Source organism: Melospiza melodia, chromosome 6, assembly GCF_035770615.1.
Source record: "Melospiza melodia melodia isolate bMelMel2 chromosome 6, bMelMel2.pri, whole genome shotgun sequence".
NCBI lineage: Eukaryota > Metazoa > Chordata > Aves > Passeriformes > Passerellidae > Melospiza > Melospiza melodia.
This window is the reverse complement of record NC_086199.1, coordinates 46,869,056-47,101,033: the sequence shown is the minus strand read 5'-3', so window position 1 is coordinate 47,101,033 and position 231,978 is coordinate 46,869,056. Positions and strand designations below refer to the sequence as shown.

The 231,978-nt window shown below is 38.2% G+C and overlaps 4 protein-coding genes across 9 annotated transcripts in view; 3 read left to right on the top strand and 1 right to left on the bottom strand.

Annotated features, from left to right (window-relative positions):
* CCDC34 (coiled-coil domain containing 34) overlaps positions 1-14,472 on the top strand; it is a 21,215-nt gene extending 6,743 nt beyond the window's left edge. The window contains exons 3-6 of one of the 2 annotated variants that reach the window (XM_063160533.1): positions 601-708; positions 10,849-11,007; positions 11,463-11,598; positions 12,778-14,472. In XM_063160533.1, the coding sequence (XP_063016603.1) occupies positions 601-708; positions 10,849-11,007; positions 11,463-11,598; positions 12,778-12,992 (618 nt within the window). In that variant the 3' untranslated portion in view covers positions 12,993-14,472. The remainder of the gene's footprint in view (positions 1-600; positions 709-10,848; positions 11,008-11,462; positions 11,599-12,777) is intronic. The other variant, XM_063160534.1, reaches the window with a different exon arrangement.
* A 26,845-nt stretch (positions 14,473-41,317) lies between these two features.
* On the top strand, positions 41,318-149,363 carry ANO3 (anoctamin 3). 4 transcript variants are annotated; one of them, XM_063160525.1, is made up of 27 exons: positions 41,318-41,495; positions 80,791-81,003; positions 81,893-81,964; positions 89,358-89,494; positions 100,790-100,942; positions 102,595-102,695; positions 106,305-106,349; positions 111,580-111,711; positions 113,000-113,106; positions 114,518-114,573; positions 117,994-118,115; positions 119,265-119,399; positions 123,596-123,692; positions 124,564-124,624; positions 135,284-135,366; positions 136,292-136,432; positions 136,774-136,938; positions 137,968-138,004; positions 140,028-140,139; positions 141,318-141,375; positions 142,825-142,922; positions 144,388-144,533; positions 144,641-144,793; positions 145,433-145,580; positions 146,762-146,842; positions 147,697-147,802; positions 148,593-149,363. In XM_063160525.1, the coding sequence occupies exons 1-27, from the start codon at positions 41,318-41,320 to the stop codon at positions 148,773-148,775; spliced, it is 3,120 nt and encodes a 1,039-aa protein (XP_063016595.1). In that variant the 3' UTR covers positions 148,776-149,363. The 4 variants fall into 4 exon arrangements, with proteins under 4 accessions (XP_063016595.1, XP_063016598.1, XP_063016596.1 ...); XM_063160528.1 differs by lacking the exon at positions 41,318-41,495 and adding an exon at positions 62,354-62,543; XM_063160526.1 differs by lacking the exon at positions 41,318-41,495 and adding an exon at positions 63,885-63,975.
* Positions 149,364-158,156: 8,793 nt separating this feature from the next.
* SLC5A12 (solute carrier family 5 member 12) lies at positions 158,157-173,701 on the bottom strand. Of its 2 annotated transcripts, none has more exons than XM_063160531.1 (15): positions 173,030-173,701; positions 171,094-171,159; positions 169,977-170,028; positions 168,637-168,704; positions 167,511-167,665; positions 166,171-166,299; positions 164,620-164,749; positions 164,197-164,285; positions 163,227-163,339; positions 162,079-162,146; positions 161,638-161,724; positions 160,858-161,036; positions 160,534-160,637; positions 160,165-160,286; positions 158,157-158,994 (listed from the first exon to the last, which is right to left on the bottom strand). In XM_063160531.1, the coding sequence occupies exons 1-15, from the start codon at positions 173,384-173,386 to the stop codon at positions 158,836-158,838; spliced, it is 1,878 nt and encodes a 625-aa protein (XP_063016601.1). In that variant the 5' UTR covers positions 173,387-173,701; the 3' UTR covers positions 158,157-158,835. The 2 variants fall into 2 exon arrangements, with proteins under 2 accessions (XP_063016601.1, XP_063016600.1); XM_063160530.1 differs by having other exon boundaries at positions 166,159-166,299; positions 173,030-173,700.
* A 51,437-nt stretch (positions 173,702-225,138) lies between these two features.
* FIBIN (fin bud initiation factor homolog) lies at positions 225,139-227,199 on the top strand. Its single transcript, XM_063160523.1, has one exon. It carries the CDS (start codon positions 225,185-225,187, stop codon positions 225,809-225,811), a length of 627 nt encoding a protein of 208 aa, XP_063016593.1. The 5' UTR covers positions 225,139-225,184; the 3' UTR covers positions 225,812-227,199.
* The last annotated feature ends 4,779 nt before the right edge of the window (positions 227,200-231,978 follow it).

Genomic DNA, 231,978 nt, shown 5'->3' with positions numbered 1-231,978 from the left:
CCTTAGTTATGTTTTGTCTTTATTAATTTCACTGGAGAGATACAAATGGTTGCATATATACTGTATGTCATATTAATATACTTGGAAAATTTCTTCTCTCAAATTAAAACTCCTGTTTGAAAATTTGCTAGAATCTACAATAATTTTGGCTTTAGTAAGCCTTAGGTTAAGCCCTAAAGTTCTAGTAGTTCTGGTACTAAAAATCACAGGTGAATAATATTTTGCTTTGCTTTTCATACCATCCACAGTGCAGAGCAGTACACATGCTAAATTTTAAATATTGTAAGAAAGTACTGCTGCAAATTAAGAGTCTACTGACTAAAAAGGCATTTCAATAAACTGAGGAATGATTTGATGCATTTAATTGCTTCCAAAGCCTAATAAAAATATGTATTTCCAGTTAATATCCTAAAAATTAGGGATTTTCATTAATTGTATTTCATAGTATTTCTGCGTTGACTGCCATTCCTCTTTTCCAGAATCTTAATGAAGAAAAATTACCAAAATCTAATGCTTACATTGTTTTCACTGCAGCACTACTGCCAGTATTGCTGTAAGTGGTCACCACAGCTTTGAAATATATACTCTTTTTCTAATTAGGAAGTGAATAAACAGCTTGAGGAAATGAAGCGAAATCAAGAATGGGAAAGAAGAAAAAGGATAGCTGAAGAGAAACACAAGGAATGGGTCCTAAAAAAGAGAGAAGAGGTAAATATTGCTTTGGCTGGAAATATTCTAGTGCATGCTATGCTTGAGTAAGCCTGTGTAAAATTTACTCAGTCTGTTTGGCCATCCATGTTTTCAGTTTGCTAAGTAAATGGCTGCTTTAATTGAAAATTATAAAAACATGCCAAAGCAGCTGAACATTTTTTCGAGAGTGATTTTTATTTTCTATAGGGTACAAAGGGATTTGTTTTCTGAGTAGTCACAAAGCTGACAGTGGGTGTGCATCTTGTGCAGTAGCCTTCTGCTGATGGTAGCTGGGGTTTTGGTCTTCAGTGCACCGAGACTTCCCAGGTTCAGTGCCCAAACATTTTTGGGTAAGTGTACATCTTGACTGTGTGCAATGTTTTGTACACCAGGTAGAGCCAGAAGGAGGATTTAGTTAAATATCACCAGGGGCAGGCAAGGAGTATTTACCAGAGGATATGGTTTAGGAGGGGAAGTTGAGGTATGGGGCCAGATGGAGGGAATTCTCAGTGGAGCACAGTTAGCAACTGGGAATTCCTTCAGTTGGTAATTAATTTCTGGGTGGGATCAAAAGGCTTTTAAGTTCTCTTGAAGGAGTGCCTGGGTCCAGGGTCAGAAACAGATTGGTGATCTCAGTGGGGCTGTGTGACAGCTGTGTCAAAGCAGGTGAGCACGTGCCCTGGGTGGCAGCAAAGGAAGTGTGGTATTTTTGGGGATTCCCTGTGGCAGGAAGGAAATGATGAATCTGACTCTATGTTTCTAGAAGGCAAAATTATCATTTCATGATCTATATTATATTAAAGAATGCTATACTAAAACTATACTGAGGAATAGAGAAAGGATACAGACAGAAGGCTACAAAGAATGATAATGAAAAACTTGTGTCTCCTTCTAGAGTCCTGACCCAGCTGGAGTGTGATTGGTCATTAAGTCAAAACAATCCACATGTTGGATAAACAATCTCCAACCACATTCCAAAGCAGCAAAACACAGGAGAAGCAAATAAGATAATTATTGTTTGCCTTTTTCTCTGAGGCTTCTCAGATTCCCAGGAGAAGAATTTTGGGCAAGGGGATTTTTCAGACAATATGCCAGTGACAGTGGGAGCCCTTGGGAGCCCAGGGTGTGTCCAGCCCTGGCAGTTCCTGTGTTCATAGTCCCATGGTCTGTAGCAATTCCAGCTGCTCACTGCATTGACTTCTGCTTCTGAGCAAAAGCAGATGAACATTCACCCAAAATATCACTACAGCACTAGCTGGGTTGGGTGGGCAGACCTCCTACATTTGTTTCCATGATTTTAGAACTCCTTCAGGTTCAGCCTAGAACCACTAGAATAACATATATTTGAATCTAACTTAATTAATCTTAGTCTTAATGCTGGTTGGGTAATTGGCAGAAACCCACTGCAGTACCTATCCTGCTCTATTAATTTCTTATGGTTTATATTACTAGTTAAAGTACACAGGAAAAAGTAGATTTATTATTCAGCACACACAATTCCATTTTCCTCTTCCAAAATGAAATTTAAATGAAAATTAAATTCTGTGTGTCTGTGACTATTCATTGGCTTGAAAGAGTTGGTCTGCCTCTTAAAATAGTTCAAGTTCAGAACCACAAGTTTTCCTTCTCTCTCCTCCTCACTACCCCTACCACCTCCTTCAGTTTCCATACATTTCTACTGATTTGGGTTTTCCTTGGAACTTCGTGGTTTTACTGGTTAACAACTTGTCTTCTCTTCTCAATGGGATTAGGAGGTCTTTTTTATGGTAGTTGCAGCAGCCCAGAGGACAGGAGAAAAAACATGCTTGTGTCTGGACTTCATCAAATTATGTTTTGGAAGCATAGGGTCATCCTTAGAGCAAGTGTTTAGAAAACAGTAAGCTGATTTTCATTTAAATCAGATGATTAATTGGTTAGTCTTTCCTATACACCACACTCAAATCAAGGATCAACTGAATTTAAAAGCTTAGCTGTCCATAGGATATGAACATTTGTGCTGTGTAGACTTCCCAATTCAAGTTTCTGCAAGATTATTTGTGGATTTGGATACAGACTGAAGAACAAATAGGTCAATTCAGTGACTAAGATTTTAAAGGTGCATCAAGATTTCAGCTGTAGTTGAGGTGTGAGTCAGGAGCACTGACAGTTGATATAATTCTCCTGGGGAGTGTGTACATATTTCCTATTTGGGAAACACTTCATTTCCTCATAGAAGTATCCAAAGATGCTTCCTGGGGCAAATCTTGCAGTACTTTTCACTGAAATTTGCATTAAGCACTGACCTTTTTCAAGCTGAGTTACTGATTCTGAGCCCTGTGTGCAGAGAGCAGAAAATGCTTTATTTGGAAGAGGCAGTGCTTTAGGGACCTGAGCTCTGTAATCCCCTCAAGTCTGTGTCCTTTCCCATTGCTCAGTACAGCAGTGATAAAGAAAGGAAAGCACAGTGAGCACACATCAAGCTTCTTCCTTCATCTTGAGCATCCAGCACCAGGAGACACTGCTGGAACAGTCATTGTGCTGGAAATGTGAGGGATGTTTGTATATGCATAAAACAATTCTGGTTTTCTGTATGTCAACCCAGTATCTCTGCATGGCAATTTTAGTTGTGATGTTAAATATAGTCCTTTAGGGTGAGCTTAGGAAGCAAAGCTTGAACACTATTTTTGTCCACTATTGGTGTTTTAATTATTTAATATAGATTAAAAATCATATGCTGTTACGGTTTTCTTATGCTTCTAATAATTTTACAGAAGCTATTTTTGAAAGTAAAGGAATCCTAGCTATTTAGTATTCTTCTGTGTAAATAGCTTTTGTGGTTCTTAAAGGTGGTAAATGAACTAGAAGTAATATTTTGAAATATGAGTCATCAAAGAACATTCTAAGCCATGAAATATGTTTATACAAATATTAGTTCATGGCAAATTTTTTCAGCTCACTAGGAATTAAAAGCTTTATAAAACAAATTTTTAGGCACTATCTTGGACCTAATAATGCCTTTACAATTTTCAGCAAGATACTAGATCCCTCCTGGACAAAAACAGTCTTACTTTGTCTCCCTCTTAAAGTTGAGCCGTTTGTGGGCAGACAGTAAATTGTCTGTTGACTTTTTAGCAAGTGTCAATTGAAATCTTTTAACTGTAAAATAATGCTTAGCATGCTTTTGATTCCCGAAGGAAAATGAACATAACATGATTTTTTATGTAACTAAAATGTTTATCTCTGAGTTACTGTTAGATTTATTGATAAAAATGAAGTGAATGTTGTTATAAATGCTGAGCAAGTAAGTTTGGTGTTCATTTCCTGTTTTATGTGAACTTCTGATGTGAAATCTCTTTCATTTCTCTCTTCAGCTGTGGGACTGAACACTTTAGTAAGGCACCTGTAATTGTGAAATTGCTGATTTAAAATCAAAGTATGAAAAGCTTTTGAGAAATGCATTGTGAATGCATAAAGTGTGGAGAGCCTGTAAACTGCCATGACAGTTTAATTCTTTATCATTGTCATCACAGTCAGAACCTCTTAGGAATTAATGCTGAATAAAATGTTAGGATTAAAGCTGAGGCCTGATGACAGCAGCTTTTTGATTGCATATTAAAAAAACAACGCTGGTGCAGTGCACTCTATCTTCTGCAATCTAATATAATATCTTTAAATCATATTTAATCCACCTTTACTGGCTCTGCAAAGCTGCTTCATTTTTACAATGTCAATAGAGCATGAAGTTAGAAAGATCTGGAGTATCCAATTCATATGTATACATGTGTACATATAAATATTTATATTATTGTTGTTGTGGGTTAGCCCCAGGAGGCAGCTGAGACCCCACCTTGCTGCCCCAGCTTTTCTTGCTGAGCAGGATGGTCTGAGGTTTCCCTTGGCTAGGTGGGTGTCAGTTCTGGCTGTGCACCCCCAGACTGTGCCCTGGTGCCATGGGGGGAGAGGCAGAAAAGATCTTGAAGCTTTGTAAGCACTGCTTACTGATAACCTGTCATCACAAACACTATTTTGTTCACAAATGCAAACATAGCACAGCAGGAGCTGCTATGAAGAAAATTAACTCCATCCAAACCAAAACCCACTACATGTGTTGTGCATGTGTTTGCAGCAGTGATGGAAATCCCCAAAGAGGAATACTTGCATTCCAAAATAACTGAATAATTCTGACATTCCTTTTGGTAACATCCCTGTATTTAGTCTTTGCATGTAATTCTTTATCCTGTAATAATGTGATACCTAGCTGGATCTTAAAGGTACAAAACTTATTACTCAGCATAAACAGAACAAGACAATTAAGGATAAAATCATCATATAGTCAACCTAGGACACTAGCAAAGTTGTAAGAGCACAAGTAGTGAAGTTAGAATTTTCATTGGAAAAATCAATTATTCAAATGCCAATCTAAAATTGACTGTAGCATTTCTAATACTTCATGCATGGTTGAATAGAGAGTAAGGCAACAATTTTTTATGGTTTTTTCCATAAAAGTAAATATTACCAAGCAGGTATTAAAAATGGAATTTGGATGTTCAACAGTTTTTATTATTCTTTTCTATGAGTCCTCTTTACTTACTGAAAAATACAATTTTTAATGGAAGTTAGGTACAGGATGGAAAAGTTCTGTTGGAATGTTTTTTCATTGAAGATTTGCATTAAGGAGTACATGAAAGCCTAGAACCAACCCAGTGTGCAGCAATGAATGACAGTGTTCTTGGAGCAGAATTCCCTTTTTGGTGTGCTGGTTCCTCCAGAAGAGACACCTAGATGCCAACTCTTACACCAAAGGCTTTTTGTTTAATGTGTGTTTTATCTCAGCATGGTTAATGCAGAGCACACATTGTTCCACAGCTTGAGCATGACTTTCAAGTTCAAAAGCTGGACTTGCTCATGCTCTCTCTCTTTCATGCAATGGGTTGATAATGATTTTGTGAGGAATGGCAGCACTCCCACAGAAGGGGTGTAGAATCCTGTCATGCCAGCCTGCAGCTTGGGGACACGTTAATTGCAATCTCCTCTGGCAGAAATGTGATGAAATCCAGATCTTCCCTGTCTAGGTTCATGTTCTTACAGCTGAACTGTTGTTGAGTCAAAGCTCTGGTTGCTAATGGAGAGCCTGATGATGTGACATGGTTTTTGCTGGCAGTTAGACTTGAAAGAGATGCTAAGATGTCCACTTGTTTAAGACTGGAACCTTTCAAGAAGTGTGTTTGTGAGGGAAGCTTCTAGTAGAAATGCTTTCCAGTCATGAGAACCAGCTGCATTTAAGAATGAAAATTTTCTGTTTACATACCTAAATCTGTCTTTACGAATCTAATTTTTTTTCTGAGTCTGGGCCTAATTTCTTAAGGATTTTTTTTTCCCCCCACATTGTGGGTCTTTTGCTCTCTGGACCTGAAAAGTCTTTACACAGAATTTTTCTGTGGTATCATGTATGATCAATGCCATGGTTATAATTTTAGGTTTTACCTGAATCTTAATTACCTTTAGATTTCTGTAAGTAGAATGAACTAATTTCTTATGGTGAGTGTTAGAATGAGTTTTAGACAGAGTTTTGGAAGAGGAATTCAGTGTGACAGGTGAATGAGTGCTCATGTATTTCAGCAGCAGTTATAGAATCCACATTCTTCTGAAGATCCCAAGAGTGTTCCAGGAATAAATACACTGAAACTTTGTGCTTGTCCCATACATGAGTCCCCACATGAACACATTTTGGGAGAAAGATGCAGTAATTCTCCAGTTCCCAGACTGCAGTGGGGTCTGCCCTGACTCTGGGAACTTGAGCAGTAAATTGGTATAAACCAGCTTGTCAAGAGCCATCTGCAGCTCAGACTGTTGCTGATCTGCTTTCTAGCCTCTTGTTGTTTTCACATGGAAATTCTAGAGAGATTAAGAAGTATTGGTGTGGGTTAGGCGTGGTCACTGAGTGATGTTATGGGGAAAAGTTGAAAAGATAATTACAGTTGTTTGAAGGACCCAGATTTCCAAGACTGCCAGAAGTGGTTGATGTTCACAATTATTATGAAGATAAACAAGTAAATTAGGATGTGTGTTCTGATGTTGGCCATGTGGGCTTTTCCTGTATTTTGCCATCAGTCAGCATTAACTGATGCTAGAATATGTAGCTAAGATGTCAGCAAACAGCTGTGAAGTAGAACACTTACCTGTGAAAAGAAGAATGTCACATTCTGCAGATCCTAAAATGGAAAGGATTGCCTTGAGAACTATGTTAAAAATATCAATCACATCATTAGTTTCTGGAAGTACTTCAGCTCAGTGACAGTCTACATAGAAAATGCAGAACAGAAAGCACCTCTGCACTTTACACATTCCAGCCTCTCAATTACTCACTGATGTGAAAATACGGAAATACATATTCTAGTAGTTTTCTTCTAGTTGATATAGTGCCTCTGTTTCAAAAGCAATTAGGGGTTTTTTCCCTGCATGGAAAGTTATTTACTATTTCTACCTTCTGTCAGGAAGGAAGTGGGACACTTCTTCAGATTTTAAAATCCTTTGAGCATTCACCACATCCATGTAGGTGTGATTTTTCTGGAGAAGTTAGTAGTTAGCATTGACTCAGTAAGACACAAGCTGTGGACAGTCACCGTGACAGCTTTGTGGGACAAATGATTTGTGTGGGCTGGGGGATTTCCAAGCACTCACCTGAGCCAGGCTTCAATGGGTTCTGAGAGCTGATGGAATCACAGCACAGAGCACTGAACCTTCAGCGTAGATTTGTATCCTTTCTCCTTGGTCATGTGCTTGGCCAGGGTGGAGGAGAACAAGCCTTTCTTGGATGTTTTACAATCAATACCTTAATTTAGGTCATACCCACAACCATATAGTAGTGTGTGTAAATTTACTGGGGGTTTAGTGAATAGGTTGTGACTGTTTTGAACACAAGATCAAAGAGAATTTTTAAAACCCAATCTGAACAACACCAAGCATACACAAGTAATTTCTTCCTTCTCATATACATGGAAAGAAAGGAAAAGGAGTGAAGAACATGGACATTAATATGCACAAGGACAGAATTTTTGATAGGCTTTTATAGTGAGGATGGGAAAAAAGCTGGGGACAGTCAGGGTGACAAGCTTGACATGGAACAGGTTACTAAAGCTGGGAATGTGATCTACAGTAACTTTATGAAGGAAAATCTGTTCTGATTGTGAGAGAAAGAGGAAACATTTCTGATTTGTCTGTAGAAAAATTTCTAGGCAGTGTCAAGTCTACAATTCTGCAGGGAGTCCCCATCTTAGGGATGTCTCAGTGGAAGTAAAACTCAGCAACAGTTGTGGCTTTAGTGTGTATGGCATGTTATTGTTTACATAGGACCTAATTGAACTTTGAGTCAGCCTAGAGAGCAGCTAAACTCATCTAAATACTGTGATTTAAGACACATAAGTAAAGAACTTCCCTGTCTTTCTTTTATAGTATTTAGAAAGATTTTGTCTTCTTTCTGCTTATAATGGTTTTCCATTATGGAACCGTTCCCCTAGGTGTGGAAGTAGCCCTTTTGTTATCAGTTTTCTCCTATGTTTATTTTCATGTCTTTTATATAATAGGACCCTTAGCTAAAGACTGTAGTTTTGGATGATTCTTAGTTTTGTGACTTTCATGTGTATCAGAGGTAAGTCAGCAAAAAACAAAATGTGCAAAACCTTTGTAAGCCACCTTCTCGCATAGTTTAACTCAGTGATTTCACAGATATCTCTCATCTACATTAATGCTTCTTATGTGTCCTGGACAGCCATTGTTCCTGCATTTAGGGAGTATTTAGTAATGAAGAGACAGAGAAGCAGCTCTGAATAAAAGGGATTGAGATGAATTGTAGGTGAAGAAGGAGGAAAAGCCTAGACAATTGGTTATTTGGTTTATTTTCAGGAAGGTGGTGTTTAAGTAATTTGCCAAAAATCCGTTGTTTTTTCTTTTCAGCATTTTAAAATATGGAAACGTTTGTTTCATGTTAGGAATGATCTTGTTTCCGTGCTTCATTAGCATAAAAACATGTCAGAATCTGAATTTCTTTTAGTTCCCACAATGAAATGTATTTTTTCATTAGTCTTGGTTGTAAATTGTTTTATCACGTGTACAGGCCTCACTGTTGGGAAGTCGTTTTAATAGGACCAACTGATTTATAATTCTGTGTAGTTTTACATTCCAGAATATGCATTGTAATTGGAATGTATTAACATTTTCCCTACACCACCAAAGAGATTAAGCTGATAATTGCTAGAATGTATTAGAAGTGGAATGGAAAAAACCCACCAAACAACAAAAAATCAAGGGGAAAATAGAGCTAGAACACAAATTGCAATTGTTCTGTGAAATTGTGTCCACAGAGAAGTCTTTGTTGTCACATAAGAGTATTTGACAAGAGTATGCCAGGCAGTACTACTGAAAATATCCTAATGATTTTAGGTGAAACAGCATCCCCCTTGGAGATGATGGTAAATAGAGCTGCTAAAGTCTGGCTTGCAAGAGGAGGTGGGTGGGGGGAAATCCCACAGTGCCCAGGGCAGCTGCTGATGTTACAGCTGTAGTGTTGCTCCTGCTGCTGGCAAACAGAAAAGGACATACTAACTCCAGTGATTCTGTGAGCTGGCAGAAATCAGGTAAGTGTGCTGCAGAGCAACATGAGCTGAGGATTTTATTCTCTGTGTGGCTTTATCGGGTTCCTGGTGGTTTTGGTGTGGGGGCACAAGCACTGGGCCAGCAAGTTTAGACCATCCTGTTCAGGCCAGTCTGGGAGTTGTGCTGGTCCCCAGTGCAGTATTATGGCTTCTGCTTCATTATGCATAACTGGAGTTTCCATAACTGCAGGAAACCTGGGAAAAAGGTGGGGGAGGGACAGGGAGAGCTCGAGATTTCTGCCTTTTTGTTCTTTTAATGGGAAAATTGTAATATATAATGGTAAAATGGGAATTTCTGGTTTTCTTGTGAACGTCTTTTTCCCATATTGCATTTATTTATTATGGTTTGCAGCTGTAGTTCTAGGCATTTATATCCACACTGCCAACTGTAATAATTCTGAGTCAGGATGACTTTCTGCTAAGTTACCCATCTCCTTCGTTCAAGAGGAGTGTGCAGGGAAGTGTAAAAGTAGATTTCTTAAAAGAAAAACAACAGCTCTTTTCTATTAAGAGGAAACTGGTCTTTAGCCTTGTGCCTGTCTTCCAAGTCATGTGCACAGCTTATCTGGTAGATTTTTGTTTCTGCACGTGGATGCAGTTGCTTCAGAGCTGAGTTAAGCAGAAAGAAAATCAATCAGTAGATTCCAGACACTTCATAAAGGTTACAAGAAACAGAAATGAGAGCTATTGTCACTATTTAAGTGAAAATACCTCCCTGTCCAGATCAGGCAAAGGCCAATGGGTGCGTGGTTGTTTGCTTAGAGAAAGCTCCTCAGAACACTGTTGTTGGATGCACACACACTGCAAAGATGCAGAAGTGAATGACACCACTGGTGTGTTCTGTCTTCCAAGTCATACAGGCAGCAATTTCACTTCACCCTCAAGTTACCATTTTGCTTACCCTAGAATGTGTTTTCTCATTTTCCATTTCATAATTGGAGCAGGAGGAATGTGTGGATTGATTTATTGAAGTAGTCTCTATGTGGATAAACTAAAGGGTATAAAATACTTAGAGAATACCACAAAACATGAACTGTATTTTTATGTGAACTTTTTTTACTGTTTAATTCATGCTGAAGTATGCTGAACAATCTGCATATCTCAATAGAAGGGGGAAGTTTACCTGACTTGCATTTGGAACTGTAGTTTGCTCTAGATTCACTGACAGGTAAAGCTAACACACCATTTTTGAGAATTGCAACATGTATTTCATTCCCAGAAATATTGAGATGCGTCTAAAGTGTCTAAAAAAATCTCAGAATAAATAAAACAGAGCAGTAAATCTGAGGAGATCAGAAAGTAAATTTTTTATAGTATTTTTTTGACAAGTTTCTATGTCTATCATACCTGGAATATAGCAGTGGATTGGTTCTTACTTCAAAGATCTTACAGTATCACATATTTTTTAATGTTTATGATAATTTTCTTTGTAAATGTGTAATAAAATTTACTGTATTCCTCAAAAGAATCACTCACGGAAATATACTAAAAAAATGTCTGTTCCATTTCTTTGATATGTTTCACATAGGAAAGAAGAGAAAGGAAACGAAAGCTGAGCAAAGAAATGGCAGAAAAGGCCACAAGGGAACTGGAAAAAATGCAGCTAAAAGAAAAGGCTGACATAAAGTATAAAGAATGGTTAGAGAAGAAGAGAGCTGAAGAGGCAGAAAAGATGAAGAAAGAGAAGGTGTTAATGAACTCACAATTTATTTGGATGGAGTTACTTAATCTGCAATTTATTGCAGATTCAGATTTGATATATTCAAATCTTACATTGAATATATGGACATCAAATGGCAGTGTTGTACATGAAGAAAAATCTTTCAAGAGTTACCATGTTAGTGCATTAAAGGCACTGTGGTATGGTCAGCAAAGTAAGATGCATATTAATGCATTTTTGCTAATAGCCTTTGGTTTTTTTCATTGGGAAACACTAGATTAACATGGAAATTGGGGGTTGGGGTTTTTCTCAGTCTTAAACCAAAAAAGTGCATCTTTTCCATTGTTAGGAGAAGGTGCTTGTATTTGAAGAAATACTTGAATTGTATTCAGCAGTCTGGAAATCTGCAGAATACTATTTACTATTTTGTGTATGTTGTACAGGGCTTTGTCTAGTAGTACCTTTTCTTTTTTTATTTCTAGGAAAAAGAAAAAGAACGGATGGCTGAGCTACAGGAGAAGAGAACAAGATCAGAGAAAATCTTTAAGGAATGGCTGCAAAATGCTCGAAATAAACCACAGCCTGCTTTAAATGGTTTCCCAAATGGGAGGTCTACAGGTTTGTATGTACAGTACACAAATAGGAAGTGACTTGGGCTTGTGGTTCCTTCCTTCTTCTATTTTAGTGTAAAATGAAGGCTGTTTAAGACACTCATCTAATACTATCTAATTAAGACACTCATCTAATATTTGTCACATAGGAATGGTTACTTTAACTATGCTATAAATCAGGGAAACAGGTTGAGACCTTTTGTGTATTTTTCTTAGCCTTTATTTTTTGTTATTTGGGAGGAAAATGACATTATTTGAGATAATTATGTGGTGTACCAAAGGATGATTTTACCTGATTTTTCTTACCAGGCATAGGAATCACTAGAGCAAAGTCTTGGGTCCTGTGAAGCAAATTAGTTGTGTTATTGTCAAGTTAGTTTTGTGTTACAGAAAGTGTGTGTCAGCACACCTGAATCCACCTTAGAAAAGAGGTGAGGTTTTGAGATCCAAGAACTATTAGAAGCTGACAGAAGTCCTGTCTGAAAAAGGAGACGGGCACCAACCTGTGTTCTGAGCTAAAATTTTGTTTTTCACCTGCATTGCACCTCCTTGGCTTCTGTAATCGTGTTCCATTTTTGTTTGAAAACATCTTATTTTTCTGTGCAACTGAAATAATTGCTTCTATTTGACTTTGCAACAGAAATAGTTTTGAGACCAAAATTCTGATTTTTGAATGTTCAAGAGACAGGTATAAAGCAGCTGAACAGCCTTTACTCTTCTGCTTACATTTATTTTTAAATAGTGATATACCTTGCCTTCCTGTTTTGGTTGGACCTGCATTACAGACTGACAGCTGCAATCATTTATTTCAGTCATTTTTGAAGAATATTTGTCTACTCACTCGTGTGATTCAGTGTAATGTGTTACAAACTTTGAACTATATCCTTCCATCACGTGGTTGGGTAAAACAAAGTAGCCAATTTGTAGACATTTACAGTTCTTAAGAACACAAAGGACTGAGCATTCAACCTGCTTATTATTTAAGTAGAAGTGAAGAATATACCAGTTACTGTTTAAAAAGCAAAAAGATGGACTGGTTATCATTTTGAGTCACTTTAATTATGTGATGTGACTGTGCTTTCTCTGAAGATGTTGTTGTGTTGTATAATTATTGTAACTGCTTGTATTGGCAAGCTTGTGGTGTAAATATTCCTTCTAAATTATGTGTATTTTCTAAATATTCTAGGAAGTGCTGATAGAAATCTGTATCCAGCTCCAGCATATTGTAACCCCATTCCTTGGAAGCCAGTACATGTGTCTCCCCCAAAGGAAGACACAGTTCTCAGCAGGAAGAGGAGTCAGAGACCTGCATCTTGTCAGCCATGTGCAGCTTTACCAGTGGTGATTTCTAAGCCCAGGAGTAACCCTTGTAGTGGATCCCTGTGCAGAAAGAAGCTATAGATGGAAGAAAAAATGTTCTTACAACCTTGACCAAATGGGGCCATAAATGTGAAATTCTGTGTAGTTATATGTCCAGTGCAGTTTGCTTTGTGCCTGCCTTCCCCCCCCCCCCCCCTTTTTTTTTTCCTCCCCTTTTTTTGGAGCAGGTTTTGTGTTTACTGCTAGTTGACCAATCAGGCTTTTAATGCTTTTTCTATATTGCATTTTAGTTTAAGAAAAAGGAAAAGATTAATTGTAATGGGACTGTGGGACTGTACCTCAATGCCAATAAAATGCACAGGGTTGTTTCTTCTTTTCCTCTCTTGTTGTTGAAGGAGTTCTTTTGTAGATCTAATTATTCTTTTGGGCAACAGTATTGACTAGGTTATTTTAAAGATAAATTTAATTTGTAACAAATTGTTTTAATTGTAACAAATTTTAAAACAGTTCTTGGCTAAATGCGGAAGGAATTGGCCTGCCTCAGTTCCAGGGTTATCATGTCACTGGGATTACAGAGATCTAGTGGGATGGCTGGAGTGCTGCAAGGAATGGCTGCAGGCTCTTGAGGAAGCACGGGCTCTTTGCTGGCCCTGATATGCACAAACCAGGGAGAGCTGCTCAGGGGTGTGAAGTTTGGGGCTAGTGATGACATGCCTCAATCTGTGAGATTTGGTCAGGTGCACCTGAGAATGCTGAGGAAGTGGCACATGTCACTGTAAGGATGCTCTCAATTATCTTTGAGAGGTCTGATGATAAGGGGAGGTTGCTGAGAGCTAGAAGGAAGTGAATGTCAGGCCAGCCTTCAGGAGGGGTGTGGATGCAGAGCTGCAGGCCAGCACAGCCTCACATCAGTCACCTGGACAGCTGATGATGGATGTGGTGAGTGCAGCCAGCAGCCTCCTGGGCTGCAGAGGAAGAGCCTGTCCCTTGTGCCATAACTATGTGAGACCACACTGGAGTGCTGGGCCCATTCCTGGGCAGCAATGTGCCAGGAAAAGAGTGACACTGATGTTCTGGAGCAAGCTCAGTGAAGAGCCGCAAAGATGATTAAAGGATTGCAGCATCTGACAAGAATGCATCTCTTTCAGAAGCTGAGAGAGCTGTGACAGTTCAGCATGAAGGAGAGAAACTTCACTAATGTCTGAGCAATGTCTGTAAATACCTGGTGGCTGGAGAGAGAGAGCAGACCCTCCTCACTAGTGCCCAGGGAGTGGAAATCAAAGTACAGGAAATTCCATTTAAACAGAGGGCAAAAATGTTAAGAGGAAGAGTCATCGAATGCTGGAACAAATTGCCCAGGGATGTTGTGGAGTTTCCATTCTTGGATATACTCAAAACTTGACTGGACATAGCCCTGAGAAACCACCTCCAGTTGGCCCTCTTTTGAACAACACAGTTGGACTAGATAATTTCTAGAGGTCCATTCCAGTCTCAACAATTCTGTTATTAATGGTGAAAAAAGCAGAAATAAAGAAGACTTATTTTTCCTGTTGTAGTTGTATCACTGTGAGAAATACCTTGTTATCCTTAGAAAGTTAGAATATTAAAAAGTATATTGCACATTATAAAATTTATGTGGTAAGAAAACACACCAAGTCACATTCTGGAATTTCTATTGATTCTAGTTCTAGGCTTAATATAATATTTTAATTTCTTCAGAGCAAATTGTAAAAAATATTAAACTATCTCATATCAAGTTTATACCTAATACATTACTTGTACCATGACTTTGAGTGAATCAGTTTATACAATATGCCTGTCTGTTCTTTCTAAATAGTGGCAAATGCTAACAAGACTGCAACACCTTACAGTTGGATTTAAGAGATTATTTGGTTTGTGTTTGCATTTAGACTTTCACAAAGTCTTAATTTTACTGTGTGCATTTAGGAGAAGTCTGGTGTCTGTATAACACATGGAACATCAAACTGTGTTTCTGGTAAGTAGCAGCACACAGAAGGCTGCACATTATCTTCAGGATGTAGAACTCTGTGTCCATCTTTGTCTGTAATTCTGTTCTTGTAGGCACAGTTTGTGGGAGTGGGGCTGTGGCTGATCCCCAGTTGTCTCCCGCTGTGCAGGACAGGTGAATGCTATTGAAGGTGAGGAGCCATGGGGTGCTGAGCAGTCACACAGGGAGCAGAGGACACACAGGGGCAGGGCATCAGCAGGAGGGGATAAAAGGTTGTGAGCAGATGCTCAAAGCCCTCTTTGGTGTTGGTGGTGGCTCCCATATCATGGTGACCCCAGCAGGATTTGGGGTTTTGCTGTTGGGTGAGGTGCAGACGCAGCAGCGTAGCCTTGAGAGCAGTGTGGGGACACTGCCCGTTGGACCAGGCTGGATTTGGCACCTGGGGCACAGGTGAGCTGCTGGGAACACCATGGGAAATAACTTCATCTTGGGTTTCTGTGGGTAAGATTACTCCAAGGTGTTAGAAAGTCTTTTTCCAGCCCTGTGACCGAAGAAGTTGTTGAGATTCCTCAGCTCTGGTTTTCAAGGTTATTTGCTTTTTTCTGTTACATTCTTTCTCTGACCTGCTGAGGTCTGTCCAGCAGGTTGCTTTGTGGCACAGTCCCTGCCCTTGGGGTGGTGTTATTTTTTGATACTAAGAACTGCATGTACTTTATTTACAATAGTTTTCCAATACCTATCACCTGTGTTAGACAGTCTGTCTCTACTCTAAACCAATCCAAAAGTGTCACCACCACAGCAGAAGATGGAGGACAAGAAGGAGAAAGGCAGGACATGCCCAGATTCCTCCATCTTGCCTCTTGAACCCCCGTTCTAAATCCCCAAAATTCTACTTTTTACCCTGTGACAAATTCACTATCATTCTATTCAAACCCTTGTGGCCTGTAACTCGTCACACAAGGTTGGTAATTGTTTCCAGGGGCTAAAATCAAAGGCACAGGTGTTTGTGGCTCTGTGCCAAGGTCTCTGAGCCCCTTGCCAGTGTCTCCAATCACCCAGGGCAGCCAGAGGAATGTCCTGGGTCCTGACAACTTCAGACCATCTAATGCAACAAAAGCTGTGAAGGAGCAAGAGAAGTTAGAGCAGCAGTAGGAGCTAGAGGCAGAGTGTTGTTCAGTGCCACATGTTCATTTGCTGGTAAAATCTGTGTACTGTGCTTGTGGATTGCAGTTCTTAGGATGGGAACATGCAGATTCTGTCTTATTCTTGTGTGTTAATTTATGAAGTTGTGTGGCTGTGGATGGAATTCTGTAATTCTGTAATTCTTGTGTGTTGCTTTATAAACTTGTGCTGCTACTGATATTGTCAGTATTGTAGAAGTGTAGATATGAGGATTTTGATGATATGAAATGTGAGTTTGGGGATTGAACCAAGGTCAGGACAGAGTCCAGAGTCAGTGGAGGCTCCACAAAGGATACTTGTACCATATTTGCTATTTCTTCTTCAAGGGCCCTCTAGAAGGATGGCAGACATGGCATTTATTTAAAAGAACGAAAAAAGGGGGGGAAATGTTGTGGGCACAGAGTTTGTGGTGGTTGGGAGTGGGGCTGTGGCTGATCCCCAATTGTCTCCAGCTGTGCAGGACAGGTGAATGCTATTGAAGGTGAGGAGCCATTGCTCAACCCAGGGGTGCTGAGCAATCACACAGGGAGCAGAGGGCACACAGGGGCAGGGCATCAACAGGAGGGCATAAAAGGCTGGGCTGAAGAGCAATAAGGAGCAGCAGGTGCTTGAAGCCTCCTTTGGTGTCCTCATGGCATTGTCTTTGCCCCAATATTGGGTAAGCTGTGTGAAGCTTGTGAGTGTTTAAGATAAAGGCACAGTATTTTATTGTAATGCAAATGATTAATTTTGGATTAGCTTGCAGAGATTTTTTTGGACTGATTTAGTTGAAGAGTCATATACTATTTTACTGTTTTCTCTGCTCTGACACGTTCTCTGAATGTGTTTTGACATGATTATCTGAGTGTATGCTGATGGCTTTGTATTTCTTTTTGGATTTATTTGCTTGTAGTGAAATAAAATTAACTAGTGGACTTAGAGACCCTAAAATAGAATGAGGCCCTTGCTGCAGCTTATCCATAGCATCGTAAAGACATTTCTGTCCTAACTAAGTTACAGCACAAGGTTAAGGCAAGATAGCTGCTGAATGCACATATTGGCCTAAGTTTAATCTACATAATGATTTTACTTAAGAAGAGAAATGATGTTTGGATTTTTTTCCAACAAGATATCAACTGCACAATAAAATGGGCTAGCCTTGCAGCATAATTTCAGATTGTGTGCCACAGAAGGCTATAATTTTATGCTGTTGTGGTAAATAACTTATACCATTCTTTCTCAGATGTTAGAAGATAAAATCATGACACTGGAGCAACTGGTTTAAAGGGTTGGTAGCAATGGTTTGATTTCCTCTGCTCAGAAGGGATTTCTCTCTCTGTTGGGATATCTGTGCCAGGCTGAGCACAGCTCACAGTGCACTGAGGGAGGCCGGGCAGATCTATAGGATGTGTCTGGGGTCTGGCTGAGCTGGAGTTCATTTCCCCACAGCAATCTCACAGTGTTGTGCCTTGCTTTGCTGGCTAGAAAGGTGCTGATAACAAAATTGCAAAACCAATTTCCATGCCAGGATGCAGGGAACAAAGATGAAAGGTGGATGGATGGCAGGTGAGGCTGCAGCTGTGACTGGGCACAATATGATGCCTCTGCTGAAATAAATATTATTTATTTCACATAATATCAAAGTTTGTGCAGTCTTGCACTGGGAAAAGTGAGTTCCTGTGCCCATCCAGCACTTTCTCCTATGCCACTCTATATGTGCACAGTTTGTCACAGGTGTCTCAAGCCAAATGTGCATGGCAGCAGCTTGAGGTGCCCTCAGCAGCAGAATCTGGACAGGGATGTTTATTAATAAAGGGCCAAAGCTGCTGCACTGATCCAGGAATGAACACTGAAGTTTGTGGCTGCTTCTTGTTTGTGATGTTCCGGCCCATTGCAGCCGACATGACCTGTGTGGAACTTCCTTGTACCTACTTCAAACTCACACGTGGCTTTCAGACCTTAGTTCTGTTTCATATCCAAATTCTTCTACTTCTCAGGAAGGAAAATGGGAGGGTAAAACTAACAACGTTCTTGGTGGAGAGAAAGTGGGTAATATAACCCAAATGAATTTAGCAAGGAATGTATTTTCATACTGGTTTAATCAGCTACTAATACAAAATGTTACAGAGAATGTAATTTGAAGAAACTCTAGGGTTTAGGTACTGTTGCTGATATTTTTCTCTTTTTTTTTTCTTTTTTTTTTTTCTTAACTGAGTTTTTTAGGCTGATGTTATTATTGATTTATTTGTACAGTCCATGCTTAAATGCTGACCAGGGAACCGTTTTTGCTTCCAGCTTTAAAAATTGAAAATATTTTATGCAATTTCCTGAGTGAAGTGGATGTGCTGATTATATTTCACAAGATTCCAACACAAACAGGTCTTTGAAAAAAAAAAATCTCCTTTTTTGTTATTTCAGGTGGTGTGGGTGTGTTGCTCTGACATGAAATTGTTAGGGTTCTTCTAAGACTGCTTCAGAGGTGTAAGATTTCAGGATTAAAATGCTTAAACAGGATTAAGGACAATGAGCTTTAACTTTGTGCCTTTTAAAATTATTGAAAAGTGTCATTGCCTATTACCTTTAAGCCTTTGCGACTTTTAAAGCATAATCATCTTGTAAAGCAGTTTAAATGGTTGGTACAGTCACTTAAAATGTTCATCTGCTTCATGCCTAGTTAAGTTGGACCAGTGATTTGTTGTTCGTTTACTGTCCTTGTCAATAGATTTACAGAATTTAACATCTCTCCTCTTGAAACTTTTGACATTCCTCTTGCAATGGTTGTGGTTTTTCTGAAATAGCTTACAAATAACAATAATTCCAGAGCCAGTGGCCTAGAAAATAAGATATGTGAGTTTCAGTCTCTGATCCAAGAACTTTTACTTACACATGCAAAATAAAATACTTTCAGCAGAAGGGTTCAACAGCTCAAGGTAATTTATTCTCTCACCTGAGTACCATGGATGAAATGAATGAAAATACAAGGTGGCTATTGAGAGATACTGTTCTGTTTTGGTTGTTTGGTTTTTTTTGTTTTTTTTTTGTTTTTTTCAGAAGGTCTGTGAAAAATCTTTGAATCATATTTATGATTTTTTTTTAATTGTGTGTTAAATGCTGAGTGGACAATATTTTAGCCTTTGGCTGTCTGTGGGAAGTTTTAGAATGGGTTTGGATGCAGTTTGAGTGATATTTATTTCAGGGAAGTGATATTTCAGTGGAAATACCTGAGGTGGGAAAATGATGCTGCTTATGAAAATGCTGATCCTCTACTGATGCTAAATCCCTGATTGCTTTTACACCTGTGTCCCTTGGTATCTGAGTTAAGCTTTCGCTGCACGCAGCTGGTTGGCAGGACATGGATGTGTGGATGGTAACTCTCATTTCTGCACTGCTTGTGTTTCCTGTGTGCTCCACAGGGAGGCTGGCTGGGAAGAGAAACATTGAATTGGCATTTTGACTTCACAAGTATTGCAACACTGTGCTACTGTTTGCTTTTAGCTTTCCACAATTTCAATTGTAAATTTTGTGCACGTCGTGTACGAAAAGGATTTCGTACAGTCTAGAATTTCTAGACCAAATCACTGGGAAGCAAAAGACACACCTCAGAAGCTGCTGATATGATCTACAAAGCTTGTCTGGGGATTGCTTTGTTTTCTCCTTTCTGCTTAATTCTCTGAAGCATTTTTGTTCTGTTTTATCTTGGGACTTGTTCATGAGTAGAAACATATATGAAATTACTTTTTTATTTGCATAAAGATTTCATACATACTTCACTCATAGTCTTAATATATGTGTATATTTAAATGTATGAAAAACATTGGGCTAAGTTTTAGTATTGCTTCAGTTTCTTAACACAAAAGCAAAGTAAATTGAATTATCGTGTTCTCAAAAAATAATTCTTGTCTAGGTGTAGTTAATAAAATTACACAGTGTGCTCTTTAATTAACGTTGAGACAATATATAATGGGTGAAAAATGCTGCCTTGTAATCAAATCAAAGAACTTGATTTAAATTTCACGAGTTATATATCTGAATCTTTGCTAGATCAAGGACATGTTAAGTAACTTCTCTCTGCCAAAGTTATGGCATGTCTGAAAGGTGCTGGCTTTCATAAATGGCCCTTTGGCTTGCCAGGTGCAAAGCACATGTGTGCTTTTCCAGGGTGTGGGAGCCTGGGTTGCCCTGTGCAGCCGAGTGAGGGGAGATTTCTTTGTTTTTCATTGAATTCCATTGTTTTCAAACAATTGTTTCAGTTGTCTGAAGCAATCTGGCTTTTTAGTAGTGGCTGGCATGTGAAGGAGTGCTTGACTGCTCCAGTGACACATCTCTGTGAAAGGAACTGTCTCGAGCAAATGCAATTAAATAGTATCTAGGAACCAGATCACGATGTGTTTTCCATGACTTTGGTTTAATTTTGTTTCTTACTTTGCTGCCATGCTGTTGTTGTTGGTTATGATTAAAGGCACGCTCTGCTAGGCAACTAAATCCAATTGGAAATGTGAACTTTTAAAAATAATATACTAAAGACTTACTGGTAGAGCATAAACCAAGTTCAAACAATGTCTGGAACTAACATTAAAAGCCAGAAGTGATTGCTCTTTCAAAAACACAGCCTCAGAAAAACCTTGGCAGTAAAGTAAATTATAACTAATTATGTGTGTGCAGTACCACACAAATAAATGCCATGTACAGAAAAATTAGTATTTAAAGTTTTCCTTTCTATTCCCAGTTACAAAAGATAACTTGTAGATTACTTTTCTGCACTTTAAGTCAACACCAAATTCCCTCCGTAGTTTTTTTTTAGGGGAATCAAAAGCAAAAACCATAAGACAAAAAAACAACAGTCTAATATAAAAGCTTGACTCACAGCAGCTTGAGGCAGAGTTTGTAATCCAGTTTTCTGGATAAACGAGTTCTCCCTCCTGCTGGAAAAGGGAGAGTCGGATTGAGGGCCTCTCACAGATTTCAAATGTAGCTTGATTTGTAACATCACTGGTTCCAGTGCTCTGTACTTGCAAGAGTGCCTTTAAAAGCTGTTTTTTCCCCAGGTACTAAGTTATGGTATGTGTCTTAAGTGGGTTTTGAGAAGTTGCTCAACAGTGTAAATCTGATAAGCCTTTGCTAAAATTTCTCTCAACTAATGGGAGGCAAAGGGAAAATTAAAGTTACTTGGGTTGGCTCTCATCTCACCTAACTTCAGCCCTGATTGGCATGCTCAGGGTGCAGCAGTGCTCTTTGAGAAAGGCAGGTGATTCCAGAGGTGTGTGGATTTTCCAGGGTGTGCCACTGCTCTTCTGGGGGCATTGCTGTGTGGGGTCTGCAGCTTCACAGAGCCACGTGTCCAACCTGTGTCTCTGCAGCCCGTGGCTCCTCTAGCACCTGCTGTGTCTGTTCCAGTCACTGTCACAGCTTCATTCTGAGCCTTACCTGTGGGCATTCTTCCCTTACAATCCCAGACTGAACCCCACTTTGATTAAAAACAAGCAAAGAACAAAATCTAAAGCTGCTGTGAAAATCAAGGAGGTTTATTGTTGCGATTTGTAAGCTAATGTTCCAGCAATCTACTGAGAATCAACTAATGCATGTTGTGTTTTTTGGTAAGCGATGCTACTGGCCAATCAAAATTCAGTTTCTATTTGTTTGGGTTCCAGTTCCTCCCAGACATAAGTTATCCCTGTCTGTCAGATTTCATTTTTAGTGTCTCATAGTTAATTTAACTCTCAGTCAGGTGGAGAAAACTGAGAAGCTGTCTCAGAAGTTAGAAAGACAAATTTTGTCTATGTGGCTGTGTGGGTTTTGGGTAGGACAGAGTATCCTGAGTCCTTGAGGAGTTTCCAGTGTGACTTGAGCAGGACCAAAATGGGTCATAGAGCAATGGCCAGTGTGGGTGGTGCATCTGGTCCCCTGTGGTATTTTCGGAAGGAAATGATGAATCTGACTCCATGTTCTCAGAAGCTTAATTTATTATTTTATGGTATTACATATGATATGATATAATGGATATGATATGATATGATGGATATTATGTCTATTATATTAAAGTATAACATATTATAATATAATATATTAATATATTATATTAAAGAATGGTATACTAAAGAATAGAGAAAGGATCCTTACAGAAGGCTTAACAAAATACTAATTAAAAACTTGTGACCTCTTCCAGAGTCCCAACACAGCTGGCTGTGATTGGTCATTAAGTTAAAACAACTCACATGTTGGGTAAACAATCTCCAAACCACATTTCAAAGCAGCAAAACACAGGAGAAGCAATCAGATAATAATTGTTTTCATTTTTCTCTGAGGCTTCTCAGCTTCCCTGGAGAAGAAATCCTGGTGAAGGGATTTTTCCAGAAAATATGACAGTGACAGTCCCCTGCATCATTGCCTGCTGCAATGAAACAAACAAAAGCAACAAATGATACTCCCAAAATTTTACTTTGTTAAATTAAACTCCCTACAAGTTGTCTGGAAGATGATTTTGGTGAAGAAACCTGTAGGAGACTTCTGGAGCCTGTGCAGTTGAGACATGGTGAGGTAGGGAGCTGAGGAGATGCATAAATTTTTGGAGTGCAGGGTAGTAATGATATTGCAACATTGGAGATTGTGGTATGTGAAAAAAACAGGATCTTCTAAATGAAATCTGATTAATGTACTTTAAAATATGTTCTTTCATGACAGTGGAATATCCAGTATATAAACTTTGATTTTGTGTTCACTGTCACTAGCCTGTGACTCACTCACGCTCCTAGCTCACCTAACTCTGTTTTCTCCTGCTTTCCAGAAGCTCTGCAAACACATTTTAAAATACAGACGTGTTGCAATGAGTGAAATGTTTAGAAATTTTTGAGAAATTCTTGCTGAGGAGTTTCTGGCTGGACTGCAATACAAGAGATTTGTAAAAAAGTAATTTGGTACATGAAAATAACTAATGATGGAATCCTAATTGATGAGAGGCAGAAAACTCTCTTAGATAACTGAAGTCAGTCTAAACTTAAGATTTATGGGATTCCTATGCTTTTCAATCCAAAATTTTCTCACAACATTGCAAAAAGCAAAGTTTAAATACCAAGAAATCTGAAAATACCAGGTCAAACATAAGTAATTAAAACCTAAGCAAGAGTCCTAATCCAAGAATGTTTGCCCAGTGTAACATCCAGCTAGTGGGTAATGCAAGGTCTGCCTACCTGTCAGCAGACAGAGAAAATATGTTTTTCCCCTGAAGCCGTTGAAGGAAAAACTAAATCCTTGTACTATTGCTCCTATTGTAAAGAATTTATTTTTCTAGGTGAAGGATAGGGAAAGAAATATAGATGTGGTGTATAAACAGTATATGCTTTTTATTGTGTACAAAAGTGAATACTATTTATTTTAGGTTGAAAAAAGAGAAATTGATAAAGAAAATTACATAAATCAGGGAATCTGACCTAAATTTTCAATTTCAAGGTGTTTGAACATTTCTTATAATTTCCAAACCTTGCAACTTACAGTGAACCCGTTACAATACTTTGATAAGTTTCTTTTTACCCTCCACTTTTTTTGTTGTGATCATTTGATAATTTCAGCTTCAGTTTGCAGGAGTACCCTTTAGTTTCTCTAGCGTTATTCATGTGTTGGTGTTACATCTTTTCTATGTCATTTTCCACACACGTTTTCCTGGCAGAACATGAAAGGATCTGCTCTGAACTAATGTTCTTTATTTTGTGAGCCCCAAGAAGCTGTTCTGATGTATTTGAAGCTGACAATGGCAATTTTGTTTAAACTGTGTTTGCCAGGGCCATAGGGAAAATAGTTAGTTTGATCTTTTTATTGAATCAAGAATTAAGTCATTCCAGGTTTTTGTTATACTCCATGTCAACAAAGTTGTGGAAAGCTTGTGTTTCCTTTAGAAAGGATGGTTTAGACGTCCTGTGCCATGGGATTCACACCAGTTTCTGAATTGTAATTTAAATTACAATTTAAATACAATATAAATAATAAGTGTGCCAGGCGTGTGTTTAATGGGTGGGACTCACTGCCAGACCTGCATGTTGGTAAAAGCAGTGACATGATTTCTCTGAGCTGGTGTGACACGAGCTCTGTGACAATAAAACAAGAACTTTATGAAAGTCCAGAGCACTGCAGTGAGTTGGGTTTTGGTGTAGTCATTTCTTTCCATGAGACCTGTAAAAACTTGAAATGTACAGTGAAAAATCATGAGGCAATAACTGACCTGCAGCAGTGATCCCACAGACTGCCTACATCTCATAGCTGAACAGCTCTGCTTAGTTTACATAACATTCAGTAATTCCACTTGCAGTATATTTTTCCCTCACTAGATGTCTTAGTGCTCTGTAAAACCGTGGACATGGTGTGATCCTTGGTAAACTCAGTCTTGGAAAAGAGCTGGAGACGTGACATTACTGGGTTCTTCAATATTTCTGAAATCATAATTGGCAAACCTCCCATTCCTCCACTCCTGCATTTGAGAACCTTCTCTGGATTTAGGTACCTAAAATGTACATTCCTTGTAATATATAATTGTACCCCATAGCACTAATTTTGCCTTTTGAGAAGGGATGGGCACTTTTGCATCTGAAAACAATTCTGTCAAGCAAAACAATCCTAGCATCAATTAAAGGTCTGTGATATTTGTCCAGTTATTGACTCAGTAGAAAATAATGTTGCTGTTCTCATTAGCCTTAGTTTCTTACAATATGGAATTGTTCAACTTGATTTAAGTAATAAAAAGATTGTGAAGCAAGTAATTAAAAGAAAATATCACTTAATTGGTGCATTAGGCAAATGGCAAGGAGTTTGGCTCTAAAGACATTTTCAATCTGTTCTGTTTAGATGAAAATTATGATAGCAATGAATGGGATTTTTTTTTCTGTTTAGTTAAATTCTGGGCCCTCAGACATCTCTAAGTTCTCTTATTGCTGGAAGTTCATTCTCCTCAAGTGCTTTGGAATGCCAATGTTTCATCTTTGGCACACCTCATACCTTCCAGGTCTTCCCTCCTGGAGTTCTTCTGAACCCCCTAATAATATTTTGTTTATCTCCTGTTTCACCCCTTCCAGGTAGGCCTTGTTAGTGAAGGCAGGGAAAGAAAAGGACTTTTCTCCTTTTGTCACAAGGCCAGTGTAATGGTGGGGTGCAACGATTAATGCACAGTGAGTTCTGAGACATCAGCTGGGTTGGCATGGCCTGAACTGCACACACAGCCCGTGCTGCTGTGGGCTTCTGTCACTGTCACATTGTCTGAAAAATCACCTTGCCCAGGATTTCTTCTCCTGGGAAGCTGAGAAGCCTCAGAGAAAAAGGAAAACAATAATTATCTCATTTGCTTCTCCTGTGTTTTGCTCATTTGGAATGTGTTTGGAGATTGCTTACCCACAGGTGATTGTTTCATTGGTTTCATGTGAATTGTTTTCACTCAGTGGCCAATCAGTGCCAAGCTGTGTCGGGGCTCTGGAGAGAGTCATGAGTTTTCACTATTATCTTTTACCCTTCTGTCTGTATCCTTCCTGTATTCTTTAGTATAGTTTTAGTATAGCATTCTTTAATATACTCTAGTATCATAAAATAATAAATTAGCCTTCTGAGAACATGGAGTCAGATTCATCATTCATTCCTTAATCTGGGAACCCCACAAATATAAGAGGCTTCCTTTGCATTCCTATTTCAGGGAAGAAGTGTGCTTCCTGTAGATATTGCCTATAAACTTTTGTGTTGGTGTATGTGCTTTAAAAAGCTTCTCCAAGTTTCTTCAGATTAAGGAGGCAACTTCTAAACACGGCAGAGGCTTCATTTCACCAGTTGCTTAAATCTTAATCAGTATGCTTTCATCTAATAAAAGCAGAAAGAGAGCTGATATTTAATTGCATTGTTGGAGGCTTGATTTTCACAAAATATTTCATAAAGTGTTGTGCGAAGACTCAACTGCTGTGGAAAGCAAAAATATGACCTTACTGTTCTTTCTATTGCTGAATATTTGTGACTGGCTAAAATATTTACAAAAGAGTTAATCTGCACATCTAAAGAGGATCCAAAGATTAAAAGCCGCTGAGGAGGGCAGTTCAATGTCTGGCACAGGATCTGGCTGTATTTTCCCTATGGATATACGCGTGAAATACAGGAAATTGTATTCCATGTGTTAAGTCTGTGTCGTGAAGGTGAAATATCAGATTCAATCTAAATTTTGAGGTGTCTCGTTAGGCTGCAAGCATTCAGGCTCTGTTTGTTTTTGAGTGCAGGCATTAGCCGCTGTCCTGGGGAGGTTTTGTGTTCCCTGCCCCATGCCCGGGGATGGCTGATGTTGGGTTGAGCTGGGTCTGGGGCAGGAGGGAGCCCTGGGGCTCTTCCACAGCCTCACTCCAGGGTGTCTGTCCTGCTGTGTGCTCTGGGGTTTTGGGGGATTTTTGCTTTGCTAGTGAGAAGAATAGCAGATTTGTCTTTAGCTGTGTGTCTGCTGGTAGATAAAACTAGCTCTGGAAGGTAAAAGAAACAATGGGAAGGATTCCACTGATTGATGAATGGAAAAAGGATATTTGCTTTTACAAATAAACTTTAGATCTGCTGGTAAACAAAATCAGATGTTGAGAGATGAAAGAAACAATGGAGAAGAAAAACTTTTAAATTCTGTAAGAATTAAAAATTAAAAGGGAGGGGTTATACATGAGAGGGAAATCTTTGGGAAATCTTAACCTCTCAAGTCCCTCAGCCAATGGGGAAAGAGGGAAGGGAAATGCAGCCAGGAAATTGGGATAGAAAGGGAGGCTGTGTCCTCCAAAAATTTGAGAGATCCCAGGGGAATGCCCCATGGCCTCTCCCTTTTTTCTAATAAAGCCAGAAAGGACTTTTCTGTCTCTTTTTTGGACATAAACCTCTGGTGTTTGTGGATTAATGTGCTGGTGTTCACAGGGGTCCCAGGACCAGGAAAGAGATGAGAATCTTGACTCCATGTTTCAGAAGGTTGATTTATTATTTTATGACATATTATAAGAAAATTATATACTACAACTGTACTAAAAGAATAGAAGAAAGGATTTCATCAGAAGGCTTGAAAGGAATAGAAAATCATGGAATGATAACAGAATCTTGTGACTGATCAGAGAGTCAGAGACAGCTCAGGACTGTGATTGGCCATTAATTAGAAACAACCACATGAGACCAATCAAAGATGCACCTGTTGCATTCCACAGCAGCAGATAATTATTCATTTTCTTTTTCTCTGAGGCTTCACAGCTTCTCAGGAGAAAAAATCCAAAGGAAAGGATTTTTCAGAAAATATCGCGGCTACAGATTAATTTTCCTAACCCTAGCTAGGGTTTGTGGTTAGCTTAGGCAAGGAGGATGGGTTTTTTCCTTTGCCTGGCCTCGGAGGCTGTGACAGCCATCCTTGGGTGGCTTTTGTGCCAAACTGGACACTTTGTTTTTGGTCCAAGGGCAGAGAGACCCAGTGGGACAGCCAGGGCTGCTCTGGAGCTGACAAAGCCAGGCGGGAGCAAAGAATCCCCAATGCCCCTGTTCTGCTGCTGCCTTGGGCATTTTGATGGTGGAGTTCTGTTCCCTGATCCCTGCTGAGTGCCCGGGATCGGCTGCTGTGGCTCAGTGGGAACCAGGGACCCCCTGGGTTTGTTCAGGCTGCCCCTGCCCAACCCGGCTGTGCCTGCCCGGACTTTCTGGCTTCCACTTTGTGCTTTGGGCAAGGAGCTTCTGGTCTTTCTTCCCCTGCTCTGGAGGCCTTTCACCAGCAAATCATTTTGGTGGTTTGGGGGTTTTTTTTTTGTGTTTCTTTGGGTTTTTTTGTTTGGTTTTTTTTTTCTTCCTTGAACTGTTTCGGCTTGACCTTCCTTGCAGTGACTAGGAGGCAGCCTGAACCCAAGAGCTTGGAAAGCAGAGTCAATTCTCTTTACAACACAAAAAATAATATTTTTTAATATGGGTTTTTTTTGTTTGTTTTTGTTTTGTTTAGTTTTGGTTTTTTGTTTTGTTTTTATTTTTTTTGTTTGTTTTCTTTTTTCATTAATCAGCAGTTCTCTTTTTCTGCCCTTTCACTCACTGCTATCCATTTCTGTCATTGGCAGAAGAAGAGTTATTGAAACTCTTCCTCTTTATATGAAACACTCATTCCAGGGCATTTTCTCCTGAAATTTGTCTCAAAACTGACACAGCTGTGAAGAGGGAACCAACACCAGCAATTTCACAGGTTTCCGTCTGTTTTGCGCAAGCTGCAGCATGAATGTTTTGTTTTGGTTTCTTTTTCCCTTGAGACAGGGGCCAGCACCAATTTTTTCTCCCTACCATGTTGCCTCTTTCCCTGGTGCTTTGTTTTTTCTTTTTCTATTGTGCGTGTGCGCATGTGGGGGTAAGGCCTGAAAATTCAATATCTAGCATTTATTCAGCATTTATTCACTTATTCCAGAGTGTTTTTCTCCTAAACTTGTCTTGAAACCAAGGCAATTGTTCATCCTGGTTTTAAGCTGTAAATCCTCATCTTGTTCTGGCTTGGCTTGGGTGGATGACCCTCAGCCCTAAGAATTAAAACAATGCTCTGGAATTGGTAATCTGACCTTTGGCAGGCACATGCAGGAGCAGAGGGCAGGGGGCTCTGCCACCATTCAGCATTTTAGGGATAACTAAATGTGTGAACAGACATCCCCTGCTAACATCTGTGCACATCTGCATGCTGTGCATATGAACATAGATCTTGTCACCTCCTGCAAGAGCCCAGTGGTGGCAAAGCTCTGGAAACACAAGTTAGTGGAAAAACATTTTAAAAATGTTCTTTGGTTTCTTGTTTACGTGATGGAACAAGCAGGAGGAAGCTGCAAACAGGCAGCCCTTCATTCTGCTCCCCAAATTGTTGGTATGCTGCCAGCCCATTGCATTTCTTGTGGCTTGCCTTTGTGCTTGCTTCACTCTGTTTTCTAGCTGTTGTCATGAAGTAGGCACAGAAATCCATGAAAACCAGAACTTGCTGTTGCTAAAAAGATAAATGGTCAGAGTGAGAGGAAGGGGTGCTGCCTTTGACATCTGTGCTGGCAGCACATTTTATTTATTTATTCCTGGTGTCTGTAGGAGGGCTTGAAGTGCAGGACTGCTGAGACTGAGGTACCTCAGCAAAAGAGAGATTCATGGCAAAGATTCTGGGAGTCTGCTCTGACATTTTGCCTTTTAGGCGAGCTGTACCTCTGCCATGGACTCCTGAGCTGCAGCTTCCCCCTTCCTGACAAGCTGATTTTTCCTACAGACTTTCTGCAAGGGCATATAATGCAAATGGCTTTGAAATGAAAGGTGGTGGATATAGCTCTGATATTTGGAAGAATTCTTTACCCAGAGGGTGCTGAGGCCCTGGCACAGGCTGCCCAGAGAAGCTGTGGCTGCCCCTGGATCCTGGAAGTGTCCAAGGCCGGGCTGGATGGGGCTCTGAGCAGCCTGGGATGGTGGAAGGCGTTCCTAGCCATGGCAGGGGTGATTGCAACAAAGCTCTTCCAATTCAAACCCTTTTAGGATTGTAATTAAGGTGCTGCAGGCAGAAAAAAAGCTCATTCCAGGTGATTGGGGAGCAACCAGACAGTTCTACCAATGCACAGAAACCAGGCACAGGCAGGGCAGAGGGGAGTTGTGACAGGGCAGGGCTGAGCTGCTGTTAAGTGTGTAAGCCAGAATTATTCCAAATAATTATTATAGTTTCTATAATCACAAAACTCTCTTCAAAGCCCAATATTAACACATTACCATGCATTTTTAATCTGGGGAGTGCTGTAGCTTCTAGGAAAAAGCATAACTGTGACAATTTTCAGTAAGTGTTTCTTGATGAGGCTATACCTGAGTGGTTTTACTTTCCCTGAATTATCTTGTCCAGGATAGGACATGGCTAAACATGTATAAAGGTGTGTATATTTTGTTTCTTAATAGAGTATTGTGTGACTGGTCTGCATTTTTGTTGATTTTTACTTAATAGGATATAGCTGTAATCAGAATTATTATGAAGAATTGCACTGATATTTGCTGCCCTCTAGCACGTGTTGAATTTTCAGGTAATTGGAGGAGAAATTTTCTGTATTATCCTGTTTCAGTGTCTGAAGCCAGACCAATTTTTGAGACAGGAAGCTCAAGCTGTTTTTAGAAAGAGGGCACAGTGTACAGAGGAATGACAATATTTTGTTGAAATCAGAAATGACAGCATTTAAAATCTTGTATAGGTAAAAATTCCTGGGTGTTATGGCTTAGAGGGTGCAGTGGTGTTGGTAGGTTGACAGTCAGACTTGATCTTAAAGGACTTTTCCAACCTTGGTGATTCTAAAATTCAGTGTTCTGGAGTAAGGCCCTTGAGCTCAAGCCCTGAATTAAGCCTGAGTGTTAAAAACTGAAGCTAAGCAAAGCTCATGCATGTTGTTCTGGTTTGTACTTGATCAGGATTCAAAAGGCAGCAAGTGATACAGCACAAGGGAACAAGATAATTTTTGAAGCTGAGGATGTTGAAATTGGTTCAATTTCCTCTTCCAGTTATACAAGTGCTGGTGAATAACTTGGTGCTTTGAAAGGGTGGGAGTGGAGGCAGATGAAGAGAGATTTTTTTGCAAGATCAGGATCATCCTTTGCCCCATAGGAGTGGGCAGATGTCAGAGCTGAAGGATTCCTATCCTGATCATATTAAGTTATTGGACTTTTCATTATTAAATAATACTTTAGAAGAAAGACTTTGCAGCAACTGTTCTTTTTTTCTGCCTGTAGGGTTACATTTCTGCAAAATAACATTTTGCAGTGTTGTGATGAGAGCATTATGGATGCTGCCAACAGCAGAGAGAGCACAGGATGGTGAAACAGAAACAAATTCACCTGGGGTCAGCCCTGTGCCTTGTTGTGTGAACCACTCTCAGTTCCCTGTGTTCATCTTCCCTTTTGTGGTTGGAACAAACAGAGAAGAAAAAATAATTCAGCATTCTTGATGGAAGATAATAAAAAAACCTCAAGCAACATGAATAGAAGTATCCCTGCTTACGGTTAGAAACATCCACTTAACTGACTTCCATGCAAAGGAAGTGTCCCTTTATGTGGCTCTGTTTGTGGGGCCTGGAAGAGGTGGTGATGCAGGTTTTGAATCTGCCCCTTTCCTCTCGGTGTGAGTGCTCTCTGCTGGTGCTCAGTGACTCTGGGCTCTGGCCAGCCGGTTTCTGGCACAAGGGGACCTGCAGGAAGTAGCACAGAGGAGCAGCATCCCTTGCCAAAATCAGCTGCTGTAGCAGTTCATCCTCTGCCCATTCTGTCCTGTCTCCTGCAGGAGTTCCCTTTATTTTCGTGTTGGATATGTTATTTTCTCTGTAGTCTGGCTGCCACATCTCACTTTGTTGTCAAAACTGTTTTTTTTTTTTTTTTCCAAAAACTGCCCATTTCAGGTGATTATTTATCCAGTAGAGAATGGCAAATTGCACAGTTTTGGTGTTTTTTACCTCTTGATTTGGCCACTTGTGCCAAGATCTTTGGTAGCTTCTGCTGCAGGAGGCCTGTGAGAATGGGCACACAAGGGTATCTGTACTCCTAGGAGGAGTGAGAGAGGAAACTCCTGTGCATAGTTCTTGTAAGTCTCCTCTCTGCACTCCAATGAAACTCTTTGATTAAGTAAAGGTCTGTTCATGAAGAAAATCTGGTCTGAGTTGCTGCCAGCTGCAGAAGAACTTTCAGCTACAAGGGGATCAGGATTTTCCTCCCCTGGTTTTTCCTTTCCTGGTGTCACAGTTGCACAGCCTGTTAAAAATATTTCCCAGTAAATTTCTTTATTAATTCTTGGGAAAACCTGCATATACTTACTTTGGAGTGAAGGTGGCATGTCTGCAGTTTGGTTTTGTCTTGTTTCTCAGATATTTAGGCTGGATTGAGGGTAGCATGTGTACTTTTGCACAGCATTGATGGTTTGCACTGAGTTTTAGCTCAGCTCATGGCAGCAACAGCTACTGAACATCCTGAGTGCCTGTGCATGTAATTTGGGTAATTATGCAGGGGGCTGTTACCCAGCAAAGCTGCCAAAGCTTTCCTGAGTTTATTGATATTTCACGGGGCCTTTATCTACACAAAAATCACTATTTCTTGTCAGTAGGGCTACTGGTGGCAATAACACCCTGCATATTTGGATCTAAATGAAGGGCTCTGATATCTTTGTCAGCAGCAACATAATCTGCGTGTTTGGTTAGTAGTTATAATAGTTATTTGTCGTCCTATTTGTAGGACTACAAGCGCTCAGTTTGTACAAGGATTATCAGAGTGTAACTGATGGCCATAGTAATAGTAATAATAATAATAATAACTATTACTATTACTATTATTATTATTATTAGAGTTAAGTGCTGGATGCAGAGCTGAGCAGGCTGATAACACCTCTGTAAGAAACTTCTTGTTGAATTTGTGTGGCCAGTATATTCTAAATAAAAATTTGTGACCTGGTGCTTTCAGGTCAGCCTGAGTAACTCCATGTTTAAAGAGGTTCAGAACAGAAAATCAACCCATGCACCTTCCCTTTCTGAGGTGGAAAGGTGGTAGGAGATAGAAGGAATGTCTGCAGCCATTGAAACTGCCTGCTTAATTGGTTTTGATCATATAAGCTCATGAAGTTCAACTGTGACCTTTTTTAAGCTTATTCCAAATGTAAAGGAGTTTCTGGCATCTGAAGCAAGTCCATGAAGCTGTAAAATCCCGGCCCTGTCAATGGAGATCTTCTGAACTGCCAATGAAGGAGCAGCATGCACCATGTGAGATGAGACTACGAGCTGTTTAACTCCAAATGCAGGAGCAATGTGCACCCTGTAAAATGAGATTCTGAGCTGTTTGCTGCAGGCCATGTGCAGGTTCAGAGGGTCAGACATGGCCACAGCCTCTCCTGTTGTTTTTGGGCTCTCGTGTGTTGTGGTTGCTTGATCACGTGGATTTTGGTTTCAGTTCTTTTTCCATGGCTCTGGGTTTTGAGAACAGACCCATTTCAAGAAAAATCCAACAAGTTGTAAAGTTCACAAAGGCTGAGAGCAGTGATTGCTTTTAGACTGGAGTAATTGAAAGGACTGGGATTGTTTAATGTAAATATAGTGTGTCCAAGTTATGGGTAAAGGAAAGAGCAGAGCTTGGGTGTTGGTGGTTGGGTAAAAGAGCCACAAAGAAAACAGAGGCATGCAGGGTCATACCAGCCCTTAGTAACTTCCTTACTTAGACCAGCTGTTGCTAAACTACTCAGAATTTAGAGGCAAACAAAACCAATGGAGGAGAAATGGTGCTATTATTTAAGGGAAGTCCAGGAATTAGTTGGATAAATAATGTGAGGGGTGGAAGAGGGATTCCCTTCTGCTGGAGGTGCTGACCCTTTGCCAGCTGTGGCTCTGAATTTAAACTGGTGTTTTCCTTGTTTCTGTGGTTTTCACTGTAAGAAACTTTTCCTATCATCTTTCCACTCAGCAAATGTGGGCACCTTTTGTTTAAAGAGTGCCTGGGGATAGAGCAAAAATTTCAAGGACTTAATTTCAAGTGTATAAGGCTTTTAAATACTGGTGATGCTGAAAGGAGAGTGTCTCCTTTGTTTCACAGTACTGAAAATTTGCCTAGGGTCTCATAGGTGGCCATCGAAATAACATGCTAAGATTTTCAAAATCAGAAATTGCTCAATACTTGAGAAAATTTCTTTATCTTGAACTCATTCCTAAAAATGTTTTTGAAAATAGGACGAAATGCCAGAATGAAAGTACATTTTGTGTAGCTGTGGATTGGTAGAAGGTCAGGCTGCTGATGCAGAAATACAAAAGGCAAGGGAGACCTGAGGCAATGTGTGCTGAAGTCACAGAGAATGGTGTTACATAATGCACATGGATGCAGTTGCTCAAGGAACTGTGGGTGTGGAGGCCTGAAACCCTGGTTTGATTAAATCCCTGGCAGGATTTAATCAAACTTTTCAGATTCTGTAAATAAACAGCTCAACACCTGGGACTGCAGCATCAAACTGCACTTACGGCTGGTTTGGGTTTGGATCTCACAGAGCTGCGCCTCAAGGTCAATGGAAGACTGAAATATACTCAGTGAGGAGGTAAAAATCAGACTTTGGGAGGGTCCCTCGCCACTGTCTCCTGCATGTCCTTGGCTACCTGTTCCTCATGCAATAGGAAAGGTGTGCTCCTCACTTTGTTACTCTCTTGGTGCAACTGATTTTGTTTAAATACACACGAAAATACAAAGGGCTGGAATTTGGCCATATTTTTTCACAAAACTTGCCTCTTTTGTCATTGTTAATCTAATTCAAATGAAAATTTGATTAAAGAATGCATTAATTTGGTGAGGTGGATTTATCATACTTGCAGGAGTTTGGATGTGTGATGATTGATGTTTACAATGCAAATAACATAAGTTTTTTAAGACATCCCACTTCTTTGGTATTTTTTCTGTGCACTAATCTTAAAATTTCTAGGGTACAATTAAACATAATGCACTTCTGCTCCAGAGAAAAGCACAACAGAGATAATGTGATACATCTCCTGTTACAGCTCTGCTTCTCTCATTAGAGTACAGATTGAAAAAAGAGATAAAAATATTGATGTTCTGGTGGAATACAGGCACATTCCTACTTTCTTTTTACCCAGCTTGGATGTGTTCCTTTGCAATTGTCAGTTCTGTTCCTTGCTGGAACGTGTCATCGCCAGGGGGTGACATCACTACTGAGTTTGTGCAAGTCGGAAGCACTGACTTCACCTTCAGCACTTATTTCCCTGAGCTGTTCCCAGTGTAGAGCAGGCCCTGAGCAGTGCTGCCCAAATGAGCCAAAATGCACCACAGGGGCATGGCCAGTGTTTGGGTGGTGCTGATGAGCTTGACAGTGAAGCAAGGGATTACCACTGAAAACATCATCTGGCCTTGATTTCTAGGTCTGCCAACAGAAACAGGAATGTATTTTCCATTGGGCTTGGGGTTGTTGGGTTTCTTGTTTTGGTTTTGGTTGGTTTTTGGATGTATTTCTGCACAGGGTTGCCTTGCTCAGCAAGGACTCAGTTGACCGATTTAACCAAGACCCCATTAAAATGGATTTCACTCTGCTCTGGGTCACCTTGTCACTGGAGTTTAAGTTCAGGAGAAGCACAGAGGAAATATTTTGGGGTGTGACTGGAGTTTCAGAAGTGCAGAAGCACAGTGTCGCAGACATCTTTTCATTAAAAATCCTTTCCTTAGGATTTTTCCTCCTGAGAAGCTGAGAGGCCTCAGGAACAAAATGTAAACAATGGTTATCTGCTGCTGTGGGATGCAACAGGTGCATCTGTGATTGCTCTCATGTGGTTGTTTCTAATTAATGGCCAGTCACAGTCAGCTGGCTCAGACAGAGAGTCTGAGGCAGCTGCCTTTGTTAGCATTCTTTCTTTTCTATTCTTAGCTTAGCTAGCCTTCTGAGATGAAACTTTTCCTTCTGTTCCTTTTAGTGTAGTTTAAATGCAACATATATCATAAAATAATAAATCAAGCCTTCTGAACATGAAGTCAACATTCTTATCTCTTCCCTCACCTGAAAACCCCTGTGAACACCATCACAGTACAGAGGAAATATTTTGGGGTGTGACTGGAGTTTCAGAAGTGCAGGAGAAGCACAGAGGAAACATTTTGGTGTGTGCTTTGAGTACACCAGCCAGCACTGGTGTGTGCAGGGCCAAGGACCAAGGAACAGATGAGCTGGGAAGGGACAGGAACCTCCTTGTTAGTGGCAGGAAACCTGCTATTATCAGTCAAAACCAAAATACAGGTGTCCAGAGAACAGGGAGGTAAAAGCAGCAGCACACTCATTAAAAAGCATCCACCCTGTGCTTGTTTCCTGCTTTCAAGTGTGGAAGTGTGAAGGTCCTTTCTCTTGTTTTCTCCAGTGTATTTTGCTAACTCAAGCAGATGCTAAATTATTTTTTCCTATATTTTGCTACACTTTACCTTCAGAAATTCCACCAAAAATCAAACACAAAAAGACCAAAGGAGAAGCTAAATACCAGCTTTCTTCAATTTCTGGAAGAAAATGTGCCTGTGTAATGAGTTTCCTTAAAGTGAAGGGAACTCTTATTTCCTTAGTATATATCTGCAATGGATGGAGAAGAGGATTACAGAGCTGTCTGTGGCTACAAGTGTCCAGAATGGAAAAAAAATGAACAGAATAAAAGCAACTTAAATTCACAGAAATCACTGAGTTTTAGATTTCATTCTTAACTTGGATCCACCAAACTGAGAATTTGTCCCTTTTTAAATTTGGTTGAGGCATGAGGTTGTTTTGCTGGAGTTTTTACTTTTGCCTCAGTAAGGCAGTGAAATTATTCAGGAATAAGCGTTGTCCACAGCTGCACAGCACCAGCTCTCACAGTGCAGCTCGTTTACCTTAGGGAATGTGGAATTTAGATAATCAATAGATATTTGCAGCTCTGATTTCCTTCAAGACACTGGTTGTAGGTATTACTCTAGAGACAATGTTTAAAATATTTCAGCAGTGGGGATTTTAAAGATCAATTTCAGGAGGATGGAAAGCAAAACTGGTTGTAGGTATTGCTATAGAGACAACGTTTGAAGTATTTCATAGTGAGGATTTTAAAGATCAATTTTGTTGTAGATATTCAATCTCTGTCTAAAGATTTGGGGTTTTAAGTACATAAGGTAGTAGCTACTTGAAGATTTGGTGTGAGATGTTCTGCAGTCAAAATCATCTTTTTATTTGTGTTCAGATAATAAGAGAAATATCCTTTTTCTTGGCGCAAAAGAGCTATTAATAAGGCTAAATAGAATTGACCAGATTATGACTTAAATCTCAACTTCTGGTGCCTTGGCAATCCTCGGTTAACAGGGATCCAGCAGGCACCAGAGCACCTCAGAGCAGCCTTCACCTGCCTCAGGAACAGGCAGTGTCAGTGTTTGGAATAATTCCTTTCATTTCTGTGATTGTGCTGCAGGGCTGTGCAGGTTGGGTACAGACAGGATTTGTCCCAGATTCCACCAGGCTGTCAGGGATCCTCTCCTGTGGCTCAGGCTTGGTGGGGCTCTGGCATGGCAGGAGCTGCAGCAGTGCTCCTGCAGAGCCTGGTGCCCTCCCTGCCAGACCCGAGCACTCCTGGCTGCTGGAGAAGCAGTCATGGCAATGGCCCTGCTGTGTCATCCCTTTCTTTTGTGTGAACCGCGGGCTGTGTCTGCTCACAATTCCCCTGACAAAGTGAGTGAAAATGCACTGAGATGGAATTGTTGCCAAGAAAGACTCAGCTTGCTGAGGCTCCTGCTATATGGACTTGGGGTCAAGAAAAAAAGAAGTCCTTTGACATTCCAATTTTTATACTTTCTCTTTGTTCCATTCCACTGCTGAAATGCTGCTTTCACTTGGATGAAGGAGGTGAAAATCGAATGGGAACATTTCAGAAGGATGGAAAGCAAAACCGCTCTCCCCAGCCACTCTGTTCTGCTGCACACACACTCTTCCCTCCAGATTTCAGCTCCTTTTGTGGTGAGAAAAAATGTTTGTGCTGTTAAATGCTGCCAGGTCAGGAAAACTGTTTCCCTTGCTGCTGCCCCGTGACTGTGCAGCCTTGTTGGAGCGTGGCTGGTGCTGGGATGGCAGCCAGCACTGAGGAACTCAGAGGGGCTCTGAGCTGCCTTTGTCTGGCTGCCCTCAATGTGCCACTGTTTGCCAGGATACTTGCCCACTCCATGCTAACTGGGGGGATAATTGCACAAAGCTCATGTCCAGTGTAAACAGGAAACAATATGCTTCATTTATCTTTGCTAGCCATCTAGTTCCCTTCTGTCAGCCTGCTAGGAATGGCTGGTAATTATTTCCTGCCAGAGAATATGGGGTGATAAGTTAACATTAGGGGCATGGCATCTAAACCCAATCTCCCTTATTATTCAGGTGAAATCTCTGGTTTTCACCTGATTGAAAGGCTGAGAGAAGTGGTTTTTTTCCTCCTGTATTAGAGAAGGCTCTGGGGTGACCTAATTGCAGCCTCCCAGTACCTGAAGGAGCCTGCAGGAAAGGTGGGATGTTTTGAAGGGCATGAAGTGACAGAACAAGGGTGGGGAGCTTCCACCTGAGAGAGAACAGCTTTAGGTGAGATATAAGGGAGGAATTCTTTCCTCAGAGGGTCTGAGGTACTAGATCAGGTTGCCCAGAGAATTTCAGGATGTCCCATCCATGGAAGTGTTGAAGGCCAGGTTTGGATGGAGCTCTGAGCAACCTGGTCTGGTGAAAGGATCTCTGTGCATGGCAGGGGTGTTGGAACTGGGTGATTTTTATGGCTCCCTTCCAACCCAGGCTATTCTAGGATTTTATGATTACTCCAAAGTAGATCACATCCTATATCTGCAGCTGTTCAGCTGGTTTTTCTAACTGGGAAACAAATAGTTCCAGAAGTTCATACTTTAAAAAGGCTTTTCTCAGTTCTTATGGGAGTTCTGCAACTGTGAAAAGGTAAAGTGTAATTTTTTTTTTAAACTCAGTAGTAATACAGCTCACTGTAAAAAAAAAATCTTAGTGTTACTACAGCAAATTCTTGATGGTTTAATAAACATTTTAAACCAGTCACTTGACTGATTATGGTTATAGTTGAAAAGTGTCTCATACTTAGTGAAAAATCATGGGTTTATTTTCTTCTCTTTTAACCCTTGAAGTTTAGGAGCAGTTTTCCTTTGCATTCTCACATTGGCTGTCAGCATGAGGGAGACTGTTTCCTCCAGTGTCACTGTGCTGGTGAGCACATCAACCTGTGACTCAAAACAACAACTGACTCAACAGCTACTGTGTGCAAACTGCTTTAATAGTGGTGAAAACTCAGACTGGCAAGTCAGAACAGCACCAGTTTTTGTTTCTAAGTGGTGAGAAGCACAGGACTGTGTGAGTTACCTGTGCAGTCTGACATTGCCCTGGTGTGAGGGGATGCAGGGGCACTGCCTGGTGCCTTTGTTGCTGCCCCATGACACCTCCTGTGTTTCCAAGGCTTGCCAAACTCCAGGTGTCCCTGCTGGAAGTTCAAGTGGTGCCTCAGGTGCTGAATGAGAGCATCTCCCCCCTGAGCAGCAGCAGAGCCTTGCACACCCTGCTTTAGGTTCCTGTCATGTGTACAAGTTCCCTGACACTCTTTATCCAGCTCTCCTGCTCCAGCTTTTGTGCTGGGTGGAGCTGAGCCCGTGGCAGGAACATTCCCTGTGCAGCCCAAGGGGGGGGATTTAATTTGCCTGCATTTCCTACTCAGGTTAATGGAAAAGGTATGTCAAAATTAGCTGGAAAAAAAAATTCCTACCTTTCTGTTTTTCTTCCTTTGTTCTTCTTCTATCGCTCTTCTCAAGGAACACAGCATCAAATGAGTTTAAAGGTTTTCTGTGTTTAGTGGGATGAAGTCTGTGCTCTGATAAGTGATGTTGTGTTGTATTTACTCTTTTGACAATGTTCTTTAATTTTCTATAGTTTGCCAGTAAAATTTTGTGGAGCTTTTTGAGAATATTTGGGTGAAATTTTCTCCTTTGCACCCACCCAGAGTAAAACACCCTTGGTTTAGCCCTGGGTCTGAGTGACCTGGGTGTGACACAGTCACAGACTGCTCTTGATTGATTTACATATTCAGAGTTTAAACAGCAGCATGGTAATGGGAGAAAAAAAAAATGCAGTCCCATTGACATTAATGTTACTGGAAGAAACACAAACCCTTCAGACAAAGGTTTGTACAGGAAGTGAAATTGCTTCCATGTCCAGGAAAAGTTACAAGAATCCAGCAAAAGCTATGGGACACTGAATGTTGAAGAAATTATCCAGCCTCTGGGCATTTGAGGTGCTCTGCCTTTAGAGGATTAAGCTGCTTCTTTTTTTACTGGTTTTACTACACTGGACTCATTTATGTAACACCTCTATGTAAAATACAAGTTTTAAATTTTTATGAGCAGGAAAGAGCAACTTAAGCTATGGATTTTTTGGAATAAATTTTTTTGAATAAACAGATAGGGCTGTTACCTCCTGTAAAATTTCTGAAAAACTTGGCAGCCAACATTTTCATTTGGGGAACTTTCTTTCAGAAGACAAAGTAAGATTAGTTCAGCCAGCATACATTACACAAGTAGACTTTACATATTTAAGAGAGACTGGAATGGAGGGCTATTTTAAAAAAAGATGCAATGTTTTTTGTCTGATATTTTTGCCTTTTCCCTTTTTGGTGTAAGCCACGCTGGGTTTGCCTTCCAAAAACCACACTTGTTTTTCCTGTTATATAACCCTTTCTAAAGTTTTGTTTAGTGTTGTGACACTTGCATCAAGCTTTTCCTGCCCCTGATGTGCATTATTTGAAGGGAAATGAAAGCAAAACTGTCACATATTTCTGGTCTCCTTGGAAAGCTTCCCCTCTGACTGATTTTTACAGTCCCATTTCCATGTTTTTCTACTTATTAGTATTAGCCTTTTTACCTCAGTTGGGTTCCTAGCTGCAATCATGTCCCATTATCTCATAGAAATTCCCTTAACCTAAATATTTAAAGAAGTATCCCACTGGTAAGCAGATGTATTCATTTCTTCAGAGTGCTCAGACTCTGCTGGCACAGGTTAGAAAGTGATTGATCATTTTCATGCCTTGAGTTGTGTTGAGATTTAGTTGCATTTAAGGAAACAAAAGTTATAAAGTTTGAAAGATTAAACCACTTTCCTTAACATTTGCTTAGAAAGACACATTTTTATGATCAAGGCTCTAAAATAATAAGCAGAGTAAGTGTGATGCATTTCTTACTCACTTTCAAGGAATTACACAGCTTTTGGTAATTAATCCTCCTACACACAAGCTATACAATGACTTGGGTGTTGACTTGTGGCACAGGTGCCAGCATGGGCTGGGCTGGGATGCACTCACTCCCACTGGTGTTGGCCCCTCCCAGGAACAAAATCAGAGTTGGACTCTCAAAGTTAGGAAGTCCCCAATTAGCAGGCATACAAATGTCTCTGCTTACCCTTGCTGTGTTTCTGGAAGCTATTCATAACATGGTTCTCACTGCAAGGACAGAAGAAGTTTTTAAAGTAGTTGTTTTCCATTTTCAGAAATGAGCTGCCGTGTTTATCAGATGCTCCAGAGATGGAAGAACAGCTTAATGGAAATAGAGTTTAGAGTTTCTCTGTCATTGAATTAACAACACCACCAAAAGAAAGAACCTGAACTTTCTGCACTGTTACAGTCTGTTTTTTTGTGTTCTTTTCTTTATGATAAGAATTGGTTTTGGACTGCAAATCTGAGCAAGCTGAACTAAAACTCACTTCTCCTTTTATTCAGTTTTTGTTTTTTTTAAAATTGGAATGTCTACTGAAGCTATCAAAATGTCAGCTGTTACAATTGAACTGGATAAGATTTCGTCAGATGAGACTGACAGCAAAAGAGATTCCAAGCCAGACTTGAAGCAAGGCAAATCCAGTCAATCATGTGTTGATCATCATCATGGATTTCAACTTCACTGCTCACGTTCTGCACCAGCTGGTAAGGATACATTTCTATTATTTATTTCCTCAAATCTGTGTCTATTTATTCATGTAATGTGGCAATTAAACTTACAGTTGTAAGACCCAACAAGGAAAAATAGGAATTGATGCTGTCATGCAAGCATTATAGGAATTAATTTTTAGTTCAGCTAAAGGGTGGGAACAAATGATCGTTTAAAAAGAATCTGTGTCTCCTGAACTCTCTAGAACGTGGCAGGGATATTCCAGGAGCCTGTATCCTTGGCATTACAGATGGATGAACTTTCCATAGGAGATGATACAACTTTTGTGTGAGTAATAGCAGCCTGAGCTGCTGCTCTGAGAGGAGACTTGGCCAAGTGTGTCTGTAAGCTGTGCTCTCTAGTGCCCAGCACTGTGGCTCCTTGACTGCTTTTTTTCTTTTCTTTTTGTCATATGTAAAGAGGGAAATGCATTTTGCTTGTTTTTGTATTGGACAAGTGTTATGTACAGGTGTTATACTCACAAAAATGTCAATTTTATGAGCATTGTGAAACTTAAATTCTTCCAAAAATTTATAGACATGAAAAATACAGACTGTAGCTGCCTTGGATTATCTAATATAACCAAGGGGACACATCTGTAGTTAATTAATGGAATCTCAGTTAATTTATATTTATTATTTAATAATAAACACATCTTCTTTAGTATTGGATAGCTCTTCACATGGGAAAAACCCTTCTGAGAATAGCTACTCTGATTTCTCTTTGACTATGTATGCATTATGGCTTTCACAACTCCCAAAGAGTAATTTCACTTTCATCATGTTTTCCCTTGCCCAGAACAAAACACAGACTTGACAAGTGGAGAATATCTGAGTATTGACACTTGATATCCTGTAGTAGGACAACTGAAATGCAGTGCAAGTCTGCACCTTTCAGATTGGGTGAAGTAGGTGAAGATATGAATCAAATAAATCAAAATTATATTTTCAACTTTGCAACACATGTTTGGAACATTTTCTAGTTATAAATTCAGTTCTTACACATTAAAATGGTCTAATGGTTGGGATCTTTCCTTTGCAGGAAATGCAGATGGCTTGTGCTTTCCCTAATAGAAATTTTCTAATTTCTCTTTCTCTAAAGCTTTCAGTAACTTTTGTAAAACAGAATTTTCATAGTCGATGCACTTCTGAAATTTTCTGTTCCATGACAGCAGGGTTTGTAAGGTCAGGAATTGTAAGGTCTGTCTGCTCCTCTGGGATCCTATTGCATAATTTTCAAAATACCTTTCCTACACCTACAAGCGTCACTAAAGGACTTATATGTGTGCTGGGTGACTTGCTGAGCCATATTCATTAAATGAAAAAGTAACCTTTTTTGTCTTGTTGATAAAGAATTAAATGAACTTCCAGTACAAGCAACATAGTGTTGTTCAGAATTCTGCAAAGAAGGTAATAAATAAAGACACTTCCTCATTTGATTCTTCCATTCAGGAAAAAATAATATTTTCTTTTAAAAAGAATTTTTAAAGGAATGTTAAAGGATAAACAGTTGGAAACACTGGTTAATATTCCTGAAGCAGAATAACAAACATCTAATCAGAGTGCTAATAAGCATCTCTGACAAATGTTTTGTCTGAGTATGGAGATTTTCTTGGATTATATTTTTGCATTGTGAGCAGAATCAAATGAATACTGATGCATTGTCTTAGTGTTTTGGGGTGTTATAAATGATCACTTAAAGGAAATTCCATCTCATTTTTTTACTTTGTAAAGTTTTCCTTGATATATTTATTTTACCTGTCTTTAGACAAGCCTTTTGTAGTTTCTAGTGTGGTGCTGTATTGGTTGAAGTCTGAATGGAGAAGTGTAAACAAGTTCTATTTGCCTTCCACATGTCTTTTCTTAAAAGTTACTAAAAGGAATTCTTTCCTAAAAAGAAGTTCTTAAAATGAACTTCTGCTTGCTCAGCCATGGCTATTGATAAAATTAAGGAGCTCTTGGTTATACTAAAATGATGGACCCTATTTCTTTCAGTAGACTATTTACCAACAATGCTGTTTGTCAGGCAGAAAAAAATTCAAACTATAGTAATTGACAGAAATTTTTCTCTTAGAATTAAGTTTTGGGTTGGTGTGGTTTGTTTGTTTGCATTTGTTTCAAATGGTTATATAAAAACCTCCAGGGAATCCACATCCTACATCTGAGTGCTGCCCTGAGGTTTGGCTTCTCTGCCCCAGGGGACTGCATTTCCACAGCTGCAGCCTTGGGAATCTCTATATTTAGTGGCAATGCACTTTAGATTTTAAACTGGTTTTTTTTGAAAATAATTTTTCAAGGACTCATATAAAGTTGTTCATATCACCAGGAAATGCTATGAAAACATGACGTACTCAGTGTTAACCTACAGAAAAGCAGTGACAGAGAACACCTCCTTGTCCTTCTGTTCAATTTGCTGTTCACAATATTGTTTCCTTTGAGAGGTTATAGTTTAAAATTTATTATGCAGTGCTTGTCATATAATTCTTTTGGTATATAAAGCAGAGGATTCAATATAGAGAGATTTCACTTAAAAAAGCTTTCCATGTAGTGCTGATGTGTTGCTACTTTTAAACATAAGACTTAGAAAAAGTGAACACTGACAAAGTGGTATCCTGAAATACACTCTGATGTTCAGGAAATGTTGCTGTGACAGAAAAATATTAACCATATTTTTATTTTGTTTTATTTTCAATTCTGATGCAGGTACCAGTCCAGAGGGGTTTTTTTTTGGTGATCTGCACGTACATCAAAAATACACTGCAGATTAATAACAGAAGAAGAAAAATAACTAAAGTATGGATAAGTTCTGAGTACAGAGTAACTGTACTCTTTTTTTTCATGTAGAGCCTTATTGAAATCTTTAGGTGAACAGATCAGAGACTTCCATGGTGTTTAGATTACCTGGACTCTCTCTGGGTGGGAGCCTGAATGGAGCAGTGACACTTTAGACATGGCAGATAATGTGAGGTTGGGAGGGATTGACATCTTAGAGATGTTGAGCAATCTTTAAAAAATCAAGCCCATCTTGATTTTTAAGATATTTACTCTGCAAAGAAGAGTCTTTAATACAATATATAACATGAATGAAAGTGTCACAGCCACAGCACTTTGTCTGCAATGGAAAACAGGCTGTTCCTAATATAGAAATACAGAACCATTTCTCTGTTTTACTGCTGAGAGTAGAATTTCCTCCAAAACCTGGTCTATTTGCTCTTCAGACTTCTCACAGCCGACAAAGCTTATCTGAATATTGCAGATGTAAATATTTGTGCAGATTTAAACCCTCTTATCCCTGATATTTGCTTTTCCACTTCATCTCTTGTTAGTCTGGAAGAGACTGAAAACACTTGACCTAAATCTTCATTGGCCAAGTCAGAGTGCAGCACTTGAGCTGTCCTGAAATTAGAAATGCAGAAAACCACATGGGTTTGACTCTGTGACTGTTACTGGAATGGTACAAGGCTAGAAGAACACCTACTGGGTTTTGCCTTTAATGTGATTCTTTCACTGATGAGTTTTCTGGGGCATCTCCTATCGTGAATGCAAGTGAAGAGAAAGGGGGAGGAAGAGAATATTAGCTCATACAGGGATGGAGTAAAGATGTACCATGAGCTCCAACTGGAAGCTCTATCACTCTTTGGCACTGCCCTCTGAACTAGAATTTCATTAATAATACACAAAATGAGCCTATATCTAAAGAATAATTCAGAAGTAGCAGAGAGGCCTAACACACTGAGGCATTCACCTCTTCCTCAGGAGTCACAACTTCTGTCCTTACAGGGTGTGGATAAATGGAAACTAAACTGAGCCAAAAATTTAACTTTCCCCAGAGGCATAATTTATCTTCTTCATTTGCTTCATTTACATGTACTTCCTTCGTTTAACGGGCTATTTACTTTCAGTGGAGAATGGGGCTTTCAGCAGACTCCAAGAAAAGGCACTAATGACTCGTAATAGTGGATTTTGTTTCACAAATTATCTCAGTAGCAATAGAAGTATGTCTATGTAAAGGGTATGCTGACCTCACAGATCAAACTTGCCTTGATGTGAAATGTGAGGTCAATAGCTGCAAAACAGATGAGTGCAGGTTTGGTAGCAACAGTGGAAAAATGGGAGCCAGAGTGAAGTCTGAGAACTCTTCCTGTAGCACAGTGTGTCTTACACTTGCAAAGCCTGAATACAACAGTGAAATACTTGCATTTTATCTCTGTGCTTAAGTCCTTTTTACTTGAACAATGAGCATAAATTGATGAGCAGGTCTCCAGTATGTTGGAAGATGCCAAATGACTCAGTGTAGATGGGGAGATCACTTAGGAATTTCAGGTTTCTTGCAAGTTAAATCTTGAGTTATGTGTCTATATGCAACTGTAACAATGTGTTTTTAAAAGCGGAGTCTGAAGCCTGTGAGCATCATAACTAGAATGGACTGATGGTCTTGAATCAAGAACTTTGGTAAGTAAAGGGGGCTCCTATGGTGATGCAGAATACAGTTGTATTTCATGTTTTAACACTGAATTAACTGTAAATGCTCATGGATCTAGACAATATGCAGTCAGGAAACAAATGATGTCACTTAGTACACTGTATATAAGCTACTTCTTGCAGTGTTAGAAACCCCAATATGGGTTATTTCATTATTACACTACTAAAAATGGATAGAAACTCTGGCAAACTTTATAAACCCTTGTGATATTTGTACCAGCATTGTAATATTATCTACGTTAATCTGATTAAAAAAACCAAAATAATAAGCAAAGAAAAAAATCTTATTTTTATTTTTCTTCCTGAAAACACAAGTTTAGTAAAATTTAGAAAGGACGTCATGGGAGAGAGAGAGAATTATATGGAATTATCTGTGCAGGAGCTGAATGTTATAAATTGAAAGTTCTGAGTGGTACTGGAAGACTCAAGGGTCTTTTTCCAAAAGTATATGGTGAGAAAGGATTTGGCTGCTTATTAACCTCAGTCCTAAAGTGTGCTGTTTTACTGGTAAAAGAAATTGGGAATTGTGGGATCTCAGCACCTCAGGACTGATGTGCAGAGTGACCGAGACCACCCTTGGGGGGCTCGGGAGTCCTGAAATGTTGCCAGAAGTGTCTGGTGGCTGGACTTTGATCCTACACGGGAGATGACACCTGTATGAGGATGGGAGGATTTCACTGGGGTAAATGGTGAAGGGATAAGTTAATTAGAGTGTGAAACACAGGGTTTAAGATTTCTGTACACGGGGTCTAAAGAAGTAAGATGGAGGAATTGGGGCGTGTCCTGTCCTTCTTCTTCTTCTTCTTGGCCTCCATCTTCTGTGGTGATGTTGGCACTTTGGGATTGGTTATTACTAAAAGTGCACTGGTTAATAAGGGTAAAAGGTATTGGGGAAAATTGATAAATATTGTATACGTAATTTTGAATATAAAGATAGGTGACCGCCCCGGGGGCTCGCAGTGTGCTCATGGCTGGCTTGCTGTGCAGACCTCTGTTGGGCTGAGAGAAAATCTTCTAGATAAACAATTAATAAACACCGAGACCGAGAAAAAACCTGAAGCCTTTTCTCGTCCTTTGAAGCGCGGGCTGTCCAAGGCCATCCCGGGCCTTTCCAGGTCATTAAAACAGCCGAGAAACCGACAAGGAATGGTATCTTCAGGAATTATGTATCTATATATGCAAAAGTATTTGTAGTCATTTAGATCTCTCTCATTTTGTGCTCCTGCCTTTGTGGGGGAAGAGGAAGGGCACGTTGGAGTCACTCAGATCCAAATACATCTATTTCTTGTGGCAGGACAGCTATGTCAAAACTATCTGGCTGTATAGATTTTGGAATAGGTAGCCTCAGGCTTCTGTTTTGAAGATTTGACTATTTAGGATTGTTATTTCTCAAATGCATATATTCTTTTGAGTATGAAAAGAAAACAGATAACACTTCAAAATAGCACTCTAAATTGCATGATGTATCATAAATCTTTTAAAAAAGCAATAGTCCTTGTTCTGCTGCTATATTTTCTTTATACGTTATACTTTTTGTGTTTTAATGCAACAGGCTTTCTGTAAACTCAGATTGTAGTCAGATGCCAATATTAATTTCTTAAGGTGCTGTTAACAAAAAAGGTAGTAAATTCTTTACCAAATTTGATTCAAAAGCACTTAATGATGTATGTCAAAGATGAACTGTTTGTCCTACCTGTTTACTGAAATACATGCTAATTTCTACAGTGCCTTCTTGAATATCTTGGAAAAACTTTTTTTTCTGAGACTTCCTTGTAGAAAATAAATTCTCTTATTAGCAAAGTCTTCTTCTGGTAGGTACATTAACTCTTCTTTTCCTTCATTTGTTTTTCTCCCATTATTTTCCTGACCTAATAAAGAATAACAGGCCAGCGATAATGGGCACGGTGCTGGGACCATGAGTATGAGGGCAAAACTGATTTTTGCTTTCTCTACCTGGGCATTGAGAAAGAACTAAATATAAGAAATTTATGAAATCACTAAATTAACTTGAGTCAGCCCACATTTAAGATTATTCTCATCTTATTTTGGTACACCTTTGCCTTTTATATTCTAAAGGTTTTGATTTTGATACTCAAAGAACATCCAAAGAAAACCCCCTTGTAGAAGTATTAGTTTACTCAATCCTTCCTTCACCCAAAAAACATTTTGCTGAACCTGACTAAGTGAACTAATGAATTATTTAACTGAGCCACCATCAAAAGCTCATGTTTCCATACTCTATGTTCCTCCTGCCTGATTCTCTTTTGCCCAAGGTCTGCATGGACCTTCCAGGATCCTGGCTAGGGGAAGCTCTGTTAGTGTGGCTTTAAGGAGAAAATTACTAATGAATAGATGTTCTTGCCCTGTCAGCTTTGGCAAGGCAAAATGCCTTTTTTATAAACTCACTTTGACAGAATAAAGACTGGATTTAATAAAGCCAGTCTTTCAGAAAGGCAGTTCCTGGAGTGTATCAATCAAAGTGCAATTATATTGACCTGTGTGTTTCTTAGAAATGTCTGTCTTGAAAAATCCATGAACTCTATTTTATGGGAGAAAACTGGAAGTTTTCACCCATAAAATAAAAAACAATGGAAATAGAATATGAATTTGCTAGGATGGTTGGCTTTCCTGCTCTTCGAGACTCTATAGAACACCTAGTATGAGTTGCCAATTGTTGCTGCTCACTTCAATTGACTAAAAGTTCTGTCAAAACTAGACAGAAATTGGAGTAATTCAATACTCCAGTTAGGAATAACGGAGACTCTATGTTTATGCACTCTTTTTATTTTTCTTAACAAAAACCTTTGGAGAACATAAATCTTCTCAATTCATAGATAATCAAAATAAGCTGAATGACATCTTATTATTTTTGAGAGTGATTTCATCTTGTCCTCTGGGTAATTTAACTAAATGACGCAACTAATGCTCAGGGGTTTCACCTTTTTTCTTCATTTCTGGAAGAATGCAGTTTGTACATAGTTTTCACACAGGATATGACTGGCCTCTTCACTTACCTCAGGAAGGAAATTGTGAGGGCCATTCAAACAAGTACAAATAGTTTTTCTTAATTTATTTATAGACATCTTGTCATCCTCAAAATTCACAGAGTTTATTACAACACTTTTTTGGCATGTTTTCTTTCTGTTAATAGTATTTGTTACAGTAGAATTAAATATGGTGCCTATTACTTTTATTTTTATAAAATTTTGTTTTCTGCTGTTCTGATTTCCATATGCTTTCCTTCTGAACTCCTTTGCTGTGCTGGGAAAAGCAAAGCACAGATAATGGGGAGGTCTGGGAAGGAACTGTTATCTTCTTCTGCCCTTCATAACCCAAAGGAATTCCTATACAGACTCAGGTCAAAATCACTTTTTTGATATCCTGTGGTGGCAACAATCAATATCCACTATTTCAGAGGGGAGGAAAACAGGAAAGCATCTTGGTCACGTTTCCAGGTTTTCTATCTTCAAAGATATCCTACCACTTGTTCCAAATTAGCAGCACTGAAGCACTGAAAGGGTTATGGCTCTCGGCTTGGGGAAAATGCAGAGTTCAGTCACTTGAGGCAGATATTCCCACACCACTGCTCTCACCCAGTTCCAGCCTGGGGTGAAGGGTGTAAAATGAATCTGGGAGGAAAAAAAGACTCTCTAGAACTGATCATCTTATGATTATCCCTCAAAACACTAATAATTAACACTAGGAATTTGGCTCATAATCTTGTTTTCCCATTTTGTCGCCAGTGTTGATCCCTTTCTTTCTGCATATCTCATTTTTTTCAAAGTTTAACAAGGTCTGTTGCTCTCATTTTTCCTTGCAACAAGAAAATATTATCATGTTCCTTTTGTTTTACTCATTATAAAGCTCTTGAAACAATCTTTGTCTCTCCTCAACTTGCTAAATTTTCCTGGCCTTTGCACAAAAGTGACTTGCCTCATCTGCCCATCAACATTTTTGGTTTAATCTCATTTGGGAATTTCACTTCACATTACATGGTGTTTGGTCTTTGTTTGTTTGGTGTTTGTTTCTTTGTGGTTTTGTTTGGTTTGGGGTTTTTAAAGTCAGTTTTCTCATTCCTTTCCACTTTTGAAGTGATAATTATTTGTAAGCATAATATATTTTAAACATGCATCTTTGGTTTCTTCCTTACAACCAGCAGTTTACCTTTTGGTTGCCTTCAGTACCTTAACATTAATTTCATTGCTTTTTTAGTACTCTGACTTATTTCTCATTTTGAGACTGCAACTTTTTCTTGTGGTGCCAAATAGACAAGTTTCCACAGAAACTATAAGGCTTTGTGCTAATTTGAGCTAGAAAACAAGGGACCTTAAGTTTCAGCTTCCTTGTTTACTCTTCAGCCTTTCCCATTTGGCCCCTTTCATGGTGTTTCAAGGCTACCAATAAGCTCAATGTTTGTTACTATTTTCACAATTAAAAGAGGAAGAACATAATTGTGGAGCCACTGTATTGAGTTTGCAATCATCTGTCAATGTTTGTCATTTTGCAATTCCTTTTAGACCATCTTGATATCTTAAAGGTTTAGGTCTTGTACTTCTTGCAGTAGGTACTGATAAATTACAAGCTGCCTTTTCACTGAACATATAATTTTGGGTACTAGAATCAGAGGCAGAGTAATTGACCTGTTTAGGAGGGTGTACATGTGGTATTTTCAGGGTCCCCTGGACAAAGGGAAGAAAATGATGAATCTGACTCCATGTTCTTAGAAGGCTAATTTATTATTTTATGATATTATATAAAAGAATACTATACTAAAACTATACTAACAAATAGAGAAAGGATACTTACAGAAGGCTGAAGGATAGTAATGAAAAACTTGTGACTTTCTCCTCAGAGTCTGACACAGCTTGACAGTGATTGGTCATTAAGTTAAAACAATTCACATGAAACCAATCAAATAACCACTTCTTGGATAAACCAACTCCAAACATTCCAAAGCAGCAAAACACAGGAGAAGCAAATGAGATAATACTGTTTTCCTTTTTCTCTGAGGCTTCTCAGCTTCCCAGGAGAAGAATCCTGGGCAAGGGAATTTTTCAGAAAATATGACAGTGACACATACAAACATTTACAAGGGTTGCTTGTAAAATTTCTACTAATCAAAAAGTCAGATGTGACCAGTATTGAGACTAGAGTTTACAGTATTTTCTTAACAGAAATCGTAGTCTTACAGTTGCACTATAGATGAAGTCATAGAGGTGGTCCCTGTCTCAACTTTTGCTCCAAGTCTTACTTCTAAATAAAGCAAACTTTTTAATTTTTTCTTTTTGTTGTTGTTTAACCTCTGCAGGCAACTAAGCACCATGCAGCCATTCTCTCACTCCCCCACCAGTGGGATGGGGGAGAAAAGCCGGAGGATGAAAATGAGAAAATTCAAGGGTTGAGATAAAGACAATTTAATAAGCAAAGCAAAAGCAGTGAATGCAAGAAAAGCAAAAAAAGGAATTCATTCCCCGCTTCCCATGGGCAGGTGGTCAGCCATCTCTTGGAAATTAGGGCTGCAATAAATGTAATCATCACTCCAAATGTTCCCCATTTCTTCTTCTCCCTGCTTTATATACTGGGCACCATGTGGTGTGGGATGTCTCTGGGTCATTTGAGGTGAGCCGCCCTCACTGTCTGCCATCCCAGCTCCTTGTGTGCCCCACCCTACTCTGCTGGGGCAGAGGGAGCTGCAGAAAAGTCATTTACACTCTTTGAGCACTGCTCAGCAGTAATGAAAACATCTCCATGTTATCAGTCCTCTTTTCAGAGCAAATCCAAAACACAGTTCCACAGTAAGCAACACACTTAGAAAACTGTAGTGAACTTACTCAGGAAGAATGCAGAATTTTGCCCTGGCTGAACTTGGCAGGTCCACGTGGAATTTTTAGGACAAAATCTGGAGAGTGGTGGAAAAGCTACGGTCTGTTGATGGTGAGGAAACCCATCTCCAACACTGAAAACATGATCCAACATTTTCTTTAAAGCTATGATCCTGGCAGGTACATGTGGACTCTGGAATCAATTACTAGAAATAGATTAGCATTGTGTTACTTAGATAATTAAATATATTCAGGTAATTTTTTCTGTTTGCTTTTTTAGTAGTTGGAATCCCTCTTTGTATTACTTTGTCAGAAATTACTGTGTTAACATGGTGGTCCCAAGAACTTTGCCTCTGTTCTTATCGTGCAATCTTTCTGCAGAACATAAAATTGATTGTCAGGCATAGCTTCATGGCAAATTTATTTTTGTCTTGTGTATTCTCCCATCAATAACCTTTCTGACTCCCTTTCTACTTAACTACCATGATGGGGGATTTGTGCCTGGATGAGTGACTGTAGAGATCGATAGGTAAAATGTGCTTTGGGTTTTTTTGCATCCATGTTCACAGAATTATTGATTCACTTCTTTGCATGAATGTTGCAAGAAACAAAAGCTCAGCCTGTGCTTCCTTGAAATCTTTGGACTATGTGATATCCAAACCAAGTAGAATCTAATAGAGGTGGGTTTTTCTGGGCTAATAAATGAACAAGTTCTAGACTTAGCAAGGTGAGTGCAGGCCACAGTTCTGGTATTCCTTCACTACATGGTGATTTAAGTCAGTGTTAAACTTGATGGTGGCTTATAAGGACATGGCAAAAGATAGAATCTTGTCTGCAATTCTTTGCTGCCTGAAATTTTTCTGAGACTGAGGAGTTTGTTTTCTAAAAGGAGAAAGAAGTGCTTTATTAAGTAACTGATTTATTGCAATAATTGGTTTCCTGGTTCATGTAACTTGATTAAATAATCAATTGATAAAATGTTATCTTTTAACTTTAATGCTATCTTTTGTCTTTTGAATGTTGTCTTAGCGGCAAGAATGGTATTTTCAGGTGCCCAGTCATCAAGAGGACTCAGTTCTATTGTTCAGAACAAGTTTCAATTTTGAAACTTGGCCTTTAGGTTACACTTAAGTATACAGTTCTAGAACTTTTCATATTCCATTTGTTACATGAAAGCAAATTCCACTGTTCTTTTCTGTGCAACAGTCTTCCTATATAAAAGCTATAATTCCACAAATATCTTTGTAACTAAATTGAACTGCACACAAGTGTGTCTCATGAAGCATTAGGCAGGTATTTTCAAAATTTTAAAGGTATTTGAGAACTTCTGGTGGTGCATGATTGATTTTCTTGATTGAAAACTAAATTGTCTTTGGAAATATTTTCAGTGTCAGAAAAGCATTTTTCATTATTTTTACTAACACAAACTTTTTTTCCTGTCCAGTAAGGCACAAGGCAGTTAAAGCTTCTTCTTTTGCATTTAAGTTCTATGCCTTTAAGCTCTGTATTTGCTTCATATAGTGTGAATTATGATGTATTTCTGCTTGCTGCTGTATAGTTTTGGTGTTTGGTTTTTTTTCTTAATAGAGTTCAATTTTTGAAAGAGGAGTTAGGTTGAAGTCTGTTACTTTATTTATAGACTATCTTGAGATTATTCTTTTGGCTTTCTCCCTTCTCTTGCTTTGGAAACATGAAAGTGGCATAAGAAAGGCTGGCTGAATGACACTCCAGCTAGTGCTGTAGTCCTTATCCCAGCAGAGACCTTGAGCAGATGTCACCAACTATTTTCAGGTTTCTGGAATCAATGGGGTAGTATCCTAAAGGAACAAATGGTGGAACTAGTTGAAAAAGTATCTTCCTCAAGATCTTCCTGGCCCAGATGCCAGAATGGAACAAAGAATTGTTCTTGCTGGAGTGTGGCTTGACTTGGCTTGATAGATGTCATATTTCAAAGAGCAGGCATGTCAACACTTGATGAAATGCTGTCTCTGCTTTTCAAATAAACAGAAACTCCTCTGTGTTTAGCTCTTGAAGGGAAGAATTGAATACAATTAACAGTTTATATAATATGTTAACCCCATGTTAGCCTTTCAAACCTGAGGTTACAAACTGTCTAGAAAATTCCTCAGAAAAATGACATGCTTTCTTTCACTGCATGTAGAAGGCACAGATAATTTCATGAGGGCACTGTTTTCTTCTTGCCTGCTGGAAGCTTGAGCTTACAAACCAACTTTTGCTGTGTTGGGGACCTTGCCTGTCCAAGCCACTGTCCCAGTGTCACTTGGTGCTCCAGCAGCACTGTGTCCCAAGGACAAAGTCCTCTGCTGGGCTGGAACTTCCCTTCTGGGGAGGTATGCTACCTCTTGGTGGCCTAAGAATACTAGGGGTGAAAAGATGGTTTGCTACAAACAATGCTGAAATGCATTTGAAAACCTTCAATGAATTTTAGATGAGACTCAACATACGTGTGTTATGCAGCAGGGAATGACTGATGGTGGAATGGAAAGCATTAAAGGAATCCCCTGCCATCTGGTATTGTTGATAGTTTGCTGGCATGATGACTTGCAGATTCAAAGGCAACTTGTACGTGTTGCCTTTGAAAAGATGTGTAAATATTTCTCTCTGCCATTATCATTAAAAGCTGTAAATATGTTTGGGAGGAAGAGTACAACTAAGATGAGTTATGTGCAGAGAAAAAAAAATTGTCCAAATCTACTACAAAATAACCTGTAGCTGTTATCTCCTAACAATTACATCTTTTACAGTTTTTTGCTGACAATACTTGGTGTCTAGTACTTGTTTAACACTATTTTACAAATGAGATCACAGGAACTTCAGTTTATATTATTACACTTTCAGCAAGTGCTGTTCTGAGTTAATAAAAATGTCTGTAGTGTCTCTGGCTAAACCAAACATAGCTGTTTACACCACGGAGCAATGGGGTGTAAGAGATGGGGTTTCATAATCCATGGTGAAGATCTTCTGGTTTTGATTGTGTGAACCATTATGATGATTTTGCTAATTAATCCCAAATAAACAGGAAGATGTCTGCTTCAGATAGAAAACATATTTCTGAATTCCAGCTTTATGACCTTGCTGGCCTTTTGTCTCAATCTACAGGTGCTCCTGGAGGCCTGGGGCTGGCATGGGGTGATGCTGCTCCCATGGGTCCCAGGTCTCTGGTCTTGAACTAGCAAGTGGGCTCCAGTTAACCTCAAAGCAGCTGAAAGATGACTGCTGCAGCTCCTTGGAGCCAGAGAGGGGAAAAGCTTTTTTGTGGTCTCACACTGGCCCGACACCAGGCACGATGGAAGACGCTCACTCACGTGCCCCTGCCACAGCTGGGCAGAGGAGAGAAAATTGAACAAAGGGTCCATGAGTTGTGATAAGGACCTGAAGAAAACACTCCAGGGGCAAAACAGGCTCCTTTTAGCGGTACAAAGTGAATTTATTACTAACAAAATCAGAGCGGGATAATGACAAAAACTCTTTATGTACCCTTCATTTATATATTTATATATCTATATATTTATATATCTATATATTTATATATTTATATATTTATATATTTATATATTTATATATTTATATATTTATATGTATATATGTATATATGTATATATGTATATATGTATATATACATATTGATTCCCAACCTATTTTCTTAAGCATTTAGCTTCTTTTTCATGCTTTTTGATATTTAATGTCCTATAGTTTCCACTCTTTTTTCTTACCCTTTGTAAACTACAGCCTGTGTATTTGGATCTTACTCAATTCTTCAGCCTTAAAAGATATAACTAGCTTTCTTGTCATGAGTGCATAATCAACTTTTGCTTGTAACTACAATTGATATTCATGTAGCTTAATTTTAGTTTCCTCTCCAAATGTGTCTTTCTTTGAGTAGATACTCACAGGAAAAATGGCTTTGGAGAGATGCAAAGGAGGTTTTTGCCAAGATATTGCAGAAACTTGGAAATTGGAAGTTAACTTCCTTCCTAGATCTTCCAGCACCACATATGGTATCAATCCAGCCAAAATTTCTTCTGTGAGCAGGCTTACCCAGATCAACCCCAGCCCTACCAGTGGGCATCCTCTTGTCTGTTTGGGTGCTGGAGCCTAGTCCTCACAGAATGCTGACTCAACTCCTCAGCTGAGCGTAACTCACACTCAGCACAGCTCCTCAGGAAAATTTCTTCATGCCTTTGGCATGTACATATCAATACTTTGGCTTTAGCAAAGCAGCTGGGCGGGTCCTGGCCAAGAATTGAAGGGTGTAGAAGTTGCCATAGCTGTCTGTGACAGTGGCAGTGCTATGTCTTATACAGAGTAGACTAAACCTCTCGAATTCCAGGTGTCTCCTATCTGCCAGATGTTTCTTTTCCTTCTCCTATAGAAGTTATTCTGGGAGCCACTGCTTTGTATAAATTATTAAATGTTTATCACAGCAATGATTTTCAGTCAGCTGGAATGACATGACATCAAATACCTTCCCTGTGGTCACATAAATATTCAATTGGAGTGAAATGGGCTTTGGGAGAGCAGAGATTTGAATTATTTCTTATACTTTCCAGAACCTTCACCATGAATCTTTGGTACTGGTAGAGGCAGTTCCATTAACAACCAAGGAAAAGGGGAGGAGAACCTAGGACTGAATGCCCACGTTTGGGTAGGGTGCAGACAGATAAATCCAAGGCCAGGAAGGCTCAGAAAGGAAACATTTGAGCTTTTTTTTTTTAATTTTAATATACCTAACATCTTATCTCTCCCTTACCCCACTGATTGTTAAAACAGGGCCTTGTTGATCCCTAGAGGACAAAATTCATGGATAAAAACAGTATGCAGTTTTTAATTTGTTCTTTGCAGTTACTTGTAACTGGATTATTTTCTAGTTTCAACAGCTTCTGTTAAAAAAAAAGGAAAAAAGCTGGAGTAGCTCCTGCCAGCCACTGCCTTCTGCAAGCAATAGTCTGCTTCCTAGCTATTGTAAAATCTACATCCAAATTATTGTTACATTACCTCTGTGGCATCTCTGCTGTTCTCTCTATCCAGGCCTGTAAGGGAGACTACGTTAATGCACTTCATGGGTACTTCAAGTCTCTTACCTCTTCTGAGAATAAATCTATCTCTGTGCATAAGAGGCTCTAGGTGCCAGGCTGATACAGCTCCACAAGCACAGAGTTAGTGTGAGCAATCCCCTGGGAAGGAGGAAGAACAGTACCTGTGAGCTGTTCAGTGAGCATTCAAATTTTTTTTATTTTTATCAGTTCATCCTTGAGTATTCTTACAGTGAAAGAAATACCCCATGGCATAAATAACTCAGATAAATAATTAACCGATTTATCTGAAATAAATACAAAGCTCTGCAGGCAGTTGCAGCATGATTTCTTTTCCTGATGCCTCTCCCAAAATCTGCTTCTCAAAGCATCAACATCAAACTGACAAGTGCCTCATATTCAAACAGTTATGGCACAGAGCTATCAGCGAGCATTTTCCTCCCACCATCCTTGAGCACTGTTTCACACATTTTATTTCTCCAGAACTGACAGAATGACAGAAATACAAGACAGAAAAAGGTTCAACCATCTAAGGCCACATTCCTTGTTTACCTCAGGTTCTCACCTGCTGCTCTGTTCTGCAAACACAGGCTCCTTTTTGCAGCATAAATGCTTTCCCCATCGTGTCTGCTTTCCTGCAGAACAGTTCCTCAGGATCAAGATGAAATAATATTGTTTATTGTAATTTTTAATATTTTAATACTATAAATAATATGTGTTATTCAATTTTTTCCTGCCAGACACCACCAGGGAAGAGGTCTGGGTACATAATGCTTGTAGCAATAGGGATTATTGTCTTTTTTTGTATGTCTTTGTGTACATTCTTAACAGGACAGTCAGTTTACAGAGAGTATGATAGGTTTTTTCTTTAGAGATATGGAGAAAAAAAAGAAGTGACGGCAGAGCTACATAAGTTTTAAAGGAACAGTGAAAAACTTTAACACTGTGTAACTGTCAAGCTAGATTAGTTTTCTAAGGGTTATTCAGCCTTTGCAACATTTTGCTCTGAACACGAATATACTTTGTATGGTTTTATAAGTAAGTTTTCTTTTTTTTTTCTCTCCTTGTGCATTGAATTTTTCCATGAGCCATCAGCAAATAGGAAATGGATTTATATCCATTATAAATAATAAGATCTAAGAGGTTCTCTACACAGAACTAGCTTGAAGGTGATGAAAGACTTGGCTGTCAAAACTGCCCTAAGCAGCAATAGAGGGTTAATCTCTAAACCAAAGAACTGAATACCCAGGAGACCAGATCTTCTTAGAGACAAGACAAGAAATTTTTCCTAAATCTAGGAAGAAATGCCTAAATGGCAGATTTTTTAAAAAAACTGTAAATTTAGACTTTGCAGCTAAGGACTATGTCTTGTTTCTAAAAGTATCTAGCACTGTAATTCTTGAAGCTTCTTGTACTAAGAACATGATACTCAAGAAACAATGGGCACATTTGCAGAATAGGTCTACACTGTGAAAACAAATTAGATGAGGGATAGTTTCATCACTGACAGTGATTTTTAATACTCTAGCTAATTTTCTTCCTTACTTGAAAAATGAGGCTGTGATTCAGAAATATATTACAGCAGTTTGATAGCTGGTACTGCAGTTAGAGGAGAATAAACTTTCTTGCTGCTTGCTTCAGATAAAACACGAAATAAGAAAACTGAGCTGAGTAATAGAGGAGAAAAATATCACAATATAGAAGTTTTCGTACCTGAAAAATGTGGATAGGTACATAAATTGGATGCTGCTATTAAAATTCAGTTTTTCCTCTACACCTTTTAATGTTTCTTGACATTAGTATTTTCTTTAGAATCTCTTTGCATTATGATATAAGGGTTTTTAGCAATGGACAATTCACTCATGTTTTCACTTCTATATAGGTATGTTGCAAAGATTCCAGTGTATACCAGGCATAAGAATGAGGAACTCTTTACAATTCTAGTTTAGTGTTTGACCCAAATATTTAACAACAAAATTGAGTTTCTTTGCTGAGGAAAATGAAATTTTACAAAAAATATGGACTGCAAAGTTTGTTTCTTTGGTTCTCTTTCATGTTGCCTTGATAAATCAATCTCATACTGCAAAAGTGACTCCATTCAGGGAGATGATCAGGATGCAAACACAAATGTATAAAAGTAAACTACAAGCTTTAAAGTAAGCATGCAATTGCAGTGAGCTGCAGAATTGAATCCCAAACACTTTATATCAGTCAGAAAACACAGCTCCATGGATAAGACAAAATTCTATCTATACCAGGAGAAAATGTCTCTTAAATTACCATATAAATGAAATATTAAAATATGGAAATCAGTGAGATTTCAAGAGTTTGTGTCTTAGCAACACAAGGTAAAATCATTATCAATATGTTGTTCAGTTTTTTAATTAATCTACTACATACTTTAGCAAGTCTGCTTTTTAAACCTTCTACATAGTGACTGACAGCTTCATGAGAGAATAATTGTGTTACTCTCTATGGCAAAATTCTCACTGTTTTCAGTAAGATCAAAAAATCTGAGAACAACATTACTGTAAATATTTGAACAAGATGATTTTTGCATTGCAGAACATTAAGTAGTATGGAACTGCTCTTCTTGAGAGGTGGACTCAACAATTCTGTAAACACTGATTTTTCATACTATTTAAATGTATTAGATAAAAATTGATAGCAAAATAAGTAAATTTGGGTGCTGCTGTAAATATTTAATGCTCTTATTCAAACATTTTACGCTAAAGAATCACCCTGTCTCAAAACCTTTCCTGCAAATTTATAAGAAACTGTACTCCACAAGAATTTTAGAAATTAATATGTTTGAGAAAGGACATTTAATATCATCTTCCTATTTTGTCCTTTGAAAACTGCATAAGCATATAGTCAACAAAATCTTTCACTGTCGATACGAAAAAAACCCCTTTTGGATTTATTTTAATTACAATTTGAAATTGTGTGTCTACTTCCTGTTTTGAATTGATCTGGCTCCAACTCCCTTGAATTTTATTTTTATTACATCCTTTATTATAGCCCTTGCAGATCCAGCCTCCTGTTCTGCAGCTTTACCATTGCCATCACCAGACTGGGTCAGACACAGCTTTGTCAAGGCATAATTTGAAAACCATCAAGGACAGGTATTTCACCTCTTTTTGGGTTACAAGCTCTGATGATGTATCACCAATGCTAAAAACTCATTAGTAGGGCTCAGTCTGAGCCTCCCATGCCATGATGTGTGGCTTTTGTCACCAAGCAGATCATTTAGGACTATAAAGGGTTTATTACTGTAACCTTTGCAAGTGTTTCCCAGTAGTGGTAGGCTCCTGAAACTCCTTAGTTTATTTTTCATATTAAATTAGCCTAGTTTATTCAACTTCTCACAGTTAATTTACTGTAGATCCCTGACCTTCTGGAGTAGCATTTTATGGATCTTTTCCAATTTTTTAACACCTTTCCTGAATAGAGTGGGCTTCAAGTGGGAAAGCTAGACACAAAATTGCAGGTACAGCTACAGTCAGGTCAAGTAAAGGGGATTAATGCCAATTTCATCTCCTGGCTCCATTTCTCCTAAGGTTTCTTTATTTATGATGTAAGTGCACAGCTGGCTGGTGTTCAAGGTAGTGCTTCCCATAAAGTTCAGGTCCTTTCTGCTAGATCTGCTGCTCAGCATGAATTATGTATGGGGATTTCTCAGGGGCAGGATTTTGCACTTGCTGAACCTCCTGAGTTTCTTTGGAGTAAGTTCCATTTTCTTTCTGGGCAATACTTAACAATGGCTATAGTCAACTTTTGAGGTGGCTGTATTATTTAAGGAAATATTTGGCATAAGACACAACACAGGTGAATTAGGCTTTAATTTAGGGTTCTGTTTCCTCTGACTTTCTGAAAAGCACTGTGAAAGTACAAAAATTCATTTAAAGCATCTCTTTCTCATAGCCTGTTCTTGTGGCAAAACAACTCAGTCCTCCTGTTCTCATAATTTCAAAGTTTTGCAGATCTCAAATAATACAGATTTTCATAAGGCTAGATGTATTATGATGAAGCAAGAACAAATCTTAGTCTTTGTCAGAAGATATAAGGAAATATCTCATGAAAAATTATGTCTATCACAGAGAATTAATCTCACTGTCAAAACTAAAAACCTAAAACTTAGTTAAAAAATTCAATGTGATCAACCTTAAGCTTTTAAGTCGTGATTTTGGTTCTGTTGATTGTCAAGGTAGAAGATTTTAATCTAGTTCTGTTTGATCCTGATCTCTCCATCTTTCATTGGTTTTAGAAATGATTTATTAAAGCTTACTAAGAGATAAATGTAAGACATAGCACAATAGAACAAAATATTTTATTAGACAGTGCTTATGAGGGTGGATTTTTATTTCAATGGCCTTCAAAGCCAATGTAGCCAATGCATATGAAGCCTAAGGATGTATGCATTTCTTACATATCTTAGCCATCAATTCTTAATTGTTCTGTTATCTGCACCCTAAAATGATCTTCAAACTCTCCTTACTTACCAAAGAACTATATTTCAAGATTCTCATATGATCATATTTTACAATTATTAAGTTAAGTCAGTTGACACTGTGAAGGATTTAATTTAAAAATTAATTACCTTTGTAGAGGTAGTTTTTCTTCTCTTTTGCAGACCTTAGCTTCAAATGCCTTATCTGTAGTTTGATGCATACATACCACCTACTGTTAGAAATAGAGCTTTATAATGTATGTAATTTATAATTTTCTAGTCTCAGCATTTAATCCAGTACAGGATTTCTGAGCACTGCCTTACCCTGGCTTCTTCTTCCCATCATTTTTTGTATTATGTCAGTGAAATCTACTTGAAATCTACTAGAGTCAGTGAAATCTGCTTGGATTCAGGAGTTCTGTAAGTCCTTGTGGAGGATTGTGGACCAGAAATTAGAAGGATGGCACTGAGTACCAGGCAGCTGACAGCCTCTTTTCCAAGACTGAGTATGATAATCTCTTTCTTCTTTAATTTTACTTGTGAGCCCCTCTCCTTCCCCTCTGCAATTTATAATTACTATCATTGGAGAGCCAGCAATGGCCCTCTTTTATTTTGTGCTGCTAAGAGAAGGAGCACAATGCACACTCTTCTACTTTGTAGGCAAGTCAAAAGGTGTCAGCCAAGGTTTCCCAAAGAATAGATCTGTCCTAGAACCTGGCAAAGGTTTAGACCCTTACAGTGCAAGAACTACCTTTGCTTGTTACAGGTTGCACATCTTTATTAAGTTTATAGGTTTTATTACACTCTCTTTTTGTTTTTTCTGGCTGACCTTCAGGGAACAGATTTGGTTTTAATCTCCATGAGTCCACTCTGATGTCTACGTTGAAGCTTGAAAGTAAACAACAAAGATTTTATTCTACCTCTTTTTTTTAGCTAGCTTTTAGTTTGCCAGAACTTGTTGATCAGCAAGTCAGCTGGCTGACTTACTCTGCCATGCAACATTTATAGTGCTGTATCTCAGCAGGAAAAAGCTGTTCTGAGGAGCTTTTCTAAAATTTCATGAGTGCAGAGGAATGCCTCATCTGTTACCTTCACTGCGCAGACTGCCACTGGAGACCAATAAATGAGTAAGATCCATACTATAGCACTATAGCTTCTGCATCTTTTCTTAAACTAACAACAAACCTTCTGCAAATGGCGCAGAGCAGCCTGAAATGTGGTCAGCTATCCTGAGGAGGTAAGTTTATTTTTTCCCCTTATGGATGTGTCAGCTGCATGTTATGTAAGAGCAATATCTGTTGTACTCTAAAAAAAGTGCTGGGGAATACCTCACCAGTTAGGATGCAATTTTTGTCTGCCTTTCTACATGCATGGATGTATTGGTTTATATATGGTTGTTTAATATGTTTTCATAGTGGAAAAACATTCTTACACACACACAAAAAAGTGTGTATCCGTCTTGTTTGCTTAACTACACCCATATAGACAAAGTAGTACAATTTATAGTACAGACTGTAGTATGGGGTAGCATTTATGTAATGTTTTTGGCACATTGTACATGACAAGCCCCAGTCAGCTATGGGGAAGTTCTGCCGTTACTGTCAGAGGAAATCTGACAGGACACAAATGGAGCCACAGACTTTGAAGGAATACTGTAGTAACCTGTGCTAGTTAGGTGATTGAATTGACTTCTAATGAGTAAATGATATTTGTACCCCTAAATGGAGAAGAGGATATAGATACTCCTAGATGCAGGCTACAATATTTGTCTGAATTAATTTAGGAGGACCAAACCCTCCAGAATATTGTGGTAGAAAAAAAAAATTGAAAAGAAATCCAAAGCATTCTACAGGGATTGAAGGATACTATCATAAAATTTATTCAGAATCCAGAGAGAATAATGTGACCAGAGAGCAACAAGGAAAGAAATAAAACCCTTTTTAGTTTGAATCTTCTGTTGTCTAGAATGAGCTACTGGCACACTGTAAAGAAAGGAGAGATTATGATACAAATAGGATAGAAATGGGCCACATCAGGCTTGAGTTTGTTATTTAGTATCTTGTAAAAAATTATCTGCAGTAAGGTTGAGACTCTAAGTTTTATAAAATACATAGAAATAAAAAAAGCTGTGATGCAACTTAGGGACGCAGTGTGAGGACGGGGATGGAAGCGATGCAACACCAACTTAACTCACAACGTTGAGATTCAAACGCAGCCGTTACCGCGTAAAGCCGATGCAATTTTTACTTCGCTGCCCTTCACCTCAATAGGAACACCTGATGTTTTCTAAAAAGGGAGACCGAGGGCACAGCCAGGCAATAGGGATAACGGGGCTGCGGCCAGCGCTCCTCCTCAGCGGGGTGCGCACAGCCTTTCCCACCGATTCCCGCTGGCACCATTCCCGGCCCGCGCTGCGGGCGGAGGCGCAGCCCCGGCTCCGCGCCCGCCCCTCGCCCCCCGGGCCCGGCGTGACCGCCTCCCCCGCGGCCGCTGCCGCCGCCATTCCCCGGGCCCTTCGTTCCCCCGGCCTCCGCTGCGCGCCGGGCCGGGCCGCGCCGCTGGGTGCCCGCCCCCCGCCGCCGCAGCCGGCGGGCTGGCAGCTGGGAGGCTGCGCTCCGCCAGCATGGTTCACCACTCGGGCTCCATCCAGTCCTTTCGGCAGCAGAAAGGTCAGTACGAGCCCTGCCGAGCGCACCCATCGGGAGGCCACCGCACCTGCCTGCCCTGCGGGAGCGGGGACGCGGGGAGGGCAGCCTCAGGGATGTCAGCCTCAGGGGGGGCAATCTGAGTGATGCCAGCCACAGAGGGGGCAGCCTGAGGGATGCTAGCCTCAGTGGGGGCAGCCTCAGGGCGGGCAGTCTGAAGGATGTCAGCCTCAGGGGAGGGCATCTTCAGAAAGGGCAGCCTGAGGGGGGACGCGCAGGTCTGGCCGCGGTGGCCGTGCGGGATCGCCCGCGGGTGCCGGCGCGTTCTGTGTGTGTGCCCGCTGCCTGCCCGGGGTGCCGGCATGCGGCCGTTCCCGCTCCCTGCCCGGGATGCCGGCATGCGGCCGTGCCCGCTCCCTGCCCGGGGTGTCGGCATGCGGCCGTGCCTGCTCCTGCTCTGGAGGCGCACCGGTGCTCTCGGATGCTTTGCTGGGCGTCAATGCGGCTGCGGCGGGGCCGAGCCCGGAGCTGTCCGCGCCCTGGGGCTGGGGGCCGAAGGGCCCGGCCCGGCCCCGCCCAAGCGTTCCTTCGCGAAGGGCGGTGCTGCTTTGGTTCTCACCGTACAGGTGAGTCTAAAGATGCCTACATGCGTGATACGGACAGGTCGTTCAGCCTCCAGAGTTCACTGCGGTTGTTAGTAGGTTTGTTTTTAGGTTTTAGTCTTCGTGTCATCCTGTTACCCAAGTACAAAAGCAGAGGAAGAATATTAATTGTAATTGTGAGCAGGGATCTGGTGTTTTAGGTGCAGATACAGCTTAGGTTCGGTCTGTGTATTGAGTTGTTTTTTTTGTCTGGGATTTAATTGCCAAACAGAAGCTCTTTGCTGGTCAGCAAATATAAAGGTGAATTTCCAGTTTTGATTACCATCACCATAAAACCTGTATTGTGTTCATGTTAGAAAAAAGGTAATTCTCTCAATGAACTTCTAAAATTTATTTCTTTATCACGGAACCAATATTTTTCTATATTTTGTGGATCAGATGAACCAAGATTTCTCTCACTTTGTTCTCTTTCAGTTATTGACAGACTTTTTTTTTTGTTGTTCTTATAGTGCAGTATGGTGTAAATTATGATAGGAAGTGGTATTCATTATACATAAATTATGAGGTCACTTATTGGATTTTGCCTCATTCAAGTTCTTCTCTTTGACTGGTTAGTTGAAAATAAATAATTCAAAGTGCTTTATCCATTCTGATAATCACATAATAAATTTACTTCCTTGCAGTAGAGGTTTTGCATTTAATGCCAGTCGTGTGTGCAGTAATGAGTGGTGCTGTCTCAGATTGTAAAAACTCTAGTTTAGTCAGGCTCAAAGGTAATTAATTAGTATAAAAACGTATTTTTTCAACTGTCAAGTCAACATTTACAAAAGCATTAGAAGACTTGAAGGAACAGTGTTAGTCCTTTTTCATAAGACAGCATTTCTTACATTACAGCAATGATTAGCAAGCTCCAGAATCGTTGTCAAGGCTCTTCAGAAAAAATGCAGCTGTTCTGTAATAATCTTTAAAAAACCCCAAACCCAACTTTCATTTGTCAGATTATACCCTTTTCTGACCCAGAGATGGGGCAGCTGAGAGGCATTTAAAAAATGTTTATTCCATTTTCAGTCTCACATGAAGGGTGAGAATACAGCTGTTATAATTGACACCATCACAATTAGAAGTGCAACTGTTTCCTAATTACAAGACATTTTAAGTGTTTCTTGGCCTGTCAGCTTTAGCCACTTCATGCTGTAGATGCCTTAAAGCCACTTATCTAAACTACCCCTTGTGGGTCCCACTACAGTGCATCTTTCATCTTTCAGTTCAATTTCTTCAAAGTATCCAGTCTTATTTGGCACAGCCATCCTTTGAAACTTGTTTTGTGTTCAATTTCTCTCTCAACAATGTCTGTCAACTTCAACTATATTCAGGTTCTTTGACTTGTGATTTATGAAACTCTGTGTTTGCACAAGTCAAAAAACTTTGTAAAAACTAAGTGAGTTTTGGCAGTTACTTTTTGAGAAGATTATTGTTCTCATCTCCTTATTTCCCCAAAATCCTGATTGAGGTACCTTGCCAGTCATCAGGCTTTGGAGATGAGATGATGCTTTTATGGAACTGGGTAACCTGTACAGCATTGACTAACATGACCGTGGCTTTCCCAAAGTTCTCAAATGCAGTGTGCTTTGTACAAAATGTACCTGAGTTCAGCCTGCTTTTCTCAGCCTAAAGCTTTTAGGAATGGGGAAGGATAACATGAAAACTTGAGCAAAAGGCTATAACAAAACTAAGCAAACATAAATGGTAATCAAGAATTCATCATCTTACCATGAGGTACTGAGAAGAAGCTGAGCATCTGGTACTCTGAAGTTCATGGACACTGATCTCAGCAGCAAAAAAACGTTGTCTTTTTCCTTTTCATTTAGTATTTTACATCAGTCTTTATTTAAAATTTAATATTTTGCTTACTGTAATTTCTGGCTTATTGTTGCTGAGATTTTGGCTAAATGCATTGTTTGTTTTCCAGGTGCTCACTAAATTGTGCCTTAAATTCCCTTTCTTTACAGAATCGGGGGTAATCTTCCTGAAATGGCCAAATGCCCATCACAGCTGTGCCTTGTATGCTTCACTTGCATTAAGCCTAAGCTTCATTTTGGGGGGGGGGGCATTGAAAGGACATAATTTTTATGTGGATTCTCAGTCATATAGGAAAAATACACATCAGCAAATCTCATAGATCCTGAAAACAAATAGAATATCATTTTAAATTTTTCAGAAACAGAACTTATCTATTGCTAGGTAACATAATATTCAAACTCAATTGCTAAAGCGAACTAACTTTTAAAATGGGACACAGAATGTGGTAGAGAGCATTTTTTTTTTTTCTTTTACTTACTCTGAGCACTTTGTTCTAGCTGAGAAGTTTTTACAAGGTTTGGAGGAAAAAGATTAAGTTCTCCAGTCTCGTGGGTATCTAGGAGCCTTCAACCGGAAGGAGAAAATAAAGAAAGAATGAAATTACATCCTGAGGATTTGTTACTGTTTAGAATTTAGGTATTGCTTTTCTTTGATTTAGCTTTCCCTTCTTGACAAAGTGAGGAGGTGTTCAGAGTAGGAGGCTGCTGCCATCTTTTTGTCTTGCTCTTTGTTCAAATTGTGTATGCAGAGTGAAACCCTCAGTTTCAAAACCTGCAGCAGAACTCAGTGTAGTGTTATAAAAAGACACAGAAAGGGTTGAAAAAAATAATCTCATTCTTCTTCACCCCCGCAATTCTTGTTCTTCTACTTGTATCCAAAGATAATGTCTGTGGAGAAGAGCAGTGTCCTAGAGGTAGACTAATCTGTGTCTCTACACAGCAGTGTGTTAGATCTGTTTAGCCATCTGTATAGTATTTTCTGGCTATTTTTAACCTCTGCTTTGGCAGAAACTGGTTTTTCTGAAATTATTTTCCTCAGTAATATTCTCAGATAAAAATCATATAAGTGATATAGACCTTGATACTTCTTACTTTTTCAAAAGGCGATGCAACCTATGGCCTCTGAGGAATTATGTCAGAGGAAAGGGAAAGAAATTCTTATTATTTACTGGTTTCTTCCCAACCATCCTTTACAAAAGAATAATGTTCTTCCTTAAAGATTAATATACAGGTAATATATACTGTACATTACTGTATATACTTCTTTATATACAGGTTTGTTTAAAACTAGTAAGTAATTAATAGTTATTCATAAAGGAGAAATCAGTTAATGATGACAAGAGCAAAGATAATCTCTACTGTAATTTGTAGTTTCATAATTCCAGGGAAAGTTAGCTAGTTAGGAGTCATAATCTTTTACATGCAGGACATAAAAATATGCTGCAGCCTTAGGGCAGATTTTTGTGGATTCCATAATAGGTGTGGGACAGGTACCAAGCAATTGCTTGTTTTATTAGGGGACTCTACTGAAAACTTGAGTTCTTCAGAAGGAAAGGCAACATGATTTGCAGTGGGCTCTTGTAACAGATACCTGGTGGTAGAGTTTGAATAAATCTGTGTTTAAGGTGTAGGTCAAGGCAATTGCTATGCTTAAAATTTTAAATGTCTAGGACTTTTATCCAAATACGCAGACTACACTTTCCTGGATACTTTGCTGGGTGCTTTTACTGAATAGTGTTGTTTTTTTAATACCTCTATCAAAGCTTTTTAATGAAGGAGTTCAATGCTGGGAAGAAGAAAAGATGTTTTGTGCTTTAGAATGGAATTGCTTTCATCTTGGTGTATGAGATTTAAGAACGTGGAGTGCAGATTGAAATCTGGTGGCTTCTCAGGTGTCTGGTCAAGGAGTTCAATGTTTCCTGGTTCAGTGAGGCAGGAAGAAGTTAATCAATGTCAATACTCATTAAGTCTTTGAGGGCACTGATTTAGCCTCTCAAGGGATTTAGCTTGGAGTAGCTTGAATTGAGACTCCTGAAGAAATCAGGGATCTTCATAGAAGATGTGTATTTAGACACATTTCAATTCTTATCTCTACCAAATATTTTGTTTCATTTTATATATTGCCACTTGAAGTTGTAGTGTGATTTAGAGGGATTGAGGATGGAGAATCTTGAATAGCTCTGCCTTCACTGGGAGGCTTGTTGCTTCATTGGCTTTTTTGTTAAATCACTTGGAGCTACTTTGAGAAGCACTGTTGTTGTGGAGTAAAGCTTTCCTTTATGGTTCCTTTACTCAGATTTTAAGCTCTTAGTGATCTGCATTCTTTATAAAACAGCATGTGAAACTGACTTTCATTTCTTGTGAATTTCAATGAGAATTTGTAAACATCACATTTTATATTTTATATATTATAATTTTACATTTATATATTATATTATTACCAGAATTTTACATTTTATATATTGTATTATTACCAGAATTTTCAGTATTCAGGAACTTGGCCTTGTGATAAAGAATTCCATGGAGGCTTATCCAAGGATGTTTGGTGCTTCTGTGGCATGAGTAAACCTAGTGAACTTAATAATTTGAAGAGACTGCTGAAATTACTAGAAGATGGAATTCTGTCACACAAAAAGTTATGATAGACTGCTACCCTTTGCCACTGTTCTTCAGAACAGAAAGGCCAAGTTTTCATGTCAGTGTGAATGAAGCAAGTTTTTGGCCTCAGCTCTTCAGTTTTCATTCCAAGGAGCACTAACACACAGAGAAAATTTCAGTGCCATACTCATGTTGACTCTGAAAGCTGAGAGCAATGCAGCTATTAGTACAATCCCTTAAAACAATACTATATTTAAACAGTGTTACTTAAAATGTTTTCTCAGGGCACTGAAAAGTAAGGTCCAATGTTTAATAAGGCTATATTTGCTCTTACTTCTTTTGCCTGATACAACTACTCAGCCTAGGATCCACTCCATCTTTTTCACTCAAACACCTTTGAAGGGCCCATAATATGTCTTTTTATTCCAGATTATACTGTTGTGGCTTGTAACTTGAAAAAATATAGAGGTTTTTGAAAACAATCACTAAACATGAGATATTAAACCTTATATTATGCAGGTGTATGAGTGCTGTAGAAAAAAGTAACTTTTTTTTCACGGAATGGATATTAGAAATGAGAAACTAAAGGATATCAGAAAATTTTGGGATGTTGCATAACTCTCTCTAGCTAAAGAAGATGATGCTGCTGTGGTTAGATTAACTTCCTACAATCTCTTTAAGTATAGCTTGATATAGTTGTATCTGTGGACAAACCTTGTACCTATTCCACAGCTTTTCAAAATTTCCTGAGTAAGGACCTGTGAAAATAGCAACCCTAGCCACCACTCATTTTCTTTAGAACTCTCATCAGTTATATTTCACTGGGTATACCACAAAGTTGCAAGTTCCTGATCTGCTTCCATATTTTGCTTTATTTATTCTGCTTTTGGTCATTTTTGAAATCTTCTAAATGAGTATAAATGAAACAGCCCTTTCACTTTGTATTCTGTTGTAGTAGCATTTTGAATATATCAGTTTTTGTTTCAAAATCAAGACTAGTCAGCATATTTTATGATCAGAGGTATTTTGAAGTTCCAGTAACTGTGAGAAATTAAAACACTGTCTTAGCTAACAGTACCAAGAGCCTTGCATTACAGCTAATGCAGATGGCTAAGCAGTAACTGGGAAAGTAATGGAAAAAACCCCAGCCATCCATATTTTAGACATAGCATGATAGCAGAAAGTGGATGTGCTAAATTCACAAGTTTGCTGAGCAACATGAAGATTACTTGTTTTCTGCTTTGGCCTGTCTAAACTGAAGAGTGTGTTTGTGTTGTCTTGAGTCAAACGTGCAATCACATTTGCGGAAAGCATTGTATATATTATGCATATATATGTATATATATTACTCAGATTACAAATCTTTACCAGACTTGTTCTGGAGCTAGGTCAGCTCTATATATTCTACAGATAAGTTACAGTAGATTATTTATTAGAGACAGGTGAACTCAAAACCAAACTGCAGTGTACAACAATATGTTTTAACAACTCTGAGCTACAATGAATGCAAATTCATCACTGTTTTCTCAGAAAGAGAGTCTGAGTCTGCCTCAATTTTGATTATCATTATTCTCGTGAGGGCTTTTAGCCGGTGCAGTTACTTAAGGGAGGAATCGTTCATTTTTCTGACTGGTGAGGTCACAGTTTAATTCTCAGCATATTTGAGTATTTAAGTGAGGTTTTGAAGAAACAGAAACATTAGATTTTCCCTTTGGGTCCTGTCTAATATTCATACATCAGGCAAATAGCCTTACTATTATGTAACTGTTTGCTCTGCTTAAAGGTAGGATCTTGTGAGTAGGAAAAAAGATACTGTGAAATCCTGCTGAGTTAAAATCCATCAGCAACTCAGGAGAAGGAAGTGTGCTTTGAAGAGTATCTGCAGAAATCCCTTTTGAGCAACAAATTGCCACTGTTCATAGGGTTTTCATTGATTTGATTAGTAACAACATAGGACAAAGTGTTTGTTTGTTGCATCTTGTCTGTTGCTGTTACCGGATTCCTGTGTAGGACCCTGTCACACACATATTTTCTGAAAAATCCTTTCACTAGGATCTTTTCTCCTGAGAAGCTGGGAAGCTTCAGCTTCTCCATGTTTTACTACTTCGGAATGTGATTTGGAGAATTGTTTACCCAGCGTGTGAATTGTTTTTACTTGATGACCCATGACAGCCAGCTGTGTCGAGGCTGTGAGCAGTCACAAGATTTTATTCATTCTTGTCCAGGCTTCTGATGCCTCCTTTCTCTTTCTTTAGTATAGTTTTTAGTAAATAATTTTCTTTTAATATAATATAATATCATAAAATAATCAGCCTTCTGAAACATGGAGTCAAGATTGTCATCTCTTCCCTTGTCGGCGTTGCCTACAAATTCCACAGCACCCCAGCACAAGAAGGATGCACAAGCGAAGGAATTCAGAGCTCGCTCAAATCTGCATTGAAAAATTTTTAAGTACATCACAGTTGCACAAGAATTGTAGCCAGTCACGTATGCTCCAGAGAGCTCCTATGGTGATGGCAAGCTCTGGAGTTAAAATATGTTTGAGATGTCATATTCTATTCTCTGCCTGTCTGCTTCAGCAGAATTACTCTTGCTCAAAAATTTCCATACTCCTTACTATTTGTTTAGTAGCTTTATCAATAATATGTCTTTATAATCTAGATGATCTCTAACTTATGTAATATTTGTATTCTCTTATCTTTCTGGTTCATTAAACTAATGAAGTTAGTGCTTTTAATGAATTAGTTTTCCTGAAGCATTAGGGTTGTTTCATTTTTTAGGTTTTGTTTGTTTATATGTTTGGGTTTTGTTGTTGTTTGTTTTTGGGGTTTTTTTTATTTTTTTGGAGAAGTCTGTTTTTCATTATGGGCTATTTTGTTGTCTGGTTTAAAGGACAGGTGTCTGCTAAGGAAGGTGAGAACTCCCTTGGAATGGAAACCTTCCCTCCAAACTATTATAACTTTGAAATTACAGGGTTTTCAGGCAAAGGTATGGGGAAAGGAATAACAATTCTTTATTGTATATTTATGTGTAACAAGACAAACAACCCTGGCAGCAACACCAACCAGAACCCCAGCAAACACCTTTTAGGATATTACTTTGAATTAAATATAATGTGTTGGTAGAGACTAAACAAAACTTTCTATTCTTTTGTAGTGTTGGAAGGGAGCATCTACAACTTTTTATTACTTTATATTGTAGGAAATCTCAAAATAAACCTGAGACTGACTTGTATTCAAGCTCAGTCATAAAAAAAAATTTTGAAATATGCATTCATAAATGCTTGTACTTTAATGGAAGGAGTTTCTTTAGAGAGAAAAATTATTTTTTAGTGTCATGGCGACAGTGATCTGTTTGTCAGTTTGACTGGGCATTTTCCCTCTTGGTTGCCGCTTGTAGTTGTTTGTTCAGTTTTGGCGTGTTGGTTCTGGAGTGTTGTCTTAGGGGTCTACTAGTGCCATCATCCAGTTCATGCATAGTCTATTAGACATTATAATTTCATACCTGTGGCCATCATAGGTATTTGCTATCAGTCTTTTCTGCCCAAGCAGAAGGAATTCAAATTTCTGGCAGCCTGGAATGGAAAGAAGGCAAAGCAAGGCACCAAGTAATGGATTAAACTGGTTTTTCAGTATTTTTTCCCTTTAACAAGGGAAAAAATAGAGAGATGCTTTCAAAACAACTACCCCTTTAATTTTGAAAAGCATTTATACCAGTGCTAAGCTCTGACACTTTCAAATTTCCTTTTCAAATTTTTTGTTTAGAAGACTAATTCTGTGAGCATTAATATTAAAAAAGAAATTATAACAGCTGAATTTAAATCAGAAGCTTTGTCCAGAACATTTCATAGATTTCTTCAAGAATGTCCTCTGAGCATATACCTTCATGAGAAGTACATTTTGTTGGACTTTTAGTTTACTTTAGCCTCTTTTATTTTCAGTAAGGTAATTTCCTCTATTTTTTTTCTCTCTCCATTTGAATTACACTGTTTTCCAGAGGTGAAGGGCTGGAGGGGAGAGGGGCAACACAATTTTCTTGCTGCTATTGTCATTATTTTTTACTGATTGTTAGGTGATTATTGAATACAGTTTCCACTAGAAATGTGTATTAATGTGGTTTTGGCTGTTTTGCTTTTATCAGGAAAACTAATCCATGATGTCAGGGGTTTAGGACCAAAATGGAGACAGAGGAGTTCTGTAACTTTGAATAAAGGGAGAGGCATCTAAGTTGCTCTCTTTTCCCTCTGTAATTTCTATTTTAAGGTGGTGGAGTTATGTTCAGAGTGGCCTGGATGTGCAGATAAGTTGTTTGTTAGACTCTGCTGGTAAAGTGCTGCTGCACCAGCTGCTTTTCCTGTTCCATGCCCTCTGGCTTCTGAACCATGTTTGTAACCCTCCATTGCCCAGCCTTCGGTATGTTGAGGTGTCCTGTACAGAGCTGATACTGGAAGGGGCTGGAAAATAAACTTTGGAAGTGTTATGAAGCAGGCATTCTTTATCAGTGCAGGACATGTTAGAAGGCTGTCTCCTTCAATCCAATGTGTGTGACAAGACTTCACCACTAGATATTTATCCATCATAATCATGCACATTCATTACAATGTGCTTCCTACCTAATACATAAACATCACTTTCCTAGAACTGATTTGCATGCATCTTCCTCCTACTGGAGGTCCTTATATGGCCCTGGAGGGTCCTCTCAAGGTGGTTGTATTCACTGAATGCTTTGATATTACAGGCAACCTTTCCTTGAACTTTTTCTTTGGGCATGTGCTGTTGCTCCTTGTTACGTAACTTTTCCCAAACCCCCCTGTAGTTCTCTTTATTTCTTCTCCCCTGGTTCCAGCTATATTTATCATCCTGTGCAAGTGCCTTTGCATCCTTTTATCTTTTTTGCGCAGAAATTTTGAAGCTCTGTTCAGCAACTTCAGGGGGACTGAAAATTTATATTCTCCATGTTATTTACCAGGAGCACCCCAAAGCTGGATGCTGTTTGAGATGTGGCTGCAGGAGAGTCAACTAGAGAGGAGTAATCTCTTCCCTTGACCTCCTAACTTCACACATATCAAAGTAGCTCAAGAAAGAATCAGCTTTTGTTTCTGCAAGGGTTTCACTGCTGACACAACTGGGAGTCAACCTGTTGAGAAGTGCAGTGCCAGTTATTACAGCAAATAGCCAGTGCCATGAATTTCTAAATGAAATTGTTTTATTGGTTTCACCAGCAAAGTGAGGAGGCAGCTGTTCAAAAGAAGTATGCATGGCTTTGTCAGTTGGTGTGAACATGGATGGTTTTGCCGCTGGAGAGGTTTACAGTTTGTTCTGACAAGCAAAAACTTGTAAATACTGAATAGGCGACAGGTCATCATCAAACTTTGGTCTCAAGGCTCCAAATACCAAATGCCTGCTAATTTAGAATTCTGGCTATTATTAGAAGATCTTATAGGCACAGATGACTTAAAGAAGGCAGATCACCTGCTGTAGATGAGCTGTGCTATTTTAATTTACTTTTAACCCAACACACTAAATTAATTGGGCCTAAAAAGCTGCCAGCAATAAAAGCACTATTATCAAGTCATGTGTCCTACTAGTAGCAAAACAAAGAGAATAAATCCTTACCCTTCCTAAAGCAACCTTTCAAAGGTTGGTCACTAGGCCCACACACTCTGCTTGGTGTTTAGGGTGGGCTTTTTAGTCAGGTTTTACTGTTCTGAGTTGTGCTTCAGGAAATTTTGAAAAAAGTTAATAGGTATATGAGTCTTCATGTTAAATGAAATGAGTTAATTGCAAATTACAATTTTTGCAGTCTCTTTAGTGCCAGCTGTTTTTAATATTATATTCACTTTTATTTTACATCCTTAAAAACTGAAAGTATTTGCTTTTTCCCCCTTGTATGCATTAACATATATAGACATGGTTTTCAAATTCTGAAATGGAAGAAGTAATTTTAAAAAAGTCAATAATCACTTCCAGGAAAACTTTTTGTGGATTTAACTTAGACTCTGATTTTGTGTTGGATATGTTTCCTTTGTATTTAATTCCACAGAATTTATTATAATGTTAATAATTTTATGGACTGTGCTCTGAGAAAGTGAGGCAAGTTTTGCAGTGCTAGAGAAAGTGTCTTTTAATTGCTGCCATAACTAGAAAAGTCAGATAAGCTTCTTAGCATGTAAGAACTATTTGCAAATCCAAAATGAAAGCTGCAAATTTCAAATGTAAATTAATAAGTTGGTATGAGATTAACAACATCTGTTAAACACAATTCCCTGTCTTTTCTTTCAGATTATCTAATTGATTTAACTGAATTTTAATTAATCAGGGTCATCTTGGTATTTCATAACTCTTACTGAAGTGTCTCTTCTCTGAAGTGAACTCTTACTTTGAATGTGCTTGATAGGTTCAGTAGCATGCTTCATTTGTAAAAGATGAGAGCAATCTGAATGCATTTATGATGGGGGTGTGTGTTCAGTGAAGGGAATTGTCAGGAAAGACCTTTTGTCACTCCTAATTTCTTGTGTGAATATGCATGTATTAAGACATGTGTCCTGCAGGATGCATTGTACTGCAGCCTCTCATGAACCTGTTGCAAATTAAATCTTTTTCCACCAAAGGTCAGAGATTGGTGGATGTTCCATGTTTTTATGAAAGGAGACACAGTGTATATTTTAAAAAGTGACAAAATAAAGGTTGAAATGTAGTTGCATCTAGTTATGAAACAGAGTGATAAGAATTATGTTCTATATGAGCAATTCTGTAACTTAATGAAGTTATAGAACGTTAATGAAATGCATTATGCATGCAAAAAAAAATCTTCCAGTTATGTATTTCAATATATTCCAATATTGAAATCTTAGTCAGGTGCAAAGATGAACATAGAAGAGTTACTTAGTTCTGTACATTTTGCTTAATTGTGTTTATTGAAAGGATATAATTTTCTCTTTAAATAATAAGCTTTGAAAAAGCACGGGTAACTTTTTTTTTCAGGTATTTAACCTTTAGAGTTTTTAAGTACTTAAGTTATAATCTCAACTTTTTCCCTGTAATTTATGAAAACTGTAAAATTACAGATTTTTTAAATAGCTTTGTACACCTCCACACCATTGAGCTGCCTACGTGGGCCTAATCTTCAAGTAGCTGTATTGAGTTTGGTACAAAGGTTGCTGAAGGAGGTGAAAAAAAAGCGGTCTTTTTAACAAGCTTTCCATTGTATCCTGCTCCTTCCTCCACGCAGCCTTTGTCACATGCTGCCTCTCAGTAGTCACTTAAAGCTACCAGGAAACTGCACTGCAGTTCAAACACGAAAAAAATGCTCAGCTCTTCAGGACTGAGAGCTCTAAGGATGTGCAGAGGAGTTCTCAGGTGAGCAGTAGCTGTACAGCCACGAGCTGCCAAAATCAGTGTGACTTTCATACATAGCTATGGGCAACAAAATCACATCTCACTTTGTTTGTGGGAGCAAATAAATGTGTGAGAACAAAACCTGGCTGTTCCAGGGCAAACTGGCAGCTGGGGTTAAGGAGCATCCTCTGTTCTTCTGGGCATCCTAACTCATCAGTTCTTCTGGGTCTCACATCAGCATCCCCTGTGCCTCTTCCTCAGCCTTGTCTGTAACCTCAGATGTGAAGTCATCCCGATCTGTGTCTCACCCAAACGTGTTTAGGAGAGAAATGGATCGTAGCTCTGCTTCTAGACTGTGTTACTTTGCTTTGATTTTGGTACTAGTTGACTTTATGGGGCAAAGGAATCAATTTTAAAGCTTCCATTTTAAAAAGCTTGGGAGTTACATTGGAGTTTCACAGTGAAAAGTAGACCAGTTAAATAAGGAAATTTCAAGATACTGGTCTTAGGATTCTGAGCTTGCTTCGTCATGTGAAGCTTTAGAATAGTCTAAGTTTTTATCTTGGTCCAGATGGAGCTACAATCTATGTGATGGAACATAAACACAGTGTGTTTTCTGTATTTGAAGGAATTGCTGTTCCTTATTTTCTTCCAAGTCATTCCCACATAACAAAAGTAGTGTTGCTCATACTGAATAGACGATACCAACATCTCTGGTTGAGAAAAACTGAAGATTTATATGGCTGAGGCTCCTTAGGATAGCTTGTTTGTTCAGTAAACATTTGTAACCATCTGGTGTGCTGTGTTTTTCAGTAATGAAATGACTGTGAAAAAAATATAAACTTTAAAGTAGTGAAATTAATAATTAGGAGAAATAAATATTTTAATGAGATACTTGATTGGTGTTGTCAGTAGTAATGCCAGAGGTTATGATCCCTTTCAGGCTTCAGATGCTTGAAACCCTATAGGGAGTGTTTTGAAAGTAGTAGTAAAATGCATGCACCTTTTCTGCAGAAGTTTTTCAAGACTTAAAAATATAACTTAAGCATTCAAATAACCCTGTGAAAGGGAAAAGAATATCCCCTGCAAAAAATATCTTCTGGCACAAATTCCATTTTTTATTCAGTTTTACTGCAGCACTTTTCCCATAGAAATACTGTAAGCCTTAGCCAGGTCATTATCCTGAGTACCTTCTGCCTACCTGCAATTCTCCACTGAAGTTTTGCTAGCATCAGGTTTTCAGCTGAATATAATCAACCTTACTGGAATTGAATGATAGGACCAAGGGCTTGGCAGTTGTTATAAACTAGGTCTGTCTCTGTAAATGAAATCTGGGGATAGGGTTGGAGGGGAGGGAGGAGGATTAGGGGTGTTTTTTCAGATCAAACTGGGAATATATAGAGCAGTATTGGTTGACTGAAAATGCAGTGACCAAAATAAGTGACTTCGTTTTCTGTCAGGAGATCAGTGCCTAAGTGTTGTTCAGGGCAAGGCCTCAAGCAGCACAGCATACGTGATGTGTACCTCATTAGCTGGCCAAAAGCTGGTGTTATGATTTGGCTTCTATAGAAGCTACTTCTTTTTGATGCTAAGATTTGTGCTGGATTAAATGGGGGATAGTTACTGGGCTGCTCTTTATGAGGCTAGCACTGATCCAGCCTTGCTTACAGCATTGAGTTAACAATTAATAGGGACTAGCTGCCAAACTCTCCTCATGTAAAATAAGGAGCAAATGAAAGATCAATTCTTTTCTTAACAGTACAAAAATTATCATCTGAGTTTGTATTTCACAGAATGAGGGATAGCAAAATTTTTCTTTATGTTTCTAGTGGCCAAAACCTGAAGGCCTCTGAGAGTTTGCTTTATTTAGAGTCTTTCTAGATTGGCATAATATTGAGCATGCAATTAAATTGTGCATACTCACTTAAAAACCAGAAAAGCTTCTCATATTCTAGCTCCATCTTTCCTTCCTGACCTATCAGAAAGCTGTGAGTAGTTCAGCTCTCTCTTGGCTCTACAGCTGTAGTACAGCCCTCTTTTCTGGCTTTGAGCCACGTAGAGATTTGCCTCTGTAACAGGAATCCCCAGCATCCCCTTGGAAAGAAGACTTTCCAAGGCAGAAGTGCTAAAAAAAAAGGGCAGCATCTAATTAAACCATATATTATTTACCTTTTTTGCCTACATGAGGAATTTCTACACTCATGTTATAATTGTTCCCATGCTCATGCTAGCTGCCAGAGGAATATTATGTAGGAAAAGAAGGAATAAATGAAATTGTTGTAGAAAAACAAGTCTGTTGGGCTTTTTCTGCTAAGTGTATATATGTCTACTATTGCAGATGAAAAGATCCCTGAACAAGCAAGGACTGTGTAACAAAGTTCTAGCTGGAAAATATATAGTCTAGAAAACTACTCTGTGGAAAAGAGAGGAAGGAATGAAAAAAATTTCAGTAACTCAATTTAGTGATCCAATTAATGATGTCAGCCACATGTTATTCATGCTGGGTAAGCATTTCCATGCAGCAGCAGCAAGTGCCATCAAAACTAGCATATCACAGAACTGGACTCTGGCATAGTAGCAGAGTATGAATTAACTTTTCCAAATTTTAAGGTGGTTCATACCAATAACATAAGAGCAAATCTGCTGTGAGATTACTTTGTTGTGATTCACTTTCTTCAAGCAGAAGCAGCATGATATTAAGGAATCCATTTGAAATGACACAGGGAAATATAGAGTAAGAGAGAGCAAAAGGGAAGAATTTTCTTTTCAATTGAGGCATTATGTCATAAAATAATTGCATTCTGTTTTTTTATATGTATCACTTAAATTTGGGCTAAAATTGAATGTCAGTATGTGTTATTTGCATTATCATAAATTTCTTTGGTAACAGTGATTCATTTCGCCACACATAGTGACTCCAGTGTAGATGAAAGAACCATTTCTCTTTGGCAACTCTAATAATTATGCAGTGGGGTCCATACTTACAGGCAGCCTATCCCTGCTTAGGAAATTTATCACTGAAGCCATCCAGAACAATTACAAAGTGTATGTCTTTATATATTATTCTATATTACCCATTGCTGTGTCTAACTGCTGCAGATTTTTGTCTAATAAATGTCCATTTAGGAAGAACTATAAAGGAGACATTACAAAGTGTATGTCTTTATATATTATTCTATATTACCCATTGCTGTGTCTAACTGCTGCAGATTTTTGTCTAATAAATGTCCATTTAGGAAGAACTATGACGGAGACTCTCTGGAAACCTTGCAGGTAGCACAACAGACGTGTGGCATTGCTCTGCTCTGAACAAGGCACTGTCAAGGCCCAGTGCCCACTGTGTTCTCTGTTGGCACACAGCAGCCTTTTTATTGAGAGGCGGAGTTCTTTCTGCACATACTTATTTAAAGACTTATGGTATCTTCTGAGGCAACAGAAGCTTACCTGTGTATAAAGTAAATTGTTCTGTTGAGCAGAGAAACAGTACAGTGAAAGAAACTAGCTACACTAGTGGACTTTGGTTTTGCTCTGTGTTGAATTAACTTTTACAAGGATTGTGTGTGCCATTGCTCTGTATTGAATCAGGAGGTGTATAATACTGAGTTTTTCTTCCATGTAAACTTAGGAAAGCTACTTTATTTCTAGGTATCTCAGAAACAACTCTTAAAGAGACAAATCATTGTCACAGCTGCTTTGTTCTAACTGACCCTGGAATGGTTGGGGTCTCTTTTGCCACATTTGTTTGTTGTTCTATGTCACAGACATATTTTATGAAAAATCCTTTCACTAGGATTTTTTCTCCTGAGAAGCTGGGAAGCTTCAGCTTCTCCATGTTTTGCTACTTTGGAATGTGATTTGGAGAATTGTTTACCCAGCATGTGAATTGTTTTTACTTGATGACCCATGACAGCCAGCTGTGTCGAGGCCGTGAGCAATCACAAGACTTTATTATTCATTCCTTTCTAGCTTCTGGTGTATGCTTTCTCTTTCTTTAGTATAGTTCTAATATATAATTTTCTTTTAATATAATACAATATCATAAAATAATAAATCAGCTTTCAGAAACATGGAGTCAAGATTCTCATCTCTTCCGTCATCCTGGGGACCCTCAAACACCACCACAGTTCTACAGTATTTTTTCACAAAGGTTACCCAACAGGTCAAAGGATTAAGAACATTAATTTATTTCCATAATGGTGAAGGGGAAATTTTGTAGCTTTGAAAGGAAAATGTAAATAATTTACAGAATGGGATAGTTTTAGCCTCTGTATTTTAGTTCATTACATTGTTTTTTTAATAACTTCAAACCTTTTAGCACAGCATTTTTGTTTAGTTGAGGAGTGGCTTATTAAGTGGATTCATAATTAGCCATCTTTCTTTGTCATGGTCCAATATGCTAGAGCTTATTATGTTATTTTGTTATTTTTCTTTTGGCTATTTCAGGTATGAATACAAGCAAGAGCGAGACAGTGAAAGAGCACCCATTAAAACCCTCTAGAAGATCTATGCCATGCCTTGCCCAGAGCCAAACACATCCTCAGAGCCTGAGCAAGCATTCATCATTTCTGCAGCCAAACCGTGTGCAGCCACAGCTCCAGCCCCAGCCTTTGAGTGCAGGGACGTCAGGAGCTGCAGTGGATGTCGTGTCAGAACGAGGTAGGACGTTTTTCCCTTTCAGGAGTTTGCTCCAGCTCTGATAAACTGATTTATTTAGATATCTATGTTTGTTGAAGAAATGTTTTTGCAGAAAACACCTACACATATTACATTAACAGGTTCTTAAGTGAATCTTTATAATGTTTGAAGTGAGTTTTAAACTAATTTTTATTTCTGTCAATGATGACATTATTTCCTTCTCACTGGTAATAAGACAAGAAAGTCTTGCTCATTTATGCTGGAGAAAAGTATGAAAGTTTTTGTAGTCTGTCCTAGAGGAGAAAGAAAGAATAAATATTAGGCTTCAGGCAAAAAATGTCTTCATATATGAACATGTAGAAGGAGATGCATTCATTCACAAACAGTAGAATCAGGGAAGAGCTGTATGGAAAGAATGAAAATGAATGGAGAAAATCCTTCCAAATTTTAGCTCGTGTGGGATAATGAACTACTTTTATTTTAGGATTTCTAATTTAACAGATACACATGCCTTGTCGGAGGAACTAGTATAGTTGGAATCCCAGTCACTGTGTGTCACCTGTTACCAACTCTTGCCATCCTCTATTGCCAGATGTGTGTGAAGCTTTGTAGAATAAATTAACTCATCTGGTAGTAGCTTTTGATAAGTCTGTCTTTATTGTTGATGGACACTAGGCATTAATTATTGTTCTTGTGAGTTATTTTATTGAGTTAAACTTCTCTTAGTATTAGGAAGTCTTCATTAAAGTGATCTTACTCTTTTTTCTATTGATAGAAAGTGCTCTTCAAAATTTCAGTCCAAAGTGTTTTATTTGAGTTACTGACGACTTTGAAAAGTGTTTTTTACAGTAAAGATTTTTTACTTAGAAAATACATGTCAATGCTGATACAGTTATTGCATTTATTTCAGCTAAAGTGGTGGAGACTTTGGAAAGCAACTTGCTTAAACTGTCTAATACAGAATATGGTGATCCGTTTTCAGGTAAGTTGTTGTCTGAACTGAAACAATGAAAAATTACTGATTCTTTGATTAATCTCACAGTATTTAAGTGTGGAAAGGCCATACTTACCCTGAACTTCCATTTTTTTTTGAAAGGGGAGACTAAGTGTGATTAAAGAAATGTGTCTGTCATAAATTTCCTGATACTGTCTCACCTTTTAGACTAAAAGCAGGGACTGAAGACAGAGAAGTGTCATATATTGAATATATCCTTTTCCTATAACAATTCTTCATAAAATAATAATTTTGAACAAATGTACTTGAAATTCCTTTAAAGTTGCTATTATTCACTTATTTTTCCTATATAGTCATGTCATTCACTATTATTGTGGCTGTAGTTCTTTTGTTGGGCTTTTTTTGATATTTTGTGTATTTGCTTTGGACATTTACATACAAAAAGTGTTAAAATTTGGGAAGCAAAAAAAAGGTAATGGAGAAAATAGCCATATTTGTAATGCTTTTCTACCATTTTGATATTGTAATTAAGTCAGAGTAAGTAGGGAAAAAGTTATTCTTAGAATTATCTTGTAACTGCAAATTGAATCTGTAAATACACACATGGGTAGTAATTTACAAGTTCCAGGATGAGGTAGTTGCCATCTATTTTACCCATACAGACACAAAGATATTTCTGCACCTTGCACAACTACTAGGAAAGATATTTTTACTCACAGTTGATGAACATCAAACTAGAAATCAGATATTCATGCTGAATGAAAGATATCAAGATATCTGCTTTCAGAAAGCTAGGTCTGCTCACCTCTCACATTATTTAGCATTGAATTTTCTTGATCCCTAAAATATATGATAGATAAGAGGGCTCCTCAAGGTTTCCTGGGTAGCTAACTACTGGAAATAGTGAAATTGATATTTCTTCAAAACCAGATATTCCAAAATCATGGCGCAGAACAAGAATTTGGCATGAAGATTATATAAGAAAATCAAGTCTTAGTAAGGTTCCAGTTAAAGCTGCTGCCCTTTCCTGGGGCAATTGGTTGGCAAGCATGGATACTAGGAGATTTTACTGTTATAATTTCCTTCTTTTCTTTTTTTTTTTAATACCCTGCTCTATTTGTAATATCTTGCTCTATTTTATTATGTATGCGAATTGCTTACACATACACTTGCTGATATTATTGTGTATTTATATATGTCAGCAGTAATTCTTTCTCACAATAAATGTTGCTGGTTTTCAGTCCCATTACTTAGTTTTAACCTGAAAAGATACATGGAGGGCTCAGCAACTCAGGAGAAGATAGATTGATTCCTTTTAGTTCAAAATTGTGTTAAATTTTGGTGCGCATGTTTCTTCTCTTCTGGCTACAGCTATGCTCGTGGAAGAAAAAGTATTTAAATAGTTGCCCTTTACTAACTTGATTGATGAATTTGCTCATGTTGAGTCAATCCCAAATGACATGAGTGAAATCTGTTAAGTTATTCACAGTTATAGAAGTTACAGAAATGTAACTGATTAGGTTAGTCAGTTATAAACAAGCAAGAAAACAGTATTAAAAACATTACTGCCAGAGGTCAGTAATAAGAATTGCCTTATTTTTATATTAGCACTATCTGTTAGATTCATGAAGAGAAATAAGGGACAGTTAAAAGGTGCATGTAACAAAATGGCCTGTATACCTTCAAAATACAGTTTGTTGATCCTTAATTATTGTGTTTATGTGGGTAAGAATTTGTCTCCAAGTCTAAAATTTTCAGTTTAATCCTGAGTCTGGATGTAGGTAGGGAGGGGATGTAAAAAATAAACCTGAAAAAGGAATATTGCAGCTTCAGCTTTGATCCCCAGATAGGTTAAAACAATGCTTTTGTAGGTACTCTGGCAGTTTCATGGAGTTTGAAAAGAAGGCTGTTTAATGGGTATCATCATCTTAGTGAATATTTTCAAACTGCTTCTCTGAGAACATGAAAGAAAGCGGAATTAAGTGAATGTGGTGAATTTTTAATTAGGCAGTGTTGTAGAAATGTAGGCCCAATGGCTTTCTCCTCTTCCTGAGCTGTTTGTAGACAAAATTATCTTGAGCGAAGATTAACCGGCATCAAATAAAGAACTTCAGTGGAAAGCTTCACTTTTATTTCAGTTGGCTATAGCTGAGGCTGTCAGACAAGCTTAGTTAATGATCTTAATAGATTTATGAAGTAAAAAGTCAATGTATTACACCTTTGTTAATTACACATAAATAAATGGGATAAACGGGATCAAGGACATTATGGATTTGTGTAATTTTTCCTCTGCCAGTTTTAGGTAGTCAGTAGTGTTTTTAGTTTGAGGAAGTGGTACATTCAATCCAAGTGATAAATATTGAGCTTCTCTAATGTATATCGTGAACTTTGAGGTTTCAGGCATAATGGAATGCCCCTCTTTCTGACTCACTCAATCCCCTCCCACTTCTGGTGGGAGACACAGAAGGTGGAGAGTACTGGGTTGAAATAAGAACAAAAGTAACATTCAGTAGCAAGTAAAACATCACAAACTAATTTATTCTTTTTTTAATTCTGTTTTTTTTTTCCCTTAGATTAATTATGAGGATTTGTGCATAATAACTCATCTTTCTTAGCAGGACATGAAAGCTTCCCTAGATAATTAACAATTTTGCTGTGACAGATACCTTGTATTCTGAATTTATCATGAATCCAATTACTACAGAGTTTATATATAAAAAACAGTGTATTTATATGCTATGCTGCAATACAGTGAACTGACAAATGAAAAGCTGAACCAAAATTAACAATCCAACAAAGAATCATAATAACTGAATGATAAAAACTGCTTTTCAATGCTCAATTATTGAGGTGTTTGTAAGTCAATTTTGTGATGTTATGATAAATTGAAATGGGCATAAATATATGTATAACCTGTGCAGTACATACCATGTTTATATAAAAAGAGGGACTGAAAGATCACAGAAGATATGATTCCAGGAAACCAGGTTCAGTTTCTGCTTCAAGAGAAATATGGTGTTTCCATTATGCCTTCTAGAATAATTTTATCCTAAGTTTGTGGTCAGTGCCTACGTAAATGAGGGTGTCACGTCTGCTGTGGTTGTGTAGTGAGGTGGCTGACAAGCTGCATGAGAACAGTTTGTCCTATACCCAGAGCTGTCACGCTCCCGTATTGGAGCTGGTTCATGCCTGGAGAGCTGGCAGTATGGATGAAGAAATTATGTAATCTCTTCAGTGCTCATGGGAGCATAATAAGGATTAGTCTTTGGACTTAATATGCAGTCCAAAATATTGATGTGCTTTAGGCATTTAATCTGTCTCTAGCAGTTTTATGCACCATTTTAACTCATCTAAAGAGCAATAATATATGACTGACTCCCTTTTAAAAAAATTAGAAATATTCTGTGTAACAGTTACCACTGTCTGAAAGTTCATAAAAAATTGTACATTGAGGAAGGTCTTTGTCTGTTGTGTGTAGGCACAGGGTGTGTGCTGATTGGGAGTGGGCTGTGGCTGATCCCCAGTTGTCTCCAGCTGTGCAGGACAGGTGAATGCTATTGAAGGTGAGGAGCCATGGAGTGCCCAGGGGTGCTGAGCAATCACACAGGGAGCACACAGGTGCAATGCATCAACATGAGGGGTATAAAAGGTTGGGCTGAAGAGCAACAAGCAGCAGATGCTTGAAGCTTCTTTTGGTGTAGGTTGTGGCTTCAGAGTTTTTCTGGTAGTTATGGTTTTTCATATCTAAATATACATACACAGATAGGTGAAAACCTTTCTATGTTATCTGTATAAGATAGTGTTCCAGGTGCACAGCAAAATAAAATAAGACCTAAATCTATCACAATGTCATTTATCTAGGTGTCTAGTGATGTTCTTCTTCATGATTTTCCTAGGATTTAAATTAGGACAAAAGGGGATTATTTACTTGACCAATAATCTCTTTCTTACTAAAGCTTTGCAAAGCCTATCCTCAAATGTGTAAAGGCTCAAAGGATTGAGTAGAGTTGTTGTATCAAAGTTCATGAAACAGAAACTATTTAGAAATATTTATATTAATTTTTCTTTCAATAACTATGCCACTTTTCAATTGAAAAACATTTGCTACCAGACACTACTGGGTGTATATAAAATATATCGCTGGATTGCAGGATACAGAGAAATCAGAACTGCTTTTTATGTCCTGTCATAAAATTGAAATGCAGTTTTGGCCCTTCAGAAAAGTATGATAGTAAGAAAGGTAGCCAAGGACCCAAAAAGATTCAAAATGTGAACTTAGTTATCTATTTCTAAACTAAATGCTTCTGCATTACTGTGTAAAGGATTTCCAGAAATGAAATTGTCTTCAATGTTTTATCATATAAGTGACCTTATAGGGCAAATCTTACTGTCATGTGTTAAGTGTTGCCAAATTATGTGTCAGGAAGTGTTATTAGTTTTTGTGATTGGTGGGGGTTTAAGTTTCTTTCCTTTTGCTCCTTTTTACTTATAAAATTGACTTCTAGAATTTTTTCCCATAAGTTGCTAGGATACATTAGCAACTGAGTACTTGGGAAAACCAAAGAAATGGCCAAGCCTCAGGGGAGGAGAGCATGTGTTTGCACTTGTCTTGTCCCAGAATTTCTCTCTGATGGGGGGAGATAGTGCAGGAGTTGGGCAGGTAAAGGACAGGGCTGGGGTGGCTGCTCAGGAGGCAATTGGCTGCTCCCGAGCCCAGCCCAGCCCTGCTTCTGCTGCCCTGGGGTGAGCCTCTGCTTGTGAGAACAGCCCCTGAACATGGTCTTTGAGATGTAAGACTTGGTAAAAAGATGGATGTTAAAATCTTTCTGCTGTTAGTTGGTACTCTGGAAACTCACACAGAGAGGTCATGTCAAGGGTCATGCAGGTTGTGTTTGCGTCAGTGAGACTCTTGTCGCTGAGAAGCTGTGGTGGGTCTGTGTGAGCAGTGCAGCTTCAGGGCTGGCTTCTCTGAGAAGCTGCTGGAAGCTTCACCTGTGTCTGATGGAGCCAATGGCAGCAGCTCCAAGGCAGGCCTGCTGCTTGGCAAGGCTGAACTCATCAGTGGCTGTGGAAGTGCCTTTGGAGTAACAGATTTGAGAAGGGAGAAAAAAATACACAAGAGCAACTTCAACTGGAACAGAGATTCTCTTGCAGCCCGTAGTGAAAACCATGGTGAGGCAGGCTGTGCCCCTGGAGCCTGTAGAGGTCCATGGTGGGGCAGGGACCAGCAGCTTTCAGCCTCAAGGGGCTTGTTCAGAGCTAAATAATATTCCCCTTTTTACTGTATTCATAGCATTACATTGTGGGAGAGTACTTTTATGTATAAAATAAGTCATCAACTGCTGAAAGATAGAATAGGAAGTATCTTTGAATTTTAGAAAACATTTCTTTATAAATTCACTTAATTTTAAAGGCTGTTTGGGGTTTTTGTTTTGCTAAAACAAATTTTGACTACATTTCAGGCAAAATAGCAGACGTCTCTAGGTGAAAGATTTTTTTTATAGAAGGGAGATGCTGCAATTTGAAATAGGTGTCCTTGAAAGCATAAAAATGTTTAGCAGGTGAAGTGCATTGAGCACAGAGGGAGAACTTATTCATTACTTCAAATTACTTAAATTTAAAAAGTTGCTTAAAAAGTTAAACATTCATAACTTCAAATTACTTAAATTTAAAAAGTTGCAAAAGTTTTGCAAATGTTTTTTGTTTTTTAGTACTAGGTGTACTCATAATGTCTAATCCTCTAAAACTTCCCTCATTGAAATAGACTTTTTGATATAAGTATAGTCTTTCTTTCAGCTTAAATGACCTAGTTTAGGTTTCATAGGCCTGCCTCTTCATTTTACTGGCTCCTAAAACTAAGAGCTCAAACCTAGGCATAAGTCAAATATGCAGAGTTGCTAAGTACTGTTTCCTACCTGAAGCCTTCTTTTAACTACATTCATTTTTGCTGAGCAGAGAGTAAGTAGTATATATAAACAATATAATATATATATAATAATATATAATATAAACATAAATTATATGTTTATAATTACATCATTGTTTAAAATAAACAAAACTCCTGAATGAGGCACATTGACAATAAAAATGAGCTGGTTTGTACATTAAAAAATCCCATCACAGATTTACCATGGTTAATATCAGTGTTAGAAATTATCAAGGGTACATTTTGTATAATCATTATGTAGTAACTAAATTGAGGAAAAAATAGCGCTCAGTAAATGTTCTGGTTTTAAATATTTTAATGTGTGAAATGTTTAGGGTGCGTGAGATAATTGTGGTTGTTTTTCTTAATTTCTATAGTACTTAGTGTAGAGAATTTAACTGAACAACTTAATGAAAAATACTTAAATGTTTCAGATGAACATTTATGAATTTAAAATCCATGAAATTCAAGATCGTGGTTCCCACAGCAACCTTGACTTTTTTCTTGGCTTCTATTTAGGGTTTCAAAATACTGAGCTAAATGCTGTTCCTAGTCCACCTGACTTTTCCCATGTTGATGTGAAAGCTGAGATGGCAACTTAGGATTTGTGGGTAAATTTTTTGTCTGAATATGTTTCTTTTTCCGATTTGGCCAAGATAAATTTGCGTGGCAATGATTATTCCGTCTTTTTAATCTTTAATATATTTTTTCAAATCTAGCCATTTCCTAACATGGATTAAAACTTTACAGTCCAGCACTGCACAGGCATTGACCTTCATTTTACTTCTTCTGGGTGTGTAGGGCAAGAATTGTCATGATTTTTGATGAACAATATGGGTGATCTCTGAGGGAGGTACTCAGTTTCCTGCAGCTCTGTTATGGTACTCAGCTAAGTTTTCGTAAAATCTTCAGCTGAGCAATTAAAACCAAATCCAGTGAGAAAGCGAACGTTTTCTCCATGAAGATCTCCTACCTCCTACCACCATCCTTGAACAAGGTACACCTATTAAAATGTGTTCTGAGGCACTTACTGCAATATCTGACTGCAAATTTTCAAATGGAATATCTGCATGTGTATAGGGGAACTGGCATTTCAGTTGTTTGTTTAGATTTAAAACATGAGATGTTCCTCTGGTCTGCAGGCTGTGCTGCCTGTTTGGTGAAACATCCTGAGCCTCAACAACTGTGACTCAAGCAGTTGAATATTCATATTACTTTGTTTTTTAGAACTACTGTAAAGGACATTATGGACTTTTTTATTTGAAGGCTAATAAAAAAATCATTTCTCTTGGCCTTCTACTAAAAATAGCAGTCACATCCAATTTAAGATGAACATTGTAACATTTCACGTATAAAGCTTTAACAGGAAAATAAGTGCATTATTAAAATGTGTACACATAAAATGAATATTCAACTGTGGCTGTAATAATGCTGTTTGTTTCTATCCATTATAATCTAAAATGAGCCCATTGTTTTCTTCTGATTTTCCTTCAGATGTAGGCAAGGAAAAAGATACATACACAGATGATTCAGAACATGGGAATTATGATGCTCGTACAGATCAGTCATTGCTTATTCAAAATAAGCTCACCAGGCAGAAAACAGAACCTCGAACTAAATCTTCTTTAAAGGTAATGGACACAAAATTCTATTAAATCGTATCAGCTGTCAGAATGTGCTTAAATATTTTTAAAATGTGATTTCTAAAGCAACATATGTTGCAGCCTAAGTAAATAGGGGTCTCATGGTAAGAAATTTAGGTGGCTCCCAAATTGTTGAAAATGATGAAACTTGTAAAATAATTTTAGTTAATGGTTTTAAATAACTTTTAATTATTTTTTAAATTAATCATAAGCAGTGTGTTAAGTCTTAAATCACTTTTAGTTAGCATTTAGCAAAATTGTCATGAGCTGCTATTATGGGAACACAACTGCATAAAATTACTAAAATTAGTTTTGTTAAACTGAAATTATTTTTGTTAAACTGAACTTGATATGCTTCAATGAAGAAAGGCTGGGAGAAGGAAGATGTATTGTTGAAATTGGATACAAGGAGTGCAGAATTTTTGGATCACAAGGTCATTTTGCAGAAACCAGAACATAAAGAAGAGACTAAGTATGTGAGCTGGAGGAAAGAGATATTAAAAATATGGGCAATTAGGATGTTCCAAGAGAACTAAATAAGCAATTGAGGATAGAATATTAATGAAAAAGAATGATGCAATTTAGAACTAATGAACACAAATTTCTTTGTTTGCTAAAAATGTATAAACAGGTTAAAAAGTTTTCTACAAATTTTTATTTGGAGGCTGGAATTTTGCCTTGCTTGCTAACATTAAGAAGACAGTGTTAGAGTATTTTATTCATCCTGATGATTTTGGAAGGTGTTAGTAACAATATTATAGTTTGAGTGACAGAATCAGTGAATGGAATTCTCTGTACTAAAATCAAGCAAAATTATATAAAATCAAAGATTCTTATGTGTTTTATTGACTCATCTAAGAGGTAGTAGCCTTCTTTCAATAAATTTATATTGCACAGAATTTAGGATATAGGATTCTGAACATGGAGTGGAATTCATGTTGTCTGGAAGGTCTCAGAAATTCTGAGAGTGTAGAAAAAGTATGGTCAGTCAAGTGTGATCTAGACAGAGTATAAGATCCTTCTTCTAAGCAGCATCAAAATGATATCTAGACCCATTAAAAGAGAGATAAAACTCACTTATGTGTAGGTGAGTGTAGGAGTGTTGTCAGAAACCTCAACTGGAAGGCAGTTGAGTTTTCAAGCACTGGAAAAGCCATCTCATCAGATAAATCTGGCATGCTATCTTGCTTAGTAATTGCATAATTATACTATTCATCACAATGCATTTTCTCCAGCACTTAATCCACTATAATGTCAAAGAATTATGATGGATTTTCTGTTCACAAAATGTATATTTTTTTAGTCATACTTTCAAGTAGGAGACCCTTAATTCTCCTTTCCATTAAGCCTAACTGCTTGCATATATATGACAAATGACTTAACCTCAAGAAGTTCTGAATAATTTCTTCATCACACTGTGGAAATAGTGAATTCTGCAGCACAGGGTTTTTTTTACTGTAACATCAGTAATCCTGTATTACAAATCTCTAGTAATGCTTGAATTACTGTAAGCTTCTCTGCTGTATTCACAGCACATGTGCTGTTCTCTTCAGGAGACCATTCCAGAGTTGTTTCATGGATGGTACCTATGGCACTTTGTGGTTTTGGCATTGAATTCATTTTTTTCAAGTCCTACAACAGCTCTAATGCTTGTAACACTCATCATCATTACTGCAGTATTCTGGAACACAGGTAGATGTGTCCTCTGAGGCTTCATTTCATAGCATGCTTTTAGAAAGATCTTCTATAATAGTAGCTATGTAATAAGTTTTAAATAGGCTTACAGGAAATTGTATTTACAGACTGGGAATCTGTGACATGAAAATGAAACTTCAGAGATTATATATTAAATCCATATGTCATATATGTAACCTTTTCTGGTTACATTTTAATCTAAACTGTTGCAATGAGAACTTCTTGTATCCAAAGATTTTCTTTGTCTGTTTCTGCAAAAGTGGCTGAACAAAGACAAATAATAATAGATGTTCTTGTTTGATTTTGTTGATTAAACAGACAAAGCCTTTTATGTCAATTGTGGCTGAAAAGGCAGAAAAGCAATGTGGAGTCTGTAGAATTTAGATCCTGTTACTGAGCATTAAATAGTTTTAATAATAGGTAAGGCTGCTGCCAAAACAATCTAGTAACAGATGCTGTACTGTCTGTCTAGTAACAGCGATTTCACTGCGCTAAAGCAAAATACTTTTTTTTCTATTTCCATGTGAAATAGAAAATAATTACTAGTTGCATTTTTTCCAAGCCCTGCATTCAGGATGGTTATGAAGTTCATAATCAGCCAGTAAGCTAACTTTCTTTCAAAGTTTAAAGAGGAGCTTTATATTTGTATTAAGTTTAAACAAAAATACACTTTTTATATTACAGTCTTTGTATGTACCAAACTACTGAGCAAACTAGTTCAGAGTTCAAAAACAGTCTTCTCACAGTGCCTCTGGCTTTTAACTTTGACAATTTCTTTTATCACAACAACCACTCTGGAAACTTCCTTCTCCATTTAGAAGGACTGTTTCTGCAAATGAGGTGGTTTGGTTTAACCCTAGCTGGGTTAAATGCAAAATTTAAAACACAGCCCTGTACCAGTTACTGTGAAGTAAATGAACTCTATCCCAGCAAAAAGCCACACCTGAAGCAACCAGGATTCTCCTTCCCTTCATCTTTGCCTGCTTCCACAGGAAAAAGGCAAGGGGAATTTAGATTAGTCTTAGAAAGGAATTTAGTCTTAGAAAAAAGTTTTGCCTTTGGATTATTATAGGAGTCTTTGTGGCAATTAGTTTAAAAAGCCTTAGGGAAATTTCTTCCCCAAATTGATATAAAACTAGCAAAAGAAGGCTTCTAATTCTTTCTGAGACTGCTGAAAACATAGAATACTGCAGTACAGCTTTACAGCTGGTAAGTACTCTCACATATTTGAAGTGTAAACTGATCTGCCACAATAAAAAGGTCTCCTCAGTCTGACCAGATAATGAGAATGTGAAACACTGCATTGACCAGGAGTACAAGGATAAAAACATATTCTTCTTCTCTACTTCTAAATGTTTCTAAAATTTTTGCTTGTTTTAGAAGAGTTGTTGTATTCTTGAGAGATTATGGGGAAAATTGCAAAAAAATTTGTCTGCAATTACTACTTGGTGCCATTATCTTTCTCAGCAATAACTTGGCTGGATACTTCAGCAGTAGTGAATGTGTCTTGCTGACATGATGAAACCCAATACACTTTTTTTTTTTTCAGGAATTGTTTAGTTTTCAGCTTACATGCATGATACCTCCATAAATCTGATTCTTGTTATTACATTTTAAAGCTTTGAAAAATCAGAGAATTTTCTTAGAGCAACCAGATGCCAGTGTATTCATCTACTTGTTTGCATGATTATGATTTATAACTGATAGTTTCCTATAGTGTGGGTTGGTGTATTTCAGAATCCACAGATTTCATACTGAAAAATTGTGAGTCGCTCAGACCCATGAAAAAGCGGTCATCATTATCCATCTCTGCCAGCTTCTCATCACCAGCTGCTCTTGAAATTGCACAGAAAGTACCACTTTATGTATGTGGTTCTGCCAAGGGGTCTCACAAGGAAAAATGAGGCCAACAAGTGTCTATTGAGCAAAAACGAGTAGTATCTGCTTTGCAAGGGAAATGTAGAAAATGAGAAGGTCCCTGGGTGAAAGGCTGATACTTGAAATGCTCTAGTTTCCTTAGGAAAGGGAAGCAGGCTGATACTTGAAATGCTCTAGTTTCCTTAGGAAAGGGAAGCAGGCTAAGACTTTATCTTGAGTGGAAGGCAATGTTTTCCTAGAGAAGTGGCAAAATCAGTAGCAGCCAATTCTTTACCTATTGCTATTGCATGTATAGTAGCAAGATAGGAATATTTGAGAAATTGCTCTTCCATTTCCTTTCATTCACTAGATCACTGTTACTCTCTTTGATCCTGTAAATATTTTATCTAGGTAATGCATTTTGCTGTCTGGGAAGGTAAAGAAATAATTTTTGGAACAAGGTTTGCATTATTATCTCTTGGATTCAGGAACTATGAAGAAATGCTACCTATACAATGGCCCAATTTACTGCCTTTTTTTGGTAGTCTAAAAGTGCAGTCTAATAACACGGAAGTGAGTAAAGCCTAAAAGCAATGATAACAGATAAAATCCTTATCCTACAATGGAAGGATGTGGTAAAGTGCAACAAAAGTTGACTTCATGCTTGTGCTTTTAGTGCTTGGCTCTCATTTCCTGTGAGGTTTTATTAAAGAAAAAAAGCCAAAAAAGCTCAGAAAATATTTCAGGAAATTCGGGGTAAGTGGCAAGTAATTTCAACTTATAGACAAAAATGTTTGAAAAAAAATATGTAAAGAAGAATTTTCAGTGGTTATGTTAGTATGCTTCTTAAGACATCCCTATTAGACCTCAAGAGCAAATTAGAAGAGGTTTAATATAAAAAAGCCTCCTCCTGTCTCCAAACATCCTCCATTGCTGCTCCCTCATATGGTAATATTTAAAAGACTTCCTTTAAAAATTTTGCATATCACCTAACCCACTCCTTTCCTGAAGTCAGATATGTTTTTCATAATATATACAAATGCATTTTTCATGCTTACTCTACAAGTCTGAGTAGACTATAAATGGAAAAAAAAATCATCTGTGAGGAAGCTGAAGTAATTGCTAAATTAGTAAATCCTAAAAGGTTAAAATGCAGTTTAATTAGGAAGGTCAGATATTTCTGGAAGTCTTTGTCTCCACAGAAAAAAGCTTTGTTCTGCCCAGCAGTGTAATCTCACAGAAATGCAATAGTGTGGGTAATTATGGAAGCCTGTCATGTTGTCTTTGATGCCCAGGGTAGTTTGGATGTCTTTGCATATGCAAATATGTCCCCTATTTTCTTTCCTAGGTTATTTGCACAAGAAGAACGCTAAAACAATATACATTTGAAATCATCAATCTGTTTTTGAAACTAAGTAATTGAAAGGATGATTCTAGTAAATCTGTTTATGGTTTATCCATTCCTACAAACACAAAATGATGAAGTCTAATTTAGATGTGTGCTTTGAAAATTTCACATAAAGCATGCCTTAGATTATTCTTAATCAGAGTATGTTTTTAGAATGTAAAAAATGAGTCTTGTACTATTTAAAAACACTTCACAGCTAATTCCAAGTAATTTAAGAAGTCTAAAACTTATTGAAGTCCCAGCTTTGATTTTTAAACATCCTGAAATAAAGCAAGCATTATTTAGGTATCCTACTTTTGTTCATGGAATATCCACTGTAGTTAGAATCACAGATGTGTTTATTTCCAGAAAATACTTAAGGTGTAATATGAACCATAAGCTGTGGATGTGGACACTCACCACTTAAATGGTGGCATCCTTTGGTGTGAGTATTACTGAAGATGTTAATGCCAAGATCATGGTAACAGAGTTTGGGAGAATTAGTAACCTAAACAAATGGGATGTTTTTCATTAATCTTCCATTAATCTTCCAACATATTAGCATCATATGAAGATCAAGATCATCAATATATTATATTGGAAGAAAGTTTTCTTTTATTACAGAGAACCATTCTTCTCAGAGATAGAACAGAAAAACTGTTCATGTAGATGTTTCAGTTTCAGGTAGTTGCCATGCTGAAGAAGTTAACAGATCAGACTTGACCTCTGTCAGAATTCCAGCCCTAGTTCTTCAAATTGTTTCCATGGCTGCTTTTTCTTACTTCATTATATTAAAACCCTGAATTAATCCATTATTATCTCTGAAAGTTTTCTTAAAAGCATCAAGAAGTACAGAAAACTGCTTTTCCTTGACATCCCTCTAGAAACCAGTGTGGTTTTGCATTTTAAGTGTCTTTCTGCTCTTCTTACTGTGTTCCTAGCTGATTTTCCTTACAAGTGTAGACAGCAATAGTGAATATGCATGTATACATATCTGTGTGTTTGAGAGTGTATGTATATACATATATACACACTAATAATACACATAAATATATGTACATATATGATAATCCATACTGGCCTTTTTGGGCTCTAAGATACCATATGAATGTATAAAACATCTTTTTTTTTGTGCTTTTTGCAAAAAAACAAATTTGTCCTGAATTCAGAACAAGGAATAGCAAGCAGTTCTCCCAGAAATGAGCTGTGGACATCCTTATGAGAGATCTTGTGGGTTTTAAAGATTATATGGGTTTGAGGGCTGCTGGATGATGTTCTAGAAAGTTACTGAATACATAGAAATCAGAGCTGACACTGGCTGAACTCTGAGCAGGTGGTAGAGGGAAGTAATTAATTACATTTCTTAGTTACATGCTCTATCCTAGTACCTTTAATGTATAAACAAATTAGAGCCTTTCATAGTGGTTTGAATGTACTTGTATTTTGCTGTTGCACAGTTCAAGCTGCAAATGCTTGAACAAGTGAATGGGAATTTTCTTAAAATCCATTAAAATGTAAACACCTATTTTGTCAGGCCTTAAGCCTTGCTGTTATGTTATTTTTGGGGAGAGTTGTCAGTGGTGGACTGAACGTGAAACAAATGGCTACAACATGTATGTTGTACCTATGTGTGGTTCTCATTAACATCTGAATTCACCTAAGTAGAGTATATTATTCACTATCTTAAACTTTTTACCTGTATAAGGTGGAAAACAAAGAAAATATACCACTAAATTAGGATACAGTGACTGTATGAATCTAAAATTTGCTCCTGTTTTGAGAATGGTTTCAACTCCCTCTTTAGAAATATTTGTTTCTGTGTTTGGGTTGAAAAAATGATAAAAGTTTAATTTACAGATCAGAGCAGCAGTGAGACAAATGAAGTTGAAATAGTTACAATTACTGTGAAATGTGCTACTTAAATTAACTGGGGAGAGAAAGATCCAGTAAAACAGATGTTCCCACTTTGTAAAAAGGGCATTTCTAATTAATTAGAATCTGAAAAATAGTTTATTGAGAAATCCCTCCATGTTGGAGGGATGTCCCTCCAAGGAAGTTCTTTTTATACATTTGAATGAAAATACAAACTTTTTATTTTATAGCTTTGCTAAATATTTGCATTGTGCTTCCACCTTTTTTTTCTTTTTGATTGAGCCAAAACTCCTTTTTCTAGGCTAAATTGATTGATGTGTTTTGCCTTGTGTAAACTTCAGTTGAATGATAGTGGCAGTATTTTGAATTTTACACTTTCAGACTTCAAAGCAGCTTGTCATGTGATTTGTTATACTAACCACAAACTATGAAGCAATCAAAAATCTTGATACATAATAAAACCAAGAAACTGCAGCATCTATGGTATCAAAGCCTCTGATGCAAGCCAGTGTATTATGATTCTGCATAATGGACAAGCTTGAGTCAAGTGGTGCCTCACAGCCTCACAGTTGAAGTTCTTCTATTTAAAGACTTTGAAAGAACAAGGGTAGGTTAAATTGTTGAGTTTACTATCTGAACTATATTGCAATACTCTAAAAGGAGGTTTTCCAAACAAATGAGTTTTCATATGTGTGTAAATGTAAGAAAGCTTAACAGATGGATACTGTTTCAGAAAATCTGGAGGAGTAAGGTGATGGAGAGGATGAAGGAATTTTGATTAGTCCTTTTATACTCATTTTTCAGGTGAAACAGGAAATCTTAGAGAGTCTTTGCACAAAATATTTCTTCTGATGCTTTTCTCCTTTTCTGATCTTTTTCTCTCTTTAAAAAGGTGAAAGAATGAATTAATGTATTGGTCTAAACCAGCAGATAAATAATAAATGATCTGTGCTTGAATGCCCACTGCACTAACAGCTGATTCCTTCTGCTAGGTATAGATAATATACTCTGACTTAGATGTTTAATTGAAATTACTGCTGCCTGTTGCCCTTTTGTGTTATGGAGCTCCTTCAGATCAACTGAAAAGACCCAACTAAATAATCCATACAAATCAAGCATATAAATTCTTTTACTAGTACTTAATTACTTAATTTTTATATTTTTAGCAGTATTTTTAAAAATTACTTAATTTTTATATTAGCAGTAATTTTTATATTACTGCTAATATAGGTGGTCAACATTGGTTTTTTTTGAATAGGACAAAAGTGAAACTAATGGTGCCAGTAGCATTAAAGTGAATCAGTCATGAAATCAGTGTTATGTAGGCCAGGTTCACTGCATGAATGTGGCAAGTGGCTTCACTATTGCACTTCTAAACCCCCTGTGGGGGTGTTCTCTGAAAGTGGTCTGGTTTAAACTGGGATAGAAGATTTCTTTCTACTGTCTTCACTGCTCATTATGTCTTTAACATTGACCCCAAATAATTCTGTTTGATGTTAATGAATACGAGGTCATATTTGAATACTGTCATTAATCTGAGAAACAAAGCATGTTTTTCTAAGACTGAAGAAAATCAGATGTTTTGGAAATGAGGAAAGAAAGACTAGAAATAATAACCTAAAGAAAGGCAGTAGAAATGTATTACAAAAGGTGGGTGTAATTTGCAGCATGTCTGTACGGAAATTGCATGAGCAGAAAGTGTTTTGGAGAAGTTCCAGATGTCCCCTTTGGGGGAGTTTTGGCCAGGTTTTTTGTATCTTATTGTGCCTGCTTCATGAACTGTAAAAGCAGTCCTGGTCTGGTTTTGTAAAATACTTATGCAGGAATCCTTCAGTGTTCAAGAGGAGAGTCATTGTTCATGTCTTGAACCTGAAAAAGTTTGTGTTTTAAAAACTTGCATATTCAAACTTGCACTTTTGAACCTTCAGTCTACTACCTCACCCTCAAACCTCTGGGTCTTATGGATTTAGATCATTAAATCTATAACATTATAAAAAATAATGGTTTTACTACCATTCCCATTCAGAATTCTTAGAAGGGGTGGCAGACCCTATATTCACGAACACTAAAAGTCTTGGTTGACACTCTTTGCAACCTTAATTTGGACTTCAGATATTATTTATCTAAATATGAAGAAAGATATTGAGGTGTTGGAGTGTGTTCCCAGAGGGATCCAGGGTGCTAGTCTTACATGGAGTGGTTGAGGCAGCTGGAAGTATTAGTCTGGAGAAAAGGAAGCTCATGCTGGGTGTTACTGCTCTCTACAAGTACCTGAAAGGAGGTTTAGCCATGTGGGACTCAGTCTCTTTCAATAACAAGTGACAGGACAAGATAAAACATCCTCAAGTTAAATCAGGATGTGTTTAGATCTCCTGTTAGGGCAAATTTCTTCATTGGAAGGGTGGTCAAGCATTGGAACAAGGTTGCACAGGGAAGTGGAATCACCATCCCTGGAGGTACTTAAAAGGTGTGTGATGTGACCCTTGGGGACATGGTGTAGTGTTGGGTTAATGGTTGGACTCAATGATCTTAGAGCTTAAATTGAAGCTTAATGTACTTAAATAATGTTCTCTGGTGCACTCCTTTGTAACGGTAGATTGTCTGAGACAGACTGTTGTTGTTTTTTATTTTGGGAGTTAAAAAAGCAAAGACAGAGAAAGAATCTTGTTAGAATGCTTTAGGTTTTGCAGACTGAGGAGTTCTCAGAAGCACTAAATGTGTAGAAAGCTGGCAGTGAGAGATGTGGGCGTAAGAAAAACATTTCACATAGAAACAAGTGAGCTGGTATCCAATATATATAATGCTGATATCATGCACTGATACATGGTTCTAGTTTTGAATAGAGAATGTCCCTGTGGGGTATAACTGACTATTGTAAATTTCATATCCAAATAATCCAAATACGATTAATTCCTAGGACCAGCATCATCCCATTGTTCAGAAGATGCAGCATTCATAAACATTTGGACCCATTTATGATGGGTGTAATGCATACTTCTTGAAACCAACATTCTTCTGGATGGTTCATGTCTAAATAAGTGCTGCATTCTCCAGAGGATGATGATAGTTTCTCAGTTTTCCTTTTCAGATTTTAAAGTTTTCAGGACCTGGGGGTGCTGCTCAGCAGCTGACTGAATATGTGTGCCCAGTTGGCCAAGAAGGCCAATGGCACCTGGCCTGTATCAGAAATAGAGCAGGGCTGTAGTTGTCCCTCTGCTCTCTGCATGGATGAGGGCACGCATTGAGTATTGCATCCAGTTCTGGGCCCCTCATTGCAAGAGAGACATTGAGGTGCTGGAGTTAATTAATTAATTAATTCCACTGTCCAGAGATAGGCAGTGGAGCTGGTGAGGGTCCAGAGAGACTAAGGCTTACGAGGCACTCCTTGTAAGAGGAGTGGCATGCCTCATAAGGTGGGGATACAGGAGTTGTTCAGTCACAAGAGAAGCTTCGGAGGAGTCATCCTCTCTAAAGCTACCTGAAATGAGATTGTAGCAAGATGGAGATCAACCTCTTCTACCAGTCAACAGGACAAGAGGAAATGGCCTTAAATTGTACAAGGAGACACTCAGATGGGACATCAAGAGCAATTTTTTCACTGCACGGATGGTTAAGCATTGGAAGAGGCTGCCCTGGGAGGTGGCAGGGTAACCATCTGTGGAGGTGTTCAAGACATGACTGGATGAGGCACCTTGTTCTGTGATTTAGTCGTCACAAGGTGGTGTTTGGTTTGACTCAATGATTTTGGAGGTCCATCCTAACCTAATAATTCTAACATTCTGTAGTCTGTCACCAGTTGGTTTGGTCTCTGTTCTGAAGCATGCAAATCACAGAATGCAAAAATAGCTCCGCAGCAGCAGCAGCATGTAAAGCAGGGTTTTCCATATCAAGGTCAGGTAATTCCTGACCTTGATATGTTTGCAAGCATGGTAGGAAGGAACTAGTCAAGATTGAAACATGGCTAACATGGCATTGAAAAAGCACTTCAACTAGACTGTCCGTGCAAACATTCCGATCAATAGCATTCTTTATAAATTTTTTAGCTTTATTTCTGCCTTGGAGAAAATATAGGTATGTTTGTTTTATAAAATTTGCACAGGTATAAAGCTGAGAAAATTGCTTTAATTGACTTCTTCATTTTTTCTTTTTAATTTCCAATTGAAAGTAGGGATAAACAAAAGTTCATATCAATATGCACCACTCAAGAATTTTAAGGTTTTTGCTCAACTGAAATAACTGGAATATGGGCTCTGCAAAGCTATTTTATTTTGTTTTGTTGTAATTAATTTGAAATCCTGAGGAACTGATGCATATCACTTTTTTGTTCTTCTGAACTTCTTGCATATTCATCATCCTTTAGATATGTGGCTGTTTCCATGGTTTAGGAAGTGCTATGTTATATACAATTCACAATGGAGCTCTTCATCTTTATAGATGCCATATTTAGAGTATGTTTCTTTTATGTTTGCTAGAGTGATGCCATGGCATCATCAGGACTCTTCTTCAAAGATGGCAAAAAGCGCATTGATTACATCTTGGTCTACAAGAAATCAAGCCCACAGGTAGAGAAAAGAAGCACATTTGAGAAGAATTTGAGAGCAGAAGGGCTTATGTTAGAACGGGAGGTGAGTCCTGTAGCTTATGTGGCATAAAAAAAGCCCTTTATTATACCATCCTACTTTACTGAACTGATAAAAGATTCCAGACAAAATTACAAGCCTTTCCAGGCAGTTCTCATCATCTGCTTAACTGTATTAAACTAATAAGAATAGTTTGATAGTGTGTATTTTAAAATGATTTGGAGATACATGCTTGTACACAGAAGTGTCATGCAGTACAGGGGGAAAAGTTCCAGCTTCTCATGCTTGCAGAACAGAAGCAGCTTCAGTAACCCATGTTGTTGCTTTAATACATATCCTCTATGTCTTTCAGCAGAATGCCTGATGTTAAATGTCTCACTGTTTCTCAAGGGGTTAAGATTGTCACTATTCTGGTTAATCTGTGGCTAGTAATAGTAGTATTAATAAAAAATGAAAGAAAATGGAGCCAGGGAAACATTGCCTTGCATTTTTGCTGTCTCATGAATGACCTGCAGAACAGGTATATATTTACTCTATTCTGATGTAAGCTCCTATTGTTCATGTGTCTTTTGTCTTGATTTTTCATCTCAGTAGAATTGTAATATGTGTTCTGGGTTTAAGCAATGAGCTTGCAAGATATAGCTCACAATATAGCATGTTAAATATTCATAAATAGCTAGCCTGACTAAAATTTGGTTTTAAGACTTTTAAGAATTTTTACAGTATGGTAATAAAAATAGCTGATTTTGTTCCAGTTTTAATATATAGAGCTTTTGTCAGTTCAGAATTTCTGACATTCGGAAACAAAGTTCTGAATTATTTTGTTTTCCGCAAGCATTGTATTTTATCCACAACTTTCAAGAAAGTAAAATATTTGAGGTAGTACTATGGAACTGTGATATGATTTATGGAACGGGTAGGTAAAATTGGCAACATTTTAAGTTTAACTGCATTTTCTTTTACCTTTACTTACCAAACCTTACAAAGTCAGGCTTTTGGAGGCTTTAATCAGACACAATTCAACTATAAAAATATCTAGTTATAGAATCTCAAGCAAATACATCTGGGAAGAGTGTGGGGAACTGAAGTGTTCACAAGAGGAGGTGAATATAGAAATCTCTAAGGCTGAAAATAATTTTTTACGTATAAATAAATTAATGATGAAAAACATTTGTGTAGAGTACACATTGTAAATTAAATATCCCAGTTCATACACATTTAAAAATTCCCAGCAGATAACTCAATTGCTCAACCATTCCCTTGAGTTACCATTTTCGCAACCTGGAGCCTTCTCTCATCTGTTCTCATGCCTCTAGCACTGACCACACTTTTTCTTTAATGGGAGACACAGAATGGTCTTCGATCTAGTTATCTAAGGTGATTTTTTTGAGATTTAAAATTAATTCCATGTTAAATTGATTCCATGTAAAAAGGTGCTGCATAAAGTCTTTACTTAAGTTCATGACCACAGATCTTTCCCTACAGATGCCTTTTGTCCCACTTGTCTACACATACTACAGAGCCTGTAAGCGAGAAAGGTTACCGATTTTCCTTTGTCTAGAAGAGCATTTATTTTCAGAGTTGCATGCCCAATTCAGGCCTAAAATCAGAATTTGACCCGGTAGAATGCTTCTGGAAGGGTGATTGCTGTAGGTTTAAATTATTAATACGTATTTGCATGTTACTGCTCTTTGCAGCCAGCTGTTACCAACAGTGATATCATGTTTGTTAAAATTCACTGTCCATGGGAGACATTGTGCAAGTATGCAGAAAGAATGAACATCAGGATGCCTTTCAGGTATTGTGGAAAATATTTTAAGAAATCTATGATTTAGTGCTTAATATTGAAAGTTCGTCACTTACTCAAGTCTAAAAGTGCAGTCTTTACTGCTCTGTAGCCAGGAGTGCTCATATTTATTTTAGTGATGGGATAGGGAGAGAGGAGAAACAAATAAGAAGTTCTGTTCTTTCCTCATTTTTACACAATACTATGTGTTACTTGTTTTCAAACTTGCCTTTTACATCAGATTGAGCATATATCTTTTAGACAACAGTAGTTCACACATTGTTTTGGATGTTCTTGGCAGAGTTTCAGATATTCTCCATCTGAGCTTGAGTGTCCTCCATGATTTTAGGGTTTTTCTGGAGTCTTATTGAAAGGCAGGTGAAATGACAGAAAGTGTCTTCCATGTCTCCACTATAACACATATTGTCACAATTTGAGTAAACTGAGGTCCAGTAACTTTCGTTAGGCAGAATAATGGCCTGAACTGACTTCCTTGTCTGAATGTAAAACAAGTTCTATCGTATTAACAAATTAATATTTGTTATTAATTTGTGGGACAGGTTGATATTTTCTGCAACAATACTTAAGTCTTTAAAGGAGAAAATGTGCCTTTTCAAATTGATTGATAATGCTCTTGGAGAAGAGCATGTTGTGTGCATGAGTTCAAGTGGTAACCAGGTGCCGAAGTTGTGTGAGCCATGGAAAACGCCCTTGCCAAATGCTCAGTCTTTTATGCTATGGCACTGTGGTCTCCTGCATTGGTCCTAAGACAGAAACAGTGATTGTGAATCATCGTTGCTCAAATCTTGCTCCACATACCCAGTTCTGTAGTGAATTTTCACATCATCCCATTAAGCCTTCAAAGGCCTTTCCATAAAAAATGTTTTAGTAATAGTCATCTTCCATATGTTTAAAAATATTATTATAGTGCTATTTGAGTTTATCTAGTTCAAAAAATACTTGCCAGTATATTAAGTATAGAAGTGTTTATATATGGGCATACAGACATAAATAATCAAAATTGCAATTAAAAATTATTTCTTCCTCCTTTTGATACATTACTTCACAAAATTGTGTTTTAGCAATGGGTTTGAATTCTTCATAATTTTAGTTACTTCATAGATCTATAGTGCTCTCAGGACATAAAAGGCTGGCTTTTGCAATCCTGATTTATTTGGAAGACATTCTAAATCATGTTTGTTTGTTATATTATTAATGCCGTATAAATATATTCTCTTAGTGTTTCCCCCAAAGGGTCTCTGTTGCTTTGGCTTCTTTTTATCCAATTAATTTCAGTAAACCAAAAGTAGATGAAATACTAAATTTTCCAATTTCACCTTTTTGGTAGTTTTGCTGTACAAGGAAATACATACATTTGGGAAGATATTTTTCCACCTCTACCTCCATAATAGAACTGTGAGAAATAGTAAATTGGTCAACATTTTTGTTATCTTTAAAAAGATTTTAATAGGTATTTAAATGAAATTGCAGTCTAGAACTTGTGTGACTATTTTAGTATATTTCTTGAATTTCTTTACCTTTTCAAACAGAAAACTCGACACAATTCTGTTGCAAACACAAGCTGGATGTAGCAGAATAGAGGAATGGTCTGCCCTGCTTTGCCAGCAGCCTTTCCAAAGTGTCCCCTACAGGAGATGAGCAGTTTTTCATGATACCTTCCTTCTCTGTAGAAGGCTGTGCTTTAGAAACTTGCTGAGACACAGTTCTTCATCTTTGTTCATATCTGCCCAGATGGCTTTTTCATGGATGCAGAAATATAAACCTGCACTCCTGTAACAACATCCTGTGACCGCACATTTTATAATTTAATTACATATTCTGTTAAGAACAATTGTGTTTGAGGTGTTGAACTTGCTTTTTTAAATGAAATGATTCCTACCTGGATGGTGTGTATTGTTTTTCTGAGGTAACCATTCAATGGACAAAGGAACCTCAAATGCTGCAATTCTCCCACAATTAGTGATTACTCAGTGAACTAGAGCATCTTCCTCCCAAAAAATTTTAGGTCATCCTTAGATAGATTTAAGTAAGCCTAAGGGGAAAAGAGAGTTGGACTTGATGATCTTTATGCATCCCTTCTTACTTGAGATATTCTGTAATTCTAAAAAGCAAATTATTTCTCATTTATCTGTTTCATCAGTGTTTTCTGACTGGTTCTAGTACAAAGTTAAAGATGACAGATAACCTTCCCTGCAATACTTTAATGCAGTATACCTGTTTGTTCTTGCACAGTCTTGCAAAATTTTGACTTTTAGTTATGGTCACTAAAATATGCCATATGTCAATATCATATATGAATATTGAACACATGAAGAATTCAATTCAAACTTTTTAGTTTCATTTTGCTCAATCCAGGAATCTAAACAAAATCAACAGAATTATTATCACACAGGTTACTTCTCTCTGTTTCTGAAAAGTAAAAATACATTTGAGATTCACCCACACCCCAGAACTGTTTTAGCATGGTATTATACCAAAATGTGTTGACAGATATATAATATGTATCATATATGTAATATAGATGGAATCTCATTGTGTCAATTGCAGAATGAAATTTTTCTGAAATTTCAATAGACAGTGTGTAGTGATCATTACTGTCTTGTATATATGGCTGACTTTGCCATGCTGCTTTATTTGGAAGCATATGTACATGGTTTCAAACAGGGTTTGTGTAAGCATCAAAGCTAGGTCATGACTGAGTTATGATTTTTTAACTGTCATGGGTATTTTTAAGTATATGGTCTGTCAATAGAAATAAAACTATATCTGTTTCTAGAATTGAGGCAAAGCTTTAATTTTGTCTACAAGTGTCTTGCAACTCATAATTATTATTGTTTGTAGTTAATAAGTTATTTGTAACAGCTGAACTCCATCTGGGCAAAACAGCTAAGGATAATTAAGGGTTTTGTTAAAAAAAAGTCTGAAAACCCTTTAATACCTTTCATTGCTTCATTTACAATGCTGCCTAGCAGTACCAAGTGTCAGGCTGCCAACAGTCTGCAGATTGGTAGATACATAATTTTCAGTGACCACATATTTTCCAGGCAAGGAGTCTTTCACCCTCCTTTTAAGGTATTAATTTCAATGGATCTTCAATGTAAGTAATGTAATTTTATGAATCTCATGTGCTGCCCAGGTGTGCAGTTGCAGATCTTCCTAACTCCTGAGGAATCTGCAATATCAAGGCTCTTTTTGTGGTTGAAATGTGACATGAAATTAAAGGAGGAGGCCAAACAAAAAGCCTGAAGCTAGGTGTGGGAAATATAAACCATGTAGCAAATATGTCTCCATTTGGTTTCAAAATAACTGTTCTGAGAAGACTCTACTGGGTGGGGAGAAAAGAACTATTAAGTGGCTTATTGATCAGTTATCGTTTTTGTCAGTAGCTACAAATCTGTTATTTTAGAACAAACTTGAAAAATGTGAAACTATGTTATTGTAATGACTTATTCTATTTCACTTGCCTTTTTAAAGTTTTTTCATGTTTTTGTCTATGAAAATGCATGTTTTAAAATGTATAGCATTCTTTTGTAACATGTATGTCCCTTTCAACTATGTCCTACTTGATTAATCTCAGCTGATTTTTTGCTGTTCTTTCAGGAAAAAATGTTATTACACTGACTGGAGGAGCAAAACCATGGGCAGGTTGGTGGGTGATGTGTAGCTTCTAATTTTGTCAGATAGTGACCCTGCTAAAGAAAACCCATTCGCAGTTGTAAATTTATCCGTGACACTTGGAAAATTAGATTATTTTTCTGAAAACTCAAAATATGTCAGCTCAAAGTGCTAAAATATTCATCTGCAACAAGGTGCAGTTCTTTAAAGCTTTGCCAGTTGTCATTTTAGAAATGTAAAAATGTTTATGCTAGGGAAACAAACAAAAAAGAGACCTTATCTTTGCAGTAAGGATTTAATACTGCATCTACCTCTGCCCTTATATCTGCTGACACCAAGGCATACCTCTTTAGCATGAAGGATGCTTTTGAGTGTGTGCCTCAGATTCTAGCAGTCAGCTACGTCCTTAGATATGCAAACATACTTTTTCTCCTGTCGTCGTGATCAGGAACAAATTAATGCCACATGGTGAAGGCTGCTTTGAATTTTTGTTTGCTAGCTGAGAGAGTAACTTGCAAAACTCACTTTTAGCTAGCTGGTGCTACTTGTGGTGTTTTTGTCAGCCAGAAGAAGGGTACAAGAGCCTGTAGGGGCAGGGGAAAGGAGCCTGGGAGTGCTAGGAAATGAGAATGGGGGTCACTGAGCTGTAGTTACTCCCTATCCCTTTAGTCAGACATAATTATGTCTTGTGAATCCTAATCCCCAGCAGAAAAGATACCTGACAGTATTTCACATGAGGGAATTCTCCTGAAAGAGTTCCCCATCATAGGTTTTCTTGGGATGGATCTTGAGATCACTTTAGGTTCTCCTATTGTCACTTTAGATGGTAAAGAGCTCTCATTTCTCTGGAGCAATTTAGGGAGTCTCATGATAACAATTTCCAAGACGATCAGCTAACAACAGCAGAATGTTGAATGGTAAAGTGAGAAAACTTTAAACATATGAGCTGATAACATATGTTGAAGTAAACCAATTTATAACATAGATTTACAACTGTGTTTTGTCCTCTTCCCAGTTCGCATGTTTGCTCCATTTTAGCATGCATTATGAAAAGTCTAAGTGAAATGCTTGCAATAAAAGGCAGAATCAACAAGCTTTACTTCAAAATTGTCTTGTTTTGTCTATAATCCATCTGGTGGGTCCTGGATATTACATAAATTTTGTTTTCCTTATTTAGAAGGACAAATATCTGAAAGATGCAACTGAAATTGCACAGTACCTGTGAATTGAGTAATGAGTAATTTCCATGCCAGATTGATTTTGTATTGAGATAAACACTTTTACTTGTGATTTACTTTGTGAGAATTTGGGTATAAATATTTTTATGTGTATATTTTCTGGCACCTTATAAAATTCAGTGCACATAGGAATTGTGTGAAACAAAAGAAATATAGAAAGAAGCTATATTTAAAGTTGAAAGCTGACTCTAAAATTGCTGACATACACATCACATGCATACTTCTACAACTGTCATTGTTACCTTGCATCTTGCAACTTTTCAAATTTTACTGCTTCCCTGTAGTTTATTTAATCTCTTGTTAAAATTTCTATGTTAAATAGAGTTTATATGAGCTACATGAAGTATATTAAAATTCTTGTATACCAAAATATTAAGCTTATAAAGTTTCTATGATTTAAGACTACAAAGTATTCTAGTATAATTCTAGTATATTAGACCTGCTGTAGCCTGTACACTTCTTTAACTTTATTGACACGGTTATATGATAGGTAGATATGTATCTATAAATGTTCTTTAAAAGATCTGCAAAAGATTATTAGGTGCATTAATGAAAGGACAAGAAAAATGTAATACTTAATTTCTTTTATGTGGTATCTATGTGGTCTGTTTATTTACACACCTTTAAAAAGCCCTTAACATTGTATTTAATTCTAAGAAGCTTGTTTTCTGTCCATTGAATCACACTATAGAAATAAATCTGTCATATTCATTATGAGCATTATTTGGAAAGCCTTGCTCTTCTCAAAAGAAAGAAATACACCTATAAATAGGGTTGGTATCAAAAATTGTCTGAGCTCTCAGATTGAAGACTGAATAATCTAGTAAGACTGTCTTGTAATTGCCACATTGGACCTGCTGATTTCATGCTGGTAAAGGATGGCATTAAGGAAAAGAAAATGAAAATGTAGTTGTCTTTTATGCAGCTGCACTCTACCCACTGAAATGTTAAAATCACTTATTACTTCTAAAAATAGAGAACCAAAAATGACTTTGTTCAGAGCCTGACCTGCAGTTAGTTTGCTTTGCAAAAGGACTTAAAATCTTTGGGGTTTCAGTCTGCACACTGAAGTGAAATTGTTGATATCATTCCGGTAAACAAAGGTATGATAATTTTCTTTTTTTAGTGATGATTGTGTCTGTATGTTGAATCTGTCAACACTGACGTGTTTCCTATTACATGGAAACGCACTGAGCCCAGGTAACTTGGTGGCACGTAGCTGGCACTTGTGGCCAGTCTCAAGAGACACAAACATCAAGCAAACTGCTCGGTGATTGTTGCTGTCAAAGCTGCCTAACATGATTGGTGAAGCTGCTTAATTCTGGTATCTCATTCCATGAGTTTGATCAGATAATGCTAAAATCATCCATATACTGTGTTCCTTTGCATTGTAGTCTGTTGAGTAAACATAATCTGCAAGGATTTTTGGGTGAGCTTTTCTGCAAAAAAAGACTAACCAACCAAATAAATCAGATGCGTAAAACTGAGAATGGGAGTCGAGAAAAGCTGAAATTACAAGTGTCTTCATAAAATATTAAATTGTATAGCTAAGAATGAAATGCACATGCATTTCAAGAGCGCTGTTCCTTGGTTTGAGGTGTTCCTGTAGCACCAGCTGGAGTGGTTTCGGTAAAAGCATACATGAAGCAGTATCCCATAACATTGCAGCACCATTCCACTGGGACATTTTTTATCTCCTTGCCTGAGCTACTGACTTCCCCAGAGCAGTTCTCTCTGCTTTTACTGTAGCTAAATAGGCTACATTGAACAGATTAAGTCAGGAATCTGTTTAAAGTGCTGCTTTAAACCTAGAAAGCCACTCTGAGTAAAAATGCTAATACTTAGTCCTATGATTTAGGCAAAAATTTTGTGTTTAAAGGCAAGCTCCATGAAAACTCAGTTTCTTCTTCAACAGTAAAATGACCTAAAAATGGCTCTCTTGTATCATCTTTATACATTTCTCAGTTGCAATATTCTATGCTATCTACCTATGCTATCTAATACTAAAGGCATTACAATTTTCTCAAAAGAGAAACTGCAACTGTAATGGGGACACTAGCAATAATTTATTCCAATGCTGCTTTTCATGTTAAAAGAAGCAGTCATGAATTTTAAACAAGAGCTGTCTTTTTTAACATAATATTTATCAACTTTTTTTTAGATTTTTGTATGGGAGAAGTGATCAAGACTTCTCCCATAACCAATTTTAAAGCACTTTCATAATGAAAAAATCTGAAACTAGATGCATTGTTTTTCTTTTCTTCCTGATGCATCTGCGTATTTTCCTTATTAAAAAAAAATTCTGGATTTCGACTAAGAAGTCAGCAAGTGTACAACAGAAAAAAGGGTTCAAGAGAATAAAGGGGAAACTGTGTTTATATAAACTGTACTAAGAGAGCTTCTGCTGGAACTAATAAAGATAATCAACTCACTAAGGTATTATTAAGGAGACACTTAAGGAATCCACCAGCCTCTGTACTGTGTTCTGTGTTCCAATATCATGAACATATTATGTTCTTTGGCTTACAGTGGTTGGTGTTGAACACAAGTGGTGTCCCTCAAGTGCAGTATCAGCTACAACACAGTGTGCACCAATATCTTGCAATATATAGCAAGAAGAAAATTTTGAGAATTTTAAATGTAACTGTAAAATCCTTCTCTTACATTTGGCTGAAATTTCTATCTGATACTGTGTGAAATAGGGGTTTTCTGTTTTTGTTGATAATAAGAAGTACATTTTCATAAGGGTTACTTTGTTGCATGAGAGCAATTTACCACATCATCACTTATTAGTCTATACTAGGAACATTATGAAAATAGGTGCATTCACATTATGGAATACTATTAACATTATGAAATGTAACTTTTTATTATGGGCATTATGAAATGTGTGGCTGTGCTGCTTCTTAGCACAGGCAATGAAGTATTCACCTCAAAGAAAAGAATTTGTTGCTTAGCTTTACACTTCTTGTGGATGTAAAATATATATGCTTTATATATCATGCATACATATTCATTGAGTAGAACCCGAATTCCACCGAAAAAAATACTATTTGGGGAATGTTTTTCCTCAAATTTAGGCTTTTTCTGAATCTCTGATGTGCTTATTGTGTCATGATATAGCACATTTAATTTGAGATCTACTCCTTAAATAACCATGTTGCATTGCAATTGAATATGAAAAGATATAGGTCAGCAAGGAGGGCAAAATTGAATTTGCTCACTTAAAAAATTAACTGCACTTGACTGGATTTACACATGTATGAATGATGTCCTGAGACATCATTTGGGCAATGTGCCGTTAGAGAGAAAAACCATTTATGTTGCCAGTATGTAATTTAATTGAAGATACAGCATTGATGTTCTGTTTGTATTTTGTAGTATCCATTTTTAAGAATCTGGAGGAAGCCATATTTAGGAGTTTTCTTGTCTAAATACTGCATAACCATTTTAGTGTAACATGACCTTTATTTTATATGATATTTAGGTATACTGTTGTATATTTTATAAGGCAATATCAGCTCTTGGATTTTTAAGAAAATTTTGCAGGGGAAAACTTTATTGCAATCAGAAAACCATAATCGGATCCTTAGCACTCTCAAATATACTTAAAAAATTTATTAGTTTTAGTGTCCACGTTGCCAGGCAAGAGAGTGGGGAGGAGTTTCACTTGCTTTGTTCAGTGCAGCTGGGTATGTTCTTGGCTAAAGCATAAGCACCTACAGTTCTGCCAGATGAACTGCTTTGGAAAATTAATTTCTGCAGACTCAATACCACAGTCCCATTTTGAGCCGTAAGCTCACTAATTTTAGGATGAGTTTTACTCAAGTAAAGTGTTCAAGATGGATTGCAAACGAATATTGTTCATTTTGCTTTTCGACTTTCTTTTCTTTTGTTTACTTAATGTGGAAGTTTCCTGCTTTCATTTAATTTCATTTCTAGTATGATGTCAATAAATATGCAGTGCCAGTGATAGAAATGACGAGGAAATGAGAGCGTGTGAATCTGACTTCTTGTCTCAGTTTGCAGAGGAACATTAGAGAGCTGAAAAGCTGGTTGCCCAGAAATCCCATGAAGCTGGATAAGGAGGCCCTGCCTGATCTGGAGGAGACAGATTGCTACACAGCCCCCTTCAGCCGCGCGCGCATCCACCAGTGAGTGCTGGGGTGGGCAGGCAGCGCCACGCACCACAAGGGTTTCTGTTCCTCACTTCTGAGCAAGGGCCAGAAAGGGAGCTGCTGACAGATGGTCACTGGCAGTACCAAGTATCATATCTGATTTTATTCTCTGCAAGTGAAAATCTGCTCTTTGTTACTTGCTATTTGATGGTCACTCAGTAACATAATCTGAAATTTGATGGAAAGATGAATGTTTCCATTTTAGTTTAGAAGATGTTTGGGTTTTTGTTCCCTTACATTACAAAATGCAAATACTTGCTCAAGATTTCTGTGCTTATTATTTACTTTATGTAGGCAAAAACCAGTTGAGATTTGGAACACCAGAAGCAAGCTAAGACCAGTGATAATTTTCTTTTTCTTTCTTACCAGATCTGCATTTAAAAAGATCTATTGCCTCTGAAAATACAAATATATATACAACGAAACTATATGTGTTCAAATCAGCATGTTGATAATGCTATATTTAAAATGTGACATAAATTTTTTTCAGTACCTAAAAAGTTAGGTTTTAAAATTCTGTTTCTTAATTTTAAAGTTATTTTGTGATAACTGTTTTAGAAGATAAAAGTTAATTTAAAATAGAAGTATGAATTAGGATAAACAGGATTTTTCCACTCAGTAAAGAACCTAAATGTAGTGAACTGACTTTACCCCAGAAAAACAGAGTAATTTCATTATAGACTCAATTTTTTTTTTCCCAGTAATTTACCATACTGCACTGGATCAATCCCCTGGTTCTGGTGTTTTTTTCTCAATCAGCTCAGCTGATGTAATGAATTGTAGTAGCAACTTTTGGCACAGCTGAGCAGGAAGAAGCCCCTGCATATCAGATTTCCCGCATCCAGAATAGAGCCATCTGGCCAAGGCTGCTTTACTTGGCTCCATCCTGGGATCCTCTAAGGGAAAATGGTTGTGGAGTTGCTTCGCAAGTCTCCAGTGTGTGGATTTGGTTTTTATTTAATAATAATTTTGGTGGTTCCAGTGCACAGACAACTGTCAACTCATAAGTAATTTGAATTTAAGGCTACCACTGTTACTGAAGATCTTTATTTAACAGAAATTAACTAGATAGTAGGATATTTTTGGTTTAATTTGTGATAAGGATAACTTCATTGGACCTGCTGTAACAGTGTATAACCTTATGTGTAAGGAATGTGAACCTCCACTAAATCATTGTAAAAAAAAACAAACAAAAACACTTGAACAGCTATGTTTCAATGTGTGTGCATTGTTATGAATATTAAGACATTCATTATTTTAATAGTTTTACGATAAACAACAAAGACAGCTTCTTCAGCAATTCCACAAGAAGTAGAATTGTGCATCATGTGCTACAGAGAACTAAGTATGAAGATGGAAAATCCAAAATGGGTGAGTATGCTACTTTTTTTACCTAACCCAAAGCTATAAAATTGTTCATCTTTAATTGTCTGGAAAAATACCATTTGAATAAACTCAGTTAATTTTTTTCCTATTCTTGAAATCTTTCACACAGTAACAGAATTGAAACATTGTCCCATCATTTTCTACCTAAATATTTCAGTGAAAATTTGCAATATTTTTCACTTAATTACTCATTCATTAAAATAAAATGGAGAGATTATTGTAATTTTACATTATTGAGAGCCACAGTAAGGGTTACATCTACCTCAGAAAGCTGAAAATGTTTTCAAGGACTGATCCTAGTACTTCAGCTATTGTCCATCAGTTTCAGTCCAGTAGAATCAATGTGTGCCACACTTGATTTATTTGAGATGTCTGTGTAGCTCAGAGACAGCTGATCTAAGACTGAATTTGCTTTATATCAACACTCATAATACAGAAGTCAAACTACCCATTTAGAAGGTCAAACTACCAATTTTCATTTTCAATGACCAGGGAATGTATGCATGATTTTCTATATTTTCTGCAGGAATTCAATTAAAGTTTTAATATGCAGAGGCTTGGGTGATTCCAGTTACAGAAAACTGTTTCTTGAGTTTCTGAACAAAAGTGGTAGTAAGAAAAACAGGTAGAATAAATGTTCATACCTAGCACCTTTGAAGTTGATGATGGGAAATTTCATTATAAGATTAGTTTAGTATAATTTGTATATTTTAAGAGACCAATCTGTGTTCCACCATATGTACCTATTTCTTGAGGAAACTTTTGGCTACAGATTTGCTCTTAAAGGCTATTGAAACTTCTTGTTGTACCTATCAATGGTTATTTATTTTTTTCAAGTTTTGTAATGTGCTGTGCTAGTACAACAAATCTGGGCTTAGAAAGACTCTAGGAACTGATCCAAAATGCAGTAGTCAGTCTGGTACAGAGCACTGCTCTGATATGGAATTTTCAGCTGGCTTATATTTAAAAATACCAGGGTTTAGCTGGTAGCTAAATAGATACCTAATAGTTTTTAACCCTGCAGGAGTTTCACTGCCTCAAGGATTGTCTATCCATACCACTCTTATCAGATCATCTGGTCACCCATAAAATCTGTATTATATGCCCTGAGGAATACAGTGTGAATGTAACTATTTTCTCACAATCAATTTGGTACGAGCACTCAGCCCTGAGGGAAAGTTTTCAGGCTTTGGTGCTTTGGCAAGTTGCTCTTTAGTTTGACAGAGCCAGAAATCTGAAAGCACCACTGCTGAAGTTGTTGGTGGGGTTATTGATTGTCATCTTCAGCAGCATTCTTATCATTTAACACTAAGTTACATTCTCCAAATGTGACTTGAAAAATGTGTATGAAAAATCTATATAAGAGCTAAAGCTTTTTTGGTTTTTTTTTTTTTAGGTATTAATAGGTTACTAAATAATGGCACATATGAAGCAGCATTTCCACCACATGAGGTAACCTGGTTAATTTGATTTTTAGTTTCATATTTAGATTAAAGCTTCCACTAGTGGTTTGGGATCTTACTTTAATTCTGTCCTGCAAACTTTTCATTTCATATTGTAATTTTTCGATGCTTCTTTAATTTATAGCTTTTACTTTGATATTGGCTTTTAAAATTTTCCAAATTTTGGATAATTTGGATATTATAATAACATCCTGGAACATTTTATGGTTTGACTAGGTTATTATAACTATTTTCTGGTTTTTATGAACTCTACATTTCCTGTTGAGTTCTTAAGGAGAGTATCAGTTGTTCCAAATTGTTCCAATTAGTTGTATTAAATTATTTTTACTTGCCACCTACCAAAGGATTTGTTTTTCTAATAGCTTGTCCACTTGATCACAGTTAGGGAGACTGCGTAATTATTTCCTGTTTACTATTTTCAGAATACTTCTGGGTAATTTCTAATACACACTGAGACTGTTCTTTAGAGATGGTTCTCAAAAAGACTATTCAGGCTGTTGAAGGAGCTGGATTTAGTTTTTATTGTTTTACTCATGTTTCCCTGTGAAGTGTCTGCAGATGTTCACTGGGGAAGTCTTCATAGTAAGAAAAAAACAGAGGAGTTGTGGAATTCTCAGGATCTTTCCCCCTCAGGGAAATCCCCAGGGCTCTCCCCTGGAGAGACTTACCATAGAGTCTCTCTACACCTGGGCAGAGGGAAAAGACTTCCCCATGGAGTCTTGCACAACACTGATCCATCCCAGTTCCCATCCCCATTTGTCCCAACTTCCCCTGGTTTCTCCTTTCCCTGTTTCCTCAGTGGCTGGGATACCCCTGTGACCAGCCCCTTCTTCCCTTGGTAGCACCCCCATAGGCCCCCCCATAATAGCCTTGTGCAGAGAACCTGATTGGTCTTTTGTCCCTGGTTCCTCTTTGGTGTGCTGAAATGAACCTTGCTGGAACTGACCCTACAGAAGGCCCTCCTGCCTCTCTTGGCTGGGCCAGCTGTGGTGAGTGTGGCGTGTGGACTTGGCTGCCTTGCCTGAATGCGCCCCAAGCAGCTTTTCCACAGGAGATGCTCACTGGGCAATGACATAGAGGTAGCACCAACCACCATCTAAACCCCACACTGCTACACTTGACAGTGCTTTTTCCTCTAGTTCAAAACTCTACTGAAGACTGGAAACCCACAAAATGAACTAAAAACCTGTGTTTGACTTAAGAGGGTTTTGAGAAAACTCTCTTATGTTGAAAAGAAGAAGCAAACCAGCAAACCACACATTTCAGTCCTTGAAATGCTCTCAGGTGTCACAGACATATTTTCTGAAAAATCCTTTTGCTAGGATCTTTTCTCCTGAGAAGCTGGGAAGCTTCAGCTTCTCCATGTTTTGCTACTTTGGAATGTGATTTGGAGAATTGTTTACCCAGCATGTGAATTGTTTTTACTTGATGACCAATGGCAACCAGCTTTGTTAAGGCTGTGAGCAATCACAAGATTTTATTATTCATTCCTTCCTTGGTAACCTTCTGAGGTCTCCTCTCTCTTTCTTTAGTATAGTTTTAATATATAATTTTCTTTTAATATCTTTAATAAAATAATAAAGCCTTCTGAAACATGGAGTCAAGATTCTCATCTCTTCCCTTGTTGGGGTTGTCTGCAAATTCCACACTGAGGAACATGGTGGTTGTAGCTCTGAACTCTGGGTGTTTCAGCTGAATATTGTGACTTGGTTTCATATTTCAAAGGCTTTACAAATGGCTGGGAGTATTTTTTAAATTATTAAATACTTTAGCTTTAATAATTAATTACTAGGAAGTTAGAGAAGGAGTATTTTAGATAAATAATGTAACATCATTGTTAATGCTTCAGCTGTGCTTTACTGACTTCAGGGAAAAGCTGGCTCTACTACCATAAAAACCTGTGAAGCTTTCTCTGGCATCAAAGCCATGCTGTCATATCCATTTTACATGTTCCTTTGTTATGGCATAAGCTACTGCTTCCACATCTCAGTTAAAATTAGTGAAATCATAGTTTAAAGCCACTCTTACCTTAATTGCTCCTTGACTGATGCTGAGGACTACTGGTGGAACACTCAATTTATTTTTTTTCCTTTTCCACATGAACAAATAAGAGTGAAAATTCAATCCCAGTGGGAATGCTGAGTTTAACTCTTTTATGTATAACAGTGCAGAAAGAATCAGGAAAAAAAATGAAAACATGTAATTCTGGGTAATACTTTCCAGTTATTTATCCAGCCTGCTGTGAGAATAAGTTGATGTGCTCTTCCTGGGTGTTCCTAAATTCTGCAAAGGTCGCACTCAGTGTTGGCATCTTTGGTATGCTGCTGTCCTGACACTAAAGAGAAAGGAGTAGACTTGGACCTTTTGCTGTGTTTAGCTTTGGTTGTAACTCATTCTTAAGTCAGAGGGTCAGCAGATTGCAACAAGTTGATGATGTTCTTTGAACTTTGAGGAGTGCTCAAGATTTCAAATACCTGATAAAATCTAAATTGCTTAGTTACCAGCATCTGACAGGGTCAAGAATCTACCTGATCACTAACTGAGTTGGGCACTGGAGAACTCTGCTCTCCTCACAAGAGAATTACTTGGCTCACTTGCAGTCAACAGTTGATGAAATATTTACTTTTCCACTGCTGAGTGATGGAAGTTCTTTGGGGAAAAAGTTAAAGTAAGGGATATGTCCTGCTTCAGAATTGGATCAAAATTACAAATGCAAGACATTCTGCTCAAGATGATTCTAGCAGATGTGTGTGATACCTTTTGACTGCCAAGCATGAGGCTATTCTTTTAGTCTGTTAGGTGGTCTACAAATGTCAGACACGGCCTGGAAGGACACCTTTTGGATCAGACTGACTCTGTTTTGCTTTTAATGCCTTGAGAGTCCTATGTAACTTCAAAATAATGCCAATTCTGTTTCCTTCATCTTAGAAAGTATGTACCACAGAAAGAATATACTTTTCTATACCTTCAACAGTAGTGAAAGAAAGTGATAAAAAATGTCTGGGAGAAGAAAGCAGACATACTAGAAATGTTAAAAAATTTTATAGAAGAAATAAAAATATACCACAAGCATTTCTTGAAAAATTTAAATAGGTAAAGCATACAAGTAGGATCTATTAGTGAAATAAATACAGAGCTGAGTACTTCTTTAAAGTTGTATTAATATGTTTCAGTCATTAATTATTAGAGAAACTGACCATTTCAGAAGTGTATGTAACCCTGCCTCTTATGTCAGACTTGCCTTACTTAGCTCCTGATGACATGTTCCAGATGTGCCCAGAATAAGAGACCTATTTATTAAATATAAGGAACATTTCTATTAAAATTATAATCAGAAATACCTAAGAAACGTATACATTTTCCATAGTGCCTGGTTATGTACTTACATGTCTTTGTGGATTTTTTGCAGGGAAGCCACAAAAGCAGGCATCCCATCAAAACACACGGAGCACAGAATCACAGACACCTCTTGTATGAGCGCTGGGCACGGTGGGGAATGTGGTACAAATACCAACCTCTTGATTTAATCAGGTATGAGTACTTTGAAGATTTTCTCTGGTACAAAAAGCCTGGCAACAGTGTGCTAACTATATTCATAAATTCCTTGTGCTTTCCTATAACATTTATATATTCCCTATTATTGGGTAAGGCTGGAGTTCTTGAAGTTGCTTATTTTGGATGGTCTTTTGTAGGTTAATTTCAAATGAGTCTTCTTAAAGAACATGTAGTTCCAACTGCTCAAGATGTGCAGTGTGAAACTTAAAATACAAACCCATAATGTGGTCTGCTGATCAGAGACACTTGCCCCTTCTGAGAGCACCTTTGAAAGCAGACTCTTATCCACATGGATAGTCAGAGTTACCAGATGCAGAGGACTTAAAATGCAACCGAATTTTAACTTTTCCATGTGGATTTAAATAACTCTTATTTTACGTGTTAGACTTAGTGTCATAGGTTACCAAATGTAAAATAGAGAAATACATATAATTTAAGTTAAATAATGATGATGTTTGGGTTTCACAGTTTCCCCCTCTGACATTGCATACCAGTAATTAATTTTCCTTGCTGTAAGTTTTTATTCCTGATCTGAGTCATAACTGGTTATTAGTGGAGCTAAGCATGTGCCATGGGGCAATTTTATGCTGTTTCATCCTTGATTGACTTTCTGATCACTGCTATTTCATCTGTTCTGGCAATTGATACCCAAGTTTTGAAGAATTGAAGTTGTCTTCAGCTTGTGTTTTCAGAGCATTGTTTTCACTAATATAGTTGGAAATATGTGATATTATCTATGTATGATTATCTATCATAAATGATTTTAAATTGAATACTTAAGTCATACTAACTTACCTTATCCCTTTCCAGATTTTTTCTGTGTGCATGCATTTGTCTGTCTGTCCTGTGTTTAATAATGTTGCTCCTTGTCCATCTACTTAGTCATTGCAAGCACATCACAATTACAGAGGCACTGCAGTTATCTTGTTCTCATAAATCTGCAGTTAGTGTCACTAAAATATTATGCTAGCCTGAAAAAAAACTGATTGGCAAAGTGATAATTTTACCAGAAACTTGTAATGAAAGTTCCTTGTTAGAATTATTCTGCTACTGTGACAGTAGAGATAGAGAGAAGTCATCAGAAAATTTAGTTTTAAACAATATATGTGTTTCCTTTTCATGTAGGCGATACTTTGGTGAAAAAATTGGACTGTATTTTGCCTGGCTGGGATGGTATACTGGAATGCTTATTCCTGCTGCCCTGGTTGGGCTCTTTGTTTTCCTCTATGGATTATTTACAATGGATTCCAGCCAAGTAAGGTAAAATTCTATTTAATAATATGTAACAGCCTGTTGCTGATTAAGAACAGTCGGGCACATCTTAGATTGATGTACTTTTAAATGTTTTGCAGATATGGTAATAATGTAAGAATAACCAAAATAGAATACTGGGGCTTTGAGTCAAGTATTTGCACATAGTACATTTGTTTTGCATCAAGTAAAATGTGTACTGCTGGCAGTGGCCATTCTTATCACTGCATTGCAGTGATTCCCACTAAGGAAAAACAGACCAGTCTGTAAGGACCAATGCTCATGTTGCTGATACTGCAGTAGTTGTTGATCTAATTAAGGCTAATGGGTGAAAAACCAGCCATATTCCCTCATTACCTCCATCTTCCTATAACTTCCAGAGTGTAGTACAGTTACTAAACTTCAAATTTGACCTATGTCTTTTTTTCCTTCTTCATTAATAGTGGCAAACTTGGACTCTAACAAAATTCTTATCTGTATCAATGTAACTTGCAGCCAGGAGACTCAGCTTCAGGGAGATTGCAACCACATAAAATGAACCAAGTTTCAAGTTTCTCACTTTTGTGATTTTGCTCTGGGAAGGGTTCTGTGTCAGTTTCGATATTGTGATGAGGGTGCTCAAGTGCTGACTGTACTTCTGGGAACTCTCTGAGGATCCACTGTACTGCAAAGTATTCCATTAGCTGTTATCAGACAGTATCAGTATCTGTTCTCACAATTGCAGGTGTTGCTCCAAGCAGTTTGGGTGCTTAGGCTGTATGTATACTTGGAGTCAGATTTCATAAAAAATACTGTTTGTCTGGCTTTGAGCAAGACCATATTCAAGTTTTATCTGAGGAGTTTTCTTTAACTTCTATTTCACAGTGAGTTATTATATTCTACAGTGCTGTAATGAACACTTTTTTTTAAGCTTGCTTTGTACAGCAAACTCCTTAGAAACTGTACTAATTCAAACCACATCAAATATAGTTAAATGCAATGAACTTAACAGCCAGGAAATTATACTATCTTTAAGATACTGTATTATGATTGTTTTTCATCATAAATACCTTCAAAATGCAGTGGTTGTAAAGTCGAGGATCAGCCTATTCTTAGAGCACAGGGACCACAGCTGTTGAACTGTCAGTCTTGTATTTGTCACATGTACAATGACACAGTACCAACAAAGGGGGAACAAGGGGCCATAATCTACTATTATCAAGGTATAGCTCTTTCTTGTGGAAGAGAAAGGTGTGTCATTGGCAACTCCCCGAGAGAAAGAACAAAATTTCTAATAATTTCATTCTTTCAAACTGTAAGCTATTACGTGTTTTTATACCATAGAATCATAGAATATCCTGGATTTGAAGGGATTCACAAGGATCATTGAAGTTCATCTCCTGGGGCTGCATAGGACTGCCCCAGCAATCCCACCATGTGCCTGAGATGATTGTTCACATTCTTTTTTTAACTCTGTCAATCTTGGTACTGTGACCACTTTCCTGGGGAATCTGTTCCAGTTCCCATCTGCCCTGTGATTGAAAAACCTTTTTCTAACATCTAACCTCCAGCTCCTTTGACACAGCTTCATGTGTTTGCTGTGGTCCTGTCACTGGTCACCAGAAGGAGAGGAAGCTGTTAGATTCCAGCTGTTAGACTGCTGTGATTTCTCCCCTCAATCTCCTATTTACCAGGCTGAACGAGCCAAGTGATTTCAGCTGCTCCTCATATGGCTTCCCCTCTAGGCCTTTCACCATCTTTGTGGCCCTCTTTTGGAGACTGTCTTAAGAGCTTTCTTTCTTTGTTGTATTGTGGCTCCCAAAACTGCACACCATATTCAAGGTGAGGCTGCGCCAGCACAGAATAGAACAGGCAATCACCTCCTGTGTGTCATATGCTTCTCCCAGGAAGACTTGCAGGTACGACTCATTTTTAACAGAAAAATGCAGCTATCTTCCTTGCTGAAGGTTGCAGGGTATTGTAAATGAGCACAGAGGTAGGCTGTCTTTTGAGGGTTTCTGTCCTCAGTTTTTTCCTTTGGCTGCTGTTTAGTAGCTGCAGAGAAAACACAGACAAAGAATATTTGAGTGTGTTCCTGTGGGGCTGGTTCTATTGGGTCTCATCCTGAGGCACCTCAGTGTTGTGCTGTGCTACACAAAGTGCCAGTGTGCCCCAGGCCTCTGTGCTCTGTGTGAAAAACAATAGACTCAAAGTTAGGTAAACCCTCATATAAGCTCTGTATACCTACAAGGGAAGGTGAATATTAATTTATTTATTATAGCTATCATTAGCCAGTGTTAATTTCACAATGCTGCCAGAGGATGGGTTATGGCAGAAGTCCTAACCAGGTGCTCTGTGGCAGCCCCACATCTATAATCTGGATGTGTTAATTCTGTGGAGAAGGTGCTACCTGCCTTTGGTTGTGTGAATGTGTGCAGTCCTTCTGGTCAGTCATGGCACAGCACTGTCCTGTCAGTGCATTGCTACAACTTTGTTAGTAAGAGCAGCTGTGAAATGTGTGACTCACGTTGATTATACCTGGCTGATAAAATATATGTAGACGTTTTCTGTATCACCTTGTGCACTTATGCATTTCTAAAGGCCACTGATAACAGATATTGTTGCCATGTCCTTGCCGGATTTTTTTTTACTTAGCCTGGAAGGTGTAAGGATTAGACAGGAACTTTGTACCTAGAGCAGACAGGTGTCATCCATTAGCAGGTAGATGGACTTGCACACCTGTTCTTATTCTTGCTGTAGTCTGGGATTGAGAGATTATTTACCTGGTGTTTCTGCATTCTTGTAAAGAAAATTCTAGATAAGCATCTGTAAGAGTATTAAAATCTATCATTTGATTTTAAGCACTTCAGCTGCCGCCATACACAAATGCAGTGTTCAACAGCAATCTGGCAGAAACAGAACTGGATATGTTATCTTAAAAAAATGTAAACATTTTTTTAAAGTGGAAATTAGAAATTGAAACACAATTTTGGGGCATTATGGCAATGTCAGAACTGGCGTGTTGCCCCAGATTCAATATTTTCTGCTGATCACTGTTTCGTGTGAAACAGGTTTATTATGCCTGTTAAGAGGAATCCATTGCTGTTAGAATGTGTTGATTTAAGTATGATAAATTCCATCACAAAGCCCTACTTTTTATGTCTTATGTACTACAAAATTTGAATTTAAGAGATGATCAAATCAGTTTTGCAGAAGGATACTTTCTTCACTGATGTGCCTTCACCCCTCAGGTGCAGGAAGCTGCCATCAGCCCACCTCTAGTGGCTGCAGGAAGGAAACTATAATTTTCTTTTTTTTTCCCAGATATCCAGCACAGTTTCAATAGAGAAGTAATAAGCAAATACAGGAGTATGTACTGCCATAGAACCAAACCATGCCAGCCATAGGTTTTGTGCAGCAGTAATTTGAGGATGATGCAGAAGGATGTCACATCTAAGAATTAGTTTGTCTTATGACTTGTCCAAGTGCCTGCCTCTGCTCCATGCTCAGGGTCTGCTAGCAGTTGGCTATATATATATACACGTATAAAAACATTATATAAATATATACTACATGTAAGATATATATATATGTATTTATCAGCCTATGTCAGGAGCCCATCTCAGCTCGGCACAGGGCCATGAGTCTCTGCCCTCTGTGTATAAGAAGATTCTCTCTGTAGCTCTTCTCTCTGGCTGCCATGGGCAAGCTGGAAATGGAGAAGAAGGAAGGGTACCACCAAAAGGGAGCAAATATCCCCCTCTCCTACTGACTTTTGCCTCTTGTCATAGTGTCTGTCTTCTTTGCTCAATTACATACAAATGATGCTATTTGACTGAGATCAATGTAGATGTACCAGTGTTGTCTATCCTCTGAATGTTTGGTATCTTATAATAACTTAGAAAAATAGGCTGTAAATGCATTTGAAGGGTATTGAGCAATTTTTTGTTTTTCTGTTTGAGATATTTGGGAGAGAATTTGCTAGTGTGAGAAGTGTAACATGATGCCTAGAAATATTGTATGCTACTCTATGGCCCATAGTGTTCAGGTTCCTGATTTGGGATTAGACTTTCCAAGCCAAATATTCACTTTTAATTTATTTTATTTGCTCAGCTTTGTGGTGCACGCACTGTTGACAAACAGAGAATATAAATGGCGTAACTCAGAAAACCTTGTGAATGCTAGAAGTGTTTTTATAACCTTTATTTTCCTCTCTCATACTAAAGCAAAGAGATCTGCGAGGCAAATGAAACCATTATGTGCCCTATGTGTGAACGCAATTGCACACTACAAAAACTCAACGAAAGCTGCATATATGCCAAGGTAATTATTGTGTTATTGCAATCAGGATGATTGTGGTTGTAAAATAGCTGCCCTTGTTTCTGCCAAGTTTCCTAAAAATCATGTTGTTTCTCTACAGATGTTGTTTTCAGCCTTTGCAATGCATCTTTCTAATAAGGGAGTGCTCTAAAGTGATCTGGGGTTTTTCTAAAATTCCTTTCTGTGAGAATTTCCTTATAAATAAATTAATATTGTTTTCATCAACTTATTAATTCCTCTGTGAGGACTTCATAATTAAACTTTTTGTAAGGTTTTTATTACTCTTCTCTGTAACTATCTTGTTACTCTGTTTCCTTTGCTTACTTTCTATTTGAATTTTTGCTCCTGCTTTGGTCTGTCAAACTAATGTGAAGATTTTATACAATTAAATATTTTGCTGCAAGAATCTATTCTTCAAACTTAAATAATCGCACCAGAAATTGCAAAATACCTAGGTAGAACAAGAAAATGGAATCAAGAGACAGTAAGTATGTAGATGGAGAAAAGTGAAGAGGTTTTTTCGCTTATAAAAACCTTTAAATAGAAATGGTTGAGATTAAGTTTGACCTACCATATGACAAGAATTCTGGATGAAATTTTAGTCTGTCTGGACATGGACAAAACAGCTCAGTGTCTGTGAAACAAAATGACGGGTGATGCGTGAAGTAATAGTCTGGAACAGCAGATTTCAAATTACACTGGCAGTCACAGTGTGACATTGACAAACCTTGGTAGAAGAAACATGCTAGTAGGACTAGTTATGAGAAAGCTTAGCTTTTGGTTTCTGATGCCAGTTATGTACTCTGGGACTACTTGGGGCAAAAGATGAGATGGCATGATTATTTTTTCCTCATGTGTTCATTTTTTTATTCAGGTTACACATTTGTTTGATAACGGAGGGACTGTCTTCTTTGCAATTTTCATGGCAATTTGGGGTAAGTACATTTTTTCCTGGTTTGTTTTTGTTTTGTTTGTTTGGTTTTTTTTTTGTTTTTTTTTTTTTTTTTGTTCACCTGACCTTTTTATATGATTACTTGACAAAGGAGATTATAGCTCTAGATAAAAGTTAAAGAAGGATTATTATTTTGCCCCATAAATGAATTTTTTTTCATTTTCATTAACTTAGATTTCCATGCTGTAATGGCTAACACCTTTTATGTAAATGTATGTATATAAACGCTTAATGTAATGATTTTCTTTAGGGTCTTAAATGTCTTTAAGCCTGAATTTTATATTATTTAGGACAAAGTCCTTTTAGAGGAAAACACGTGGGTTGTGTTACTGATCTTGCGCCAATATCAAAAACACATCTTGTAGAGTATTCTTACGGAATAAATGAGAATGGTTTTATGGAAACTAATTAGAGGAAGGTATAGGAAATGTGTGAGGGTAAGTGCTTACTGCAGTTAAGGTGTTTCCTTTGAAATTCTCAGTCTGAATCTCTTGTTATGTTCCCACTGCCATTGCACACATTGTGTTGTGCAGCACAAAGCCAAGCAGGGGTGCATCCACAGAGGACACTGCTGAGCTGGAGTTACAAAAACAGTCCTGACTCTCAGTGTAATAGTGCCATAAAAGACAGATTTAATGGGCCCAGCATTAAATCCTCAGTAGAATTCGCCTTCACTGCAGCTAAGAGGATTTTGCTGCTGGGAAATAGGGAAGAAGACAGAACCAGAGATAATTGGTTCTACCAATGAACATGTTTGTCTGTGTAAACACTGAGAAAATAGCCCTAGTTCACATACACAGAGCTGTCTGCATTCAAGCCAGAGTTTCACAGTTTTGAATTAAATGGTACACAACATCTTTATTTATGTAATGTGTATGAATAAGTATTAATGACTCTAACTTAAAGTAAGAACAAATGTCACAGATTTTGGAGGCTGGCATGGTAAAAGCAAGTAACAATGTACAAACAACAGCAAAACATCAAATAGTTACATGGAGAACAGAAGCACATCCTCATACGTGCAAAAATTATGATGGGGTTGTTAAAAATTAACTTGCTATAACTAACGGGCACACTTTGATTAATTTCCTCATTCATGCTTCTTCATTTACTGCTAATCTTGCTATTACTGTCTTCCAATTATTAATTATTACTTGGTAAAATTTCTAAAATACAGTGCATTTAATTATATAGTTAGCAGTGCAGACAACAGAGATAGCTTCTTAGCATCTCTTCATCTCTAAGTTCTCCTTCAAGAGAGCTCCTTCCATTTTCATCTGAGGCCAAGATTCAAGTGTGACAAGGAATTTGCTTGTATGACACTGCTTTACCACTGGGAAGATGGTATTATATGGGCTAAGGAATGTGAAAGCTGACCATTACATATTTCTTCATTTCAAGCATCAGACTGATATTCTCATGTAATATAGGTGAATCTGTCTCAGATTTTCAGTCTGCTACCAAACATGCTGCATACTATGTGCTGCATACTATGTACTACCAAACATCCTGCATATGTTAGTAATCAGGTCCTGGCACTGATGGGACATAATGCTGTTTTTATGACTGAACTCAAAAAAAAAGGCAAAAATGCATATATGGGCTGAAATCTTTGATATTTAAAATAAATACCTGTTTTGCTCATATTCGGTTTGACTGACATAGTTTCTCTCTGGGGTGTATGTGCATGTAATTTACTCACATATTGAATAAAACCTCATGGCATCATTCACAGACAGTGAGATAATTCCATTCCATCAGTGTGATCCACAGTCTCCACACTAATTAAAGTGTTTTAGCAGAGCATAATAACCAGGACATATCCCTCATGGGTAGTTTTCTCTGCACTTTATTTTGTTTATTCTGAGCCTTTACAATTGTTTCTTTTACATATTCTTTCTTTCTATTTAGACACATCTGGTAATTGCAAGCAGATCAGCTATGCAATTATTTGCTTTATGTTGCCATAATTTTACTCTTTAGCTGGGCAGAACTGGACCATGCTTTTTGGGATACCTATATATGTAGGTAGAGGATATATATATCCTTTCCTCTCTTGTTAAGTATTTCTTCTATCTAATCTATACTGATATGTTTTAAATGATTTCTACAGATCTAGCCTGCAATTCAGACAAAAGATCTGTTTGACAGAGGAATAGAAGCTTGTCATCTTTTTTCCCCTTGATAGTGATAGTAAATCAGTGTCATCTTGTCAAAGGTTAGATGTAGCTCATTTTACTCAGTAATTCCATTCTCCCCAGCAAACCTCAAGTAATCCAAATTAAATAATCCAAGTAAACCTAATCAATCTTGGCATATTCACTGAAGAAGGTACAGAGGTAAATCTGGGAAAATAATGACCTGAGTCATTTTTCAGATAGAAATTATATTAGGATGGAATAGTTTCACTTCAGTAATGGCTGTAAGGTAACAATGGCCAGCATGTTCTGGAAAAAATGAAAGGGATGTAGATAACAGGCAGGAATATAATCTGAAGCAAGCATTGCAATGAGGGGTGGGATGGTGTGATGTCAGCAGTTGGAATGCCATCAGATGGGCACCCTGCATTGTCTTCCTCTGTCTTGTCTGCTGTGAGGCAGCTCTGACTCTTCTCATATGGTTCAAGGGAGTTGTCTTAGTGAACTACTGAGGGAATAACATAATAATTTTTTTTTTATATATGGCTTGAAAGATTTGAATCACTATCTGCTGGGTACCTCATAATTTAATTCAGCAGTCCCTCACATGTAAGTCCAGTTAACTGCTTTCTGACATAGGGGAGACAAAGAGATGAATGCCCTGATTCATTATTTTTGAAGATAACTCATGTCCTTCTAGCAACACCCATTCAGCACTCCCATGGGTGGTCAGCTTTCAAAGCTGCTTCCTAATCTGATGTTCTGGCAGCTTTCAGCTCTTGCTTTTAAGCTGGAAAGGGCATATTGCCAAAATTTATTTTGATTTTATTTTCTATGAGAAAAAAGGTGTATTTGGCCTCTCAGTAATTGTTTAAATATTTAAAAATAAGGACCAGAAACATGATACAAATGTTTGGACTGTGATTGCACTTCAGTACGCATTTTTACATACTCACAGAGAAGACAAAAGCAGTCATGTTTTTAAACCTCTTAAAAATATTTTTACTTCTGAAAACAGATGTAGCTTCATCCCTAATTTTGTAACTGATATTGGATGACTAAAGAGTTTAGATTTTCTTCGGTTTGGGAGAGCTTTTTGAGCTATAGTTTTAAATTTGCCCCACAATTCTTTGAACACGTTCACTGATACTAGATACTATTTTCCTGATGTTTCAGAGCTTAAAGAAAGAACTTGTAAGGAGGAGATACAGAGTTAAGAGACATATTGGTTAAGCTAAAATTTTTAAATAATAAATTAATGTCAGTTGAAAGCTAGTTTGGCTGGAGTCAATGATATCCTAATAATTCAGTAAGACAACAATTTAAGCAGCCCTGTGCAGAAATAAGGAACACTTATGCAAAACACTGTTGAAATTCATAAAATTAGAGGATTTTGAGAAAGTGGTTAAAAAGGCAGGCTTCAGACAGCAGACTTGTGAACATTGCTAATACAGCGAAAAGTTTTCTAAGCAGTAGAGCAGACGTGAGAAATAGCACAATAGACTTTTGTAATGTGTCTTCATAGGTTGCAACAAGGTTATTTAATGTATACCTTTAGAAGGTTAGTATGAATGAGTCTCTGTGCTTTGTCTCTCATGAACGAGCCATTGTGTTAGAAAATAAGTCTTTATTGTGTTAACTACTATTACATGTGTTTCGTATGATTGGATAGAATTTTTGTCAATATGTTTTGCTCTGTGTGATTAGCTGAAACCTAGGCTAAGATAGCTTTGTGCTATGATGTAATGTAACACCCCCTTTGCATTCCCTTTGGATCAGAGAGCTGTTAACATAATCTGTCTCCATTGTCCTAACAATGTGCTGAGACTGATGTGCTGAATAAATAGCTCATGTCACTGGTTCGGATTGCCCCGTCTCCGTTCGTGTCTATATATAGCTGCCGCGGCAAACGCTTGTGCTGTTCCTTACCTGGGTCACTCCTTGTGTCAGCATAGGAAGTTTTCTGTGGGAAATAGGAATTTTCTGGGGGAAAATGACTCAGGCCTCTTTGTAGCACATATAAAATATCCAACCAGGCCAATTAATACAGATCCCAAAATGCTCCTGCAGAGATGCCAGCTATTATTTCTTCTTTGTTGTTTTTGTCTGTGAGAAAAAGAAGCAAAGATTAAAGAGCTGAATGGGAATAATAAATCTATAAAACCAGTGAGTGAGACTTTCAACAAGGGTCTGAAACACTTTGCAAGCTATAAGTAAACCAGCCTATCTGCAGAAACTGTCTGCCTTTGTAAATGAAAACAGACATCTCCATCCTTGAAGTTTGGAGGAATAAAGGGGATTTAGGAAAAATAAAAAAGCCGCTAAATGAGTTTTTAATCAAATACAAAGGTTTCAGGATTAATTACGGAATCACAACTATTTTTTAATTAAACAAAAAACCAGTAATCATTCTTTGAATGCAATTATTTGTAAGCATTTAAGACAGCAGTTAAAATTGCAGCCTCTGAATTTCAGTTTCTATGTGTGCAAAGTTAAAAATTCAGTAATGCTTCATGCACCTGTTTAATTAGCAGAATAAATGCATTTCTTCAAGATTTTCCTTCAAATTTCATAAAACCTTTCTTCAAGATACTCAGTTTTTCTTGCAAGTGAACGCGCTCTCCAACTCTCATTCCTTTTCAATTGATGTTAGCTAAAAATCAGGTGCCTTTTAATTATTAGCTATATATTAACTATGATGGGAAACATGAAAGTCTGATGATCCTTCAGTTCTTAGTACAAACTGTACTTTCAGTCCTGTGTTAAAAGCTTGAAAGCTAATTAATGCAAAAAATTACTGTGCCTTTCTAATATTTTCTTTTTCTGAAGATCTGATTCAGAATAGCAGAAAAGTGCAATGACAATTTTATGTTCCATTGTTTTCCCACGCATACTTAACTTGGTAATTAAACGCACAATGAGTAATTCCTTTGGAACTTTGTTTATAAGAAGTCATCTTTGGTCACAAAAATTTCTGAACTTTAATAAGCTGATGTGCTGTATATTTTACATCTAATTTATACACGTCTGCTTTGAAGATCCATTCCAGTGAAAATAGACAATACCTATTTTCACTAGGTTCTCCCACTCTGGAAGCATTAAATAATTAATTAAAGTATAAATAATTTGAAAGTACATGTTTTATTTTGGGTGAGCTTCAGTTTTAGTCTGTACTAGATAAATTGTAAGTTCACATGTCTTATAAAGCCTCCAGTTTGATTTAAAAAAAGGTTTTATATCAGCATTATAATTTCATTAAACCACTTGAATTTTAGTTAGATCCTTACCTTCATCGGCATCTTTTGGTGATGCAGTAGGAGGGTTGCTGGAATTATGATTTATCTTTGTTGTCTGCTGAATAGAGTTGAAATTTGAGGTAGGATTGTCCTGCTTCACCATGGGTGATGTGAGAATGATACTGATGGGGGAATAACATGGTGGGTTTGACTGAAGAGTTATCACTGGAAGCACTAAAGTCCCAGGGATGGTGTGGATGACTGTGAAATACCTTGGTGTCACTGTGGAAGGAGATGTAGCTCAGCACTTTTGTTCACTTCAGAAAAGTCACCTGTTATTCCAAATGTTGCTAAAGACATTCTGTGGATATTTGTAGCTGAGTTATTCCATTTTTTCGACACATTTGAAGAGAAGGTGGTGCCATCAGAGGGCCTAAGGGATCTGCTTTTTGCTTTGCTGATAATTTCTGTTCTTTTCACTACATTCTCTTTGACATTGGCAGCTGCTGGTAGAGCATGACTTGTGGTCGGAGGACTTACTGTGGTAGTCATATGAAGAACAAATCTCTGTGAAGTTAGTTGCACTGGAAACTGATGGTTTTTTTGTAACAGAGCTATTTCCTTTACTTGTTTCTTTTACTTCTTCAGCCTCAGTATTGCTTCTGTTCCATTGCAGTCTTACAATGCAGAAAAATGAGTCATTCCACAGGAGAGTTGCAGGGTGTTGGGTTCAAAGTTTATTTTATAGAGAACCTGCAAGAAATTCACTTTTTAAAATAGTTTTATTTAACCAAACCAAGTTACTCACTGAAGACCCAAATAAGTTGGTAAAATAAGTTAGTGTTATGCAATAGAAATCTCACTGATTTATCACATGTTGATGCTGGAAACATTATGTCCCTAAGTGTTAATGACATAAGAATCACCTAAATTAATATTGATGATCAATAAAATTGATCTCATCTTGATCAATATCAATTGCAATATTGATCTCAATGTACTGGTGGGGATGTTGTAGGATAGCTCACGTGGCTGGAATGTTGTCATGGAGGGCTACACATTGCTTAGGATAGACAGGACCAGGAAGGACATGGCGACAGAGTTGTCCTGTGTGAGGCAAGACTTGGAATGTATTCAGCTCTGACTTGGGGTAGGAGTAAGTCGAGAACTTATGAGTCAGGAAAAAGGGGATTACTCGTAAGGGTGACACTGTTGTGGGTGTTTGCTACAGGCCAGCTGATCAGGAATAAAAAGTGGATGAGGTTTTCTGTAGAGAGCTTGAAGCAGCCTCAAAGTCACAGCACTGGTTCTTGTGAGGGACTTTACCTACCTTGACATCTGCTGGAGAAGCAACACAGCACAAACAGTCCAAGACACTCCTGGAAAGCATTAATTACAACTTTCTGAAACAGGTAGTAGAGGATTCCCCAAGGAGTGGCATGTGCTTGACCTCATACTAAGAAACAGGGAAGTCTGGTTGGAAGTGTGAAGGTTGGGAGCCACCTTGGCTGCAGGGATCATGTGATTGTGGAGGTCAGTACTGGATAAAGAGGACACAAGGCAGCAAGTAAAATTGCAACCATGGTATTCAGGTGAGATCACATTACCCTCTTTAGGGATCTCTTGGAAAAATCCCCTGGGCATTGGCTCTGCAGGGAAGAGGGGTCTAAGAGGGCTGGTTGATGTTCAAGGACCACTTTCTCCAGGCTCAAGAATGATGAATTCCATTGAGAAAGGAATCAGGCAAAGCAGTCAAAAGACCTGTGTGAATGAATGAAGAATTCCTGTCAAGCATGAGCAGGAAATACCAATACAGGAGATTGAAGCAGGGTCAGGTCACTTGGCATGCATATAGAGAGTGATCAGAGGAAGTAGAATTGAAACAAGGAAGGCCAAGGCCCATCTGGAATTAAATCTGGACAAGGATGTGAAGGGCTGCAAGAAAGGCTTATACAAAGGCTTATCCATAACAAAAGGAAAACTAAGGATCACGTGGCCCATTACTAAGTGGAGGGAGGCCCTTGTAGCTGAAGACACAGAAGAGGCAGAGCTACTGAGCATCTTCTTTGCATTGGTCTTCCCTGACATGACCAGCCCCAGGAATCTCTGTCCCAGCTGCCCAGGGTAAAAGAACGTCGGGTTCCTTGCTCAAGCATGACTGGGTGAGAGAACCCTTAGACAAACTTGACATCCACAAGTACATGGGCCTTGACAAGATGCATCCATGGGTGCTGAAAGTGTTGGCAGACACCAAAGCTAGGCTGTTTGCAAACGTCTTTGAAAGGTCTTGGTGATCAGGACAGGTTCCCAAATGCTGAAAGGAAGCAAATGTCATCCGAATCTTCAAGTGAAAGAAGGAGGACCCAGGAAACTGCTTAACAATCAGCCTCACCTCAATCCCAGAGAACTGCAATCGTTGGCAGAGGGTCTGGCTGTAGGCCTGTCACTGCTGGTGTACCCCAAGGTTCAATACTGGTCCCAGTATTGTGTAACTTACTCATCAATGACTTGGACCAAGGCGCAGATGCCCCCTCAGCATGTTTGCTGATGACACAAAGATGGGAGAAATGGCCCCAGAGTGCTGTGCATCCCTTCAGAGGGACCTCAACAGGCTGGAGAGATGGACAGAGAACTGTGTCAAATTCAACAGAGGGAAATGCAGGGTCTTGCACCTGGGGAGGAACAAGCCCATGCACCAGTACAGGCTGACCTGCTGGGCAGCAGCTGTGTGGAAAAGGAGCAGGTGGATGATAAATTGTCCGTGGGCCAGCAGCATGCCCTGTGGGCAGTGAGGCCAGTGGGGTCCTGGGGTGCATTAGGGAGAACAGCAGGTTGAGGTGGGTGATCCTGCCCCTCTGCTCAGCCCTCTTGAGGCACATTGGAAGTGAGTGCCTGGTGAGGCACATCTGGAGTGCCTGGTGAGGCTCATCTGGAGCTCTGTCCTGCTCTGGGCTCCTCATGTCAAGAAAGACAAGGAGCTCCTGGAGTTGTTGAAAGGCTGAGGGAGCTGGGCCTGTTCATCCTTGAGGAGAGATGACAGAGGGGATCTCATCAATATATCTGGGTATCTGAAAGGGAGGGTGTTAAGAGTCTGCTTAGTGCCAAACAATAGGACAAGATGCAATGAGCAGAAATTAATGCACAGTAATTTTCACCTGAATGTGAGGAAGGACTTCTCTCCTGCTTGCTCTGAAAGAGGCTGCTCAGAGAGGCTGTGGAGCCTCCCGCATTGAAGATATTCAAGACCTGCCTGTTCTTGAATATCTCAGTCAGCATATGGCAGGCATGTGCCATATGCTCTTGGATGACCCTCCTTGAGCAGGGAGGTTAGACCAGATGATCCACTCCCTTCCTATCTTACCCATTTCACATTTCATGATTCTGGAACAAAAGCTTCATTTTGTAAGAAAATGCCATGTTTCTATAAACAGACCTCATACTCAGAGGGGAGTAAATCAAAACCACATTGATAATTCAAATCCATGTTGCTATGGAGTGAGGTCATGAAACATATATGGATGGTGTTCTCAAGGCAATGTTTTCTGGGCAGATAGCAATTCTAAGAGCATGCCAAAGATTTCTGCTGCCTTGTGAAGAATTAGAATTTTTACAATTAATGTGGAAAGTTGATGGATAATATTTTGTGGCCTTGAGCAGTGAGTGTCATGTGAACGCTGCCAGGAGCAAATTGAAAACTAAATCAGTCCAGAGGTTATGAATGAGGCTGAATTTGTGTGCAAAGTTGTTTTGCAGTACAAAACTGGAAACTGTGTATTAAGCGTTAATTTTTCAAATGTTAGATTGAGAAGGATGAGAAAACCTCACCTTGAAGTCACATGATTGTGGTAGGTCTGCTGTTCAGCATATGTTGTTCAGTGAGGTTTTGGTGAGGGGTACTTTTTCTATTTATGAAGCAGATTGGGATGATCCACTTTTTAACTCCCACACATGAGCTCTCATATGACAGCACAGTAAATTCTATCATTAGTTATTCTTCAGCATCATTAATTATTTGGCTGTCCATGTATGTGGGTATTTCACCACCTGAATGAAGGAGATTTATACCTGAAAAAAGTAGCTTATTTCTTTTGTCTGCAAGCCTCGCCTACTTTCTTATGCTTTTTCCCATGAGTGATTTTTTTAGAGGGTTTGTGTTTTGTTGTTTTTCTTTTTTTTTAAATTTTATTTTAGATTTTTTGTTCGTTTTGTTTCGGGCAGGGGCCAGAGAGAATAAGGGCTGGTTCTATTAACTTGTTCATTTGGGTTTTTTTATTGAGTGTGTGTTATTCCCAGCTTAGCTTCTTTGTATGCAACACTGTTAAGAGCAATGTGAAGAGTATATATTATATAAATTATACACAATTATGTAGATATTGGTATAATATATAACTAATTATGATAACTAATTATGTATCAAGTATGTCTAGAAACCCAAAAAGATATTAAGCATAGTACAGAAATATAGATAAAGGTAGGAATATGTGACCCTCCTGTTTATTTTGAGTTAGAAATCCTTCTTTTGAGCAGTTGGCTTTCTAGAAGGAAGCAAATTTTCCTACTTCCTATTTGAATTCATTGTTTTTCAAAGAACAGTTGGACAATTCTGAGTTTTTTCAGGAGTCACACCCTAAGCAAGGTTACCTCTCCTCAGTGGCAGACAACAGTGTTTTGGAAATTTGGAGTTAATTATTAGGTGTAATTATCTTATCCAAACCCCTAAGTGTATGGAAAATCTGATTATGGTCTCATATCTAAGAATTATTAGAAATAATTATCTAAAGAATTATTCTAGTAGCAAGACTGCTACAGTATAATACTGTATATACAGTATTATATACAGTATATATGCAGTTCTGGTATAGCTGGGAAAGAAGTGAGGTTCTTATTTGAACTGAATAGAAGGAGATAGCTCTTGGCTCCTTATTAATAGATATCATTGTGTATGTGTTTCCTTGTTTCTTCAAGAGAAGATTCTACGTGTTGAATAAAATGAAAAGAAAAATGATGAATTTAAAGGGATGACAGTGTCTCATATTGTCAGGTGCCTATTTCTGTACAGCTACTGCAGACAGCAAAAATGTTTCTTAGATAAACATTGTTAAGTACTGTTTTAAATTTCACAGGGATTATCCTGAAGCTACTTAGAGTTTTCAGATTCTATGAGGGAAACTGTCAGAAAGTGGCTAATGATATGTTACATTGCTGATTTTCTTAAGATGTGCATGGCCCTTTCCCCTCCTGTAGCTAAAGTACAGTTGTTTTCCACAGCAACAGTCTTTCTGGAGTTTTGGAAAAGACGGAGAGCTGTATTGACTTATGATTGGGACCTCATAGACTGGGAAGATGAAGAGGTAAGGAGAAATAGAAGTTTACATGTAAACCATGCTATCAGCATGGTTAAAGTCTCAGTATCAATCCATATTGTATGTTAGTCATCTGAGTTTGTCATTCAGATCATATTTGTATTTATAGCACTAGTTGCAGAATACAAAGGTATGCTTGAGATTGTACAAGGATACTTTGCTTTTTGCAACTAATGTTATAATTCCAAATATAATTGTACATTTATTAAAAGTGTCCTTGGAAAAACTGAGTGCAAATACTTCCTGTATTTGTATTTGTAATACTGTACAAATACAAAGGACAGTAGCTGCTTCTGATGTCAGTACAGATGCCTTTCAGTTCCATGGTTCTTGTTCTGGAAATTCTTGATCCTGCATAAAAATAAGACCAAGACAAGCAACAAGACAGAAACTAGATTTAGTATCCTTGGAGAGGCATAGCCTATCCTTGAACATTCTGTTATCGGCATCAGCAATAATTAATAATTTATTTTATTCTATAAATTACTAGTCAGCATAGCTGTAGTTTACCTGTATGATGGTGATTTAATTGCAGTTTAAGTCTATAGACTTCACTTGTTTTGCAGCTTTCTGTGGATGGGTAGATAGAAGCTGGTGGCTATTTTTAATAAATGCTCTCATAACACAAACAATACCATTCTAAGTGGCCCTAATTTATAGTTTTGTTACCAATTTTTGCAGAAAATCTAGTGTGTAAGTCAGCAATATGACCCATGATTCTTTTTAACACCTCACATAGTGGGGAAGGCTCCTGTGGTTTCTGTTCTTTGGATTTTCAAAAGAGCAAATTATTTAGGTATTTGAGTTGCAGCATTATGAAAAATGATCCTTATCAGTATAATGTTCTACATGTATGTCTGATCCTTGAAAGAAATTAGTAATACAACAAATGGAATCCACCCTGTCATTCCAGGAAGAGCTGCGTCCCCAGTTTGAAGCTAAATATTCCCAAGTGGAAAGAGTAAATCCCATCACAGGAAAACCCGAACCTTTTCAGCCTTTCCCTGATAAGCTCAGTCGACTGATGGTGTCTGTCTCAGGAATATTCTTCATGGTGATGTTTCATAATATTAGAACTGTTGGATTGTAATTCATCTTACTGTGATGTAAATAGTAACTCAGCATGAGTGCATTCATTAAGATTAGTGGATTTACGTAACATAGGCAAAACTGCTTGTCTGTCTTACTGCTTTGTTTCCCAAGATGGAGTATAATTATATTGGAAAAGAACAGTAAAGAAATGCTGTAACTCATCTTAGTTTTTTGTTCTCTCAAATTCTGCTCTCCAAAACAAATATTAGTCTTTAAAACACTTGTTTTATTATTTCAGCGGATATAATTTCAGATGTGATTCCTTTTGTTCTAATACCTCTGCTCATAAATACATATCTGTAGATTTCACTGGTCCTTACTGCAGTGTTTGCAGTTGTGGTGTATCGACTGGTAGCCATGGAGCAGTTTGCTTCTTTCAAGTGGTATTTCATCAAGAAGTATTGGCAGTTTGCAACATCTGGCACTGGAGTCTGTATCAATTTTATGATCATCATGTCACTCAATGTTGTAAGTCTTCTGTTCTTTTAAAACAACAATTAATTTAAAAGACTAATTTTTAAAAGCTTACTGAGTTACCCATGTGTTAGATATATGCATGTTCATGCTTTTTAAGGTAGTAGCATCTGAAGCTAGTATTGCAGTGGATTTTCCTCCTCTGATACAATGTTTGTTAATGTTTTTATCTAAATCCTCCTTGATTTGTCGCTGCACATCTTCACTTATGTCACCAAGTTACAAGGGTATAGATTGCTACTTTTTACATTTGTATTTTTTTAATATTAAACTTTTGCAGTAGATCTCTAATTTAAGATGTAGTTCTAATTTGAACTACATTATTTTCTTGACTGAGAATTTGGTTTCTAGGTTGTTTTTGATTAATGACTTCTTATTAAAATGCAGCTGTGATATCAGTGTTGCACAGTCCTGGAATCACTGTGATATGTGATTTTGGTATTAGGTTTTTTCTGTCATGTAATAGCACAGGTTTAATAATTTGCTCTTATAGCATTACACGGAGAGAAACTCTGTTATTTCAGCTGCTTTATTATTCATCATCTTTCTGTTCCCATGCAAGTACAAACAGATAAAAAGGAATAATAACCCAGCAAACACTGGCTTTTAGGTCTCTTAAGGAATTGCACTCGCTGCAATAAGAAATACTTCTTCCGATCAGAGTCCTCTAGTTATTTGTGTTATTATGTATGATTGCTCCACATCATAAAATGTATATTCAAGTGAACAAGCAAAGCTATCCAAAATAACTTGCTATTTGTAGTGTACTGTCGGAAACGTATTTTGGAGTCGGCAACTGCCTGGGGCTAAATGACATTTAAAGTAAAAACTTGAGATGGTCAATATATAGAGAGAAAAGTTTTCGGTACAAGGCTGATATCCTCAGCAAAGGAAAACGGAATTATGTTACCTTGATGCCATAGAGCAAGAGAATACCATGCTTTGATGCTTGTTTTCAGTGTGGATTTATCATCACTACAGCCAGGATGTCCTGTACTTACACCATTTAATTTCTTTTTTTAGGTGTATGAAAAAGTTGCCTATCTCCTGACAGATTTAGGTATGTAGGTCTTTACTAATGGTGTGGTTCTTGATGGCTGTGGCATATACCTTTATAGTATACTTCTTTATTTGACTTTAAAGAAGTGTTTTGAAAACTTGATCTGTGAAGTACATTTTTGGCATTTCCCTAAGCAAGTGAGAAATATCACAGAAAGAAAATACATTAGTATTTCAGTGAGAAAAAAAAATAAAACTAAGGAATTTGTTCTTCTACTTTTAATGTTTTGTGGTATACATTGAAAAATAGTAATCTTATTTTGAAGCAAAAGTCAAAACTTATTCTTTCTTAGCATGCTGAAGAGTTTTTTCTATTATCCCCAAGTTCTTGGTTTATTTTTTATTAAGTTTTAATTTGATCTTTCAGATGGAAAAAAATGGGTTAAGATAAAATTAAGTTGTCCCAGATAAAAATGTTGAGTCATGAATTTTATAGTAGCTCCAATTAGGTAGCATTAAAATTTTATACTGAAGCCTATAGTCATGATTCAATCACAGACATAAAGCTTTCTAGCTTATAGAAAACAAGAAAACAAAGATAGAATTTAAGATCTCTGGCTGTGTCAACGTGTTACTATTTAGTGTTTCATTTTACATGCTCACTTTTAGCTCATGTCAAAATATGCAAGTAATTTTGTCTTGGTTAAATGCCAGCTGGCTCTTAAATTCCACAGCTCCCTCTTTTGGTTAAAGTATTAAACGAGGTGCTCAAAGCTTTATAGTGCTTCACCTAAGAGGCAGTAGAACAGGCTAGAAAAATTCAGAATTTATCGCCAACTTACTTGAATTCTTAAAATATTTTAAAGTATTCTTTCATATCAAAAATATTTCTATTCCTTTTAAAGTATTTTGTATTGTTACAGGTCACAGAATGGGAAAGAAAATAATTGTTTAAGTGTTTAAGCAGTTTTTTTTCCCAAAATACATGAAAGAATTTTTTTCAAGAAAGATTTCTTGAATGAAATATAAAGGAGCATTAGGTGTTTCAGATAGGTCACTCATTCTTCTTGCTAAGTGTTTTACATCAGAAAAGCACACCCTTCTGGAGATGACTGTCTCTATATAAAGCTAGTAGTATCCTGTATATTTCTATCCAAATTTAGTCATCAGTAGACCAGGGTAGTTAAGTAGAACAAATTTTAACTGACAAATCCAGGAAGTTTTAACTTACAACTCATATGCTTTTACGACTCATGTGCTTTAAAATTTTTACCAATGTACTATATTCCAACTTTGATATGTCTATCGAAGATGGATTTTGTAAAAATTAATTTGTAAACATTATGACCAAATTCTAATTCAGACATAAATAATCTTAAGGAAAGATATCCAAGGCAGTGCAGACCCACACAGAGCACTTGTAGCCCTACTACACGTTTCTACATTTCTTTCCAAAAGAAGCCAAGAGAGAGCCTCTGTCCTTTCCTTGCTGAATTATAAATTGTTTGGCACTCCTCAAGCTTTATGGAAGGGAACTCCTAAGGATGAAGTAAAGGTTTTACAGAAGGATTTAGAGGATGAGGAGCTTGGATGAGAAATCAGCTAGCTTTTAGGTGACTCTTTCACCTCTGCTCCCTGGGCAGCTCTACTGATTCCAAGTGCTTTCAAGTTTTTGGGGGGGGGTTGTGTTGGTTTGGGTTTTGTTTGTTTTGGAGTTTGTTTGGGTTTTGTGGGGAATTTTTGTGATGAGTTTTTTTCTTTGACTCAAGATATCTTTAATCTTAAGATAAAAAATTCACACTGGTTTCCAGTTTTTTTCATGGAAGTGAAACAGGTATCCTCCCATAGTATTTTAATTTATGCTAGGGGTTTATGATTATGACCAAGGGGTTCCTATCTTCTGCTTCCACATAGAAACAACGTAGTCTAAGCTGGGGCAATGAAAAGAAATCAATGGCAACATGATGGGGCACCATGATTTAAAACCATCACTTATTTTGTTAATATTGATTGATTTGTGAGCAAACTTATGCATAACTCAGTTTCATTTTTGTTTTTATAATGTATGTTGTGTCTTTCTGAAGAGCACCCTAGAACAGAATCTGAGTGGGAAAACAGCTTTGCTTTGAAAATGTTCCTCTTCCAGTTTGTCAACTTGAACAGCTCCATCTTCTACATCGCCTTTTTTCTTGGCAGGTAAGTTATGTTTGCCAATTGCACTTAAAAGAAAACTTGCACAGAACTCAAAATCTTCAATAATTTTATAGATTTGAAGAAAATACAGGGACAGTATGAACTGTAAGGTTTAGGTATGAGTTGGTTTCTGGGCATAATTAAACCACTATTTCTAAATGTATAGAAGGGTTGGACCATTGTAATGTTTATTCATGAAACTGGAGAGTAAAAATTCTACTTTTTATTGGAATGTACATTACTTTCTTACTAAATAAGAAGGCAGAACTTTTGAAAATGCAGTCACTTCCTAGATGTGGATCTGTATTTAGCCCTGCGTTAATAGGGTTGATTAATATTTTCTTGTTTATTCTGCTTGAGTTACATTTCCAAAAATGCATTTCTGTAAATATTAAATATTGTCTGGCAAAAGTTATACAAGATCAGGAAGCAAAAATTCTGGCTCTAATTTTTATGTGTATCTTTAGGTTAGAGCATGAGATACAGCACAGATGTAACCTTGCTTCATTTTCAGTTCAATTTTGTAATGATCACACATACCATTCCTGCACAACCTACAGAACATTTCAGGGTATCTTCTATGAAGTTTTACAGTATAATTTCAGTTCAGGATTGTTTGGAAAAAAACTAACAAAAACAAAAAGCAAAGAAACAAAAAAAGCCTAGTAAAGACTGTTGGTGAGAATCTGTTTGTTGCATTCAGTGGGGTATTCACCATACAATACCAAAATTTCTGTCTGTATTGCTCTCTCCTGTACCTAACAGGACCAGGCATGGGTTTCTTTCTCTCTTTTATAAATTTCATTGAGGTCATCAAGAGCTGGCATTTGCTTTACAAATCAAGTGTACACTTCATGTGGGCAAGCAGATCCCTGTGCTGCAGTTAGTTCCCATTAGTTGTAGTGGCTGGCTTGACTTCTTAGAAGTAGATTAGAGTTTGAATAGCTAACATCTAAAATCTCTGAAGCTAGGATTTTTATTCAGGACATAATAAAAGTTTAGGATCGTTTGCAAAATGATAGTCTTTGTTTGCATTCTGAAACTTCCATATCCTACACCAGATTTAAGCCTGTGTGATTTATTCTGTTGGTATTTCCTGAATTCAGTGGATGTTGTGAAACAACTACTGATACAGGGTGTTTCTGGAATGTCCACTGAGAAACAGAAATCTTATTTTCCAGATTTGCAGGCCGCCCAGGAAAGTACAACAAGCTTTTTAACAGATGGAGGCTGGAAGAGGTAAACAATCTTGTTTTCTGCTCCTGTGATATTTCCATGAGTAAAAAGGCGGTGGCTGAAGCCCAGTTTAAAGATTTTATTATTCCAAGCACAGCAAATATTAAACTCTAGTTTATAGCAAAGAATAGGATCCAGGTGATGGATTTTTCCTTCTGTGTTCTCCAGTGTGCTGAGTGACTGTGCCTAAGGCACATGAGTTCTTTCTGTCTGTCTTAGGGAAAAGCCATCAGTAATAGATCCTTACCTCACATGCACTGTGACTCCTGTGAGATTGGAATCTCCTGGTATTTGGGATTTTTGGATAGAGGACATAAATATAAAGCCATCAGCTTTTTAATCAACTTGCTTAATTTCTCTCAGCACAGAAAAAAAAAATGGATCTATTGGAATGGGCCCAGAGATGGGGCCACAAAACGAATCAGAGGGCTGGAGCAGCTCTCCTATGAAGGCAGGCTGAGTTGGAGATACTCAGCTTGGAGCAGAGAATGCTCCAAGGAGACATTACTACTGCCTTTCATTACTTAAAGGTGCTTCAAGGAAAGAAGGTGACAAATTTTTAGTAGGGGCTGTTGAGACAGGGCAAGGATTAATGATTTTAAACTAAGAGAGGCTAGGTTTAGACTAGGTGTAAGGAAAGGTTTTTAAAATATGATGATGAAGATGATGATGAAACACTGGGACAGGTTATCTAGAGGGGTGATGGATGTCTTATCCCTGAAAACATTCAAAGTCAGGTTGGATGGGACTCCTTTAGTTGAAAATGGCCACACTTACTGCAGAAGTTTGGACTAGATCACCTTAAGGGATCCTTTCCAACCCAAAATAATCTATAATTTTATAGAGTTCTAGAGGAAGATGAATAGTATTTTCAAAATTTAACTAGACTGTTAGAATTGCAACTTACCAGCATGCTTAAGTTTCTTCTTTTCTCTGAAAATCAAACTACTTCTACTGCAGCTTGGTAGCCAAAGAGTAAAATATTATAACTTTGTAGTCAATTAATTGAAAAATAGTTCTGTAATTACTTAACATTTAAACATGGCAGTACACACACAAGCATAGATATATATAGATAACATACCAGTACCAGAAATTCTGCTAATGAAGTCTTTCTTTAGAATTAGATTATTGCAGATGAAATATTGCTCCATTTTTTTGAAATGAGTAAGTACTTATTGGTCTAAGTGAAAGAGTCTCTATCATTTATCATAAATCTAGCACACATACCTTTAAATTAGCCAATATGATCTAATATCTGACAATATGTCTGAAGGTTGTTCAGCTGAAGTCTGTTAATTTTTATTTTATTAACATTTCTTTTAATATTTCTGCAGATGGCAAATAATGTTTTTAAACACACATACTTAATATTTTTTATTTACACTCTGAACAAATAAAAATAAATGAATTCTCTGATTTTGGCTGTTGATCTCTTCCACTTTATTTCAGTGTCATCCTAGTGGCTGCTTGATAGATCTGTGCTTACAAATGGGAGTTATTATGGTTTTAAAACAAATGTGGAACAACTTCATGGAACTAGGCTACCCGTAAGTTCAGATGCTAAAGTTCATTTTAAAAACAGTAAATCCATGTTAGCCTGATTCAGTGCTGGGGAGAAGTGGTTTTATGTTTGGAGAATGTTTTCACTCATTCCACCTCAGATATTGTCACTTTATTCCCAAGGAAAGCATTGTCTTCCACTCTGAGATAAAGATTCTCAGGGTATATTAAGAATCTCAGTTGTTTATTAGGATTTCATTTTCCATAATACAGAGATGTTCAGCCTCTGAAATGACTAATGAGCTAAGAGTCTTACACTTCTCTTGAAACGGTAAGAATATGTTTCCTGTATAATGTTGATCATCAAATATTGATCAAATTAAAGTCTCAACCTTGAAAATGTGTTAGAAAGGATTTTGCTCACAACGTGAAATTTGCAATTGTTCTGCACATGAAGGACAGTGTACTCCATGTTGTGGAATGAGGATTTTTGAAATTAAGAAACCTACTTTAACTGCCAGGCTTCCTGTCTTCTCAGCCAAGCAGGATGTTAACCTTGTCTAAAATTTATTTTAGAACATGCTTATGTTCTGTTACGGAAATAAATGTTTTGTTTTGACAAAACCATTGTTTGCAACATAGGCAACTGTTTATCTTTCAAGCAAACAAAAACTGCTCTTTCAGTAACGAGAGGGATCAAGAGCCAAACACTAAATTAGCTTGAGAGAAAAAAGAGCAGCCTTTTTATGAAAACACTTACAAGAAAGTTATTTCCCATCCTTAGTCTCTCTTCCATATTATCTAGAAACAAATAGAAGCCTTTAGTTAGCCCATGTGTCAGTACTAGATAATATTTTTCATTTAAATAACATTTTAATTCATGAGCCTACTATCTCCATAATATTTATGACTACTTTGTGAAAAGATTTTGCACAGCTTTATGAAGAATAGTCTTAAATATTTTCACATACAGCAACACCTCTTTAAATGCTTTTTCCTGCTTTATAAAGAGAAGTATTCTGTAGAACATCCAGACCTTTACGTTTGTTCAAAAATATATGTATTCTACTATTCAGTGTGTTTTACTATGGTATTTTTGCTGGGTTCCACTGACGTGGTTTGTCTTTTACAGGATTAAAATAAATCATTATTTATTTTTTAGTGCTCTTGCTATGCATGATTTTTTAATTTTTTTTTTTTATTTAGTCATTCAGGTAAATCCTACCAAAATAAAAAAAGTCCATGCAAGCATGTTCCATATTCTGAAAAGCTTATTTATACAATGCAAAACATGCTACATTAAAGACAATTAAAATAATAATGCAGAATTATGAGATCTTCTGTAAGTTTTTTGCATTATATCTAAGAGGATATTGTAAAATTTTCCATAAAATATTTAAGTAATCATTCAGATGCTGTTCAAAACAGGGCTGTTTATTTCAGAACAGTACAAGAACATATTTTAGATCTGTGAGCAGATACAGTCATTAATACTCTCTTTATCTAATAAAGTTTATTACAGAATTGGTGGTCACGACGCAAAATGAAGAGAAGAGGGCAATCAATGGAGAATAAAATTTCTCTACCTCAATGGGAAAAAGACTGGAATCTGCAACCTATGAATCTCCATGGTTTAATGGACGAATATTTAGAGATGGGTGAGCAAATCTGGGAGGTGTTGGTTTTCTTCAGAAGGTAGAACTATGTTGCACGTTATAAGATTTTTTTGAATTTCCAATTTCTAACCACGGAAATGCCTGTCTAGTTTTACAGTTTGGCTTTACCACCATCTTTGTGGCTGCCTTCCCCCTAGCACCTCTCCTGGCACTGCTCAACAACATCATAGAAATCAGATTAGATGCATACAAGTTTGTCACTCAGTGGCGAAGACCCATGCCTGCAAGAGCAACAGATATAGGTGAGAAAACCCAGTGACTGCCACTGCCAGCTACCATCTCTTTGGGTTTTCCTCTTGAGAACAGCTCCACCCCTGAAGTATTTCATGTGTCAGGATGGTGACATAACCAACAGATTTCAGTGACAGCTTTCCTTTTTGGCAACAAAGAAATAGTTGGTTGATTTGCATAGAGGATTCCTCAAGTTTGTTTCCCATTTACAATAAGGAATTATTGTAATTTGAATATTGGAAACAGGCTAAAATTATTTCAGGCTTCTGATTTGTGGAACTCCAGGTCTAAAATAAATTGAATTTAGAAGTTAAATAAAAGGACTGAATTAACTTTTAATTTAAAATTTAATTAAATAAGAAATCTCTTTCCATAACTTCCTATTTGGCCTTCATAACAACTTGTTATGGCTTTGTTGCTTGGCTTATCTTCTCAGCAGGGTGTACCCTGTTGTAAGATTTCATTTGGGTGGCACGGGTGGTGGCTGCAATGTGGGCACATGGCTTCATCTAATTAGTTTTTCTGTCTCATAACTCATTCTCTACAAGAAAGGAAAACTGAATGACTAATAATGACTTTATTATCACTGATATGACTCAATATGACTATAAAAAACCTGACTATTTTGTTGAAATTTCTCTTGTTTCTAGGTATTTGGTATGGAATTCTGGAAGGAATTGGAGTTCTGGCTGTCATCACCAATGCCTTTGTTATTGCCATTACTTCTGATTACATTCCACGTTTTGTCTATGCATATAAATATGGTCCCTGTACAGATCAAGGGTACAGACAAGAAAAGTAATTAGGATATTCTTTATATATACATGTATTTTTGAGTGGAACACAATTTACTGCTGTATTTCTATGATAACATGTATCAGATATATTTCTTTACACCTGTGCAAACCTTCCCAGATCTGAAGAGTAAGTCCAAAGAGTTTGCAGAGTAGCTCTGTATAGAAGTGGAAAACCATCTCTTCCCTCCTGAATGCAAACAAAAAAGTCTGTACATTGCATCAGTTCTCAGATCTTTTCTAGATAAGCTTTTCCTCTTCTCTGCAGTAGGTCTATGCTGTCTTCTCCAGTGCATTCCCAAATACGCATATATGCTCCCAAAAATAGTGATTTACTCTTCCTGAGCTGTCACAGGAAAAGAGAGTTCAAGGGTCAAAATAATGAGATGGGATAGGAAGAAAAGAGACACCATCAGAAAAATGTTAGTGCTTGATGCACCCTATCCGTTTAAGAGAGAACTGTGTAGTTCTTTTGTCAGTAGTGGTTTGCGGTATTACAGCAAACCAGAAGATCCAGGATTGTAAAAGGATTCCTCATGCATCTCTTCTTATATCTTCTTTGACTTTCAAATGTGCTTTAGTTGTTACAAGACATTTAAAGAAGACAGGATATCTTTCATGTCTGTGTGCTTTTCAAGCAACAGCAAAAATTCACTCCAACAGTCATAAATCAATATATTTATATAATTTCTGTAATTAATAGTAATACATTTTTGCCTTTAATGTAAGTGTTTGGTATATATACACTGTTCATGTTACTGTTGATGAAAACTCATAAAACCTGTTATTTTTTGTATATGCTGCATTATTGGTGGCCAAGTCTGCAAGGGTGTTAAATTATTCTGCTCTCTGTCTTTCTATCCATCTTTCAAAGATCAGTAATTTTAGAAAACAGTTAAAAGCATTGTAGGAACAATTTTTGTATATATCTCCCAGCAGGTAAGAAGCAAAACCATAAGAAGTGCTGAAAATAGATGTAAACAGTGCTATAGCTGAAACAGTTGTTAGTCCTTTTTTTCCAGTAAAATTTGCTTCTCTGCATGAATTTCAGAATTGCTTTTGTCCTGATAAGCAAGTAAAGTATTATGCTCACAGTATCTGATAGCAGAATATGTTTACATACAGGATGTTTATTGTATAACCACTTTATGAAGAAAGTGCTGCCCATATGGCTTTTTCTTTCAGATGCTTAAAAGGATATGTCAACAGCAGCTTGTCAGTATTTGATTTGAGTGAACTTGGGATGGGATACTCAGGATATTGTCGGTACGTTTCCTTGCTCTCACTTATTGCAATACAGGCATGGACATTCATGCAGACAGTAAATTAACAGTGCTGAAATTGCTGGCATTCCTTTTTTGCCCTTAAAAGCGTTGGAGTTCATGTTTGTTCAACATGGAGTCCTTGGGTACAAAGAGTGTGTGGTAAGATACACTGCTAACATACTGGAAATTTGTGTTTTAAGTTTTTGTAGGACTCCTGCAAGCCATTATCTTTCATGTCTCTATGAATTATTTAATATAATTGTTTTACCAGCTGCCAAGAAGGGTAAAAATCCTCATTTCAATTTTGTTAAGCATTCTCAAGTCAATAAATTAAAATACACAATTAAAATTTTTGTTACCTCTCTAAACCAGATTGAGATTACAATTCTTGCAAACAATTATGCAAGATGAATATAAGAAATACAGCATAAAAATGAAATAGGACATGAGCACACTTCTGTTTTCTGACTTAGGTTTGCAGTAAGCATTAGTTTAAATTAGGATCATATTTCATTTATGCAAACTTTGTCTGGAGACTCTCAAAGGCTTGTAAGCAAAGACAAGAACCAATTTAGAATCAATACATTTAATACTCCAGCTTTGTAACAATCGAAGAAACTGTTTGCTCTGGATTTTTGGAAGCAAAAAGTACTGTCTCATAAACAGCTTTATTTAACAGCCTGTATTCTGGACAGCTCTCCCTTTCAGTTTAACTCCTCTTGAAGTCTGCTTTCACTTCAGTTTCTCTCCTTTTAGCCAGATCTGGGATGAACCAGAGAGCCCTTGGCCATGTCAAAAGTTTTAGTTGCTCAAGAGAGCACAGAGTAACTCACTGGGTTTCTCTTTGCTCTGCAGGTACAGAGACTACAGAGCCCCACCATGGAGTTCGACTCCGTATGAATTCACTTTGCAGTTTTGGCATGTCCTGGCAGCACGGCTGGCCTTCATCATAGTATTTGAGGTTAGTTGTGGAAGGGAGCAAGCCCTTTCTACCTTTTATAGGTCTGAGTTGATTCTTTATAGTTGTCCTATAAGTAAATTGTCATTTTAATAATTTTTGTTCATTTTAATCATGTTTGTTCATTACAGTCAAGACAGAGGAAAAAAATTTGTGTTCCCCAAACTGTTGACTATCAGCTACTTCAAACAGAACTGACAGAACATGCACTTGCTGTAGAACTCCTCTAAAATCATATTTCCTTGACAGTCATCTTATCCATCATGTTGGTTCCCTGCCCAATCATTCCTATTTTATTGAAAAAGAAGAAATGCAAGTTTCGTGTATATTAGGTATGGTTATTACAAGATAGAGTGTGTGTCAGGAAGATGATACATGATTCTAGGTTAATATAAAAGTTGAAACATGTATACTAAGTTTGAAGTACGTATTGCATACTCCCCAGGACTCTAATCACCTATTTCTTTGATAAGCCCTGAACAAAGACTGCTTGTAGGTAGTGTTGGCATTTGTTGATCAAACTAGCATATCCTGTAGTCACATCTTCATTTAAGTCACCAACTCTACTCTTTGTTTTCCTTCTTAGAAAACTTCAGCATTTGCCCATTTCTTTCAGATGACTCATTTACTCCCATAGGAGTGTTTTTATTAAGAAAAAACCAAAGGAGTTACCTTTCAGTCACAAATTGAATCTCAGTTCCAGTTTTGCCACAGACTTTTAGGCTCTAAACTGTAGTCCTACAAAGGAATACTTATTGATATGTTAAGCAATTATTTTTGTTTTTCTTTTCAGCATCTTGTTTTTGGAATAAAGTCTTTCATTGCCTACCTAATTCCAGACATACCCAAAGACTTGTGTGACAGAATGAGAAGAGAGAAATACTTAGTCCAGGAAATGATGTATGAGGCTGAACTGGAACATTTGCAAAGAGAAAGGAAAAAGAATGGGAAACAGTATCACCATGAATGGCCTTAGTCACTACCATGCTACAACAAAAACACTTTGGAATTGGAGAGAGAAGTTGCAAAATGAAGTCAGTCTGGCATCCGTGTGAGATTTGGTGGTGGTGTATTTATGTTCTTGCTAGGCAGTGCAATTGCATACTTTGGTGGGCACCAAGAAATGGATGTTTCCAGTGATGTCAATGAAAAGCCTTGCCTGTAACTGGTCTGTGATGAGCTCCAATGATAATTGGCATTCAGAAATGTGCAGAGTAAAAATCTGAACACTGTTTAAAAAAAAAGCAATGGGTTTTCATGCTGTTTATGAAGATACTATCAGCATGATGAAAACAGAAAATTACCTGTGAACCTATAGAGTAAGGGCATGACTAAAACCAACTTACGTGATATCCACTACTTCTACAGCTTCTGATTGCTCAGCTCCATCTGTAATGCCTCTGAAGAAAAGAGCAATTGTTGCCTTTGTGGCCATGACTTGATCTTTAAGGCTTACTGTTTTGTCAGGTTTGTCCTAGTCTCTTGTTGAGATTGTGGATGTGGTCCTACCCTAAAAAAGGGGTCTGTGGCTGCTAAATATATACTATGCAGTTTAAGATTTGCACATTAGTGTCATTAGTGTCATTAATTTATACATCTAGTTGAAAACCAAAAAGTCCAAATTCAGAAAGAAAACAGCAGTACCAGGAGAAGGTAATTTTCTATTTGAAAATTACACAGCTGTTGAGTTGTCCTTGCACTTTTCTGTGTGAAAGGCCATGTCCACACGCTTCCAGCATGAAAGAACTGTCATTTTCATGCTAACTGTGTTAGTGTTCCTCTTGATCTGCCTGGGCAATGATTCCATGACTTCACAGAGTGCTGACTTGAAATACTCCCATGCAGTGCAAATTACTTTCTCTTCAAATACAATTACATCTTTATAGTATGCAAGCTTCTGCCAATATATATGAGGCACACAGTATAGCATTGTGGCTTGCTTTTTCAGGGAAGGAGAAGAAGAGGAATTTGTAACAAGGTTCTTGTAATAGTAAATGTTGCAGTAATGTACACTTCTTTTATTGGCCTAAATATGTCATAACATTGGAGCTGGATACAGGCAAATATGTATACAGATTGTATATAAATGCATACACACACGGTATTTACTATTATTAGTAGTAGTAGTATGCCTTCTTACACTTGGAGTGGATTTTTTGATAAAATCACTAAAAAAATAGATGTTCATTGAAGAATCAAATTTCAGTTTTTATGTGCAAACAGCATACTGCAGTGTTGCTAGTGGTTAATAGTCACATTTTGGTCATGAAATTGTCTGTTACTAGCATTTCATAATACAGGAAAAGCGCTTAATGTTTACACAAATTTAAGGGATACCTTGAAGGGAAGGGAATGGATAAACAGAGTTACAGTTGTTCTGTTTCTCTCCTACAGTTTTAAATAATGCTTTTCTATATTGGATGAGAAAAATCTAAAAAACAAAGAGTCAGCAAAGCACAATAGCTACAAAGTCTACAAATTTTGACATTATTTTTAGGGATAAAGCTGCAACAAAATCACTGCTGGCATTTATGAAAAGACCTGAATTTTTGCTATTTACATTAATCTTGTGTAATTAAAAAGTGTGATTTTAGTATTCACTTGCATTTATTAGCACAATAATTTTATTTTATTTCACTGAAATTAATTTCAAGAGTCAAGAGCCCATCAAAGTAGGTAAATAGGATCTGTTGTATCCAGAGAGCCTAACATCAGACTTTCAAGTTCTTCAGTTGTTTCACCACATTCATGAGCTTTCTTGATTAATTTCAGCTCTGTTACCAGAAAAGGTACTTGTAGGAGTATCTATAGTACGGCATAAAAGGAGGAAGGAAATTTGAAGATCTGGCCCAATCAGGTTCCCATTCATTCTGTGATAAAGGGCGGATGGAACGCAGCTTGCCATATTTTGGAAAGACTGTTTTGTTCCTTCATCTTCTGGGTTGTGCATTAAATTCCTCAGAAGTCATTATCAGAAAAAATTACTGCACTCTCTTCAGTGCTAATACAGTCACGAGGTTTGATTTAATTTATTGTTTCTTTGTCTCATTCTGTGGACTGTCAAGCACTGTTTGACAGCAGTAACCGTGTTTCACAATTTTTGTGTGCCAGCTTGTGATAATATTTGAATGCTACAGAAGGCCACAAATGAGCTCATTGTAATATCTTCTCTAAAAACAAAATGTCTTGGCTGGCCCAAGTTATAAAGATACAGAGTAAAATCAGGCAAAAATCAGAAACATTATTTTTACTTTTTTGGTTTTGCTATTGATATTGGCATGTGTCAATACATACCAAGGCAAATTCCAAAACCACATTAAACAATCTTTTTGTATTTGAGATTTACATTTATATATATTATGAATTTTTTTCAACACTGGGATATAAGAGCGTATGAAAGGCAAGTATGTAGATCTGACATGGTGCATTTTATGCCCTGGGAAAGGACAAGAAGTTTGGAGAAACACTCTCTATGTCCTTTACTTTTGGAGGACATCAACTGTCTAGCCATTTGCTTAAGCAGAGAAACCTTTTTGCTGGACTTTGCTCAGTATGCTGTTTTCATTGACTGCACGTTATTTTCCTAAATAATAAGGCACACACTGTCCTCAGGAATAATGTATTTTTTGAATGGTGAATGATCTTTTAATATTTTAAATATTGTCTTTTCAAACAAATGACTAATATGACTAGACTGTGCATGCAGGCTGCCTTTGTGAAATTTGACAAAGCTTTAGAACCTCAGTTTGTGCAAAAATGCTTTAGATCATTGCAGATCTAATCTATGGAAAGTTTGCTCTATGCATGCGCCCTTAGAGAGACTGCATGAGCAACTGGATTTTTTTATATATGAAGTATTTGTTCAAAATGTGTTAATTATTCTTAACCAAATTCTGCATCTTGATTCAGACAAAAAATATTTCTATTTCAGGAATGGCACAAAGTCCAGATACATGAGATGCACCTCATTTCTTACAACTTTTTATTCTTAATTTGTGCCTAATGTATGAGATATGAATTTCGATGAATAAAAAAAGAAAGATAAGAATTCTATTTTATTGCCCATCCTAATGAGAGGTTCCCCTAAGTTTGTCTCTACAATCAGGGAGGCATTAAGAGTATTCACAACTGAGTGCTAAGGCTTGCCTGAGTGTTGAGCTCAGCTCCCACAGCACACTGACTGAGAATCCTTCTTTGGATATTTGGAAACAAGGCAAACCTCATGATGAGTTCAGTAAAGCCTTGGAAACTGTCACCCATGGTGTTCTCCTGGAGAAGGTGGCAGCAGGTGCACTCTTAGCTGGGTTAAAGCTGGATGGCCATGCCCAGAGGGTGGCAGTGAAAGCTGTTTATCCAGCTGGCAGCTGGTCAGGAGTGTGGTTCCCCAGGCGAACCACTTCTGTTGGGGCCAGTTCTGTTTAATGTCCTTATCAATGATCCGGACAGGGGATCAAGGGCATCCTCAGTGAGTTTGCAGCCAATCCTAAGTTGGGTGGGACTGTTGAAGGCTCTGCAGAGGGACCTGGACAGGCTGGATCCATGGTCCCAGGTCAGTGGAGTGCTCAGTGTGGCCAAGTCTTGTCCCTGGATCACAAGAACCCATTGCAGTGCTGCAGGCTGGGGGCAGAGTGGCAAAGGAGCTGGGGGTGCTGGCCAGGAGCAGCTGAGCATGAGCCAGCTGTGCCCAGGTGGGCACAAAGACCAATGGCATCCTGGCCTGTGTCAGAAACAGGGTGGGAGCAGGAGCTGATTGTCCCCTGCACCTAGCACTGGTGAAGCCATGCATTGAGACTTGTGTCCAGTTCTGGCCTCTCCGTTCCAGGCAGACACTGAGGTGCTGGAGCATGTCCAGAGAAGGGCAGTGAAGCTGCTGAGGCATCTGGAAAGATTAAGTCATAGGAAGGATTGGTTGAAGGAGCTGTGGTTGTTTAGTTAGATGAGGAGGCTCAGAGGAGTCCTATCACTCTCCACAACTAGGTGGAAAGAGATTGTAGCAGGTGTGGGAATCAGCCTCTTCTACCAGGCAGCTAGGGACAAGACAAGGGAACATAACCTCAGGCTGCACACAGTGAGGTGCAGGTTGGATATAAAGAAGAATTTTTTCATTGAGGGTATTGAAACAGGTTGTCCTGGGAGGTGGTGGGGTCATAATCTTTGGATGTGTTCAAGAAATGACTGCACATGGCACTTAGTGTTGTGATTTATTTTTCATGGTGATACTTGGTCAAAGATTGGACCTGATAATTTTGGTGATGTTTTCCAGCAATAATGATTCTGTTTTTTCCTGTTTTCATTCAAGGATTTGAGAAAATGGTGACAGGGCTAAAATTTCAATAGTGATTAAGTGAGTTTTTTTTTCTTAGATGCTTCTTTGGAAGTACATATCTTCACTAGTATGAAATACATATTAGCTGTGGCCTTTTCCAACAACAGCTTGTCATAAGTTGTGTTCTGAGCACAGTTAGGCTCATTTGTGTCCTGTGGAAAGCTCAAAAGGAAAATATCTAGACAAACTGGTACCTAAAGGTTAGTAGATAAATACCTTAATGGAAAAATTAATAAATTTCCAGAAGTTTCCTTCATAAAAAGTTCTACAGAAGGAAAAATACTTTGGGAAACATAGCTTCAGAGCAAGTTTTAATATGGGGAAAGGCAAGAGTTTTGGGGATGTTTTGTTCTTAATGTGCCATTAAGATGATCCGTCTAATCATATGTGTAATGCACATCCTTGCTGTGGCTTCCTTCACTGCAGACTCCAACTGGGGGTGTTGCCAGAGAGAATTTCTGGAGCTATGGAGTCTGTTGGAGTTACCTGCCAAGTCCTACATGGCACTGTGGGACTTAGCAAACTTTTGCATTATGTAACAATTTATTTGGAGGCAAATTAGCATAGTTAGCCTGTAAATGTCACCAATTTTCATTAAAACTATTATAAACTAGGGGTTTTTTTGTATATACTGGGTAGTAGCCTTATCAATAAAGCTCATTTTATACAAACAGCTACTTATGAATGCGATAAAGTTGATGGAAAATAAAAAAAACCCCCACATTTTCTATTTAGTTTCTATTAAGAAAATGGACAGAGAAGAAAATAGTGGTGTCAGTAATCACTTACAATGCAGTAGTACTTCCAGAAGCATTATATTTTTTTGGAATCCTCATAAAGTGCTGATGTTGCTTGTTTGGGGGCAAAGTTTGAAACAAATATAAGGGCAGCATTTTGTAATAATTATTTGATGTTAAGACTGATTCTAGAATTCAAATAGAATTCCTCTTCTAGGCAGACCTGTTACTTGCTTCCAATGCATACTTTGTCTGACTAAGATGCATACAATGACACTTTCTGGAAGTGTTGTAGTGAATTCTAACCTATATTCCTGTAGTAGAAAATCTAGTAGCTTCAAAAATTCCCGGAGTCCTTTCATACTCAACCTCACACTTGCAAAACACATGTTCTTCTAAGGTCAAATTCAGAGCCAGCATGTGGAGGGTGAGAATGAGCACCAGGCAGCAAAGGGCTCCTGTTCACCCCAGCAAGTTTTGCTCCAGAATTGCAACCGGCTCTGAAAAATAAGGGTTTGAGAATGGGAAGCATGAGGACAGGCCTCCTGATCTTTTTTTTTTTCCTCCTTTCGCTCATTCTTTACTTATCCTTAGTGTTTTATTGAACACTGCCTGCTGGGTGACAGTCCCATTTCCAGGGCAATTCTGTAAAAGCAGAATTTTTTTTTTATAGGCTCTTTTTGGATGTCCCTGACTGAGATGCCACAGCAGAAAGTGCGCAACAGTCTTTTTACAAATCAGTTTGCCTTGGTGGGATGAAGCAGTGTGAGGAAGTATGGGGCACCTCTCCCTGTGCTGTTCCTGTCCTTTTAGTCACTTCCCCAAGCACCACAGTCTTTTCCCATTATGTCTCTTCCTACACATGCACATACATCCTAAATACCCTTCTTTGGATATTTTGAAGCAGGGCAACCCTCATGATGACTTCAGTAAATCCTTGGAAACTGTCACAGTCGTATAATTTTAAAATTTCTACCATGAATTCCTTTTAACAATTTTTATCAGATATTGCCATTGCAAACATATTTACTAGAAATTTGGATTGTCACAAGCTTGGCATTGCCATAATAGCACATTACCACAGCAGCACAAAGTTCTAATGGCACAACAAGGAACAGTAGGGAAATCACTGCACTACTCCATGGTATAAAGGAACTTTTTAAATCCAGGACTGGGATGTAGTCTTGAAATGTAATGGTGTATTCCCTCTGCACTGCACTCAGAATGGTCTTGTGTGAGTTCTTCTGGCTCATTCTGTCTTCTTGATACAAGCTCTGTATTGCTGGCTGTTCTCTGGAGTTTGCATTCTTACTTACATGAGCTACTTGTTCAGATGCAACAGGGGCAGAAATTAGAATTAAACCTAGTGGAGTCTAAAGCTGGTGAGATTTTAACCACTAAGAACATGATGATTTCTCTGTTAATTAAAAAAAACCAAACAGATCACATTTTCTTTTCTTGTTCTATTTAATTGACTTGGAGTTTCGTATTGAAAAATCTTCCAAACTGTTGGCTATAATTTTTACCTAGAGTAGTATCACTGAAAGTTCAGTTCTTTGAAATAATCTCATGTAAAATCTAACTGAATAAGATACTTCAATCATATTTTTTACTCTGATAGTCCTGGCTAACTTGCAATATCATGATCATAACAGATTTCTTAAAATGTGTATATATTTGACATTTATGTAATGTTTAAATACAACTTGATTTCTAAGTAAGCAGAAAGAACAAAATTTCAGCTATTTTTTCTACTCATAAATCTACACTTTGTAAGTAATATTTGTAACAATTTTACAGTATCAGAGAGCATTTTTGGAGAAATCTACTTTTCTGTGCAACAGCTGTAAGTTTCTCCAGCATGTCAGCTTTCAGTTTATTTTGTGTTTTAAGATTGCTTTTACAAGCAGCTGTGTACCCCAGAAATTAAAGAATTCACTGAGGAAAAAGTTGTAAATCTGATTAACTATTGTAAGACACTTTTGGCATAAATTTGTCTTTGGGATGCTGTTTACTTTATCAAGGTTTACATTTACAAATGCAACTACTTGCTGTATCATGCACATTTGATTATTACTTTTTTCAGTAATAAACTTGGATATCTTTGAAAAAGGCTGTGAGCTTTATTATTCCAAATAGTCAAAGATAATTAAAAGAATTGTATACTTGAAAAGTGAGTGCTCATGAGCATTCAAACCATAGTCTTGTATGAAAGTAATTTCAGGGTCATACTTGGCTTAGGAATTTATAACAATTAAATAGTCAATTATTTTGGCCTCAAGGCACAGCTAGACTGAGTTTTCAAATTTTCAGTCATTTATGTTATACTGCTTTGACTAGTGACTAACAATTTCTTAAATGTAATCTCTTCTAGGATTTATCTGTGCTTAGTTTCATAATCTCATTTTTTCAACCAAAGTGGACAGGCCAGATTTGCCTCTGAAAGGATCAATGGCTCAGGAAGTGGAGAGTAAATTTTTTAGTATTTCTTTAGGGATTGGTTAATTATAAGGTATTAAGTTGTTTTTTTAATACTTAATTTTTATAAATTTAGATATTTTAGGATTTAAAAAATATTACGTTTTTGTTAAAAGAGTTTTATTATATTAATAATTTTTGTAGTCTAAATATTAATATAAAGTTTAAGATTTGTAGTTTTGTAGGTTGAATAGGGAATGTTTGGTATAAATAATAGGTTTTTTGTGTAGTTTATGTTTGTGTGTTTGCTTTTTTGTTTGTGGAATTGTTGGTGTGAGTTTGAGTGGGATATGGTTTTATGTTTTTTGTGGACATTTATTTGGGTTTTGTATTTGTGGAAATATAATTTTTATTTTAACTTATATGTGGAAATTATGTTTTAATTTTTGTTTTAGGGGTTTTGATTAAAATTGGATGATTTTTAAAAATTTCATTTCTGCATTATTTAAAAAGTGTTTTAAAATTGGAGGATTAGATTTTATCAATGAGTTATTAAAAAAATTAAGGATATATAAAGTTTTGTGTAATTTTATGTGAGGTGTTGTTTTGGTTATTTTTTTGTTGTTGCTTTAAAATGTGTTTTAGAGTGTGGTGTGTTTTTTTAATTTTTTTATTTGTAGGGGATTCGGGAATTTTAAAAGTGTGGTGAATATTTTAATTTATTAAAAATGTGGTTAAATTTTGGGTTGTGTATGTGAGGTTATTGTCTTGTTTTTTTGGGGGTATATTTAATGAAGGAAAAGTTTGTAGAAAGTGTTGGTAATTATGATTGGTTGTTTTTTTGTGTGTCAAAGTAAAAATTGTATTTGAAAAAGTATTAATAGACACATGAATGCTTTTAAATTTCATAAAAGATGGGTATTTGGTAATATTTGTTATAGTTGTAAAGTTTATAATTTTTGAGGGTTAACAGTTTTTGTAGAAACAGGAAGTTATAGAAGTTGATAGTTAAGGTAAGTAGTAATAATGGTTTTTGTTTGGTTTTTGGAAATGTGAAATATTTGTATAAGTGTTTGTGTATTTTGATGAAAAAAAACCAATTTTTTTTTGTTTGTTTGTTTGAAAATGTAAGGTGTGTGCCCATGAGATACAAATGGTCCAGTAGCATTTACTGAGTTTCCCTCTTCACCTTGCTGGCAATCCCAGGTGTGGCAGCAGGAAGGGAGAGCATGCTCCATGAGACAGCAAGCAGCTGCCTTGCAGCCAGACTCAACTGGAAGCTTTGATGAGATGATAAGGGCACCGTAAAAGGGATAAACACAAATATTGAGGATTAACACAAATAGTGACTTGGTTCTCAGTTTCTTGACAAACTGTTCCATGCAAGCAAGGGAGTGTCATTTACAGGCTCCTATTTCTGTTCTCTGATTAAAATCCTGGGACCACTTCCAGGGGTAGAGCATGAACCCAGACAGGGCAAGTGACTTCAAGGACCAGAATTGACATACATCTGCATCATGAAGATGGTCACTGCTAAAGCAAAAGCAAAGAGAGGCTCTTCAAAGAAATACAAGCTAAATGTCTCAGGTGAGTCTGTGAGTTGTCTTTGATATTTTCATTCAGTCTGTTTCACTCAATTGTGACTTTTGTTTTAAAACAAATATATTTATTGAAAAACTATATCCAGAAGTTAGTCAAGGTGAGAGGTGATCTGTTGGCTTTATTTTCAACCAGCAAGTTTTCAAGGAAATGTGTTTGACTGGAATAGAGCACTGAATGTGCTCTGCTTCCAAGACAGTGTACCAGACAGATTATTTTGCCTAATTATGTGTCTTTTTTTCAAAATTCAGCATGAATTATCAATTAGGAGGCATGATCATCATTAAATGTTGGTTTATTTTCTTTATTGCTAAAAAGTGGATCCTTTTGAGGTGAAAACTAACACAGATAAAGAACTATCCTGAATTCAAAATAAAATTTATTACTCCATCCTATAGCTTTTACAATGAGAAGCTATAAAGAAAACTTGAATTCCCCAGAGGGAGCAAACACAGTTATCTTGGTGACTGAAAGACCATTCTGGTCTGTACAGAGTTCCTGTGAGGAGACTCTTTGTGATGCTTGGGTGTAGGCTCAGTCTGACCTCTCCTTTCCCTCCATCAGAGGGCAGCTCACAGACTCACCTTAGTGAGATACCCCACAAACTTCTCCAAAGTCTTAATTTACCTCAAGTTCACCTTTGCACACTCCCTTCAATGATGAGTTCCTGAATAGAGCATGTGATGCAGATGTATTGCAGCTGTGTCTGAGTGGGAGCTTCCATAACAAAATTCATGAAACATTTCTTCTGAAATAGCAGTGCTTCCAAAACTTGATTGTCCCATCATTTCCCAGGTCTGCCAAGAGATTGGGGAATAAAAATCTGACCTTTATTGCTATTGAGAGCAGCTGTTCCCTCTTGGTCACCTACAAGGTGGTAAGTGCAGTAAAAGAAGGTATTAATTTCTGAAGCTGAAGAACTAAAGTTTGATTAAATGTCCCTTGTCCTTAAGCTTCTAGAGGCGAGTTTCTCTGCTTATATTTGTATATGAATTCTCCTCGGAATTGTAACCACAGATCTGGTAGTTATTTTCTTTATTGGTATTGTTCTTGAAGGTGTTATCTGTTCTGGTTTTATTTGCAGCAGCTTCAGGCAGTTTTTTCTCAAAGTCCATCTGAAAAAAGAAAGAAAATACCCTTGTAGTTTGAAGCCTGTCTTCACTGCTTTTTTCCTTTGATTAAAGAAAAATTATGGAAACAGTGCAGAAGAAAAAAGATGTTCATTCTGTATGCCTTTTTAATGGGCTACAAAGCTTTGGGACACCTGGAGAATAGCTGGCCCTGTTGCTGTGGAGGAGGAGGAGGTGGGAAGGAGCAGGTCAGATGCTGGTGAGTGCAGCACTGCCTGGTTGTTGCTCTCTGGTGCTGCTCTGGAGGGCAGAAGCCTCAGGGGCTATGGTGGTGGGGATGACAGCAGCAAGAGAGCTTCATGAGAGTGTCGTTTCTAAAGTCCTTTTCTCTGAGCTTGGTGGAAAGCAATAGCTTGGTGAACTGTCTAGAGTGTAAAGTGCAGTTTTGTCCTAGCAGGGAGAGGGAGGTCAGACCCTGTTTTGATGCCTTAGATTTTAGCTTTTATGTTTTCCAGATTTTGTTCTGCTTTAGTGCGGAGTTCTGAGCTTCATATTAAGTGTTGGTGAGCTCACTTCACAGAGCAGCTGTACAAAACAGTTCCTTTTCTACCATGGGGCCAAGGACAAATGATCCAAATCTCAGCCCAAGAGTACAAACAACAAGGACTGAAGAGTGAAAAACAAGCAGGATGGGACTGCATGGGCTAAAGCTGGAATGGGACAATTAACTCCAATATGCAAATGGAGCAGAACTTAAAAAAGTGAGACCCCCATGAGTGGTCATGCATTTTGGTTCCTCTTGGGTGCAGCCCTGGCTGGGCTCTTGTGCTGCCCAAGGTGGATCCATGGAGGAGATCCTTTGAATAAATCCCTGCTTTATTGTTTAGCTCTGTCCAGCCTCTGTTCTAGATCAGCTTCCTGGCTTTCCTGAGGGCTCTTTGTTTTCTGAGGGCCTGAGTCCCCATATTTGATGAAAATGGGAACAATAGGAAAAAATCTCAGGGAATAATAGGCAACTTAATACTGACCAGGGTTTAGCTGATTTCATTTCCAGTCTCTGCTGCTTATGCAGCATCCCTTGCAGAAGTTCAAGAGCGGCTGTTGAAAGCTGGTTATTTCTCTGCTCAGCCCATGCCCTCATGTGGGCACATGCTCTCATATGTTCCTGTGGCTCCTGGGCCACAATAGGGCTGAGCTGATAGGCTCAGCACTCACCTCCAGGCTGTCGTGCTGCACGCCACACCAGAGAAATACTTTGAGTCTTTTGGACCAAAAGCAAAACAGGTCGCAGACTGGCTTAATTAACACTGGTGGGATGTCTTCTCCTTTACTAGGTCCTGCAAAAAGAAAATAGTAATAAGTGAGTCTATGGATAGCTGGCTATGAGCCTTGGGAGCCTCAGACCACAGACCATGAGGTGGGTGAGCAGGATCAGAGCCCACTGCCCACTTCTGAGTCTGTGTCCCAAGTCACCCACTAGGCTTTTAAAAAGCTTTTTTTAACAGCTGAGTCAGCTTATGCAAAGGTATGATTATTTATATATGTCTGTATATATATATGTCTATGTATGTTTAGAACACCAACCTGTTATAAAGCTTATCAACAGCCCAGTGATGGCACAGCCCACACAGCCAATGGCACTGAAGTACAGGTAAGACAGGGAGTACCAGGTGTCTGCCAGCAGAGGCCTGTGAAGAGGTGACAGAAACAGCTAGTGATGAGCATCAGTTAAATTTGAGTTGTTGCCTGACTGAGCCAGCACAGTGCAGGTCAAGCTGCAGCTGGTGTGACGTCTGGCACCAGTCTGCACTTCCAGCCTGCCCTGTCAGTACTGCCTGCACCCCAGCTGCAGGCTGGGGGGCACACTTGGCAAAGCATAGGCTTAAATGGTAACAATAGGAAAAATACCTCTCCGGAGCCAGCGTGGGAGCTGCTGTTAGCAGTGCCTCGGTGCTATTAGCCAGGGTGCAGTTGAGGGTAGACAGTTGCAGAGGGATGGACTTTGTTGGTGGTGCAGGGTAAATGAAAGAGCCAGTGCCAACCCAAAAAGCCAGGCTGATCCCAGCTAAGAGGCCTCCAAGGGCACCCTTGGAAAGTATGGAAAGATACTGTTAAAAGATGGTATGTGCAAAGTGCTTTTCTGTGAATGTGAAATAGCCAGTAGTAGGTAATGATGGGTTATGGTGTAAATAAATTCTGTTCTCTCTCAACTAAGCTATAAAACATGGTGTTTTAGTGCTCTCTGTTTGTAAAAGTTAAAGCAGAAGTGTGCTTAAAGCTGTGATACAGATTTTAGTTTTACCTCTGCTAGCCTTGATAGGAATCCTGATGGGGCAATATGGAATGAGCTCATGATGTGTTTTGAGTGAAAGAATGAAGGCAAAGCTTTTGAAATCAGTCTGTGCATCCCAAAGCTGGGGCAAGTATTGAATAATTTTTTCTTCTTAATGAAACTCAGAAAAAAAAATTAGGAAATCCTTCATGTGAATCTAATCACCAGTTATTCCACAGCTGGGTAGACATAAATTCAGCAGGATAAATTTAGGCAGGGAAAAGGCACATATAAATAGATCTTAGATCCTCAGGCGTTAAATCTGAAAAGCAGTTCAAGGACCTAAACAATTTTCAAAATTGGGTTTTAACCAAAAAACAACTTGATCTTTTAGATCAGGATTTTTGTTTACTTACCTTCCAGTTAGCACAGGGAAACACAATTCCCAGAGTAAATAATCCCAGCATGGGTCCCCCACACATCCCATGGATGGAGAGGGAAGCCTGTGGGTGCAGAGAAGAAAGAGGAGTTCAGGGCAGCAGCTGAGGGGAAGCATGCCCAGTTCTGATTTTGATCTGTAATTTTCTCTGGGAAAATGGTGATGGAGAAGGGATAGGTAGTGATTTCAGGACACAGTTAAAGAGAGAATTGTGCTCAGTATTGTTTCCTAGCAGTGAGTCAATAGTGAAGGAGTTAGAGGACTTTATTTTCCCCTTACTTATTCCTCTCAGCAAAATGTCCACAGAAATGGTTTGGGAAATCTAGTAGCCATCAGAGCTGGCAGCATTATTTGCTCAGTTCATTATATTTTGTGTTCATTCCTATTCCATTAATTGCATTTCTGAAGCAAGAAATACCTGCACGACTCCTCCCAGCAGCGATGCTGCTGCAGCCATGGAAGTGCACAGGACACCGTACAATACACCTGGAAAAGGTAAGGTAGGTAGGCTCTCAGTGCTGGTTAAGGTGGGGATGGCTTCTAGCTCAGTAATGTCTGAGGTGACCAGCCAGCAGAGGGGAATTGTCACTTCTTATTGGGTGTTTAGAATAGACCATTACACACCCGTAAGTGGCTTGTATGAAGTCTTGTTGGGTTTTTGGTGGATTGATATTTCTTACAAAGTAGAACAATAGCAATGAAATTAATTTGGAAGTTATGCCTCATATAGGAATGTTTCTGTTGCCTTTAAGTATCACTTCTAAAATAATCTAATAAATGAGTTGAGAAATGATAAAACAGCATGGCTTTTTTCCCTTGACACAAGTTTTTACTATATGGTAGGTGAAACTCTGTATGCAGCAGCCTTGAGTAAAGCCAGCCAAAACTTCTGTGCTAGATAACCTTGGTTTCAGATATAAAAATTATCTTTCTAGGTCCAGAGTGAAAAAACTAAGTAGTAAGTGGAAAAACAAGAAGGGAGAAGACTAGAAGCAGTTACAGGGATAGAAAATAGATGAGTTTGCTGCTTTCATTATATTTATGAATTTTAATAGAATTCTTATGGTATTATCATGGTATTCATAAAAGGCTTATGATGTTACTGCAATAATTGTAACAAATGTCATAAAAGTTTAAATAATGTTGGATGTTTGATATGTTGCTGATGTTTAGTGGTTTTGTTTTGTTTTGCTTTTATGCTTTGTTCTCTGAAAAGCTGAATAACCTGCTTATGCGATACTCTGAATAGAAGTTATCTACTGTATTACTCTAAATAAATACTACTATAGAGTAATATGGTAATAACTACATTAACATTCATTCTGTGTTACGAAGAGTGTTTTCCAATACTTTCAGTAGACCAGACTTTTCCAAGGATTTTGAGTGGGAGTTGTTCATGCTAGTCTCTGTTTGTTCCTCTGCCCTATGGTGCTGATGATGCTACCAAGGCCTCAGCTGATGTTCACCTGGGGGATTTATAAAGTGTTGCATTCCTGTTTCTGAGGGAGTCTCTCTGTGCCAGTGCCCTTTGCTGCTAAAGAAAGGGGTCCCATCTGGAGTACCCACACAAGCCTTTGCTGATCCATGTGCTCATCTTCTCAGAGATGTTTGGGAAACCTTTCTTGACCAAGTCTTCAAAGGTAACAGTTGCTAAAGCATTGATGCTGGCAGCTACCGTGCTGTAGAAAGGGAGAAGAATGGTAAGTAAATAGGAAGCAATATAATCTGGAATCAAGTTGTATTTATATAGAAATGCTTCCTCTTTTTCAGCAGTAATGCTCTTCAAGAACTGTATGATTCACAGTATTTTTCATATATGCTACTTTAACTGGGGAGGTTCCTGCTGCTTCTGCAATTGCTGGGGGCTCTGCTTCGTGCTGGCATGGAACAAGATAAAAACACATCCTAAGTGACCCTTCCTTTTACAAGTTTGCAAAGACTTTAAGTATAGACATGTTCCAGAATTAAAACCCTACTCCCTCACAAATTGAAGGATGTGCAGTAACCACTACTGCCACCCTGGTCCTCCATGAATGGCCCAACTCTTTTAGCTGGGTGAGTGCGCCTGTTTTTGGTGAATACAGTTCAGATAGACTTAGTGAAAATGTTTATACCCCTGACTACGATATTGTGGCAGTTACCTTAAGTAAAGACAGTTTCACCATGAGCAGCTCCCAAGAGTATTTTGGGAAGTTAAACTCAGTTTTTCTACACTTTCTTTGTATTGGTAACATTATTCTAAAATGTATTTGGGATAAAAAGATATTGGAGATGTGGAGTTAGACTTATCATAAACATAATCATAGAATAATTTAGGTTGTACAAGACGCCTTAGGTCACAGAGTCCAACTGTTTACCCAGCACAGTCAAGTCCACCACTAAGCCATGTCCCTAAGTGCCACATCCACGTGTCTTTCAAATATCTCCAGGGATGTAACATAATTAAACAAATTCGTAGGGTTTCATATTTTGACCTCATTCTGGATCCTCAAGAAATTACCATAAACAGCTAAAATGTCAATTCAGATTCACGAACCTTAGTGTTCCACTGAATGCACAGGCAACAAACAGTCCTGGGACTCCTGGCATCGAAGAAAAAATGTCCATAACAAAGTATGGCATGAGCTAGCATAGAAGGAGCACACAAGCAACACAAGAAATTAATTAAGGTAATGGAAGCAAAGTATTTTATGTTTATTAGCATGTTGCTAAATTCTGATGTTGTCCCAAATAACATGGTTTCAGATTTTGAGCGAAGGGAATATCTTTTGGGGAAAATACTCAACTGAATTAATACTGCAGGAGTGCCAGAATAGATATTATTGTAGCTCTGATCTGGCACCCACCTTAGTCCCTGAGTGCTGGAAGGACATAGAACATTGCATAAAATTAAACTGTTCTGATATGTGCTATATCTGAGCCCAAAGCAGCTCCTAAATATTGTAATGGACATCTGTACCTGATCAGGAGCTGAAATGAAAGCAGCTGTCCAAGGGTCACAACTCTTGTAATGAGAGTACATCACCAATCCACAAAATACTGCACACACCAGGACTGTCCAAAGTCCCAATAGATTCAGGTAAAGTGCCCTAGAGGAAAAGAGGGAAACTGATAAATGGAAGATAAACTAAAAAGTTGTTATAAGATACTTATTCTGAAGTTTTTTGGGAGATCTCTTAATTTCAATTGGTTATATAATTCAAACTGGCTGTATAATTCAAAGCAAGATGAAAAATAAAAAAAAAAGGAAAAGCACACCATCTCTGTGCTATAGGGCAAGGATAAAGTTTCCAAGCAACTCCATAGAGCTGGGAGAGTCAAGTAACCTCAATGCAGAATGGGCTGCACTGAGGGCTGGGTCTATAATGCCTCTCCCTTGTAAGAACAGATTTTTGCCTGTTGGGAGATGCTGATGCTGCTCCCCCTTTAGAGCACACAGAATATTGTTTCCAATGTTACCGCACAGTCGGTAGTACAGTAACAGTCAGTGACTTTTTAACAGGACAGTAACAGTCCTGGTGGCTTTTCTCTGTTCCATGAATGGATGTGGGTGACAGCCTCTGCTGGGGAGGTTGTATGGCTGTGGGTCAGCAATCCTGCAGGCTCTGAGAGCTGCCAGGATTTACAGAGCTCACATCCTGTTTGGACACACCTTGCACAAGATCTATTGCTAAGGCCAGTTCAGAGTGTGCTGCCAGGAAACAAAGGTTAACACAATTTGTTACTGGTGATGTTCTCCCTGGTGTGACTTCTAAATGCTTTTCAGACACTGAATTATGTACAGGATGAATTCATATAGACAGTCATGACCTTCAGAGAAGTTAATGGCTTTACAGTCAGCAAAAATCTAACTGTTTTAAAAAGGAAAAAATTAATACCTTTATTCTTTAGCTGCATGTGCAGGCAATTGGCCCTAGGTGTGTGAAAAAAATCTGATTGTTTAGTAAAATATGTCTAGTTATGAATATATTACTGCTGAAGTTGAGGCAGGTAGCAAGCTGGAGACCTGTATATCTATATTGTGAAGATTCACTTTGTTCTTCATTGATTCTGATTATTCTGACACTGCAGAATTTTAAGAAATTAAGATTTACTTTTATTTAGGTAATACCTTGTACTGTAGTGCTCCACTAAATCAATAACATCTTTTAATCCTGTATAACATAAACACAGTTCCAATAGATACATTTTGACAATGAGATTGTAGATAGCGCAACTTCGGTGTTGGCCTCTTTGCCATACTCTCCTTCTGAGGATTAGTTTGTCAGCCTGATCACAAATTGATAAGCTGCAAGAGATGGATTTCACTTTTTCCTCTACATATACTTAAGTCATTTTGAGCCAGAGGTAGTAAGTCTGTCAGAGCAAAATTAGCTTACTACCACCTAATGGCATCCCAATATTTATTTATCATATAAATATATTTTTTCAGTATAGCTGACAGACTTAGTGTAATTCTTGATTGATTGCAGGAATAGGTTAACAAGAGGTAGCTTACAGTCTAGCATGCCTTTCTGATTTGCAGGAAATGCATCTCTGTATTGTGGACTGATTGACTCCATAGAGCCCTAGCCAGGTAAATGTTCCCCCAATAACTATTGTCCAGAAGGTATGTCGTCTCAAAGGATCAACATCAAAGCTAGAAGAAAGAAAGAAAGAAGCAATTAATTTTTTTTTATTTAAACATATTTTTTTCAGCAAGAGGTAGGTGATTTTTTCAGAACTATCTGGTGTATCCTACCACCTGAATAAAAAAATTCTGCATTGGTAATACAGTTTTCCAGAACAGACGGCATCGGATGTGTTCAGGTTTGGAAGGTTTTATACTTTTATATTGGAACACTGTTTTCAAGACAGGATAAACAAATATCATTCAGACCTAGTCAGAGGATCACTTAATTCAGATTAATTAAATTTATAACGGTGCTTATGCTCAGACATCTGACCTGTGTCATGCTGTAGCAGACCTACAAGCCATCCTGCCTGGGACCCCATCTTCTGTAAGGGGCAAGGTTGTTTACCAAACTCTAAAAAACTCCAGCAGAGTTTTAGTAATAATTTTTAATAATTATTAATAATTTTATTTATAATTAATAATAATTATAACTGCCTTTACAAGAAATTGCTTCAGCTTCTGTGTTATCTAACAAAATTCTGCTACTCTGCAAATCTAACTTGTACAAGTATATTTTTCTGTCTCAAATGTGTAGTCTTTGCAGTTCTTCTTATCTTGGTTGGGACAGCAGGTAACATTTGACCTTGCTGCTGGATTCTGTCACTGACTTGCCTTGGTTAACCAACAAATGCCCCAAACAACCAAATGAAGATCAGATTTCTATCCCAGTGCACTGGTGCACTAATGCCTGCTGCTGTGGTAAGTGCAAGTAAAACAGTGCCTGTTTTATGAATAGAAAATGAAAGATATATACTATTAGCCACTGAGATTAGCTCAGTTGACTAGAACATGGTGCTAATGGCATCAAGGTTTCATGTTTGATACCTTTATGGGCCATTTACTTAAGAGCTGGACTTGTTGATCCTTGTGGATCCCTTCCAACTCTATTCTGTGTATGAAATTGGAAGGAATAATTAGGCTGCATTTGTGGCTACACATGGAAAAATGGCAAATCTCCCCTTCAGTTCAGCAGACCTTTGATTTTTTCAAGGAGTAAAGTTTTCCTAAAGGTCAAATGCACTGCCAGTAGCTGAAGAGATGAGGAATGGACTTCTCTGAGTCAGCAGAGTTATTTAATAGCAAGTCTGTGTATTTTTGACTTACTGAGGGAATGGTTCCTAAACATTAAATATGTTTAGAACAGAGAGGAATGGTTTGCATCATTTGTTTCTTACTCAAATATGTTTAGCCGAGATCCTTCATGGGCATCTTCCCAGACTTTGGTCACTCCACCGTTCAGACTAGTGCCTCGAATCAGAACCGCCACGAAGCCAGCCACCATAACAACCATTTGAAATGCATCTGTCCAGACAACAGCTTTTAATCCTCCCTAGAACAAAGAGAAACTGTACACCCCCAGTCTTCTTTTCTGTTGCTCAAGTACTGAAAAATGTAGCAAGACTCCTTATTTTGACAGCTTCTGATCTGTATGTGCAGCACCCAGCAAATCAGGGCTCTGTATTCTACCACAAAGTGTGTATTTTTGCAGGTCAGAAAATTTCAAAGCCTAAATAGTTTGTTCACAGGCACAGAAGAATATTTGACTTTCAGTTAAAAGCTTTTTTACTGCCTCCTTTATATGCATTTGAAGAACATATGATAGTGTGGAACTTAGGGAGTTTTGGCCTGTTCCTACATCCCATAGGACTCCATATGTTCTCAGAGCCCACAATTAGCACAACACAGAAAAACATCTCCAGACAATTTGCCATTCAGCTTCTTCCATAGCTTTCTTATTTGATCAAATCAGTACTAGAGCACATAATAAGTGTTTTCAAGAGGCAGTGTATTAAAAAAAAAAATCATTAGTGGCAATGAGAATGGTAATTATTTGTGTCTTGAGCCACAGGGCTCTGCTGCTTTGCTGCAAATATCTATACAATATATTTGGTTTGGAATTTTGAGTCTCACGTTGCTTCCACTCAAAAGTAAAGCTCTCTGACCTTTATTATCCTTCCTAGGTTTTAGTGCTTTATTCTTGAACACAATTTTCATTGCAGTGTTTTTCAGCTTATAATTTGTAAACGATAAGAATCATCTTCTCAAAAGAAGACAAGAGAAGCTTATTGCCTCCTTATCTGGATTCTGTCTCAAGATATCTGGTTTAAACATGGAGACATACAGCAGAGGATTAGAGAGATTTTTTTTTTCCACCAAATAGATTTCCTTATAACACAGAATGTGGAAGAAATTTATCTGTGTTCTTCACAGGAGCCATCTTTTTCTGATAGTGTGTAATGTTTAAAGGATGATCGAATTAACTGTCTGTGTTCCAAGTATTCAGTTACGCCTGTTACATACCAGAGTGCAGTAGAAAGTGCAGACAATTCCTGTTGCAGCTACAGAGCCCCAGAGATCAAATCCAGTGACTGTGAAACCAATGAAAACAAAATTGTGAGTGAAATGGGTGTGAGTCATCTGGAAGGTAGCAGAAGAGCTGTAATCCTTTAGCTTTAGAAGGATAGGAGAAATTACTAACTTCAATCTTTCGTGTCTATTAGGAGCTTTGCTGGATTGTTCAAGTTTTGTAGAACTTCTGGATACTGCTTTTCATTGTTGTTTTCTTTTGAATTGAAATTAACTAACTTTCAAGCAAAAGTAAGAATACTTGCATAAAGCAAAAATGTCATTCTGACAGGACAGAGCTTTATAAGCAATGCTTCACTTCTGTTCTTAGTCCAGACTTCGTCTTGAGAAACTAAGTTCTTCAAAGATTCCCAAAAATCCTAAGATGAAAAAACCCCCAACCCCTAAGTAATTCCATTACCTGCATCTAAGAATGATTTAATGCTAAAATGAACTTCATTAAAACAAATTTTTGTGTTCATTTTGCTTCGTAAAGTTTCTTTACACAAAATGCACACATTTTGTTCTGGCTGATACTGAAATCTCACCCACCAGTCATAACCTGTGAGGGCAAAACCTATTTGTAAAAGTTCTCTTATTAGCAAAGTTAGTGTGGTGTGATAATGAATGAGAACTTTCACATGGAATTCAGCTGCATGATAGAGGAAGAAAATTTGGTGCTGTGTGAGCGGTGGGATCAGTCTGAATGCAACTCAGATAATAAACAAAGAAAAGACATTTACAATCTCTTCCCAGTCAATTTTGGTAAAATCAGGTTTTGGGCCACAATGATTCCTTGTGCCCTATGACAGCAAAATTACAAATCCCACCTATGGTGATGGCTTTATGCCTAATTTGCAAATATTAATTGAAGAAGTCTAGGGGCAGACAGATGAACAGCATTCATCTCTGGCTGCAGGAAAAGGAGCTATTCCCAAGGAAACCTGAACACAAGAGACAGGAACGGGGGCCAATCAAAGTTCATAGTATGGTTTTGGATCATCAGCTTGTACTGTGGACTTTGTCAGGATGTTGGGAAATTGTTTGCTTCAGGTCTCTTCAGACGGTAATGAGGGGGAAGGAGAGCAGAAGAGCAACCATGAGGTTCCTGCTAATTTTGGGTGTGAGAGGAGCTAGGGGAGTCAGATGTGGAGCTACGAGGTGAAGGCAAAAACCTTCTTATAGCACCTTTGAGCAGGGTTGGGTTTTTATCTATTTTTGGTACTTCTTTTACTGAAACAATCCCTCTGGAGTGGTTATTTGGGGTAGCAGTGTAGTGCAGCATAAGAACTCACCTTGGTTGAGTGCCAGTGATGGAGCATAGACCACTATTCCTGTGTAAAGGATCTGAAGGAAAAAAATTATGTGTTTGAATGCTCAGTGATAGAACTTGTATTTAGAGTAGGGCTGTGAGCAAAATAGCAGATCTAGGGTTTCTTTAGATCAGCTTGTATTGTACTATGGCTTTCTGTTTCAGCCCTTAAAAATTAAAATGTTGTGTTTAGTTCTTTTCTGAGGGGAGAACCATTATCTGTCTTTGTATTACCTATTTCTCTACTGCTAAGACAAGTACATGACAAAATATCCTCATGAAATAGAAAAAGGATATCTCCAGAAAACACAAATAGTGATACAGATATAAAGTTGCATTGATATTAGAAATTAAATTTTCATTTTTCCATTCAATCCCTTTCAATGTAACTGACTTAATACCTTTTATGTCTAAGATCTGAGAGAGCTGATGGAGAAACTAAGCATCAAAGCCACTAAGCATTCAGATCTGTTGCCAAATGTTTGGGAATAATTAAAATGGAATTAATGCAGAAGAAAATGTCTCCTAATTTCCCATTAAAACCTATCTTTCCATTAAATACACAAATAATGTAACCTTTCAAGATGGTGACAGCAGTGACCATCATGGGACTGCAGCTAGCAGGGCATCTGCCCTACAAGGATACCTTGTAAAGCAGTTTTCAAATAGGACACTTCACCTCAGTGTCATAAATGGGTAACTAAACATACCCAGTGAAGCTTGACCAGCTTCTCAAGAAAGACAGAATCCACTTGTTTGGGAAGAGAGAGGCTTCCAATGAATATAATGTGACCAAGAATGTGCTGTACGAGTACAGCCCAACATGTGTTAAATACAGCTAAAGAGTGTTAAAGACAACTAAAGAGTGTTAAAGACAACTAAAATGGCATTCTTAATACTAAACAGGAAGGGTTAGGGCAGTTAGACAGTTAAAAATACAATCTGACTTTCTTTTTAGCATTCATAGTTCAAGTGAAAAAACTAAGAAAAAAGACTACTCATTAAAACATCTCATTATAAAAAATGTGGTGTATGGGACTAGGCTGTGAAAATCAATGGTGAGTGAAAATAGCATAAAAAAAGAGTCAATGTTGTCTTACCGTCTGGAGGATGTAAATCAGTGTTGCAGCAAGACGGACAATCTTGTTAAATCTTAACTCCAAATACTAGGAAAAAGCGTAATGTCAGTAAAGTGCACATGTAGCATCTGTGACACAGCTGTTACCTTCTGTTTGCCCCAAGTGACACCTTACTGTGCTTACCAGTAAACTTCCTGGCAGCTGGCCCTGCTGCTGTGAGCAGCTAATGAGGAGAGCAAGATTGTCATTAGACAGAATGATAATTAGATTTAAGAAATCAATCTCCTATTCTGAACCAGGGGAAGATCTATATTGGGTTGCAGTAATCAATACCTTCTTTGCACCAGGAATAACTGGAAGATCCCAAGAACTACAAAGAAATCTTAACTTCAAATGAAGGTATATTCCAGCTCTACAATGAGGAAACTTGAGCTCGTCTCTAGCAGAAATAGCATTGACTCCAGTAGTGCCAAAAGTGGAGGTGGAGCAGATGGTGAAACATCAGCATGGAGTTTGCTAGTGCAGGAGCTGAGCTGGCTTTCCCCCTTTTTCTGTGTTAGCCTAAAGCCAAATCTGCACATCACCAATATGGAGAGGCGCGAAGGGGGATCTTAGGGACTTCCAGGTTCAAGGATGTGGAAAGGTGTTGCCACCTTCAAAAGAACTGCAGAGGTGAGTGGATCTCTAGACCCAAAGGCCCAGATTTTAAGGCTGAATCACCACCTGGGGTCTTTGCAGAGTCTCTAGGCTGTGCACTTCCTACTGCCAAAATATCTTTTTCTTTTCCATTTTTCTCATGCTGATCTTGTGTTTCTTGCATAATAAACCCCACAGTCTGCCATATAAGTGCATGGCTAATTTATGTAACTTGATCTATTTCTAAAAATAATTTGTGAAGCCAACAGTCATCTTTGCAGCATGCTTGAAGGGTCTCTCCATCTACAATGACCCTTTTGCTGGTTCGTATGACAAAAATAATTAATTCTCTAACATTGTATCAAAACCAGCTAGAAAATGCAACTACTTGCAGCAATGGTCAATTTTGCTCTTCACAGACCTGAAAGTATTTCCAAATACCCAGGCAGATCTGTTTGGCCAAATTTCCTTCCTTGGATTTGGGCTCAGTGAGCACAAGCAGCTTTTCTGTTACCAGAAGGTTCCGTGTGAAAGAATCCAGCTTTGTCATCCAATTCATGCCTAGTTGAAACTGCCCACAGTGGAGCAACCAAACTTGCAGGAGCTGATTGAAGTGAGTAAGAGGCCATCCCAAATGGTCAGTAGCTGTCCTGTGGATGTGCTGTTTATAAGGACTGCTACTGAACTTTGTTATGAAGGAAAAAATGTGTTCCAGAGAAAATGCCAGGCAAAAAACTCTACAAAATTCAGAAGTCATTGATTTCTTTTCCTAGAGAATGCTTGAATTTATTCTCCAGCCCTGACTGGTTTTTCGTCTTCTTTCTTTTTTATTTTTTTGAACAAGCCTGCCACCTTCTTTCTCTTCTTCCCACTGCAGCTACTTAGATATAGTAACTTGGTCAAATTTACCATATCTAGACTAAGTTTGAATTGAATAGTATTGAATGTTGTTCTTTAAGTCTGTCTCTCTAAACCAGAGCAGAATACTCAAAGACCAGAAACATTTGGATACGCTTAAATATTTTCCAGCTGTAATTTAACTTGATGCTGTGCATAAACCCTTATCCAGTCTGTGCTATATGTGCATAAAAGGAGTTCTGACCCTTAGACTAGGATTTCAGCTTATGCCATATAAATAGCTAGTTTAAATAAGTAAATTAAATTTAAATGCAAATTATTTCTAAAAATAATTAGTATATCAATATATTTGTTCTGTAAAACACTGCAGAAAGCTTTCTGTCGAAGATTTTTCTCTAAAAAAATATATTCATGATAATTAGTTATGCTAGAATAATGCCTTTATTTTATGATTTCTACTTACCTCATAAGTGCTTGTGATGCCAGATCTATAAAAAACAGGTAGAAAAAGTTCAGAAGTAAAAATGATGACAAGTGTGTATGAAAGAAAAAAGAGCACAAAGGATGCCCCATAGCGATAAACTTCGGAGGGTGTCCCCAGGACCGTCACTGCTGACATGAAGCTTGATGTAAGAGAAAAAGCTATGGGTCCACATGTCATCTGCCTACCGCCCACCAAAAATTCCTTTGACGTTTTCTTTTTCCTCTCTTTAACTGCAAAAAAGACTCCAATGCTGGCAGAGACTAAAAATAGGGCTGCAAAAACAATATAGTCCCAAGTCACAAATTTTTTAACCTCTGGAGCTACAAAGTTTGGCATTGCCAAACCAATTTACCAATTGGTATAATTGATATACCAATTGTATAATTCTCTGATGGAAGATTCTGTTTTACTGTGTCTGCTGCTCTGACCAGATTGACTCTGTTGACAACAAAGATGAATCTTATCTGTAGCTCAGCAATGACAAAAAATAAACTGGAAGAGTGTTCAGCCAGAACACTTTTTCTAATCCAGTTCTGTTCTAAGGAGTTAAAAAAAAAGGTAGCTAAGGATGAGTTAAGGAGGAATACACTTAGACCCAAGTACTGTGGGTGCTTCTGCCAGGCAAGCTGAAATAAAGGAGTTAGCTGTGAAATCTGTAGTACAATTCCTTTTTATCTGTATTGTGTAAGTTTAAGGTTAAACATTAGCCTGGCACATTGACATGATCCAACTCTTTTCTAATGTCTCAGCATTTTTAAATAATGAAATGAGAGCAATAGAGGGGGGGAGAAGGAGAGAAAAAGGAAGAGAAGCTCAGTGTACAAACCTGTAATCTCAGTAGTGAGTTCATTTTCAGAGAAGCAGTTTCCTCATATGGTTAAAAACTGATCTTGAATGCCAGCAATAGGCTTTCCAGCTGTCCTTTGAGATGCTAAGTGTGCTCCTGGGTAGAATTCTCTGGAACTTACCATGGCCATAAGAAACTAAAGTGTTTAATGGTTAAAACTAATTATGGTGCTCCACCCCCACCTGCTGTAGTTCAGCGTTGGTGTGTTTGGAAACCCAATGGGCCTCTAGATATGTAGTTTGTGCTGAGGGTGAGTTTCAGTTAGAAACTAATTTTTAACTGACTTCTGCCAAAGACAATATAGTTTCTGTGGGTTCATGTGAGAAATTGCTTATTTTGTTTATCCATATAAAACTCTGTTGGACTTACAGGACTACAGAATCATAGAAAAACAGACTGAACTGCAACATTTATCTTAACTATGTCTTTGGCATAATTTTGTAAATTCAATTATTAGGTTTTCCTTTTGTGTTTGTTTTAAATAATTGAACATTCATTTTATCCTCATTAATGCCATAACAATACATTTTCCAAAGAAGCAGGAAATTACTTATCATCCTGAAGGATCAACTTTTACAGAGAGTTTGTGTGCAGTCACAACCCTGAAGGAAGAGTGGAGAGTGTATTGTGAGGAAAATTTTTAAAAAGAAATTACGTAACCTGGAAGAGCTTTAAATAGCAGAAGTCCTTTTCTTCAGCCTTGTCTTGGTGAGGGATGGATCCTTACATCTCTCTGTTAAGTCATTGGTAAATAGAGGTGGTTTTGCTATGTCAGTAGCAACTTAGTGTGTGACCAGACCTGAAGTCTTGCCTGTTCCCATCCATTGCTCAGGGGAAGAACTTCTTCTGCCCATGTGTGCAGTAGAGATTGTGCAATTTTATAGTTGATTTTGGTGAGACTGAGTGTGAAGGGGGAAGTTGAAATTCCCCTTTTGTTGCCAAATATGAGCTGAAAAAGACAAATAAAAAACCCAAACCAAAGGTACTTCTTTAAAGGTACTGCTGCATACAGAGAAAACATTTTTAGTCCATGTAAGTTAAAAATATGGAGTGCAGGTTTGGGACCCATGACCCCAAATGTGTGAAAGCCAGGATATGGATGTAGCAGTTGCCATGGCACACCACTGTCTAACCTGTGGCCTGTGGGTGGTGAGATGGAGGGGCCAGAGGAGACAGCAGTGAACCACGTTCCATGGTGTGGATTAGAGTCAGTACAGGTAACAAGCTGAGAGTTTTCACACAACTCTATCCCAGTATGCAACCATCGCTAGTTAATATTTCTCTTTTGTTCAGACCAAATGCCTTAGAGTGTTGCACTCTCAAAAAAATAGCCAAGCGTTCCTCTGCTTTTAAGAGGGTGAATTTTTTGCCTTTCCTCCCCCAGCTTTTTGCTCTTTTCTCCTTATAAGTGTGGATATGGATTTGAATATTTTCTGCATGTTTTATTTCATACCTAGAGGGTCTTATTAATAAATGTCTCTGGCAATGGTAAGACCTATGCCATTACAACATGGAGTTTCTGGGGTCAACCATCAACCAGGTCTGGCAGGAGGCTAATTTAATGGGGTTTGCATGCAGTTTGTAGGGCCAACCAGGAAAATCATAGATTGATCTAGCCTGAGCACAGGGACATCAAGTGAATTCACAAAAAGATGCAAAACCCTCAAACTTGAGGGTATTTCTTCTTAAATTTGAGCTGCTGAACATGTGTTATCTAAATAAGACCTCATCGGTTGTACAGTGTTGAGAGGGCAGAGAACTCAACATTGAGTTCTGCACTGGGGAAACTGATTCTAAAGCCTGGGATAAAAATTGAAAATATAAAGTAAATGAAAAAACAATCATCTAAGTCAGAACGTTTTTCTCCTAGTCATGTTGCCAAAGAAACTGTAAGTGGAAGATCCCTGTAATATCCATTCTAGGAAAATAAGTGTAGTGTAAAAATTCCTATTGGCATAAATATAAGTCTGCAGAAATATTTTTAAATTACAAATGTTTTTTCCAGCAGAAAAGTGAGGATTTTTTGAATGATAGTATTTTACACAAAGTAGGAAAAAACTGATGGAATAACAAACTGAAAATCAAGCTAGAAATGTAAATTTGTGTATTTATCATGCCATAGTCTTCTGACACATTTTCAGCATCCTCTCATGGGGTTGTTCAGAATAACCATTTTGGCTAAATCTCATACAGAAAAAATAATATAACTTAGAAATACAATTTCTGGAGAAAAAGGTATTTTTAAACAGTATGGAAACGTTTGTTATTCTGTCATGATGTTATACTTTATATGGAAATAATTGGTATTTTTATTTCCCTGAAATAATAAGATTATTTTAAATTTATTTATGCAAACTCTTGTGAAACTAATTTTTAGCCAGGGTAATCCAAGGAAGAACCTTCACTTTTTGAAGGTTCAATACCTCTTTCAATATCTGACCAAGAATCTGACAAGAAATTCCAAACTGAGTGTTTCATTTTTCCTCTCCAGGTTCTAGGTATCTGAGGTTCTATGTCAGGCCCCATTTCAACATGGGAAAAAAGCACTTGAGGATAGCAAAGTTTAGGGTGTTACTAATGAGCTGCAGCCTGACTTGCTGCAGTCAGGCAGGAAGACTTGCAAGGAATGCTCTTTTCCATGAGCTGCTGTCTCGTTTTGCCCCTGTCTATGGGGAACATAAGCCTTTTGAGGGGGAGAGGAGACATAGCTGGGTGTATGGATATATATATCATTGCATCTTTCAGTTTGGGATCAGGGAAAAGACAAACCTTTATTCAGCATTCTACTGGCTTGAGAGTTGAGCACTTGTGAGACACACCTGCCTTATCCTAAAATGCAGTTATATATACTTTTTTATATTTATATCATTAAAATAATTTATCCTAAAATGCAGAAAAGTGATGCTGTATGTGCACACTGTGCAAATTTACAAGCAGTTCCCTAGGAGGAAGCTGAAGACACCTCTGCCTAATGCTCTCACCACCACAGCTACATTGCCCTTTTTTCTTGTCCTTTTTTCTTCTTTTTCTCCTTACAATGAGAGCTTTCAGCTTGGAGTAAATGCCAGTTTGAGAGGATGGAAGTCATGCCTGTCTGAGGCCAGAATAGAATCATGTAGTCTGAGGCTCAGTGATCAGATCATGAACATTTTTTTCTGGCTTCAGCTGAGTTAATCTGCTAGATTTGTCATGTGTAACAGATCCAGGACCTGACCCTTGATCCAAGACTGACTGGTCACTAGTACTGAGAAGAAGAAAAGTGGGTTTTGAATTCCTAAATTACTTCCTATTTTTTCATCTTCTGCACTTATTTTGATGCCGAAGTCCAGTACTTGAGTCTGAGATGTGTCCACTGTTATAAATGGGTCATTCTGTGACATAGGATCAAGTCACATGTAAATTTGATATCCCTTTGTTGATATCCATTTCTTGGTGCTTAGGTCTATACATAGAAAATACACTTGATTTAACTTACAAAATTAAGATCTCACAGGTTGTATACTTTGCATAGTATTCATAAACAGCAACAGCCTATAAATATTATTACAAAAAAAATAAACATTACATGTATTTCTCTAAGGAAAGAATTTCTAACACCTAGGTCAGAAAGTTTCTCTGTTTAGTATATTGCTTTCCACTAGAAATCATTTAAAGTGCAACTGTCAGTTAAATAAATACCTGTGCAGTACTGAAGGATTTCTTTTCCTTCTAAAAATGCAAATAATAGAATAAAATATGTGAATAGGATATTTTGCTAAAAATCCCAACTATTTTGCTGTATCCTAATATACAACTAAATTATTTTCATATTCCTTTTCATTATTTTTCAATAGCAAGCTGTGAAAAATTCATAGAAATAGGTACTGGAGGATTTAAGTCACATTTGATCGGATAGGCAAAAAAGAAGTGCTAACTAGTTTATTGAGAAAAAGTAAATCTCTGGAGCAAAAGAAGTGCACTGAAAACTGTGTCTTCCAGAAAGAAGTTAAACTTAGGGGTTATTATCTTTCCTTGACAGTGGACTTTGGTTTTTCTTAAGAAGCTCTTCTTTAATGATTACTCTTTCCTCAGAAGGTTTGCTCATTTATCTATAAAAAGATGATTATAGTTCAGTAGTATGAGGAACTGGAGGTATTGCTTAGAGTTTCAAAATAGATCATTCTCTGGGGACACAGAGTCCTCCCTGTGGGATTGTTCTTCCCTGGAAGTGCCAGGTCACATCAGGGCACCTGGTGGCCTTTGTGGCGAGTGATCAGGACCCATCCAGTCCTGCTTCCCTCTACTTTCATTGTAGGATGCAAAATTTGTGGAGCTGCTTGCAAACACAATTGTTCACTTTGTGAGCATTTTTCAGGAGAAAAATGCATGGTTTACGCTGAGAATTGGATTTTCTTCTACAAAGACAGCTAGAAAGTTGGATGGGAAGAAAAATCTGAAACACTGGATTTTCAATAGTCATATTATTAAGAAAAAAAACCAAACCAGCTTAAAATCATATGTCAGTTATCATTTATCCCTCCACAACTGCAGTGGTGTCTTGTATTTGTTGGGTTCCCCAGACAGAGGAAGGAATGATGAATGAGTCCATGTTCTTAGAAGGCTAATTTATTATTTTATGATATTCTATTATATTAAAGAATACTATACTAAACTATACTAAAGAATACAGAAAGGATACAAACAGAAGACTCAAAAGATAATAATGAAAACTTGTGATTCCTTCCAGAGTCCCGACACAGCTTAACCGTGATTGGTCCTTAAGTTAAAACAATTCACATGAAACTAATGAAACAACCACCTGTTAGATAAACAATCTCCAACCACATTCCAAAGCAGCAAAACACAGGGAGTAGCAAATGAGATAATGTTTTCCTTTTTCTCTGAGGCTTGTCAGCTTCCCAGGAGAAGAATCTTGGGCAAGGAGATTTTTTCAGAAAATATGACCGTGACAGTGATGGAGGGTCCCTCTGGGGCTGCAGTTTCCCAAGGCCCTGAGCCATCCTCACATCTTCCCAGCTGCCTCTTCCCAGCAGTGGGAAGGAAAGTGGGATACAGCAAAGTAGCTTGCCGCTCATCTGCCCAGGGAGTATCTTCCTCTGAAGCCTATAAACTGGCACCAGTGGGCAGACATCAGTGCAGAGCAAGGGTGAGACAAATCACATCCTGGCACTGTGGCTGGGGAGTGTTCCAAAACAGGATGGGACATTTCCCAGTCCCACCTTTCAGGGAGTATTTGCCACAGTGTCTATGTGGAAAAGAGAGACAACCAAATGAATAATTTTCTAGAAATGGCACAGATATGATGTAGAAAGATGTTTCTATCCAAAAATCACCCAAAATCAATCAATCATTGGCTAATGCAGTTGGATCACAAGCTGGATAGCCCAAGCGACAGAGCTCATAACAGACCAGAGTGGGTGAAGGTGTGGAAACAGCTGGTGCAGATCTGCTGGTGAAACAGAGCAGGCTGGGAAGGCTGCTGTGCTCTTGGTGTGGACACCAAGGAGGTAAGGCTGTCCTTTGGTCATCTCTATTTTTTTTCTGACTTTGCCAATGGAAGACTCTGTGAGAGGGAGTATGCATGAGGCTGAGCATGGCAGAGAGGAGGGAAGGAGGCTGCCTGAGGGAAGGCAGGGCTAGGCTGCACTGGGGAAACTCACTGCAGTGGCCATCTGAGATCCTTACAGGGAAGAGTAGAATACTACTCTTTACCAATAACTAATGAATAAACATAACTTATTTCTGAGAGAACATGACTTATTTTCTCTTTGGCTTACAGCTTTGCAGACAAAGGCCGTTAAATTTGGTTTGACTTTTTAGTTGCTGAACAAGCCAAGAGGTTGTAAAACTTGTGGACTGACAGATGGACCAGCTGTGCATTCCAGTGTACCTCAGCAAAAGAAGGCAGTCAAGGACTGAACAAAATAGCAGCATTACAGTTCTACTTTGTTTTAAAATGAGGAAAAGGCACAGCAAGAGTAAGCCACTTTATACATTAATTAAAAAGCACTTTGGGGAGAAAGTAGTTGCAATTGGTAAGGAAAGAGGGGGTTGAGATATCACTGCAGGTGATTTAAGAATAAAGAAGCAGAACATGCTTTAGGAAAATGAAAAAGTAATGTGCACTTCATTATTCCTGTGCTGTTCAAAGCTTCAGAAACCAGAGTCATCTGATTTGGTCTTCAGTTGTTAATAAGTTATAGACATTCCACCCTAACCCTGCAAAGGAAGCATTTGGGAACAGTCAGGCAGCAATCCTAGGGACAGACAGATAATATGTACTTCACAGGATTGCAGCTGAGGTCTGAAGGTCTGTGCTGTTCATGAGCAGCGTTAATGAGCATCCCTGCCCACAGCAGAGCTGAGGATCACAAACATCCCCTCACCTTTGTGATACCCTGCTAAGCTAATAAAGGAGAAACCCAGGCACTCCCTGAGGAGTGAAGATGTTTAACACCAAAGAGGCATGACATCTTCCCCCAGATAAGATGGTTCATGCACTCTAGTGTACTTGTGTTATAAAAAGTGTGTTTTCCCACATCACAGAAAATCCAAATTAAGGGGATACCTTCTTTAGTAGGACTTGGAGATTAATCATCTTTAATCATTATTGGCTTATTTTGTCACATTCACTTTTCATTCTTAGTGTACTTCAGAAGGATCTCGTAATCCTGTTTTGCCTATGTAATTTCAGTTTCCTTGTGTACTTACATCCTTATCTTTGTATAGATTAGAGTGCAATATTATTACACAGCAAAAAGTTTTTTGTATTTTTCTGCAGAGAATAGCTTCTCTTGAACTTTGTTATATAGCTTGTTATTATTAAATTCCCTCAATTATGATATCTTATTTTTTTCCCCTAGCTTAAAATGAATAAAGTTAAAAAATAAAGATCTAGTCATAGTTAAAATAATCCATCAAAATAAGTGAATAAATAGGATTTTGCTTACAACTACATGATATATTTGGCTTGAAAGAATCAAGTGGAAGAGCTTCTGTTAGTCATGTTGGTTTTGTTTGAGATTTCACATTTTTCCTTGTATAACAAAATACTTTGGTGTGGTTCTCTGTTTAAGCTGCAGGGAATTTAGTGTTATTTTTATGCAGTGTGAGTCATTCATCCATTTGGAAAACTGATTCTGAGTACACATGTTGAACTGTTATGGAAAGCTGATCCCTGAAATCATACATATAAAAGAAAAATATTATGATAGTAAAATGCTATTTAGGAATGGCATTAATTACACATCAAAATTAAGGATATTGCAAATGAGCATCCATTCAGCAATAAATTCTAAACCAAGATTTTTGCTGTATGTGATGGCCTATGGTGGAAAACTGCACTTTTGATGTACTATATATTGTTGAGGAGAGATGAATTTTTGTCCTGACAGAACACGTGAAGCTGTTTAAACACATCTCTCTAAGATGAAAAGATTTTATTTTATTTTATTTTATTTTATTTTATTTTATTTTATTTTATTTTATTTTATTTTATTTTATTTTATTTTACTTTATTTTACTTTACTTTACTTTAATATGAATGTAAGTGTACATGTAAACAGGCCATCTCTCTATTTCATGTTTATTCAATGCTGCCTTGGTGGAATGAAAACTCAGAAGTGAAACAAATATTGCCTGTCCCCTGCAGGCTTGAGAATAGATCAATTATTTTGCTTCTCCTTTAGATTCCTTTTTAATCTGTGACAGGGCAACTGAAAAATTCATGGTAAATCGCTTGCTGTTGATAATCAACATCAGAGTGAAAGAATTTTTGACATGAAAATGAAAGGAATTATTTTTCAGCATTTGGCTTTTGCAACTGATCATCTTCCTTTGCCTTCTTGTATGAAACACACCCAGTGCAGAGTAGTAGCTTGCTGAATTTTTGAATAATGTTTTTACTACTGTATGGGGTTTCCCCCATTTGCATTAAATCTGGGGGTTTTTTGGCTAGGGGATTTTCTGCTTTGGCTTTTTGTTGGATGTTTTTGAATTAGCGTATATATCTTTGGTGTTGTTTTGCCCTGTAACATCTGTGGAACATTAACTTTTGCTTTCTGGTTAGAGGAGAGAAGGGAAAAGTGAAAGGCAGCAGTCTTTTTTTAGATTTATTTTTTGAGCAGGCTTTATCTGCGGGTGAAGACTTGGAAGTGGGACCTCTGATGGGATGCCTAGCTCCTGCCAGCTGGCTGCACAGGTCTGGGTTAGTAATTCAAGTTCTCATTTTCTTTTTCCATAGGAAAGAAAAATAAAAAAGATCAGATGCTGAACTAGAGCTGTTGGAAATTACTTGGCTAATCAGCTTTTTAAGAGGTAGCCAAAGGTTGCTGCAGGCGGAAACCTTTTGGGATCCCCCTCACAAATGCAGAAATACTCAAGTTGCCTTTCCTCAGCTCCACCAGTATAACTTTACAGGCATTTGTAGTTCTGACCTAAATGCTCTTTACAGGCTGTAATCTTTGATTTATAACTAGGACAAGTTGTAGGACACTTTGCTTTCAAAATGTTATCTAACCTGGTAGTTTAATGATGCTAACACAAAGGACCCCTGTTGGGGAGGATGAAACAAGAAAGCCTTATAAATATGACTGCCTGGCAAAAGATTTTGAGAATATAGAAACTATAAGCAAGATTGAAATGAAAGCAACCTTTGAGATGCCTTAGTTGCTGAAAAACAATAATGTGACCAGCTGAATGTAATCCCCCCTGGAGGAAAGAATTCCCTCTGCAAACAGGCAGGCCTAAGAGTGAGACCAGGCCCTGCAGCTTGGTAGATGGGGCCCAAAGAATAAAATTTAAGGTTTAAAATGTAAACATAGTATGGTGATGTAGTGATTCTTATAGGTTGTATGGAAATGTTATAGGATATGCATGCTGTAGTAGATTAGTTAATGAGAATCTGAACATTCAACACTGAAGATGATTTATTGTATTGCAACAGGAACTTCGGTCTCTTTTCGCGCTCTCTTACCTCTTCTCGCTCTCTCTCCTTTTGTCCCGCGCTCCTCTTCGCGCCCTTTTCTCTCTTTGTCTTCTTCTCTGCACTCCTTCACCCCTTCCTTTTACATGCTCTCTGCTCTTAAACCTTTGCCTTTAACTCTCTTACACTTCAGCCTCTCTTCTCTCGGGGCTGCTCCAAGCTGCGGCTGGCAGCTCGCAGCAGGGCCCTGCACCCACACCCTTTGAAATAAACTGCAAGTTATAAGACTTAGCTTCAAAGAGATCTCGTCTCTGTCTGTCCAAACTGTGCGACCCGCAGCAACTCCTACAAACCCCTCTCTGGACTACTTCTCCTGACTACTGGCGTGTACATTAAATATTTGTGAATTCATTTTGCAATATGCATAGTTCTTTATCATTTTTCTTCCAAAGACATGATGACTAGGCGCAGCTCCATGACCCAGAAACAGCTGAGAACTGACAAGTCTGGAGAAGAAATGAGATAGAAATGAACTAGAAATAGTAATAAAGAATTTGGAACACAACTGTATATAAGGCTTGGACTAATACTGTTTTGAAAAGAAGTGGTTTGGATGGAGTCCGTTTTTTTTTTTTTGGAACTATGAGTGAAATTTGTAGTACCGGGTTTGATCTGCTTTTATATTGATGAAGGCATAGACAGTGTGATTAAACATCTTGCTTAAAAATGAGTAGTAGCAAAAATCATAGGAAGAGAACATTCTTACACTTTACTTTTTTAGAAGTTGACTAATTTTGAAAAAAAGACATAAGGACTGTACATAATTTAGTGAGTAAACACCTTTATAATTGGGGTAAAGCTCCTAGACCAACACAATTTAGTTTGTGTTCAAGTGAATATTATTTCTGCGTTTTGTGTGGGTTTAGATGGTGTGAAAATAATAGTTAAATAGAGAATACTGAACTCAAAACCACATCAAGCTTTGATATTGGTTCCTCTGTTTCTCGGAATAATTCAAGGTAGGCATAAGTTGAATGGCAAATTTAGCAACTTCCCACATTGTTCAGGAGAATGAATCAGCATTAAGAAAATACCTCTTTGTTATTTTTTAGAAGGTTCACAATCTACTTGGCACATAGTATAATTTTACTGATGGATATTATATATTTCTTTTTATGTTGTATTTTTATTTATATAGTATTATATATTATTCTATATTAAATTATGACATTATATATTATCATATATTAAATTATACTATATTTGTATTATATACAACTTAGTATAATTATATTTATTTCCTTGCCCGAAGTCCAATATAATTCTTGCCGTCCATGTTTTTAACTCCCTAATCTTGCTTATACAGGTGTGGCAACTCTCTCAGTAGGACAGTTCTGCACAAAGAAAGCTGAAAGAGATGGGGCGTGGATTTTTTCCAAGAATGGAGTGAACAAAGCTGTCCTCATATTAAATTATTATTAATAATTACTACAAAATATATAATAGTAATTAATATTTAAATATTTAAGTAAATCCTAAGATAATGTTAAATAAAACATGCTTTTGATGCTTAGTGAAAGATTTGATGTGCTTGTTGCTGTTCTGTATAAAGTTTCCCAGAAGAGGACAGGTGCTGCTCCCACCTCTTCATGCACTCTGTTGGGCAGAAATTAGAATATGGCAGTGGATTGCTTTCCTTAAAGGGAATCAGCTGTCTAGATTTACCTTGTAATGATGTGAAATGAAAGAAAAATTATTTCCAAGGACAACCTTAGATAATGTTCAGAGGAAATAAAAACCAGCATATATTAATTTTCTATAGCATCACAGTTTAAAAAAATGAGGAACGTGTTATCAAGATAACTCAAAAATTAGATCCTGCTGCCTAACTCATAAACCTCTTTACATGAAATGTCACCCAATCTCATAAATTCCTCACAGTTGTAGTTCAACTGCTGTTTTAATTGAAATCCTGTGTAAGTCAGTAGGAAATATTTGGGAAACAATTGCTTTGTAATTGCATGGACTGGTGTGCAATTCTACTCAGTGCCACAATACCTGTCCTGATAACTTGCTTTGATTCATAAAAAATGGTATTTTAATTAATTACATGGTCTTCTCTATATAAGTAACTTAAAAATTGAGAGTTTCTGTCGCTTTTTGCTGAATGAATAGCGAAAAAGCCCGTGGCATTACTCACAAGAGCAAGTTGACAGTGGTATCACTATGCTTTGAAGATTTTGCTGAAATACATTCACACAAATGCATACTTTTCTCATGCTCAATGTAGCACATCTGCTATATATTAATTTTTGATATTTTTCGTAGACTAATGTGGTATGTTTAATTTTTCAGTCGATGAAAACTCCTGGTACTAAATCTTGTATTAATGAAGAAAATCAAACCCTTATGGAAGTCCTTGGGGCAAATGAAGAAGGTTCTGCATCTTACAACATTGTCTTTATTCTCCTACTCCTTCATCTCCTGCTTGTCCCCTCTTTTCTCTGCCTTTGTAAGAGTTGTAAATGCTCTGGGAAAGAGGAGTAGTGCTATTACTCACAGGAGAAAGGCTTCACTCCTGGCTATAACTGCACAGTCACATTCAAGGGCAATCTGAGAGCCATAGCATGCTTTGGATTGGAAGGGACCTCAAAGATCACCTGCCATGGGCAGGGACACCTCCCATGACAGGAGGTTTCTCACAGCCCCAGCCAGCCTGGTCTTGGACACTTCCAGGGACAGGGCACGCACAGCCTCTCTGGGCTAAAGTATTTCCATGTGAGAGCATGCACTTATGTCAATATATAATACAAAGCCATTTGTAAGGCAAAAAAGAAGGTGGATCAAGATAAGAGCAGGGATCTGAGAGGTACAATAAATACAAGGTAGGGTATGGTGAAAAATAGGCTGGCCAGGTGCTTAAGGAGTTTAGATATTGCTGGGTCTTGATCTATGTGGTTTTGTTTTTTAATTTTGGAAGGTTACTAAGTTTTAGAGCAGTTTTGCTAAAAAATGAATGGATATGATCTACACTTTATGAAACTATTTTCTATACCTTTCACTGGGCTTATTTTACATCATTGCTGCTGCTTTAAAACTGGTATTACAGATGGTGTTGTCAGAGTCATCATAAATAAATAAAGCTGTGAAGTGTGTGTTTGTGTGTGTAAGATGCCCTGCCAGGCAGGTTGCAAAATGGGAGGTGAGAGAGTGGAGGACAGAAGGAGAAAGTAGAGGTACTTTGTTATACTTTGCTGCAGGCAATGCCTATTATTAATGTAGTTGCCTGTGAAATCTTCAGTAAAAGCTTTTGAAAAAAATGTTCACGTGTGGCTATTTGTGTCTTTATCAGGTACAGCAACATAAATCCATTTTTCTGTTCTCTTCTCTAAGAGCTCCTTGGACAGACAAAATAACCCAGCAGGAAATAAGACACCATGCTGAAAAATTGTCTGCCTTCTACAGTTCTCCATCTGGAAAATAAATCAGGTAGAAAGAAAAACAGTAAATCAGGAGCAGTGGGGACTTAAAAAATGAAGTTCATGTTAACTTAGTTAGAGGCGACTTCAGAATGAGAATGATTTTTTTTTTTTTTTTTTTTAGCTCCCTTCACCCCACTCCTCATCTGGAAAACAAAAATTCAAAAGAAATGGGGAAAAAATACTGACACAGAGCTGGATGATCTTAGTGTGGGGATCATATAATCTGGTTTTTCAATTACATGGAACCTTTGAGTGTGTGTGTTGATGTAGGAATGAGTATTTTCCTAAGGTTTAGAAGCAGATCACTTTTTCAGTACTCCAGCTACTTGTGTTACTATTCTTAATCTGTCTGAGTCTTGTGGATGGGAGCTGGAGTTTCCTTCTGCACACTAGGACTTTGATTCTCCTGCTGTAGTAGATAAGCAAATCCCAATTAGATTGGTGAAGATTTATTGATGTCTTTTTGTGGGGGGAGATTTGGGTTTCTGCTTGTTACAAGGGCTTAAAGAAGGGTTGAAGATCAGACTTCATAGGCAAGGATGACTAAAGAGATTATTTGATTATTTTATTTTCCTTATGTACAGATGTAAATTTCTTTTTAGTAGTAAACTTTAATTCTTGTTTGTTCAAAAGGTAGTTGAACAGCCCCTCTTTACGGCTGTCATATTAACAAAGCCTGGGAGAAGCCTCTGTGTTCTTTTAGAGGAGGAGATGAAGCAAACTGCTGTGTTCCCTCAAGAGGGATTGGAAATGTCATCTGCGTCTCTGCAGTGCAGATTTAATTGAAATTGGTATTGCAGATTAGAAGCTGTTGCGGTTTGACACTGGCCAAACACCAGGCACCACGCTCACACACCCCTGCCACAGCTGGGCAGAGGAGAGAAAATTGAACAAAGGGTCCATGAGTTGTGATAAGGACCTGAAGAAAACACTCCAGGGGCAAAACAGGCTCCTCTTAGAGGTACAAAGTGAATTTATTACTAACAAAATCAGAGTGGGATAATGAGAATTAAAATAAGCCCTTCAAAACAATTTTCTCCAACCCTTCCCTCCTTCCCACCAACAGCACAGGGAGACAGGAGGTGAGGTTTTGGTCAGTTCATCACCCAAGGTTTTCTTCTGCTTGGCTCAGGGATAGAAGCTGTTTCCCTGTGAGACCATGGGGTCTCTCCCAGGAGAGACAGTTCTCCACAAACCTCAATGACATGGTTCCAGTCTCACCAGAAGCAGTCCTCCCAAAACTGCTGCGATGTGAATTCCCTGCAGGGGCACACAGCCCTCCAAAAACTGCTGTGGTGTGGGTCACTGCTCCATGGGGTGCATTCCTCCAAGGACAGGCTGCTCCAGCCTGGCAGCAGGGCCCCTTCTCCACTTAGTCTCCCATTGGATCACAGCCTCCTCTAGTACCCACCTGCTCTGGTGTGGGCACCTCTGCCATGGGCTGTGGGTGGATCTCTGCATCCCCATGGATCCCATGTGCTTGGCGTGGATCTCTGCATCTCCCGTGGATCCCATGGGCTGTGGATCTCTGCATCCCCTGTGGATCCCCACAGCCTGGGGGTGGATCTCTTCATCCCCATGGATCCCACGGGCTGTGGGTGGATCTCTGCATCCCCTGCAGAACTCTTCCGAGAATTCTTCTTTCAGACCCATCCTGTGAGTTTACTTGTTTGAAAAATGTGGATGTACATATTATGTATAAGATGGATCTCTCTCAGCACAGATCTGTACATGTATTTGTATTTAATAGTTCTGGAATTTGTTTGGGGTTTCTGTTGTTGTTGGGTTTTCTTTTGTTTTGCTTGGCTTAGTTTTGCTTTGTTTTGTTTGGGTTTTCTTTTTTGGTACATTAGCAACTGTTTTAAGACCACAGCTTAATCAGTTAGGTATTTTTAAACTCCTAACTGAAAAAGTTAGATTTTTATATGGCTTCAAATTTTGCACCCTAAGCAGCTAATTTTTTGGATATGCCAGTGCAGGGTTTGGCAGGTGGAAGATAGAGACTGGAAAGAAAAGGGTGGGTTTGCTGTTAAATGGATGGTACTGAAATGAACAAATAATAGTATCCATTGTAAGCCCTCAATCCACTCCCTCAAGGAGGCTTTTGAAAGGGTTTACAGTAGTTCTTGTACCTCTGGGTAGGACACATGGGAGAAATACCAATACCAGATATTCTCAAGAGGTCAAAACAACTTTACTGGCAAACTTTAGAAAGTCAGGAAGCTTTAGTAAAATATTTAGTACAACATCCAGTCAATGAAAAACATTTCTTAGAGCATTAACTTGGCCTATTTGACTTAGCAAATATCAAACTCACTCAGTGTTATTTTACTCAGAGTTCCAAGAAGAGGGAATTAGAAGAAAAAGAAAGAGGGTGTAGGCACAGAGTTTGTGGTGACTGGGAGTGGGGCTGTGGCTGATCCCCAATTGTCTCCAGCTGTGCAGGACAGGTGAATGCTATTGAAGGTGAGGAGCCATGGGGTGCTGAGCAGTCACACAGGGAGCAGAGGGCACACAGGGGCAGGGCATCAACAGGAGGGCATGAAAGGCTGGGCTGAGGGACAAAGAGAGCAGATACTTGTAGCCTTCTGAAGTGACATGAGGTTATTCTGCATTGACAGACACTGGAAGTCTTCTGAAGAGGTGTGGTGTTACTCTGTATGGGCGGGTGCCTGAAGCCTTCTGAAGAGGTAAGGTGTTATTTTTATGGGTTGAAGCTTTCTGATACTGTATGGTGATATTTTGTGTATTGGAGCTGTCTCCACTGTGACTTCTGCTGTGATATATGCTGTGACAAGAGGGGAAGACAGAAAAGATACAGAAAAGCATACATATAGTGGTATTCAGATAGGAACTCCAAGATGAAGGTAGGGTCAAGAGAAATGCTTTGGCCTTCCTGTGCCTTTCCCCCCGGGAAGACTTGAGGTAATTTGGCCACTGGGGAGCTGGGTTAGGGCACAGTAGAGCATTGCCCCCAGCCCTGGAGCCTCTGTCCCTGCCTGGCAGTGCTGCCAATCACAGGCACAGCAGTGGCATCACCTGGCCTGCCCCCTGTCCCCCAACATGATCCGAAAATGTCTTTCCAGTTAACCTTTTCAGTCTCTGCCAATCCATGCAGCATCATGCTTTTCTATGTTTTCTTCTCATTAAGAAACCATAGCTTGTGAGGCAAGTGAAACAATAACTGTGCTGGTTATTGGGAGACTCCCAGTAGAAGCAAAGAGCTTTGTTTCTTAATTTTGTGCCATGGCTTGCGATGTGAACAAAGTGAAGCCTATTCCAAGTCCAGGAAACTTAAATGGTTGTCAGGTGGTGCAAATTCTGTGTCAGAGCTGGAGAAGGGGGTTTTTTGTTCTGTTTTGATTTTTTTTTTTTCATGTAGAAATCCAGTGATTTCTGAAGCCCACTGGGCATGAGAACCTCTCATCTTTGCCATATAGCACTGTGTATGGGGTTGCTGTTGCCTTCTTTTCTGTAACAGCCCTACAAATTTGCTCTGTGAATGTGAATGAGCTAGGTAAGAATGTTTCACTTGAGTTCATACATAAAGATAATCCCATGTAAATGTGGTATAAAACAAAATCTACAAGAATACCTCTGCTTTAGATCTAGTCAGGGGAGGAAAAAAGGCATTTATTATGGAATGAATCATCTCAATGCAATATGTAAAAGATAGCAGAAGATACAGGAGTATCCAAACACAAAATATACTATGTAAAACTTATTACCCACAACTAGGTTAAATAGGCTTGACTCATGTGTCTTAGTAAAGCTACTTTAATAAAAATTTATGATCAGCTCAAGTTAACTGCGTAACAACTATCTTATCTTTTCCCACTTTTATGCTTTTATTTCTCTCATTGTTGCACCTTATTTTTGTACACTATATGCTTCAGGCTTCTGGAAGAACTTTTATTGGGATCTGATAAAACCTTAAAATTTGCTTTCATATTCGTTAAGGACATATTCTGCTCAGACTATTTGAATGAAGGAGAAGACATGCTCAATGGAAGGGCTGCCTGAAGGGGAACATTTGGCTAATATCCTCATAGTACTTTATTAAATTTTGTTTATGATTAGGAGTTTTGATGTGGAATTCAGAAAACTTGAGGACCTTCTCAATTTACACCGCACCTCACTGATATTTTGAATTTTCATAGCTTTCACCTCAATGTGAAGATTTAATCGTCTGCCCCACAGGGATGCTGCCATATGCCTATGTCTCTTTAGTGGTTTGCAGAGAGTTTTGAAATCTGGAAAATTCATCTTTTATTTAAATGTATGATTTAGCAGTCTGTTATGACAATGAAAACAATATATTATGTGTGTGCAGGGAATGTGGAATAAGGTTTCAAATCATGGTTCAGTCTTAGGGTTTTGGCTACCTGAGTACTGTCTGAGCTTATTTTACTTTTCTATTAAAAATTTGATGGTGTTTTCTTTCAAAGAACTTAGCATGTTAAAAGGGTTTACTGATTTTTCAAAGAGGTAAGGTAATGTATTTACACAGGGGGCTTGGAGGGGCATCATAACAATGGGAACATGTGTGATATGCAATCTTGTGCATCTGGACGATTTTTCAATATAGCTGCACTAACTGTTGTTACAAAATACTGTGCAAGAAAACCTTGAAGGGATTGTCCAAAATTTTCTGGCAAATCATTTCATGCAAAGATGTTGTCTTGCTAATGCTTTGGTAGACAGATTGCTCACACCAAAGCATATTTGAGAGATTTCTTGAGGGAGTGAAATAACATGGAAGAAAAGTAAATGCCAGGAAAAATGAACTCTTCTTGAAATGCTATACACTGGAGTGCTGTATTCCATTATGTAAACCTGCATTTTCACAGCCCACTGGAGCTAACTAGCCAGGCAGCTGAATGGGTGGTTTGTCTTTGGCTTGTGTGCAGCTCAAGCATCCAGCCTGTCCTGCTGGTTTGTGCCAAGTGGAACAGGTTTTGCCTTGGGCTGTGCTTTGCTGTACTTACCCTCAGCAGCACACTGGGATGGTGAGTGCAGTTTGTCACTGCAGCAATTCCCCCCACCAGCACAGATTACCTGGGATTCTGATGGCAGTGAGCACCAATAAAACATCATTTAATTGAAGTGTTAGCTGTTTCCTAACTTGTACATAAAAATGCTCATGAAGTCACTACTGAGAACATGTTTGCCCTGTGGGTTACTTGTAGCCATTATATTTTCTGAAAAATCCTTTCCTTAGGATTTTTTCTCCTGAAAAGCTGAGAGGCCTCAGAAACAAAATGTAAATAATGGTTATCTGCTGCTGTGGAATGCAACAGGTGCATCTGTGATTGGTCTCATGTGGTTGTTTCTCATTAATGACCAATCACAGTCAGCTGGCTTGGACAATCTGTCCAAGACACAAGCTTTTGTTATCATTCTTGCTTTTCTACTCTTAGCTAGCCTTCTAATGAAATCCTTTCTTCTATTCTTTTAGTATAGTTTTAGTATGATATATAACATAAAATAATAAATCAAGCCTTCTGAAACATGGAGTCAGATCCTCGTCTCTTCCCTCATCCTTGGACCCCTGTGAACACCGTCACAGTTATTCTTACAAACATTTGGATTTAAGCAACATATAAAGAATGTAACATATTATATATAAGCTCTACAGGGTAATCTCATTTTGAGTAATCCAGGCAGAAACTGTCCTTTGTGGCTGCCTGTGAGGATGCTGCATGCAGAGGTCAGCAGTGAGGGGGCTGACATGGCAAGAGTTACCTCCTGTCATAAAGTGCAAGGGTGCACATTAAGTGCTTTTCCACACCTGTATTGGAATGTCTTCACCTAAGGCAAATTGTTTCCACATACATCTACGTCAGGTTTATGCTGATTCAGCCAGAGAAGTTTAGTTAATAAATTTTAGAATATGTAGGGGAAAGGTAATACCTATCATATCTGGAAACAATTAATGTTTTAAGAGATGAGAGTCTGGAGTTACCTTACTGTTTTCTTATTAAAAATGACCTAGCAGTTAAGTTAAAAAACGTCCATCTTGTTGTAAATATTTTAATTAATTGTATTTATTAGGAGCTGAAATTTACTTCAACCTTTCTTATTCTTTTACTTTTAACAGCACTGTTCATAAATGTGGTAAAAATTCCACAGATTAGATTTTTATTCCCCCTCTCCCTGCTCCCACAAGGGTGGATTTCCCTTCTTCCCTTTATGAGGAGTTTAGAACCAGATATTTTCCCCTTCTGCTTACCAAGGGATTAATAATATAAAACTTGGCAAGGAAATTGCTGTCTGCGTACCAGAATGAACATTACTTGATGTAACCCAGATATAACATTTTCTTCTGCAAGCTGAAATTTTTGAAGCATAAGGAACATAGGAATGGTTTAGTGGCTTGTGCAAATAAAGAGAAAGCAACTTTAACTTGTAGGTATGAAGGAGAGAGTTTGCTCTGCTTTGCAAAGAACACTAAGGAAATAGGATTTAAAAATAGCTCCAGTCTGGGGGAAAGAAAAATACACTTAAAAGAATATGAAATTTCAGAGTGGAGTTTTTTTTTGGTTGGTTTTGATTTGGTTCTTTTTGGTTTGTTGTTTTTCTTGTCTGTTTTTTTTTTTTTTTTCTGAAACCTTCCAAGTTTTTATTTATTCTGGACTGGCATGATTCAAATATTGATGGCTGCCAGATCTTTCTAAATGAACACGAAGTTGGCAGATTGGCACTGTGCAGGCGCTAAAAGCACAGCAGTAGCAGCCATGATCTAGAAGGAGCTGCTGCATTCCTTGCTTATGGAAGAGGACCGGGGCGGCAGCTCTCCCCACTTTATATCAAAAAGTTCTCAGTGTAAAGTGAGGTCAGAGCAGGAGCCTGAGTTTTGTCACCTTGTGTTTCTCTGAAAATGCAGTCCTAAAGTGGAACCCTTAGCTTCCTTTCTATGTTGTTCAAAAGAAACATGGTTTTGTAGCCACAAATGCTTCTTCAGATGGGGTATGCAAGAGGATTGCCTACTATAATATTTTTAATCTGAACTTTGGCATTTTTCCCTGTATATACTACATCTTCTTTCTGGGTTTTTTTTTATTCACACCCTTTCTTGTCTATACAGCAATGAAAGATATGGTTATTTAAATTTGATGCAAGCAGCTCAGTCTCTGGTCTAGATATTGTTCATTTGTACAAGCCAATATCTGCAAAATATCTCTATCTGTCCTTATAGTGGGGTAAAAATGGCTCAGATCCTCAGCTTTGGATACATACTGACTTTTGATTTTTTTGGTGCATTCTCATGGCACCACTTCTAAAGCTTGTCCAGGTCCCTCTGAACAGCTTTCTGTCCTTCAGGTATGTCACACAGTGCTGGAGTGGTGGATATAAACTACTGTACCCTGCACTTGTGATCTCCAGAGTCTGGTGTTAAATGTGTGTGTATATATGTATAATTGCTAAAAAACCTGAGTTGTGGTAGACAGTGGTCTGTTGCTGTAGGCAATTTTAACCATTTATAAGAAAAACTCTATATCTGAAAATGTCTTGAACAGGGCATGAAGAGGAGATATTTTTTTATTAACCTCTCCAGGCTGTTTCTAGAACTTATTTGAAATACTAACTTTTGGTGGTTTGTTTTTTAAATTAAAGACATCAGTGTTGCTTTTGGAATTTTGCTAAACTTCCTAAAAATGCTATGTATAATTGCAAATTCAGCTAAGTGTTTTAACACATTCCCATGTATCTTTTTAATACCATTTTAACCAGTGTTTCAGTTGGGCCCCACGTATTCTTCATGCAATTACTGTTCTTAAGCACCATGGAGTCATACATATTCTTGACCCATTTTCTCCTGACTATCCCTCACCAAAAGGGAGTGCTCCCCACTTTAGACAACACTGAGCTGAATGCTAATTTTTACATCCACAGCATGAAGGAGGAGCAAAGAAAACATTTCTAGCAGCATGGGGGCATCTCAGTGTCAGAGGGACTGCTCTTTGTGAAACTAAACCTGCATCTGTCTTTGTGATGTGTTTAAAGTTTTCACAGAAGGGTATACCTGAAAAGTTAAGCAGAAAGACTTTTTTTGCCCATATGCAACTGAAGCCATTACATCTCATCTTCTTTTGAGCAGAGTTCTTTCCTCCTGAACCGTTTGCCTCTGTTGAATATCACTGTTTTCTTTCTTCGGCACTTATGCTTGGTGCTTCATTTGTTCATTTTTGTTATTATTTGCAAGAGCAGCCTCCTAAACACCCATTTTATCATCATCATAATAAAAAAAAAATTATATACATTTCCACAACTTAAACCTGCTGCATTTAATGCTAATTTTTCATTTATCCTTCGTTTAGGTTTTTGTTGGCATTTTGCATGCTCAGGCGTTTTTTTCAAGGATCATAATAAACGTTCTTTGCCCCCAGGGGAGGGGCGGCTGCCTGAAAGTTATTTGGCAATAGCTGTGGATATATGGCTCCAATTTAAAATCTCTTTTTCACACTTCAGTTATATTTCTTTAAACAATACAGCAGAAATGCAAGGATTTGTAGTCAGCTTTGATATGATGTTTGGCTGTTGCTGCCAAATTAATGTTGGTAGCCTTTGAATCGTGTCAGTGACTGTGGCTATGACACAAACCTGCAAGATCTTCCATGGCAGGAAGAAAGAAAGGCATGCTGGCTAAAAGTCTTGTGTTATTTTGAAATGGCATTTTTTTTTAGTTATTTTTAATGTAATGAATAAAGAAACTTTTCAGTAGTGGTAAAATTTTCAGCACCAACTATACTGAAATCAAGGGTAATGTCTTAGACTATTCATGCAAAGGTCTGGTATCATGTTTTACCAAGACTGAGGTGTTTGTGTCATTAGAAAAAATACAATTGCATAACAGAAGGATAATAGCATATATAAATTTGCTTATAAATTTGAAAATTGGTCCTTGTTTGTAATTACAACCATTCCTCAGGCATAAAACTCCACTTGCTCCTTCATACTGAAATGGCTTTGCAGGCTGAGGTTTTTGATATAGTGATGCAGAGTTTGTGAAAAATAACTAAAATAAATAAAAATTAATTTCCTTTTCCTTTGGTAAATTATCTTCTATTACTTTTTCATGAGGTCGTGTACATACAAAAGGTATTTTTAATGGAATGACAAATATGGGGCTTCATCGTATGTACCATGACAACTTTCCCAGCTTGTATCAGGCATTGAGGGTGATCAGAGCTTTACAGCTGTAGATGTATGTGGAACAAAAACTTGCTTTTTGGGTGAATTCTTGTATCATTTGAAAGAAACCTAACTGGCGTCAGAGCAGATGCTCATTTGTTCGCAAACATAAACACTTGATTATTTTCTCCTAGAAAAAAGAAAAAAAAGGTGTTTGTTAGGTCCTTCCTACCCAAGCATAGAAATGAGCTGAAAGGAAGGACACTGCAGACCAGTGGATGAATTCCTTTAGTGATTTAATGAGCTTTGAATTGGATCCTGTGATAATCAAAATGCAAATAGCAGCACATCTTTTGAGACACTTACTGTTTGATAAAAAAGTTGCAGACTCCAGTTTAGTCTAAAACTTGGTTGGATAATTTGATCATTTTTCAGATCTATATGTTAGGGTTTTTTGTAAAAGTCTGAGGTTTATATTAAATTTGCTGTGTCTATATTAGCAAGTAATATGATGCAACAGATGAGCAGACTGAGGCGGCCAGAGCAAAAGCCTCTAGACCTACATCATCACTAAAATGCAACCTAAAATGCAATGGGTACAACCACGACAGAATCCTGTGGATCCACTTTACAAACACATGAAAAGGCGTTTATTTCTTTCAGAAGCCCTTATATTGTCCCTTTTTTATTTGGTAGAGCACTCTTCACAAATAAAAGGTGCCAAGTAAATTTATATTAATGTTTTATTATTTAAAAAGAAACTGAGAATCTTGAAGCTGGAACCAAATTTCTTTTAGGATGAAAGTTTCCAGTCTTGAGCCTTACATGAAACTGTCCTTATAACAAAAAGCATTGGTAATGAGAGAGATGTCCCCAGAACATACATGTATCCATTTGCTCTGAGCTCCCTTTTACTTGGAACAAAGGCAACAGAAAAGCAAATCAGGATTCTTTGAAGACTAACTGAAAACCTCTATTACTCTCTACTTCTTCATACTTACTCTCACATTCACATTTCTTCTTAAAATCTCTGATACTGATACTTTTATGTAGATAGTATTTGCCTCCCCACTGAAATTTTTTTCCTTCTTTGCTTCAATCTGTTAAAAATTACCACCAATTACATCTCCCTTCTTGCTAGGCTCCCTACATGTGCCAACTGCTCCTTTACTAATATGTAAATTTAAACTTCTTATTTTCCTGCCAGCTTAATATGACTGGATTCTGCCCTCAAGACCTTCTGTAATTTTCCGGTTTTTGTCATTACCTTAAGTATAATATAAATACCCAAGCCAGCTCTTGACTTCCATTTTTTGGGGGCTGTAGCAGTTAGCTTTGGATGTGTTTGTTTGGCATGCAGAAGACTTTAAGATGCTGTTTTATGGCATATTAATTCCAAAGGGTTGGCAAAATTGGGCATCATCACCTCCACATATCAGGGTTGTATAGAGTGATACTGCAGTCCCTGAAAACACAGCATGCTCTATTTTTATTATTTGTAGTTTGCCATCCTTAGAGTCTTCCATGGTAGGGAAAGGACAGGCCTTTGTCTTCTTTTGAAGCCTTCACTTAAAAGAACTTTTTTCTCATGACAGCCTCAGACAGGAGGAGGAATGTTCTCTGTAAAGCCCAGCAGTTGCCCAAGAAGCTGCCACTACACAGCAGTAATGAGAGTTATTAAAATTCAGAACATCAGAAGTGAGTGCTTCCAGTTGCAGAATATGACAGTCCTGGCTCATTGCCACCAGCCTGTGCTCAAGCTGTTTCCATTTTTGCTAACCAGCAAAAGAATAACAGGATGTTTATTCCTCTTTTTTTTTCCTTTTTTTTTTTTTTACTTTTTTTAAGCAAGTCCTGCCTATAGGGCTGCATTGAGATTAAGTGCATCATTTTACTTTTTATTCTATAGTTTGCAGGAAAGGGATCTGGTCATAAAAGATGGGAAGGAAGAAAGGACTGAACAGTTCAGTGTTCACATGGATTAAAGGTTTACTTTGGCAAAGCTCACAAGCACAACATGTACTTGCATCACAGGTGTTTTCCCAAAGCATCTCAGCTGCCTAGACAAGATGTCATGGCAGCAACTCGTGTGTGCTCTTTACTGCTGGAGCAGGGCAAACATTTTGCTTAACCACAGAACAGCTCATGGAAAAAAACCCGAAAATACCCATGATGCTGTATCTCAATTGTTCTCAATTACGTAAGTGATTCTTGGGGCCAGGGTTATTCAGATTTAGGCTGTCAGACTTCATTCTGTCACCACAGAAAATGTAATCCTATAGCTCAAGGCAGAGAGAGGAGATCCACAGTGTGCTCTGAGCTTTGAGCAAATTGCTTTTCCCTTGCAGGATGGTGGCTACGCTCCTGCCTCTCTTGTCTTTTTTGGATAGATCTGCTGGTAGCATGGCCTTCTGGGCAGGGGACTTTTTTTGGCCTGCTCTTGGAAAGCACTCATATGGTCTGGGTCTGGCTGACCCCTGCAATAGCAATCATAAATAGAAAGATTAGTCAACAATGTGTAAAAGTGAGTACAGTGTGGTAACTGTTGTTGAGGTCTGTCATGCACAAAATCTTTGAATGCAAATTTGTATGGAAATTTGAATTATCCTGGGAATACTATCTATAATCCCTAAAATAATTATAAATGTACTGAGGTAGTGGAATGTAATGAAGTCTCTATATTTTAACTGAAACCAGCACTTTTTAATATGGTTCTTGCTCTGGAACCGGTAATCAGAGTCACTCTTCTCTGCTGTTGAATTGAGCTATTGGTAGATACCTGACACATTAATGATTTTTTTTCTGCATCTATTCCAGAAATTACACCTATTGACAGTACATGCTTCTGTGAGGAGCATGAGAGTTTTGTTTCTGCATGAGAGTTTCTTCTATGAGAGTTTTGTTTGATTAGTGTTGGTGAACTGGTTTAATGATGCTGGTACAGTTTATCAATTATTTGCAACTTGTAATCTAATGTAATCTAAAGCAGTCCTGCATGAGTAGTGAGACAGCTATTTTCTGTGAAATTTTCACTGCTTTCCTATTTTAATTAATAGGAGTTTCCTGACAAGTGAGAGATAGTTTGGGACATAACCTTTTATGAAACAATGCAGGAAGTCACAAAAATGGCTAATAACCAAGACTGAGAGACAGAATGTTTTTGTACAAAGTCAGTATTAATATTTTAAAGGGTTTGGAACATTTATATGTGTTTTTGTTATGTTGTGATCCCCAAAGAGTATATTAGGCAATGGGAAATTAATTACTATCACCATCCTTACTCTTTAGGATATATTTGTCTACAACAAACTTACCCAAACCCTATAGAGAGCAACTTTAACCCGTACAGTCATAGCACTTTGGACAGGGAGTGGTGGGAAGTTGCTTGTATTTGATGAGAGGTTCAGTCTGCCCCACAGAATTCCATTCTTGTAGAATACAAACTCTTCCAGCAGCTGTGTGTCCCATCCTGTACTAGGTCACAGAGACCTTCGTCAGAGATGTACTCAGGGATCTCTCAGCACAGGGGAGCTGGGATGAATCTAGTCAAGTAACACCAGCAGATCTTGATCATGCTCTGTGGTTGCTGTAAAAAGTAAATGGAAGTTTGACTTGTTTGCCTTTATGAACTTAGAAATTTGTATAATTAATTAGGCCTTTAAACTGCAAAGATATGTGAAATTTTACCCTGTGAAGTTGCCCTACTGCCTTCAGAAAATTATTGTCATTAGAAAAGATGATAGAAGTGCACATAGTCGTGTTATTAGAAACTTCTGCCCTTAATGAATAATGTATGGCAGCCCTGTAGCGGTGTAAAATTTCATGTTGTGACATGTTTAGTGCATTACAGATAACATATCATTTCAGTGTCAAGGGAAAACAGCGATTTGATATTAGTTTCAGCCCTTTAAATTTTGACTTGCAACTTAAAGAAATGAAATTTTCTAAGAATGTAAGAATAAATGAGAGACTGGAAATTGCTTCACTTACATGCTGCAGTAATGCAGTAATGTTTTGTATGTTTGTGGGGAATTACAACTTTGTGCCATAGCTCCTTTATTTGAGCAGCAATTCAACAACAGTGTTCAAAGTGCTGTTTGTGCAAGATGAGTTTGAAGAAGGGTAGATTTAAAAAAAAGGGATTTGTAGGGCTGACCAGGCAGTACAACTTTGCCTTGAAATTTGAAGATAAAAAGAAAGGAGGACATATAAGCACATTCCACTTTTCAGTGACAAAAGCTCCTGTGGCAGGAAACTGAATTTAAATCTCCTGCAACATAATGGAGTGTCAGTCAGCCACCTAGCTAATAGGAGGGCAAGGCAGCTGTGGGAGCTCTTCTCATAAGACATGAAGCAAGTGAAGAGCTGGCAGTGGAAGGACTATGATCAGCCATCAGCTTATCTGCTGCTGAGGAAATATCCTCTGTGCTTTGGCATCTTGCCCCTGAGGTTGCTGGCCAAATGTGAGATGATTTCCCATTAGGATGAGGCTGCCTGCCAGATGGATAAGCCCCTACAAACTGAGCTCAGACTTTCTGACGTCTCCCACTTCTGCTTTCACATATCTAAGAGCTGTGGCTGGGACCTTGTCAGGGGATCCATTAATGGGAAGGGAACATAGATAGTGTAACTGGTACTCTGGGAGAAACATGCAGTGTCTGAATGTCCACTTGGACTCCTGCACAGGATTGCAACACATGTCATGCAGTATCTGCAAGGCCTTCTGTACTCTTGGGGACTTGATCCCAAATTAATTGCTGTCTAATCTGCAAGAGTATTGAAGCCTTGAAGTATTGTTTTGAAGCCTGGAAGTATTGTATTGAAGTCTTGGCTATCCTACTCAATATAAGGAACAATAACTTATTCTTAAGGAGTGTTAATACAGTGTCATGCATGCACATACACGTGTATAAACATGTACATGCATATGGAATTTGGGGGATTGCTTTAGGTTTCCCAAGTGTTTGTTCATCTCAGCTTTGAAAGCAAGTAGAAGGTGAAAATAAAATCAATCTCCTTCCCTTCTAAAGAAAGTACTTTGTAATCACACACATAAAGACACCTTTTATTTTTTAAAGCTATATCCTATTTGAAATGAGTATGAAAACCACCTGCAAAATACTAATCTTCTCTTTCCAGGAGAAGAGTTGACACTTCTGGGATTTCAGCCTGTGATCAGGCTATTATAAACCTGAGGCTTAAATTGCAAAGCCACTAGTATGCTTTGATCTGCTGTGAAGCTGTACCATCCTGATGGATGACTAGTAGCTTGCAATGAGGCTTAATATGGTACAATTTTTTCTAACATCAGGTGGCATCCCCTCTACATTATTGTATGAAATACAACAGAAGTACCCAGAGGTTCTCACTTTTGGTATCCTTCTATCTTGAGAGAAAGGAGGGGCAGATTTGAGGAGCTGGGCTGTTGAGGAGGAGTGGTTCTCCCCTCCCTTGGAAAGGGCTGGAGAGGGGACAGTCTTGTCCACGAGGCCAGGGCTGAAATCACTTGTGTGACAGCTCTGAGGCTGTCACTGTTGTCTTACAGATGCTCCTGCCTCTTCTGGCACTGGTCTGTCCACTGAGGGACAACAGGTTGAGACCAGGATTAAAGCCCCATCCCTTTGCTTCTGGCTGATTGGATCACTGGCACTCTCAGTGCAATTTAACTACTTTGGTGCTTGAGACTCAGTTTTATCTTGAGCTGCAAGTTTTCACAGTTTGTGTGCAATTAACTTGTTTGAAAACAAGAATTCCCAAGTGAAACTAATTTTAATAGAAAGTACATTTGGAGTGGGCATTGTGATTTCTGTGCATCCAGGCTCTGAGGCTGTTCCATCGGCATGAGTGATAAATCCTTTCTAAAGGCTAACAAAAATTCAAGGCTCTGTGGGCCACACACAAAAATATGATCTCACATTTTCTGAAGTAGAGTCTTTTTTCATTTTACTTCGGTGGTTGTATCTTACAAGTTTGTAGAATAACCAAAAACTTCCTTATTTCTGGAAACTGTTTCCAAGTTTGGAGGCAGGTCAAGAAAGGAAGGAATTCCATTTTCTGTGACATCCAAAGATATCTGGAAGTCTGTGTTTATATGAATATCTGTTGTCTCTCTAAATACAATTTTTACCTTTTCTATCAAAAAACTTGTTAAGTCCAGAATGGTACCTTGGCAAGACCCCAGGGAGGGCTTAACAGTAAAAGAGGATCTGTGGAAAAGAGAAATTTGCTAATAGTGCAGCCCTTGTGTTTAGCTGGTGCTGCACCAAGAGGGAAGAAATCTCCTTCTGTCTCTGAGTGCAGCCCGTGGGACAAGCTGTGGGGCCACAGGGAGACTGCCTTCCTCTTGTGCCAAAGGAATATATATCATTGAAGCAAAGGAAAAGAAAGAATCCTCTTGTTTCAAACTACCTGCACTGCCCCAAAAGAGGAAGGTTTTATGGCTTGCCAAGAGGTATAAACTTTCACCTGAATAGGGAAATTGCATGGATCTGTCTAGTAAGGGACAAGTTGCTGGAGGGTGGGTGGCTGCAGTAGAGGAATAACTCTGTTCCTGCATGCCACACAGCAGTACAGTGGAGTTTATCACTTGAAATAATCTGTACTACAAGCTTTTGTCTTGAGATTTCAAAAAGGGTCCCTACTAATGTAACCACATTGAACTAATCTGTGTTATGTTATCTTGAGCTGTGGCTGAATCTGACCCCAGTGTGTTTTGCTTCCAAGTAGGAAAGGCTAGGAATGACTAAGTACACAAGAATTCTTGTGAGTTATATTTAAAATCAAAGATTCTGCTTCTACATAGCAACTTATATGCCTTGTTTTGCAGACATATGGCTCATCCTTCATGTGTTGTATCATGAAAAACATGGCTTGTAATTCTGCTGTGAAGCAATATGTTTGTGATTAAAATAAAAATTATATGATTTCTGGTAATTCATTCATTCAAGTAATTGTGAGCTATCAGAATATTTTCCATTTAGGGATGGCTACAGGATGATGTTTTGCATTATATATATGCATATATATGTATAACTGTATGTGGACATGTACATATATATAAGTACATAGCATTCTCAGACATCAAGATGCAGGTGGCTCTTTCTGAATCCCAAGAGCAGAATGTGTGTCTTGAAAAGCAGATTTGAGGAGGAGATGACTGGTACCTAGGCTTTGTAAGGCTGGAAAACTGCACCAGCAGTACAATAAGTTGGAAAAGAAATATCCATAAGGAGCAAGTTCTTTAAACCATGGCAAAAGCTCTGTAGCCTTCTTAGTGACATGGATTTTCCACATGCCACCCTGAAGCTGAAATGAGGATGACTAATGAAACTAATCCTGTTTTCCTGGAAAAGCCTGTTCCAGGACCACTCAATGCTGCTGATACTGGTGTCAGAAGATCATGAAATAGGAAATAGCTGTTTGAGAGCTTAATGGAGTCTCACATGCTGCAGAAGGGCTGCTTTGGAGGCTGTTACGACCCACTGGAATGGGGCACGATCTTTGTTCTAGGTCCTCCTCATGCTGAACATATTATGATATTATGTGTCAAAGAACTCTGATGCTTCTATTATATATCTGCTTTAGATTCAGCAACCAGACCACTATTTAGACACATAAGGCATTGGTTATCAACCCCTTAAGTTTTAACACTTATTAAAAGCAGTGGCTAATACACTCTTACTTTTTACATTACATTTTAATAAGCTCTCAAATCCCACAATTCAAAGCTGCCGGCTAAGAGGCCACACTACAGCACTTCTCAAAGGTGCTGGCATAAGCCACAACACTGCTTTTCAAAGGTACTGGAACAAACCCAACACACTTCCACAAGCTCCTCTAGCAACAAACTTCAGGATGGAGTCTGGGGTAGGATATGATAGCTGTTCTTTCCACAGGCAAAGCAAGGAAGGATAGAAATAAAGACAGAAGAGAGAGAAAGAGAACAATGAATATCACCAGTCCTTAGATACTACATTGGTCCTGCCACATGGATGGTCCAGAGCTGGGGTAAGAGTCAAAGATAAAGGGAAGAAAAAGAGCACAAGGGGGCCTGATCCACTTCCTTTTACAGTTACCTTGGTGTATACCTCTGATGCAAACTAGATTTTTCCTGCTGTTTGTTTGCCCGTGTGCAGACAGCCCCTTTGAGCCTTTCTCCAGGAAGCAAGTAGAGGGACAGTGGACTGAGCAGGAATCCCAAGGGGTGGAGCAGGATGTTGATTCAGAACAGGTCTGCACCCCTCCCTGGGACCCTCTTTTGCAATCACACCTTTCCTGTCCTAACAGAACATTTGAGACAAAGCATGTTTGTGTCTGGTCCTTCACGGAGGCTGAAAGGATGGTAAGACACAGTGAGCAAAAAAGGGTTAATAGGGCTCAGAGCTCCTGAGCCTGTCAAAAGACAGCAGAAATCTCACAGGAAAGGTATCTGCTGTATCTCGGCATCCTGCGCCACTCAAGAAACCCCAGAGGAGCTTCAGAGATTTGGCAAAAAGTGTTGATAAAATGCAGCAAGGCACATTAGGACTGGAATGCAGTGCTTGGCTCTGGAGATGGGGAAAGGAGTCACAGTAAATATATCTTCAGACACACATTGCCTCTCTTTGTCTAATGATTCAAGCAGTCACTACCCTGGAAGTGGAACATGATCTCAGCATCATGTAAGTTACCTTTCTCCTTTTCTTTTGGGTGAAACATCAAATAGAAAGTGGTTCTGCTGCTCGATTAACAAAAAGTGTTGCAGCCCTTGAAAATGAGCTTCAATGTGAGCTACTGATTCTGGTACTGTGGGAGTTACAGGAGGATCCTAAAAAGGTAGGCACCAACAGGACCTAAATTCTGTTTCCAAGGGTCACAACTCAGAGAATTAAATGCAATATGTCCCTCTGAATGAGCTACTGAAAAATGTGTCAAGACCAAGCTCTAAGGCTGAATTTGATGTCCTTTTCAACCATATTTTAGATAAAATTCTTTGTGTATTTTGGTCATCAAACATTGTCTCCACACTGTTTAAGTGGGCCCAAGGTGAAATCAAGGCACATAAAATCTCAGACTAAAGCAAATCCAGTAGTAGTAGTTCTGTTACTTTTTAAAAAGTCAATCAGTTTAATACTTTTTCTCCAAAATGGGCAAAATCTACAGGTGAAATGACATTAGAATTTAGACTTGCATTATCATTCATATTTTATTTTAAAATCAAATTTTAAAGAATCTTTAAAATCTGTTTGGTTTGGGCAATACATTTAAAACTGTCTGTGCAGAATTGCCTGAAACAAATTGCCATCTGGCATTCCATATATTCAGGTTCAATTGAATTGTTTCAACAGCCATTGCAAGAAATCAAAAGGAAGCTAAGAAATGGCAAAGAATTCTTCTTCTAGCACTGAGAAATAGCTTGACAAATAACATTTCATTGCAAATTTAAAATACCAACAAAAGCATAAAACCAGACTAATAAAAAGAAAGATGATTTTGTTATAATTTCAGTGGATAGTTTTTAACAAATTTATGATTGGTTCCTGTCAGTTTGTAGTAAGAAGTGAGCTGGTATTAGAATCATGGCTTGAGTGATCAAACAAGGACTGGAAAAATTCTTTGGCAGAGATCCATCTACACAGGAACTTGGTCTGCATGCAGAGAAAATACACTGCAGATGTATAAATTACACAGGCTGGAATAGTGCTGGTCAAAACCATCCATACTGGAGTCATGTGGGAAAGAAGGTCTAGACACCATAGATTACTTTGCTTCAACTAAAATCATGCAAACTAGAAATTAGCTAAAACCACATTTGCACAAATACACATAGAGAAGTTTCTAACCAGCTGTGTTAACTAGATGTTCAAGCAGAACAAGAAAAGAATTTCAGCCAGTTGAATTCATTGGTAAAGCTTGCATACAATTTTAGTTATAGTTACATAGTTTGTTAAACAACCAATTAAGTAAGCTTACCAGAGAGGCAAAATCAGTCCACATTTTATTACAGAAAGTAACTTGCAGACAAATTTGCAGTAACTTGCAGGTTAATTGTTGCAGTCCTACATTTTCATTGCTGCAAACAAACTTTATCAAAAGAGAATCCAGATTCCTAATTATCAGCACACATGGCCAAATCAAAACAATGTAATTTATTTGATAATTTTAACCAAGGACAGGGCTTTTTTTCCTGAGGAGAAAAACTCAGAGTAGAAAAGGAGCAATGCAGGATTGTTCAATCATTCTTGGCAAAGATAAGGAACTCTGTCTAGTGCTACTATTCTTTTGGGAAGGCGCGAGAAATTGGGGGACTGCTGTTGATATGGGTTTATGTAATATATAATGCTGTATTACATATAAATTCCTAATATATTATCACTTTATTTCTGAGATTTGGATTTAACTTCTCTAGCTGCATCCCTTTTGGTGATTGTGGATAGAGTCTGGCCACTGCAGATAGTCAGGACACAAGTGCTTTTTGGACCTAGGTGCTCAGTCCCAAGCAGAGTACAGATTCCAAAGGTCTAAAGATATTGCCAAGGAAAAAACTGCTCAGGTGATGACATGGACAAGAGAGTGAGCACTACTAAATCTTCTCAAAACTCCTGCAAGGTCTTTCTGTGGTCTGTGTTCACCCAGAAGAACACTTACCTGGGCAGTCAGAAGCTGGCTTGTGTTTGAATATTGTCAGAGAACTTTTTATGGACAGTGAGGCTGAAGCAGCTTGGTCAGCTGCCAGTGTGCAACTGCTGTAGATGGGAGTTGTGCCAGCTTTAGCTGCATTACAAGATAGCTATTTAGGAAGTTTACTACTTCTCCAGGTCCCATCTGTGTGCTTCCTTCTAAGTCAAGCCATCTCCACCTACCCTCAGCATGCAGGCATGACAAAGAATATGTGTGTGACACTCAGAGATTCCTTCAGGGTCTCACCTCTTGCCACCAGTGGTGATGCTGCTTACTGCTGCTTCTCCTCTTCTCTAAGCCTCCCTTGTCATTTCCTTCTTTCCCAGGCAGCACTTTTTGTGTGTCAGTTCAATTATTTCGACAGCCATTGTGTGCCGTCCCCAGCTGAGCCCCCCAAGCTATCCCTGCAAGCCCTTTCTGCTCTGGGACCTGTCACCCAGCAAGGGATTCACAGCCAACTACTCAGCTGCAGCATCTTCTGAATACATAAAACATCTATTGTGATATCTTTGTAATCACACTCTTCACGCTTTTCAGAAGCTTTGACTGTAAAATACAGTGGAGCAGGTATTTTCTTTTTGGCCATTTTCCAACTAAACTGCCTTCCACAAATAGAAATATAACTGTTTACTTGTCTACATGACTTTTTAATTGAGAGGTTTTACTAACCACCATAACAGATGTACCAAATAAATTTTGACCTAAAGTTTGGGAAGAACTACAGTAATGCCTGTTTTGAATGGACAATGAATATGCAAGGGGAAAAAAGATGGAAGTAGGTATGTATATATAAGGTATGGCATGGTCTTTCAGAAGGCATCGGAGAAACATTCCTTCCGTATTTCCCTATATTTTAAAACCAAAAAACCCCACCTACAACAGGATTTTTCTGAAAAGGAGTGACTTATCTCCCTGTACTGTTACTGAAAGTAAGAACTGGCATCAGTTAAATTAGACATTGTATATATGTGGTATAGATACCTCAGCTGTGATAATGTATGCTGAGGTTGAGGTTTTCCTGAAAAGTTGGCCAAGAAACAAAGTACACTTAAGGAATACGGATAGTGTTTTACTAGGGAAATGCCTAAAATAGTGTGAATCTTTAGTATAGAATCCTTAAATGAAATGTTTGTTCAACTGGAAAAGAAACATTCATGTGAAGGGTTTTTATAGAAGATGCTGACTGTTTTCAGTTGAAGACTGAACCCAGTTGAGGTCTGAGAACCTAACTTACACAGTATTTTGAAGTGCTTAGTGCAAGAAATCTTAGAGTTGGTTTTATAAGTGAGTGAATTTTCAAGATTAAGTTCAGGTCTCCAAGTCAAGCAGCTGGAAAATAAAAAGGACACAACTGGCAGATACCCTTTTCTGGTTGGTTTTCCAGCCAGCTGTAACTCACCTCCCCTTCCAGTCCCCTCCTGCCCCTCCTGTGTGTGCCAGTCCATGTGGCACTATCCCACCCAGTAGTGTCACAGCATTCAGCAATTTTAACCACTACCATTCATCCCTAGTCTATAGGGATGAATGGCAGTGATTAAAATTGCTGAATGTCTTTAGTCTATATCCGAATGCCTTTAGTCTATATCAGAAAATCATCAATGTACTTTAAAGTATTAAAGACATATATCAGTCTAGCTAAGTGAGTCAATAAAGACCTAGCTCCCCACTGGTTTTTCCATGTGCCCTGGGACAGCTGCTTTCCTGATGAGCAGCCACTGTGCATCTTCCTGAGTTGTTGAATTGTGCTGGTTAGTTCCTGGGCTTTTCTCTACTCATCCAAATGAATTCAGCAAACACTCAGCCTCAGAGTCCATCCATGAGCCCTTTTGCTCACAGAAAGCAGTACCGTGTTCTGAGGGTCAGCCACTGCACACAATTACTTCCACGATTTGCTCAAACCTAATTTCTGAGTTCTATCAGTCCTTGGCCTGTGGAGATTTACTGGGAGGATACTTAAGAACTCTTTTTCTTTGATGGCTCATTTCCCTCCATTTTATGTCTATTTGCTGTATGTATGTGGACATATATAGTCATTTAGCCTAAATTGTTCTCATATGTTCCTATGAGCTCATAGTGCATTTATAGAAAGTAACTATATTGCTTCTCAGGCTTTATTTTCATAGCCTTAATGCAATGTCTTCCAGTCTGTGTCATAAGACAGATATTTCTTGCTTTGTGTTGGCTTTTTTTTAAAATTTGAAATTATCTTGCTCAAACACGAAATTTCTGCTAGCACACTGCAAAGTACATTAGTCCAACTAATACAATCACACTAATACTTATTTATTTCTATCCCAAATATCTTGGTTGAAATAGAATGGACTCCTTTCAGATTCTTCCACAGCTGTAATAGAGTGATTTAGTTATCCTGTGATCAATTAATATCCAAAGATTTTTCTCCTCTTCTGCCTTTAATTTGTTAGTTCCAAACTCAAGACAGAAATTCTTGCTCTTAGTTCCAGAGCACATATTTTTGCCAAATTTTATCCTGATTCTGCTTGCAAGTTGTAAATTCTTCTTTATCCTCCTTATATTAATTATGTCTTCTTGTTTTAGGGCACCATCATATTTAGTTAGTATCCTCTGGCTCTCTGTGGCAAAATCATTTATGAAAATATTAAATTATGTTGGTTCCAAGAACAGCTCTGTAAGAACTCAATAAGCTGTCTTGTTGAAGATGGGTATTTGTATTTTACTACAATAGAAGCACCTGGTCTTCCACCTTAGCAACACTTAAGCATTTCTGGAAGGAGAAGACTTATCTTGGATTATGTAATGCTTGCTGATTACTTTACAAGTAAGACTTTTCCCTTAAAATCATTAATAAGTATTTTCTTACAATAACAAATTACAAAATCATAGTGTGGGGGGTTTGAGCAATTTGACTCTTTTGGAACCATAAAGCAAGATTGACATCAGTCATTAAGAAAAACATTATTTGTAGTGGAAATCTGCCATTCTTGTAAGTTAGTTTAGATCCTGCATTTTTCCAGCTCTGTTTAGTGCATGTAAGGGGCTTGTCACAATCATTAAAAATTCACTCTTGATAATTTCATTTGGTTTGAATTTCAGGATTTACGTCAGTTGAAATGTTTAACTTAGCTTAAAATATAAGGAGGAGGAGGATTTAATGAGAATTTAATCTGCTTTCTGGACAATGAAAGTGTGTTCTTTTTCCCCTTTTCATACTAAAATGAAAAGGGGAAAAAGAACTGTGAACTAAAATGCACAGTAAAAGGAAACAGTTTTAACATGTCTTTCTTCACACAGTTTTAAGTTAGCAGTCACCTAACTTATTAGGTGTCACATAAATGAGTTTTGCAATAACTGAACTGCATCATCTTACGAGAGAGTGGAAGCAGATGATGCTCATCAATGATGTATATTTTGTCTTTATAGACAATTAATAAATCACAAGAAAATAAGGGGTTCTCTTTAGTTTATATCAGAAAATCATCAATGTACTTTAAAATATTAAAGACATTTGTCAGTCTAGCTGAGTCAATAAAGACCTAGCTCAAAACTGAATTATTATGCCTACCTTCGAAGAAAAACAGTAATATGTGAGCTACATATTTTGGCTGTTTCTAAAGGATGAATTCTTCTTAGCAATATTTAGCAATTTTTAGCAATTTTTGTTCCAATTCACTACATTCGCTATTTAAATCTTGGCTATTATTTTGTTTTCTGGCAAGTCACTATAATGTTTGCATGAACTGTGTCATGTAAATTCAAAGAACTTGTCATGTGAAAGAGGAGATTTTCTCAAACCCTTTGTGTTTGATTAGTCTGTCAGTGCCTTGGGTCAGCTGAGACCCTTGTGCACAACCAAATATGTTAGACTCCAGTTTTGGGGGCCCTTCACTAAAAAGTCTGGGGAGTCAGAGGGCAGTTCAGGGTCACACGGAGACAGAAGGACCTCCTCCCAAGTCTCCACACCTTTAATTGGTTTGTGGTGCCTCAGGGAAGATTCAGGGTAAGAGACACCCCCTCCCAGGTCTCCACAGTCAACTATGTTATCTACTGCGGGCAACTGGTAGCCTCCTTGAAGGACTCACATGTGACAATTTATGGAACACGCATTATTAATATAACAGAAAACTGTTAAGGTTTTAAGATTGAAGGTGATAGTATCTGGCTGAAAAAAAATCTATCCGAAGCAATATACTAACAAGATCTAATTACTGAAAAGCCTAGCCTGAGCTAAGTGATCTGCACACAGACTGCAGTTCTTACCCCACAGGTGTCCCTGTGGTGGTGGAGATATGTTCTGCCTGTCAGCTGATGCCAGAACCATCAATTGAGTCTTCCCTATCTTCTGCACTTTTTAATCTTACTATTTTGATACTAATTTTTGTGCTTTGGTACACCTTGAATTACCAGTGGTATATCACGTTCCATGTGGGGTGGTCGTGCCTTGGAGGTGGGAAACATCTGCATTGCATCTGAAGTAACCTTTGGGAATGGGGATAGATGTCTGTGATCTCACCATGGCTGCTGGTTCAACAGCAAGAAATCTTCTTCCTCCCTTATTTGACACGTGCTATGTGACTAATCAGGTACCAGGTATCACCTAGCATCCCCTTTTGCAAGAATTTTGGCAGAGCCTGAGCTTGGTGTTTCCACTTCACTCCACCCTCTATTTAGGCCCCCTCAGCATGCACTGTGTGTGAGAAGTTGGGCCTGCTGACCACATTCCATCCTGGGAGTAGCCACAGCAATTTCTCCCTGGAATTTTAAATATTGTTATAACTGTGTCTGTAACTTTCCACCCTGCTCCATCCTCCATTTTCATCTCCCCTCAGCAATGCTGTCTGGTATTTTTGTAACACTTTCTTTCTTTAATTTTACCCCTGCTCTGTAAAATGGTAACTAACAACTAATGGTAACATTGCTTTGATGGTAACTAACAACCATTACTGTAACATATTTAGGATTTTCAAATAGTCATTACTGGCACCAAAAGATATCTTTGTAATCCACAACATCTTTGTATTACATTTTCTCCAACTTGTTAGATATTAGGAGGAAATTTTTTGCTGTGAGGATGGTGACCCACTGGAACAAGTTTCCCAGAGAAGCTGTGGCTGCCACATCCCTGGAAATGTTCAAGGCAGGTTGGATGGGGCTCTGGTCTAGTGGAAGGTGTTGTGCCCGTGGCAGGGCAGTTGGAACTAGATGATCTTTATGGTCCCTTTCAAACCAAACCATTCTGTGGTTCTAAGATTTATAGTGTTCCAAATGTTATTAGAACAGTATTAATCAAAGAATGAAATGCAGTGTAGCAGTCTTATTGTAGAGATGGAAAAATACTTGATAGTTGAGTGATTTGATCTGGCTGCTGTACTTAGTTTAAGTGACACTTCAATTTTTACATGTTTTAAGATAAAGGACTCTTGTCTTTTAGTCTCCACTGGTTGCATTAAGAAAATTAACAAAGGAAAAGTGGCCCAATCAGAAATTGGAAATATCACAAATTCATAAGCAAAATGTTCCAGGTATTTTATGGAATATCACAGTAGACCTAAACTAGGGATAAAAATGTTCCATTAATTCTGGGAACTAAGTAAAAACCAATTTTCCTTTGAGGGATGATCTATTAGTAAATTTAGACAGTTTCTTACTTTGATTGAGGATTTCATAAAATATTATTTCCCGCAAAATTCTTCATAAAACATTTTGAGGTGTCATTCTTTGACAGCTTTATCCTGCAAAAGCCGGCATGCAGTCAGGTAATGGAAAGGATTACACACATCAGCCACCACAGCAGCCAGGGACTATCCTCAGGGATCCAAAATTCCCTTCTGAAGGTCCCTGAGACGCCAGGTTTCAAGCTTCCAGGAAATTATGTTTTCTCAAAGTCTACCTTGAGTGAAATCAAACTAAATTCAACTCTCTTTTTAGCCAAGTGGCTCTTTTAGACACTCAGATGAGTAGTCATTCTTAAACCTGCTGCTAATGAGTCGTGTTTGTTTGCAGTGTCTAGACCTCACCTGGGAATAATTGCCATAGCATTGAGAAACTGCTCTTATGGGGAGCTGCAAATTCCTGTCTTGGGTTCAGTGAAAACATGTTGAAGATGAGGCACTCCAATGAAGCATTTCAGGTCCAATTTCTTTTCTATATTTTTGTCTGATTCTGTTCCTGTGTTAACACTTGTGTTTGAATTCTGAATCTAGTATAGCACAATGTTATTCTTTACTTGAATTCCACTTACATCATAGAATGACTCGGGTTAGAAAGAACATTTATGGGTTACAGCATATGAAAACGAGACTCACAAGCTGAAAGCAAAATGAACCAGTTTATTGCAGAGTTAAGGCAGTATTTACACACAGAGTGAGAATCTTTGTTCAGTCCTTTGAACGCAACTGGCTGCAGGCCTGTAATGAATCCATTGGCCTGACTGTTAGTTTCCTCAAGGTTTGCAGGCTTTGAAGAAAGAGGATGCCTTTCCTGCTCTCAGATAGCGTGTAATCTACTTTGTCTCATGCTTCCCAGGAATTTTCTGCAGTGCCAGGCTTTGCTATTTCTTTTCACTTCCCCCTTTTCTTTTTAAAGGAGTAATAGTTAAGGCTAAGGTAACCATTACTTGTTTTTGCGTGCTTTTAACAGCTCGATTATTTTAAAAAGGACAAGACAGAAGACTAAAAACAATATTATTGCTAGACAACTCAGTCCAATGAAAACCCAAACTCATAAATTTATCCCAGAAAACCAATTTTTTTGATTTAACCAAGAGAGATCATTTTTCAGATCTGTCAACACCTTTTGTTCCTGCAGAGTTTGTAAAGTTGTGAGTTGATCTTTTAATTGAGTGTGAAGTGGCTGTATATTCTGTTGTAAGGCCTTATCAAGGGCCCCTTGGAGGTGGTTTTTAACTGTCTCCCAATTGTGTTCCATGTCATTCCATGGAAGGGGAGTGACACATAAGGAATTATGGATATCTTCCCAATCACAGTGCAGGGATAGGTGAGTTTTTTGGGCCTCAACTCTCTTGCCTACCCTCATAAGAGCACTTTCCAAGGCATCTAATATGGCTGTTATTTCTTTATCAATGTTTTCTTGTCTTTGTAACTGCTTTGTGATATTAGTTAATTTGTCCCATAGTGTGAGAAGTTTGAATGGAATGATTTAAGGCAGTGACAGCCACAGAGGCTGTGGTTAATATTATTGCAACACAAACAATAGCAAAGATTAACCAACCCAGAAATTTGCAAACTCATTTGGATGTCCTCTTGTACTAGTTGAGCCAATTGTGAGAGACCATCCTGTCCTTCCCAAGACTGAGTCGGATTTACAGGTACCCAAATTTTAAATCATCTTTTAAATAGAAGAAGGACAGAATAGTTACACATATCTCCATAGATTATGCATGAGTTGAAAACAAAAGAATCAGCAGATAAAAAACCAAACCATTTCTATATTCTATCAAGAAATCATTAACTAAAGCAAAAACATACAGGTATGCAGTACAAGTTAATAGTAATTGTTCCTCTTGCAGTGTTGAAGTAGCAATTGTAGCATTCTTATCTAATTTTACTTGGTATATCCTATTGCCATAAGCAGGCAACAACTTTTTCCACAACTGTTTGCGCACACGGGACTGATTATTACCTCAATAATATTGAATTAATGATCTGGCTATCCCACCACCATGCCAAGCAATACTGTGGTTTGCCTTTTGGGATGGGGGAATGGTTGTATTGGTCCCATTGTCTTTCAAGATACCATGTGGTCCCCAATCAATTACCCTCCCATACTATAAGAACTGCTGTTGTGGCTGCTGTCCTGTGCATGATATCCATTCCAAATGCCCTATATTGGAGATGGATGTAAAATGACATTTGGGGAAATGGGGTGGAGGGCATCCACAGGTTAGTTGGAAGCAGACAGAATGGCTGGCGATGTAGTAGAAGTCAATTTTCTTGCATTGTCTGAGTGTGCATATATCAAATGCAATTGCACAGAAAAGTTAGCACAAGGTAAAGGTCAAGAGGCATTTGTTTGATTCCATGTTAAGCAGATAGGCGGTAAATCAGTAACAAAAGTAGTGTTAATACTCTATGTATCCTGACCCAGGGGAGGAAGCCAAGTTCCTCCTGTCCATTCTGTTCCATTGGTGCTGATGGGAGGCTCTGGATCTCACCAGGTCAGAGGCTGAAACAGAACAGCAGAGGTTAAATGATGTGGGTCCAGCAGATTGTCCCTTCTTCCATTTGATGGCAGCACAGCAGTAGAAAGACAAAGAGGTTCATTGTTGTCATCCTTGGCTGGGTTTGATCTATCTTGCTGGAAGCCAGTACGGTCCTGAAGGTAAAGAATCACACCCATAGCCTCTTCCCCAGGCTCACAGTGGAATTGGACCTTTCCATTGATCACTGTGACATCCTTGTGTGTAACTTCTGAGCAAACTCCTTCTCAATCAGCGGTCTGACCCAGAAGCCTTTTATGTGCAGTTAAGTCATCTCTACTGGAGAGATTCAAAAAATTTAAAACATAGGTTGCTTTGTCAGGCTGCTCTTGAGGGAGCATGCCTATTAGATTCCCCCTCTTTTGTTTTTGTAGCGTGTTTCTTCATGTGAAATGTGTCCTTTAGACTATTGCTTGCCCTGTTGGGGAATGGGTAATACCTGTGATGTGTTTGATACCCCAAGCATGGAAGAATTATTGTGTTTTAAGAGATGTATGGGGCCCATTGTCTGCTTTTATCTGTTGAAGGACACCCATTGTGCCGAAGGCATGGAGCCAATGTCAGGTGGCACCTCTTGATTTCTCACCCTTGTGTGCTGTTGCTGCTATGGATCCGGAAAAGGTATCAATAGAAACATGGACATATTTATAAGTCCCAAAGCTCAATATGTGTGTTACATCTGTTTGCCAAATGTCATTAGGTTTCAACCCTTGTGGGTTTGTACCTAATATTTCTGGCAAAGGAGGAGTCTGCTGACATTGTGAGCAACTATTTAGTACATCCCATGCCTGTGGCAAAGTTAAATCGAATTGTTTTGTCAGTGCTTGGGCATTTTGATGGTAAAAGTAATGAGAATGTTTTGCCTGCCCTAACTTTTGTGGTATAGTAACTGTCATTTACATAAAAGTAACTCTCTGAAAAAGATCTGTTGCTTTCTGCAAATGCTGAGGAGTGCTTAGACGTGGAATCAATGTGGTCTTGCACTTAGGGAAATTTGGCCTTTCTGCCTGGGATGGTTTTGGCTAAGGGTGTGTTCTTGCTGCCTTTTGTTTTTAAGAAACAAACGTGTTGTTATTTATTGCTGAGTGAAATGGCAAGCACTATTAATATTGTAATGCTGACAAAGAAAGCCTTTTCCCAGTTTGCTGTTCTTTTTTTCTCTTTCTGTGGAAATTCCTGTTCTTTCCATAAACAGATACAAACAGACTAAACATTTCCTGCAAAATATGGCAGTGAGGACAAAGTAGCACTAGTAGGGTTATCTTGCTGATAAAAAGACATATTTTTTTGTATGTCTGCACTGTCAAAGCACAAAATTTCACTGAGACAAGAAGTTTTGTGTGAGGGTGTTTGTCTGGAGCCAATTTTGAGTTTTCTGTATAAAGAGGAAAGATATTCAGGCACAAACTGCTGAAGTAGAAGGTTTTGTTTTACTCCTGTCTTCCCAGCTAGACCACATGATGCCATTTTTTTTGTGCTGAGAGTCGCAGATACAAACCTTTTTTGTGTATATGAGTGGCTGTGATGCTGACATGCACTGCCCTGCCCAGGGAGCCAAAGCCCTGTAGGAGATGGGGAGGCTCTTTGGTGGCCTGGATAAGATCAAGGGATCTGCACACACCAAAATTGCTAGAATTTGTTAAGCCTAAGAATAAATCAGAGTTTGGGGATTTATATAGTTGAAGGCTCTCTGAGCCTCCTGATATTCAGCAGACTCACACTATCCTCAGCATTCCAAACACTGCATACCAGATCTCGAGGCAAAACTGACTTTATGTCCCAGAAACAGCTGACCTTAGAAGCAAAAATGCTCTGCAATCCCTGACTAGTGGAAGCTGCCACCACTGAGAGACAGGCTGGGAAAACTGAACATGAGCATTCCTCAATGCATTTAGAAAAATTATATGACCTCAACTTGATACTTTTTGTTCATTTGGTTTGTGCTGAATCTTTACTGAAGCTCTGTCCTTTGTAGCTGAGGATTTAAACACAGGATTATGTTGCCTAGAGGGTTTTTTCTTCCCTGATATGTAAAGTATGACAAGTAGTCCCGTCTTTACCTCTTCCATTTATCCCTGCTTTGTATCCCAGCAGCGCTGTCATAGTGAAAATGCCAGCATCTACTAGATCTGGTCAAGTATAGGTGTGACAATAACTGCAAAAAAAAAAAAAAAAAAAAAAAAAAAAAAAAAAAAAAAAAAAAAAAAAAGAAAGGAAATACTTGTCTTACCACAACCTTGTATGTCTATAGGGAATTTTATTATGCAGCTAGAGTGCTACAGCTTTATTTCCTGGTGTCATGACCCACTTGATAGGGGGCATGATGTTCATTATAAATTCTTGTCAGGTTGAACAAACACACCAGTCCATGTGTCAGGGAATCTTCTGCTTTACTGTAGAATTGTTTTAACTCTGGCAGCTAGCCCACTACTTGCTCTCAAAAGCCTTGGCTCATAAGCCTTGGCTCATAAGCCCTTAATTTTTACAACACATTTCAACAAGATCCCAACTCCCACAAACAAACTTCTGAATAAAATCATGGGTATAATATGATAGCCAGACTTTAAGACAAAGCAAGACAGGAGAGAAATAAATGCAGAGGAGAGAGAAAGGAGAAAAAAGATCACCAGGTCTTAGATCCTGTGTTGGTCCTGCTGCATGGGTGGTCCAGATCTGAGGTAGTGAGACAAAGAGAAAGGGAGGAAAAACAGAGGGGGACTGATCTACTTCCTTTTATAGTTAACTTGCTGCATGCCTCTCATGAAAACTGAATTTTTCATGCCATTTGGTCCACACCAGCCATTTCAAGCCCTCCAGGAACTGAGTTGGCATGGGGAAAGTTGATGCAGATGCAATGAGCATAAGCCTGAAGACAGAAAAAAAGTTGGATCAGCACAGTGCTGCCACTACTCTGGAGGGGACTTCTTATCCAATCACAACTTTCCAGTCAGAACTGTCAGTCAGAATGTTGGAGAAAAAATGTTCTTACATGCTCATCCCTGATCCTCCACATCTGGTTACATGAGCCTGAAGCTGTGGTACAATAATTCAAAACATTGATTGGATGTAAGAAATGTAAGAAAGAATCATTTGAGGAAATACAATAGTTTAAACTAAAGCTTAAACAAGATAAAGTAATAGTTTCCTGAAGAAAAAAAACCTCAAAGCAAACAAACAAAACAAAATAATCAAACCCAAGTGTACTGGAAAAAATCCAAGAAAGTCCCTTCCTCACATCATGCCACTGATGCTATGTGGAGTCGTGCTGATCATACAGCCAGTTTGAATTGGAAACCCCAATTGCCCAGGAATCTTGGAATTCATCACAAAGCGGCCTGAAGGTGAAAACTTCGGACTTTTGTCATCAGAGGAAGAAGAGAAGGTGACATGTGCTGGGGGTGCCCCACCATCTAATCAACTGCCAGAATCCAAATAGCGATGCACTCTCTTCACTGGTCGTTGCTGACATACTGTAGGAACACATTAGAAATAGAAAACTTCTATATGGAGACCTACACAGTGAGTGCCAGAAGCTTTCAAGGGACAAGGTGGATCAAGCCAGGTTGCAGATCTGAAGGTACAGCTGGTTTTGGACATTACTGAAGGAAGGAAATGGCCAGCACTTTACCTCTGCGCTGACCTGTGGATGGTAGAAAATGCTCTATGATGTTGTCTCCCACAGAAAACAGTCATCCACAAACTTCTCCAGTGTGAGTCCATGCCACAGGCAACAGCTCTCCACAAACTGCTGCAATGTGGGTCACTATTCCATGCAGGCAGGCTGGGCTAAATGACCTTTAAACGTCCCCTCCAACCCAAACTACAGTGTGACAGCATTTAACCACAGAGGTTTACTCCGGGCTACTCCAGTGGAGAGGGTGGGTTGTCCTGTCTTGCCTTTCAGATACTACTTCTTTTTGAATATACCCTCTTAATTTTAATTTCAAACAGTTGTCACAGCATCACTTTGATTTTGCTGAACCTTCTTAGGGCTCTGAATAGGAAATTGTTAAAATGGCTCCAAAGCTGCTTACTGTGAAACTGAAGCATTCTGTTACTAAAGGGAATCTACTTTTCTGTGTGCTTCTGTGTGTTTGGGAGACCCTTTTGCATATTGACACTCAGGCATCACCTATCTAATCTTATGGGAAATCCTTCCAAATTTGTCAAGGTACTACAGCACTGCTGCCTCAGACTTTTCAGCACCCAGAAAAGACACAAAAAGCTTGCACAGCTGGCACAATTTCTGGGAGCATGAACAACAGTGGGATTAAAAAACCTGAACAAACTTATATTTGAGCCCAAACATCACGTTCAGAGGCTGTGAGTGACACCCAGTGGGGCTTTCTCATCCAAGGCAACCAAGCTGGAGGAGCTGTAATATTTCCTAAGCCTAAACTAGCCCCCAGACTTTAAAGCTGGCCATAGGTCTTTGCATTTTGGCCATAAATGTGGAAGCAGGCAGGTCATATTCCTGCAGCTCTGAGAAGCATCCCATACACTGTGGTTCAGAGTCAGGGCAAACAACCATCCTGGGGCTCCAGGTCGAGATGCAGAGGCAAATCTCACCAGCATCTATTGAAGGATCTGCAAAGCCACGAGGAAATAACCTTGAATGCCAATTCCTAAGCTACGCCATTCCAAATAAAAGTCATAAATTGTAGTAGGAGGTAGAAATTCCATATAGACATTCTGCTCCAGCCTCAAGCATGGGAGAATAACACACTGTTCAGGCTGCTGAATGAGCGCTCTGTGTGCACTGAGTCATTAAAAACCTGTGGAATAGTCAACCATGGCTGCACAAAAATAAATATACAGCTGACTGTAAGTAATTCCTTCACCTGCTTTTTCTAGTAGAATTTTATAAAAATGTTTGGTAAAGGGAATGTTGTTTTTTTGGTTTTTTTTTTTTTTGGTTTTTTTTTAACACAGAGATTTTGGTATATTTGAATTGAAACCATATGTCTGGGTTTATGCTGCTCACATACAATGTCTGACTAGTTTTAAGTTTAATACCCTGTTAAAAACAACTAAATAAAAATCTGAGTGAATGTGTTAGGATACAAACTCCTAAAAAATAGATCTGTGAATACAAGTGAATTTTACTATAGAAGCATGGGGTAGGGGTTATTCTTTTTATGCTACAATTGGAAAGATATGGCTGAGAGGAGATTAAACTAGTTAAATCATATGTATTTTTTTACATTTCCCATCTCATCTTACTTTTATCTGCACAGAGGATACTATTACATATATTTGAGTTTTACCTCAGGCAGGAAGGCTAATCCTCTGTGGAGACATGTTTAATAAAACTACATGCATTTGGTTACAGGTAGGCTCCCCCTTTAAATTCATGAGCGAAGACTTTAAAAGATTAGTGAGGAGAGGAAATTTGATGAATAACCAGTATAAACATGTCAGGATCTAGCTTTTATTCAGAAATTCATGCATGATCTTAATATATAAGATTACGTATAAATCAGAAAATACTATCCTTGCAAGGCTGGTAAAACTGGAAATTCTTTAGTGTGTTTAAATTGTTGGGGATTTGACCTGAAAAACAGACCTGGTGAAATCCAGCTTTCAGAAAATTTATGTCCTCAAGACCTTGCCTCAAATGAATACATTAGATCACAGATCTACAAAACCTGAGAAACTGTATAAATGGATTAATCCCATTGGAGATGACATCAGCATTTCCTCACCAGACTCTTCTAAATTTCTTCCAAGGCTTTTATTTAAATTCTGTACTACCTTTGCCTGAGAAGGACGTGTCAGATTGTAAGCTTTCCCTACTTTGTGAGGCAGGGAGAGAAGGAAAAAGAAACTTTAGGGGTTTTAAAATCTTATTTTACTCCTAACAGGTTAGATGGAAGGAGAAAGTATCTTTTATGAATAATTAGTGAACTATGTTTCTGTAACAACTGCAAAGTATGTGTTTCCACATGCAGTGTTTTCATGCTTACAGAGAACATTAAAAATAACACAGAAAGGATTGAAAATCAAACCATCATGTTAAAAGCATGATATGCTGTCTCTGTAACAAGCCACATTTACAGTAAGTGGAAAATTTCTCCATGTGCTGGCCAGCAATGATGTTTTTTAAGTGTTTTCATTTCCAGTGAGGAAGTGTTATTATTTCCACTTCAGGAACCTTGCCGAAGAGATGCTAGCAATATCCCTCTTGGGGTTCAGGATTTTTCATCAACAGGCAGAAACTCCACTACTAAAATACCAGTACATATTTATCCTGCTTCAACTCTCTTTTAACCTTTTCCCTTCTTAGGAAGCATCCAGATGCATCGCTTCACTTTATAAAAGCAAACTGAGCACAGCCTCAGTTTTCTGCTTTAAGGAAATGATATTTCCATAAAGTAAACCAGCACCCACTACAGAGAAAGGCTTTGGTAAAATCTTTTTCCATATTTTTTTGCCGAGGCCAAGGTCATTTTGGTGTTGGCTAAAACTGAAGTAGGTTCAATATTAATTGCAAACTCTTCTGAGACAAACAGCCTGACAGACCTTTTCCATTAGTTATATTCACATTCATCCTCATACCCAATCCATCTATAGCTACTTGTGTTTTTTTAATTTGGTTTTCTGTAATGTTTATCCAAGACAGGCCAGTGCTAATGGACTCAAAGGATTCTGTGCCCAGATATAGATGTGGTTTCAGCCTGACGCTTCTGAAGGAGAAAAGGGTTATCATGACCAGGTAGTTTAACAAGCTAACATTAAAGTTGTTTTCTCTACAAATTTGTTTTTGAGTTATCTGTTGGTCAGCTGTTCCAATTCTGAATTAAATATGCCTTTTTGAGAAATTCAAAATGTTTTCAAATTCAAATTTCAGTGAAACCTCAGACATTCTTCTGGTCCTGGAATACTCAGTATGGTTTGTGCTTCAGCATACTGATTCTGAATTTCTGCTGTATTTCAAAGTTATACTGAATGAATACTAAACGCCTTATAAAAGCTTCATTTCCCAAACCTTTTTTCACTTTATAGAATTTCTGGTATGTTCTTATGGCAATTTTCCTACAAAAACTCCTGGCATTACTCCTTCATGGACTATTTCATACCTCCCCCTCACTTGATGCCATTTGAGCATTTAGCACTGCACCCTCCAATTAGAAATTACATACATATACTTTTTAGTCCTGTTTTAAAACAAGGTTTCTTAATGTAAAGGCATAGTACTGCTCATAGCAGGAAAACAGAAGCCAGTAGTCAGAAAACGTTTATACTCTGAAGCCTGTGGGGCCTTTAGGACCATATAACATATTTCTGTTCTCTGAATAAACAGCCATTTACAGCTGAAATATTCTGATGTCGCAACATTTACCATGATCTACAACAGAAATAGCAACTACATGTGAGCCAAAAACCAAAGATGAAGCATAGCTTGCAGAAGAAATTGTATACAACTGAAATCACCTGAAATCCAGTGCTGAGCTGTGCATTTGCCATCTGTTTATAGGCAATTTCTGGGCTGGAGGCTGATTTTGGTGCTGCATAAGCAGGTTATGCAGAGTAAATTCTGCAGTTCTTTATGTTATTCTAAACTTTGTTTAAAATGTTGTTCAGTGGAAAAACAGTGGCTTTACCACAGCAGAGTATATAATGCCAAGTATTTGTAAGACAACAGTACCAGTAGGCTGCTTTATTTTTTGCTTCCTGTACTTTTTCCTCATTTATACAGAAGGAACTTTTAAATGCTTGAGCAGGCATGGAGGATAAAATACTGAAATCAAGCAGTCTTTTGACAATGCCAGGATTTAAATGAGGGCCTTCATGGGAGCGTGCCACAAGGAAGATCTGTTTCTTGGATGCATCCCAAAAGCTCCCCATATATCTGATGTCATGCAGCAATCCCTATGGACTCCTAGCAGAAAATGCAACATCCAACAGGAAAGCCCTTGCTCATTTCCCCGGTTCTCTGCATCCCAGGTTTCTGGTACTTCTGATCAATTTCCTTCTGTCTTCCTTCAGTTTTATTGTCCTCTAAACTTCCAGCTATTGCCAGAAATTACTTTACAAAGTTCTACACCGACTGATTTTTTTTGTTTTTCCTTCAGCCTTTGCTGTGGTGTGTCTGCTGCTGTTAACTGTGATGAAGATTTCAGACCCTTCAACTGAAGTCTTCATAGAGAAAGGTAATTGTTACTTTCAGTACATGTCTTTCAGAAAAAAAAAAAAACAACTGATTTTCATTTGTACCATTTCATGGTTTCGTGGACAGCTTAAGGGTATTCATATTAGATTATATCATTGCAGTCTTGAGACTTTTGTCCTTTAGGTGTGATTTTGGAATGGATGGTGGCTACTCATTCACAGTCTTGTTCTGTCAGTGTGAGTCTTCATCTTTTCCACCATTTGATGATGTTAAAACTTAGTATTCTGTTCCTTTGTAATCCTGACCCATAATAGGTATTGCCTTATATCAGGCTGTTGTGTATCTTTCATCAAGTTCCAGTTTTTCCAAACCTATGCCCCCTGAGTAACTAAGACTGCAGATCTCGAATTGCAGACTTCCTTAAAAAATAGACATTCCAAGTCTGCCTTCCATTGGGGTGGGACTATTTGGATATAAAATTTAAAGTAAACCTGGATAATGTGAGCCCGATTGAAAACAGCAGTGGCAGGCAGCAGCTGTAGCTGGGAAGAGCATATACTCAGTCTCTAAATGTACACAGAGACGACATAGTCACTAAAGCTAGGGGTTTTTTACTCTCTGTGGCACTGCTGAAAGCATAACCATGCTGACAAAGCCATAGCTGGGTGATTTACAGTCCATTACTTCCATGCGGAGACATCAAAATGGAAGTCCACTAGAACCCAAGTATGAGCCAAACCAGCTGGCTGTCAGTTATACCAGCCTGGGTGGAAATGGATGGAGACTATGTACCATGATCGGCAAAGACCAGGAATGCAAACAAAACATTAGGTGAAACAAGAGCACCCTGGGAATAGAAATTGTTTCAAGGAGCCCCTGTTGGCCAACAGAGACCAAGGACAAATACCAAACAGCCTCAATTGAATAAGCTTTAAACATGTTATAGAAAGCTGAAAGACTTAGTCTAATCCAACTTATTTATGTGAGTGTTTTGTGAACTTAATTACAAATTTAAAATGTTTCCAAATGAATGGAGTGCTTCTGTTACAATAGCTTGTCTAGCTGGGCTTCGCACCAGCTGCCTAGACACTGAAAATATTTCTCATCTTGAGGTGTTTGTGATTTCAAAGGACTCCAGAACTTGCAGAGACTACCTTAAATCAATTAAGTAGATGAAGGCTTCAGTTATTGCTCTTGCTGTCTCTGGTTAGTTTTTTGTTGGTTGTCTGACTGGTTGGTTTATTTTTTGCTTTTGTCTCTTGGTGTAAATCTTATGACCATCTGAGCTTATGTGAAGTGCTGCAGTAGGCTCCAAAATCAATACCCAGGCACACTGATATCACAGGTTACCATGGAGTATTTATTAAAGGCCACGCACAGGTGAAAGCTTGCTCTCAGTAACTTTGTGTCTTACATTAAAGGGCCGGGCCTTGCAGTTAAGTTTATCCCTGAGCTCCCAAGAACCTACCAGACACATGGGAATAGGTGCCTTCCCTCAAGGAACAGTCAGCAAAGAAAGGAGCAGCTTGTGGAGCTCAGTACACTTGAAATTAAGATGAGGAGCTGGTCTCTACAGCTGTTATTTGCTTCACATGTGCCCAGAGACAGGATAGCTTGTGGTTACAGAAGAAGCTGATGTGAGGGAAGGGGATCAAGACAGTGTTTGAATTATAGGTGTCTAAAATGAATGGCAGCATAAGAAATTGTAGACCCAAAGGCCCCTGAGCCCCATAAGCCTTTAATCTACAATGCCCAGAATAATAGTGAAAAAAAGCTGGTCTGGCTTATTTTCCCAACTAAATTAACTGTAAGCACCATAGTTATCTACAACATGCAGAAAGTGTCAAGATGACAGTTAAAGTGCTTATTTTATAGAGGCAACATAAATATTGTTGCATGTAAATCTCTCCCAATCCAGACTGCAGGATTTGGTATAATCTTTGCTAGGTGGTGATTTTTTTCCAAGAAGGAGGAAAAATGATATGAAAGGAGTTGGTAACTTTACAGACCCTTTCTTTTCGTGATCCCACCTTGATTTAACAACTCAAAAATGATAAAGATAGATTTCTAAAAGTCATGCGCACAGTTCAGCTGTGCCACAATTCTGCTACTAGATTCACCCAAAATACTGTTTAATGAAAACAAACGCTTCTTACAAAGTCAGCCCCATAAGATGCACTGTAATGGGGTTTTATCTAAACACATCAGACATCTTGTTTAAGAGCATATTTGTGTTTCATTTTCCCATCTTACCCTATCAAGCTTTATTGCTTTACAGTTTCTACTTGATCCTGCATCTTTTTCCCATCCAAATTTTTTATCAATGACCAACTATGTGCCTGAGCAACTTGGAGAAGTTCTTCTGTCGCAAGTCGTGCATTTGAGGCGCTGCATAGATCAGGCTGTCAGCAAAGCCGTCGTTTCTAAGGGGAAGAAGAGTGGAGGTCAGGTTTACGGAGTTTTCTGTTGAGAGCCGAGCAGTGTACGCGTCTCGCTCCCTCCCCGCCCGTGCGGCAGCCCCGGGGGCGGTGCTCGCGGGCCCTGCGGCCGCTGCCCGGGGCGGGGGTGGCCCGGCCCTGTCGGGCTCGGCGCGGGGCCGCTTCCCCCTCGGCGGGGCCGCGGCTCTTAAGGGCGGCGCGGTGAGGCCGGCCCCAGAGCGCCGCCAGCCCTCCGGCCGCGCTGCCGTGCTCGGCCCGCATTGCAGCCCAGGCGAGGCCGGCAGCGGCGGGGCGGGGAGCCCCATGCGGCACGGGCGGCCCTAGGCTGCGCGCCGGCCGCAGCATGCCGCCCCTTGTGCGCTTGGCGTGGCTGCTGGGGCTCTGCAGCCTCTGCCGCGGGTACTTCGAGGGGCCACTGTACCCCGAGATGTCCAACGGGAGCCTGCACCACTACTTCGTCCCTGATGGGGACTACGAGGAGAACGACGATCCCGAGCGGTGCCAGCTGCTGTTCCGGGTGAGCGAGCAGCGGCGGTGCGGCGCGGCGGCGGCGCCGGGCGGCGGGCTCACCCTGCGCGAGGAGCTGACGGTGCTGGGCCGGCAGGTGGAGGACGCGGGCCGGGTGCTGGAGGGCATCGGCAGGAGCATCTCCTACGACCTGGACGGGGAGGAGAGCTACGGCGCCTACCTGCGCCGCGAGTCCGCCCAGATCAGCGACGCCTACTCCAGCTCGGACCGCTCGCTGAGCGAGCTGGAGGGCAAATTCCGGCAGGGCCAGGAGCAGGGCGGCCGGGAGGAGTCCCGCCTGGGCGACAGCTTCCTGGGGCTGCTGCTGCACGCCCGCGCCCTGCTCCGCGAGACCCGCCACGTCTCCAGCGGGCTGCGCGACAAGTACGACCTGCTGGCGCTGACGGTGCGCAGCCACGGCGCCCGCCTCAGCCGCCTCAAGAACGACTATCTCCGCGTCTGAGCCCGCTCAGCCGCCTCAAGAACGACTGTCTCCGCGTCTGAGCTCCCCTCGGACGCCTCAAGAACGACTGTCTCCGCGTCTGAGCCTCCCCGTTGCTGGGGTCACCGCCGTCCCGACCGCCCGTCCCCCGCAATGCACGGCCCTGGCGCCCGCCTGGAAGGAGCACCTCCTTGGACAAACCCTAGAATTACGAAGCTCGGAAAAGACCTCCGAGTTCATCAAGTCCAATCTTTGACTGAATACCACCACGCCTACTAAACCACAAGTGCCGCATTTGCTCGTTTTTGAACGCTTCCAGGGATAGTAACGGAAAATACATTCTTCTTCATGGAAAAAAACCCCTTATTTATTTTACCTTCCAAACAAATAGCACAATTGTATAAACCAGGAGGTTCGAGGTATGTTTAAGTTAATGTCCGAGGTATGTTTAAATTAATATCCCATATTCAAAAAAGCTACCTTCTGTTATATCATTCACCTTTGGATGCAATTGAAGTAAGCTCTCTCATGTCTGATTCCCTGTTTTTTGTTTTTTTGTATTACCTGCCCTGCTGTGGCTCACCTGCGCTAAGTGTAGTTGAAGTGAGGTGCTGGCCAGCTCCTTCCAGACTCCTGTGTAGCAAATTCTTAAATTGCTTTTGTTGTTAGTCCTTCAGGGTGACACCTCTGGCCCTCTGTTAAGTTCCTTTCTAATGCTATGTATTATATGCTCCTTAAATGTTGTTCCACTATGTAAAGCTGTGATTTTCATTTGTGTTTGGAAAGATGGGAACTATTCTGGCAGGATTGGTATTTCCAGGCTTGCTTATCTGTGACTCTAAGCTATCATAACCCTGAGAAGCAGCCAAAAAGGCTTAAGTCAGATCCTGAGAATGCTGGTAGAGATTTTTATAGCAAAAAGAATGAGCTCTAGCACTGGTTAGAGTTTTGGATCCCAGATTTGAGAGCCAGGAGCATGTTTCTAAAGCTGACTAAAAGGTTTTGTCTGTGCAAACACATTGACTTTTCTTGTTAGTGCCTTTTTACTTTTGCTAGCTAAGTTATTAATGTAACTTCGTGGTCCTAGACAATAGCAAAAGTGTCTGGTAGGAAGGAGGGTGGGGTTTTTAGACTCGTTGCTGTTTAACTGACAATTTTGGGTAATGTGGCTATTAGGTTACAGATACTGCAGGCAGAATACCTGTTGGGATGAAAAGAGTTTATGGGTTGTTGTAATAAATATTTGAAAACAATGTTAAAGTACATTTCTGTTATTAGTTGCAGAGACTCTCTTGATTTTAAAACATTCTGTTGGATGTGTCTTTTCAGCAAAACATTGGAAGTTTGTAGCCCTTGCCAAGTGAAATAACTTGCTTTTTAGTAAAAACAAATAAAAATGTACAGACCCATGAAGTAATCAAGTTTCATTAAAAGCAACAATACAAAAGGCCTTGTGGGCCAGACTTGTTTGAGTTTTTAAGCCTTTTTAAGCACCCATGGAAGAGAAGCTGATGTACTTCTGAGGTCTGTTCCTGTTAACCCTGCTCCCATTTAGTTATACTTCAGTCTGCAAGCCATTCAGTGGGTAAGTTACTCAGCATTGCAGTGGCTCAACATAAGTCAGCTTGGACTAGAGTGCTGAAGGCACCAGGAAAGTCTCATGAAGGTAGGTGCTTACAGAACCAGACAGCTCATTTTGCTGAAGGCAGTGAAATGTAATCTACTGGCAAGATACTTTACATGTCATTTTGCATTTTTAAGTCCTCAGGATCTTTAAAGATTTGCTGGGAAAAAAAACCAAAAAACCATTTTATTGGTTGACTCTGGTGGAACCACTCAATGTTATTTTTCTGTTCTCAAGTTAGAAACTATATGACAAGTTCTAGCTCTTAAAAATTCATTTTTCAGTGATACTTTCCTTGCCACTAGAGATGGATGGCACAACAGAAGAGTGAGCCAAGCCACTGAGTCTTGTGTGCTCACTCTCTTAGCAAAACATAAAAGCATTTCTGGGCTGGGCCAAGCTCCAGAAGTGCTGATGCCAGTCTCCCCCAAAGATGTCATGCAGTTCCATTTGTGCCCAGAGGCTTCTTAAGGGAAGTTTAAGTCTGTGTTTTACTCACTTTGAGTCATTTGTTATAACATGAAGTAAATAAACATCAGCGTTTGTATAACATCAAACTGTTTGTTACAACATCAGTAAATAAACAAAAATGGCATGAGAGTGCTATTTTTTAGGCATATGAGAGCAGTATTCAAATCCTAATAAAAAGCAGTAGTAGCATAAAACCGCTTCTTGAATATTCTTTAAGCAGCTTGACTGTTCTGTTTGCAGTAGCAAATGTTTGGTCAAGCTGAAACTATTCCAATGTGTGCAGCATACCAAAAGAGTAAATGTTAGCAGAATGCTTACTTTGCAAAGCAGGAGATGTGTGGGTATTTACAGAATAACTCATTCGACCCAATGCCCTGTAAATTGTCATCTAATGAAACAAGACTGTGGTACTTTATAGTCCACACTATAGTCCACATTATTTCATATCATATATGAATACTTGACATTCTTTTATGTTTCAGTAAAACATAAACATTTTTCTATTTTAAATATGGCAGAATTCTGATTTTATTTTTTATTCTTGATTTCAGAAGGCTTTAAATGGTCCTTTCTAGGAGAAAATGAAGATATCTGAGTCTGGTCTATGTATAAGTTTAATACAAATGGTCCATCTTATGTGGACTTGAAGAAGCCAATACAAAAATCTTTTAGGAAATTTAAATCTACTAGAGTTTGATTTACATAATTTTGGCTGACCAAAGCAAATGTGTACATTAAATATATCATTTTTTGAGTCAGAGCTGATATATTAAATGTTTTTCATAGAGCTGCCTGCAAGAACTGAGTGCTTAGTGATATTCAACATTTTAAAGTTTTAAATTCAATTTTTTTCTTTAAAAACTATGAAAACTATATTGCAATACTCTTTGCAATCTTATAAATGTCTTGCTTTTGCTTTTTATCTAATAAAACTTATTTGTTTGGGAGGTATGAAGATGCCCTGGATCTGGATCTTCATGCAGCCTATTTTAAATAGTAAAGGCCCTTTTATCATTGAAAATTTGGTAATTACCTTTAAGCAGAGAGCTTTAAAAGGATGGTTGTAGCAGCAGTAATCCCCATTATGTCCTTATGTTAAAATATTATATTGGTACTAGATTTTTTCTTTTTCAGAATGCAGAAGTTTGAGCTAAAATTGAGGTGACAGCAGGGCTTTTTTGTAGTTTTCTAAAGATTTTCAAAACATGTATTATTTCTGAATTTATTAAAGAGTTGATGGTGCTGAAGAGCAAATGCCTTTTCTGGGGAAAAAAATGTGCTGCAGCTGGAACAATCATAGAGAGCTCACTTAATATTTAAGTTTTTCATCAAGGTGAGCAGGCTGCCCAGAGAAGGTGTGAATGCTCCATCCATGGAAGTTCTCAAGGCCGGGCTAGGAGGAGCTCTGAGCAGCCTGGTCTGGTAGAGGCTGTCTCTGCCCATGGCAAATGGATTGGAATGAGATGATCTTTAAGGCCCCTTCCAACTCAAAGTGTTCTATGATCAGAGTCAGATCAAGGCACTAAGGGACCCACCTGCACTTCTCTCCAGGTAGCTCACTTTTGAAGGCAGTGCTCTGATGTGGGCATTCTCACATCTACTGATACACACAGAACAGGAGAAGCTCAGAGCATGCACAAAACCATTAACAAAAGCTTGAGAAAGAAATTGTGTTGCCTTGGGCCAAGTGAATGGTTGGGGATTCGGAGGGGAGTGTGCAAGCTGGATTTCAAAACTGCGATGTTCAGTTTCACAGGTTGACTTACCCAGGACCATCATCACAAAGAGAATTTAAGGGAAACTTCCAAAACCTCAGTAAGCCTTTAAAAAACCTTATGTGTGCCAAGCTGGGGTGTATGAATTGTCTGAAGCTAAATTGTTGCTCCTATAGGTTGCCATGTACTCAGATGCAGATTGGCAAGATGTAAACCTCATAAGCAAAAAATATACCTGGCTTAGTCACTAGAAACAACCTTGTGAGCTACAGAGCTCTGGTCATAATCTTGTCTAGGAAATGTGTATTTTGTGGAGAAATTCTTTGGATGTGTCTATTACTGTTGGTGTGACTGTTTCTTTAGATGGCCTTCATGTTGCTTGCTCATGCTTCTTGAATATCAATTTTGTGACTATTAAAGAAATTTTCAGGTAACGCTGAAGTGTTGTGAGTGAAGTGCATTTCACAGCCACTATTCCTGAAGTACGCCTGTGGATTCAAAGTCTGTAATTTTTCTGTCTTTTAAAATGTATTTTTACTTGCAGTTCATTGGGGAATTTTTTTTCATTAACTAAATCTTTTTTTTGTGAGCCATTAGCAAAATGTAGTTCAATTTGTGGGTCTGCATTTCATTCCTATAATATGTGAAACTGGCGAAAAAACTGTGCTTCTTTAAAAAGCTGTTATTAGAACATATGTGTAAAAAAAAAAAGACTAAAACTGCCTGTTTTATTTTTTTCATTGAGTTGTCATCCTGCCTACAGGATCAATTTATCACTGGAAAAGGCAGAATTTAATGACTACGTCTGTAACAAGGAAAACATATGGTCTCCATAACCATTACATTTTTAATGATGTGGCTTGGACAGAGCCATTCCTCCTTAAAAACTACCTTACCTTGGAGATACTGCTGGCAGTCTCCAGCATGCCATTAACATTCTTTCATAAGAAAAGACAATGCCAAGAGTATCATGTTTTCTCAGATGACAACCTTACTGTGACTGCAGACACTCCTTATAGGTGTTTCGAAACTGTTTAGTAGTCATTATTTGTGTCTAAACTCTCTTGGAGGGTCGGGGAGGAAAGTCATTGGGGTGGGTTGGCTTAGGAAAGAGATTCATTATCCAGTGAAGTGGATAATGTGGATATTGTTAAGAGTGTGATGACAAAAAAAAGATATATACTTGCGTGATATTTTCCATACATTTTTCCACTCTGCAATTTTTTCCCTGTGACAGGGAAACCATCGAGTAGTTTTAGTGTTATAATAGAAATTTACTATTATTAATGCTAATAGTTTGGTATTATATATTTGGTATATAGCGTAAATAAATGTACACTAAAAATTTGGATATACTCCAAACTGCAAGATGGTTTTTTTCTGTGTACTTGTTATCTCTTCTTAGTTTTGTGTTAGGTTTTAATCCACAAAAATCAGTTCAGTTGACTTTTAGTTTCTCAGCTGGATTTATCTAAGACCTTTTTATGCCTTTTTTGGGGTAATGATTAAGAATTATTTCTTTTACACTTTCTGTGTGGACAGTTTTTTGGTTAATGAAGAGCAGTTAAGTTTTCTTAGTAGCAGGCTTTGTCCTTTCTTAATTGATATTGTTTTGTTTCTAATTTACTGTAATTTATCTGAGATTTGTATTAAAGTAATGCACTTTTTACTCAGGATTCAAACAGAGGTACAACAAAATGCAAGCTAATTCATAATTCATAACTGGATCTGCATATAAATTAGGATGCTATTAAATTTGTGACTTTAAATAATATTTCACATCCTCTAATTTCAGAAGAGTAACCCTAGAAAAAAGAGCGAATGAACAAGAGGCCATCTTCATCTAATCTACCAGATGTAGATTACATCTGGTGTTTAAAAGCCCAGGTTCTTTTGCTCTTTCCACACACCACCACCACTCCCTCTCCCTCCCAGGAGGCTGAAGTGGTTTTCAGGCAGTGTCTCCACTGCAGAGCTGTGCAGCCATGAAGGAAGGTGGGTACACAGGGCTCTGTGCCTTCACGGGGCATATTTGCTGTTGGCTTGTGAGGTAACAGCATCAGACAAATGTTTTTGTGCAGACACTGGCACATGTGGGCACAGAGTTTGTGGTGATTGGGAGTGGAGCTGTGGCTGATTCCCAGTGGCTTCAGCTGTGCAGGACAGGTGAGCAGCACTGACAGCAATGAGCCATGGAGTGCCCAGGGGTGCCGACCAGCCATACAGGGAACAGAGGGCGCACAGGTGCAGTGCATCTAAGATGAAGAATATAAAAGGCTGGATTAAAGAACTAGATGGGCAGATGTCTGCAGCCTTCTGAAAAGGTATGGTGTGGCAGTGGGGGTTTGAAGATGTTTAGTCTCTCCCTGCCTGTTGTG

Bases quoted from the DNA above. Each gene is read 5' to 3' on its own strand.
- SLC5A12 (XM_063160530.1), bottom strand. From the start codon at position 173,386: ATGCCAAACTTTGTAGCTCCAGAGGTTAAAAAATTTGTGACTTGGGAC. The intron at 164,286-164,619 runs GTACAGATGTCC...CTTCTATGCTAG, and splicing joins TCATTTCAGCTCCTGATCAG to CTCATGCCATACTTTGTTAT. The intron at 162,147-163,226 runs GTGGGTACTCCA...TACCTTTTCCAG, and splicing joins ATGGATCAGCAAAGGCTTGT to GTGTATTGTACGGTGTCCTG.
- ANO3 (XM_063160525.1), top strand. From the start codon at position 41,318: ATGTCTACTGAAGCTATCAAAATGTCAGCTGTTACAATTGAACTGGAT. The intron at 111,712-112,999 runs GTGAGTGCTGGG...TTATTTTAATAG, and splicing joins AGCCGCGCGCGCATCCACCA to TTTTACGATAAACAACAAAG. The intron at 145,581-146,761 runs GTAATTAGGATA...TTTTTCTTTCAG, and splicing joins CAAGGGTACAGACAAGAAAA to ATGCTTAAAAGGATATGTCA.
- FIBIN (XM_063160523.1), top strand. From the start codon at position 225,185: ATGCCGCCCCTTGTGCGCTTGGCGTGGCTGCTGGGGCTCTGCAGCCTC.